This window comes from Carassius carassius, chromosome 2 (assembly GCF_963082965.1).
Source record: "Carassius carassius chromosome 2, fCarCar2.1, whole genome shotgun sequence".
NCBI classification, from domain to species: Eukaryota; Metazoa; Chordata; class Actinopteri; order Cypriniformes; family Cyprinidae; genus Carassius; species Carassius carassius.
Window position 1 is genome coordinate 11,670,174 of NC_081756.1, and position 286,936 is coordinate 11,957,109.

Below are 286,936 nucleotides of genomic sequence, written 5' to 3' on the forward strand. Positions count from 1 at the left end.
AAGAAAAAAACAGCAATAATTATAAATGTTTTTTTTTTCAATAAATGAGCTTAAGAGCTATTTTATTCACAATAGAATATAGATAACATATCAAATGTTGAAAGTGAGACATTTTGAAATGTCATGCCAAATATTGGTTTATTTTGGATTTCATGAGAGCTACACATTCCAAAATAGTTGGGACAGGTAGCAATAAGAGGCCGGAAAAGTTAAATGTAAATATAAGGAACAGCTGGAGGACCAATTTGCAACTTATTAGGTCAACTGGCAACATGATTGGGTATAAAAAGACCCTCTCAGAGTGGCAGTGTCTATCAGAAGTCAAGATGGGCAGAGGATCACCTATTCCCCCAATGCTGTGGCGAAAAATAGTGGAGCAATATCAGAAAGGAGTTTCTCACAGAAAAATAGCAAAGAGTTTGAAGTTATCGTCATCTACAGTGCATAATATCATCCAAAGATTCAGAGAATCTGGAACAATCTCTGTGCGTAAGGGTCAAGGCCGGAAAACCATCCTGGATGCCCGTGATCTTCGGGCCATTAGACTGCACTGCATCACATACTGGAATGCTACTCTAATGGAAATCACAACATGGGCTCAGGAATACTTCCAGAAAACATTGTCAGTGAACACAATCCACCATGCCATTCGCCGTTGCCGGCTAAAACTCTATAGGTCAAAAAAGAAGCCATATCTAAACATGATCCAGAAACACAGGCATTTTCTCTGGGCCAAGGCTAATTTAAAAGGGACTGTGGCAAAGTAGAAAACTGTCCAGACGAATCAAAATGTGAAGTTCTTTTTTGGAAAACTGGGACTTCATGTCATCCGGACTAAAGAGGACAAGGACAACCCAAGTTGTTATCAGCGCTCCGTTCAGAAGCCTGCATCTCTGATGGTATGGGGTTGCGTGAGTGCATGTGGCATGAGCAGCTTACACATCTGGAAATGCACCATCAATGCTGAAAGGTATATCCAAGTTCTAGAACAACATATGCTCCCATCCAGACGTCGTCTCTTTCAGGGAAGGCCTTGCATTTTCCAACATGACAATGCTAGACCACATACTGCATCAATTACAACATCATGGCTGTGTAGAAGAAGGGTCCAAGTACTGAAATGGCCAGCCTGCAGTACAGATCTTTCACCCATAGAAAACATTTGGTGCATCATAAAGAGGAAGATGCGACAAAGAAGACATAAGACAGTTGAGCAACTAGAAGCCTTTATTAGACAAGAATGGGACAACATTCCTATTCCTAAACATGAGCAACTTGTCTCCTCAGTCCCCAGACGTTTGCAGACTGTTATATAAAGAAGAGTGGATGACACACAGTGTTAAAAACATGGCCTTGTCCCAACTTTTTTGAGATGTGTTGATGCTATGAAATTTAAAATCAACTTATTTTTCCCTTAAAATGATACATTTTCTCAGTTTAAACATTTGACATGTCATCTATGTTGTATTCTGAATAAAAGTATTGAAATTTGAAACTTCCACATCATTGCATTCTGTTTTTATTCACAATTTATACAGTGTCCCAACTTTTTTGGAATTGGGTCTGTATTCACTTAAGTATTAACCTCATTACTTAACATGTACCTTATTAGAGTATATAATTTATTTATTTTTTGTCATTGCATGGGAGTCGCCTCTTGTTTTCACAAGCGTAGACTCTGAACCAGGGAACTTCACTGTATTTCAGATCCTGGTCCTACTGCCCATCCACCTGGGTCCTTTGGCTTGGCAAAAGTGACATTAGAAATGGAGGAAATCTGGCAACCTCAGATATCTTTCCAGTGAGCCTGTCTCTATCAGAACTTATAACTATGTTAGTGAGTGAAAAAAAAAAAAGTGAAGTGACATTCAGCCAAGTATGGTGACCCATACTCAGAATTTGTGCTCTGCATTTAACCCATCCGAAGTGCACACACACAGAGCAGTGAACACACACACACACTGTGAGCACACACCCGGAGCAGTGGGCAGCCATTTATGCTGCGGCGCCCGGGGAGCAGTTGGGGGTTCGATGCCTTGCTCAAGGGCACCTAAGTCATGGTATTGAAGGTGGAGAGAGAACTGTACATGCACTCCCCCCACCCACAATTCCTGCCGGCCCGGGACTCGAACCCACAACCTTTCGATTGGGAGTCCGACTCTCTAACCATTAGGCCACGACTTCCCCAATGTCACTTCACTTATTTTTTTTTTTTTTTTTTTTTTTTTTTTTTTTTACCGCAAACCAACTATCATGCAAAGATTAGCTCCATCCAATCAAACCAATCTTATTTTTAATAGTATAAGAATTGAATTGTATTTAATTGTAATATCAGATATGTTTGACAAGAAGACCAAAAATGAATTGTAAATGAATTGAAGCCAAAAGGGTGATAAAGTTGACAAGATAAAGTATGCACAGGCTTCCCTATGTCACAAACACGCCAGGTTCCTCCTCCACACAATCACGACGCAATCCCTCACCTGAGTACTAATCATCACCACCTGATCCGCATCACCTTCATCCACCTCAGCACCACAAAAGCCACACACACGCACTCAGTCATTGTCCGGTCACGTTCGCGACAAGATCATTCCTGCGCTAACTATTAGGACTAACTCCTCTTTACCTTCTCTCCAAGGATAACCTCCGAAGTCTCTTCTTCCGTCTTCTCTCCAAGGATTACCTCCAAGACCCTCCTAAAGACCCCACGGTGCGTGTGTGTGGTACCCTCCTTCCCGGCACGGATCCCAGCACCCATCCACTCCTCACTTCCCGCTCCTCTGCTTGTGTCCATTTAATAAACTACATCTTTCATCTGTTACTCCTCTGTCTCCGAGTGATCCGTAACAGATGACCGGACCTGCACCGAGAGACAAGCATGAGCCTCACGGATCCCTTCCAGTAATTAGTAGATGCACTCCGCCGTACACTTATGTCAGCACCTGCATCACCACCACCAGCGAGCACTTCCGCGGATCCTATCATCCCTCCTTCACCTGCCGTGCACGCCAGTCCCATGGCACGGCCAGCGCCCTACTCTGGTTCAGCGGAGGAATGCAGCGGATTCTTGCTTCAGTGTTCACTGGTCCTGGAGATGCAACCGCTCTCGTACCCAACGGATCGAGCCAAGGTAGCTTTCATTATCTCCCAGTTTCAAGGCAAGGCTTTACAATGGGCAGACTCTCTCTGGACCCAGAATAATCCTGTAACCCAGTCATATTCTAGCTTCATCGAACACTTCCGGGAAGTTTTCGGCAAACCTGCCTGGGACTCCTCTATAGGTGAGAGATTATACAACTTGAAACAAGGGAATATGTCTGTCAATGATTATGCCTTGCGGTTCAGGACTCTGGCGGCCTCTAGTGGATGGAACGAACAGGCCCTTCTCACTACCTATCGCCAAGGATTGGAGCCCAGAGTGCGGTTGCATCTCGCTGCATACGAGGATACCATCGGCCTCGAGCGATTCATCCAGCTGTCCATCCGCTTCGCCACTCGTATGCAGTCGTGCTTAGAAGAGCACCAGGGCCAGGAGCATTCCTCCTCTCCGCTCTGCCGGCCAGAGAACGTCAGCTCCCCAGAACCAGCCAGCGAGCCCATGGTCGTGGACTCCTACCGCCTCACTATGGCGGAGCGTCAAAGATGGCTGACCCAGAATCTTTGTCTGTACTGTGCAGCTCCGGGGCATACCATAGCTGGGTGCCCTGTCCGTCCTCCTCGTCCCATGGTGACCTCCATCCTTCCTTCACGATATTCTATGAAACCACTCACCACTGTTGTGACACTTACTGCGGCTGATGTTTCTCTTCCAGTTTCCGCACTCCTCGATTCTGGGTCAGCCGGCAACTTCATCTCCGGCGCCCTCTGCCGTCAACTCAAGCTCCCAACCTCGTTCACGGTGGCCGCTTACCAAATCCACACCATCACCGGCAGGCCGTTAAGCAAGAAGTATGTACGCCACTGCGTGGGTCCAATCTCTCTACAAACTGGACTCCTTCACCATGAGAACATTCATCTGCTGGTTATGGAGGATTCCACCGCTGACGTCATCCTAGGGCGCCCGTGGTTGGAGCAGCATAACCCGGTGATCTCCTGGAAGACCGGAGAAATCCTGAAGTGGGGCGAAGCCTGCTTTCAATCCTGTATCTCCGGCTGTCCAGTTCCCGTGGAACGTCCCTCTGAATCACTACCAGTCTACACCACCTCTATTGAAAGCCCTGTCGTCAACCAGTCCATCTCCATACCCCAGTGCTACGCCCCCTTCAGTGATGTTTTCTGCCCGAAGCGGGCCTACAAGCTGCCTCCACACCGGCCATGGGACTGTGCCATAGATCTGCTGCCGGGTGAACCAGTGCCTAGGGGACGGATCTATCCGCTATCCGTTCCCGAGGAGAAGGCCATGGAGGATTACATCAGGGAGGCGCTGGCTCAAGGATACATCCGCCCATCTACCTCCCCTGCTGCTTCGAGTTTCTTCTTCGTGGCCAAGAAGGATGGAGGTTTGCGGCCATGTATCGACTACAGAGCCCTGAATAAAATTACTCAGAAGTTTTGCTATCCTCTTCCCCTCGTCCCAGCGGCCCTAGAACATCTCCGTGGTGCCACTGTATTCTCCAAGTTGGACCTCCGCAGTGAAAAAAGTGAAAGTGAAAGTGAAAGTGACGTGACATTCAGTCAAGTATGGTGACCCATACTCAGAATTTGTGCTCTGCATTTAACCCATCCGAAATGCACAGACACAGAGCAGTGAACACACACACACACTGTGAGCACACACCCGGAGCAGTGGGCAGCCATTTATGCTGCGGCGCCCGGGGAGCAGTTGGGGGTTCGATGCCTTGCTCAAGGGCACCTAAGTCGTGGTATTGAGGGTGGAGAGAGAACTGTACATGCACTCCCCCCACCCACAATTCCTGCCGGCCCGGGACTCGAACTGACAACCTTTTGATTGGGAGTCCGACTCTCTAACCATTAGGCCATGACTTCCCCAAGTAAACGCCCCCTCCAGTGCGTATAACCTCATCCGGATACGCGAGGGGGACGAGTGGAAGACCGCCTTCATCACCCCTACTGGCCACTACGAGTACTGCGTGATGCCTTATGGGCTAGTAAACGCCCCCTCCGTATTCCAGGATTTCATGCATGAGGTGCTTCGGGATTTCCTCCATCAATTCGTCCTAGTGTATATCGATGACATCCTGATATATTCCCGGAGCCAGGCCGAACATCGACGCCACGTTGCGGAGGTCCTGCAACGCCTGAGAAACGGCAGAACTGATGTTTAACCATGTCTTCAGGTACTTCGGCATCCCAGAGGACATAGTGTCGGATCGGGGCCCCCAATTCATCTCCCGGGTATGGAAAGCATTTCACTTCCTCCTAGGTGTGGCCATCAGCCTGTCCTCCGGCTACCACCCGCAGTCCAACGGGCAGACGGAAAGGAAGGTTCAGGAGATTGGACGCTTCCTCCGTACCTTCTGTCACGGCCACCAGAACTCCTGGAACCAATTCCTGGGGTGGGCCGAGTACGCACAGAACTCCCTCCGTCAACCCACCACCAGACTCACACCCTTCCAGTGCGTACTCGGCTACCAGCCACCCCTGTTTCCCTGGTCTGGAGAGCCCTCTGACGTTCCTGCGGTCGACTATTGGTTCCGGGAGAGCGAGAGGGTCTGGGACGCGGCCCATCACCAACTTCAACGGGCGCTCCGTAGACGCAGGACGGCAGCCGACCTTCGCCGTTCCGAGGCCCCCCAGTACCAACCCGGTCAGAAGGTCTGGCTGTCTACCCGGGACATCCGCCTGCGTCTACCCTGCCGCAAGCTTAGTCCCAGATTCATTGGCCCGTTCACTATCACTCAGCAGATCAATCCGGTCACCTACAAACTGCAACTTCCTCCCGAGTACCGGATTCACCCCACATTCCATGTCTCACTCCTGAAACCTCACCATCCTTCTGTTCTTCCCTCCACAGAACCTGGCGAGACGGAAGCCCCCCCTACTCTCCTCCTAGATGACGGCGCAGCCTACTCGGTCAAGGACATCCTGGACTCCCGGCGGCGTGGTGGGCAGCTTGAGTACCTAGTGGACTGGGAAGGCTACGGTCCAGAGGAACGCTCCTGGGTCCCAGGAAACGACATCTTGGACCCCTCCTTGCTGGATACCTTCCACTCAAGACACCCCAACCGACCATCTCCCAGGGGTAGAGGACGCCCACCACGACGTCGGGGTCCCCGGCCCTCAGGAGCGGGCCCTGGGGAGGGGGGTACTGTCACAAACACGCCAGGTTCCTCCTCCACACAATCACGACGCACACCCTCACCTGAGTACTAATCATCACCACCTGATCCGCATCACCTTCATCCACCTCAGCACCACAAAAGCCACACACACGCACTCAGTCATTGTCCGGTCACGTTCGCGACAAGATCATTCCTGCGCTAAATATTAGGACTAACTCCTCTTTACCTTCTCTCCAAGGATAACCTCCGAAGTCTCTTCTTCCGTCTTCTCTCCAAGGATTACCTCCAAGACCCTCCTAAAGACCCCACGGTGCGTGTGTGTGGTACCCTCCTTCCCGGCACGGATCCCAGCACCCATCCACTCCTCACTTCCCGCTCCTCTGCTTGTGTCCATTTAATAAACTACATCTTTCATCTGTTACTCCTCTGTCTCCGAGTGATCCGTAACACCCTAATACTTCATATACATTTTCAAGTAAAATCCCGATTATTTTGTTTTTCAGTTATTATCATAAAATTTAGAAATCAAAGCATTAAATATAAACTTACTTTCAAATGCTGCAATATCAGCACACTTTATATGATATTTAAAAACTTTGAACACAAACACAAATGATAAATGCTGCCTTTCATTCTATATTTGCATATTTCCTTTCCTTAATCAAACTTAGACATACAACATTTCACATTTCACCATGGTAACATTTCTGTATTGTTCATCATCACCACAGAAATTGTCTTGTTTTCATAGTATTCAAATGTATTTTCATTGTACCATTGTATTATTTGTTGTTCTCCATGCTCTTTATACACTTGAAAACAAACATGAACCGTCCAAGAACCAAACATCCTCTCTTTTTCTTGCATGCAACGACTCTTGTGCAGGAGTTTCAATTCAACTTTCTGTAATAGCACTGAATTACATTGTCCATCTGGGCCCGTATTCACAAAATATTTTATTTACATTTACATTACATTTAGTCATTAGCAGACGCTTTTATCCAAACACACAATGGAATGGAATGACAATGACAATGGAAGCAATCAAAAACAACAAAAGAGCAGTGATATACAAGTGCTAAAACAAGTCTCAGTTAGCTTAAACACATGTAGCAAGGGCTTTTAAAAACTACAATAAATAAAAAGAAAACAGATAGAATACAAAAAGATTAGAAAGCCAGTTTTTGAAGAATAGAATTAGAGTAGTGAGTGCTAAAGTTAGAGGTAAAGATGGAAGAGATGTGTTTTAAGCCGATTCTTGAAGCATGCTTACTAACTATGCACACAGTGATTGGCTGATAGTCTCTGTCAGAGATTTATTCATAGAAATATTGTAGAGTGCAATATTATGTTGCTACTATGTTGCTACCTTACTATGTAAGGTTTTAAAATAAGAGTGTTAATTGACACGTTCAAGTGTTAAAGGAGAGTTTCACTAATTAAACAAGTATGCTATATATTCAGCTAATTGTCAGCCTCTTATATTTATGGATCTCATAAACAATTAGTCAGTATGCATTAGAGCTGCCCTCGACTAAAGATTCTGGTTGACTAGAAGTTGTTCATTTTAAGTATTAGTCAACTATTAGTCGAACTTTTATTAATAAACCATATGAATAATCGCTCAAGCGCATGCAAAAAAGGCTTGCCACAGTGCACCGGCAAATATAATAATTCTGAATTTGTTAGGGGGAAAAAAGCATGTACACTGCATTGACGTTTTAATTTATTGTAACATTGTAATATATTGTTACACTAGTGCTTTCTGTTTTCAGTTTAAGACAGTGTCTCATCTCCGCAGCACCTGTATGCATGTTCCATACAGATTACATAATATGAGAATATTTGTTTTCTGTTTGAATTGCTTCACTTAAAAGTTTCATGTCTGTAATAAGGCAAGCACACACAGAGTTTCGAAGTGACGCCTTCAAGTTCACAGAGTCCAAGATGACAGAAAGCATATCGTTTGCTTTAATTATTTTACAAAAGCGCAACATTTTGTTGCTATTCTGAGTGCACACAAATAAACACAGTCTTTACAGATACAAAAGATGCATTACTCTTATCTGTATGACCAAAAATGACCAAGTATTTTAATAGAAAATGATTGCAGCGGTGCCTCTATCTGTCATGCAGTAGCCCAAGCGTACTACTGTTTAGCTGTTATCTTTGTTGTTGGATGTACCAGAAAACATGTCAGCAGTGTGTATCTCTTACTGTAAATTACCGCCAATCAAACAGTGGTTTGTCCAGCAAACGGTCGGAAGATTAATTTATCAACTTTCAATAAAGTTACTTCTTATAATTCAAGGAAAAATATTCTCTGGCCATAAAAACATTATCCTATCATTATGAAATTTCGGTTACTAAAAAGTAAAGAGCTTGTAGCTAAAGATTAGACATTTCATTGACTCGTGATGTGAGCGCTTAGACAGAGGCAATCATGAATATATATTCGGTTTTAATAATTGAACTAATAATACATCAAACTACAAATTACACAGAGTAAATATGCGTACGACAATACAGACAGTAACTTTGTACAAGACATAACGGAATCCAAATGAGGGAGAGATAGAGAGAGAGAGAGAGAGAGAGAGAGACATAATGAGTGAGAGAGGATGAATGAGAGAATAGGCGTGATCACAGAATTATGCGCTCAGTTATGCAAACTCACAGACAGTAACCCTTGAAAGACAACAACGAATAGACAAATAGACAAACTTTAAGCAGCATTTAAATCTCCATAGAGAATGACACTTGAATGTGGTCCCTTTGTGACTCGCCAGACCAGCGTGCGTGTGAGCGTGGTCCTTTGTAGCTAGGCGTGTTCTTTCGTGTCTTCCGGGGCTGCTGAGAATCACGCGGTATTTGAAAGGTCCAACAAACGCAATGATTCAGAATTCGTGTTCCTCGTGTAGAGAGAGTAAGTAAAAGAAATGAAAACAACGGAGATGAAAGCTCCTGAAGAAGCCATGAGAACGGCTGTTCTCTCAGCCGCCGTGCTGAGAGGGACCAGACAGGGACAAGAGAGCGAAGAAAGAGCAAGAACAACAGAAGACAGGGAGGAACTTCCTGGGTCAGTTCTTATGGCTTGACTGGTTCATGCCTCTGTTTGCGTGAACAACTAATAAACGTCCGCGATCTGAAGCGGGAAAAACGTTCCTTTGTCCCTGGGGAACCACCCACTCTAATAAGTTATGGCTTATCAGATTTCAGCAGTGATATTCTAGCAAGTTCGTAATTCCAGATTAATAAATTTTTCATTAATTTCCTTTATATAAGTGAGTCCGTCAAAGCATGACGATTAAACAGATATCAAAAATAACATATATAACTGATAGAAACACGACGTTACATTCATATGCAGAATTACACACATTTAAAGTTTGATTAACACATGATAAAACTGCAGATACTCCAATTTATATGGGGAAACATCTACTGCACAAAAAGGCAATACTCAATACATTTAGAATACATTGAGAAGATAAAAGGGTACTATTGTCTTTTCTAAGAGTTAGCTTTCCTGTCCTGTTTCCGCAGAGGTGGGTAGAGTACCCAAAAACTGTACTCAAGTAAAAGTAAAAGTACTTCTAGAAATATTTACTCAAGTAAAAGTAAAAGTACTAGTCTTGAATAGTTAATTGAGTAAGAGTAAAAGAGTATCGGATAAAAAAATCTACTCAAGTAGTTAGTTACTAGTTACTTTGGGTCATATATACTGTACTGAGCCTATTTTTATTTAGATATATAGATAAAATGTATGTAATGTATGTGTGCGTGTATAAATGTATATATTTCATCAGCCTTTACTCCAATTTATGTAATTTATTATAAAACCCTGTCTGTTTACTTAAGTAACAGATATAGGTGTCATGCCATAACATATTTTTAATATGACTGACTTTATATTAAATGTGAATTTAACATTGAAAGTTAATGTGATATAAATATTGCTACTAATCTTTCATTGTTCAGAAAGAGAGCAAATAACATTTACATTATTAAAGATAATTTTCACTGACAGTCTAGATTTCAATCACTCTCAGAAACTCCCATTAAAATCACTGAAACTGTTAACACTGTGAAATCAATATCTTAATTAAAGATTCGTACACACATCTGCACTTTGTTGTTCCTGCGAGAGAATTCGCCAGAAAGAGGTCTCCAGTCAGCGAGCGAGTGAAGGAAGCACCGGCATTTTAGAGATGACTCATCTGAACGCCTCTGATTGGCCAATGCTTTAATAAGCTCAAAAGAATCATGTGTGATTGGTTATAATGCGCAGCGCTGTATAAACGCATCTATCTCTGGCTAAGCGCCAGCAAGCAATCACAGATCTGCATTTAGCAGCTGATAATATGACTCGCTGAACGTACTTGCACAGGTGTGATTGTATTAAAATTAATAAAATCTTAATCGGCTATTTTTTGTCTTTTGGAAGCTGCATTCAACTTGACTCCCCTCTGTTATAAGCCACACACGTACAACAAACTAATGTCACAGTGGTATCGTGTACTGTAATCGAATGTAGCCCAAGTTATTACCTGTTAAACAGTAGACAGCACACGCGGTGTTCATCTAATAAGGATCTCCATCGCTAGCAAATAATAACCTTTGCAGATTTCAATTCAGTGCAGTTCCAGCCACGTTTTCAACGCTCTTTCTGTTCTTAAACGTTACAACTCCGAGTGAACTACTTCAGATGCTCAGCGCGTGCGGCAGGGAACTGAACGACTCATTCAAACTGATTCATGAACCAATTCACTCGTTTGCCAATTGGTTTGATCAAGCCTTTGAACAGAATTGACTCAAAAGAATGAATCATTCGCGAATGGGCATCGCTCATTGCCCAGAGAAAAGTAGACGGCGCGTTTGGAATAAACTGAAGCATTATAACATTTATTGCATTAAGATAAAGTAACGAGAGGAGCGTAACACACAGTAACGAAGTAAAAGTACAGATTTTTCCCCAAAAATTTACTCAAGTAAGAGTATAAAGTACCCATATTTAAATATACTCCGAAAAGTATTCGTTACCCCAAAAAATTACTCAAGTAAATGTAACGAAGTAAATGTAACTCATTACTACCCACCTCTGCCTGTTTGTTAAGTCATAAAGTTTTACGACCTGGGCAGGGGGGTAGGGTTACAGAATCATGACTCTTTGTGAGAACATTCATTCCAAAAACATTTCCCATTTACAAGTCAGCAATTTATAATCCTCACATAACAGGATTAACCACTTTATGCAACACACAAACCTATTCAAAATACATATTATTAAGGACTTACATAAAGAGTGTAAAGAAAAGTTTGTTTGTGTGTGTGTGCTTATGTGTGTGTGTGTTGTGGAATGTGTTTCGTTTCTCCTTTGAGGCTGCTCACGTGACAGTGGAATTTCTCGTCCAGAATGTCGTAAATAATTTAAATCCAGCCAGGCTGGCGCCAGGCATTTAGTTTAGAGAGAGTTGGGTTTATATGCCTGAATTCAAAATCTACAAGCTTTGGGTTTGCATTGTTTTAGATTCAACGAACCGTGATTCATTAGTTCAGAACTGATGAATCGATGAACTGCATATCCGTAACAAGTGTCATACGTCAACAGTCACAGCAGTCGCACTAAGTGAAGATAATGCTTAATAAAGGTGCAATTTTTTTATTTTTGGACCAAAATGTATTTTCAATGCTTCAACAAATTCTAAATGACCCTCTGATGTCACATGGACTGCTTTGAAGATGTTTTTCTTACCTTTCTGGACATGGACAGTATACCGTACATACATTTTCAATGGAGGGACAGAAAGCTCTCGGACTAAAACGAAAATATCTTAAACTGTGTTCCAAAGATGAACGGAGGTCTCACGGGTTTGGAACGACATGAGGATGAGTCATTAATTACATAATTTAAATATTTGGGTGAACTAACCCTTTAAGATGAGCACTTTCCCTAATACATACAATACATTTTAATTTTTTTATAAAACATCAGAATTAAATGAAAATGTCCATTGACAGATTTTGATGCATGAATTTGCATCAAGCATATTGTCACAAATCAGAGCTTTAAATATGAAATTTACTGCCAAATGCTACAATATCAGCTTTCTTCACTTCATATTTTGAGCGTTTAAAGCTGTGTACACAAGCTCCAGTGAACAGATGTTAAAATGCTGCTTTTCATTCCATATTTGCATATTTCCTTATATGTTTTCCTTTCATAATTTACACTTAGACAAACAGATGCAAACATACACGTAGCCTATGTGACAAAACGAACATGAGAAGAGCTGCAGGAACAATGCTTGAACCACTCTGATGGTCCAACATCAGGTCAGTGTAAGTGACATTTCTTTATTGTTCATGGTCACAACAGAGAATAACAGGTGTTGAATTTTTATATTGGAATGAATTTTCTTTGCTGCTATTGTTATTTGTGACGTCTTTTAGGTCTACTCATGTGTCCTGAACTTGAAAGGAACCATGAACAACACTGCCTCCGAGAACCAAACATCCTCTCTTGCTGTTGGATGCACTAGCTCCAATCCAGGATTTTTAATTCAACTTTCTGTGCTAGTGCTGGACTTCACTGTCCTTCTTCCCACACAAATCTGGGTCCTCTGGCTGGGCATAAATAATGTTAGAATAAAGGGACATCTGGCAGCATCAGAAATCTTTACAATGAACCTGTCTGCACTGGAGGTTATTGTGATCCTAGTTTATTTCCTTTATAATGTTGCTTGTGCTTTTAATGATCAAAATGCAATCTTTCTTGCTATGTTCTTTTCTGGAAGCAACCGGGTTGGATGTCCATTTATGAATTGCTTGATCTGCGTTGAGCGCTACATAGCAGTGGCTCATCCAGTGATTTACCGCAAACCAGCCTTTGTGAAGCACAGATATATTGGTGCTGGACTGGTCTGGTTGTCATCTTTGGTTTATGGAGGAATTTCTGTTTCCATCTATCCAAGTCCCACAACTATGGTCTACATTTCTTTCCTAGCAATCAACCTGTTGGTGATAACCGCTTGTAGTCTAGGAGTACTTAAGGTCCTGGTGAGACCGAATCCTGGTGAATCACAGAAGGAAGGGATGCACCGTCAGAAAAAGAGGGCATTTGTAATCATCACTGTCATTCTAGTTTACTTATCTGTTCCATATGGCATAGAAATTTTACAGTTAATTATGAAGAAATATTTAGCAAATGATACTTTAGACCTGATAGTGGGCATTAATTCCTGTATAAAGCTACCAGGCAGTGTAATACAGTCCATTGTCTATTTGTCCAAGCGAAAGAAACTGCCATGCACTAGAAAAGTTAATTCATAAAAATGTGGAGGCCTGTATGTTTATAATAAATGTAGTTCTTTGCTTAGTTGACTATGACTATAATAGTTTTGTTGATCTGCATTAAGTAAACACTTTGAGTGTAATGATAAGCTACTGTAAAAAATATGAATGACAAAGATCATCAGTGTTGTGCAAATGAAATCTGTGCCTTATTATATAGGTGACGTAGTAAATTGTAATCATTTAACAATAAAGAGAAGAAAAAAGTGCCTTTGAGAACTTTATGAGTATTTTATTATCATTATTATTATATTTCATCACATTCAGAGCACACTAAACAGCAAACGAGAATAACTGATCTCTGCATTGCAGCGTACATCCACACACACATACACAAAAAGATGGATTAATGGGAAAATAAAACTCAAGATTATAAAATTTAGCTTAAATTGTTTCAAAATAAAATGTAATTTCAAGACCTATTATTTCAGACTGGAGATGAGCGCTCGTGAGCTCAAAGTTTAATTGCGAATGACTAAGAATTTAAAAAAAATTGTACATCAGTTAATAGTGGTACCAGACATTATCTGCGTTCAAGAGACTTGGCTGAATTCACAATTAAATTTTACAATTCCTGGACACATATCTGTCAGGAAGGACCAAATTGGAGCAAGTGGTGGAGGATGTGGAACCTTTATTAAAGAGAAATAACAGATGCTTAAAGTGTGAATGTGTTGTAGAGGTGTGGACATGTGAAGGGGGAATAAAGGTGATACGCTTTTATAATCCGTGCAAGGAGTTATCACAAGATGAATTCAATACAATGGCAAAATTTAGTATTGAAGAAGATATATACACATGTTATACTATATTAAATTAAATTATTATTAAAGCAGCTGGAGAATCCATACCTAAATCAGAGGGTAAAGGCAGAATCAAGATTGCACCTTGGTGGAACTAAAACTGTATTAAAGAAAGGAATAAGGCATTTTAAAAGGGAACTAAGGAAAACATTAATTCCTTTAACTTTAATAATGTATCAGAGGAAAAGGGCAGAGGCAGGGAAGATAATTAAGCAAGCTAAAAGGAAATATTGGCAAACATTTTGCACTACAATAGGAAGAGAAACTCAGGTAGGAGAAGTTTGGAATGTCTTTAAAAAGATGGTTGGTGTTTATAAAACTCAAAATTTACCAGCTTTAGTCAATGAGGAGAAAACAACAGGTACTGAAATGGATAAAGGTGAAATGTTAGCAATAGCCTTTCAAAAAGCACATAATCTAGAAGGAAATTATAAGGAAAGAAGGGAAGACATTTTAAAGCAACAACCACCCATTTACATCAAGAAACCTAATAGTCTAGATTTTGTTTTAATGAGGGTCAGTGACACTGCACCAAGAAAAGACCAAATTTGGTATAAGATGATTAAACATATGGGTGAAGTATTACTTAAAATATTAATGGATTTCTTTAATAAAACATGGATGGAAGGAAAAATGCCTCCATCCTGGAAACAAGCAATCATAGTTCCTATATTTAAACCGGGAAACGATTCTTCAAAAGCAGAAAATTATAGACTGATTGCTTTGGCAAAAAAAGGAGAAGATGATTGTTAATCGTTTACAGCATGTCTTAGAAAGCAAACAATTAATAGCACCTTACCAATTTGACTTTCGACCTGGTATATCTACGTTAGATGCATTAATATGACAAAAAATATATATAAAGAAAGCGAGGTAAGTGGAATATTTGTATTACAGGAAGGCATCTTTATAATATATGAAACAGTTTTTAGAAAAAGTAAATAAAAGTATAAGTTTCAGTAGAGAAGATCAGATTTATTTAGCAACACTCAGACATTCTAAACTTAATTAGATTATTTATATAATAGGTAAACATAGTACAGGATTATGTGAAACATGCCAAGTAAAGACTGTAGAGCATATGAATTTGTCCTTGGTATGAGCAGGAAAGGAATAATTTAACATGGGATGCAAAGAATTTACAGTCAGAAATGTATTAAATACAAATCGAAATGTTTTAAAATACATTTAAAATGTTGATCTTAAGAACAGAATACAGATTTTACACAGGAGGTGGCGATATGCACATAAAAGCTGGTATGCAACTCGCAAATAGACCCACAGAAAAGAAGAAGAAGAAAAAGACTACTGTCTATGGAAGACGTCATCTTCATAGATGCTTGTTTGCGGAAGTGATCATCATAGCCAAAGGACGAAAGTTGTGTAGGTGTGATGGAGGTATGTAACGGGTTCTCCTGCAGGAATATTTTAAAATACAGTTGAATGCTGATTGAGCAGAGCAGACACACTTTAGGATTTCGTCTCTCTGTGTTGATTTTAAAACAGTGTGTAACTTCTAAATTATGGCAATTAAGCATGCAAAGGCCTTGAAATTATATTTTCTGGTCGGGGCAGGTGCGAAGGAAATTATTGAACTCGGTTGACAAGTGTGTGGACGAGGCTTTGGAAGGTCTCGTCAGGAGTAACGGGGATCTGGCGCTCCTGCGGGGCCACAGAGTTGTGCTGCGGTCCGATCTGGAGAGCATTAAGGGAAAGGTAGCGCTCTTGTCCGGAGGAGGATCCGGCCACGAACCCGCGCATGCAGGTAATGCACCAGCCCCTCCCTCTTCTGGCTCTCTGGCCCTGTCCCAAATGTACCTTAAGCCCTTGCAAGTGTCCATTTGAGGCCGAGCCACTCTCTTATGTCTCTTCCTTGTTGGTACATACACGCACATGCTTATTTTTTCTACTAGATTTAGCTCTTAAAAAATACATTGATTGCTGTAGCCTACCCTAATGTAGTCAGTTGGAATCCGAATCCGTCATTATAAATGTTTTAAAATGTAGGCTATAAATATTTTTTTAGTTAAGTTAGAGTAAATATGATATATTCCTAGGTGGACCTTTCCACACGGAGGAAGAAAGTATTTTATTATTTTACCCTATTTTTCTAGAGAAAGTCTTTTTTTTCTGTTTTTTTTTTTCATTCATTTTAAAGTCAGGCTGATATGGCATAATCCAGCAATAGTTTAAATCTAAAAATGAATTAAATGTGATTTTTATAGGGACTTTTGACAGAATCCCGGCCAGTGGTCGATTGAATGGGCCGTATAACATCAACAATGCAATGGATATTAAATAAGCTTGCTCCGATCAGGATTTTTTGATCACAGGAAGCAGTATCTGCTGATAGTGATCTTTTTGAAGCTTTCTTTTTATCATGGATAATTATTTATAGAGATGCTCCAGTCAGGATTTTTATAGACATTCACTTTAATTACCCTCTTAGGTGACTCTTGGAGTCTTTTTTTTTTTTATTTGTAATTTTTTTTTTTTTTTTTTTTTACATTTTTCAGTAATATATTATTGCACATGCAGTGCATTGCGTTTTGTTTCCACAATGGGGCAATTGCAGCACACTAGCTTACACACACAGCACAAGCCTGTTTTCAGGAGCTGGATGTGAGGCGGCATTATAAGTGTGCATGAGCACTGTCTTGGAGAGGACCTTCGTGGTGCCCTCTTACGGCCATCAGAGGGCTCCCATCACCAGAGTACTAACCTAATTGACTTTTATGGCATCAATTCAATGCCAATATTATCCGAGCGCACAACTGATGCTAGCGCGGGCTAAATCGCTTCTGCGATCTTACACAGCCTGGGATAAAAATTAGAGCTGGTATTTTAATGCGTTAATTAGATGAATTAATTATGGAGAAAAATAATGCGTTAAAATTATTAGCGCATGTAACGCACTTGCCCTGCCCCAGACCCATGTGGATCATCTGCCATTTCGTACAGTCGATTGATGATTAATATGAGGCAGTGCAACAACTTACTGTGTGATGGAGCCTAGAGAATGTCCCTAAAATTCAAGATATGGAGCAAAACGCCTGTTTGAGATTGTGTCTCCTATTTACATTACATAGTTAAGAAATATCACATGAGAAGTAGGCTAAGTGCAATATCACACTTGTGCAAATGTGATACTCCTCTTATACAACAGTTCATTAAGAAGTAAATATTTATTAGTTATTTTAGACACAATGTTGACTGTTTTGCTCAATTTTGCCAACTAGAAGATAAAGACAAAGCAGAACTGTTCATCTCCGAGCAACCCACAGCGGCATTTCATTTCCATCGTTTTGAACGAATTTGGTGAACCATTCTGTGCGTTGAACCATTGGCCATAGTCACGTTGGATTTGAAGTGACGCTGCACAGAGCAATCGTTGTATGACATTAAAGTACAGCGAGAGCGATTCAGAAGCACAAGGAGCTCTTGCGGTTCTTTGATATCAAACACCTATCGCTCTGATGGTGATGACCTGCTTCAAGTCGAACAAACCTAATGATTCAATGAACCATTCATAAAGAACCATTTACTAAATGAATCAGCCATTTGAACGAATCAAATGAATGAATAAATGACTCGATGACTTAATCAGTGGCAGTTTTAGTTTATTATTTAGAGTATCATTTTATTAAAGAAATAATTTCATTTCTTCATAATAAAATAATGAGAAAATTATTAAAGTTATAGTTCACCCAACTAAAAATGACAATTTTGTCATCATTTACTCACATGGTCCAAAAGAGTAGGCAAAATAAACCTACTTTTTGTGATCTCTGTTTGATGCTTTACACAACAATGACTTTAAATTATCTTTTGGGAGTAATGTCTCCAAATTTGATGTGCGATAAATTAATCACCACATCATGTAATTAATTGGATTTAAAATTGTAATCGCTGACTATATAGCCTTTACTTCTTTGCTGGCAAGGCGCTTAATTTTGATTAATTGGAAACAGTCCTTCCCCCCTTCTTTTAAACAGTGGGCTAGGGATGTGTTACAATTCCTGAGATTGGAAAAAATAAGACTTAACTTAAGGGGCTCCAGGCCTAAGTTCACTGTCATGTGGCGTCCTTTCATAAGTTATCTCCAAAAACAATTATAACTGTAACTGGACGAAATGATGCTGTCGTCAGGTTTTGCCTATGATCTACTGATGTTATTCTTTGTCCTTATTTTAAATTTTTCTTTATATACACGATGTAAAAGCACAGTGTATGTCTGTATGCATGTTCTGTTGTCGTGTTGTTATGTGAATATGTAGGTTGATTGTTGTTTCAAAAAAAAAAGTCATTTCATTTTAGTGGGAATAAACCTACATTGCTAGTGTTGCTGTAAACTTTCATCTTCGTATTAGCCACCACTATCATAAGAAAGAAATTATTATGAAAGCTTCTTGTACAGTTTCAAGGGGATTTTTGTTTATTATGATTTTACTGTAGAAACAATAACTATAGTAACAGTTGTTTTTTGTTTTTGTTTATTTATTTGGGGGGGGGGGGGTTAGTTACCATATCAAATTTTTGTTCCTGTTTTCAGCATTTATAATAATAAGAAATATTCTTGAGCAGCAAATCAGCATATTACAATGATTTTTGAAGAATCGTGACGCTGAAGACCAAAGTAATGGATGGTGGAAATTCAGGTTTGTCATCACTGGAATAAAATGCATTTGTATGCATTGTATTAAATGCAATGTATTCAAGTAAAACACAGTAAATTTTTTTTTTTTACTGTATTTTTTGAGCAAATAAATGCAGCCTTAGCAATTTTACAGACCCCAAACATTTGATTAGTAGTGTACATTTATGCATGTGACAGACACTTATTATGGTCTGCAATTTTGAACTATTATGACATGACAGATCTCCCTCTCACTCAGGTTATATTGGCGTGGGAATGCTGTCCGGAGCTGTGGCGGGAGCAGTATTTGCGTCTCCTCCTCCAGGCAGTGTGCTGGCTGCCATTCTGACTCTGTGGAAGGGAGGTGCTTCGGGAGTCCTGCTCATCGTGAAGAACTACACGGGTGACCGCCTAAACTTTGGCATAGCTGTCGAACAGGCCCGGTTACAGGGTGTGCATGTGGACATGGTGATTGTGGCCGATGACTGCGCCTTCGTTCAGCCCAGCAAGGCCGGTAGGAGAGGCTTGTGTGGAACTGTGTTCATTCATAAGGTATTATAATGAGTTTGAGTGGCGACATTAAAGAATTGTAATCATCAATTATGGCAAAACAGGAATTGTTTATTTTAAGGAGTGCTTTTTTTATATTTAGATCGCTGGAGCTCTGGCAGAGAAAGGCTGTCCATTGGATGAAATTGTTGCACGGGTGAACGAAGCAACAAAAAATATTGGTTAGAAAAACCTGCATAGTACTATCTGGGTTGTTTAGATTAAATGTTGCAGTCATGCAATAAATTTGTTTCCGGTGTGGATGTACATCCGCTGTCCTATGTGAAAAATATTTTGGTTTTTATACAGGCACGCTGGGTGTTAGTTTGTCTCCATGCAGTGTGCCTGGATGCCTCCCATCTTTCCAGCTTCCACCAGGAGAGATGGAGCTGGGACTGGGTAAGAGAGGTTAATAGCTAAAGAGTAAAAATAATTTATTCAGCAGTAATTTTATTGTTACTGTAAGTATACTATATCTTTTTTTTTTTTTTTAAGTCTCTTTTGCTCACCAAGGCTGCATTTATTTGACCAAAAATACATTGAAAAAAGTAATATTGTGAAACATTAGTACAATTTAACATAACTGTTATCTATTTTAATACATTAAAAATAATTCTGTAATGACAAAGCTGAATTTTCTGCAGCCATTACTCCATTCTCCAGTGTCACATGATCCTTCAGAAATCATTTTAATATGATTTGGTGCTTAGAAAACATTTATTATTACTATCAATGTGAAAATAGCTGAACTTGTTAATATTATTGTGGAAACTGTGATAAATAGCATTTATCTGAACTGGAAATCTTTTGCAATACTAAAAGTCTGTTTACTGTCACTTTTGATCAATTTAATGCATGCATGCATGTATATTACATTTATTCATAAAATATATATATTTATTTGAATAGGGATCCATGGAGAACCAGGTATTAAGAGATCAAAAGTGAGTATTTTCAACGTGACGATAATCCGGTAACACTTTAGAATAGGGAACATTTATTCACTATTAACTGCAACTTTTCCCTCAGTAAATTGCTAATTTGCTGCTTATTAATAATTAGTAAGGTAGTTGTTAAATTTAGGTATTGGGTAGGATTAGAGATGAAGAATAAGGTCATGTAGAATAAGGCATTAATATGTGATAATTAGTACTGATAAATGGCTAATATTCTAGTAATATGCATGCTAATAAGCAACTAGTTAAGAGACCCTAAAATAAAGTGTTACCAATAATCCCTACAATAAAGAGCAGTGTATGGTCTTTCAGATGTTTTTTTGTTTGTTTGTTTGTTTTAAATATACAGGTGGGCTCTGCTGATGAAGTTGTGCAAACTATAATAAGTCACATAACTGATTCCTCAAACAAATCACATCTGTCCTTGAAATCAGGTAAGATGTGTAACTGGTCAGCACAGGGTTGATTCTGAAGGTGCGAGTGTGTTTACATGAGTGCATATTTAAACCTGTATTTCTCTGGTTTAAATGCACAGGAGACAAGGTGGTGCTGTGTGTGAATAATCTTGGTGCACTCTCATGTTTGGAAATAGCTGTTGTTTCTAAAGTGGCTGTTCACTGTCTAGGTGAGACTCAAGTAGCACAAAACATAATATATATTGTAATATATATTAGATGTACAACATTCAGCTTTATTTAGACTATATATATATATATATATATATATATATATATATATATATATATACATACATATATATATATATATATATATATATATATATATATATATATATATATACATATATATATACATATATTTTTATATATATAATATATAATATATATATATATATATAAGATTATTCAAATAGTCGTGTTATATCCTATTGAATTTCACTATACTGTTAAGGATTTTTAATGAAAGAGTTTTGGAAACTGTTTTTATAAACTGAGATGTCCTTAATGGGCATTGACTGTGTCTGATTGGATTGTTGTCATTTTCAGAGGAGCGTGGTGTGCTGGTTGTCAGGGTGATGTCGGGAACATTTATGACATCACTGGAGATGGCGGGAATGTCTCTTTCTTTAATGAAGGTTGATGAAGAGATGCTTAGGCTGTTTGGTGTGTTCCGTTTAAAACCAATTTTCACAAGCATATTTACCTGGATGAGATTGCAATCATTTGTTTATTCTCAAAAATAGAGTAATATGATAGATACAACTAAAATTATACCAAATTAAATCCATGAACAATGTTTAACTGCAAAAAAAGTGCTCAAATGCCAGTATTGTCTGAAATTAAAATGTATTGAATATATATAAATGTGTGTGTGTGTGTGTGTGTGTGTGTGTATGTGTATGTGTGTGTGTTTGTGTAGTGCAGTGCAAATATAGTAAAGTATCTCTGATTTGTGTTTCTCAGATGCTAAAACCACAGCCCCGGCCTGGCCTAACCTCAGCAAAACCTCTCTGAGTGGGAGGAACATGTTCATGAAACCTGAAGAAAAACTTGCTGCAGCTTCAGATAATTATAATGAAGGTAAGAGACAGAGACACAAACAATATATTAATTGTTCAAATTTCAGTCGTACATGCCTCAGTTTATTTCCATTTCATTTTATGTAGTTCAGATTTAAATGTACATTTAAACCTAATTATTTAATTAGTAATATAAATATTAGTGGTCAACCGATATATTGCAATGGGCGATATTTGGCATTTTTTTAAATATCGGCATCGGCCGATAAGTTTTTCTGCTTGGTCAATGTTTTCAAGGCAGGACTTTTATTTTGACCGTGCTGAGAAAGGCAGCACCTGAGCGCACAAGTGCTCACATTCTCCATCCTGTCTGATGTCCTCTTTAACAGTTCTGTTTAATATGGACAGAAGTGTCTAATAATCAGATAGAATGGTTAAACAAAGGAATTAATGTATACGAAAAAAGTATTATAACGATTGCTTTTATATTATTAGTGAAAGGCAAACATTATAATACTTTCTCGTTTGCCGTCAGGATTAAGCAAATATGCATTTATTTCATTACAACAAATCTTTGAGTTACTAATGAACATTTAATTTCAAAAACCTTGCAAACTTAGTCGAATCCAGCTGTTCTCTGTGTGACGGTCGGTCAGTGTGAATAGAATGCTTTAAAATGTAACCTCATGATTTTAAATTATGCCGCGCTTTATGCATTTGCTTGCTGTCATATTCATGTCATTTTCTCTGTGTGCTGTAAAATGAGTATTACTCTGGCTTTATTTGAAAAATATTATTCCCAGTGCACACAAAATTCCCAGAATACCGAGTGCTCTGTTGGTTACAGTGTTTACTTCCTTTTTAATTATATTTTTATAAAGTATTTATTTATTTCAGAAAAATATTTTGTCATCTAAAGTAGAAGTATTTTTATTTTACACATTTAAATTTAAATCCATTATCAAATGATTTCAAATTTCTTATATATATGAATTCAAATGTTAAAAAAATTATATCTGATTTATATCGGCTATCGGCCCCCCTTCTTTCAAAGATATCGGCATCGGCTGTCAAAAAAAAAAAAAAAAAAAAACAATATCGGTCAACCACTAATAAATATAATATTTGTAATGAAAATTAACATGATCAAAAATACAGTGGAAACACCACTATTATGAAAAATTATTACACTCTAAAGTAACAATTAGTTTTGTATTTTAATTGATTAATTAGGACTCTTTGATGAATAGAAAGCTCAAAACAGCATTTATGTGAAATAGAAATCTTTTATAAAATTACAGTATATGTCTTTACGGTCACTGGGATCAATTAATGCTTCCTTGTCAAATAAAATAATTTCTTTTAAAAATAAATCTTACTGAACTTTGAACAGCAGTCTATATAACTGAAACACTTCAACACAGTGGTTCTGATCCACAGGTTCGCTGTCTTCAGTCATTCGTCTGGTGTTGGAGTCCGTGTGCAAGATCCTCCTGCAGCACCGAGAGGAACTCAATGCTTTGGACCGTGCAGCAGGAGATGGAGATTGTGGGAGCACACATGCTCTAGTCGCTAATGGTAAAACATTTTAGTTTAAACCAACATATTGATTCACAATCTTTTAAACCAACATGTTGGGTAATTTTCACATCTCTAGTTCGCTTCATTTGGTCCGAACCAAGGGCAAACAATTATACATTGTAGCATTTTTCAGCTTTTTTGGTTCCTTTTCACACCACACTGATTGCTTTGGTCCAAACCAGTTGAAATTAACCAAAATGCAGTCACATGACAACATCCACATCACTCATTGGCCATGACGTATTTCCTAAACTGCTTTTCGATTGGTCAGAATTTACGTGCGGGAAAATTACAACATAAGAGGAAAAGCCAGCAAACAACAAGGAGACAACACAACTATGGAGAGATGACTGCGCGGGCTGGTTTTGTCCCTGGCCATAATCTATTAAATTTTTTGTATACACCACAATATGCAAACAATACATTACATTTCTATAATGAAGCGCGGATGCAGCTTGAAAACAACGTTCTAATGCACTGCAAACGGCCCGCTTGTAACTTCAAGTGGAGGTGTGCATTAATTCTTCTTAACTCTGACATGCTCATGGTCATCTGACCAAATTTCTATCAGGCTCCGCACCTCCTCACTCACTTTGTCCACGAGTTGCCATGCTAAAGTGCAAACTGTCAACAAACACTTCCTCATCCCATAATGCACAGCGCGGCAGCGACTACGGCAGCTGGTTTAGTCCAAAAATGATCAGTACTTTTTGCAGTTGGGTCTGTTCGAGGTAGGATCACATTCTCACCACAAACGGACCGCTCCAGAGTTCGTTTGAAAGCGTACCGAGACCAACTCTTCAAGCAGGTCTCTGTATGCTTGTTTGGTCCGCCTTTGGTGCGCACCCTAGTGCGATTGCTGCTTTCACACCTGCCCAAACGAACCGCACCAAAGGGGGAAACGAACTCTGGTACGATTCAACCAAACTAAATGAGGCAGGAGTGAAAGCACCCTAAATGATTGTTTTACTTGACCTCTAAATGTGGTTTACTTCAGCCATTCAGGAGTGGCTCCACACTAGCAGAATCCCTGGGAACCATGGCCAGCTTCTAGCAGATCTTGCTCTGTTGGTTCAGCAAAGCATGGGAGGATCATCGGGGGCGGTATGTGAATGTACATCAGGTTCAAACACTTGACTTGAGTTGATTAATTACTTTTAAAAAATCTTGAAACAAAATTGTCTTTCTCATGAAATTGTCAAAGTACCCTTGATCTTTTTCTCCCCAGTTATACTGCCTCTTTTTGTCTGCGGCTGCCCCTCATCTCATGCAAAGCAGTGATGGTGCAGCTTGGGCAAAGGCGTTGCATGCTGGGACAGAAGCCATGAAGAGGTCAGTGACAAATACTAGCTGAACACTTTCAGTCTGAATTGTTTTCCTTTATACTAGAATGTTACTGTAAACTTAATGATGAGTATAAAGAATAAAGACTTTATTGCACATATAAATTTTTCCATGCTTTCCAACAGATATGGAGGTGCTGAACCAGGGGACCGGACCATGGTATGACTGAAACACAAATTAAGAGTCATATTTTAGCTGTAGTAACTGTGGTAGTTGTGGTAATCTGAGTTATTAATTAGTAAATGTAGATTAGGTAACGTATGCATGAATTACATTGTCTTTTTTTTTATTTTATTTTTACAGTAAAAACAGTAATTTTGTTCTGCATTTTACAATCACGATTCTCTATTTTAATATATTTTTCAGCATCATTACTCAAGTCTTCAGTGTCATATGATCGATCAGAAATCATTACAATATGCTGATATCGTGCTCAAGGAACATTTTATTTTTAATTTGGTAATGTTGAAAACAGTTGTACTGCTTAAAAGTTTTTGTGAAAACAGTGTTTTTTAAGGATTCTTTGCTGAATATAAAGTTAAAAAGAACAGTATTAATTTAAAAAAAATTTTTAAACAAAGTAATCAACACTACTGTTTATATATCTATGAATATCAATATTTGATCCCAAATAAAAATTTACTTGAGCAGTGGTTTTGAAATAAAGTCTTATCCTAGGACCTTCAGTAAAATCAAGTCTTTGATAGTTCTACAAATCATTGATAAAACTGTTATCTTTTAGCTTGATGCCCTGTGCCCTGCTGTGGAAGAGTTGATGAAACTTTCCACGGCGCCTCCTGGTGGCCACATAGCTATACTACAATCAGCAGTGGAGGTATGGACTTTAATACCTCTTTAACCATTTTTTTCTTTCCTGTTTTCTCATAATTTCTTCAATCTATAAGATAGCCTCTTGCTTATCTTTAACAGAAAGCTGATTTGGGAGCGGAATCTACACGCAATCTCATTGCAAGGGCTGGACGTGCCAGTTACGTTGCATCTGAACATTTGACCCAGCCTGACCCTGGTGCTGTAGCAGTAGCTGCCATTCTGAAGGCTATACTCAGCGCTTTGAAGGCCTAGAGATAGAGAAGCTCACCAACAGTTTCTTAAGGAACAGTAATGCAAAAGGCTGTAAACACAACACGGAGATGGCTAACATTTGATTATTGATGATCTTCAAGATTATTTTAAAATACATTCTCCGATCCCTGTTAAAGGTGATTTTTAGTAGGTTGACAGAATTAAAAGAGTTTAAAATTTTGCTCAACACTTAATTATGTTTGGCCCACATAGAAGCATTGGCTCAATCAATTGTGTGAGTTTGGTCCAAGAAGCCTTTTTAAAAAATGCTGCACTGCAATTTGGTGCCACTAGTTTGGGTGAATTTGCACTTTTTAGCTTTAGCTTTTAATGCTGGAAATAATGAAAAATTACCCAATGCACTTACATTAATGATACAATGTGTGACTAATACCAACCTGTGTTAAAAATTAGAGCTTTGTAGCACTTTTACCATTGTAAACAATTATGTTCATTTAATGCATGTAATTTGTTTATTACAGTTTTTGTTGATCGTTATGGTACTATTATCTCAAGTATGTGGTAAAACTCACAACTGTTAGTAAAAAAACTCAAAGCAGATAATCAAAAAGGCCGTTTTTTTCCAAACATGTAATCATATGTTCAATTTACTAAGTACAATACACAAAATTACACATTAACTTTTTCACCACACCTAATCAGTGTGTCATCAAATAAATACTTTTCATATGAAGTACTTCTCTTTCATAATGCAATGCTCACAATTCTTTTGATATCCTTCTCTTCTGATTTGAGTAAATTCATTTGACCAACACTTAATCCAACTGCTCTTAATGGTTCATCACTGAACCGTTTGGTAAACCTATGCAGTATATGGATTTCCAGAACTACACAAATAAAATGTGTTTATACAAACATCTAAATTACATGTAACCACATGATGAATACTCCTTGCTAATTGATTTCACATAGTGGTAATCACAATTGGATGCTATATATAAAAGTGGGTGTGAAAACACTGGACATTTCTTTCAACACAGAGCAAGATAGACAGCAAGGAATAGGAAGAGCTTGTGGACAACGGATCTGTCAGAGAGGTGGGCATGGGCACCAACAGAGAGGAGGGCATGGGGCCTGTCAAAGGGTTGGTCATCAGAGAGAGGGAGGCAGAACTGTTGTCTCTAATGAAGTCTGGGGCACCATCGTTGCTCTTATGGTGAACTGAGTCCTTACTATGGCAGAGGCTGCCAGATAAGTTGATCCAAATATAAAAGATCAAATGTAAATTCTATCATTCAACTTTTTGCCAAGAAAACTGGTAAGTGTGGAGGATATATACTATTCTTTACCATTGCATTTACAGAAAATTGTAATGCATGTAAATTCATCAAATATGTTACAGTATTCTTACAGCATGAGCTTTAGAATTGACTGAAAACCCCATAGTGGTGGCCGTGTGCTGACCACCTAGCAGGAGTGGCCAGTGGTGGAAATGGTGAGAGCCAGTAATGATATACGGCTTTCAGAAATAAAGCAGGCAGTTTAGGAGGATAATGATACCTTTGCCAATGTGGCATCCATCAGCCTACCAACAATCGGTTGCCTTTAGAAGAGGCACCGGGTATCAATGAAGCACATTTACCTTTTGAGAGAAACGATGGCAGAAAATAATATGTATTATTTTGTTGTTTTGAGTATGTTCAGTACAGCACTATATATCACTGATTCTTTGGTGAATCACCTACTTATGTATATTGGAACAACACTGTAAAAAATTTAAAAAAAAATTAGCATGTAGTTGTGCTTGATGCTGATGTGAACCATTACAAATACATATTTGTTGATGAAGTGGGGTTTAACCTGGCCCGAACCCGCTGCCGTGGACTAAAGATCATCGGCCAAGGGGCCACTGTCCAAATGCATGGATCATGTGGAGGAAACATCTCCATGTGTCCAGCTATTGGACGATTGCTTTGTTTGAACTCAGAGAGAGTGTCAGCCACATTAAAAAAGTTAATAGGCTTAAGTCATTTGTGGATTAATGCATATTGGAGACGCGACCCGTTTAAAACGATTCAGTTCAATTTGGTGAACTGGTTCAAAAAGATCCAGTTACATCGAATGATTTGTTCGCGAACCGAAAATCACAAAAACTGCTTTGTTTTGAACTCTCTTATAACAGAAACGGAAGAGAAGATAACGCTGAATAAAGTCGTAGTTTTTGCTATTTTTGGACCAAAATGTATTTTCGATGCTTCAAAAAATTCTAACTGACCATCTGATGTCACATGGACTACTTTGAAGATGTTTTTATTACATTTCTGGACATGGACAGTATACCGTACACACCGCTTCAATGGAGGGACTGAGAGCTCGCGGATTAAATCTAAAATATCTTAAACTGTGTTCCGAAGATAAACGGAGGTCTTACGGGTTTGGAACGACATGACGGTGAGTTATTAATTACATAATTTTGATCACTGGGTGAACTAACCCTTTAAGGATTACATGCTCCTTAACCTCCTCCCAGGAGCGGAGCAAGGGGTGGACGAAAGCTTGGCCAACCCAATCAAAACTGCAGCTTTTGTCACTTTTTTTCTTGACAAGAAATGCATTTATTAACCCGACGCGGAACCGGCGTATCTCTTTATGATCGCACGCACTTCAGGTTCTCCTCAGCGCGAGTCAAACGAGCGGAAAAGCTACAGAAGCCAAATCAGTTTCAATAGATAGAACAAATGTGAGCTGCGGTCTGATGAGATGTTGTTCAGACTATATGTCAGTAAAACACACTTTCCGGTCTAATCAGCCGTTTTACTTTGTTCACGGTGCACTCTTCAACAGTACGAAAATATGCACGCCCTATATCACCTCATCATAAATAACCCGCACAAGAAACTATGAGTATTCTTAATTCTGTCATCAGCTAAGTCATGAAATTTACCAAAAAAAAAAGTGATTAGAGCTGCAAACTGTGCATGTATACGCAGCACACAATAACGTCTCTCAAATGCATGTACTAAAATATATTCTGCAATTCGAGATCATAAGGTTCAGACAGGCTATGCATTTTTTATTTGTAATTTAATGCACAAATAAATGTGAGCACAGTATACTTATACTAAAAATATGAGAAAGTGAAACCATTTAAATGCATAAAATAACATAATAATTTTATATTCTAGCATTTAGTTGACTTCCAGTCTTTTTCACATTATATCACAATCTGCATGTCTCATCTAAAAGTATGCAATGTTGGAGAGCAAGCATTTGGTAGTTTTAAGAAACTGAATGAGCAATAAAGCTATAGTGAGCCCCTTTATTAAAATACCTGGTTAGGTATTATACAAAAATTGTCAAATTCACTCAGTAATACATTTTCTAATTCACGAGTTATAATGTTATAAATTAAATGTACTCTGTTGTGTTTTAGGCACTAAAACAGTCCAGTACATTATAGTCAAACATATTTTTCTATTGAAATAATGAAGATTTCTGTGCCACCCCAGGCTGGTTGCTGGCCCCTCCATGGCCACCCTTATGAAAACATCCTGGCTTTGCCACTGCCTCCTCCAGCATATTCATATATGCCTACAGAGGAAACTTGACAATCCAGTTAGGGTAACATTTATTGTGATGACGTTAGTGTGATGACTATTTTTATTACACTAAGTGTGAAAGCCTTGCATGCTGCTAATGATTAAATGACTGAATTGTCTCTCTGACATCCGAGTCAAAGTCCACGTAAGATGAAAGTTGAAAAAAACAACAAAAAAATCAAGTGTATTTAAATCTACACAGAGACGAACAATCAAGCTGGTTTCGTTTTTCACTCACTCCTTCTTTCTTTGCCTTTAACATTTTTTTAGGTCGTGCACCAACAGTTTCTTGACTTCCTGTTTCATCAGGCACACAGTCAGCATGCACAGTAGGTGTGTGGAGAGCAGGACCTTAATGTTATTGGCTTTCTACGCAAGCTAAAAGTCAGACACTTTATTTTGAGCTACCATCACCAGGTAGGTACATTTCAAACGTTGCAGAATTTATCAGAGATGGATAACCTCAGCTGTTTCTATTATACTGTATGTCACTATGTATTTTGTATCAGTAAATAATTAATTTCCACATCTCACTCATTTTTTATTTATTTCTTGCTTGCAGTTCCATTGAATTGAGTCATAATGACGTGTAATTATTTATACATCTTATATAAATTGTAACACAAGGGTGTGTTGGCTCTTGGTTTTTTGCAAACTTAGCTTGAAAAGAAAAAGAACAGAGAAGAAAAGATAAAACAGCATTCATTTTACAAGGAAATCGAACAGTGCCACAGTGTTTACTGCAGGTGTAACTGCCTTCAGCAACTGAGATCAAAGTGAAAGAAACCATTTGAGCAGGAAATGAAAGTCTTTAAAAAAAAGTTTTGCTTAAAATGCACAGAAAAACACAGTATTATCCAGTGTTTTCTGTGCACACAACACAAGCAGGAAAGAGTGAAGAGATACATGCTGAATTTGTTTATTTTAAAGTGCCTGGGTGTTACAGGTTCTAGTTTAATTAGACTGTAAAGAATAGAACTAGATGCAAGTATAATTTCTGACAGTTTTTTCCCCCACAGAGATGGAGTTTGCTTGCAGTCATGTTGTGTGTAACTGGAGGTCGGAGAGCTTATCAGAAGATGAAGCTAAAGTCTCAAATCAAGGTCTGTTGTATGCTGTAAAGTCATGAATGAGTTAATATTTAATATTACAGCACACATAATATTGATATTATGACATGTAAAGAGACAACATTACTCTAGGAAGAATAATACGTAAGTATTAAGGGAAAGCTCATAACAACATTTTGAGACAACAGTCCAGTTACACATGACTGGTTTCGATCTCAGGTTGGGGCAGGTTTTTATTTTTGTATTTTGCTTTTTATATTTTGAGTTTTGTACTTGATAATTGTTTTACTGTTAAAATTTCACTGAAACAACATTAAATAGTGTCTAATAGGCAGGTTTCAGTCGAGACAACTAGGCCCATGTTGTATATTGTGGTATTTTTTAAATAATTTGGCACAAATAGTCAGTCTGTAACTCCATCTATCTCTCATGACTGCTCATGTGTTTTAGGTTGTTCCTCCACGCTTCCCTGTGGTCTATCCAGAGCTCAGTCCGATCATCCTTACGACAACCGCGTTACCTTTGTTCAGAAACCAGGTGAATAATTGACACCTTGTTTTTCACCTTAGCATTGCTTTATGAACGTTGTTTCAAATGTGTGAAGTGGCTCGTATATTCTCTTAAAAATGGAAAAAAGTGAATGATATGGACTGTTGACTGTAGTGTATGAACACAACTTGAAGAAGGATTGTGTCCAAACATCACACAAATTACTACAGCAAAAGACTGCAAACTTCATTTTCACTTTGAATACCATGTAACCACAAAATGTAACCACAGAGAACTTTAAAAAGTTTGGCAACATTCATGACAAAGCTGCAACTGCTACAACTCAAATCACAGACACCAATGCTAAAATGAGAAAAAGATAATGGGAGTATATTAAAACCTAGATATTCTGAGCGCTGGTCAGACAAATCAACTGATTTGAATATTATCAACCACTGTGGACAGGTTTGAAGAGGAGAGAGATGCTGATTAACACCTCCAATATCAGTAAAACAACTGCCACTTGTTATAATAAATGACATTGTAATAGAGACTATTACAAAGTTTTTTGACTATTACAAAGTATAAATTTACTCTAAGTAAGGGTGCTCCTATCAGGTTTTATTGAACCGTTCACCAACACCGATGGTTGATCACAGGAAGCAGTATCTGCCGATACGATCACATATAACGATATTTATAAAGCCTTCATTTTAACATGTAGAACTATTTATAGTGATGCTCCAGTCAATATTTTTTAAGACATTTATTAAGGGCCAGTGCCCAGTTGCATGAAACTCCTTAAGCTAAGAAATCCCTTAGATATAAGGTTAAGGGTACCCTTAGTGAAACTTGGGTTGCAAGAAAAAACCCTAAGGGTTTCCTTAAGGAACTTAAGGCTGTTATTAAGTTTTTCCCCTTAATTATCTAAGTGTTCCCTTAAGCATTGCTACAAAGTCCTTAGTGGCCATTTCACCTTAATAAATTTAAGGGACCAAAACAGCTCCCTTAAGTCAACTTAAACTCAAAATACGATGACAGATTAAGTGTTAATTGAAGAGGAGGAAATACCAAGGCGTGTTTTTAATGATCGTAATAATCCCTTGGAGACGAGGAATGGTAGATGAAAGGCTGAAAAGTATTATTATTATTATTATTATTATTATTATTATATCCACTTACGAAAACAATAATTGCCTTTTCCTCCTCTGTCCAGTTTGGTTTACGTTTTTTTTGTTTTCTGTTATGTTTGTACTCTCCATAGCAAAATTATATTAATACAAGTGTGATTTTAGCAAGGGTTTGGCTTTGTGGTTCGTTATGTTCTGTTTACTGTTAAAGGTAGTAACTATAGCAACCGCGGCGATCTTTGCCGTATGTTGTCAGAAACTACTGTGAAAAACGTTTAGTATAAACACTTAGGTAAGGGTGACAGTTAAGAGGTTTCTTGCAATGCTCTTAATGAAATCCCTTACCTCAGGGATTTTTTCTCCCTCAGGGAAACCCTCACTTAAGGAGTTTCATGCAACCGGGCACAGAATTTTATTTTTGAAAATGAGGGGAATTTCCCTCTTAGGTGACTCAGAAGGAAGGCAATGGAAAGAGTCTTCAGAGTCTTGTTATCTTCTGAGTCATCTTTATCTTTATCTTTTATATTGATACATTTCATTTGATACAGTACACCCCCCCCCCCCCAAAAAAAAAAAAACTAAATCAAGACTTTGTAAAAGAGCATAATAGGACCCTTTAAGCATTTTCCTCCCTTAGAGAATAAATATGGCTTAATGTTTTAAGAAGATCAAATTGGATATACAGTTTATTATGGTACTAAATAAGTTTTAATCATTTTACCACCACAGCTTCTTGTCTACACTGGCAACACGCACAATTTGTGCCAATTGCAAGTTAAGTCACAGGTAGCAGAGAGTGCAAGTGACGATTGTAAATTATATTGTAATTTAGTTTTTCTTGTCTACACCACCTGGCTTCTTTTGTAAAATGTTGAGAGATTCAATTAAAAAATAAAAAATAAAATAAAAATGATTGACATCACTTGTGAAAGCACAGGTGTCTGAGAGTGCAAGTGCATGTCCTTTCTCACAGGCATTGATCTTCTTCTGCGGAGGCGGTGTTTAGCCACACTATTACTTCATGAAATGGCACATTTCATACCTGTTGTTTTGGCAGATTGGCTTCATTATAATTTGATTTTAGACTAACAAGAATGTTTTGAGTTGTAAAACATACAGGATGTTTTTATAGTACATTGACCTCTTATATGTAAAAACGTTCATGACCCCTTTTTAGGCAAATGAGGGTAAAATACCTTAATACAGAAATATTTCCTAGGTGTTCACATTATTTTGTCTTACCACTTATATAAGCCTCTTATGCTCACAAACTCTGGATTTATTTGATATATGTTTTTTTTATATAATAAAAATAATATTATTGTGAAATACTATTTCAGTTTAAAATAACTGTTTTCTATTTTAGTATATTTTAAAATGTAATTAAATCCTGAGATGGCAATGCTAAATTTTTCACAACAATTACTCCAGTCTTCAGAAATCATTCTTGTATGCTTATTAGGTGCTCAAGAATCATTTCTTATTATCTTCGTAAATGGCTTTGCTGTCACTTTTCATTCATTTACATCCTGAATAGAAGTTTTACTTTTCTTTAATCTTTTCTTATTTATTTGAGTGTGTTATTTTTAACAGCTCCATCAATGGCTCCACCACCTGTTCCTCCCCGTAGCATAGAAAGGAGAGGCACTCTGTTTAGAGCTCTTCCACCCCCACCTTTACCGCCGAGAGGTGAGAAGACATTCACACACTCTCTACAGAACATGAACAAGCACAGGAAATATTGTTCTGCAAAAACGTACTCGATACACTAAAAATACTATGATGTTTTACTATGAGTTGTTTTATTTGATTTTGTGAGCTGAATTACACAACAAAAACTCTGTGTTAATTCCAACCTTAATATATTATTTTCCTTCACTCTCTCTCTCAGTTCTGAATAATATTGGAGAGACTCACCTTAAAGCTAATGTAAATGTGGTGTCGCTAAAAGTGGGAAGCCTTGTGGACATTAGTAAAGGTGTGCTAAACTGCTAAGCAATCTTTTTTGAAAGCATACATTTTCTAAATGTTCCATTTGTTTAGCTCACTTACTGTCTCTTTAGCATCTGCTATACAGTGCAGCCAAAAACCAGTGCATTGTGGGAAATGCAGTGCTGTCATGTCCTCAGCAAGCAGTCCAGAGACACACCATAAAACAATAGTAAGTTATACCAACAGGTGCAAAACCATCAGATTATATGACATTTACTTATTTTTTAAGTGTTTCGTGTCCTTTTTTCTAGATATGGAGGTGTGAGTTTTGTGGAAAGGAGAACGTTTACCCTCAGACTACACTGAAGGGAGGCCGGTTTTCTTTGCGCAGTCCTTCAGGCAGGGATATACTGTACATGGACGACGATGAGGACACAGAGTATGAGAATCTAGATGACATGCTTATTGTCCTGTGTGTGGACATTTCCGGAAGTATGAGCGTCACTTCTGAGGTGCCGATCACTTTCATTACAGACGTCCAGAGCTGTTGTTATGTTCTCAACACCTTCACTTAATGTTCACATTAAATATATTATAAATTTTCCTCTCAGATCTCTCCTGGTAACGCCATGCGATCACCCACTTATGTTTCACGACTGCAGGTAAAAAAAAGCTTATGTTTTGCTTATGTAAACAGGCACAGTAAATGTGAAGTTACTCGCATTTTTTTGGGTTCAGGGAGTCCAAGAAGCTCTTCAGATGGTGCTGTCCACCCTGCAGAAAACCTCATCTCACCGAAGAGTGGCACTGGTGACATTTAACAATGAGGTAAAGAGACTTATGGGAAGCACAATACGATTATTATTCCTAGTTCTGATCATAAGGATTTTCTCTTTTTTTTTCTGGACACTTGTTTGCAGAAACTGCCACATTATTAATTGAAGTTTTTGTGTTTTTTAAACTGGGTTCTGGGGAAAATGAGACGGGAAATATTTTTTTGTATTTTTATATATTATGTAAGATATATGTAAAGTTTATTATATATAATAAAATTGTTAGGTGTAATTTTACTGCAAATATATTTATTGTGAAAAGCAATATACATTCATATTAGAATTTATTTAAGTTTATACTGTGCAACATTATTCTAATGTTAGGCAGAAAAAAAGATAAACTTAATACAAAGAATTTGAATATTTGCTTTGCCTTATGTGCAATTTAAATATAAAGGCCAGTTATTTATTTTTGTCAACATGTTCTCTTTATAATGTCATGCTTTTTCTCATTTGCTATAAATGGCTTTATACATATATCTGTGACCTAGAGTATATGCTGGTAAATTTTGGCAAAACAGGACCAGGTTAAATATACCCTGTAAAACGACATACTTCTGAAGCCAAAGCTCAGCAGCTCTATAAAACTTACTGAGATGTCAAGCTGTGATGACTGAGCATTTCCCATTCTTGGTTTTGACAAGCTTGTGGCTACTGGTTTGTAGAAACCTAAATTCACTGTGAAGGAACTAAGAAGTATGTAAAACTACTAAGATTAGCCATTGAAAAGTCATTTTAGAAAACTAGATACAGAGATAAAGAATAGCACCAGCATAGCTCACATAGTGCTTTATTTTACTGTCATGTGGATAGATCAGAGTTTATAGAAGCATGAATGTGTGTGGTTTTCAGGTGACAGTATATGGGGATGGTACAAAGGTTCCTCTGACTCTGAGAGACTGGGCACTGGTGGACTATGACTATGTGAAGAAGGCGGGCGAGAACTACAGCACCCCTCACTGCATCGCAGAGACCATCCAACCTCTCACCCAGAAAATCAAAGAGTGAGTGGCTCATTCTCAAGCTGTTGTTGTACGTACAGCGAGTAGAGAAGAGTATCACCCTCCTTTACAATAATCACATTTTGTTGCTTCGCACCCTGAAATGAAGATGGATACGATTTTTGTTTAATCCAGCTGTATTTACTCAGTGCAAATGTTTTGCTGATCCTAATGTTTCATGAAAATGCTACAGTGTTATTTTATTTCTGTTGTTCATCAAAAGCAAGCTATAGTGTTAAGTCGGTATTTGTGTTGTCTGTCTAACTTTATTAATTAGGGTTTCTTCTTCTCTGCAGACTCAGAGAACATGGAGCCACAGCCCTGGGACCTGCTGCCCTCGTCTCTGTTGCCATGGCATCTCAGTTCACAGGGTCAAAAGTATGTATATCTGTAATTACATGTTCTGAAAACTATACCTATTTTATTATGATAAATTTGTGCTGTAATGATAAAACCACTATTCAAGGAGTTAAGGCGTAGTCTAGAAGAGGACTTCATTATTTAGCTACTGATGCTCTGCATTTACTGTACATTATTATATGTATGTGTCTGTGTGATTTTTTTTTTCCTTTTTTTTCCAGGTTATAATTTGCACAGATGGTCAGGCCAACATAGGCCTAGGCCATTTAGATCAGGAGTTTTCTCATTGCCCCACCCCCTCACCTTATTTCTACAATCGGTTAGCCCATTATGCTGCTGAAAAGGGGTGAGTGACTGCAAAGTACAAATCTCTTTCTGAATATTATATTAGTTGTAACCAGTGTTGGGTGTAATGCATTACTAGGTAATGAATTACTGTAATTTAATTAGGAGAGACCTGGGCAATTGTAAAAAAAAAAATAATAATAATAATAATAATTTTCTTTAATAACTCACAGACTTTTTGAAATACACTAGTCGTCTTTTGATACAAGAAACAAATATAGGTGCACTAATTAATAATACAGTTTATATATTTTTACTAATAAGGACAAGACTATAATATTAAATTAAATGCAAGAAGTCAGAGTGTTACAGTTCCCCCTTTTTATTAATCTAAAATTAAAGCCTACCTCAATGTATTTGCTTTACTGCTATAACATCTAATAATGTTACTTCAGATATATATATATATTTAATTTAAATTATTTTAGATGCTTTCCAAAAGCAAGTAGTTTTGTATGTAGTTTTACATTTCAATATGTAAACAGAAAAGTATTTCAATACTGACAAATAAGGTGCTGGGCTATGTGGTTTGTAACTTTCATACCTCAAAATCAGTATTCAGTTAAAAATTTCTGCTGAGGTCAAATGATTATGCTCCTTTTTCGCAGGCAGAGAGAGAACGCCACTGAGCATGTGCAGATTAGGTGGCATTACACTAGCTTGTTTCTGACTGTGTTACATTTGCCCCCTTTTACAATTGCCCCCGGTCTCCACTACTTTTCCTTCAAAAAATGTAGATTTTTATGCAATTTAATTAGTTATTTCTGATGTCTTTGATTAAATACTGTAGATTAATTTTATTAAAATGTATGTTTTAATATAACCTACACACTTTAAATACTTTGGTCAGTTCAAGAATAATTTATGCGGTTTTATATTATGTGAAAGAATGAAAAGAGCAGTTTCATGTCTATCCTTGGTTGAGGTTGATATTGAATTTAGAAAGTAATGCAGTATTTTTAGAGAGAGTAATTAGCACAGTATTCTTATTACACTGTTGAAGATGTAATTACCTGCTAGTGATTAATTACTTTTTTAGTGTAGCTTACCCAACACTGGTTTTAATGAAAAATTATGAATTTAGACCAGTGACCCTAATGAAATCATGTCATGTCAAGTGTTGTTATGATCAGTAAGTCATAGATTTCTGTTGTGGTGGTTGTTTATAGTGTGATAGTGTCTGTGATGACCTTTGAAGGAGAGGACTGTCGTTTGGCAGAGGTTGGGAGATTGGCTGATCACACAGGAGGCCGAGTGAGTTATTGCGACTGTTCATCTGCAGTCTGATTTTTTCATTGGTTAGCATTCTGGGTAATTTTGCTAATATCCGATGAGATGGTAAAGACTGACTGTTCAAGAAACCTATGATTACAGCAACAATCTATTTCTCCTGAGGGTGTTGTCTTTCACTAATTTGGTTACATCTCACACACTTAGCTCATTGTAAACTATGTGAGAAATTCTCGCATTTTCTGTATGAACCCTTCGCTCGACATTTTCCACTAACAGCAGCTGTCTGTCACTACATTTGTTACATTGTAGACTTCTAACACATCCTGAACCTTGTCTGTAAAAACCCCTCGGTAGAAGCTCAATCTGTTTTTAATGGGTTTGAGACATGTAGCTTGAAGCCTGTTTTAGAGAAACCAATAGTTATTACCAAATGACACCCACACATGCAAGGAAGAAAGAGTTTGTGTTCAGTATTTCCCCTTCTGCTGAATGTCAAAAGATTTTTGCTTTGAAACAATGATAATAGGAAACTGGTGCAAGATATCAATAACTTTAGTATCATGCATAGTGTGTACCACAAGATTATCAGTTTGTACTTAGCTTGAATAATAAGCACTAATGTTCAAAAATATGGGGTCAGTAAGGTTTTTTCTTTATTTTTTTTTCTTTAATTTTAAATTAATATTTTATTAAGCAATGATGCATTAAATTAATCAAAGAGAGTAAAGACATTTGCAATCTTGCAAAGTATTTTACCCAAATTCTGTTTGTTTGCATTTCTATTCATCAAAAAAATAAATAAGTAAATAAATAAATATATAAGCAGTTGATGATAACACAAAATATTTCTTGAGCAGCAGATCAGCATATAATCATACAATGATTTCTGAAGTGTTATGTGACTCTGAAGACTGGGGTGCTGATGCTGAAAAATAATACAAATAGAAAAGCGATGTTTTAAGTTTTAATAATATTTTACAATATTACTTTATTTTTGAACATAAGAGACTTCATTCAAAAACACAAAAATATTTTAAAAAGTTAATGTTTCTCTTTGAAAGGAGAGCTGCAATATTATAAACAAGCCATGATCTTAAATGTTAAAAAACTAAATTATTTATTTTTTCATCCACTTTCCAGATAAATATTGTTAATGTTGGTACAGTTGCCACAGAGATCCAGAGCGCTATAGCTGACAATGTCCTAGCAACTAGTGTCATGGCAACACTGCTGACACCAGATGGCATGTAAGTATCCATTAATGACATTCACAGACACAAACACATGTAAATACATGCAACCACACACACACACACACATATATGCACTATGCACTATAAATGCATTTCATAAAGTCTCTATGTTTATGTCTTCTCTGATTGTCCCAGGTACTTCCCCTATGAGGAGGATAATCATCAGTTAGTACGAGAGATTGGCAATGTAACAGATGGTGTTGAGATCACCTTCCAGTTTGCAGTCAGACCAGAAAAAGTTGAAAGTAAGCACAAAATAAACAGTGCAATCAAAAGAAAATGAAGCATTAGAGAAAAGATGGCACTATTTTTTTCTTACTCTCCCTCATGTTGTTCCAAATCTGTTTACTGTTTTTTTTGTAGGGAACACAAAATGTAGAGCTTTTTATGTATCTTTAAATGTGTTTTCAGGTTTCCAACAACGGGACCGGGTCCCTTTTCAATTGCAGCTGAGTTTCAAGACTCGAGATTTGCAGAAAGTGACGAGAGTCATCACTCAACAGAAACGAGTCACCACTAGCAGGCAAACCACTCGAAATATTACACAATAACAGCAAACATACAGCTCTTGACACATATCACTTTATAGTCTTGCCATAAACTACATGGTGATTTATAGTCAGCTGTTTCACATCCAAAATATCTGCAGAAATTTTAATTGTAGACATAGAAGGAAAATGATATATATACATACATATATATATATATATATATATATATATATATATATATATATATATATATATATATATATATATATATATATATATATATATATATATATATATATAAATATAGATGGAGAAAGGAAAGTTGTTTTATATACATATATATATATATATGTATATAAAACAACTTTTTTTCTCCATCTCTGTGTCTCGTTCTGTGTGTGTAGCTGGGTGTGGGCAGGCAGTTTAAATATATCTGTGTTGGGCGTTCACTGTGCCCAGCTGTGTGCCCGGCTGACTATGGAGGGCCGAGTACAGGAAGCACAGAGACAACTCAGAGCTCAACAGGACCTTCTCAAAGACATCAGGTACAGCAAACGTCCCCAGACGGCTCTCTGCTACATCATATGTGTATGTATAAAACACGTCTCCTTCAATGTTTATCTTACAGTCAACAGAAGCCGAGTCCTAAAGAAGAGAGTATCTATGGGAACTGGATTAGTACCATGAGTATGATCTGTGAAGACCTCTCCACTGTCAACCAGGTCTGAATACACCCTCAACCATCCAAATAATAGCATATGTATATTATTTTTTTATTTTATTTTTGAATGTAATGAATTTTCAGCAGTCATTACTTCAGTCTTCAGTGTCAGAAACATTTCTTATTATTAGCAGTGCTATAAATAACTGTGCTGCTTAATGTTTTTGTGGACTGTAATAAATTTTTTCAGGATTCTTTGATAAATACAATGTACAAAGTAAAAGTAGACAGAGTTTACATGTACAGTTTAATCAGTTTAATGCATCCTTGCCAAATAAAAGTATAAAAAAATAGAATTATATCTGAACTATCATGCGACACTGAAGACTGTATTTATGGCCGCTGAAAGTTCAGCTTTGCCATTAGAGAAATAAATTACATTTTAATAAAAGGCAGTTATTTTAAATTACAACAGCATTTCACAACATTTCTGCTTTTTCGGAATTTTAATTAAATAAATGCAGTCTTTGTGAGCGTAAGAGATTACTATTCCAAAAATTCCAAACGGTATATAATCATTAATATTTCATATCATTAATATTTAAACCATTAAAACATTATAGAATATTTAACTAATCAGTATGTCATGCTATTCAAATATGAATACATATGAAAAAAAAAATTTATGAATAAGGTTTTTCAAAATAACAAATTAAACTATATAAAAAATAGACACTTTAACAGAGCATTTATCAAGCATTGTCATTGTTTACCTAATTCAGCATACCACAGTCAAGATTGACACACTCTCACATGCTTGTAGATATGTGTCAGTGGTTGTCTTTAACATTCAACATGTTTTGAAATCTGCTCAGCTCCAAAAGTGCCCCAAGTCATATTAGCATTCTAGATGAATCATTGTGACTAAATATGTCCTTGTGCTAAAAGCATGACACACTTTTACTCTAAACAGAACACAACGGAAACTGACGCCAAACAAGCATCCCGAACATGTTCCACTGCGGTGAGTTAAAGATCTCCCACACTTTATACAGGGAAAATCTGGCATTCAAAATGTAATTGAAACCCAGATGTACTTTTTTAGGATTTTGAAAAAAAGTTATACATAAAATGAACAGATCATGCTTAGATATCATGGATCATCACATTATTTTTTTTCTCCTCCAGAGTCTCTCAGATGCAGCGGCCAATGTGGTCTACCAAATGAAGAGAGCCAAGAGCATGAGCGGAAAGGGACAGAGAGTTGCCATGATGGAGAACTGAGCTCAGATGCCATCAAGAGTTGTGAGCAGTCATTTTAAGTGTCATGTAGGCTGCTTTATCAATCTCAAACTATGGACAATGAATACTGCTTGGAATTTATGCAATATACAATATATGCAAACTATGAGTTGATAACCTAATATCCAGCTGGTGAGCTGCTTTCAGAAAGCCTACACACACAAGGAATTTGTCTTGGTAAGAGAAGCTTCCAGAGCACAGACAAAAAAAGTGAGTAAAAATAAATAAGTAAAAAACAACACACAATAGGCAAAGAGACAGTAAACAGCATATTGTATGTACAGATGTGCTATATACAAATTATGCAAGGGAATGTGAACAGGTGTATGGAAAGAAGTCACAGTGGGGAGAGCATTTAACTGCATGAGATATATGGCCTGAGGAAAGAAACTTTTCCTATGTCTGTCTGTTTTGGTGCTCAGTGCGCTGTAAACAGTTCAAAGATGAAGTGGACTGGGTGTGAGGGGTCCAGTGTGATTTTGCCAACCCTTTTACTCACTTTCACTTTCCATGGCATCACTGCTGTATTGATCTTTGGCTGGTTTGTGCATTTAAGACATTTTTGAATAAGTAACATATTTGACATACATTTGCAATTGTCAGATTACCAGCTTGGATACTATTGACTGTATTAATAAATATAAAGCAATCAAATAAAACATGTTTTATAGAAATCAGAGACTGATTCTTCTTACTCTGTCTACTTACATCACCTTAAAACCGTCAGTCTTCAAATTATTTTATAATGTATGCGGATTTAAGCGATAAACACTGGTGAAAGTATGTCAACAAGAAATGGTGAGAACTGGTTAGAACCAACTTCAGTGAGGTATGTGACAAAAATGCCCTGATCAATTGCACTCTTTGTGTTCTGCCTGATCTCTCTCTCTTTCCCCTAATGTTAATGGCAGATGTAGAGTAGCATTTGAATTTTGAAATGGCATTCATGAAATGAGGCAACTCTATCTGTCTCTCTACAGATGGCTTGTGTCACCATCCAGTTCTCCCTTACGGAAACATCTGTTTTTCTGCCAATTTAACACTATGTCAGGTTTTATTTTACACATGTGACCTCTGAATCACCCCACAAACAGACCACAAAAGACCTTTAATTCCACAGTATTCTGTCATGATCAGTCCCAGATCTCTGCAGAATCATAGGTTTTGCAGCTTCATCTAGTGTTATTCGTTATATTATTTATTCATTCTTTCATGCATTTAGCATGTTGTGATGTCATCTCAGTTTAACATGTTTTACGATATCCAAATCCATTCAACAGAATTCCTCCATTTTCTCCAAAAAAGAAAATGCAAAAATAAATAAATAAATACAATTTTGATGCAAAAACCTTTTCTCCAAAGTAATTTTTCTGACTTTTAGCAATGACTTTTATCCTACTGGTGTCCTTGTGTGTAGTTCATCATATAAACATTTAATTCATATTAACAGATTTTGAGCTGTATTGAATAAAATGAAATCATTGCAGATTCTGTCTGGGATTGGTCATGATCATTGTCAGTATTAGTTACATTCAAATGTAAACTACTTATGTTTCTGCATGATTTATTTGACAAAACCAGACACTGAAGTGTGTCTGAAACAAGCATGTAATCTTGCTTGGAATCTCATCCGACAGGTTTGAACTCACTGTCTGGGAGAAAGAGAGGGTGGGGAGAGAAAGAGCTGAGGAGGGAGTCGGCCAAAAGCAACCACATGTAAGAGTTTAGATCATACATGTAAAACTGAACCGTCAGGATACAACACAAGCACTGATGAGAGACCACCGGATAAAGAAAAGAAAAGGCTAACAGAGGTAATTTGTATAGATTTAATGTAAAAATTATTTTATAACATAGATATGGTGTTAAGCATGCAAGTCAAAAACTGCTATAAAAGATATAGTTCATACTTAATCATAGTTAAGTATTTTTACCAAAAAACATTGTTGACACTTTAGCCACACTAAAAAATAATGAATGTCATTAATCAGAAGGTGAATTAAACCAGGTATTTATTTAAAAGAAAGATAGCACATAAGGCCTCGTCTCAGGCAAAAAAAAAAAATGTTAAGTTGTAAAAAGGTACAAACCCTATTTTACCACTTGTCACACTTGGTTCAGAGACACTGGTGAAGAACGCATCGAAAATCATTCATTTGTTAGTAGATGTTACTTGGTTTGCTGTGTTGTTTTTATTCAATGACATTCTGGAGTTTTAATAATACAACTGAATGGTTGCATTTGTGTGCTTTTGTTCATTTGTTTCCTCAGTTACAAATAAGTTTGGATTCCCAGAACCCACTAAGCTGCTCCACAGGACTAAGATAACTGGCAGCTAAGGAAGGAACATAACACTGAAGAAGACACTTTAGCCAGTAGTGCCTCATTCCAGTGTGAAACTGCTGATTAGAGGCGAGAACAGCATTTTCATAATCTGTCCAGTTTAGTGAGATTTAAAACATTTGAAATCATCTCAATGAGACTAACCCCGATCCTGGATTATTAATACAAACATTCACTGATCCAGTCATTCTATAGGTTGCTTTGTGAATATTGACAACTGAACAGTTGTTTGCATAACAACCCTAGTTGATTTTTGTTTTATTGTTGCATATTAGTTCTAGTTTTAGTACCTGCTTCTATTCTCACAGCTTTCTTATTGACACAATGTGTTGTGATGATATTCTACTTGTGTTTGCTGTTGTGCAAAATGCTCGAGTCTAAAATGAAATAAAATAAAATATTTATTTGATTTTATTTCAGCCATTTGTGATTACATTATTTTCATTTAGTGACCTTATGTGCTAAAATAACCAAAACGAAAATTTAAAGCTTTACATTTCCTTTCATTTTTGCATTTTCGCCTCATTGCCATTTTTCCTTGTCTCCTCTGTGCATTTTTTGCCGTCCCTCTGCACAGCCATGCCATTCTCGCGAAGCTTCCTGTCTGAAGAGCAGCTGCTGTGCTCCATCTGCTTAGACGTGTTTGACAATCCGGTGTCCACGCCATGTGGCCACAACTTCTGCATGACCTGCATCGGCCACTACTGGGACTCAGTGAAGCACTGTCAGTGCCCCCTCTGCAAGCAGACCTTCAAGAGAAAGCCCGATCTCCAAATTAATCGAACTCTCAGAGAGATCACTGAACAGTTCAAGGGGATGAAGGGAAACCCGGGGACTTCTGGAAGGAATGTGGCAGATAGAGACGCTGAGGAAGGGGAAACGACACAAGAGATAGTTGGTAGTACACTTAGGCCAGGCCAACTTCCAGGTAATCTTCTTGAGGAAATGAAGCAGCGACTCGCACAGCACAGGGCACACAGCAATTCTCTGGCCTCTCAGAATGAAACGTGGTCTGAACAAACTGTTACACCAAACATGGATAGTACTAGTGAGACCCAGCCACCTGGTTTTGCCAGACAGGTGTCCCTGCGAAGGTATACCTTGAGTGGGGCGGCAGATGCCATGAAAGTCCCCCTTTGTCCAAAACATCACCGGAACCTGGAGCTGTTCTGTCGATCTGATTCGGAGTGTGTTTGTGTTGAGTGTGGACAAACGGAACACCAGTCACATGACATCACATGTGCCGAGAAAGAGTGGCAAAGTCATAAGGTAGGATGAAATGAAGAAAAAGTTACAACTGGTAATGACATAAAATCTGTTAAAGCCTTCACATCTAAACCAAAAAAGTGGCCCCAAAAATATTATTACTTAAGTCACTTGTATGACTTAAGTATGAGAATTTAATTGTATTAGCTATCATGTTATTAAATATCAAAGTGAACAAATGAACTAACTTTTCTAAATTATTGGCAAAAAAATTTACGAACTGGTTCATTACATTAACTGGTTTTTGATAAGACGAAACTGTCCAAATAAGTTTTTGTCTTAATTTGAAACAGTATAAATTCTTTGTTTGAAAAGTGTGCTCATGCTATCGATCTTATAAAATAGAATACAATATAAAATAACAAAATAAAACAAAAGATAAACAACTAAAAATATATAAACAGATCATAATAAATAAATTAATCAATGTAAAAATTTATTGTTTTTTTGCTTGTTTGAAAATTGTGTTTGTGATGTCAGTCTTTAAAATAAATAAATGCAACTATTCTTGTTTGAACGGTATGCTTGTGCTATCAATTTTTAAAACAGATATAATAATAGAAAAATCCACTTGATTTGATTTTGTTAGCTTATCAAATGTTGTTCATACACTTTCAGAAAAAAAACTGTGCAAACATTTTTCTTTCGGGGGTACAATGTTGCATTACCACCATGCATTGACTGGTAAAATCTGGGGTGCTTCCTGCTGCATCATTTCCTGTTTTCTTTCACACAGATGAAGATTGGTATCACAGAGAACGAGATACAGGAGATGACCAAGAACAGGATGGAGAAAGTGGAGGAGATCAAACAATCACTAGTTAATTTTAAAGTAAGTAACGCAGTAGCTTCACTTGTTTTCTTCGTCCCACAACATCAAAAATCCCCAAAGTCTTGGAGAAAGTGAACACCTACGGGTTTAATGTCAACTGATATTTAGTGATAACAAGTACTAAACCTTTGACAAACAGTATCAGGGTTTTACATCACCCTAAACCTAGATCCATGATGAAAACCTTCATCCTTGCTTCTGCTTCCCTCTGTGCTCCAGATGCTGTCAGAGCATGAGGTGCAGCGCAGTATGCAGCTGTTTGGGGCTTTGATAAGCTCCCTCGAGCGCAGTCAGGCTGGGCTGCTGGAAGTGACTGAGATAAACCGTCTCTCAGCAGAGCACCAGGCTGAGCTCATGATCAGAGAGCTGGAGCAGGAGATCACAGAACTGAGGAGGAGAAGCACAGCACTGGCCAAACTGGCCCAGTCTGAAAATTACATCACCGGACTGAAGGTCGGTAATGTGTCAAGACAACATACTCATACTTTTTCCTCATTTTAGCATTGGTGTCTGTGATTTAAGTTGTAGCAGTTGCAGCTCTGTCATGAATGTTGGATTTTTAAAGTTCTCTGTGGTTCGTTTTTGTGGTACCATGGTGTTCAAAGTGAAAATGAAGTTTGCAGTATTTTGCTGCAGTAGTTTGTGTGTGATGTTTGGACACAATCCTTCTTCAAGTTGTGTTCAACAGTCCATATCATTCACTTTTTTTTCCATTTTAAAGAGAACATACAAGCCACTTGAAACAACGTTCATAAAGCAATGCTAAGATGAAAAACAAGGTGTCAATTATTCACCTGGTTTCTGAACAAAGGTAACGCGGTTGTCGTAAGGATGATCGGACTGAGCTCTGGATAGACCACAGGGAAGCGTGGAGGAACAACCTAAAAACATATGAGCAGTCATGTGGGATAGATGGAGTTACACACTGACTTTTTGTGCCAAATTATTAAAAAAATACCACAATACACAACATGGGCCTAGTTGTCACGACTGAAACCTGCCTATTAGACACTATTTAATGTTGTTTCAGTGAAATTTTAACAGTAAATCAATTATCAAGTATCAAAATTCAAAATATTAAAAGCAAAATACAAAAATAAAATCCTGCCCCAACCTGAGATCGAAACCAGTCATGTGTAACTGGACTGTTGTCTCAAAAATACTTACGTATTATTCTTCATACGGTAATTCTGTCTCTTTACATGTCATAATATCAGTATTATGTGTGCTGTAATATTAAATATTAACCCATTCATGACTTTAAAGCATACAACAGACCTTGATTTGAGACTTTAGCTTCATCTTCTGATAAGCTCTCCGACCTCCAGTTACACACAACATGACTGCAAGCAAACTCCATCTCTGTGGGGGAAAAAACTGTCAGAAATTATACTTGCATCTAGTTCTATTCTTTACAGTCTAATTAAACTAGAACCTGTAACACCCAGGCACTTTAAAATAAACAAATTCAGCATGTATCTCTTCACTCTTTCCTGCTTGTGTTGTGTGCACAGAAAATACTAGAGTAATAGACTCTCCAGTTCTTCCATCTTTTCAGTTTTCTATATCTATGTTCTATTTCAAATATCGCAGAGACATAAGTGGGTTTGTTTGACATGAGCCAATAAGAAACCACCTCAGCACCCTGGTGAAGGCATGACAACACACTAAAGTTCCTCATACCAAAGCCCTTAGCATTCATTCACAACACCAGTGCATTGTGCCATGTTTTGTACTGACAAAAGCCATTCTGTGGAGGACTATGACTGCCAATTATCAGTTTATTAATTAGAAATAAAAATATGCACACTCCCAATCAAATGTTTTAAAAAAAATTTAAAGAAATCTCTAATGCTCACCAAGGCTGCATTTATCTGTCCAAAAATACAAATGTAATGCAATTTATTTCTGTTATGGCAAGGATGAATTTCAGGAAACATTTGTATAATTATTATAGCTGAAAACAGTTTTGCAGCATAATAAACAATCAAGGATTTTTTTTTAATTCTTTAATAAAGAAAGTTAAAAATTAGCATTTATTTGAAAGATCACTTTTTATCAATTTAATGTATCCATTCAGGATGAAAGTATAACTTTCTTAAAAAAATAAATAAAATAATTATTTACCCCAAAGCTCTGAACAGCAGTGTAAAAAAAATATTTAATTTTCAAACTGACAAATACAAGTTATATTTAAATGAAATAACATTTCTAAGTTAAAAAAGTTAAATATAAAATGTAATTATTTTATATTTTACTTAATCCATTCTTAAATAGACATTTAATACTGTCTATTAAACTGTTATATATATATATATATATATATATATATATATATTCACTTGTTTTCTTCTTCCCACAACATCAAAAATCCCCAAAGTCTTGGAGAAAAGTGAACACCTACGGGTTTAAAGTCAACTGATATTTAGTGATAACAAGTAAAAAGAACTGTTTTATATATATATATATATATATATATATATATATATATATATATATATATATATATATATATATATTATATACAGAAACCCTTTCTTTATATATTTAACAGTGGAGTTAAAAATACTATTAGACATTTTACAATGGTTGCAGTTACGGCTATAGAGAGAAAATAAGCATGACTCCTAAAATTGCTCCTGGTTTTTTCCCAGCAGGGCTTCTCTGACATCAGCATTCCCAAGGCAATGAAAGACTGGACGGGTATCTCACTGACCTGTGACCTTGGAACGAAAACAATTTACACCTCTGCCTGTCAGCTACTGGAACAGTTTAAGGAGGAGCTTCAGAAAGTACCTGAATTCTGTGAGTGACACCTGTCAAACACTACACTACAGTGCCATCAGGTGGCAGATGGAGAAGTTACTTCATGTGCTTTGCATCTTTTGGTTGACAGTTTATTTCTGCTCTAGGCCTCTCTGTGTCCACTAACCAATCACCTGTGAAATCACACACAAGTAAGACTTCTGTTGGCAAGTGTTCATCTTACCATGATTCATTATATAACTATATATCTAGAATTATGAAATGCATTTCAAACTTCATATTTTCAATAACAATGATCTTATTTCAATGTTTTGCAGAAATAAAGAGAATACAGGAATATGCAGGTATGTGTTAGAGATGGCATTTTATTGCAGTGTATATATAAGCAGGTGCTATAAAGGTTTTTTGTTTTTTTTTCCCCTCCAAGACTTTATAACACCTTTGCCCTGTTATGGATAAAGTCCTAAATAGTTGATATAACAGTTTATTGATTGTTAATACTTTCACAACACATCTGCATCTCTTAATGGCCATAAAAACTTTTTGCAAAAACAGTTTGTTCTTGTGCAAGTAGATTTTGATTTGAATGTTTCTGAGCATTTGCGAACTTCTCAAGCAGTATGAAAACTATATTAAAAGCATTTTTTTAATTTGCTATTTGCTAAGTAATTTATCATCTTATTTCACTAATTATTATGCACACAGCTATATATGCCATTATGGCAATTGAGATAAATCATATATTTCTGTGCATTATACGTTCTAAACTAAACGAATAGGACTATTTATTTGTTAATTTGTTTTAACAATATATATATATATATATATATATATATATATATAATTTATGTTTAATTCTATATATATAAAGAGAGAGAGAGAGTTAAACAAATTAATTTAAATCAATACAATATGTATATAATTAAATATAATTAAAGTTATATTTAAATATAGCTCAAAATTGTAAAATGTTAATTATTCCTGAGGTGGTCCTTCAGAAATCATTCTAATATGCTGATTTGGTGCACACACAAAAAAAGAAAAAAAGAAAAAAAAAACATTATATATACAAGTCTTTACTGTCAATTTAATGCATCCCTGCTAAATAAAAATATTAGTTTATTATTATTAATGATAATATATATGTATACGTGTGTGTGTGTGTGTGTGTGTGTGTGTGTGTGTGTGTGTGTTAAACTTCCTAAATATAAAAAATATATATATTTTAACTTTTTACACTAGTGGATGTGACCCTGGACACCAACACTGCTCATCCACGTCTCATCCTATCAGAAGACAAGAAGAAGGTCTGGTGTGGTGAAAAGCGTCAACAAGTTCCCAACAACTGTGAGCGCTTCGACTGTGTAGTCTGTGTCCTGGGCTGCGAGGGATTCAGCAGTGGCCGACACTACTGGGAGGTGGAGGTGGATGGCAAGACTGACTGGGATCTGGGAGTGGCGAGTCATTCCTGCAACAGAAAGGGTAAGATCGCAGTCAGCCCCAGCAATGGCTACTGGTTTCTTAGCTTGCGGGACAAGAACAGCTATGCCTTTAGGACTGAGCCTTCCACTGCCATTCCCCTCAGCCTTAGACCTCAGAAGATAGGGCTATTTGTGGACTATGAAAAAGGCCAAGTGTCATTTTATAATGTGGACGCAAAGATGCACATCTACACATTTATGGACATCTTCTCTGAGACTATTTACCCATTTTTCAGTCCCTGTACCAACAAAACAGGCAGAAATCATGCTCCGCTGGTGATCAAGCCTGTCCTTATGGACTGAAGAGTGAAATGTAAACATTTTATGAGCAAGCATCTGATCCAAAATGTTGTGGACTTTCCTTTTTTTTTTGCCTTATATATGATTTGTCTGCTGCTATTGGCACTTTCACTAGGATGACTGTACATCCTCTCTTTCCAGTTTTTGGCTTTGTTTTTCTATTGACATGCTCTCTGCAGTAGTCAAACATTGTATTTTATGCAGATTTGCATTGCTTTGTCCATTCTCTGTAGACCCAAACCATTTTGATAATGTTTATTATGCAATGCTTGTATACTACTGGTCAAACCACTTTTTTTCTTTTTAGTCATTACCTTCAAAAAATATAAAAAATAAGAAACAAAGAGCCAAATCCCAGACATTTTTGAAATCCCAGCCAGTCTGGGAAAAAGAGGACATATAGTAACTCTACTTTCACTGCTAAAAGTTTTGTTTATACCAACAAATATGCATATATTATCCTTATTTCATTAACATAACACCAAAATCAACAGGATTTTTTAAATGAATCTACTCTTCAGGATGGAAAGACTTAAATAATACAGTATATGTTTCTTAAACAAGACTGCACTGCAATCCACTATGAATAACAGCGAATAGTCATTATTCTCAGGCATTAGAGAGCAAAATAATACTTTAATACAAGATGAAAATTAATAAATTAATGTTGTTTTGTTCTTAGAAATGCTTCATTCACTGTTGCAGGCCTATACAGTTCATTTGGCCTAATTTTCTGTAAAGATGAGTGTACTTGAAAATGATGAAATAAACGTTGCGTTGTCATATGGCAAGTAACTGCAGGTAATTTCTCTTTTTATAACCTCCCACCCTTTCTTTCTCTTTCATATCTAGTACCAAGACTGGGCCCTATTTACAGCGGAGTGAGACTAAAGTTATGCTGCTTACACTTTCATAATACACTACAACCACAGTGTGTCTGTTTATGACACTTGTAATCAACACTAACTGTCTTTACATTGTTGTTTTTACCGCTCCAGGTAACTCCCAAACCAAATCCTAACGGTATTTTCTCTGTGTGCATCGTTCGTGTTGAAGCATGTCAAAAGTAACTGTCGGACTCGGACAGGAAATACCCGAGGGCTCCGTGGAGTCAGCGAGGCTGCGTTTCCTCAACACACCGCCAGGTGGCAGACATACTGATTTTATAACTGCACTTTTTTCCAAACGTGAAGCAAACACGTGGTTACATTCGTCTTCGCCATCTAGCCAAACTGCCCTTTATGACTTTTTATTGGTATATAAAACTACATATAAAGCAAACTTCACAGATGTCAACCTGTTTTTCCTTAAGATATGCCTCTGTTAAACTGATCCATATAGAGCATAATACAGAAGACTGAGGCTTGTTGTCAAGCAATGAAGTCGTCACAACAGCAATATCTCAGTATCTAGCTACATGATGTTTTATATAATCGTTTTACTATTAAAATTTGACTGAAAACTTGTAATAGAGTGCTTAATGGCAGTTTCCATTGTGACAACATACCACACTATATGCAAATGTGGGGAGTAATATAGGAACTGTTTTTTGTTGCCAAGACTTTAAGTTAGACTATTTTCTAGTCAGAAATTGAGTTTCCTACACTAAACACAGAAAGAGAATTATTCACTGAAGTACAAAATTGTAACATCTAGCTCCCTGAACGTACAGTATGGGATTTTTGGCCACCAGGGGTCAGTGATCAAAATAATAACAAAAGCCGTACTTTGAAGACGTTGGGAAAGAGCGTGGGCTCATGGGAGTTGTTGTTCATTGGAACACACGCTCTGTCGCTCCCCACATTCCTCACTCATTCTAACTTAGTATTTTGACAATCACGTCTTTTCGAACGGAGAGATATATGAATTATCAGACCCCTATCAAATCAATATTCCATCTAGCTAGTAGTAATATATGTAAAAAAAAACACGGTTGCCTTTCGTTAATAATTATAATTACGTTTATACTATGATATCGAACAAGATAGTGAACTGCATTTGAAGCTACTTTATCCAGCTAGATATAGAACGCATGTAGATTTACATTATACTCTACATGAGAGCTATTCCGTCTGCGTTTTACACAAGACATCATCGTTTCACAAAATATACGGATAGATATAGTTAGCTGAATGGATGCATACCTGTTTATTAGAATGCAAGCGAGTTCGGCATCTCTCTGTAGTTTCAGCTTGTCACAAAGCTCTCTCTATCTTGGAAATGCAACTCCAATATTTACCCGTGTCTTGTTTCTTCTCTTGTCCCAAAACCTTCTCGGGTCATTTATTTCACCCGTACGTTTGCGCTTCACAGAACGTGCAGGCAAAGCATAATCATGATCCATAACTTAGTTATTGATTGAGGTATAAAACTAATATAAACAATATAGATATAAAATATAATAGTCTCGATCAAGACTAGCTACTACGTTTTCTTCTTTGTCTCGTCTTTGCTTCTGTTCACCTTTGTATTTGGCGGTTCCGCGGGAAGTTAGATAAGCTAGAGGGGTCAAAGTTTATATGACGCCATAGACGCGCGACAAAACAGAAATAAAGAAACGTGCCGTGTCTTCTAATTAAACTATAATTTTCTCCGGATTTGAAAGTTCGTGGAAACTTTCGGGATAATGTAAGTACACAATTAAAAAATATATATAACATAGATATAGTGATTTCTGCTATTTTTAAAGCAGAACAATTACATATTGTGCCTTTAATTCACCCACATGCATTGATCATTATTATTATCATTTTTATTTATTTTTTGTGAAAAATCAATACACAAAATGCGGTCATATTAAAACATTACTTTTCTAAAGACTTTTTTTAGCATTTAGGTTTTATTGTATTTAATGGAAACTTCTTGTTCAAGTTCTCTGGCACCGTCTGTTTCTGTGTTTTTAACAATTAATGTTAAGTACTAGTAACTTAATAGTATTGATTAATGTTTGCTATCTTCACTCCTAAACAACTTTTTAAATAATTAGACGTGAATTTCAGTAACTTGTAGAATTAGATGTACAATCAAATATGCCATGTGAACTTTAGAAATAAATGTGTGCATTAAATGAGAATTCGGGGGGAATTATAATGGAAATTAATAAAAATATGTTTCAGGGTCAAAAATTAACCAGAGACAAAAATTCCTTTTTTTGTTTTTGTTTTTGAATATTGATGTATTTCACTGATATTCTATTCTAGGTCAAACGGGCTCTGCATGGTTTAAATGACTCTGTGCTCATCTACAGTATCTATCAGGTGATTGTATTTGTTGCCTCAGAAGTGTATGTTGTTGAATGTATAGCAAACATGAAGTGTGTTTTTTTAATTAAAAGAATTTCGTTAAAGCTCTGCAAACACTGAACGTTATTTTTAAACAGAACACTGTATTGGTGGGTGGGGAGGGTGCCCATATAAAGTAAAAGAAATATACATCAAAACAATTCCACGTGGCAAATATTGCCACTTAATAATAAAGAAAAAAGATAGTGATGAATATAGCATTCCATGAAGCATCATGTGAACTTTAAGCTTCAACAGAAATCACAGGTGTAACAAGCCAAGCAGGACATAACAACTGAAATAACAAAAATGACAGAATGAGACAGCATGTGTGTGTGATGACTATTACCATATTTCAATAGTAACCAACATTCCTCACCAATACACTCTAGAATGTGGATCTGTGAGAAGAGTTTTTCCAAACTACCTTTTCAGACCGCAAATCAATTCTGGTGAACAACTGTGACGCACGCTAAAGTCATGTCACGCAAAATACTGTGACAGTAATAAATGCTGATCATAACTCCACCCAGCTGTGGAAAAAAAAAATAATAACTTCAGTAAAAGTCATTACCAGTCATTGTTATGGCTTAGAAGTGAATGAAGTTAAGCAGGCTCTGAGCAAGACGAGAAGAAGAGAAATGGGGGAAGGGATTGGGTGATTGTCAGAGAAATGGTCTTTGGCCGTCTATCAGGTTGAGCTTGAATCTACTTGACTCTTGCCCTCCTGCCAGATCTACTTGCATGGCAGCCAACGTCTCCATCTTTGAGACCAATGTTTGTAACAGTAAAGTTACAGTATAAGGTGGTTGAACTGATTTATAACAGCTTATGCAAGCCCTGCAGATATGAGACTTGTTCACCTGAAACGCTGAATGTGTTTCGAACTATAGACCCAAGTTTGAAATTGTGATAATTACTCAGACTAAGTTTTATTAATGAGTTGGATGGAGAAGCTGGTTAAAAAAAAAAAAACTTAAGCCAAATGTTCTGCCGCAACCACTCCAACAGCCCAGACAGCATGCCTGTCATTCTGCACACCTCTGCCTTTCACTCAGTCTTTCTCTTTCTCATTTGTGCTATCATCTCTTCATCTTTTCACCTGTTTGCTCTTTTTACCTCAACCTGTTTTCCATTTATAAACTGTTCTCTTCTCCCATTATCTAGGTCATTTACAGCTAATGCACATGACTGAGAAAAAATAAGCATGTTAGGAATTCATATAAAATTTGGTTTTCATATCATGGAGGCCGAAGAACAGCATGATCATTTTGGAAAATATACAATATGTTTACTGCAACTTCAGCAGACATTTCAGCTTACACAAAACTGCAAAACCGCATGATCTTCTGAAACTTGCATGCCAACACGAAACTGTTGGAACTGAGTATTTTCCTAATTGTTCGATTAGCATCATGATGAACTGCAGTTTTGTGTACACTTGAGGTGTTTTTGTTAGCTCAGCTGCCATTATCAATTGCCTCATAAATAAACTGTGAAATGCTGGAGGGATTAGGTCTCAGAAGTTTCAGTGCAACATTGTTGTATATTTAGGGACTAAGAAAGAGTGAGCAGTTGCATTTGGCAGTTGAGTTGCAAGAAACCTAACCTGGCTGTTCCCATGTCTAATGCTTATAGTCTAATGAACAAAAAGCAATATGAGTTTAAACTAAATTACCTTATGTGAATTGAGCTATTTTGACCATATATAGGCTAAATGCTCAATGCTCTTAAGGTGTCAGAGAAAAACCCAAGGAAAGAAACTTCACAGTTTTTCACGCTTCCACATGGTGTAAAATGCAACTTTAACTGTAGCCTAGCCTATACAATCGGTGTAAGATTTCTTTTTAGTTCGTTTTTTTGGTCACATCCTACCTCGTAGACTATTACCTCTACATTCACACCGGTGCCACCTTGAAGCGGAATTGTTCAGGGGAAGGGGGGGGGGACTGAAAGAGAAAACCGGTTGGACAGGTAAGACGCAGAGGCCGGACTGGGTCGGGTTTGTTGTCACCGTTATATTCAGACGCATGCGCATTGTTACCTGTTTCCTCACGAAATGTGTACCTGCACTCTAATCAGCCGCTGAAATTCGCTTTGTCGTCCGTCGGTTGAGCAGTTTGGACTATTTACCTGCCACAAACTTCACCTCCCGCCTTGACAAAGACACCTAGCTGTGTCTTAACCTATCGGACTGAGTGTATTTCCGAGCAAGACTTCGTGAACTCGGAGTAGCGGAAGACGGCGTAAGGTGTAAGCAGAAGCGGGTGAATGTAGCTCCACGGAAACCTGCACAGGTAGACACAAAAAGTTTGGAGTAAAGAGGTGTCCGTATAGAGCGAAGAGCTAGGCTTTGCTTTTCCAAATTGAGGATAAGGCAATTGAAGACACCATCCAAGAAGGACATTACGCTTGATTTGTATTGTGGAGCAGTTTTTCCAAAAGTAAGTCGGTGTTAAAAAGCCTGCCGTTTAATTTTGAGAGATAGCGGGGAAGGACCTCGGGAATAGACCATGCCACGAGCTTTTCTAGTGAAGAAAACGTGGAATTCACTCGGCAAGAGAAACTGGAGCGATCTACCGGATCATGAACGCGGAGACATTTATATTCCAGGTGAGACGATACAGAAGTAAACACTTTTAGCTCACAATCCGGATAACGGTACGGGTGCATCGAATGGCACATTCAGTAAGACAAGATTTTTTTCCCAGGAACAGTGTTAGGAACAGTCCTGCGTAATTTAATATCTTATTTTGTGTTGGCTATTGTGTTTTTACCATTTTTTAAAACTTTGTATGTGTACCTTAAGGCTGGCTCCAGTAGCCTAAATTAAAGGTAGCCTACCTACATATAAAACTTATCTAAATGTGACAATTTCTTTGTGTGTGATTTAACTAAGCATGATCTTATAAAATGAGTTTGTGTAAGCGGGCCGTTATTGCTCTTTTGGTTGACCTTCAGACCCAGCTGTCTTCCTTATAATGTGAAACTCGTTGCAACACACGGTGCCAGTGGCCTGTTCACAAAACCTTTATAGTCTTCTGAGATTAAAGCACTATAGGCCTATAGCCTAAGGTTTAGCCTTTTTTGTTTAGAGTTTAGAGAGTAAGGGAAAATTCCCTTTGAAGGCTGGTATCTAATAACTAATAACTTTTAGATTGGATTTTTTTGAGATCATATTACTGCGGCTCACCTAACGGAATAGACACAACCGTTCATTATGATCCCCTTCTTCAATCTCTGCACTTATCATTAGATTACAGACCTAATAAGATATTCTGAGATAGGCCTATTAGGCTACACTGTAGTGTTTTTTTATTTTTATTTTTTTATTATTATTTACGGTTAACAATTAAACAATTAAAATGTGTGTAGCCTATAGAAATTTGACATTTTAAAAGGATGCGTTCAGATGTTTTTTGTCCGCCTGCGAGTTTTTGTGAAAGTTGAATCCATTTGCATAACAGCTCATTCATAAACTGAACCAACTTGAAACAGAGACATATACATTTGATTCATGCAGGTGTCAGAAGGTTGTTGTACCTGTTCCGTGTGTTGCCATGACGTTTACCGACTTGTAAACAAAAGCTAAAGACTGTAGGCTATTAATCGATGAATAATGGAGTTATTCTGATATTTTCTCTACAGCAACACTGACATAAAAAATCTAATTTATCTCTTTCTTTCTTTCTTTCTTTCTTTCTTCCTTTCTAATCTATGCAACATCCGTTTTAACGCACCGTGGTCCTTTAGATTGTCGTCCGTGATATGGTTTTGGGTTAATGTTTACAGAGGTAAAGGAAATAACGGGCTTTGCCGCGCTGTCTCCCTTTTCCCGCTACACCTTTAGCAAACAAACACACACACACACACACACACACACACACACACACACAGCGAGTGTACCTTTCACCTCACTTTTCGATATCTGCTGAACAAACCCGGAGCACAAGCATTGTTATATATTTATCGACGTCGCCTACCCATTTTATGACTCTTGTTTTAAACCCATTCTTTAACTTTAGTTTAGTTTAGTTTTTTTTAATTGGTTTATTCTTTACTTCGCCTGCCATGCCACGCATAGAAATTGTCAGAGAAGGGCGAAACTGACTTTGAAACACAACGAGAAATACAATAAATTGAAAAACTAAAAATAGTAATCATTTGAAAAATCTAGCTATTTTAAATAAGCTACGAGCTTGCTTGAATGACCAGGATTTGTCATAGTCGGTAATACGATCAAATATGAAATAAATATTTATTTTTGTATATATATATATTTTTACGACTAGGCCTAATGCATTTAATTAAAATACATAAATTTTCTAAGTCGAATCTATTTGTGATGTTTAAGACCTGTTTGGTTATATCATATTTGTTGTGTAACTGTTTGTGAACGGAGGTGTTGGCAAACACCAGGGCAAAGGCAAAAAGAAACAATCACTGCCATGTATCGTTTTTACTTATAGATTATATTAGAGAAAATAATAATAATAATAATGAGAAGAACTTATAAAATATTGCATTCACATTTATACATTCGGGTCTCTTCAGCATCAAACTACTAATTTAATAAACATAGGCTACTACTAAATACTTAGATTTCTTTATGACAGGAAACCAAGTAATTCTATAAATCTGCTTGGATTATATGGTCGTTATGAAATAGATTGTTGCTTTTTACCGTTAGCCACTGCACACATCAGATATTTGCATTATAATTTGCAACCCAGTCGATTGTGCCACACCAGAATCAACAGATTTATTGTTCAGGCTACTAGTATTAGTGTTTTTGACCATCTGAAATCTATCTCCATGCAACCAATGTTTTTTCTTTTTTTTTCTCTCTCAGTGACCTAATAATCTCTCTCAGTAGCTAGTATTATCGAACAACCTCTTAGGAAAGAATATGATAAGTTTACCGGCAAACATTTGCAGATTATCCATCTGATGTATTGTGTTGCGTGGAGGTTTGTATAAAGGGAGCTCGAGCCTGTGTCTCTAGCTCAGCTGGTCTGACTGGTAAAGCAGTAACTGGAGTGGTTTGACTTCAGCACGGCACAATACGCTCACAAACTCATGCGCACCAGCCAACCCACCCACTCACACTCGTGTTTTCACACACCTGGCCCAGAGGTACAACTGTCCCCCTTAGCCTCCAGAGCCACATACACACCCAGTTTTTGATTGTCTAGAAATAACATCCTTCATCTTCAGCTATGTAGGCTGTAATCCACACTTGTTCACATAGCCAAGATGTAATGCTGGAAAGATTTGTACATCTTGCGCTTGTCATCATTTGTCTTTAAACAATACTCGGGCCAAATAAGCAAAGCAAATATTGTGGTGACACAATGAATGATGCTTTCTGCTCTACTTCTAAAATTTGACGCCATCGTTTCTTCTTTTTCCTCTAGTCTCCATGTCTCCCGTTGCGCTTCGAGAGGAGACCGAAGCCAGTCCAGCAGAGGTGGCACTGTGCCTGTCCACTCGCAAGGACCACAGCATATACACGTACCACCAGATGTACACCAATGACCCCGGTGCAGTGGTTCCTGCTGCTGAGCTCCCATCATGCACTGCTCTAGGCCAGAGTCCAGAGACCGAGCACATCCGAAGCACACACAACAATACATATGAGCGCACTAAAATAAAGGTGAGGCTTCTGGAAAATGTTTACCTTTACTATATTGATCTAAGGTCTAGTTACAACGGCAATAAGCTCATATTCAGCTGCAGAGCCATTGTGCCACCGTTAAACATTATTGATTTGCGAATTGCTTGTGTGTTTTGGTTATACTCATATCACTTTACTATTTTAAGTGTTTACACTACCACTACCACTAATTTCGTCTTTATATTTCCCTCTTTGTTTGTTATCTCACTGCAGGTCACCACAGGTGAGCTTCCCAAAGAGGTTCCACCTATTGTTCCTAGCGTAACTACCAGTACACCTGCTTCTATAGCAACATCTTGCTCCCCTCCTGCCGCTAAGTCACCTTCAGTGCAGTTGAGTGGTGGTACTTATGTTTGCCAGGTGTGTCAAAAAGTTTTCCAGTTCCAGCGCATGCTAAACAGACACCTGAAATGTCACAGCGAGCAGAAGAGACACCTGTGCGACTTTTGCGGAAAGGGCTTTAACGACACCTTTGATCTCAAGAGGCACGTTCGCACACACACAGGTAAGAGCTTTATTTGTTCGCGATGAAGTAGAATTTGCCACAAATAATTGGTTGCTGACTGGATTGTGAGACTTGGATGTTGTAGAAGGGCGGGATTTAAGCATTTTCACTGAAAGATCAAGACACTTGGATTGAAACATGACGAGGTCAAAAAAATTAAATAGATAGACAGACAGACAGACAGACAGATCGATAGATAGATACACTAAAGTTCAAAAATGCTTAGAATAATTCAGATTTTTTAAAAGTTTTTCTAAAAAGGACCAAAGCTGCATTTATTTGGTCAAAAATACAGTAAAAACAGGAATATTGTGAAATATTATTACCATTTAAAATAATTGTTTTCTATTTGAATATATTTAAAAATGCAATTTATTCCTGTGATGCAAAACTGAATTTTCAGCAGCCATTACTCCAGTGTTTATTGTCACATGGCCCTTCAGAAATCATTCTAATGGGTGCTCATATATTATTATAAGTGGTACACGGTTATTAATAATTGTTAAGTATTATCATTATTGAAAACTGTTTGCTGCTTACCATTAACATGTGGAAATCATGATAAACTTTTCAGGATTCTTTAATGAATAGAAATCTTATGTAACATTATAAATATGTTTACTGTCACTTTTGATCAATTTAATGTGTCCTTGCTGAATAAAATGTTTAAATTTATTTTACTTTACTTTACTTTACTTTAGAATAGTAGTGTATAACACTTTCTGCAATTTTTTTTTAAATAAAATAAATGGGAAAACTTTGTTTTGTTTTCAACATTAAAAATAATAAGAAATGTATTATTGCTATAGATGTTGAAATCATATAAATAAAAAAAGGGTGATTTCCTTCTCAGTTAGATTTTTTTTATTCAAAGAAAAAAGTGCTGTTATACCAACATGCAAAACATCTTCAAATTTTTAAAACAAGAATATTCTTCTGTTCCTTCTGTAGGTGTTCGACCATATAAGTGCAATCTCTGTGAGAAGGCCTTCACTCAGCGCTGCTCTCTGGAGTCGCACATGAAAAAGATTCATGGTGTCATGCAGCAGTACGCTTACAAAGAGCGCCGCAGCAAGCTGTACGTCTGTGAAGAGTGCGGCCTTACGGCTTCTACCCAGGATGCATTGCTGCATCACCTCCACACTAAACATCCAAACAATCTCCTCCTGCGGGCCAAGGGGGCACGAAGACTGTCACCAGTGGGGAATGCTACTAAAGATGACACCTCCCAACCTGGTTCCCCTCTCTCTAATAATAGTGATGATACTGTAGGGTCAGGAGGGAGGTAGAGAGAGGGATGTTTCTTAAACGATATTTTTGTGTATATATAAAGGGATGTGATTAATGTGCATTCTGATGATTTCATGTTTCATTCAGAATACAGACAATAAGGGAAGAGGTCATTTAAAAAGGGAAAGTAAAGTCATGCAAAATGCTGTTTAAATGGTAGTGAGTTGAGATTCAGCTTAAACTTTTGCTGCAGGATCGGGCTGTACTTTTCCCTGTGTAACACACAAAAGCAGCTGATAACTTCTACAGCATAAGTATGCACTACTTCAGTTTACATAATAATATTATTATTATTAAAATAGATGTAATGAAACACAACTCAGGAGAAATACACAGATGAATGTGACATTAAATTGTACCATTTGTAGTGTGTGCGACAATGATTTTATGTAGCAATGTTTCAACACTAAAATAATACTTTTGTGAACTCTGTGGCGACTGATAGTTACATATCAGCAGTCTCTGAATGTTTGAAAAAGGGATTTTGAAAAGGAAATTAATTTTGTGTTGTTGCTGTACTACTGTATGTAATATATACCTGCATAAATTTATCATAAGAGATTTATATTTATCCTGGTGTAGTTTTTATATTTTCTTGGGTATGTTTTTGCTAGATTTTATATATTTACTTTCACATGTAACAACCTTTTTAATACTAAACTTGTGTTTTTGGGTTGCATTATTATTTTTGTATTTTTTATATTCAAAAGCATCATAAATGTAATATTTTAATTTCTTGTCACTGTTAGATAAATTAAGTAGGCTCTGTGGCAATCTATAACAATACACCTTCACAATAAATGTGTTTTTGTTGATGGTTTAAAAAGAACTGTTTCATTCTTGAATTATTTCAGGAATAAGCAACATACTATCAGAAACCCAACTACTAAGAACTTAATTATTCATGTTTTAAAGTACTTTTTATGTATAATTGCATGCATACATGCATGCAAACAGTTGTGAACAATAAAGCATTTTAGAATTTACATGTAAGAGAGCATGGATAAGAGACAGCAGGAGAGAGAAAGATTCAGTGGGTGGCTGCTGGTGGATGCCAGATCCTTGTTTGGTCTTGTTTCTGGAATTCGGTGGCTGTTTCATTGTGGGCCCATCAGGCATTAACGACTCAAAAGTGCCTATCCCTTTAAAACCGTTATTTTCAACAGCACCAACAAATTCAGTACCACCCTTTCAAACTATAATACCTACAATAATTTCTCGTTTAAAAACAAACCTAAGTTGAATTGAGATGAAATGTAGGCTTGCTTATTAATCAAGCCCAAGTTGGGTAAATTAACCACTATAGTTAAATAGCCTATTACTGCAAAACATTAATCTAAACATCATCCGAACATTCTAAGTATGTGTAGTCCAGACAACTCTCATGCAATCTGCCATGTTTCTACGTTTCGAGGTTTACTCAAATGCACCACCAAACCTTGGAGTGGCGCTACTTAATTGTGTATCGTCGGGCGGAAATGACGGAACTACAATGCTTTCGAAAACACAGGCGGGGAAACGGTGGGCAGTTGAACTAAGGTAAATACAGCATCCCAAAACCCTGCAGATAATATAATAATTGTAATTATTTACATGCATTTTAAAAGATGACGATTTATGTTTTTAGCACATCGGTTGCAAGCGAATAACTAAACGTGCAAATAGGCTATTCGTTTAGTTTTGATAGTACATACATTTATATAGTAACAGTTACGTGTCCACTCTTGTGTAATGAGATTAAGTCAGTTGCATTGCAAAAATTTAAGCATATGGATGTTTTTTTACTTTGTAGGATGTAAATTGCATGCTCGATGCAAACATGCCGACGGATCAGGTGTGTTTGGGTCGCAAGCGCCCGGTACCTTCATGCCCAAACCCTCTATTTCTGCAGTGGTTAACAGAATTGCGTGACAGCGCCAAAGAGAAAGGCCTGAAAACGCAGTACGTGTATCAGAAGGTGAGCAATTGTGTTGGAATGTAACTACACGTAAATAAATCCATTAGTAACCGATTAAACTCAGTGACTGAAGTGCTGTGTTTGTCTTTAACAGGCCATAAACTCTTTGAAAAAATATCCTCTGCCTTTGAAAAACGGGAAAGAGGCGAAGATCCTGCAGAATTTCGGTGACGGGATCTGCAAGATTTTGGACGAGCGACTGGAGAAGCATTATAGAGAAAACGGTCAGGGACCTCAGTTTAGTGCAGACGGTAACTTCCTATAAAATTTAGAGTACCCACAACCTTTAATTATTTTAAACCGTTGTTTAATCTGTTGGTCTCATGTTTACAATCTTAATTTATTACTGAAAAAGGTTCTGATGCTCCAATCCACTTGGCTCCTTCTTTCCAGAGGAGCAACATGGCTTCCTCCAAACAGATGGAAGCACCCACAAATGAACCTTCGGGAAACTTGAGTGAACATATGGTTGGTTTAAAAAAGAAAAAGAGTTGCGAATACTTGTTCGTGTTAATATTAGAAAACTAATGACTCGTTTTGCAGAAGCGAACACAAAGAGAAGTAAGAAAGGAGAAGGGAACTAAGAAAAAGAGAGAGTATGTGCCGCAGAAGAGGTCTGGAGGTTACGCTGTACTGCTCACTTTGTATAGACACGCACAGGTAAAACGAGCACATTTATTTTCATCTCATTTTATGTTCTATTTAAATAAATTGTCAAAACCAAGGCTGCTAAAAACAATAAAATAAATGGCGGATGCCTACTCACTCTATAAAATGTAAGGGTATAAGTTTCTCCCTTGTTTTCTAGACGCCTGGCAGTAAAGGCTTCATGTTTAGGAATGAACTACAAACTGAGGCACAACCCTTGTGTGAGAAGTCCTTCACAGTGGTAAGGCAAACAGCTCACTTCTACACAAGACTCACTATAACCACTGCTTGTACCCTAAGTATATTGTTTTCTCCTACTACTAGCCTGATCTTGGTAGCAAGTACACTGCATGGTCCTCGGTGAGCACACTCATTCAGAAAGACCTTCTGGTGAAGACACACAATCCTGCCAGGTGATATGTTGTAAACTGGAAACCCAGCCCTGGATTTCTGCTGTAGCTTGAGTTCAGTTGCTCATATCCCTCTTTCCATTTTTTATTTCAGGTATTCATTGACCGATCAGGGTCTGGCTCTAGCCGAGAAGCTGGATTCTGAAGAGACTGGGATGGCTAAAGAACATGTGGAGCAAATGAGTGAAGAGGAGGACGCTCGGGATGGACCAGACGTCGTAGACCTGACTTTAGAGGAGGAGGAGCAGGAAGAAAAAGAGCGTTGGTATGTAGAAGCAGGTTGGCTTTTGCAAAGACGTGCCAAAAATGTTTTGCATGTTGGGAGGGTATGAAGCAGTGGTGACATATTAACTGTGTAAACTCCCATCTGCCAGTAGGTCCAGCAAGTCTTTAGAAAGGCCTGCCACAGCTCTTAATGTAAACCAGGCCAGAGGTCAGATCTCTGAATCGGATGCCGCGGGAAAATCTCAGACCCCAGAGACGGGGAGAACAGCAATGGGTTGGCATCTTCCACCTGGCTCTTATGACATTGTGTTGTGTGTCGACGTCATCGAAACAACAGGGTAAGAGGAAAAGAGATTGAATTTCAAGCTTTCTTTAATGAATTGTCTTTCATAAAACTGAAAATAATTAGTAGAATTACATCACCGTGATATTCTGAACTCGGCAGGGGAAGCAGTGGTCGCAAACAAGAATTGGTTAAGGAATTGCAAAGGAATTGTGTGACCTTTGACATCAGGAAACTGAATGTGGGCGATTTTCTTTGGGTGGCACGTGAGAAAGTGACACCTGTTCCTGGTAAGTCAACTAGCTATTTTTCCGTTGTTTAGCAGATGTAGGACTAGTTAATAACCAGCAGATGGAATTGTTGCTCTTAGAAGAAATGCACAAAGAACGTTTAGTAGGTCAAATGAAGACATTTATATAAAGTTGTTCTCAACCCTCCTATCCTAGCTGATATGAACTTGTGTTGTAATAAAAAGTTTAATATTGTACATCTTTATTTTTATTTATTTTACATTTTATTTAAAATTGTCAAATATAGCAATTTAACAGTTTAAAGGAATAGTTAAAGAAATGTAAATTTACTCACCCTCAGGTCATCCAAGATATGGATGAGTTTGTTCCTTCTTTGTAACAAATTGGATTATTGTGATGTTTTTATCAGCTGTTTGTTCTCATTCCGCTGGCACCCATTCACTGCAGAAGATAAATTGGTGAGCAAGTGATGAAATGCTAAATTTCTCCAAATCTGTTCCCTTGAAGAAACCAATTTATTAACATCTTAGATGGCCTGAGGGTGGTTGAATTTTATGCAAATGTTCATTTGTGGTTGAACTATTCCTTTAAATAATGAAAAAACTTTTTGGGGCCCTCATGGAAAAAAAAAGTTAAAAAATGCAAAAAAAAAAAAAAAATTTTTTAGTTTTTTTTTTAATTGTACAGTTCAACGTACCAATTCCAAAAAATTGTGTCCTCCTTCAGGACAGCTTCGTCCACCTGTGGGGAAAGAGTTGGTGCTAGATTACATAATTGAGAGGAAGAGGATGGATGATCTGTGTGGAAGCATTATAGATGGACGCTTCAGAGAGCAAAAGGTTTGAAACATGACCTATATATAGATATAGATATATAATATGAAAATGAACTTTAAGTCCCATTTTTTTGATAACCTCTGTTTATCTGCTCTTTATATAATGAAATTATTTTGAGTTATTTTTTCCTTTCATGTTCTCATGTGTAGTTTCGACTGAAGAGGTGTGGTCTGCGTAAGCCCATTTATCTGGTGGAGGAGTGCGGATCAGCAGCGGCTCATCTCAGTATACCTGAGAGTACATTACAACAAGCAATAGTCAATACACAGGTATACAGCAGGCCATAATGACCATTATGAAATAGTGGATGACGATGATGATGTGCTTGTATAAGTGTGTAATTCGCAGGTGGTTGATGGCTTCTTTGTGAAGCGTGTACAGGATGTGAAAGAGTCTGCTGCTTACCTCACCATCATGACCAGATACCTCCAGAAACTCTACCATGTATGTTTTACAGTCAAATCAAAGCAGCATGCGTGAATCACTTCTTAATTAGTGTATTATTTTAATCTAAACTTTTTCTTTTTCATTTTTCATTGTCAGAATTGCACGTTATTCTGTCGCTCCAGAGAACTGGAGGGCGATGGAGGAGATGAGAGTGAGCAAACGGCAAACCTCTCTTGTTCTCTCATGGCCTTCACAGAATTTAACTATGGGGCTATTAAGAACAAGGTAATGTCAACAAATCAATTGACATATGAGAAAGTAAGGTTGCACTGATATTAAAATTATGCCCGATATGATTTCCTGATGACCTGAAAATAATTGCTGGTATGATGAATGACAATATTGAACTGTACTAAAATAAAAATGAAACACTAAAATTTTTAATTGGAATTGTGACACATAAGTGACATCACAATATTATATATTATGAAGTATGGTTAAATATTCATTTTGAAATGAGAAAGTCCTGAAAACAGCCTTAGTTTGTTTTTTACTCTTATCAAGTACCAAATTGCAATGAAATATCCAGTATCAACCAATACTGTATATATATTTAATTTATCAGTATTGGCTGATACTGGATATATAAAGCTGGTGACCTTTGTTGTCCTGATATCACATGAAATTCTGTGAGAAAATGTTTTTATCATAAATCCTACTATTATTTCTAATCAAGATCTCTGTCTCATGCAAACACAGTGCCAGACAGTGCGGGAAGTGTTTGCACGACAGCTTATGCAGATCAGTGGAGTCTCTGGTGATAAAGCAGCCGCTGTTCTTGAACACTACAGCACAGTCAGCAGGTGTGACTCACTCATTAAAACTCATTTACATTCCACTATCACAGACACTCACTCATTAAATCACTCATTTATATCATCTATAACAGACATTTACTTACTGTATGATATGAAAATTAATGTATTCTGTAACAACTGATTGGTAACACATGCAGACGATATTGTCATAAAACACATTGGTTTGCTTAATCATCTGGAAAAGCCTATTGGCTTTGCTTAATTTTATTTATTTTTTTAATCATTCATTCTTTCTGTAGTTTATTGCAAGCATATGATCAGTGCTCCAGTGAATCAGAAAAAGAGAAGCTGCTTTCATCCATCAAATATGGAAAACTCAAAAGGTTTGATTTGTTCTTTCATTTGTTTGTACTATCTATCTACCTATCTGTATGTAGAATATATATATATAGATATATATATATATATAGATATAGATATATATAGATATAGATATATAGATATATATATACAGTACAGACCAAAAGTTTGGAAACATTACTATTTTTTAATGTTTTTGAAAGAAGTTTCTTCTGCTCATCAAGCCTGCATTTATTTGATCAAAAAAACAGTAATATTGTGAAATATTATTTCAACTTAAAATAATAGTTTTCTATTTGAATATACTTAAAAAAAATTTATTCCTGTGATGCAAAGCTGAATTTTCAGCATCATTACTCCAGCCTTCAGTGTCACATGTAACATCCAGTCTATCACATGATCATTTAGAAATCATTCTAATATTCTGATTTGTTATGAGTGTTGGAAACAGTTCTGCTGTCTAATATATTTGATGAATAAAAGGTTAAAAAGAACTGCATTTATTAAAAAATATATATATATCTAATATATATTCTAATAATATATTTTCTTTACTATCACTTTTTATCAATTTAACATCCTTGCTGAATAAAAGTAGTGATTTTATTTTTTAAAAAAAAGAAAAAGAAAAAAATTACTGACCCCAAATTACTGACCAGTAGTTTATATTGTTATTACATAATATTTATATTTTAAAAACATACCTTTTTTTTTTTTTTTTTTTTTTACTTTTTTAGGATACTTTGATGAATAAAAAGTATCACATGTTCTGAAAAAATATTAAGCAGCAGAACTGTTTCCAACTTTGATAATGAATCATCATATTAGAATAATTTCTAAAGGATCATGTGACAATGATCCTAAAAATTCAGCTTTGCATCACAGAAATAAATGATAATTTAAAGTATAATAAATTTAAAAACAATTATTTTAAATTGTAATAATATATCATATGACATTTTTTTCTGTATTTTTGATCAAATAAATGCAGGCTTGGATGCAATAAATTTAATCAGCTTCTACATTTTATTTCAAGTAAATGCTCTTTCTTTGAACTTTGTATTCATCGATGAATCTTGAAAAGAATGTGTTGTGGTTTCCACCAAAATATTACGCAGCACAACTGTATTGAACATTAATAACAACAAGAAAACATTAATACCATATGAGCATATTGAAGGGTCATGTGACACTGAAGACTGGAGTAATGATGCTGAAAATTCAGCTTTGCCATCACAGGAATACATTTACATTTTAAAGTAGTAAAATAAAAAAACACATTTTAAATGGTGGTAATATTTCACAATATTACTGTTTTTCTGTATTTTATATTAAATCCATTCTTCGTCGAGCCTAAGAGACTTAAATAACACACATTTTTAAAGTTGCTATATTATGATGTATATGTATTTTATTTATTTTTTATTATTGCAGGAATCTCGGACCAGCCTTGAGCCGCACTATATATCAGCTTTACTGTACGCGTGGACCTTTGTCATAGGCTTTCGCCTTTATTACAAATACAAATGTGTGCAGCATTTCAGTTTAATCGTATTTTCATTCTGTAAATTTTTTTCGCAAATAATGTCTAAAGTAATAAATTACAGTTTTTCTAACTTGTGTGTTCTGTATGTTTCTCACCCCTCTGAAACACTGCAGTTCAATTCTATGCTTCAAAACAAAAACCGCTAGCTTGCTGTGCCTTAGCGTGAATCACTGAAGCGTATGCATTCAAAAAAAGGCAAAATGTGCATTAAAATGAGGCAAAGATTTGGAAGGGGCAAACCTAAAGAAAAAAAATACATTTTCAAAAAAAATAAAATATACATTTATAACTTATAAAATTATTAACAAAAATAATTTAAAGCAAAAAAACGACAAGTTTGAGATAGCTGAAAAGCTCAATATTGAATCAATCAATCAATTGAAGTGAACTGTTACTCATGCAAAATGAACAGGATTACTGGATCTAATTATTACTATTTTTTTAAGTGCATGGGATTCTAAAAATAACATCTGAACCAGTGACTTGCTTCAACAGCATTCTGTTCAATAACTTCCAAGCACAAATATATCTCAAGTGAAAACTGAATTCCCATTAAGAAGTTTTACACACATAGTGACATCATAGTGACAAGTCCAAAGGTTGGAGCTTGCAAAATTCCCTCCATTATGTACTGTTTGAAGGCTTCATAGGAAGAGTGCAGTGGCAGGCGGAGTACAAGAATACAAGTATTTGCTTTGGGAATATTCGGTTGCCCTCATGAAGGAACTGAATTTGTGGACGGTGTGGAAATCCCAGTGGAGGCACTGTTGAAGCTCCAGATGTAAACTCCAATACCTTCTCTAGGGTGACTGGACTGCATTCTCCTTCTGTAACACAAGAAAGTGGTGAGAAACACGTATGTTGATTTTATTTTTAGGCCATATCGTCTAGCCCTAACCTTTTGTCAGAGGTGGAAAGAGTACAAAAATATTCTACTCAAGTAAAAGTACCATTACATTAATGAAATTTTACTTAAGTACAAGTAAAAGTACCAGTCTAAAAATCTACTCAAGTAAAAGTAAAAAGTAGCTCATTTAAACTTTACTCAGAGTAAAAATTACTTAGTTACATTTTAACAGTGGGAGGGAGTCAAAAATGGGACAGGCCAAGGGTGTCAAACTCAGTTCCTGGAGGGCCACAGTCCTGCACAGTTTAGATTTAACCCTAATTAAACACACCTGATCCAGCTAATCTAATCATTTAGGTTTATTTGAAAACTACATGATATGTGTGCTGGAGCAGGGTTAGAACTAAACTCTGCAGGGCTACGGCCCTCCAGGAACTGAGTTTGACACCCCTGGTATAGGTCTATTAATCTCAAACTAGTTGTTTTTAATTAAAGGAATCAGTTATTTAGAATAATAAAACATTTGGGCTGTTACCAGGCAAATCAGTATCAACAAACTCATCTTTTAATGCAGAGGAAATGCAGAAGATTCATTGGAAGTGGCATTTAGATATATTACACTGTTTAGTGCAGGACAAGAATGCATTTAACCTGCAGTTACAAATGCATGAATAATGTTTTGATATACAAAACATAAAATGTTGAATACTCATTTGAAATTATAAGAAATTAATTATTTAAAAAAATCAAAAGATACTTTAAATGTGATATTAAAATGGCCAGTATGTGTCAGCAAGTCACTGTTAATAAGTGAGTCATTGCGATTGAACCGAATCATTTAAACGGTTGATTCATTCAGGAACGAAACACTGTCACGTTGCTCAGAGACGCAAAACTGTGCTTTGGTGGCTGTGTTTGGAATTATTTTCTGTTTTAGAAATAGAGCTAAAAAAGGCAATATGGTGTCTAAAACGCAAGTCTCTTAATTAACTTGTTTACTGAACTGTTATATATATATGTATGTATGTATATATTCATGATGATTTTTGGAGGAAAAGACGGCATTCTTTGTGTGATTTTGATTTAATGTATGAAATTATATAAATGTGAATTTTCTGCCCCTATATCTTCAATTTTGTGATCATTCTAAACATAGGCGCCGATTTATGTTTTTCTCCGTGGGTGCTCAAGGGCGCAAGCCATTTAAAAAATAAAAAAATAGACTAGGCTATTAAAAAAATATTGCATTTCAGAACCTTAGGCTAATGGACAGCGGCCGATACAAACAAACACAACAGCGTCACTTCTCAAAAATACAAACAGGATTGGAGATGAAAAGTTTAACTGACACGTAACCGCTAATGCGTTCAGCTTCTTGGGAAATTAATGTTTTGTAAATATTGATTAAAAGACTATTGCGAAAGGACAGCGTTTCCATTAACCGATTGTTGCGACTAAAATAATGAGTTTCTGGGAATGTCTACCTCATTTATGTTTCGAGGTTTCTTTTGATAGTGGCATAGCTTTTCTTTGAGGTTTCGAATCCATTATTCATATAGGCTAAAAAAATATTTTTTTATTTTATGTATTTAACAAAGAACTTGTATTCTGTCCAAAAGTAGGCTACTTTTGTGTCCATTAGTTTTTCCTCTTTTAAACCGTATATAGGCCTATACTTGAGCAGAAAAATGTTCCCATTTAAACCCTGTTACGAACTTTAAGGAGTCTAGGGAATGTACCGTAACATTTACATATTAACGTACTGCTGGGTATGAAATGAGGTGGAAGAACATGACAGACAAAACTTTGAAAGAGAAAAAATACTGGACGTTTATTCACAAAAAGCCAAAGCCACTAGATCCAGTAAAATAATGTCGATATATCAATATTAATAGGTTTGGCTTTTTTTATAACAAATCTGTCCATTTTAGTCTGATTAATGATTAGTGATTACGGAAAGCATTACATGATTACATACTCGCACGGCACTGTATAGTGGGGGATGGGACGTTTTCAGAAACGCTGTGATTGGTGGATAGGATATGGAACATGCATGCGACTGGTTATGTCACTGTCACTGACAACAACATAACCAATCACAGTGTGGCAGACGCTTCATAGCGCCAACTGCAATGTTTAATTTTAAATAAATGTAGCCTACTGGCAGTCTGGCACTGGCACACGTGGGTGCTCATTTTCCGTGGGTGCTCGGTATTTTCCGTGGGTGCTCCACGGTATCGGCGCCTATGATTCTAAATGCATTTTAGGAGACTGAATCACACAGTGAAAGAACGCACTATAAGCGCGCACATCATTAAAACAAAAAATATGATATTATCGCAGATGATATATATAGCACACTCCTCACCACTGTCTTTTTGGCTAATTTGTGCAAAACCTCTTGCTAAAATGTCAAAGCTTCATTTTAACCACCAATGCAACGATGCAATTATTTAGCTTACCTCTACATTCTTGCGAAGGGTTGATGTCTTGTCGAGATTTTATAAGCTGCTAGTTTGGTCTTCCTAGGCAAGTACAGCTTACACTGCATAATAGAGCATACATATGGCCAGGGGTTCACTTCATTTCCTTCGAGTTCAACTTCAGAATATGACGGGGTTTCGTTTTCAGCGGTGTCTGCACCACTAACGCCTGTTTTGACCGTCTGCATCTTTCTTGTGATTTTAGCGCCAGTTTGCCCTCCTGCCCATTATTTACTGACGTAGTTTCCAGGGAGCGATTTTTTTTTTTTTTTTTTTTTTTTTACTCAGTAATTAATGCGTTTTAAAATGTAGCGAAGTACAATACTTTAAACAAAATATACTTAAGTAAAAGTAAAATTACAGATTTAAAAAAATACTTTAAAAAGTATTAGTACACAAAAAAGCTACTCAATTACAGTAACGCGAGTAAATGTAATTCGTTACTTTCCACCTCTGCCTTTTGTATGCGTTACTTTGGAGCAATTTGGAAGTTGCATGCTGACAGGACTTTTTGTGGTGAATATCAACCACAAAAGTCTCACGAAGAAGTCTGCAGCTGACTGGACAAGGGAGTCCTTCTCCTCCAGACTGGACACATGTCTTAAGGCACCTATAATGCTGAGACTATCTGCTGCCTCTGCAATTGCACTGTTCGCCTTTTGGACTGTTGTTGCTTCCTGTATCTAAAAAGAAAGATAGTGAGTGGCTTGTAAAGATACCTTCCCTATATAAATTAAATGTTTAAGCAATATAGCACTCGTGTTCATGAGGATGTTCATGGATATCCTCACGGCTGTGGTTTGGCCGCAGCCACGAGGCTGAAGGCCGAGTGACGCAGGTAACCTGAACACGTTTGAAGCGATTCATAAATAATAGAAAGTTAATAGAAAATAAGGCTGTCACTGTACTGTACATTCAATGTATAACACCTTTCTCCTGCTTACTTTTATTAACTGTTCCCTGAAAGTATGGTCACCAACTTCATCCACCGTGGCCGGGGGTGTTGGTATCCCACAGATTAGATGGAAAAGCCTTTCGGAAAAGAAATGTGGACTGACTCCTCCATGGACCACACACAGAGCAATCATTTTTGCCACCCACATGTAAAGTTTAGTCTACAAAGCTAAAATTAAAGAAATAATAGTAAAATCTTGCTCTGCTGTAATGCTTGTTAATTTAACACCTTAAAATGCTATGATTAATATTAGTGCTACTACAAATAACTTTTTATTGCACCTTTCAAAACATGTTTCAAAAAGGTGATTCAGTACATTAAAGAAACGAAGAATCATGGAAAAATCCTAACCAAGAGTTAACAAATTAAGGCAAAATAACTAAAATAAAACATGATACAGACAAAAAACACAGGATGAAACCTGCCCAATACATAAAAACAAACAAGGGAAGAGGAATAAGGGAGAAATCATGTTTCCGTGTATACATTTCTAGAATTCTGCCAGTTGAATGAGGACAGTCCTAAGAATTTGGGCTTCCTTACCTTGAGTATCAAGAGACAACTGCCGGTCTTTCTTGTGTCCCTCAAAGATATTTCGTCAACTGCCCCTTCACCATTGTCATCTTCATCCACAAACACAACATCTAATTTTGCTTCAGGGTTGAAGAACCTACGCTTGAATGTCCGCAGGCTACACAGTAAAACATAATCCCTGCACACATTTATTTGGTTGCTTGTTAGACAGAATCTTCCATCAACTTTTTTTTCAATATGGTCTGTAGATCAATCCTGCAAACTAAGAAGTTCATGCATTTTATTTTAACCACCTGATTAAATGTAACAGGATATAGAAAATGAAACCTGTACATACACTAGAAAAATATAAAATCAAGTTAATGAGAAAAGGCAGCGGTGGCTGGGTGGAGGGCCCAGGCAGCGGTGAGCGGAGCTATTGAGAGTGGTGGGAATGAATTCATCGATGTGGATGCCACCTGGTAGTACACAGAAAATCCAAATGATTTCACCTTCAGCAAGAGAACACACACTCAGTGGAAACAAAATACATCATTAGAAAATATCCATAGGTAGAAAAATTACAAAACCTTATCCTAGGGAATGTAACTGCTCAGACATCACACAGAATAAATAGATACATTTTAATACATATTAGGAAAAAAAAACTTTATATTTGTATTTGCCACTCATCACTACAAAGTGCATAGTGGACATTACAAAAATCATTAGATGAGCAATCATTTTAATATGGACCTGATCTGAAACCACTTGTGAGGTCTGATCTACTGCTGGAGCTGCGAGTGGTGGGAATGAATTCTGGGACATGACTTCAGTTATAGGTATAAACATTACAGAGAACACATTTATATGATTGTAGTATGATATAAATCCCTGTTTATAATTCCATACCTGCAAGACAGTGGCTCGTGGCACAATATAAAGCCTGCTTTTGCCAACAACTGCTTTTAGTTCCTTCACAGAACTAACTTGCAATTTCTGGATCTTGCATCCTTTGCCTGTCCTTGCCAATCCAAAGCCTACCAAATTTATAACTGATGCGAGGGTAGCTTTGGCAAACAAAGTTGTTTAATTCAGATAAACTCCAGTTTAACCCAATCTTTGAGTTTGTGCATCCGGCCTCCGTTGACTCGTGCACAGGTTTTCCTAAAAATTGAAATGTAAACATCAGTATAATCGTTTCCTAGTTGCAAAGTAACATTCATTAGTTGCTACAAGATCTTTCAGGACTCATATTTTCAAACATAATCACAGTGTTGCCAAACCCCAAAAGTAGACCTGTGTGACTACCACAGTTAACTGAAGATCATTTGTGTTTCTACTAAGTTTACAGCTTTGAAACTAAACGAACCCTACACTCCTAAGGAAATTGCATATGACAGAAGAAAGAGCCTGGTCTCACTCACACGGCCATCACACATTTGACCATATGTGAAAGAACATTAACATACAATATATGGTGTAGCTTAGTGTGTGAATGCACCACCCAGATCCTCACACTAACCATACCCACCATTGACTAACTTCAGATAGCTGATGCAAAAGGATTCATTGGGAGGTATTCCTGGACACTTTCAAAGTGATGCCTTGGCATGAGAAAGTGTTGCATAGGGGTAACTATTAAAATATCTTCATGGAAACTTATGGAAATGCATCAAAGAGTAAACTACTCTGCAATATTTCTTTAAAACAAATGCTAAATGTATTAACAGTCAAATGTTTCTCAATATAGAGGCAGTATAACAAATCAGACCATACAAGCTCAAGCTAACATAAAATCCAAAGCAGCTCATTCCATAGCTTTCTTTGCACGAAGGTTAGATAATAAGGTGTAAAAGTAAATAATTCTTATCTGCTTCAATCTCACGTTTACCTAATCCATGTTTAGCCAGTTCCTCAAGTTCTATTGTGGGGGGCAGAAAACCATTATCTGGCCCTGGAAAGAGGTAAAGTTTTGCTTGCCAAATAGGGTTTTCCCTGCGGCCACCAGATCCTCCTGTAAAACACAAATACATAACGGTCAGCAGTCATTCTTGGCTAAAATGTTCCTGTGTGTGTATTCATGAGAGAGATTCACATTAATACACTTTAATAAACATGCTGACATGCATGCTATTCTTGCAATGGAAATGCAATAACACTAACTTCCTTGGATCAGAAAAAAAAAGTTCTTAGTTCTGATTACTTATTTTTTTTCCACAGTAAAAAGCCATGATAGCCTGTAGGTATTGATTTCAGGTTGTAACAGTAGCCAACAGGTAAGTTAACGAGTCAAATGTTCATTTAAAAGGATATTGACGGCAAAAGCTGCTCTCGAACTGGAGGAGCATTGGGAACATTGTTTGTGTACAAGGAGTTTACTAAAAATAAACAATTTTAACGCTGGAACTTACATATGGCAGAAACCAGAAGACAATGGGAGGTAGCCAATTTCTCTGAATTTCCCTGAATTAGATTCTGCCAAAAAGATCTTAAGCTTATGGTTACAAACAGGGGCGCTGGACTGGGGGTTAAACCAAGTACTGATTACCAGGGCCCCAAAGGAAGAGAGGGCCCTTGAAAAGTCTGGTATATATATTTTCAAGGGGAGGGGGGCCCATGAGGACTGCCTGTGCATAGGGCCCGGGATCTTGTGCAGTGCACCTGGTTACAAAGAGACCTTACAATATATGGCAGAACTCCATCTAAAGCTGAAGGAACTTCACGCTTTGTTTATCCTTCTATATCCCTTTATGTTGATTCTGTCACCTGTAAATCTATTGACTCTCCTAATTTTAAATTTATATGGTCAGCAGGAATTATTTAACTCAGCAGGAAATATTTAAGTCAACTGTACTCAAAGGAAGGTTTGAATGTTTTAGACTTTTTACCTTGAACCAGATTTTTAAAATAAACTGGTTGAAAAAAAAATTGTTTAAAGGGGAATTCAGTCTGGTTCTGGATTCCTAATACAATTTTTGAAAGATGTGGAAATTAAAAATTTATGCTTTCTTGTGATTTTAAATGTACAAGACTACCTATGAAACTTTCCATGTTATTATGTCACGGAAGCTGATCTTTAAACACAATTTTTCTCCTCATATCATATAGAACAATCAATATTATCAGCCTGTAAATAATTTTTCTTCCCTTATTGGTTTAATGGGCATTGTTTTTTGTTTCAGGCTTCGTAAACAATAGGGGAGACTTTTATTCTTATGAAGACGTTATTGAACTATATGGTTTAAATGCATCAAAACAGAACTAGGCTACATTAAGCTTACAAAGACTATTTGAATATGAATGTCCCTCAACTATTTATACAAGGGGTAAATATCCTGGATGTTAAAAGTAATTTGTTTTTAAGAAACTTTATAACTGATAGTAAGAGTACAATTATTAAGGCTTATGGGAATTGGTTTGCACTTTTCCCCAAATATCACATTTCATTAGGTATGGACAGTGCCAAACAAATTTGTTTCACAATAGTCCATTTAAAAATTATTAATCATTATTACCCTTAGATATTTAAGTAAATTTTACCATAATGTTTCCCCACTGTGCTCTTTTTGCCAAGAGGAGGAAGAATCTATTTTACACTTATTCTACTTCTGTTCTTATACTAAACAATTGTGGCTTCACATTTCAGCTTCCATATATCTTGCATTTCATCAGTTGTGTAATATTTCTGTCAGTAAGGTTCTTTTTCACTCGGATGTCTCTGAAAACAAAAAGCTAGATGATATATTAAACTTTTTTTTGTATGATATATTCACAAAGCAAGATACCTTAAATTCAAACGTAACTGCAAAGTATTTCCTTATGATTTACAGTTATTTTTGTCATCACTTTAAAAAAATCCCCTCCAATAAAAAAGCTTTAAGTTTTATAAATGTAATCTTTAGTTTTTCCTTTTCTCTGTATCCCCACGTCCATGGTTCTGTATTCTGTAAAAAAAAACGTGGGATAGCCACATCCTGTACTAACAAAAACATCTTTTAGGGAAACTCTTTGTACACGAACAATGTTCTCAATGCTCGAGTTCATGTGTAGGGACCCTTATAATACTACAAGCAAAGTGTCATGTTGTGTCGAGCCTTCTTGAGATTTAAAAAATAGCTATTTTAATGTGTATTTGCAGTAGTTCTAGCCCCTAGCGAACCAATTCAAAAAGTAATTTGACTGTAAAGACAGTCAATCTTAAAAGTACAGTTTTTGTCGTCAATATCATTTTAAATGAACGTTTGACTCCAGTACGTTCACAAAAAGACCCTAGAATGCATTTTGGAAACTGTTTTGCTTTAAGTTATTAAACAACTACCCCGAACTTCTGATAGCACATTAGCAAATCTGATGTTAAAAAATAAAATTACCTCGAACTCGATGAATTCGCCGGCGAAATAGTCATCTTGTTGTGAAAAATAAGGTTGAATCATCATTTCTCGCTGCCAGCTCCGGTCTTGCACGGGCTGCAGCATTAAAAAGACGATTAAAAATTCACCCTATGGCTGCTCCGACATGGTGCTAATCAGTGCTAATTACAAGTTAGCAGGTGCGATTTGATTGATTAGAACAGCACGCTCTGCTCCGCCTAAAGTGCGATGCAGGCCTAATTTGCATAAAGATATCTGCAACGTCATTTCGCCTAGTCAAACAGATATCTCAAATTTCAGATATCTCTAATCAAAATTCATTTCAAGATATCTATAAGTTGATAATAGATATCTACAATTAAATTATGACTATCCCTAACTTCAGTTTGAGATATCTACAATGCCATTTTGACTAGTCATAATTCCAGTTACAGATATCTAAAACGTCATTTCGCCTAGTCAAAACTTAATTTAAGATATCTGAAAAGGAACATGTAGATATATTGAATTGACTTGAATTAACCTTTTCGCACGTAAGTTCTAAAATAGTCAGACCAGCAGTCTGGCGTGAGTTTTTTTCTGCGACCGTTATTTTGCAATCAGTCGCGTTCTAATTTCCATGGAGACGCATGAACCTTGTCATGTGACATTTCAGTCAAAATGGCGCGCACACAATGGATAACCGTCTGCAGGTGAGTAACGTTAGCTTGGATATTTCGCTTTATTTAATTTTTTTATTCAAAACCTCTCAAATAATTTGTTAGCGTGTACCGACTATGGTTGAAATGGTTCTGTTTGCTGCCCCCCCCCTCCCTCCACTGCTGTGAACTTCGCTTGCACATGGTACTTTGCATCTCCCCCAGAAACGCCGCGTGACAATTGTTGCATCTCCCCCAGAAACGCCGCGTGACAATCGGTGCATCTCCCCCAGAAACGCCGCGTGACAATCGGTGCATCTCCCCCAGAACAGCCGCGTGACAATCGGTGCATCTCCCCCAGAAATGCCGCGTGACAATCGGTGAGTATTAGTATTTAGTTGTTAATTTTATTCTGAAGCATCTAGAATTATTTACAAGCATGCAATAAATATGAATAAAGATTTTATGTCATAAAAATTATCTTGTAAAACGGACTGCTCAAAAATGTGGTCGTTCACGTCATTACGATTTGTTTGTCTATTTTGCATAAGTTATTGCAAAAATGTTCCATAATCCGTGCATTCAGGGGGTAAAGTCAGGGTTCAGTTGAATTGATACGTTATACATAACGTGAATATAACAAAGCACATATTTGACGTTAAATCAATTTTCTTGTTTGTTTTAGTATATTGCTCACCGAGTTTTATATCTCTCAATTGCAAAGCAAATCAAAAGATGCCATGTTAAAGCAGAGTAAAGCTACATGGCATGACATTGTTAAATGATATTTTCCTAGCCTACAAAACATTTGAGTAAGCTAATAAGTGAAGTGTGACCATATAGTCTATACAATTATTATATTAATATATGTTCACACACATTTTTTTTTTTGTTGTTGTTTAAAGCGCTATATAAATAAAGGTGACACCTCACTTATCAGCTTGCTCAAATGTTTGTATAGGGAAATATAATTTGATGATGTCATACCATGTAGATTTCATACCATGTAGTGAGAGATATGTATAGCATATGCACAGCTGCACTACTTCCTGAACTTCAGCTAGCTCCTTTGTTTTCTGTCTGCCATTATTGGACAAACTGATTAATCCAGGTGTGCCTGACCTAAGGAATCACAGCAACAATAATCCGACAAACCTGGATTAATCAGTTTGTCCAATAATGACAGACCGGAAACAAAGGAGCTGGCTGAAGTTCAGGAAGTAGTGCAGCTGTGCATATAGCCCAAAAAGAATGTATGTTTTGGGCTTCATGTATGTTTTATTAAAATGTAAGGTAAATGTTTAATACAAACTATTATACAAAAACGTTTATTATTACTATTACAAAACAGAAAACAAATATATTTACAATGACTAACAATTAAAATAGTATCATAAACAAACACAAAATCTGTAAATATACTCTGACTTTTGGTAAATGTTTTTGTTTAAAACAAACTATATTATACATACTGGTACCTTTTATATTTAATAATATTAATTACAATAAATTATAAAGTATCATCATAAATTCATTAATATAGGCTACTCTGACTTTTTACAGGCTTAATAATGCTTCATGAAAACCAGTCATCATATCAGCTTTGTAAACAAATATAAAAACAAATATATGTACAATAAATATTAAACAAAAAACTATAAATATACTGACTTTTAATAAATGGTTTTGTTTAAAGCAAACTATTATACACAATAATATGATTACAATAAATAATAATTAACAATGTATCATCATGAATTAATATACTCGGACTTTTTACAGGCTTAATAATGCTTCAGTGTGTGGTACTCCTCAAAACACGGGACAGCACACAAGGGAGTGTTGCATGGCACACACATGTGCTTGGTGAGGCGCCTCTGCTTGCCCTTGCGTGTGCTGGAGAGGCAGACCTTGCAGTGCCGCCTGGTCTTGCTGCCCTGGGAAGTGGTCTGAGGGACTTCAGATGGGAAATGCCTGGCTGTAAGGCGCAGAGGAGTGTCCAAGGCAGGACGCCCGCCTTTGGTTGGACCTCGCAATGTGCTGTACTCCTCCAGCAGCCCTCTCATCAGGTTGGTCCTGAATTGTAAGGAGGTGATTTCCTTTCCTACTCATAGTAGAGCACATCAATAGGAAGTGAGGAGAAAATAATAGTATGTGACCGTGTGGTCTGTTTATTATTGTGAATTTGTTAACACTTTAAATTACATTAATTAAAAATGTTAGCACTTTTTATCTTGTTTATATTTATTTGTATCCATTTCTCACCAGTAATTTGCCGGTAGACGATGTGGCTGTTGAGTAAAACTGTGTCGAGTACATGAAAAAATACTTTCTTGTACCACTTGGTAGACTTTCTGGTGCATTCATGAAAACCAGTCATCATATCAGCTTTGTCCACTGCACCCATCTTTTTGTTGTACTCCAGCACACAGACTGGCTTCATCATTGGTTGCCCAGTGAGGTGATCCAGCTTGCCTGTGGCTGCCATACCAGTTGGATGGACTGTGGTAAGGACATGAACATCCCTCTTGTCATGCCATTTTACTGCCAACTGTGACCCATTCTCTTCGAATTCCACCTCACCTTTTTTCATCTTGCAGGTGAACTTTGGCATCCCTTTTCTGTTTCCGCGCACAGTCCCACAAGCTCCAGTGCCAAGTGACAAGAGGTGCTGGAAAAGTGTGGGACTACTGTACCAGTTGTCAACATATAGAACATGACATTTGCTTACGTAAGGTGCTAAGAGTGTCATCACAACGGACCCAGAAATCCCAAGTCCTGGGTAATGTTGGATGTCAGTGGAGGATCCGGTGTAAATGATCATGTCCTCCACATAACCAGTTAGCACATCACACAAAACAAAAAACTTGATCCCAAATCTGTGCCGTTTGGATGGAATGAACTGACGAAATGCCAGCCTGCCTTTCCACTTCATCAGAGACTCATCCACACACAGATCCCTGTATGGCACAAAAATGCGACGAAAAGAGGAGGTGAGCGCAGTGAATATGTGTCTAATTTTTTTCAGCGGGTCATTGGAAACTGCTGTCGCATTGTTTGCAAAGTGAAGACAGCGGAGGAGCAGAAGGAAGCGATCCTGTGAGAACAAAGACCCAAAAAATGGGGTCAAGAGCATGGGGTCTGTGCTCCAGTAATCACGAAGTGATGGTTTTTTGATCACACCCATTAAGAGAACTGACACTAAAAATGTGTACATTTCAGGGATATTTGTTGGAACCCATTTAACCAGCTTCCCTTTCATTTCCTTCTCTTGCAAGTCAGAGGCATAGCGGTTTGTTTCCTCCACAATTTCTCCCATGACATCTTCCGTTAGAAACAATTTAAAACAATTTACCTCACTGGGTGATTCTGGTGGATTTTGCACACCACAGTGCTGGTTGTTAAAATTGCCTGGGCCAGGAGGATAAAAAAGGTTGGTTGCCTTCCACAACGAGTTTAACGTTATCTCTTCTGCCTCATTAGGAACTGGTGTCATCTCTTCATCTTCAAAGTTGTCCAGAGCTTCAAGATTTGGGGGAAGATCCTCATCACTGTCACTCTCTGCCTCGCTGTCAAAAATCTCCTCATCAGAATTAAAAAAAATGTCCTCAATTTCCTCATTTGTCAGTTTTCTTCTTTTAAATGTATTATCTGTCATTTTCTCTTATGTTGGTGAGCTGGATTAAAGTTGTGTCTTTAAATTACAACAAAGGCGATTGTGAGGTAACGGTGACGTCAGCTTTACTTCAGTTATCAGCGGGAAAAAAAGACTGCAATCCATGACAGTTAAAATATTTTTATTTTTTATACAAAATATTTACAAACTTGTAGTTATTAACATCGTTAAATATATTTAAGTTAACTCCTAATGTGGTATTAATACTTGGTGAAAAAAAACATCATGTTTGTTGATCGGTAAGTTATCACGTGACGGGCTATTGGCGCCGCCATTATTTGTTTACAACGCTGATGGAGAGTTGGACTTAGAGCCTGCTGGATTTACAACATGCAAGATCATCCATGTTTCCCGGAATAAATGACTGTAACCCCCGCTTCACTGCATCTCACGCGACGCTCCTGCTTGACGCTCACACGCTGCTCCTGGAGTGAATGCACTCATTGATTAACATGCACGCACGTCTGAAAAAATACCCGCTGTTCACGCGTTGCTGACACTTGCGGTGTGAAACAGCTGTTATCTACAAGGTATGTGTTTGACTTGAATAAATATTAATATTACATGTTTAAAATGTTCTTTTACTGTTATAAATATGAGTGTGCAATAACAACCTGTATTTCTGTTATTGTGTAGTGTAATTTAAAGTGAATGAAACATAAAATAAACATTAAAATACACTGAACAGTTGTGATAATTGTAGCTGAGCAGTCTGTCTCTGGCTCAGTGCCAGTCAAAGCGGGAAAGCAGTGAAAGCTAAAGTTTGAAATTTTGAATTTAGCAGTTGATCACGTGATTTACTGAACGTTCTAATCACACCGGTGTGATCGTACGCTCCAGGGACCAGCCAAGACTGATCACACCGGTGTGATCGTACGTGTCAAAGGGTTAAAGATCTTGAACTGGAGTTATGACTAATCAGAATCAAATTGTAGATATCTCAAACTGGAATTACAGTTATCTACAATTCAGTTACAGATATCCGTAATTCACAAAGTGGATATCTGCAACTGAATTAGATATCTGTATTGATAAACCCCATACAAATGAATGGCAAAAGTGATGTAATTTGTCCTAGGAAGAAAGTCTTTGTGGATACCTGAAATTACAATTATGGATAGGAAGAACGTAGTTGCGGATATCTGAAATGTTCTTTTTGACGAGGCAAAACTGAAATAAAGATATCTGCAACACATATCCAGTCTAGCTTTTAAATGTTAAAACAGCCTTCCATATGCTTATCAACAAACAAGAGCGCCTTGGATTGAGTCTGGTTGCTTTAGTGGAAATGTGTTTTAACGTTTTGCTGCCTGCATCCAGTATTCAGACAGGCGCGTGCGTTAAAAAATACTCGATGTATTCTCTTCCCATCGTCCATGTTTCTGGACATGCAGTCATAACAACAACCTCATAACCGACACAGTGAAGGTGATGAAGCTGATGGTGAAATGGTCAGATCCGAGAGACTACTTGAGAATATATGCATGCACCTGATGTGTGAAGGGCAAGAAGGAGACGCAGAGTGCGGGTGGGTAATGTGGCGTGGTTCATGCAACTTCGCCCGGGCTGCCGCTCTTTACCAACCGTATCGGGAGCAGCGGCGGATGGGGTGACTTACCCGCAGGGGAAGACCCGGACGTGGGCCGCCACATCCTGAAGCCATCCCCGAGGTGTCTCTGTGGTGCTGGAGGGACGGGGGAAAGATGCAGGAGGCGACGGCAGATGGAGAGGAGCCCATTCTGAACCGAGCTGAGAGGGAAGAGGTGAGACGAGGGCTCGTAGATTCTACCAAATCCTAAATAAATTGTGTTTTGTGTTTACATAGACAGGTTAGCTGGTATTTTATAGTACAATCATCATTAATGTTGTACATTGGAAGACTGTCACGACATGTATGGCAAGCCGTTTTAAAAAAAAATAATTAGTATAACAATCCAGTAATGAATACAGTTACATAATTTTCAGTTTCACCGATATTCATTTGATATTAGTTCTTATTCCATGTTTATTTGTGTTTAACTAGCCTGGTACTTTTTAGATAATTAGACCTTCATAAGACAAATCTATCCCATTTGCTACTAGCAACATTTCTTATCTTGTTACAGTTTACCTATAAATGTTTACATTAGTCATGACTAGTCAGAATGGCTTATTTATAAATTAATAAAAATAAAAAAATAACAAATTAGATTAACTTTTTCAGTGGTGAGTTTAAAATATTCTAGCGGTTGCCCCAGAGTGAGTTTTTTTTTAAGGTGACCGTTATTTTAGAACGTTCCCCTTACAGTTTCCTGTCGACGCGTCAGGCTTGTCACTTGACACACCATGTCTACAATAGCACTATATGACAGATGGATCGCTTTTATATTGTGTTTCCTTTTTTTATTTAAAATATTCATAAACCTGCATACCATGTCATGAACAATCTGATATTCCGATTCATAAATATGTGTAAAATGATCTAAATCCCATATGTGGGACCGTACAGCTCAAAGTGTTAAGCAGCAATAGAAATACAGTACTGTCTAATAAATAAATAGCAGTGTCTATTCAGTTGCTACTAAAAATACTAGAACAAACTTTTAACCAAAGTTACGGTTACTAAAAAAGTACTAATACCAAAATAAGTTATTAATAATAATTATTTAATTAAAAATAAAATTAATATGTAATGAATAAGCATTAGTGACTGTTAAAGCATACATATTTTATTGAATATTATGAAGAGTTACTAGTGAAACTGAACAAAATACAGATCTCTGCTGCAACATAAAATAATAACTAGTTGATAAATATCATAAGCCATATAAACAGCTTGCCATATGACATGGTCAAGCTGAACTCTTTCCAGTACTTCAGTCTCATAATTGTTTTGGTGGTATATAGATCAGTATAATAATATGTCTCTCCACAGTGAACGTGGTGCAGTATATTTCCTGTTAACCATGTGTTTTACCTCTTGCTTTCAGTTTGTAATTTCTCTAGATTTATTTGTCCTCAGACTGGCTCTCTTTTCTCTTGGATAAAGAGGTCATATTGACACAAAATTTAATTGCAAAAAAATATTGCAGTAGTACATTGATTGGTATCTGTAATCAGGTTCACATTTTCTGTGTGTGTGAAGGAAGGAGACCAGGGTCGGCGTACTGAGGCTCAAGGAAGATTTTATTATTTCAAAGAGGAAATAAAACAGAAAACAAAGTCGTGCCACATGCGCATAAACATTCACGAACGCGTTCACTCGCCACTAAGGTTTCACTCTCAGCGCTGCTGCTGCGTCCTTCCCTGAGTCCTCAGGTCTCTCCCTCTCTGCCGATCCTCGGGTGGCTTAAATAGCGCTTCCCCACGCCAATCACTATAACGAGAACCAGGTGTTACTTGTTTCTCACTTGAACCACTTACCACCGCTCATCTCTTCACTCACTCTCCCGTCACAGACCTCGCTGAACCACGCCTCCCCCGCCACATACCCCCGCCATTCCTGAAGAGGAAGTCGGCCACAGCCATCTGCGCCCCCCGGCCTGTGAATCATCTTGAACTTAAACGGCTGCAGAGCCAGATACCAACGAGTGATTCGCGCGTTGGTATCCTTCATGTGGTGGAGCCACTGGAGGGGCGCGTTGTCCGACGCGTCAGTCTGAGAGCCATGCCTAACCGATCGAGCAACTCGTCAATCCGCGGCATTGGATAAGCATCAAATTTTGACACTGCGTTCACCCTGCGGTAGTCCACACAAAAGTGCACCGAGCCGTCCGTTTTAGGCACCAAAACTATCGGGCTCGCCCAATCACTGTGGGACTCCTCGATTACTCCCATCCCTAGCATAGCTACCAATTAGCTACTAATAGCTACTAATTCAGCCTGAACTGAAACCTTTTTTTTGTGTTCAGGTAATCTATACGGCTGGCTGCGAACCACCACGCCCGGCTCTGTCTCAATATGGTGCAGAATCAGATTAGTACGACCCGGTAGAGGCGAAAACACATCGGCAAATTCGGACTGCAACCGCCCGATGTCAGTGAGCTGCGAGGGCGAGAGGTGATTTTGGAGCTAGAGGTGGGCAGTAACACGAGCACTTTATCTCCCGGTGCAAATTCTCGTAGCTTAGTTCCCCTGTTATACGACTGGCTCTGTCTGTCCTGGGCCTGAAGCAAATTCTCCATAGAGAGCCGCTCCAGTGTGGGTGATAGACGCTGGTACGTACCGCTTTAATGCCCAATAATTCGTACAATTCGCGTAACGTGCGTGACATAAACGCGGTGGGTTTACCAACTGACATTCACGACACGACGCGCACCATCTGCCCATGTTCTTGTGAATGCCCGGCCAAAAAAAACAGGTCATTAGGCGATTTAGTGTTGCTGTCATTCCCAAATGCCCTGCCATATGATTACAATGTGCCGCCTGGAAAAGCATTTCCCGACGGCTCCGAGGTACTAACAACTGGGTTGTATCCTCCTTTGTTTGAGCGTCGTGGGTCACTCGATACAACCGGTCTTTAATAATGGCAAAATACGGATAAGAGAGCGCACGGTCAGGGTGGAGGACCTGACCATCGATGGCCCAGACCTGTTCAAACGCATGTTTGAGGGTTTCATCCTGGGATTGTTCCAGGGGAAAGTCATCGCAACTGGAAAGGTTCAGCCTCGCCAAGCCGCTCAGTTCCCCTGGGACCGTCCCACTGGGTCCTGGCACAGATTCTCCCACCTGAGCGCACGCTCCCCTGTCCTGCCGATTCTTATTCCCAGAGGCACCCACGGTCAAACACCCCAGTAATTGTTTGAATCCTTGCCAATTGGTCCCCAAAATTAGCTGGTGCCGGAGGCGCGGACTAACGGCCACCTCTACATAATGCTTTTGACCCCTAAATTTGATAGCTATGGCCTTTACGGGGTACTCCACGATATCCCCGTGCACACACCTCACTTTAACCATGTGGCCCATATCCAATGCCCCCGATTGTATCAGGCTTTGATGAATGGAGGTCTGGTTACAACCTGAAGCAACAGGAGGTTCCTCGCCCCCTTCCCAGCGCGGGGAGCACAGTCCCCTGGCCGGACCCCGCGACCCGGGCCCCGTCTCTGGCCCCGTCCTCCAGCGTGGTGCGGCCCTCGGCGGCCCCGCGAACCGGGTCCTGGGGAAAGGAACGGGTTTTGGGGAAGGGGAAGAGAGTGAGGTAGGGGAAGAGAGAGAGAGAGACAGATGGAAGGGGTCCGCCGACCCCGGAACACGCCGCCAGCTGATCCTCCGCCAGCTGGATGGCCAGACCCACTGGGCACTGGACCCACTGGGCGGTCTTCTTCGGCAGGCGGGAGATAAACTGTTCCAGTACCACCTTGTTGACGATGTCCTCGGCGTCGCTTCCTCCGGCCAACAGCCATTTGCGGCACGAGTCCCGTAGCTGCTGGGCCAAGACAAAGGGCCGGCCTGCTTCGGTCAGATCCAGCGACTGGAAGCGCTGACGGTGCTGTTCGGGGCTAAGGCCGACCCTCTGGAGTATGGCTCGTCTCAGATCGGCATACACCAGGAGGTTCGGGACGGGCAGTTGTTGCGCCGCTTTCTGGGCCTCCCCCGACAGCAGCGGGATGATGCGGACCGGCCAGCTGTCCAATGGCCACCCACATGCCTCGGCCGTCTTCTCGAACAGATCCAGAAATGTCTCCGGATCATCCGTGGGTCCCATCTTTGTCAGAGGCATGTGTGCCGCGGGGGTGGCACTAGGGGAAGCCGGGCTCGCCCGAACCCCCCTGTCCAGCAAGCTCCGGAACAGCTCGCGGTCCTCCTGCTGGGCCTGCATCATGGCCTGGAATCGGCGGTCGTGGTCGGCCCGCAGGTCCAGCAGGGCTTGATGTTGCTCCTGATGCAGGCCCGCGAGCGACGTGATGATGTCCGCAAATGGCGAACCCGATGGGTCTGACGGGGTCTGCATGGTGTGTTTCTCCTTCCTTCCCGGGTTTCGGCACCAGTGTAATCAGGCTCACGTTTTCTGTGTGTGTGAAGGAAGGAGACCAGGGTCGGCGTACTGAGGCTCGAGGAAGATTTTATTATTTCAAAAAGGAAATAAAACAGAAAACAAAGTAGCGCCACATGCGCATAAACATTCACGAACGCATTCACTCACCACTAAGGTTTCACTCTCAGCGCTGCTGCTGCGTCCTTCCCCGAGTCCTCAGGTCTCTCCCTCTCTCGGGCGGCTTAAATAGCGCTTCCCCACGCCAATCACTATAACGAGAACCAGGTTGTTACTTGTTTCTCACTTGAACCACTTACCACCGCTCATCTCTTCACTCGCTCTCCCGTCGCAGACCTCACTGAACCACGCCTCCCCCGCCACAGTATCATATGCTAATATTGTCATACAGAATGATTGCCATGTTCACATAACATAAGATTGAATGGTATTATAAGGTACTATAAGAAAGGCATGGTAATAACAGATGCATTAAATTTTATTTTTTTTGTCATCTTAGTTTATTAATCAGAACATGTTACTAAAAAAAAAGTGTGTAACCTATAGAACACAGTTTAAGTAATGCAATGGTGTATCATACAGTAATACATATTCTCCACAAAGGGTAATATGTTGGTTTTTTCCCTCAGGTCTTGGCAGAGCTTTTCCCTTGGGGCTGTTATTTTACTACAAGCCTTCTTGGCAATGTCTCTTCCTTTCTTTCACATTTTGTCTGCCACTGTACTTGGCTCTTTCCCTTTAACATTTATCATGCTCTTCCATCTGATAGATGTCCTCTCACTGGTACAGTATCTGATCAGAGGAGGTCTGTGTTATTTCAAGGCAGATAATGACTTTGGTTAGGTCAACAAATCTGAGACAAAGCTCAAGACCAGAGTCAGCACTGACCTCCAGGCCATCTATATTAACAAACTACAGCATTTTCCTCTCTCTCTCTCTCTTCTATATTTATTCACTGGTGCTGAGTTAACCTCCTGTCTCTCGTTACATGAAGATCAATAGAAATGGAGACAGCTTGAAATGAAGAAAGATGTGAATCATATCAGAAATGCTGTTTTAAATGAATTTGGATGGCAGCAGTAATAGGCTACAAAGGATAGTGTGCTATTTCTGTACAGGCTTTTTAAGGATAATGAAAGACAAGTGAAGGATGCTGACAGAGTATCTGTCTTTGACATATCACTCTACCTGCCAACATACTTATCTCTTTGACTGTAAAGATGTATCAATGTCTTTCTTTGTGTTATGTTCCTCACTCTTGCATAGTCCATGTTCTTTCAGTCATTTTCAGTTAACCAAACTGCAAATTCAGAATCTTAAGATTCAGATAGCTACACCAGTCATTCAAAGGCTATAATCCTCATGCTACTTACACTCCAATGTTAAGTTTTGAATGTGTGGTTTTGTTAATAGAAAAAGACTGCAAGAAAAGGGGATATGGCTTTATGGAAGAGAGGAGATCATTATGCAGAGTGTTCAAGACAATTTCAAATCTAGAATGTGCAGTTTTATTTTTTTAATGTCATGGACAAGATTAACTGTGATACGATTTTTTTTTTTAATTTTCAGAAAACTTCACTTGCATCCCAGTTGACATCTTATACACATAGAAAGCAGCATTTAGCATTCCTCATTCTTTCATTCTTTTTCATAGTCCTGTGACATCAAACTGTAAAGGATTCTCTGTCATGGCAGATCTTTTTGAATTCACGAGAGTTCCCTTTCATAGGTCACTTCGATGCTGTGGTGACGTCACCACGTATGGGAACACCTTCGGTGTGACGAATGTCTGAAGCCCTATACCATCCCGCCAATCTTATTGGCCAAATAGCGCGTGGCACCGCCCAGCATGCGTAAGCATATATATACCTGGTGCCGCGCGCCATTTACCTCAGATTTCATTCCTTCAGTACGAAGCGAATCTTCTGTGCCCTATTATCTCGCGTTCTCAGCGATCATCTACGAGCAGTATACTCCTCTCCGCGGACGCGATGAGTCAACGAAAGGTAGGAGCCGTATGATGGGTTATCACGAGGAGGCACTTATGAGAGGTTCGTTGCAGCCTCTCTACAGGTTCTCTCCTTGATAGCCTATGGCTACAGTAAAATATGCATACACTTCCCCTGTGCACTAACGCCATTAGGAAGTATCCGCGCTCTGGAGTGTATTTCTTAAGTCGCCTCGCGTCTAACCCCCACCGTTTCGCTTCTGCGGTCGCCGAGGCCCCGCACGAGGTGTTGGTTAGGGGCGATATGTGCGGCTTGACTATGAATACAGTGATGCACTGGAGTTCCATGTGCTCGCTCTCCCCCACTCGAGCGCGTTAATCAACAATTTTGCTCTTCAAATGGTGGATTACGGCTCACACAGCCGCCGCGTTTTCGCTAGCGGCTTGGCCCGATGTTATCTTGTTGGATTGAATCCTGCCGTGGATACGCTTCAGGATTATATACAACGAAACGCAGCGAGTTTGACGCACACGCTTTTCTTCATGTTAATATGCCAGGGACTATGCCCTTCACTGAGAGTGCTGTTAGACTGCTAATGCACATCTACCCTCTCACTGCAGTCCCCATACTCTAACTTTGACTATCTCGCAGCAAGGGCACCTCGAGCGTCATTGAACTGAGCTATAATTCGCGCGCCCCCTTAGACACTGCACAATCCAGTCTTCAGAGTTTGAGGGACGGCGCGGAGGCTGGCAAAGATGGCCAGCGTATGACGGTTCACACAGCCGCCGCGTTCTCGCTAGCGGCGTGGCCCGATGTTTATCTTGTTGGATTAAATCCTGCCGTGGATACGCTTCAGGATTATACATAACGAAACGCAGCGAATGTGACGCATGCGTTTTTCCTTCATGTTTGCTTAGGACTGTGCCCGCCTCCAGAGAGCGCTGTTGGACTGCTAATGCACATCTAAGCCTCTCACTGCAGTTTCCACACTCTAACATTTGACTGTCTCGCAGCAAAGGCTCCTCGAGCGTCATTTAACTGAGCTATCATTCGCGCGCCCCCTCAGACACTCTGCACAATCCAGTCTTCAGAGTTTGAGGGACGGCGCGGAGGCTGGCAAAGATGGCCAGCGTATGACGGTTCACACAGCCGCCGCGTTCTCGCTAGCAGCGTGGCCCGATGTTTATCTTGTTGGATTAAATCCTGCCGTGGATACGCTTCAGGATTATACACAACGAAACGCAGCGAGTTTGATGCATGCGTTTCCTTCATGTTCTCTAACATTGACTGTCTCGCAGCAAAGGCACCTCGAGCGTCATTGAACGGAGCTATCATTCGCGCGCCCCCTCAAACACTGCACAATCCAGCCTTCAGAGTTTGAGGGACGGCGCGGAGGCTGGCAAAGATGGCCAGTGTATGACGGCTCGCACAGCTGCCGCGTTCTCGCTAGCAGCGTGGCCCAATGTTTATCTTGTTGGATTAAATCCTGCCGTGGATACGCTTCAGGATTATACACAACGAAACGCAGCGAGTTTGATGCATGCGTTTTCCTTCATGTTCTCTAACATTGACTGTCTCGCAGCAAAGGCACCTCGAGCGTCATTGAACTGAGCTCTCATTCGCGCGCCCCCTCAAACACTCTGCACAATCCAGTCTTCAGAGTTTGAGGGACGGCGCGGAGGCTGGCAAAGATGGCCAGCGTATGACGGTTCACACAACTGCTGCGTTCTCGCTAGCAGCGTGGCCCAATGTTTATCTTGTTGGATTAAATCCTGCCGTGGATACGCTTCAGGATTATACACAACGAAACGCAGCGAGTTTGATGCATGCGTTTTCCTTCATGTTCTCTAACATTGACTGTCTCGCAGCAAAGGCACCTCGAGCGTCATTGAACTGAGCTCTCATTCGCGCGCCCCCTCAAACACTCTGCACAATCCAGCCTTCAGAGTTTGAGGGACGGCGCGGAGGCTGGCAAAGATGGCCAGTGTATGACGGCTCACACAACTGCCGCGTTCTCGCTAGCAGCGTGGCCCAATGTTTATCTTGTTGGATTAAATCCTGCCGTGGATATGCTTCAGGATTATACACAACGAAACGCAGCGAGTTTGACGCATGCGTTTTCCTTAATGCTTGCCAGGGACTGTGCCCTCCACCAGAGAGTGCTGTTGGATTGCTATGCACATCTAACCCTCTCACTGCAGTCCCCACATTCTACATTGTTTGCCTCGCAGCAAACGGTGCTTCGAGCAGCATTGGATTGAGCTGTAATGCCAAACGTTCCCTCAGACACTCTGCGCAATCCAGCTTTCAGAATTCGAGGGGCGATTCAAGGGTCCTGCACAGACGACCCATTTATGACGGCTCGCACAGCCGCCATTTTTCGCTAGCGGCAAAGCCCGATGTTCAATCTGTTGGCCTAATTCCTGCCGTGGACACGTTTCAGGATTATACACAACGAGACGCAACGGCTCTTATACATACACTTCCCCTGTGCACGAACGCCACGAGCTTTTCGTGCCCGGATATTTTAACATGTATGACAGCGTTGCAGGAAGCGGAAATTTTGAGACCGCTAGTATGGTCTCGGCCGTGTGTGAACGCTTGCCCGACATTTCTCTATGGGTCTTACGCACGATTTGTCATGGATACACCATTCAGTTTCAATAAGGCCCGCCTCCTTTCCGCAGAATTCTTTCCACGGTGGCGAAGCCGATGGAAATAGCGGTGCTGCGACAGGAGATGTCAACTCTGCTGAGCAAAGGGGCTATAGAGGAAGTACACCCCTCTCAGATGGAGGCGGGGTTTTTTACAGCCGTCATTTTGTGGTAAAAAAAAAAAAAACCACTGACGGATTACGACCCATTCTGGATTTACACCATCTGAATATTGCACTCAGGAAGTTCCTCAGATTCGCTTTAGAGAGCAAAGCGTATCAGTATTTCTCAAAGTGCATGGATGGATCTCTGGCCCCGTTGCGGCCCCAGGGCGTTCGTGTTTGAACTATTTTAGGCGATTAGCTGGTGTTTAGCGCAATCGCAGACTCAAGCACACTCTCATGGGGATCTTGTGCTGAATCATTTAACAGCCTGGGCTTACGTATGGAATGTTTCACCCCGTTGTCTCCGCATCGGACGATTCCGGTGACACGGCGATGTGTGATGTCGCTAAAAATATGTATGTCAACCGAATTCTCCTGACTGAATTCTCCTGACCGGAGTCCGGCTGGGGATTTGCGCTTCCCGAGAGACTGTCACGACGGATGCGTCTTTGAACGACTGGGGAGCTGTTTGTCAAGGGAGTTGGCACATAAACAGGTTGAAATTACTGGCTGTTTTTCTGGCTCTCCAGTATTTCTCGAATCTGCTGATCGACCGTCATGTGCTGCTCAGATCAGACAACACAGCGGTTGTGTCATACCTGAATCATCAGAGAGGATTATTCTCTCGCCCCCTGTGCAGGCTGGCGAAACATGTTCTTTGTTTTCAGAACTAAATTCTATCGATCCGAGCTGTTCATGTCCCCGGACGTTGGACTTTGGAGCGAATTTGCTATCCAGGCAGACTCTGGAGCAAGCGGAGTGGGGATTGCACCCCCAAACGGTGAGTCTCCTATGGCAGATTTTCGGGGAAGCGAAGTGGAATTGTTTGCGTCAAACACGACTACGCATTACCCGCTTTGGTTCTCCCTATGCCCTCCAGCACCCCTGGGCTTGGATGCATTAGCCCACAACTGGACCAGGACCAGTTTGTATGCGTTTTTCCCCCAATCTGTCTGATTTCGGCGGTATTATGCAGAATACGGGTGGACAGGGTGGAACAGCTGCTGCTGGTGGCTCCGCGGTGGCACACACACAGCCGTGGTTTGTGGATCTGATCAATCTGTTAGCGGGCTCTCAATGGGAGATTCCCCTCAGACCAGATTGTTGATGACGAGGGCCGTCATCCACTGTTTCTCGTTCATACAGGGTGCGCGACGGCTGAGGCCTTTCCGCCCCGTGCGGGTCCCTTCATGGGTTTTTCCATTGTGTTGCATGGTTTATCAGGGCATCTGTTTGAGCCCTTGGAATTGTTCCGGATAAATCCTGACTTTTATAGCACAGACTCTGTGGAAGTGTTGTTGCGACCAAGGCCTAATTATGTCCCTAGGTCGCATCTATCCCTTTCGCTTTCAGCAGGTGGTCCTGGAGGCTTTTTCTCCTGCTGCGGCGGAGTCTGGGGATCTAAGTCTTTGCCCTGTGAGAGCGTTAAAGACTTATGTGGATCGTACTGCCCCATGGCGTGAGTCTGACCAGCTGTTTGTCTGTTTTGGACATAAGAATAAGGCCATGCAGTTACGAAACAGCGCATGTCCCGTTGGCTGGTGCAGGCTATTTCCTTGGCCTATGAGGCGCGCGGGCTCGCTTCGCCCTTAGGAGTAAAAGGTCATTCCACGAGAGCAGTGGCTTCTTCTCAAGCCTTTCTCAGTGGATCTTCTATGGATGATATCTGTGCTGCGGCAGGCTGGTCCTCACCGAGCACTTTAATCAGGTCTTACAGTCTGGATGTGAGGGTGGCTCCTGGCTCCCGGGTTCTCTCCGCTTGACCAGATGCTTCCTTGGATCCAAGCTATCAGGTACGTCAGGCGTGATGGTATAGCGTTCCCATACGTGGTGACGTCACCGCAGCATCGAAGTGACCTATGAAAGGGAACATCTCGGTTACGTATGTAACCTTGGTTCCCTGAATAGGGAATGAGATGCTGCGGTTCTGGCCGTGCCGTACCTTGATAGCTTTCTTCTTCGTCATGAAATCTGAGGTAAATGGCGCGCGGCACCAGGTATATATATGCTTACGCATGCTGGGCGGTGCCACGCGCTATTTGGCCAATAAGATTGGCGGGATGGTATAGGGCTTCAGACATTCGTCACACCGAAGGTGTTCCCATACGTGGTGACGTCACCGCAGCATCTCGTTCCCTATTCAGGGAACCAAGGTTACATACGTAACCGAGATGAACTTATTCATTGCAACCAACACTATTGTTTATAGACTAAAAATTGCGTACAAATTCAGAATACAGTTGGTAATAAGAATTTGCATAATAAGATCCATTAGGCTAAAAAAATATTATTCCAAAATAAAAAAGCAGACCGTTTCTCAAATAGCTTCTTATCAAGGGGTTAGCACACCTTTTCTGGCAATTGCAGTAAAATGTACTTGTCTGGAATCTCATGGCTCGTATAAAGTAATTAAGTCTATATATTGTAACCTAATGTACATGTAATTTACTTCAGGCCAGGACATGAGTGTTGGGTAATTTAACCAAATGAGTAATTTGCAAATATGGGATCTATTTTTCTCCAGGCAATATTCAATCCTAAATATATCTTTATTATGATAACCTATTGTCCACATGCTGGCTTTGACATATTCTCTTTGTCCTTACCCCTCTGCAGCAGCGTCCAGTGAAGCAGTCCTTGGCTGTCTCTCTGTGTCGAGAGTCTAACTGGAAGTGCCTTCTCCTCACTCTGCTCATGTTTGGGTGTTTTGGTACATTGGCCTGGTGCAAGCTGTGCAAAGTTCCAGTGCTAGCTCCGACAGAGCCAGAGGCTGCCGTTGTGGAGCCTGGAGACCCCTCTACGACCTCAGCAATCTCCAATGTCTATATCCCCCTAGAAGTGGATCTGTATAGTCCCTGTTCCAGCGGCTACATTTATATTCCTCTCGCTTTCTTGGCCATGCTGTATGTGGTCTACCTGGTGGAATGCTGGCACTGCTACTCCAAGACAGCCATGTTGGCTCAAGCAGAGGTTGCGGAGGTGTATGAGCGTGTACAGAGGCTGCAGCAAGCAACACCGTGCATTTGGTGGAAGGCCATCAGTTATCACTATGTGCGACGAACAAGACAGGTAACGCGCTACCGCAACGGGGATGCCTATACCACTACGCAAGTGTATCATGAGCGTGTAAACACGCATGCTGCAAGTTTAGAGTTTGACTATGCGAGGTATGGCGTCAAAGATGTTTCAAAGGAGCTAAGAGGCCTAATGGATTACCCAGCAGTACGGCTGCGCTTCACCAAATGCTTTAGTTTCGCCAGTGCCCGAGCGGAGGCTGCCTACCTCACCCAGCGTGCACGATTTTTTGGTGAAAACGAAGGACTTGATGATTACATGGAGGCACGGGAGGGAATGCATTTGAAGAATGTGGACTTCCGTGAGCACATCCTTGCTTTCCCAGACTCATCCAGACAGCCCTGGTATGCCAGGTGTAAAATTTTCTGGCTGGCCTCAGTCCTGCTTCTGTCCTGGCCATTTCGGGTTGTAGCAGAGTATCGTACTGCATATGTGCACTACCATGTAGAGAAATTGTTTGGTGAGGCTGATGATAACAGTAGGGGTGACGTAACTGAGAATGGTGGAGGCAACGAGAGTGGAAACGGACCTGGATCTGGGACTGGATCGAGCTATCCTGCCATTTCACGTGTCAATACGGTGGACATGACAGAGCTGGAGTGGCACATTCGCTGCAACCAGCAGATGGTGCCAAGCTACTCTGAGGCTCTGTTGATGGATCCTGGTTCAGGGGGTAACCAAGGTACCAACACTCCTCCAGTTGGGCAAGGGACTAACTCAACAGTGGGTGGCCCAACTCTTCCAGTGGCCTTTGCTTCGGCGTACTTGCTCCAGAATTGTCCTCGTTGCCGCCGCACCACAAGCAGTGCTTCCCTGCCATCCCGGCTGAGAGGCCCGACTGCAGCCCTGCTGAGTGGAACCATGGGTGGGATGAGAGCTAGTGGATCAGGAGTTGGTCCTGGAGGACCAGGTCGGCTCGTTCTGAGCAGGAGTGGGTTCTCATTAGGACGACTCCAAGCTCCTCGGCCATCATCCCTCTTCCACTCCCGAAGTGTCAGTGGAGGACTTGCGACAAGAGGAGAAGAGGCAAGTGGGGGAGCTGGTTTCTTAGGTTTGGGAACCAGACAAGATGAAGAGAGCAGAAGAGTGCTGGGGGGAGAGGTTGATGAGGATGAGGAGGTGCCAAATGTGGTGGAAAGAGAAGAAGGAGTTGAGAGAGACGGGGAGGAAAGAGAACAACAGGAGGATGCAGAAGAAGATGAAAACAGGGAGGGAGATGGACCTCCTACATATCAGGATGCCTTTTTCTTCCCGGTGTTGATTGTGCATGGAGAGGAGAGTTGCCATTCAGGTGAGGACATTTCCTGAAGACCCCTCATAAAAAATTGCATTGAGGATGCAAGAAAAAAGAGAAATGGCCAAATAGAATGTGAAGTAATTTGTCAGTTGAGCTAGTTCCCCTTGGTCACTGTTGCTAATTCAGACAAACTTTGCAGAATACACTATATGAAAGAACAAGAGATATACATACACTGTGAGTTTTTACATTTAAAATTATGCATGCATATGAATGAGTAAAAAAAAAAAAAAAAAGTTCAAAAACCAACGTGAATGGTGGCCACAGGAAACTGAAAAGAGACACACCAGTTTTTAATAGAGATGAATCAATAAGTATTTGGTTAGAGATTAGAGAAGGAAAATATGCCTATTTCAACTCCAGGTACCTCATGCTAATATTATAAGTGGCCTGGCAACAATGTTTTACCATAATATCTAGCATTTAAAAAATAAATAAAAAATAACTGCTAAGTGGGATTGGCAGTAAAGTTTTTAAGACAGCATTTTGGAGAATGGTCAGTTTGTTCGGTTTAAGACGGAACAAATTGACCAAACAATAATTGATGTTAATATAAACTTATCTATGCAATAAAGAAACAGGAAGTGAGTGTTTGTAAAAATGAAGGGGAATGCGGAAGAAAAGAAGAACATTGAATAAACTGCACCTCCTCTGGTTATGGAGCAAAATGCACCAAAAGGCATGCTGTTGAAAGACAAGACCATTGGAAAGTCTTCCAAAGATAATGAAGAGAACAGTTCAGTTCATCAGGAGGAATGTTAATCTATACACATAGCTAACATAGAGCTGTGTCCCACAAGTCAAAAAAGTTTTGTTTTTTAAAAATAAAGGAAAAACAAGAAAAAAAGTTAAAAACCTCATAAATTTGCACAAAATGTTGTGATTCAACTTCTTGAGACATTTCATTGTTGTTTTTTCTTTCAAAATTCCCTCACTGAATCTACTGTTTTTTTTTAATGGATTTTTGGTAGAACTAATGGATACTATTAATATTGCAAAGATTATAATCATATTAAGCTGTTTTCTTGCAGCTTTATTGAGAATATTTTCTTTCTGCAGGCTTGCAAGACCCAGTAATATGTTTTGGTTCGCTTATAAAAAAAAAACTAACTAAGCTGAAACTACAGCACTAAACTAAATCCTGCTTCTGTGAGGTGCTGTAATCACTTTGTGTTCACTTTCTATTTATTGTTTGTCAGTAATTGTTTATTTGTACAGCATCATATCACCAATTTGCCTCATGAAGAGCTTGACACAGAAGAGCACCACACAGACAAAAATAATGATACAGCATGTTGCCCTCCATTGTAGCTGTTTTCATTCAGCTTTGATTGGCTGAAGGTTCATGTGAATAAATAGGCCAATCATAGATGAGACTGCTTAGTGTGCCAAAATACATCCATCTTCTGGTAAATGTGGATCCTTGTGTGACGTAGTAGTGAGTTCACTGCAGCATACACGTGAATGTGTTTAATAATTGGAAAATGTGTACAAATGCAAATTTTCCTGCCTGTGTTATGCTGTCAATCTTTAAATATAATCTGCAAATACACATTGGAGTCCAAATACACACTCTTCTTCCCACCATAAGCCTAGAGCATGCAGATACGCTCTCATTTATCCTTTAGCAGGTAACATAAATGTTGCAACTGTACTGCAAATAATTTAAAAACACTTTAAGGAAAAGAACATGTTTTTGCAATAATGTCAAAATGTTCTGTCACAACGTGAATGTTGATCTAACAGTGATGTGGTGTCTAATTAAATCGCAATAAGAATGTAAAGTATGTTATCTGTATTTGACTGTGCAGTGCGTTTTATCCATTCACCTGTTGTTGATACCAAGATGGTGGAAACCTGGACTCCCAGAATTCTTGATTTCCAGATTCTTGAATTTCTAGAAACTGTAATTGTTCAACTGGATGCACAACTGTCTTCTGGAGCTTAGATGGATGAGAGTTTTTTTAGATTTACTTTTAAATTGCAGATGGTCCAGGTGGTTTTTGAGATCAACTGTCTGTATGTTTGGAGTGTCTGTATGTCTGTCTGTCTGTCTGTATGTTCTGTGTGTGTGTTTTCAAGGAAATGCAAGTTTGCATTTTTTTCCCCAGACAGATGAAACTTAAGAACCCTTTAATATTAAAAGTAGCATCAAAATTAAACCAATACTTTACTTTTTGTAACAAGACCATTTCCAACATAGCCAAATTCATTGAAATGTACAGTACATTTAATTTGGTCAGTTGAAATAAATAGCTTAATAGTTGTCCCTCCCAAAAATTACTAGATTGTTACCAAGCAAAATAATGCTGTTATGCCTCAAACAGGTTTGCCTGAAATCTTTTCATAGTGATTTTTGCTTTGAGTTATGAAAGGTTGTTTGAGTGTGTGTGTGTGTGTGTGTGTGTTGGAGGGAAAGCTGAATATAAAGATCATGACGATCATGATAAACATAATACTGATGGTACATAATAAACTGCTATATTTGAAATCTTATTTGTGCCTTGACATTGTTTTTGACTTGGGGTGCACTTATCATTTTATAAATGTAAAGTCCCCATGAAATCATAATTGAAGTTCTTTGGCTTTTACAGTAATATAAATATGTTTGCCATAAACAAATATAACTTTATAAGCTAGTGTGTTCAAAAACAATGAGAAATTTTTCATTTAAAAGATACAAGTATTTAAATCTTACAGTCTCTCACTTTTCGCCAATATGAATCAACGATTTTAATGACATCACCCTGCACTTCAGCTTCTCATCAGATTTTCTGTCTAGTAAAAAGCTTTCTAGAATCCGAAACGTCCCGTACACTTTAAATACACATTGAACTTGCAGCTAAAATCGATCACTTGTTCACAGAGTTATTATTTTCTGTACAGTGAATGGCACATCGTGCACTATATAGGGGATTATTTAGTAACTTGGTGTGTTACAAATGTAATCTGACAGTCTGATCAAATAAAAAAGATACTTCTTTCATCAAACTGTAAATGGAAGATCAAGTCAAATCCATTTGACCTTTACATTGCAGTGTTTCCCACAAATAGTAATATTATTATGCTATCTGGACATGTCTACAGGTTGTGTAGAGCTGCTTCCCTGTCACTGATTAAGTGTCTTGTTTTAAAGTTCTTCATAAAGAACGTGTTAAGGTTACATGGAGGTCAAGAGGTCAACATACCTGGAACAACAGCAGTGGTGAAAACCATAGACATATAAATAACTAGACGCCTCATTGGTCGCTCTGAGCCGTTGCTGCGATACGTCAACGCGTCCGCCATGTTAGTGAGGGCAAGACTGCCTTAAAAATACATGGAAGTAAACGGGGAGCTGCGGTTTTTTCTAAATAAAAACACGATAACGTTCACATTTATCAACCGATTTCATGTTTGTGATCTACGTGCAGTTAAAAAAAACTTTGCCTCCAGTTATTTAGTTAGGTTTGGAAAATTATTAATTTTCGTAAGGAATTGTGAAAGCTCACATTTGTCTCACTTGTTGATTTCGTTGATTATTTTCGGTTTACAATTCTAATGTTAATTTAGTATAACTGTGACATATGCATGCAATGTAATTTGAATGTACATTCAATTAAATGTAGTTGTTTTATTGCTTTCTCTGTGTTCAATCCCAACATTTTTTTTCTTTCTTGTGTCTCAGGTCAAAACACAGCTCATTCCCTTTGAAATACTGGGAAAAATCGAAATAATACATCTTTAAACACGAATAATTTGCTATTACTGAGAAAATTGAATAAAACATGTACATACAAATCAAAAAGTGTCAAACTTGTAGTCTGCTTTTCATTTGATAGCACTCTATAGCCTACAGATGAACTCCACAACAAATAATAACACATGTACCTGATGAGGCTTTATGAATCCAGTGAAAATTAAAATATGCACTGATACAGTGCACAGTAGAAATATAGTAAAAGTGATATGTTATATTAAAAAGTATATGTAGTACAACTTGAAGTAAAGTGAATAATATGAAAAGTGAGTACAATAACATACGTGATATAATAGATTTATAATAGCACAAATTATATGTATAATATGAATAATACCATAATAAATAACAGAACAACAATAGATTAATAATAGCAAGAAGAATATGTAATATCAAGGGTGGAATAATACAGAATAGACAAAATGAAGAATAAATTAATAGTTAATTATAGAGTAAAATAAATAATTGTGAAATGTAATTTTAAAATACTATTTGTGTAATAATTATTAAACAAATTAAGACACAACTAATGACAGAACACAAAACATTGTGGACATGAGTTCCAAATTGTGTTTAATTAATGAGCTCCTTAAGTATAATATATACATGTACACACACACACATTATATATATATATATATATATAAAATAAAAAATCCTCTGAGAAATCCTCAAGAAACACATTTTATTTCAGTTTTCAGTTCTGTCTTTCTCTTGGAATAGAGTGGTTTAGTTGTGAAGACAAAACCTGACAAATAAAGATTAATTATCCGCCGCTTCCCTCAAGATTTTCTATTTTATTCAATTAATGAGTCAAATAATGTAAAAGACTTGACGATGCTTGACATTTTGTTCTATAATGCACATTACACACACTCCTGCAGAAAACACACACATTTTGAAACAGTGGTTTATTTTTCCATGTATTTTAACACATATGAATGTTTGGGTGTGAGTGTGTGAGGTTTACCTTGTACAACAAAATCTCAAAGTATAGTTATGTTTATCACAGACCAGAATATGAGATGCTCCCCTCAAAATGTTTTATATTAATCAAAATTAATAATCATTATAAAAACATCACAATGATTTCATTAATGATATTGCAGCTGGACTCACTATGAGTTCCTGTGTTTTTCATTTCTAGGCTATTTACATAATGTAGTTTTTGTGTAAAGACACACGCAGTACATGATCAGCATTAAACAGCCTGTGCAAAGCTTTTTAAATGCAGTCTATAGTATTGTGATCGACTGAGGAAACTAGTTATATTTAATTATTAATAACTAATAATTCCTTACATTTATATAGCGCTTTTCTGGGCACTCAAAGCACTTTACATAGAAGGATGAATCTCCTCAAACACCACCAGTGTGCACATCCACCTCCAAATATTTGCCAAAAACTACAGAAACATTTAATAAGGTAATTATATTATTTATATTAAATTATATTGTTGTAAAAATTATCTTTACAGAGAGAAACAGAGGGGGGGGGGGGTGGAATATGAGCAGGAATTCATTCAGGGCTGCTCTGTGTTTAGTACAAACACAACACTAATCTGTGGAGGTAGAGTCTTGTCTCTTGTAAATGCAGAGAACAGCTTTCCTCAGCTTTCCTTGTCCTGTTTGCAACTGGCTAAAAGGGAAGAGAAAATAATAATAAAATACATAGAATCAGTTCACAGTTTTATGAAAAGCTATGAAATCCTTAAAATTAAGTGATGATAAATTTAATCGGTAACACTTTAGAATAATGGTCCATTAGTTAATGTTAGTTAACTACTTTAGTTAACATGATCTAAGCAAGAACAATACTTCTACAGCATTTATTAATCTTAGTTGATGTTAATTTCCACATTTACTAATGCATTATTTAAATCAAAAGTTGTGCTTTTTAACATTAGTTAATGCACTCTGAATTAGCATGAACTAACAATGAATAACTGTATTTTCATTAACTAACATTAACAAAGATGAATAAATACAGTAATAAATGTACTGTTCATTGATTGTTCATGTTAATTAATGAATTAACTAACATTAATGGACCATGATTCTAAAGTGTTACCACTTAATCTTTGTAAATAAGTAACGTTAACGGTAGTGATGCTTTAGCTCCATCACTAATCTAGACAGTCAAATTGCTCACTGTACATATTGTGCTTATAACACCATTTAGTTTATGATATAAACGTAAATAAGAATTCATTTAAACTTTGACACTAGTGGTTAATTAAGCTGTCAACATAATGTTAAAAATGACCGAAAAACAACGGTAAGAAATAACGGTTGAGTCTTACCTATGAAAGATAACACCCCGAGATCGGTTTTTATTATCGTGTGACGGTTTGTAGATACCCAAGCTGCAGATGAGTCAGGTATGTTTTCTTCTGTCCTGATGTGAGAGTTATGAGAGGTGCCCGCTCCAATATGGCGGCGACGTTGACGTGCGGTCGAGCGGCCAATGAGGCGTCTAGGTATTTATATGTCTATGGTGAAAACGAATCCTCGGCTTTGATTATCCAAGAACTCATCAACACCGGATATGATGTTGGACACAACGGTTCTATCATACCGCCATGCGGCCAGTGCTGGTGTTACAAGTTTCTTAATAGGTCTGTTTAAAATTAATTTACTCACTTGTAAGAACTTTTCTCTTTTAGTCCAGTCTATTTACATTAAAAATGGTAAACAATTGTAAGTAGACTCTTGTTATGAAAATGTCTGTCCCAGTCTCAGTCTGTCCCTGTCTCGCTCTTAATCCTGTCGTATTTAATTTGAGGTGAAGTAGATTTAAGCCACACACGTTAGAGAAAATCTCGGATTTAACAGTCACTCTGAATCGCGTCAGACGCACAGCAAGCAGAAAAACTACACGACCAAGACTGAGGGAACAATCTGGTGAGTCTGGTATCAGATCAGTGTGGAAAGTAATTTGCGTTTTTGAGCTGTAAAGTTTGTTTTGGGTGCTGAGTTGTCATTAAATCACTGTAATTGTTACGACTTTACCTGCTGTTGTTGTTTTTATAGGGTCTAGTGTTTTAACAATGTTAGCCATTTGAAGATGAGATTGAGAGAGGCTCGGTAAGCCTCTGTAAGCCGCTTGATGCCGCTTCAAGCCCGTCGGATCAAACCGATAACCGCTGCTGTATAACGAGGCGTTACGACGGATGATGATTGACACATTTTCACTTTGGCCGAGTGTAAATGCTTGAGTGATGTCTGCTAGTATGCGTTTAATGACAGCCCCTGTCAAGCACTGTATATACATCATCTATACTTTGGGACACAGCTCCTGAGTTTCCGTCGGTTGTAAGTGTAGAAAATATTGGATCCACAAAATGAATAAATACACACAACTCTTGTAAGACGAGTCATCTGTATTTTTGGTCGACATTTAGGAGTACTCTGGCGAATATATATTTAAAAATGACTTTACAAAATGTATAGCTATAACTTAGACCTGTATTTTAGAGTCGTCAAAGTTTATATTATCTTAAAGGGATAGTACACACACACACACACACACACACAAACAAATTGTCATCGTTTACTCCCCTTCCTCTTGATCCAAACCTGAATAAGTTTCTTCTGTTGAAAACACACACATACAAAGAATTCGGAAGAACTTGTTTTATGGTAGCCAAACAGTTTATATGGTAGCCAATGACTTCCATTGCAATTTGACTTCAATAGCAAACTATATGAAAGTCAATGGCTACCAACAACTGGTTATCCACATTCTTCAAAATATCTTATGTGTTCAAAAGAAGACACATTATTATTGCATTTTTCAAAAGACATCAGGAAAAATCCATCAGAAAGTTTAATCCTCCCTTACTTGCATCTTCCTTTACTTCTCACCTTACTTACCGTCTTTACTCATGACCATGCTCACCTCTTTTTCCCTCTGCCAGATGATGACTGAGATAGCAAAGGCACAGACTGATTCGGTGGTGTCCAGTGTGGAGTCCATGTTGGCGGATGCTGCTCGACTACAAATCCAGTGCAAGGAGCGCAGCGCGGAGCTGGCTGCAGCCTCAGTGGAGCTGCACGAGGAGACCCAGAGCCTGCGGGAGCACTGTGAGACCACACAGCTGGACATGGCCCACCTCAGAAGGATGCTAGACGAGCTACTGGATACAAAGCATGCCTACGAAGCCCGTGAGAGACAGACCCGAAAACTTAGCAAGCAGCTTTAAAGAACGAGTACCAGAAAGTGAAATGCATGAGAGAAAGTAGGCTACAATTTTATTTATATAATTTCAAAGTATATAAATAAAGTTTCATTATACGCAAACATGATTCTGATTCTGCAAGCTTTCCTTAGTGAATTTGCTAGAGTGAACTGGAGTTGTGTGGATTATATTAGTATGGAGGTTTTATCTTATTTGAATGTTATTCTGACGGCACCCATTCACTGCAGAAGAACTACTGGTGAGTAAGTGATGTAATGCAAAATTACTCCATATCTGTTCAGATGTGGGAACAAACTCATGTACATCTTGCCTCAGACTTTTTGGAAAAAGGTGCAATTGTTTCTCTTTGCTTATATTTTAATTATTATTAATATTATTATTATTCATATACTTATTTCATATAGCAGCCGAATGAAATCCCTGGGCATAAAATCCCATACACTAAAAATATCAAAGATATTATCATGCACCTTTAATACATAGACATATTGTGAGACCATAAGCTCTTGGTTGATAAATTTAATTGCTTTGAAACGTTCACATACTGTAGCCATAAACTCTGACATAGAGGGTTATACAACAGATTTAGTATTTATATTAAAAAAAACGCCAGTGCATAATCCATAACCAGCAAATCTGAAATAATGGTTGTAAGTTAAATGAAAATGTACAAAAAGTTGCACGAGGAGGTGAAATGTTTTGATGATGATGAAGCATTTAGTGGACAAGGACACTGTGTTTCTGAGGACTTTAGTGCTGTGGGCAGCACCTCAGATATGGCACTTCGCCTGTGGAAAGCAGATACCATCACAGGCCAAATTATGGATTTATGTCCCTGTCATCCCAAACACACACACACACGCACGCACTCCTACCTCCCGTGGCTGTGTGCAGGAAAAGCCATTAAAAAAGTGACACATATACTGGGCACAAGATTAATAGCCAAACACACTCGGAAAGACACTCTCAAGCAGTTTTGCCCATGTTAAGGACGCCAAGGACTATGAGTATGAGAAATGTGAAATATGGGGGGGGGGGGGGGGGGGTCACTTATGGGACATTCCTGGCCCACAAAATAGGCATAGGAGCACTGTCCAATGGGATTTACAGAGCAATTCATATAAACAGACAGCAGAGGGTGAAAAAGTTGTACATTGATATAGAGCAGGTTTTACTTAAGAAAGCTTAAAAGTCACAGTACAGTGGTTAACTTGGTTTGACTCCAGGTCAGTTAGGTTCAATATAATAGTTGTTATTATACAAAAGTCTTTTAATTGACTTATGTACCCTTGAAGTGTTTTAGCCAGAGAGTCGTAGTATAGAAATATAAAACCTTTTTTTTTGTTTTTTTGAAGATTTAAGTATCAGCTCCTCAGGTTTATTTTTTTATATTGTTTTGCCGCTTATAAAAACGCTGACAATGCTGTCTGATTTGATCTCTTTACATAAAGCGGCATCTCAATCAGTTCAGGTCACAGCACCAATCTGGCAACCGCATACTATCACCTGCCAGGTCTGTGCTGCCAGCCGCAGATCAGTAACCATGGCAACTAACCCTTGGCAATGCTCATGAACAAAATCAAGACCGTATACTGGCGCTGCCAAAATCCTCTTGGCTCAACTATCCTACTGCTAGCCAGCAGTGCGATTGTCAAGGCGAGCGTATGTATGTGTGAGTGAGTGAGTGTGTGTGTTCAGGTGGCACATAGACTGCGTTAGTGTGGAGCGACATAGATTAGCCGTGTCTCTGGTCACTTAGAGTGTCCTGCGGGGTTGAACAAGGGCTCAGTTTCAGAAGGAGTAACTGCTGGGTCTGCTTCTACTGTCCGGACTTCTGACCCTTTGTTACGCTGGATCAGCACCAGAACTGCTATGATCAACCAAAAGAAGAAATTCACCCATACTGCGGTCTGAAAATGAGAAAAAAAACAGTTTCTTAAAGTTGATGTCCAAAATAAATAAATGAACAAATAATAAAAAGTCATTTGTATGCCATTGTAACTAGAGACATTTATCCAGATAAATAAATAACCAATGATAAAATCATTTCACGATGAGGTATTTTATCAAGCTTTTTCTCTATATTTTAGATTAAGATATTTATTTATTTCTTTTTTTAAATGCCATCGGTCAAATTTCTCTCTTATTTTTTAACAGAATGATTTCTGAAGTATGTAACACTACAGACTACAGTATTGGCAGCTAAAAAAGATACTACATTACTCCATTTAAAATTAATTAATTAAATGTAAGTATATTAAAATAGAAGCCCGCTATTTTAAATTGTAACAATGTGTCACAATATAACTGCTTTTACTGCATTCTTAAATAAATGCAGCTTTTTGACCAGTAGTGTGTAATGTATAATATTTTTAACTATAGCCAAAGCAACAATTTTCATTTTTAATCAGTTAAACGTAATGTACTAAGACAACTAAATATGAATAATTGTTTTTTTTAAACTAGACAAATTAAAAAGACATTTTACAAAGAAATAATAATAATAAAAATGTCAAAGCACACAACAAAATTACAAATAAAAAAATAAACATTTTTTTTATTTTTGTATTGTCTAAGTAATTCAAAAAACTATATGAACATATGGAAAATGATTACAGTATCTATTGTGTTTGTGATCAAGGGAGGTTGTAGCTACAAGTACCTCTGCACTGTGTAGTCTGGAGTAGAACTGGCTCCCATTTGTAGGGCTCATCCAAGGCTTATTCTGTGCTTCTTCACACCTACAAATGCACAAAACAGTGTAGATACACTCATGAGTCCTTCCAATCATTTATGGTTGTTATCATGTTCAATACTGTCTGCCTGCAATAATCAAAAGCTATTACTGAGGTCTCGCTTTCACACTTACTTGGTTATATCCTTCACTGTCTGAATCACTGAGTCACACAGTCTGTCTCGGCCAATTTTCAGGATGCATCCCGTCACCAAGAGGAAGAAGAGGAAGACTCCACACAAGCCAAGGGTAATATTCATCCATATTTTCTCTCTGATATCAGACAACATTGCACAATGTTTGCATTACATTTTAGAAAAAAATAGTTACTATTATTATTATTATTATTTTTTTATCTTAATGTATTTAACTAATTATTTGAGTATTAGTAATTTACAGATTAAAAGAACAAGGTTTTACACTGACAGTACAGGACTGCTGTAACATCTTTTACTTGATTTGAAATTATTATTATTAATGGTGCATTAAGGGGATTCTGATCATTTTGTTATAAGTGAAATTATGAAATAGATTTCATTTAAAAACTTTTGTGACATTATTTAAGTCGTTCCCAGCTTTTTTGATCAATTTAACGCATCCTTACTGGAATAGAAGTATAAACTAATTTTAAATATATATATATATAAATAAATAAAAAAACTCTGACCCCAACTTATTTTTATCGAGTTTGCATCATGTCTGTTTATAGTTCAACCTGCAATCCATTCATACTAGTGCATACGACATAACAGAAAAACAAACGTGGGTACCTTCAGATAACCCCTGTTCTCATTCTTGAACCAAACTGGTTTTACTGTATTCCTGGACATACCTTTTCACTTCTCCGTCAAAACAGGCTATGTAGATCCAGTAGAGAGTGAGTGAAAAGCAGAAGACGGCCACACACACGGAGATGGCTGACACAAAGTAACAAAGGGAGGGAGAACTGGATGAAAGCACAGCGATGGATGAGGAGTTCAGATGCACTGAACCATACAGCATGCACTTCCCATCAAAACTGCCCTGTTTAATTGAAAAAAAAGAGAAAATTCTGGGTTACAAAAATGCATCTTGTTATGACCATAGTAAACACTTCCTAAGAATAAGATATAACGTAGCTAAAGGTTTAAAAAAAAAAATTGGAATTAGTGGATTATATATATATATATATATATGTGTGTATTTTTTTTTTTTTCATTTTCTATGGGGAAATATTTTTTACAAATTAAGTTTACAACAACAGACTGACTATCAATTTAATTAACTGTCAAGATTATTTTATTTTTATTACCCCAAAGTCCAAATTGAGGAGTGGAATATAGACATTTGGTGCATTTAAAAGATAATGCTGATGTTTAATGTTATGTTAGATAATAGTTTATCAAACATATCTATTATCTAAAAAAACAAACAAGGAACGTGTGCTTCTAAGCCTTTAAAAAGAACAGACCAAAGTATATCTTATTAGTGAAATGTGCTTGTACTACATAAAGACCATCATTCCTGGTGGACAAAATGATCTTTAAGGGTTTTCTCTCTCCTTCATTCATCTCCTTATGCTAGCAGGAAACCCGACTGAGTCTCCTTCAAACATTTTTTACACACTATTTTTCTGCTCATCTGACTTTAATAAGCCAAGATTCTTTAGATGGTCACATGACACACAAAAACCGGAGAAAGTGACAGAAGTGGAAGATTAGTTACTTCTCACACTCTCAGTTTGTCTTCACTTCCGGGTTTTACCTCTAAACCGTATTAGTTCTTCTAATCTAACGCATGGATAAATACACTTGACATTTTTTTAAAAACATCTCTGGTCTTGTTTTCTTCAGTCACATGACTATGACGATGTTAAGGGCAGCTCGTGAGAGGAGCACAAAATACCTTCAGAGGGGAAAGTTATGATTTTGCATGTCGATATTGCTAGAGAAAACATCAAAAACACATTCTAAGCAAAGAACGGTACTAAACAAAGCTGTAAACTGTAAACAAACTTTCAGCTAACGTCATCAAAGTTTGAAACTTGCATTTTGTATTTTGTTTCCGGGCGAGAGCACCGTGTATCACCAAGGTATGTGTGAAATAACAAACAGCAGATACCTGTGAGATTGTAACAGAGGCGGCTGTGACGATCCCGCAGATAAAACAGCTCCCGTACAGCAGCAGCTCCAGTAACAGAGGCCACGGAAGCGCCATAGCGTGTAGTGCGCGTGGAACAACGCTACGATGTCTTTAACCAGCCGCGGGGGCGCGCATACACCCTCATGCGCCCAAAACGCATCATGAGTTAACGACGATCATGTGATCGCACAAAATATCAGTTGGAACCACATTCCCCTTGCATTTTTAAGTATAGCATCAAAATAGGTCACATTTATGATAATAACTATACCACCTTATTTTAGTAAATACATAAATGTTTTGTTCAAATTGTTTTACCTACACCTAACTAGATTTTAGTGTATAACTAGATTAACTATGATTATATCAAGACCTTATTACTTTCAAGACCCTTACTTCACTGGCAATACTAATCTATATCTGACCATCTGAATTGACTGCAGTAGACGCTCATTCCACTGTAGACTCGTGGTAGCTGTCAGGTGTTTGGGCTTAGCTTCAGGGTAAGTAACTGTCACAATTTCATTATTTGAGAGCCAAGGTCTCCTTACTCTTTTACAGTAGAGCATATAAAATGTTCATGTTGTTTAGGTTACTCAGACAGTATTACATGTAAGTCTGCATAAACATTTGACAATTATAATTTATACTATAGCACTAATTTGTAGCGTTGACTGCCAGCAAGGAGGGTCGACTTATTTTATTACATGATACCACAGGTTCACAGAAACTCAACAACATTGTATAACGAGTAACAAGTAATATATATATATATATATATATATATATATATATATATATATATATATATATATATATATATATATATATATATATATATAATCAAAAGACAGCCAGGCCTGCATTTTCAGATTAATTAATAAGCATTAATGTAACAGCGAAGAAAATTAGATTTTTTTTCTCCATATAATCAAAACATTTTTCAGTGCTAACTGGAACAATGCTGGACTAAAGTAGAATCATCAGTCAAGTAATACGTTTGAGCATCATAATGATAATAAACCATTTATTCAGTGTTCTCAATCTTTACAGAACAATTTAGTATTTCCTTCTTGGTTCTTTGTCACTAATTGTTAACTGCTCTGTGCACACTCATGATATCAAACCGTGCACAGTGTTTTATGTGGTTTGGATGTGTGTGCATGTGTGAGTGATAAACTCTGTTTAACCCATCCGGTAGGTGTCCGTAGGGCAGCCAGGCATACGGAAGCTGTCAGGCACCGGGCTGTCTAATTTACAGATGATCTTGTAGATGGCCTTCTTCCAGCACGGATCAGCATCCCGACCACTCTGTATGGCAGTGAAAAACTCCCTCAGGGCCACTTCAGACACTTCCACAAACCTCTCTGGAACCTGGTAAATGGGCATGATGTTTTTACACATTACTGAACGGTTACATGCACCACTTTACAGCCTTTACACATGTGCACATGCACACACTGACCTGGTAATCATTGCTCTTATTGTAGTGCATGTTGAGAATGCGGAAGAGCTCAGTGTCTCTGCCCAGGCGGAGTGCTCCTTCGCTGGCAGATGCAAGCCCCTCTCTGGCTGCCTGACGGGCAAAGCGCTCCATCTGGATATAGAAGAACTCCCGGAAGTTACTGAACCACTTAATCAGCTGGGAGGTGACACAGCGATTGAACTGTGTAGAGAAAAACAGAAACACTGAGATAGATCCGGCATAATATCAATCAAGATACCAATACAGCTTTATTATAATACAGTACAGGTAATTTTTATAAAAATTCCATTGATATTAATTCATTGTAAATGTAGTGACATTTCTGATTGTTCAAATTGATTCAAATTGTTTCAAAAAGATACCATGCCACACTGCTGTATATAGGTCAGTGTAAATTCATTCAATAAGTCATTAGCCCATATAATTTGTGCAGGTTATGAACACACAGCTATACTATTTTGTGTTCAGGATAGGAATAATGCTCACTTTGACATCAGGGAAATATGTCTTGAGTGTGCTGGAGCTGGGGTAGCGTGTGTAGAAGAACATGAGTTTGGCTTTCTTCAGGTGGCACGGAGAGAGACCTTCCTGAGAGTGTAGATGGTTAAGGAATGTTTGGTACAAATAAACAAACAAACACATTAAATGTATACTACCGTTCAAATGTTTGGGGTCAGTTTTTTTATTTTATTTTTATTATTATTAATTTTGAAGTTTTGAAGTCTCATGCTCACCAAGGCTATTTAATCAAAAATACTGGGAAAACTGTAATATTGTGAAATGTTATTGCAATTTAAAATAAATGTTTTCTATTTTAATATATTTTAACATTTATTTGAAATAAAATGTTACTTATTGCTGTAATGACATGGCTAAATGTTCAGCAGAAATGACTCCAGTCTTCAGCGTCGCATGATCATCATCATTGTAATATACTGATTTGCTGCTCAAGGAACATCATTATCCGTGTTGAAAACAGTTGCTTAATATTTTTTGTGGAATATGTTTTTCTTCAGGATTCCTTGATGCATTTATTTGAAATACTGAATTACATTATACATTTAATACATCCTTCCTTGTTGAATAAAAAGATTGATTTTCTTATTAAAAAAAAAAAAAACACTTTTACTGACCCCAACCTTTTGCAGTGTATATATATTGATATATGTGTGTCTATTTTCATCATTTTTATAAAAGGATATTGACCCAGCAGCAAGATAGAGTGCTGCATCTCCTCCATCTACCACTCCTGCTCCGCCTCCCCTCATCCCCCCTTCTCTCGCTCTATCTGACGGAGAGGGTTCTAGCTGGCCCAGCAAAGGGAGGGGTGGGAACGCAGAGTTGTGTGAACGAAAGTCCATAAAAGATTCAGACAGGCAGTCCTTATGAAGAGGCAAACTGGAGAGGGAGCGGGCGAAGAGATTCTGCATGGTGTAGTGAAGAAGGGGCAGGGGAACGGGGTTGTCTGGGGGATAGGAGGGCAGGAAGTGGTCTTTGCTCCTAGGAGGTAATAGTGCCGGGAGAGGAGGCTGGGGTAGTGGAGTGAGGCTAGCATTTGCTCGAGGGAGGAGGAGGTCCTTGGGCACACTCTGAGCAATAGGGGCCCTCTTGTCTTGAGGACTCTTTGTGAGAAGTGGCAATGCTTCCACCTGCTCTGACAGATGAGGTCTTGGCCTCTGGTCTGGGTTTAGATCTAACGTCATGCTGGTTTCTTGGGGAACATTGGACATTGTGACTGCTGAGGGGTCGGTTTCGGCATAGAGACGGACAACTCTGTCAATAACTTGAGCCACAACATTTGCCAGCTCCTGTTTTAGAGCTTGAGCAAACTTCTGACCTCCTTCTGCGCTCTCCCACTCACCTCTGATCAGGCTGCATCCCAGCCACACCTGATCACCATTTAACTCCAAATCCAGGTCCACGGAGGTCTCTGGAAACATCCCGGCATTGCCATTGGTTTCACTGGGTTTCTTAGACGAACAGTGCGGAGGAGAAAAACCACTGCCAATGAGCGGATCATCACTGTCGGAAAACATCTCCGCAACCTCATCGAGATTGATCGGCCCGTTCTCTTGTTCTTCCTCTCCTCCTTTCTCGTCATCCACCTGCCCTCCATACACTTTCCACACCTTGCGTTGGAGTTCTAGAAGTTTCCCTCTAGTTTCCTCCAGCTGGAGCTTCAGTTCTTGCCGCTGCCGCTTCCTACCTTCCCTGCTTTCCCTCCTGTTCCCTTGTTCTGCTGCCTTCCTCTCATCCATTCTAACCGAAGCAGTGCTCTTCCTCCCCCTCTTACCTTCTCTCCTCATTTCTTCTTCACTTCTAGCTGCCGAGTCCATCCTGAGTCTCCTGACTCTAGCAAAATCCTGCCCCCAGTCTCCAGGCTCAGTAGCCGAACCTTGTCCCCGTTCTCCTGGACAGCGCTGCAATGATGGCGTAGCCCCAACAGCAAACTCTCTCTTCCCAAACACGTCCTCTTCACTTACATCATCATCTACCAGAAGCCCAGGGAACAACCCCTGACGCTTTCGGAAACTACCCCACCTTTGGGACACACTGTTGGGGTGCATGAGAGGGGAGAAGAGCATGTGGGAAGACAGGCTGCCGGGGGAAAATCTGTGGCTTGAGGGGTTGGAATCTGGCAAGCTGCGATACAGTTCGAAGGGACACATCTGGGAGGGCTGCTGATGAAATCGATCCGAAGGGGAATCCATTGCCGCCTTTTGCATTCAAATATGGTTTCAGGATCTTTAAAGAGAGCACAATTTGCTGAAAATTTATGCATAATGGCAGACTAAAAAAATGCAGCTATTTGGATCGGTTTAAAAATTGTTCATAATCCTCTCATTATTATCGGCATCATCATTGCCTCTTTTTTTCCTCTCTGCATGTGTGCGTTATCTATCTGCTGACAGCTGTACCCTGTGTTTGTTCAGACTGTTGACTCTATTGCTCTCATCCTTCTTTTTCTCTCTCTCTCTCCCACACATATATGGATGGTGAGACAGTAAATATTTTAATGAGATTATCAGTCTCAAAGCTCTAAACCTGAATTTTTACTTAATTCATACCTTAGTACTAAATAGTTTTGTTTATAGACAGACAGACAGACAGATAGATAAAACCTCATTTATCCTAAAATCAGATTAAAAGAAATTACTCTCCTAAATTGACGTTTATGCCTTTTCCTCATTGGCACAAACGCCACAGATGTCATCAGATTACTGCTGGAATATAAAGCCGTTTAACTGCCATGAAAAAAAAGTAGCAGATGGAAGGACAACACCCTCATGGATAAATTACAGAAACTGATTTGCTTTAATTACAGCCTCACGAACCAACTCGCCGTAAATAAAATCGCAGAGTTCACATCAAAGTTTTCTTCTGGTTATGAAGACGGATACACCGCTTCTGCTCGAATAGCGGTGCAGAGCGCACGAGCGGACATTTGTAAACTCTGTGCGCGCGACGCAGATTCGTTAACAGATAATGATGAGGCGCATTTGACATGGACAAACAAATAGCCTACGCAGATGTCTCAAAAGATAAAAAAGGAATTAAAAAAATTCTAAAAACTTACGAAATAGTCAGTCAGAAAGCATCCCCCGGTCCGTCGCTTTCCTGTCGTGTTTTATTTGGGTCTTGTCGAGGGGTCCGCTGGTCGCCGGCAGTATCAGCGTTAAAAGCGCCACCGAGTTTCCTGTTATTGCTGTCGCTCCCGTCTCGCGCTGTCCATCTCTCATTCTCGCGCACTCTATCGCGTGGTGATCAGCCAGTAGGCGTCGATGCGTGAGGGAGGGATGTCCGCTGCTCCGCGCACACACACACACACACACGCACACACACACACACACACAGAGAGAGAGAGTTCACTGTTTCTCTCTCACTCTCCACGTGGGGCAACTACTGGTTATTAGAGTCCACCAATAAAAACGACCTGATTTAACAAAATTATCTGAAGTACATATAAGGTAAATTTACAATGGTGACCTTTTTTCCCTGCCAAAATTACTACAATTATTGCTAATATTTTTAATTAATTATTGATTAGAAATATATCTCATTTAAGTAATGTAAGAAGCTTTCCGTTTCATCTGAAGTCATAAATCAAATGGATAAATCGTAAAACAAATGGAACTGTTATTATGACTGAAAGTGATGCTAAAAAGAGAGAATTTTCTTAGACCAGAACACACAATAGATCCATGTATTTTCTGAAACATAAAACTCACCACAGGACTACAATGTTCACAATAGGATAAAATGTCTATCACACTGCTGCTTCAATGCTTGGGGTCAGTGATAATATTTTATTTCTTAAAAAGAAGACACACTAAAGTAGCAGTAAAGATTTTGCTACAAAACATTATATTTAAAATAAAAGCTATTCTTTTTAATTTTCTATTCATCAGAAAATCCTGATCCCAGTTTCCCTAAAAAAATTGGGCAGCACAACCGTTTTCAATATTGATAATAATAAATGTTTCTTGAGCAGCAAATCAGCATACTAAAATGATTTCTGAAAGATCATGTGACACTGTAGACTGAAGTAATGATGCTGAAAATCCAGCTTTGCATCAATAGAATAAATTATCTTTTATAAAATATTAAAATAGGAATCAGTTCTTTTTAACAATATTAATGTGTTCACTGTATTTTAGAGTGCACAAACTTTTTATCGGTAGTGTATATCACAAGCAATGTAAAGAAAATCTTTCAGAATTTTAATCCTCTTCTAGCTATTTTAAATTAATATTTAAAAGATATTATTACAATAGTAGGTTTCTGATAAAGATCATGCAAAATGTAAGAATTCCTGTAAAAAAATGACATATTTCTGACCCTGGACCACAAAACCAGTCTTAAGTGTCAATTTTTCGAAATTATATCATCTGAAAAGTGAAAGCTTTCCATTGATATATGGTTTATTAGGATCTAACATGATTTGGCCGAGATACAACTATTTGAATATCTGGAATCTGAAGGTGCAAAAAAAATCTAAATACTGAGAAAATCACCTTTGAAGTTGTCCAAATGAATTCTTAGAAATGCATATTACTAATCGAAAAATAAGTTTTGATATATTTACGATAGGAAATTTGCAAAACATCTACATGGAACATGATCTTTACTTAATATCCTAATTATTTTTGGCATAAAAGAAAAATCTATAATTTTGACCCATACAAAGTTTTATTTTAATTTTTTGGGCTATTGCTAAAAATATACACCAGCGACTTAAGACTGGTTTTGTGGTCCAGGGTCACATTTGGTTATAGGAGGATTCTTTTTTGTTTTCACCGGAATGCTTTAGGAGAGGTTCTAAATAATAATAGAATTCTAATAGGAATTGTCCACATTCTTTTTTTTCACATTTTCTTTTTAATAACAATTATGACTAATGCTACATACAAGCCAGATCATAACAACACTGAGTGTAGTATGTTGGAAACATATGATTACAATTTTTGTCAGGAAGCTTGAATAAACATCTGACTTAGCATTGAGTGTTTTGAGAGATTATGAATATCTACCAGCATGCATAAAAATATGTTAGTAGATAATTGACTAATACATAATATAAACAATATTTCAGAACTAAAGGGTCTGTTTTTTGTTGTTCTAAATTAACTTTTTTTTTTATTACGTATTCCCCCAGACATGAGCCCTTTGAGACTGTATGCAAAGGCCGGAATGAAAAAGCAGCAACAGAGCTCTTCATAATCAGAGACTCCTCCACCCCTCAATGTGTGAAAGCTGATTATCGGTCCCTCCACTCCTCTTCATAGCACCCCTTGTCTCTCTCTTTCATTGTTTCCATCACTCCCTCTCTCCCCCACTTCACTGAAATACCCCTCAACCAACCAAACTGTTCACAATAACCCTGTTGTTATGGAAACAAGAAATGTGACACAAAGCCTTATTAATAAAAGGTGCTTGCGACTGTAGAGCGATCCAAGTGTAATTGAAATTGAAAACATAAATATTGGATAAATACAGTACAGGCAGGACATTAACAAATCCTGCATACTTTGACAAGTGGCATTAATGCTAACGGATTTCTGTCTGCTTCATTTCTGACTCGTATATATTTCTCTGTAAAAACTGTGCAATGCAGGTGTTAAATGCATTGCTAAATTCCTTATCCACTAATACAGTCCATTTGCACTGTTAACATACACACACCTTTTGTAAGGTCAGGCCGAAAGGGTTTTGAACTACATTAGTAGTTCTCACACTGAATCCTTTGAACTGGAGCCAAATGACTGACAGCAAACAATATTAAAATGCATGAGCAATTCTAACAAAGAGCTATGAAATACACCAAAGGGACGCAGCCATTTGCGAGCAGTGTTTTAAAAATGCCACACGAATGTCGATCCTTTCAAATGGTGGGAGACATATCAAAATGTCTCATTTGAATGAGTCACGATCAAACATATTGCATTATGAGTCGGTAATATGCACGGAATGAAAATGTGGTTTCCAGCAGGGAGAGAGAGAAAGAGAAAGCAGGAGCGGAGATAGACGTTTTTCAGGGGGTCGATGGACAGGCAAAGTGTTTGCCCATTGGCCGCCTCTGAGGGAAAGTGTGTATGAGAGGAAAGAGCACTCACACATTCAGCCCTGGGCAAGGTGACTGAGGAGAGACTGTGAGTGACAACTGCAGTTGAACTAGAGGATGTTCAAACTGAAGGGACAGAATAATGAATCCAGTCCTCAGAAATTAGTACCACATAGACGTAAAAACACCAAAGACGACAAATCCACACATGCAGGATGTGAGCGCATTTAAGGGGATATTTTATATAGATGCATACATCAGGCAGACTGATCAAATTTGAGATATTTTGACATTAGAAGACAATAACTGCGCAGAATGACTGAGAAATGGTAATTTTACTAGTGTCAGTATGGAATAAATTACTTTATGCACATGATATTGCATATCATGTTTTCAAAAATATCTTTAGCCACCTTTACAACAAGGTTTAGCTTGTTAACATTCATTAATTTGCCATAATAATTGCTTAGGTTTTACTTCTGCAATATTTAACGTTTAATTTTTGTTAATCTTTGTTTATTTCTGAGTGAAAAGTGTTTCAAAATCATTTTTCAGTGTACTGTAACAAAAAATATATTTTTTTAATATATTTTTAACAGCGTTTATGTATATAGGTTTAATCTATATCATATTTGTTTGAGGTTGTCAAGATTTTTTTAAATGTTTTTTAAATAAATCTCTTACACTCTCCATGTTGCGTTTATTTGATAAAATTAATAAATAAAAGTAATATTATAAAAAAAAAACTAAAATATTATTACAATTTAAAAGAACTGTTTTCTATTTTAACATATTTTAAAATGTAATTTATTCCTGTGATGGTAAAGCTGAATTTTCAGCATCATTACTCTAATGATCTTCAATCATTCTAACATGCTGATTTAGTGCTTAATAAATCTATTTTTTTTTATATTATCAATGTTGAAAACAGTTGTGCTGCTTATTTTTTTTCCTCCTTACATAAAGTTGTTCAAAAGAACAGCATTTATTTGAAATAGAATATTTTGTAACATCATAAATACATTTGATCTCACTTTTGATCAATTTAAAACATCCTTGCTGAATAAAAGTATTAATTGCTTTAAAAAAATATATTAATGACCCTATGCCTTTTAACAATTTTTGGAGCATACACTTAAAAATATTGTTTGGAGCCTGTGAATTTTATGGAGAGTCACCTATAGCTTAAATAGGCATATATCAGCCACCCTGCATCACAGATATCACTAAATGTAACCATCACAAAACTGGATGCTGGATCCAGTCGAGCCACTGTTTCAGCAGCTTTCTGATAAAACTGAAGCTGTTTCGAGTTTACGCCTCTGACCTTGAGCTTCACTAACTGACTGCGGTAATGCACATCACTAAAACTGTGAGTGTGTGCATGTCTTCAATGGATTGTCCTTGTCCTCTCAGCACCGCAAACATATTCTTTGATCTTTGACCGAAATGACTCTCACAATGCGGTGGAGAACCTCAGGAACACAATCAAATGCACCCGACTCGCGCTCTCACAGATACCACAGACGTGAGAAAACGCGCCCGCGCACAGACAATCTCACTCCCTCTCCCTCTCAGTCTCTCCGCAGTACTCAGGTTGCAATTATCCTCTTTGGCTGGAGTGTTTTGATGGTATAATTGCCATGGACACTGAGGAGAGAGGGATTGGTGAGTGAGAGATAGAATGAGGAATGGAGAGGGGGAGAGAGGGACATCGAGAGCTGACACTCTCAGCATGCTAATGCCCAAACACACTCCATCTCCCCCCGTTTTCCTTTTTGTCACTCTCTCCATTTCTCTCTCACACACACACACACACATACACACACACACAGGTGCGGTAACATCTCTCCATTCCACATTCTCCCCAGGCAGCCAAAACAGCAAATACACAAGCCCGACAGGAGAGCGAGAAAGAGAGAAAACAACATTAGGAGGGAAAAGAGAGGGAATTTTCCATCCACTGACAATAGAGATGATCCACACTCATCCTCAGCTCATCCCTTAGTTCTTTCTGCTATGTAATCTGTTTTGTGTGTCCTTTATACTCGTTACTTCCCTTCTACCCAACTCCAGAAACAGAGCCAAAGTGCACAAGACACATGATGGCTCTAGAGATGGAGATTTATCTGCGCTGATGTCTTGATCTAGTTCAGGCAAAACAGCGACATCTGGTGGAGTGTTAAATAAACTGCACTCAAACTCATTCAAGTCAACATGACATGAACTGAATCATTTGAATTCATTATGTTAAAGAATAGTTCACCCAAAAAATTTAATCTGCTATAAATGTACTCACCCTCAGGCCATCCAAGATGTTAATGAGTTTGTTTGATTTGGTGATTTTTTATATTACAAAACTTGCTCACCAATGGAGCCTTTGCAGTGAATGGGTGCCGTCAGAATGAGAATCCAAACAGCCGAGAAAATATTACAATAATCCAGTAATACAACAATACAGTAATTCACATGACTCAAGTATATGAATTAATGTCTTGTGAAGTGCAAAGCTGCATGTTTGAAAGAAACAAATCCATCAAGATGTTTTTAATCTTTAAACTAGCCAAAATACCAGTCAGTAATCCAAAATAATGCTTCCTTTAGTGAAAAAGTCCATCACCTGTTGTCCTTTCATATCAAAATCCATATTTATGTTTCAGACAGTTTTTCAGATAGTTTTTGCTTGTAAACAGTGCTCGATCAGTGCATATTTCTCTCTTGATTCAGACAGATTGTTTTGTTTTTTCTAACAAAGATGTAGTTTTCAGTAGAGTCGTGTGGATTGCTTGTGATGTTTTATCAGTTGTTTGAACTCTCATTCTGACGGCACCTATTCACTGCAGAGAGTCTACTGGTGAGCAAGTGATGTACTGCTAAATCCAAATCATCAATTCTTTTCTGATGAAGAAACAAACTCATATCTGCATGGCTTAAGGGTAAGTGCATTTTTAGCTATTTTTATTTATTTTTGGTGAACTATTCCTTTACAGTTTCAACTTGTATTGAACCTGTAACATATTCCTTAAGCTACTGTTGTATGAGAACATGCAGCAATTTAATGCCAGCTAATGCTAATGTAATAAATGCTACAGCAATAATAGCCAATAATGACAGCCTCCCCAAAATGAAGCGCACAGTTTCAGGACTGGAGTATCATTTTACAATTGACTGTAAACTCGATTATGAAACGCCCACCATCCAATCAATTCCCAATGGATGGAATCAAACCCCTTCCCTACATTTTGACTACACACAGTCACTGAACATCCTGTTCCATACTGAAATGTCATATTACGGAAGTAAAATAGGTCACAAATGCCATTTCATGTTAATAATAAAAATGTATATATTAAATTAGTTTTAATTTACAAAACAGGCAGAATTCACTGAAAAGGAAATGTCTTCATTAAAACAGTCATTTACATAACATAACAACTTCATACACACAACAGATCAACCACTGGATTAATAAAAGCCATTTCCAGTTCCTTAGGATCAGATTATTAAGTTAAAATAGTGTCATATGAAGTAAAACTCTGTTGTTGTGGTCTTACATTGCAGGGAGTATAGTACCGATGGACATATCCTACAAGTGTAACTGAGTAAGCGGGAAGGTAAGTGTGGGAGTCTAGTGTGTGTGTGTGTGTGTGTGTGTGTGTGTGTGTGTGTGTGTGTGTGTGTGTGTATGTTGACTGTGTGGGTGGCCGGCGAGTTGCACTTAAGTGAAACTGTGGTTTCAATATATGTGTGTGTGTGTGTGTGTGTGTGTGTGTGTTAGTCAAAACTCAGGTTGATGAGAGTATGTATGTGGGAGTGTGCTTGGGTATCCCAGGTTTGATGAAGCTTGAGTTGGTATGTATGTGTGCGTGTGTGTTTAAATTGTTTCTCTATGTATTGTGCTCGTGAGTGGGAGTCTGTATGGAGAGAAGTCTCTCCGCATGCTCTAGGATTTCAGCAATCTTCCTCTTCACTGCTTCTCTCCTCTTCAAATCTACATCTCCTAGCGAGAGAGAATGAGTAATAGAAAGAGAAGAGAAAAAGGGTAGAACAAAGGGATGCTGTGAGGTTTAGTTTAGTCCAACTATTTAAATATTGTGTATTGCATCCAAACAGAGCTCATTTCCCGCTTTGAGGGGAAAAAAATACATTGCATGTTAACGTCCTTGTGTTAACAGCAAACTGGCATTTGGCTGATTTAGGATCTGTAATCTGCATATGTAATATGCCAGTTTTTCAATTTTGTTTTTATTTAGATAAAAAAGAAAAAGAAAAAAAATTACAATATTCATTGAAACAGCAATGTTTTGGTCATGCAGCTTATTAAAACATTGTGTTGTATTTAAATATTGGAGTTCTAGCAAGCTACAGCAATGTGCAGGATTCATATTTCTCTCTTATATTTTCCAACACACCTGCCTGCAGGCATTCACTTGAGCTAGGGGTGTTTATTTTTTTATATTTTTTATTAATAGATAAAATGGCATCCAGTTGTAAATAAACATGCACTACCGTTCAAAAGTTTAGGGTGAGTATGATTTATTTATTTAAATACTTTTTGGAATGAAATAAATACTTTTGTTATGTCTATTCATTAAAGAATATGAATGACAGTTTCCACAAAAATATTAAGCAGTACAACTGACTAGAAATGATAAGAAATATTTCTTGAGCACCAAATCAGCATATTACAATGATTTTTAAAGGATTACGTGACACTGAAGACTGACGTAATGATGAAAATGCACAGGAATAAATGGCATTTCACAATATTACTGCCTTTTTTTACTGTATTTTTGGATCAAATAAATGCAGCCTTAAATAAGCATAAAATACTTCTTTCAAAAATATTAATAAATCTTAGCGACCACAACATTTTGAAGGGTAGTGTACCTATTTTGCATTTTACCCTCAATTTTGTACACTTTATAACTTTTAGTTCATTAGTCACTCTGGAAATGGAAGTCATGTCAAGCATTGTTGGATACTGCAGTTGGTTTGTCTACTATCAAGAACAGCCTCCTTCTCTTACCTTGCACTCCTTTCATAAATATATCAACAGCCGTCCTGTATCGTTGTACTGCTGTACTGTATTCGCCCTCTTGCTCTCGTTCCTTGGCAGCATTCAGCTCTTCATTGGCCTGGTACATGTAGCTCACATCTTCAGCAGACTCCGTCCCATCTGGAGCGGTTAGAGGAACGGACAGGAGTTCAGCGTGGCTGGGTGATCCATACGGTTGATCTGAAAGATTGAGTAAGGTGATGAGGGTGAGGTTTAGTTTAAAAAACAACAAGAAAACCAGTTATATGTAGAAATGATGAGTTAAACTGTGCAGACTTCATTACCTTCTTTGGCACATGGGTCAAAAATAGCGAGGTCTGTATCTGAAAGCGGAGGCGGGGCCTTGTCTGAATGTTCATCCAATCCTAAGTCAAACAGTGAATCAAACTCTTCTGATTGGTCGACTGGAGAGCCGGGAATTTCAAGTGAGACAGCTGGAAGATGGAGAGCAGCAATGAAACAATAAGATGCAAATCATATTTTAGTGCCTAGAAAAGCGCTATATAACTGTAATGAATTATATAAAAACAGAATAAAAGGACTTTTTAGGATTGATAACTGTAACAAACTAACGTGTTGTAGTGTCTGTAGCAGCAGCGCATTGGTCTGTGCCATTAGTCTTATGTGTTGTGATGTCAGTCTCTCTCTCTTTTTCTGTCAGTCCTTGTATTTCTGTTTGTGTTTCTTGTATGGGGCTGCTTTCCATGTCACTGAGAGCCTCAACTGCCATTTCAGGTTGGGTTAGATCGGTCAGTCTTTGGCTGGACTCCAGCTCCTGGGCCTGGATAGGATCCTCTCTCCCTGTCTCCTCTTCAGCCGACAGCTCAGCGTTCCTCTCAGGAAGGGGAATGAGAGGCGGCGGAAGAGATGGAGAAATGGCAGCTGTCTCCATTGGTCTTCTCACGTCTCCTCCCTGAGACAGGAGAAAAAAAAACCAACGGGATTACCAAAAATAAACATTTTGTCATTTACTCATCCTCATGTTGTTCCAAATTGAGATTTATACATCATCTTAAAGCTGAATAAATAAGCTTTCCATTGATCTATGTTTGTTAGGATCGGACAATATTTGGCTGAGATGCAACTATTTGAAAATCTGGAATCTGAAGGTGCAAAAAAATCTAAATAATGAGGAAAAATCACCTTTGAAGTTGTCCAAATGAAGTTCTCAGCAATGCATATTAATAATAAAAAATGACGTTTTGATATATTTACAGTAGTAACTTTACAAAATATCTTCATGGAACATAATCTTTACTTAATACCCTAATGATTTTTGGCGTAAAAAAAAAAAATATATATATATAATTTGGCTATTACTAAAAATATACCCCAGCGACTTAAGACTGGTTTTGTGCTCCAGGGTCACATTTAATTTATTTATTGAATTTTCAGCATCATTACTCCAGTCTTTAGTGTCACATGATCCTTCAGAAATCATTCTAATATGCAGATCTGATGAAAGGTGACAGTTTTATAGAAAATTCTTTCACATAAATACTGGTTAGTTTAGTCTACCACAGCTTCACAGTTTTTATGTCACAGTTTAAACATGTGCCTTTATTAATTATCAATGTTGAAAAAATTTTGGTTTCTTTTCGTGATTCTTATGCTGAATAGATTAAACGAACCAGTATTAAAACAGAATTTTCTGTAACAATGTAAACTTTTTTAATGGTCACTTTTTTTTTTTTTTTGAGGCACGGATGGGGTACGAACCCCACAATCTTCGGTTTATGATACTTTACTGTCACTTTTGATCAGTTTAATGCATCCTTGCTGAATAAATGTATTAATTTCTTTAAAGAAAAATAAATAATAATTTTTAAAAAAAATCAAGCTAACCCCAAACTTGTTGTGTACAGACTTGATAAGTAAAAAATACAAACAGAATAAGTGATATAAATGTATATTTCTCCTAATGTCTGTATATGTCTTACCCTGAAGAACTCTTTGAGTTGAGGGCTGTTGTACAGAGCAGGGATATTTGTAGTGAAGTGCAGCATGGCCTCAGCTGCTTTCCTCCTCTCTTCAATCACAGCCTCATCAAAACGCCCTGTGAGAGCGACACAGAGAAATACATTGCATAACACAGAATAGAGAGCAGTGGGAGATGTCAAACAAAACACAAAGAAGCAGACTAACAGTTTTAAAAAGTGAAGACATAAAAAATTAGATGTGAAAAAAAAATCGCAACCAGTAAATATTTTATTAGCATAATTTCTTAGCAATTCCAGTTTACTTTACCAAAAACCTGTGCTCGTGGAAAAGGGGGAAACTCCTCTAGTCGTCTGAACAGGTTCCTATGAGTGTACGCTAGTTCTCCATGTAATTTTTTCAGCTCTGAGTACCTCTTCCACACCACAACCTGCCAATCAAACCAGCAATGAGCCCGATGCATCTTGATGCAGCTTGATGCAAATACACAAGGATATTCATACCTCTTTAACATTCGCCGGCTGTGTCTTTGATACAAACTGTGGAGAAAGACACAGATCAGTTAAAGCACATTACACCAAAAGGAGAGGATTTGAAAGGTCTGATTATTGTAAGCATGAATGAGGAAGGGGGGAGACTGGTGCATGAGAAACTGAAGTCACGTGACCTCGTTCCAGACTCTAAATCACGAGTTTCGAAGCAAACCAGATTAACAACGCCTTGTACTAAGAGTTATTAACACTCTCTATGAGGATCAGTTATTTTGATATATTGTTTTTGTAGCTATGAAGCACAGTTTATCAAAGTGTACAAAGCAGTTGACGAGTAGTTAAATGATAAAGATCTTGGTTATTTAGAATATTAATAAATAAGATACCTGAAATCAGCACAACAGTCCATTCAAAACAAAATACTCAGAAATCTGAGGTCAACTGTTAACAACGACACTGTATTATTCCTCTCAGTGATATGATTTGATGCTACTAACCCTTGCTGTCACGTTATATTCCGTGTGTCCTTTCTCGTGTGTGCGTGGATCTGTCACAGTGAAGAAGCGGTGATATTCCTCTTTTTTGGTTTTTCGAGACATCACTGTCACTTATATGTTTAAATTTACAGGAATATAAATATGGGGACAGAATGAAGGGGCAGTGATTGGACTGTTGTTGTCAGTGTGGAACAGATACTTCCTGCTTTGTGAGAAGCGCATGCGCAGACTGATAACAGCGACACTTCAAAATACAAGTCATGTCAGGTCAAGTTAGGATTTTTAGTTATGTAGTCTTCATTGAACGTGCGAATAAATGAAAGCGTTTGACCCAGTTGTGGATCAATAGCATGTAAAAAAGACTTTGTTTAGGGAATATTTGTATGATTGTGTATACTGATAAATAAAATAAAATAAGTAAAATAAAATAATTATGTGACTATGTAAGTGCAATGTATTTGTAATCATTATATCAAACCTGCCTGCTATTTAGTGAAAATTATTTTATATTAAACTTTAATATTTTTTTATACATAGGTAAAGTGGATGCAGAAAAAATTTCGACATTTTAATTTTTCACATTGTGGTATGTTTTGCCTATATGCTAAGATGCTTAAAAAAAATGTAAATACAAATGTATAAAAAAAACTGAAATAATAATTTATTAACATAATAAAAAATGTACTATTATTATTTAACAAAATTATTATACATTACACACTCACATAAACAATTTAGTTTTATTTTTCTATAATATATATATATATATATATATATATATATATACATACACTGTATATATATATATATATATACACTGTATATATATATAGGGTTTTTCTGCTCCTTTCACATAGGCTCTGAATGTAGCTCAGAGTGCAGGTCAAAATATAAAAAGAAAATATTTAATAAACAAATAAATGAATAAATAATGATAGAACAGTAACAGCAACATTTGTTTATTAAGCTAAATTTAATTCAGCAGCCCTTTTTTTCTTGCTTAAATTGCAGGTCAGAATATAAATATTATGAAAACAATAATATAACAAATATATTACAAAAGAAAGCACAATGATAGATAGATAGATAGATAGATAGATAGATAGAAAAATAAAAAACATTCTTATTTACTTCATGCATATTAAACCAAGGATGAGACGGGTGTGATTTACATGCCCAGCATGATGCCCATAGCGCTGACATGCCCACCTCTCCTTTGTAAATGTTAATGGCCACCCATTGAGATGGCCAAGTCTGAGTAATTGCCCTCTGAGATCTCGAAGTCTTGGTTTATGTGAGGGATTTAGACTAATGTCACGTATAGCTGCAAACATAATTGATATCATCCACAAACGAGTCTCACATTTGATCACATATTCTGGATCTCGCTGTATACTGTATATGCAATGCAGTCAACTAAATCACCAGAGATGGAAGATGGTGTGAAATAATGATTAAGCAGACCTATTAACATTTGAGTCACTTCGCATCATTAATCCTTTAGTCTAACGAGGACCTCATAGTGAGAACAAGACACAGAAATGCATGGCTCTTCAAATTACAAGTGACACCACACGCCTTACCGGAACGTTACAGCATCATCACCCTGTAATAATTAACACCCTACCAGTACATTAGTACCTTTCCACTGAAATTAATAACATTTCACCTGTCAAAAAGGAGTATATTTAAGTCTAGACAATCCATTTTTTCATGATATATTGTTGCAAATGACAGAATTGATAAGGCTTCTGATGCTAAAGTAACATCTTAGTGTGACCTTATCAAACATCATTCCTACTGGGACTGAGAGTCCCTCCCCATGCAAAAATGTCTCTTTACCCTTTAGCCCTGCTCCTCTACACCCACCACACACCACTAATTTTGACCAATACATGTTCTCTAATCGAGCCCAGGATCCCACCTTTGGTGCCTATAAAAGCCTGTCATCTTTAAACCCCTCTAAAAGGCAGCGATTACAGTTCTGAGAAGATGTTCTCCCCATTACAGGTGGTTTTGGTGACTCTGTCCATGTCTTTGCTGCTTTGCAGCATCAGTTCGGCTCCAAGAGGAGACATGCTGCTCCAGCTGCTACATTCAGAAGTGGATTCCAAGGAGAATGGGGTAAGAGAGAAACCTTTTTACAATTTTTACAACTTTTCTCCATATTTGACTCAGTGTGTTTCTACACTATTTTTCAGTGTACAATGAGAAAAATGGCAAAAACTGTTAAAAAAAAAATTAAAAATACACTGTAAAAATGTTTTTTTTTTTTAATACAAATTTTTGGAGGATGTTTTACAATAAATTTCTATTTCAGTTTAATTTAGTGTTCATTTTGATGAAAATTGTTAGCTAATGCACTAACATTAATGGGACATGGACTGTGATGTGTTACCATACATTTCTGCTGTTATCTCATTTCCATTAAATACTACAGATACAACTTTTGATTTTAGTCTGTATTACTCTATATCGGATATTTAAGAAACATAAATATTTAAGAAATATTGTTCATGTAGATATTTAATGTTAATAAATAAACCATTTTCTAAGCAATTTCTGAGTGATAATTGTTATATAATTGTACACTGAAGAACGGCTTTAAAACAATCCTCACTCAGAAATCGTTAATAATTACCACAAATAATTACAAATAAACAGCAAGTAAACAACAAGCATTGAACAAAATTTCAAATTTGAAAGAATGAGTGGTATTTTTTTTGTAAAACATATACCAATAATCTTTATTTACAACTTAAAAAAAATTTCTGTGCACTTAGTTGTGAAGGTAATGTCTGTGTAAATATAGAAAATAATAACATGCTTGTCTAAGCAAAGCAATTTCAAAGTAGAGTCTTGTTTTTCTTTTTGATAGTGAAAAGCTTATGAAACATCGTTTTTTTCTCTCTTCAGCTTCAGGATTTCTCTCGTCTGCTTCTTCTGAAGCAGCTTTCTGAGTCGGTGGCACCTGAGGAGAAAGATGCTCTTGAAAGCTTTGACGATCTTGAGACTCGTAATGAAGTGATTCGGCAGATTCCCCTCTCCCAGCGAGAACGCAAAGCAGGCTGCCGGAATTTCTACTGGAAGACCTTCACCTCTTGTTAATCAACCTACTTCGTTTAAAATTTCAATACCATTTCAAACATTGTTATACTTGTGTAGGCATCAACACCAACAGGATTTCTGGTCCTGTGCATACATCATGGATTGTAATAACCAATTTCCATGTTCTTCAGTTTCTCCTCTATCTTGTATTAACCAAAAATGTTCTTTAATTCACAAGCACATGACACCAGTAATACTATTCCAGTACAAAGAGAGTTTATGCATTTTTATGTACTGGATGCTATAAAATATTTGTTTCATGGGTGGAATTGATTGCTAGTGATTATATTAAAGTTTAAATTAAATTGAAAAATTCTTGAGAGGTTCAATGTCATTGGATTGCCTCTGTAATAAAGCATGATCAGGGGAAGTGCGTTTGTGTGTGATAGGCTCTACGGGATATAATGCAAACAGCATTAAGTCTTTTTTTTCACAGTTCAATCATCAATCAGAACAACGGCAGTACAAACTAGAAGTCAATACACATTTGCAGTAAAAACAGATGAATTTATAAAACTGACCCTTTTCTCTCCCTACAATCAACATCAGAGGAAAAAAGCAATCTCATCCAACCGTGCCCTGAAATAAATTGGCAGCTCACAAAGTAAATCAGCCATTAAAACAGAATGTGCAGTTCCAGGGCAGTTTATCAATTAGCAATCATCTGCAATGATGGGTTTAGAAAAAGTTTTTGGGCAGCAAATTGACCAGATGGACACTATTGGAATAATCTTACAAACTATTCCAGACAAATCAATAAATAAAGCATGCAACCATCTGAGCCACTTTATGCTTTTAGTTTCTAGATAATTGCATCATTCATCAAACTCAAACCCCAGCACTTAATTATTTTGCGTTAAACAATAAACACCTTATTTGAAATCTTTTTATATAACAGCATTAAGCAACTGATGCTTGCTATTAGACATTATTCAAATACCAGACCATTAAAAATGCATTTTGAGAGAATATAAAGAAAATACAGAAAAGATGTAAAAAAAAAAAAAGAAAAAAAAAAAAAAGAATACCCAATCAGTAACAATCTTTGTGTAACAATCTGGAAGTAATTTCTCTAGTATGTACTTTACCTCCTCCTAACCTTCATACTTGACCATTTACATTCTGTTAGTCAAAATTGCAACAAAGTTCCTTGATGTTATGAGTTCGATTTCTGATAAGAAGCCACATTTGTCATTCATCTAACCTAGTGGATTTCTTTCACTGATCACTCTCTATTTCTCTCACTTTACAAACTCATTGAAAATGATGCACCCTGCGGCCAAAACTAAACCACTGAACATAGCAGAAAACTCAAATAACCTGACAGCAGCTACTAAGCTTTAGAATGAAATCAAGCACTTTGATCCAACACACACCTGTCAAAAGATTTCCTTCATTGAAGCGGTCATTAAATACACTGACCCTTTATTATCTGACAACACGTCTCTTGTAAGGGTTTCAGAAATCAGCATAAACCGTCTAGAGACTGAAGGGAAATCAGAACGAAACAGCTGCCCGTGTTTAACTTTTCCCACCTTTTTACCAGAACTACCATTCACATCATGATGAACACAATGATAATGAACCAATATCAAGCTAGTAAACATAAAACAGTAATAATATCCTTCAACATTCATGATTTCAAGTATTAAAACAACACGTTTTTGTTTTTGAGAGGATAAAAGAACAAAGATGATCTGAATGGAGACAATATGAATTGACCCCAACTGCCAGCAGAATTGGGGCATTATTTGAGAAAACTGTCATTGTTACTATATTTCCATTAAAGGTTATTATTTTAAGTGTTGTAAAAGTGACTGTTTCTCCAAAGGAAGAAATGCACCCTGTTTACAAGACTCACATTTTTTATGCTGAGGATTATACACAATAACCATCATATTTCATTCACCACCTGTTTTTCTATATTCTTGAGGAAACAGCTTTCCAGTGAAACTACCCTAAGCACAAGAGCTATTTTTTTCTCCTCAGCTCTATGCAACCCTGAGAGGGAAGACTTCATATTATTTGTGCGATCAACACGTAAAGTCAAGGATGAGAAAGAAATACCAGGTGGTGGATGTTTAGATGGTGGTACATTCTGAAAAATAAGCATGAAGGAGAGAAAGGGCACAGAGTGATGGGACGAGGGCATTAGCAGTCGGTGGAGATTTTGGCAGAAAGATCTTGGATGCGACGGGCACTGCAGCTCTTGCACAGGATGTGTCCGTCCAGGGGATAGCAGCCTCTGCCCTCGCCCTCTGAAGAGAGGAGAAGACCACAGTCCTACAACCAAAAAACAGTTTTCTGTAGCACTCATTTAGTTCTTTTCACATCATTTCATTTTCAAAATTTTATTTAAAAAATAATCTCATAGTATTATTCATGCAATTGCAACTGCTGTGTAAACGCATTCATGCCACCTTTTAGCTGCATTTAACAATGTGTACATACCGAGCGGCAACCTCCCGCTCTCTCTAGTGAAGCCAATAAGGAAGTGACTAAAACTGCAATTCATCGACTGGCCGCTTGAGGCTGGCTGCAAAAGAGAGTCAGTCCCATAGACTCCCCATGTTAAAATGCCCAACTTTACAGCAGGAAAAAAACATGTTTTCAGCCTGGTGCAAAAAATTATTTTGGTCTAAATAGCTAATTTTGCGCTTCATGACAACTGTGAGGGGGGTGAATTTTTTTATAACTCATCCGTTTAAATTATATTAAGCCTTAAAGTTCTGCATAATTAAGGGCGTAGCCACTTGAGTGACAGGTGATTTGCCACTGCTGTCACAACCGTCGGGCTAGGTGGGCGTGGCTTCAGCAACCAGCTCCCGCCCTTTTGCTCATTTTCGATTGTCCGGGAGAGTCGCGCGGTGACGCGCTTCCAAGATGGCGACGGCTCGCTCTGCACACTTTAGGCTTCAAAAACTCTCTTCAGGAGTCTACGGGTGACGTCACGGACACTACGTCCATGTTTTTATACAGTCTATGGTAAATACATCGAAATATGTCACCTCTGCAGTGCAAAGATGGCTTTTGTTGATGCTGATTTAATTTGATTGGTAACAGTTCTAAAAATGTCTTATTCAAATTTAATTAAGGCACTACACTACAGGCAAAACACCTGCCTCAAAATTCAGCCTCAATTCTTACCTCACATACATAGCAGTTAACATGGAAACTGCGATCCAGTGCAACGATCCTCACGGTTTCCTCCTGCCCAGGCTCTGGCATTATGGGCTGGCTGCATACCGAGCAGCGGGGAGCAAACTTCCTGTTGAAAGAAGCAGCAAACAAGGTTTTAATAATAAAATCCATGTTGTAACTGGTCAGACATTAGGTAGAACCTCACATCCATTAAAAACAACAACATGGCATTCCACTATCTGCATTTGATTGTCAATCAATAGAAACAGAGACTACACACCACACAGTAACAGCAAAAAAAAAACAACTAAAAGTTGCGGAGTACCTGTGAAAGTCATCAATACAGTGGATCTGAGATGTGGCATCCACAGTAAAAGGCACTCCATCTAGGCAACAGCCGCAAACCACACATGTGAAACAGCGAGGGTGGTAAGCCTTTCCCATCGCCCTCAAGATCCGGTCTAGGATGGGATCTGAGCATTTCGAACAATGCTCAAGTGTGCTCTGTAAGCAGAGAAGAAGAACAAGTGAGAAAAGTTTGAATGTCCAAAGAAAAAACATACAATAAAAGGGCAGAAACAGACAGAAGTCAACAAATAAATAGAACTCACTATATAGCAGCTCTCACAGTAGCTCTTCCTGTCTAGTGCATAGAAGGGCTGGCCTCTGAGACGGGCATGACAGGTGATACAGGTGAAACACTCCACATGAAACACCTGCTCCATGGCAATACAGCCACTGCCATCTCCCAGAACATTATCCCCACACCGAGCACATCGACCTGAGAGACAGATAGAGAGAGAAATCCATTACAATGATTGAAACATAAAACAAGTAAAAGCAAAAGCACAACAATGAGAATGTAAAATATTGGAGCATACCAAAATATTCCTCAGTAGGGGGATGATTCATGTCATACACTAACTTCTTGGTGAGTCGTTCCAACTCTTCCTCTGGGTGTGGTGCTGCCCCCTGCTGGCAGAACATAGAAAAACATTGATAAGTATAATGGACATATGAAACATTTCTGCGGTTCACTTTGTACACATTTTATTTTTCTTATACAGATGCATTCTTTATACAGTCTCATACTTTCTGTAGAGTTAAAACGAAAAAAATCATACTACGTTTCAGACATATTCACAACCTTTGTGAAATCAAAGTGCAGTTAATTGTATTGTATGTACTTAGTAGTGTGCTTCAAATCTTAAAAGCCTATTGTCATTTTTTTACTTGCATGTAACTCTCTTGACTCTTAATTTAAGTACACGTCAAATTAAAGTTTTACTTTAAGGTTTTTTTAAATCATTGTTTTAATAATATTTTTATGTCCTAAAGAAGTACATTTATTTTGATGTGTTGACTAGCATACTAAAGCACATGTAAAGTACTTGTAATTGTAGTGTGTTATTCAATAGAACATTTAAAAGTAAATATTTCAAATGTCTAATTACAAACAGATTTAAATACAAATTTCAACAGAAATTACATTACAGTATATTTGAATTTACCATAAATGCTTACCACTTAAACCATATTACAAAAGACAAACAAGTAATCATGCAATTACATATAAAGATATTTTATTCTTATATCCTACTTAAGCACTCTAAAAAGTTTAGCTAATTGCCATCCTACAAAATGGACCCAATACCCTCACATCTCCTCCAAGCAATCTCTCCTACACTTTTACCAGCACTCACACACATCATCAACACATCTTTCCTCACAGGCACCTTTCGCACTGCATTCAAGCAGGCTTGGGTAACCCCACTGCTAAAAAAAAAAAAAAAACTTTATATATTATATATTTATATACTATTTAAAATATTAAACACTTCACTTACAGATAGTTACAGACCTGTCTCTCTCCTTCCCTTCACAGCGAAACCCCTCGAAAGAGTTGTTTTCAACCAGATTTCATGGTTAAAATGGTTGTCACGCTAACCAGTCAGGTTTCAGGAGCAGCCATTCAACGGAGACTGCACTACTCTGTCACAGAAGTCCTGTGATTGCAAAAGCTGATTCCAAATCATCAGTTCTTATTCTGCTGGATCTAGTTGCGGTTTTTGACACCGTCAACCACCTGGCGGACATCTCGGTATGGATGAAAGAATATTACTTACAGCTCAACCTGGCAAATACTGAGCTTCTTGTCTTCCCAGCCACTCCAACTCTACAGTATGATTTCTCCATCCAGCTAGGCTCTTCTACAATTTCCCCATCAACTTCAGTCAGAAATCTTGGTGTAACCTTTCATGACCAGCTGACCTTTAAAGACCTCGCAAAGACTGCTCGATCTTGCAGGTTTCGATTGCACAACATCAACTTAATTATAATGCAATGCTCTTCTGGCTGGACTTCCATCAAGCACAATTAAACCTCTACAAATGATTCAGAATTCAGTGGCATGACTGGTCTTCAACGAACCCAAAAGAGCCCATGTTACACCTCTCTTTATCTCCGTGCACTGGCTACAGGTTGTGGCTCACATCAAGTTCAAGACATTGATGCTTGTATACAGAACAGCCACAGGCTCAGCACCCGCCTACTTCCACTCACGATTACAAATCTACATCTCCTCCAGAAGTCTGAGATCCACTAGTGAGCGCCGCCTCATGGTACCATCACAGAGAGGCTCAAAATCACTTTCCAGGACATTCTCGTTCACCATTCCTGGCTGGTGGAATGATCTTCCAACCCCTATCAGGAATGCTGAATCCCTGACAATTTTCAAATGATAGCTGAAAACTCATCTCTTTCGAAACTACTTGGCTTCATCGTTTAAAAAAAATAAAATAAAATAAAAATAAAAAGTATTTATTATTTTTTTTTTCTAGCTTGTACTTATTTGAACAATGTCTAAAACTTGGTATTGCAAGCACTTTCTGTGTCGGTTTGCCTCTTTAAGAAGAATCATTTTATGTATCCCTCAACTGTAAGTCGCTTTGGATAAAAGTGTCTGCAAAATGGCTTAATGCAAATGTGATATTATATATTTCTTGAAATAGAAAATAATATTTCAAGAGAGTCGGACTCCCAATCGAAAGGTTGTGAGTTTGAGTCCCGGGCTGGCAGGAATTGTGGGTGGGGGGAGTGCATGTACAGTTCTCTCTCCACCTTCAATACCACGACTTAGGAGCCCTTGAGCAAGGCATCGAACCCCCAACTGCTCCCCGGGCGCCGCAGCATAAATGGCTGCCCACTGCTCCGGGTGTGTGCTCACAGTGTGTGTGTGTGTTCACTGCTCTGTGTTTGTGCATTTCGGATGGGTTAAATGCAGAGCACAAATTCTGAGTATGGGTCACCATACTTGGCTGAATGTCACTTCACTTTCACTTTCACTTTCATAGTCATCAAGCCACATATATATCTTAAAGAAACAGTGCATTTTCTTGAGTCAAAAGTATTTGATTTATTTGTTATAAAGTTTTCAACGGACCATTCACCTACAATGAATAAAACCATACAGAAAAAAAAATAACAGAAAACTTATTTCTTCTTTGTAAATGAAACTCCATAGAAATTGTGTGTTAATTTTCATGACAGAAAATTTCCATCTCTACTACAACTTGACAAACCAGCATTGACCTCACCGACAAATAAGTCTTACCTTGTTAGACTGATACGCTGACACTTGGTCCTGACTCTTCTTCACTGGTGGTCCCTGGCCGGCTCGCCCTCCTGACATATTTCCTGACCCCCCCTTATAGGCAGCTGGATCTCCATGAGGTTCTTGTGCAGGAGGTGGTGGCGCTGGGTACCAGCGTTGTCCCTGCGGCTCATAATGTGGCCGTTCTTGCTGAGGGGGGTAAGAGGCATGCTGGCAGGGTGGTGGAGGGGTGTAAGCTTGCTCTGCCTGCCGTCCGCTCTGAGAATAGGTGACGGGTTGAGCCGTTTTCACCTGTACGGTGAAACGTGGACCGGTTGGGGTGGAGGCAGTGGTATAGGAGGCAGGCACTGGTTGTGGATAAGGTTTGTGGATGGAAGAGGCGACAGAGGAGTAAACATAGTCTGGCTGAGGCGTAGAGGTGTAAGGTGGGGCAGGGTGGTACTGGTTTTGGAGTGGAGGGGGGTAGCCCATTGATTGTCTGCTTGGTGGTGGAGCCCCCATCTGGTTGGGTGGGTTATAGCGGTCAATAGGGAGGTTCTTGCTGTAAGGCACATTGTCATACAACTGTTGAAAAAAATGTGAAATTATTTATTTATCCTTTCATACAAAAAATGTAAACTTTCTTTTAAAATTGAAAAAATAAAGTTTCATAAAAACAACCAAAAACAGAATCAGAACAATTATAATCAGTGCAACAATACCACAATCCTAAACATTTCCTAAAGGCTAGAATGCACAACACAACTTTTTACAATGATTTGCAGTCAGGCTGAGTTGATGCTAGTGATTGAGACAGTCTGCAGATTTTGGGTAGACTGAGTCTGGAGTTAACACACTTCACAGAAAATCTTGCAGTATATGATGGGTAGTTTTTGACCAATATTGTTTCTTGATGGCAGATGCCAATATCTGAGAGAGCAGGGTGGCTGATGGTCAGTAAAGATGAAAATGTGACATCAAGCAAAAAGCAAACATTATGATACTTTTTCATGCACAGTTGATAAACAGTTGTGTCTAATAATTTATTAGACTGAGACAGTCAACTATAGAAGATGCTTCCAGCACAACCTTCAAAATGTGGATATGGTCCCCACTGCAGAACACAAGATCCAAGGGGTGTGGTTGGGTCCAGATCCAACTCCTCCCACCTTAAATATACCTAAACCTACCTCTCTCCACCCCCTGATCCCTAAACCCACCCATCTACACCCCTAAACCTACCAATCTCCACCCCTTAGATGTGGATCCAACCATGCCCCCTGGATCTTGTGTTCTGCAGTGAGGGTTTACTAAAAAACTGTTCAGATTTTAAAAGTTGTATAGTGTATTTCAGCCTTAAACATATTCACTCACTTAGCATACCCAAAAGTGTTGCAGTATAGGTGTGTTGTACCTGTGTGCTTGAGTTCTGAGGGTGACTGTCCAGGTCAGCCAGCATGCATGTAAGAGAGTCTATCTCTGCATCAATATTAGAGATGTGCTTCTCTGATCCCAGATTCTAAGCAAACAACAGCCACAAACAAAACTCACATTTTATACATTCAAGGAACACAATGCCTAAACGTGAGGGGAATGTTTTAACAGATTTAAAGGAATAATTCAGCCTAAACTTTAAATTCTGTCATCAGTTATTCATCCTCACACTGTTCCAAACCTGTAACAACGTATGCTTCTCATAGACTTCCATTGTCTGTTTTGCAAATGAGAATAAGTCACAGGTTTTGAAGGACATAAGGGCGAGTAAATGATGACAGAACTTTCTTTTTTGGAAGGACTTTCCCTTTTAAAATTTTAGAGGCGTTTAAGGAATAATTGACCAACCGATTTGTCTTCCAATCATATTTAGAACACCACAATAAGTCCTGCTGAGAAATAATAATTATAAATGAACATGCAGGCATCACTAACATGAAGTTCATGGCTGGCCATGTGGGGGTTCCATGTGTGGTGTTCATCTTTAGGTCCCTGGCCTAGAGCATAGTATCGGTCTCCTGATTGTGGAGACAATGGGTAGTAGGTAGTAGACCCCGAGCGATCATCTTGATGCTGGTGTTGCATGGTTACACCTGAGCACACAAACATGTATACGAAACACAAACTGTCAAATAGTATTCAAAGTGTGTCTTAAGATACAAATTAAACAAAAAACATATTACAAGCTTAAAAATGTGTCTGTTTCATATATAACAGTGTTTGTAAGGTTTACCATTCTAAACCGTTTTAAACAAGAACCTTCTCACATGTAAAGATTTTTTTGCATTTGGATGGTTTCTGGCATGTCTGTCTTCTAATAAATGCTAAAAACACACAACCAGTTTGTTATGGGCTGTTTGAGTCGGAAACTGTCATCCAGCGTTTCAATTTGCAGAAGGTTTCTACATAGATAGTTAGTTATATAATTAAGACCACCTCCAAGCCATATATGGATATTTTCATGAGTCTTGTGTTGACAAGCCCCATGGAAGAGAGGGGTGTGGTGAGCAGTAGCTCATTATCATTTTAAGAGACATGCACCAAAATGGGTAGTTGTGAACGAGCTGTTTATGACAAGGTAAAAAGGGTGTCATTTTAAACAACCATTGAGGAATTTTAACCAAAGTATGTTACAGACATTTCACAAGGACCCTACAGATTCATACCAACTTGTGGAAAATGGGCATCTGATGTCCCCTTTAATGACAAAAAGTATTCAAAATGTACCATTTAACTTTAAAAATGCAAAGAAATACATTTGAATGATCTATTCAACATTAAATAACTTAGAAAAAATAAGTTAAAAATTTTTTTTTTTTTAATCTGTAATTTCCTGTTAATGTTTGGATGCAGCAACCCATATATGTCCAAGAAAACATCTGGGTCATATTTGCACTTTCTTCCATCACTGGCAATAATTCTAACCTCAAAATCAGGATTAGGCATAAAATGTTGACCAGAATTATCATACATGTGTTAATGAACAAACCATTTTAACATGCCTCAGGGAAAATTAGGAATCATGCGGCAGTTTTCCGGTAATTAAGGGTAAATGCAAACCTTATTCACCCATAGCTGTTTGAAAGCAAAACCTTATTCACCAATAGTTGCTGAAAGCTAAACATATTTTTTGAGAAAGTGTGAGATGCATGCTAGAGCAAAACAGGCACTTTTTTTGGAATTAGCAACTCAAAACTGCCATGAAACAAGTATTGGATTTCATTCAGCAAATATGATACGGGGCAGAGTAATCTATTTAAGATATTTCAATTCTAAACTACATGGATTAACTTGATTAAAATCATTTAAGGGTATCAACAGAATAAAATGTGATGCACAAACATGCACTAAAAAAACCCCTTTAAATGTTACTGTTAAAGGGCTCTTACCTGAAGGTCCAGTAGCCATATATCTTACAGGCATGCTATTTCCTCCTGTTCCGCCGTTTTGGTCATACATGTTATATTTGGGCCTCTGGTCGGGTAGACCTTTTTTGGTCGGTCTGTAGAGAGCGGGGCCAGCGTGTGACATTGGTGTTGTAGCTCTATCTGGGCTACCCTGCGTTCTTGGAGACATCCAGTTGGGGCCAGACATACCAGTCTTCTACAAGGACAGCACAGAATGTAAATGATGTCACTGTTGTGTAACTTCTTAAATTTCAAAGTGTCTTATTTGTGCATTCTGAAAAGAAATGACTGCAAACCTATAGGTTAAGGCCCTAAAGCAGTGCTGTCCAAGCTTGCAAAAATGCATAACTGTAACTACAGTCGTGGCCAAAAGTTTTGAGAATTACATAAATATTAGTTTTCAGAAAGCTTGCTGCTAAACTGCTTTTAGATCTTTGTTTCAGTTGTTTCTGTGATGTACTGAAATATAATTACAAGCACTTCATACGTTTCAAAGGCTTTTATCGACAATTACATGACATTTATGCAAAGAGTCAGTATTTGCAGTGTTGGCCCTTCTTTTTCAGGACCTAAGCAATTCGACTGGGCATCCTCTCAATGAACTTCTGGGCCAAATCCTGACTGATAGCAACCCATTCTTTCATAATCACTTCTTGGAGTTTGTCAGAATTAGTGGGTTTTTGTTTGTCCACCCGCCTCTTGAGGATTGACCATAAGTTCTCAATGGGATTAAGATCTGGGAAGTTTCCAGGCCATGGACCCAAAATTTCAACATTCTGGTCCCCGAGCCACTTAGTTATCACTTTTGCCTTCAGGCATGGTGCTCCATCGTGCTGGAAAATGCATTGTTCTTCACCAAACTGTTGTTGGATTGTTGGAAGAAGTTGCTGTTGGAGGGTGTTTTGGTACCATTCTTTATTCATGGCTGTGTTTTTGGGCAGAATTGTGAGTGAGCCCACTCCCTTGGATGAGAAGCAACCCCACACATGAATGGTGTCAGGATGCTTTACTGTTGGCATGACACAGGACTGATGGTAGCGCTCACCTTTTCTTCTCCGGACAAGCCTTTTTCCAGATGCCCCAAACAATCGGAAAGGGGCTTCATCGGAGAATATGACTTTGCCCCAGTCCTCAGCAGTCCATTCACTATACTTTCTGCAGAAGATCAATCTGTCCCTGATGTTTTTTTTGGAGAGAAGTGGCTTCTTTGCTGCCCTTCTTGACACCAGGCCATCTTCCAAAAGTCTTCGCCTCACTGTGCGTGCAGATGCGCTCACACCTGCCTGCTGCCATTCCTGAGCAAGCTCTGCACTGGCGTTTCTTTGCAGGTCACCATGGTTAACAATGGAAGAACAATGATTTCAAGCATCACCCTCCTTTTAACATGTCAAGTCTGCCATTCTAACCCATTCAGCCTGACATAATGATCTCCAGCCTCGTGCTCGTCAACATTCTCACCTGAGTTAACAAGACGATTACTGAAATGATCTCAGCAGGTCCTTTAATGACAGCAATGAAATGCAGTGAAAAGGTTTTTTTTGGGATTAAGTTCATTTTCATGGCAAAGAAGGACTATGCAATTCATCTGATCACTCTTCATAACATTCTGGAGTATATGCAAATTGCTATTATAAAAACTTCCAATTTCCAATATTTATGTAATTCTCAAAACTTTTGGCCACGACTGTACACAAAACAGGTTGATGTTGGGTTTCCAGTGGCAACACATGGTTTCCATGAAAACAATGGGCGCTAAGTTAAAAAGCAGGAAAAGGCAACCATTCTCAGCCAAAAGGGGAATTCCAGGGTTCCTTAGTTGAACTGCATTTCTCTCTCACACATGCATTCAATTCCCACAGGTGCACAGCACTCGCAATGTATTCGTTCCTTTCTCAAGTCTCCCATTAGAACAATAGCCATTGTCCCCAACACTTACTGTAATCCACAATCCTTTATCTACAGAGTCTGTCCATGAAAATAATATAGGAAATGTTGTGTAATGATACATTTTTCTTTTGTGCCATCTGGTGTCCGCTGGACAATGTCCTGTGTATCCAAGTGCTGAGGAGTGTTTATTATTATAAGCTTATGAAAACAAAGGAAATAAACCTCACAACAATATAAGATTCTAACAAATGCTGTAAACACAATAAGAAAAAGGACCTAATCTTTAGTATTAAAATACAAACACATCCTTTAAAACTGTGCAGGATACTCCAGTTTAAGATAGTAGCTGGTTTCTTCTAACTGGTAATTAGCTGGTTGATTAGTTATCATGCACAACAAAAAAATTGACCACCTTAATATAACAAACTAACGTTAATTGCTGGTTTGTTTGTTACTGGTCTTCCAGCTTGAACCAGATAATAACCAGCTATCATGTAATGAAACAAATAACATTTTAAGATGGATTTTTCACCTGTGACTTTTGCTCTGATCTCTAATCACTGCAGTGAACAAGATCCAAACAAATGTGCAAGTTTGCAACCAGAGAAATGTCCAACCTCACCGACTTGGATTTCATTGCAATCCGTGAAAACTCGTAATCAAAGCCGGGGATTGTTAGGCCGATGAATCACCCGTATGTATGACAATGTTTTTCATCGTTTAAACCCCGTTCATCTATGATATATAGTGTTACTGCAGTTCTCGTCTGCATTAGCCCGTGTTACATCGCAAAGTTACTCTACCGCGCATGAACGTTTGCTATAACTCATTTAATGTAACTTGTGTCCTGTGTTTACTGGGTTATTTAGGACGTTAACAATTTCCCGTACCTCTTGAAAACGCCACAGACTCCCAGTCTACCGAGCATCTGCCTCTCCTCGCTTCGTTCATCTGCAAAATCAGCTTATGAAATGAACCGGCGCGCTGCGTCCGTGTGTCTGATATTTCTATGGGGTTTTATTTGTAAAGTTCAGTTCATGCAGTTCCAGATGCCCCGTGCACCCCTAAGTAGTATATATTAATGAAACTGTTAAGCATTGTAAATAAACTATCTATGCATTAAATAAAGTATAAAAGATCATTCACTTTATCGGTGAGCAACAATAAATACAGTTTACATTGTTTATTTGTTTGTTAGATATTGCGAATACTGCAAGTCGCCTCGGCTGATTTAAACTAGATTTGTTCTTCTAAAAAGGAACACTCTCACACGCTGTGAGTAAACACTATCAGCAAGTTGTGTTCGCTTTAGGTTTGTGGCTGACCTAATACACTTGTGAACTACTTTTTAGTTCTCTGTTGGTGTCATTTTAGCAACCTACTTTTCCTGGAGGATCCAGCAGCGTCTGACAGAGGCCTGTGTGGAGCAGTCTAAACGAGTGACGTCACATGGCAAGCGGTTTTAACAATTACCTTTCCACTAACTACGATAAATTTTCTACATTGCAGTACAATATTTTTCTATTGCTGTTAAGAAGACATAATAGAGTATTTTATCCCTTTTTAAAGTTTATATTACATATTTAACTATTCACAAAGTTATGTGGCTGATCCTTTAAAACTACAGATAGATACAATCAGTGTGCGATTTGTGAACAAACCGGAGGGGGGGATGTGTTAAAAAAAAAAAAAAAAAATTAAATTAAAAAAAAAATAATTATATATATGTATATATATATATATTTCCTATTGAAAAAATATCCCGGTGTAGTTATAAATATAAATATTATTTTTGGCAGCTACAGAAACATTTTTACAATAAATATTCTGATTTGACCTTGAGATTAGCTTCGATATTTGACTATTATTTATGATAATACTTGGTTGCAATGCCTCTAAAAGTTCAGATTTCTGCTAGGAATGCAAAATCAATCTGGAATTAATGATATTTTGAATAGAATAATGAGACACAAACCTGTACATATTCAATCACATACGTTCCATTTATGCTTCCATTGTTTGATCAATGCTTCGCTACACCATATACAAACTTTTACTCCAAAAGTGCGCACATTATGTATTCACATGTTTATCACATATTTCTTTAAACAGAATAGAACCATATTTTCTGAATGACTAAAGGCCCGTTCACACCAAGAACGATAACTATAAAGATAACGATATTAGCGTCCACACCAGCGAACGATATTGTCTGTGTATTTTAAGCGGATGCGCGTCTGCTGCTTTAAATTCTCGAGCTCATTAAAGCAGGATTGATTCTGATTGGTTGCAAATGTTTTTATCGTTTCTTTAAAAACAAAAAATCATTCTGAAAGTGATTCCAATGATATCGTTTCTCTGTGCCTTTATTGTTATTGTTGTGGTGTGGACTCCACTATTCTTTAATATTGAGAATGATTTTTAGAACTATATCTTTATCGTTATCTTTATAGTTATCGTGCTTGGTGTGAACGGGCCTTAACAGAAAGATGATTCTCTGCCAATCCAATATTGCTTGATCATAATTCCCATATTACGGTGACTATAAACTTCTGCGTTCCAGCTCATAATACATTTATTCGTCAGTTTATTATATACAATAACTATACATTAGGTCATATTATAGTGAGTTTTGAGAAAAAAAAATGGTGTATTAATCTCATACTATCATGCACACTGACTTTCTGAAAAGCCCTGCATGGATAAAGGCACGTGAACCAGGATCACAAAACCCAGTGAAACTGAAAAAGATACTTAAAAAAGTGACTATTGGATTACTTGCTAATAATTTAGAGATCAATGCTAGTAACAAACAAAAAACAACAAAAAAAGATACTAGTTAGTTTAAAAAGGAATAAATGTTAAATAAGCTTGCCATAGATGTCAGGGTGTTTTGAAGCATATTTTGGGATACCCTCTGTGTGTGTCCCATATTGGAATGACATATGGTGGCAGTCCTTGTAAAGGAAGAGAGAAAGAGGGATTTATTTATCGCCTAGGGCAGCTTAATCCCGGGCATATCACTTGTTCTCAAATTGAAATGGAATGTTGAGCTCTTCAGTTGCACTTTGATAGATGAATCTATCATTTAACTCTTGGAGTTGATTAAACAAGTCAATGCAAAAGCAACTGAATAATTAAAAAAAACTGTAATGTGTATGAATAATGAGGTGCATGTCCATTATTTTAATTCTTTGTAGAAATGTTACAAAATAAATTTTGGGGTCCAATTTTAACCAATTAACAGAATCTCAGACCTCCTGTGTGAGAACTTGAGATTTACTTGCCAGGTTTGGTTTTGTCAATAACCAATTATTACAACTTCATTTTTAATGATACACTTACACAGTGTGCTCCACTTAAACGTCCTGCCTAGATAATATCTGCCCTCTCACCTACAGACAAGCATGTGAAACACCCTCCAGTGTCTGGCTCTATGAAACTCTGCGTGACCATCAGACTAAAGTCAAGGGCTCTTGAGAGGAAATGGCTGACATGAACCAGTATCAGTTTCTCTTCTCCACTTTCTCCTTAAAGTTTTCTGCTGCCAAGGTCAATTACTACCTGACAAGATCAAGAACACTTCAGACACCCACACACCACAGTTCATAACATTCACCTCCTTCCACCATCTCTCTGAATGACTCTCTGATGACAGTTGGTTTCTGAAAAAAATTATACTCTAAAAATAGAGCCGACCATTAAATTCTGACCACACATACAAGATATTTCCCATAGGTGTTCAACAGGTTGGTCATTCTCATTGCTGCTCTTAGAATATTTCATTAAGAAAGGTCTGGTATTTAGAGAAAAAGTGTGAATTAATGGTTTTCATGTGAGCAGTCTGTCTACAAGTAGATCTGATATGACCAGTGTACTTCGGATTAAAAGGAAATGGGTTTGAGAATCCCATTAAATTTACATTTAATCATTTAGCAGACGCTTTTATCCAAAGCGACTTACAAATGAGAACCACAGTAGCAATCAGACCAACAAGAGAGCAACAGTATAGAAGTGATGTGACCAGTCTCAGTTAGTCCAGCACAGTACTCATAGCAAGTTTTTTTTTTTATAAATTAGAAGAATAGAATAGAATAGAATAGATAAGCGCTAGTTTTAATTGGCCAGCTGCTGACGAAAAAGAGCCAGTAGTTGTCTTAGGCAAACATCAATACCTTGAAAATGATGCTAGCGGCTAGTGGCAACCAGTGCAAACTGATGAAGTGAGGTGTAGGACTGTAGCTATCGAATATTTTAGTAATCGAGTATTCTACCAAAAATTTCATATAGAGTAATCGGATAAAATGTGTTTTTGCTTAATTAAAGTGCAATATTAATTATGCAAGAGAAAATAAGACTCCTGGGTCTCTTAAAATGAACAACTAAGTTTCCTTTTTTAGAAAAAAATATGTTTATTTTTAAATGCATAGAATGGAATGCATACATCAAAAATAAACATTTGATTATTACCCATTGTTTCTCTGTCTGTACTTGTACTGTGAACAATGACAATAAAGTTGACAGATGAATTAAGTGCATTTAAGTGCCATTCAGTTGAGGTTTTAAATAAAGCATTTTCTGAGATGCACATTAAACACATAAAACATTAATTTAATTTATCTTTTAATTATTGAAAATAAAGCAAACAACTTTTTGGTGAACAAAGGGGATTTACTATTAAAAATAAAACATGGAAGAAATGTTGTGTGGTTAAACCTTAAAAAAAAAATTTTTGATTTTCTTTTTTTTAGTAGTAGGCTATGTACATTCTGCTGAACAATAGTAATACATCTCTGGCAAATACTTGTCTAAAACAGGACTTTTATTTTGATGGGTTGACGTACCTTTACAGTTCTGTGTATGTGATGTGACGCTAGTTTTACTCAAATCAAACGGTCAAATCCTCATGCAGTGACTGTCAGAGCAGTTCTGGAGATGTTGTTCATTTGTTCACGTCCTTATTTAGAGAGACGACAGATGCTGAAATCACCGCGAGCGTCACGTGCGCTTCAGTGTGTGTTAATAAAGGAAGATGCGCTTCTGCTCCATTCCTTAACAGAGAAACGCAGAACATGCAGGATTCATATTTAAATAGACTGTTCCGGCTTAATATTTACAGATATTAGTCCATATCGTGATTTGATGTAAGTGCAATGACCTATTTTTGATTAATTCATTCAAAATCTGGCAAATTCCCTGCCATTCCGCGTTAAACTGTAAATTCCATTTTTATGACTAGATTCCGCGATTCCTTCCGCGTTTTCTGCATCGCGGAAATCATAGGGCCCTAGTTGTGATATGCCAGCTCTATCTTGCAATGGACACACGCCACAACGTTCTCTTTACATTTGCCCGCGCCCTCGAATCAAAACACTGCTGACTCCTTGCAGTATGCGATTTCGGACGCATCGCTTGTGTCTCCTTCCGCTTTGTGGGGGACGTTAACGCGTTGTCACATTAAAAAAATAAATTACGAAAGAACCTGTTGTGAGATTTATAATAAATTAAAAGAGGCTTCGAGGCAGAGGAATTTGCCTCAATCATTTCTTGTAATTGAGTTACTCGAGGAATCGTGTCAGCCCTAGTGAGGTGTAATGTGGGCTCACTTCAGCTCATTGAAGACCACTGTCGCTGCATTCTGGATCAGTTCAAGAGGCTTGATAGTACTGTACATGCCAGAAGGCCTGCCATGCAAAAGAGCATTACGATAGTTCAGTCTGGAGAGAATAAGAACTTGGACAAAGAGTTGTGTGGCCTGCTCTGATAGGAAGGGTCTAATCTTACTAATGTTGTATAATGCAAATCTGCAGGACTGGACTGTTGTAGCAATACAGTCTGTGAAGCTTAACTGATCATCAAACACAACTCCAAGGTTCCTGAATGTCCTGGAAGGAGTTATGGTTGACAAACCTATCTGTATAGAGAAGTTGTGATGAAGTGCTGAGTTGGCTGCAGAGACCATGAGCAGTTCTGTCTTAGCAAGGTTGAATTGAAGATGATGGTCCTTCATCCAGTCAGAAATGTCTGACACAAAGGCTGCAATGCAAACAGCTAAGGTCGGATCATCTGGTTGGAATGAGAAGTAGAATTGAGGCTCATCAGCATAGCAGTGATAGGAAAACCCGTGTTTCTGAATGACAGATCCTAACGATGACATGTAGATGGAGAAGAGAAGTGGTCTAAGCATTGAGCCCTGAGGAACCCCAGTAGTCAGAAGTTGAGACTCCAAGACACACTGAAGGACCTACCTGAGTGGTAAGACTTGAACCACTGAAGTCCGGTTCCTGAGATGCCCATCTTAATGAAATGAGAGTGGAGAGAAGGAGGAGAGAATGTGTATTTGTTCTTATGATGTTTTTGTCAGTTTGTGGTTTGGGAAAATTTGGCAGCTGATCATTCTTATTTTACTTATGTCGTCAGCTGTAAGAGGTGATGAAGAAGTGGGCTGGGGAGGACAGAGAAGAGAAGAAAAGGTTTTGAAAAGTGTGCAAGAGTCAGAGCAATTGTTAAATTTGTTGTGGTTGTGTTTTTTTTTCAGTGGAGACATTTGCAGAGAAGGAAAGGAGGAGTGACTGATACAAACTAAAGTCAGTAGAGTTTTTTGATTTTCACCACTTCCCTGAGCGCTTTGCACTGCAGCCTTGAGCCTAGAGTAATGTTCAAAGAGAACATCAGACAGCTAGAGGGGGTGGTGCGTGCTGGTCTGGATGAAAGGGTACAAAATCTGTCTAAGCAAGATATTAGAGTGGAGCAAAGAGTGTCAATTGTGTTAGTGTCCAGTGCTGAAAACTGAGAGGGCAGAGGAAGTGAGGATGAAATCATAGAGGATAAGCGAGAGGGAGAGAGTGAGCGTAGGTTACGTCGAAAGGTGACCTGCAGAGGAGAGTGTTGTGTCAGAAGTCAGATTGAGGTTAAAAGTGATGAGGAAGTGGTCTGAGGTGTAAAATGGAGTTACTATTGTGTTGTCTGTGGAGCAGTATGTGTAGATGGTCCAAGTGATTACCTGATTTGTGAGTAGGCATAGTAGACATTCGCTTGAGGTCAAATGAGGAAAGCAGAGTGCTGAAGTAGCCTGTGGTTTTTCTAGGTGGATGTTGAAGTCACCGAGTAGTACCAGAGGAGTACCGTCCTCAGGGAAGTTTGAGAGTAACACATCCAACTCCTCCAAAAAGTTACCAAGTTGACATGGGGGACGATAAACAAGTAAAAAGTGCTATTTCTGATTCATTTCCAAAGATTTTAATAAAATTATTTTCTAAAAAAAGCTATAATATCAGTACAAGAGTTTGCTCTTGGCATAATTTTCTTTAAAAAAATACTTAATGACAGCAAAATAAATAGGGTATTGTTGATTATGGGAATTGTTCTTAGATCTTTTGCTGATAATTGTTAATGTTGCATTAAACTATGAATAGCCGTGTGGTGGTTATGAGAGAGGTTAACTCATGATCCAAAATATCTTACACATTTTTAGCTGCAGACAATTCAGCAAACTTCTTGATTACTTGGCTTCTCGTCTAATGATCCTGGCACAACATTTTAAGAGAAACATTTTTCTCTAAATGGGTAGCACTTACATCAAGATTTCTAGGCTTCGGAATGTTAATAATTTCTGGCTCATACATGGTTTATTTATAATATTTCCACAAAAGCAGCACAGCTATTTTTAACATTCAACAAATCAGCATATTAGTATGATTTCTGAAGGATCATGTGACACTAAAGAATGCAGTAATGATAATGAAAATTCTGCTTTGCTTCACTGAAATAAATTATATTTTAAAATATATTCAAATAGAAAACCACAATTTTAAATTATGATATATATATATATATATATATATATATATATATATATATATATATATATATATATATATATATATATATATATATATATATATATATATATATTGTATTTTTGATCAAATAAATGCATCTTTTTTGAACATAAGACTTCTTTCAAAAACATTTAAAAATCATACTGATTTCAAACTTTTGAATGGTAGTGTGCATAAATTTTCTTTTGCATATGACTTGATCTTAACCTGTGATCTCTTTCAGTACATCCTAACTTTCTTCATTTTCCATTTTTGTCCATTCCTTTACCTCCTACCACCTTCCTTAAAAGGACAAACAACCCCCTTCATGCATACTCCACACCGGATGAGCTCAAAGCATGTCCTTATATGTCCAAATCTCTCCGCTTCAACAGGAAGAGGCAGTTTATTAAAAGTGCAATCATTCTTTCTGCACATTATAAAGAAAGTTAATATGTACATCATATAGTATGGACCCCACTGACTTTCAGTTTTTAAGCAAAACAGAAAGACTTTTTTCAGATGATCATCTTTTGTGTTCCACAGAAAAAAAAAGTTGTTAATTTTTGAGCGAACTACTTAAACATTTTCATCTTCAGTGCATCTTAGTCATAACAACATTATTCCACCGTTTCATTCCATGATTCTTTATTTTTAGAAAGAAAAACTAGTGACTCAACTAGGCTGCAGCTACATAAAAACTCATTAGAGAGACCCAGCAGCTCTGAGAATCACAATGCAGCGGTCCCAGCCCACTCCGGCCGTGCTGCCGGACACTAGCTGAGGCACGCAGCTCTGAGGATCTGTGCTGCTGCCAGTCTGTATGGTTTCCGCTAATTGGCCGAGCTCGTTTAGTAATGGTCTCACTTTTCCTCGGCCGCCCCCTCTCTTCCGTAGCTCACACAATGCCTGGAAGTTGCCTAGACCCACATCTCCCTCTTTGTTTTTCTCCTGTTGTTTTTTTCTCTCTCTCTTTTTCCCTCTCACCAAAGACACAATTGATGCAGTCAGCATCAAAACAAATAGGAGCACAAGGACACACACGCACTCAACACCCTCGTCTAAAAGATACTTCCGACTCATATCAACAAACACGGTGCATGTTTCAACAGAAAAAAAAAGAATGAATTCATTAATTGCGTAATAACTTCTCAAAGCTCAGCACCTATATGCTTTTTTGTGATGGTTTACATTATTATTTGATGTAAAAAGAATTTCACTTTAATATAAGAAACTGACTGAATTTTGGGAAATTTCTAATCATTGGCATGTATTTGGTATTAAGTATTCAACTTATTTAGTCCTAATTTTAAGTAAGATATGTTAAAGATTACATTTAAAAGTGTTATTAAAATGATTAGTGTTTCTATATGTGAATGTACAATGATGGCAAAGGCAACCATGGAAATGCACTATTGCAGCAATATCAAATTAACTGACAGTAATAAACTCTCTCTAATATTGCAGCCTGGTGGGCAATGAAAGAGTGAACTAAAATTAATTTAAGAAATTTGAACAATATAGATGTTGGTAATATTATTTTTATATTTCTATTCTTTTTAAGCTTTGTAATGGCTCTCCTGCTCACCAAGGTTATTTGACCAAATCTACAGTAAAAACAGTAAATCTGTGGAATATGATTAGGATTTAAATAACTTTGGATTTTTTTAAAACATTTTAACATGTAATCTTTTTTCAACATCTATTTATCCAGTCTTCACTGTTATTACATTAATACAATTTTTTTAAGTGTACAATCTACAGTAAATGTGAAAACTGTGGAAATTACCATGCAGAATTAATTATCAGATGATGGCAATAAATTAAAATATATATAGTCTAAAACTGGCCAAAAAAACATGCAAATGCAATGTCAAAGCAATCATCCCCTGGTGCATGATAGAAGAGTGAAAAAAAAAACTTAATTGAAGAAACCTGAAGCTAAAAATTTCATACAGACTTAATTATCTTTGTATTTATGCCCACTGGTAAGTTTTCCCTCCAAACTTTCCATGAACCATGAGTGAAGAACTTTCCACTTGTTTTTAAGCTATTGGAGACCCGCACCGGCCCCCATATCCCCTGTCTCATTCTCCTGCCTGCTTTATTGTCGGATGTCCTGCACGGGCGTTTCATCCCAGTCTCTGGCTCTGTGTGTGTGTATAATTGTGTGTGTCTCACAGGAAGCCTTAAGGGGGGCAGGCAGTGGAGTGGAGGGGGTGTTCTATAGTTCCTGCACATCTGCAGGCTGCATTTCTCTAGGTGTCACTCAGCTGTTTTTCAATCGTGAGAGAGGGATATCACCCATATCACTTTATTTAAAACTCTCCTATTTCCTTCCGGTCATTGCCCATAACAAGCTTCCAGAAGCACACACATAGAAACACTCTCCTGTCACAGGAAGCCAGACAGAGGTTTCCGGCAACCCTTGAGAGAGGCAGGTGAGGCCTAATTTGACAAGACTCTGGTGCAATACTTATCCTGCAATGTTTGTGCTATACATGAATGACGTCTCAATGTAGATATTAAATATTGGGGTTATACATATAGGATTTTGGCTAAGCATTTTATCTTCAAATGTAGATTAGTGGATAAAATTTATAAGAAGCTGTTGAAAATTAGGAATAAAAAGCTGGGATTTTGTTCGATTTAGTTGATATATAAATATATGAAATATAACTTATTATAATATTTTGTCATTACCCCTGTGATTACTGTTTTCTTAGATATTTCAAAGACATTTGGTTAAGTTGAATGTTGAAAAAAAAAATTAAGCACTAACTGTTTTTGACTGTTATTTGAGCAACAAATCAGCATATTAGAAATTATTTCTGAAGGGTCATGTGACACGGAAAACTGGAGTTACTGAATGCTTGAAGCTGAAAATTCAGCTTTGCTATCACATACATTTTTTTATACTTCGCAATATATATTGTGCAGACATTGTACATTTATACAGATTAGAAATTTAGTTGAGACTGAGGTTTTAGGTTCAATTTAGATTAATTTAAAAATTGTATTTTGCAGCATTAGCTTGCACAGTTCTATCCAATCTTATATTTATTTGCTTTTCCATTGGTCTCAATCCTCAAAAGACAAGCTTGTCAGAAGAATCCTTATATGACTAAGTTGATGTATTTGCACAAACTTCCTCTGAGACAGTTTCCGTTCTCCTGGATAGAGACTAGGTCATGCATGTTTGCTTTGGTTAGCTGAACTCCTGGACAGTGTTGAAAGGACATCTGACCCGTTAACAATACTCATAAGCCCACGCAGGCCAACACACTCTAACACACAAACCTACATTCCCTGAATTCTTAAGTTCCATACAAACATGCAAAACATGCAACATGCATCAAAAAGTACCCACTTTCCTGTCATCAGTAAACACAAAAGAGGTCTAATACACAAATATAAATACTGACACACAGGGGCCTGGAGACTTTTCCCGCTGAGCTTCCAGCACGTGGACAGCAGAGGGGGATTCAGCTTGGTGTTTTTTTCCCTGATCAGAGACCATCTAGATCCGGACCTCAGTCTTTATAAGAAACGCCAGAAAACTGACCCAGGAGCAGTGTGAAAAGGCAGCTTAACACAGGAAATAAACACCCTGACTGAATGAGACTTCCTGCCCAGCGTTATAAAGGATGCTCTCTCTTAGGTCAGACTTGTCAGTTCTTCAGAGACACGTCTGAGTGAGGGAAGTTAGGCCGTGTGTGTGTGTGACTTGTTTGAAACTGGGACCAGAAGAGAGGGGCTGTAAGAACAGGGCGGCGTGTGTTCTCGTCCCTGCTGGTCGGGGTGAGTTTTACATTAAAACTTTTTAATGCATATTTAGATTGTATAGATGTTATCTTGAAGAAAAAGTTTTAGTTTTAGCATATGAATTCCCATTTCCATTTAGTTCCTCAAAAATGTGATGCTTTTTAATTGTTATGTTCAAACCACATGGATCCTTACTCTGTTAAAGAGGTGTTATGAATGAGGTTTCATCATTTTCATGGGTGGAGGCTCTTGGTGAACAAAATGTGATAAGGGAATTACAACTTGGTCATTTTTCCACTGTTTTCAAATTCAGCAGTTATTTTTTTACTTTTAATTATTATGATGCATTTGCTGTTGGTGTGAAATGGAGTAATTTTATTAAAAAAAATTGTCCCAATTAGACTAGTTGCTACTAGACTAATGCAATAGTCAGTGCATCACAGTTTTGCAGAATGCTTCTGACACCTGCAGATGTTGTTGTATCAATGACATTGTTTTAAAACTAACATTCTATTTAAAACTTGATGCATTGTTCTTTTTTTGATGGCAGGTACGAGTAGGGAGCTGGCCTCCCAAGTAGACACTTTTGAATCTAATTTTGTCATCTTTGTCAGGTAAAAATGTGCTTATGTTTACTGAACATATTTTCTGATAAAGCTTCACATGACTATAATTCATATTTGACTGGACTTGTTATTTAATTAACCGTAATTAAAATTTTGGTTTATGTTTTTAACATAAAATATATATAAATATAGAGATGTTATCATAATTTTATTTATAAATATCAATAAGTATTAATTGGCTTTATTTTACATTTTATAAATATGCATGTTAAATTATAATATTATGTATTCAAATAAAATGCATATTTTATTTTTATAATATTCTTTCCAACTGCAATTATTATTATTTTTTTTTTTACCAGAACAGCATTATTGTTATTATTATTATTATTATTAGTTCAAATGGTTTTTACGTCCTTTATCAAACAGAAAAATCAATGCAAATGGAAGAGGTATACCGCTACTCTGAGCACGCTTCTGCCGCCGATGTGATGGAGGTGAAAGGCTACATTAAGGAATTTACCCGTCACTCCAACGACGTGTTGCTCAACTTAAATGAACTGCGGCATCAGGATATCCTTACAGATGCCACGCTGCTTGTGGGCACCGCCAGGATGCGCGCCCACTGCGCCGTGCTCATCGCGTGCAGGTTGGTCTACAGGGAGTGCAGCCATTCAGTTTCTCTAACCCTCCCTCACTTCTTCTCTCCTGCCCCCTCGGCCTTCTTTCCTGTTTGTGCCAAGATTAGTCTTTGCTTGAAGACATTAGCTCACTCCTGCATGAGATCTTTTATGAGATCTTTTACAAATATATTGTATCACAGTAGACACACTTTTTTGTTTTTAGAGTTTGTTGTTGGTTGAATCTTTGTTTCTCTTATTAAAATCTTCCACTGTTTGTACAATCAAAATTTTAATACATTTTTTGAATCCAGCTTTGGTTACCTTTGCTTGCATCTGAAAATGCATGTGTGTTTTCACAGTGGATTCTTCTACACTCTCTTCTCTCGTCGAGCGATCGGTGCTGGCGGTGAGCGTGGGTTTTCTCTCACCCTGCCGGTGGGGCTGGACGCAGGCAGCGTGTCCCTGCTGCTGGACTTCATGTACACCTCCTGCCTCCCTCTCACACCACAGACAGTATCTGGCGTGCTCGCCGCTGCCAGCTATCTGCAGATGGAGCATGTCGCTGACACCTGCCGAGCATTTATTCACAGGTGAGAATGGGAATGAAGACTGAAGCAGAGGAGGTAGCAGAACACTGCAATCGTAATGAGACAATGATGCTACAATTTTGATCAGAGCTCAAACTTTATGCAAATAAGCAGCAGTGTGACACAAAAACTACTCAGCTAACAAAACAATTAAATTAGAAAGAAGGTATAAAGATGTCACTGGGTCTGTACCCTAAGGTAAAAAAAAGCTGAAAGTTGCATCTTTGTGTCCTACTTACCCCTAAATGGTATATATTAGTACCTTTTTAAAGTGTACTGTCTGGACCAGTGACAGTTTTTCACCTTTTTAACTGAGTGTAGGAGTTCAGACAGAGATTCATTACCTGATACTGGATTGGATTCCACATTCAAGTAGCCAAAGAAACTTAGAAAATCACCAGTGATTTTATTGCCGTCATTGTGAATGCATTGTGATACATTTACATTTATCAGTTAATGCATTCCCTGGGAATCAAATCCATGATGTTTGGGTTGCTTGTTTCTAATTTTGCAGTTTTGTGGCCATCCACTTTTTAATTAAATTAAGTAATGTTCTGGAATATATAAACTGAAAGTTTGTTCTTTTCTCATTCAGTGAAAGGATCTCTGTCAGTCCTTCTATGATGGAGCCAGCCTCTAGAGCGCCCCTTGGAGGAAGGTCACCACCTGCTCATCCCACCATCTTCTCCTCCCCCTCCAGGCCTACTGCTGAGGCAGAAGATCCCACCCCAGACCGAGCCAGGTAAAAGGGTTATACAAGGATTGTCTAATAATAAGTGTTTGAATTGTATTTAAAACTTAAACTGTATCCCATCTCAAAAAATTGCTATCAATTTAATTGTTATATGCATTAACTGTATTTACAGGGTTCCAAGTGAGAGCTTTGCCTCGCCAGATCTAGAAACTTGCCTGATTGCTATCCCTAAGTCTCAGACCCTAAAATTAGAGGAATCTTCACCTGCAACCCCATCCACACCATCTGCAGACAGTCCTTCTCATTCCAGCGGACATCCCAACTCACCTGCTGAGTCCAGCGGCTGCAGTCTGTCTCCCCAGCTAAAGGTGTGTATGTTTATTTATTTATTTATTTTTGATAGAATTTAATATTTGTAATCAGAAAGCATGCGAATTGATCTAAATTGATAATAAAAAACATTTGTTACTATATATTTTAAATTTACTATTCTCCAAAGAATCCTGCAAAAAAAAAAATTTAACACTGGTTCCGCAATAATATTAAGTAATACAATAGTTTTCAACATTGATAATAATAAGAAATGTTTCTTGAGCAGCAAATCAGTGTTAGAATGCTTTCTGAAGTATCATGTGACTAAAGGAGTAATTATGCTGCAAATTCAACTTTGCCATCACTGGAATAAATGGAATTAACGTTTTTCCTGTGTTTTGATCAAATAAAAAACACTGCATTAAAAGTTTCCTAAAATCTGTTTCTTTATCCTTCAGCACAAATCTTTCAATATTTCATCCTTACAGAAGCGATCTGAATCCAAGCCTTCTCCTGACCCAAAGGCCTGTAACTGGAAGAAGTACAAGTATATTGTCCTCAACCCTCTGTGTGCCACACCTATAAAGGAGGAGGGGCCTGGAGAGGAGCGGCAAGAACAAAGCCACACCCCCTTTGTCAGTGATAAGACTGAAGCCTCATCTAAAACAACAAATAACATTTGGACAGGGGAGAACCCTGGTCTGAATAATAGGTATGTTTAATCTCTTCCCCCTTTGTCGATTAAAGAACTTCTGACGTAACTGATTAATAATGTATTGTTATGTAGGAATGAACCAAATTTTCAGTGTAATGTATTGACCATTGTTCTGTTTCTTCTAGGAATACATGGCCTCTTCCATATAGCACATCAGAGCAAAACATATACTTTAGTCCCCTTCATGTTATGGACAGCACCCTTCCAATCAGCGAGAATAAAGGTCAGCGAGCATCTCTTAGCTTTACTATGAACACCCCTTCTTACAAAAATACACAGACTTATCTGATCCTCTTCATTTCATCCTCTTCATTTTTAAAAGGCCTCTGCAGTCCTTATGTTTGTGCCCAAATTGCCAATCAGAGTCATTTACTGGGCCAACACCCAATCAAGTTTGAGAAGCTCTCTGCACAGCTCAGTAACCCTGGAAATCAAGCCACAAAAACAAAACCTTCCTGCTCAGGTGAGGCTGCTGACTCCTTGGTTCTTTTAAAGGCACTATTTAAAACATTTCAAATAAATTATAAATTCAAAAATATAAATTATATTATATTTGTAAATAAATGAACATTGTATTATTATTACAAGTTCTGACCTCTTTCTCATTCATTTCACTCTTTTATGTCCCGACTGACTCAGGAGACAAGCCTTACTGCTGTAATGTGTGTGGAGCACAGTTCAACCGGCCTGCAAATTTAAAGACTCATTCTCGTATTCACTCTGGAGAAAAGCCCTACCGCTGTGACACATGTGGAGCCAGATTTATCCAGGTACATCTGCACAGAATCCCATGTATCATTCTTATATGTATATATAGCAATAATTGGGACAATAATTTATTAATAATTTTTTTTATTTATGTATGCACACACACACACACACACACACACACATATGCATACATATATGTCAAAACAAATGTTGATTTATTGTCTTTTTCCTTTTTTATCTCTATTTTTGAAAAGCATCAATAAAAAGAGTTCAACTAAAATGATGTTCTTGTAAAATGTGTAGGTAGCTCACCTGCGTGCCCATGTTCTGATCCACACTGGGGAAAAGCCGTACCCATGTAACACCTGCGGAACACGTTTCCGCCACCTGCAGACGCTGAAGAGCCACCTGCGCATCCACACTGGAGAGAAGCCTTACAGCGTCAGTTATATTTAAACACTTATATTTGAATATCTAATATATATACACACACAACTACACAACTCTCTCTACTGCAAAGTGATGCTGAAATCTCACTCTCTGCTCTAATCTTTTCTTCCAGTGTGAGAAATGTCACCTGCACTTCCGCCATAAGAGCCAGTTGAGGCTTCACCTGAGACAGAAACACGGTGCAATCACCAACACTAAGATCAGATACAAGGTTCTGGTTGACCCATACCAACCTGGGCCCACACTGTTACAAGCTTGCTGAAGGGCATGACGAAACATTGAGTTTTAGGCTGAATTTGATGGATCTATAAAAAAGTATTGTAAAAAGTTTAAAGAGGTGGAGTGCTGCACTCGAGGACAGCTTGACTTATATCAATGAATGTAGTCTTCCACGAATGCAGTACTCCTGCACTAGATGTGCTGACTATTATCTTTATTAATTGTTAAAATATTATTATTTATTTTGCTCTGTATACTTTATGTTGCTCATGCTATTTAATCGTAGTTTCTGCTGTTACAAAAAAGTATTTTGTTTTCATATTGGCCACTTTTTCTGTGGCAGGAAATATGGTGAAAATCATTGTGAAAAAGTGTGCAGCCCTATTCAGATGGTAATTGTTCCCACCGGGAATATTAAAATATTGTGACAATATGATAAACAATTATCGTCCAAATAAGGCTTAAGACAGTATGGAATTATTATTATTTTTTTTTTTTGCTGTTAAGACTTAAGATGGTTTGTGGCAGAGTGTGAAGGTGTTTATTAGGATGAAATGAAAGTAAAAATATTTGGAAAAATGGAATTCTGTAAGAAAGTGAGAACGATTATGAAAGGAAGATAGATAAAGAAAGGAAGTGTATTGAAGGATTTAAGTATGTTTGAGAAAGAACATATAAAAGATAAATTTGTATGATTTTTTAAAATTAATATGCTGTCCTTTTATTTATTTTGTTTGTTTGTTTTGCCCAAAAGTATTGCTCTTATTTGTTCAATTATCCTTCCTGTTGTTTGTACTATATTCTGTTTCCTATTTAAGAAGCAAACTCAAATATAACATCTTAATTGCTTTTTTACCAGTTATTCAGTATGTCAATATCCTAATTAAAAAGGCCTGGAGCCTATTTGTGTTTAAGTAAGAAGGAAGAACGTACATTTGTAGAGGATTAGCCTCTTAGTGTATCTTTTTAATGATATCTATGTTGAAGAGAGCGTTTCATGGTTTTTATGGTGTATTATAGTTGCTGAGAGTCCAAAGCAGGTTGAGGACTCACACTATCCAAACTAATATTCATGTAAAGAGTGATGATGATGAGGATAATGATATCAACAATATTATGTTGCGCTCTTTTGCTGGACAAAGACCTATTTTATATAAATTAAAGTTAAATTAATTTCTCTTAATTGTGTTTGTGTTTGTCTGTTACAGTTTTAGTATCATGGATTAAGTTTAAGGGTTTTTATTCAAATGTCATTTTAAAATCAAAAAATGTGTTTTTATGGTTTTGGTCAGCTGTTCTCATGTAATCCTACTTCTCCAAAATCACATAAATTGTTAGAGAGTTCCTCAACCGGTTAAACCTGAAAGTAGTCAATCAAGGCACTTATGAAGTAAATTGAAATGTTTCCACTTTAAATTCAATGCCTGTGTGATTCTTGGAGCCCAGAAGAACAAAGAATTCAACTCTTAGCCCTTCCTTCCTCCGATAAGATCACAACGACTCACCCCATTAGACCCCTCGACTCACCCTAAAGTGTCTCAGCTTCTCTACGGGTGGTGCTGGAATAAGAACAATGGAGCAGCTGGCACCTGTTTCCGGCCATAGACAAAAACTGGCCTCATGCACACATTACCTGTCTGTCCATTTATGTTTATTTCTGTTAGAAGTTTTCCTCTTAGGATGACACCACGCGCTGTTTCTTATTTTATTGATGATCAAACACTGAAACTGCTCTCTGACATGTCTATTTTCATCTGCTACCGAAGGCAATCATGTGGCAATACACAGATGTTGTCAGGATTGAAGTAGCTATGAAGTGTTAGTGAGAATATAGGCTACAAACATGGGCTGCTGAAATAATTAAAACACACGCACTAAAACTTTAAAGGTGTTTTGTTCATCTTAGCTGGCCACAAGGCTAAACCACGACCCCCCCACCCCCCCTCCCCCTAAAGAAAGGATAGCATAACCATATTGTAAGCACTCTAGCTGCTCTTTATAAGTGATAGCATTTAACTGAATTTACCGCTAGGTAGCTTTATTTTATCTCATAGAGAACGTTAATCTTCACTCACACTAGTTTTAATGTTTGACAGCATGCTGAATGCGCTCTATTATTGTCTAACTTTGCACAAGTAGTTTATAAGTGACCAGAGTAAGATACATTTTTGTAAAGGAATGGAAACTTAGGCTTGCTCGTGAGCGCGCTCTAGAGGCGGAGCTTCGCTGAAACTAAACCGCACGCGAGAATAATAGACGCTCATGTCACGAGCAGGTGAAACAGAAAGTCCCCATCGACGATGTGCTTAACAGTGAGTGTTGCTTATTAATGCATTTAAAAAAAGAAGCTGCTTATCTGATTTGACCTTATGATGAGTTGACAGGAAAGAGTGATCGAGTTATGGGTACGTAACGGTCTGTTCCAGACATGTTTTTCCACGTCACTCTCCAACAAGACTCACGCTTAATGTTATATTCTGTCACGTTACTTAATTCATATTTATATGACATACCGTAATTTATTTTTATGTGTGACTATTTTATTTAACATTATCCTGTTATAATTGTCATACATACAGAGATCAAGTATGTAGACCGATATTTAAAACTGAAATAGTGTAATGTGTAATTCTAGTGTAGTGTAATAATAAAAAATGTGCTTTTGAGGTAGCTGTATTTTAGTAGTTGAACATATATAAGGCCTATGCATGTTTCATGTAAAGTAGTTCATTACAGTTTTTTGGAGGCTTATCATGTTACATATACATTTAATCTGAATTTATCTGGTTTATGTCTGCAGGTATTGATTTGTGGAATACTTTTCTTTACCGACAGTGTTTAGAATTTAGTTTAGGTTACCATTAAATGTCTAATTCAATGGTTTTCAACCTGTGGGCAATTCAATGGTTTTCAATACCCGATGGTATTGTAGGTGGGCCGCCAATTACTAATAAAATAAACAATAATATATCATATGTATAATTAAATAACAAAAAATAAATATTAAACTGTAACTATGCTTCCACTATTCGAGCTTGCATATTGGTTTAAGAATAAACCGTTAATTTATCTTAGATATTTTTGCTGCATATGCTAGAGAACAACAAATTCAAATATGCATAAATGCTGTCAACATGTCTACCTGCTGCCGAGCTCTGCCTAGATCTGGTTTTCCCGTTTTGCTGAGCGGTGCCAGTCCGAGTTATTGTCTGTTCATTGCCAGTTCATTCTAGGGCTGTGCGATTAATAGAAATCGTCATAAAATAACGATTTGAGCCTGCGTGATTTCTAAATCGCTTTATAGCAAGATTTTCCGCGGCCCTGACCTCCCGCATTATGCTAACCGATCCAATCAGAATGCAGCGCCTAGTGCGAGAACAGAACAGACTGGGCATATGCCTAACTCCAGGTTCACACACTGTCTGTGATGCGCCTTTTTTCCGAGCCCATGTTAACGGATCAGAGCGTTCACACTGCACGCGGTAAAATATAATATAATGTACATTATTTTAGTCCTCTATGCAGGGCCGTATTAAGACAGTGTGGTGCCCCTGGGCACTATACCTCAAATGCCCCTCGCCCCCCCCCCCCCCCAAGACATAATTAAGGTGATTTCTCAAATCAAATGTAATTTATTAACTTGTCCAACTACCGTATTTTTCGGACTATAAGTCGCACCTAAGTTTAAGTCGCATCAGTCCAAAAATATGTCCTGACAAGGAAAAAAACAAATATAAGTCACACTGGACTATAAGTAGCATTTATTTAGAACCAAGAACCAAGAGAAAACATTACCGTCTACAGCCACGAGAGGGCGCTCTATGCTGCTCAGTGTAGACTACAGGAGCACTCAGCAGCATAGAGCGCCCTCTCGCGGCTGTAGACAGTAATGTTTTAACTTTAACTTGAATGGTAAACAGGGAGAGCAAGCGTGAGTGCAGTCAATCGCTTCTGTGTCATTGTCGTCCTGAGATCATTCTTCACTCGTTTAAAAAAAAAACTTTCGATCCCTGGAACATTTTGAATTGTAGCTAAACGTCTAGCGTCCTTGTCTTTCTTTAACTTTCTTTTTGCAAAACCACTCGATTGACGTCTGTCCATTTTGATTCATTTTCTGTAGCCGTTAAAAAAATGACACATTTGCGCATACTTGTTGTGGACCACCTCAACTCTGACAGATTGGCGACGGAAGGGGGGGACTGATAGTGGTCATGTAATCTTTATTTATTTATAATTTATTATTATTGTTGTTAAGTTAGTGTTCATAAACGAGTTATGTATGGTCTTGTAAGAATTTCAAGTTAATAATAAAAAATTTAGGAAAGATATTTTTAAAGCTTGTGTCATGTGGTGCCCCCCTAGTTGTTGTGAATGGTTGGTGCCCCTGGGCACTGGCCCAAGTGCCCTTATGGATAATCCGGCTCTGCCTCTATGCCCTGCCTTGGGGACGATTTTTACAAAGCTCATTGCTCTGAAAAAGCAAGGTATGCTCTGATTGGCCAGCTATCCAGAGTGTTGTGATTGGCCGAATACCTCAAATGTGTGACGGAAATGTTTTTATGCCCCTTAACATACTGTGATCTCCCAGCAAGACAAGACAAAACTAATAAAACCCATTAAAAATGCATTTGTTGCATCCAGTGGGGACATAATTACTGATTATAATGACTTCTACTGTCTTTTTACGTGTTGCATTGCTGTAAACATCAAATCATGTCTGCATTTGTGATCTGAGAAACAGTAAGCCCTACTCCACACTGCTCAAAACTTGTGCTTTAATCATCAGTGGCAAATAATTTAAATATAAAAAATGTACTTACAGGCTGTGATTCAGAAGTGCTAGTCTGTCCTTGCAAAGTTGAAACTGCCCAACTTTACAGACACAGCCTTTGTGCCACAGACGAATTGTAGGCTACTGGTTCAGGAAACAGTCCTCATCCTCCATAAAATATGCTGCAGAACACTATTGTGAATAAAATTTAACCACTGATTTCTAGTTGTATCCTCTTTTGAAAGGACAAAGTATTTTCACGTTCACAATGAAGCACACAGCATCTCCACGACATGGCGCCGGTGGCATCAGCAAGAATAAAAGTTACGCCTTCTTTCTTTGCGTGAAAATTTGGGCAATGTTATCTTCCCACATCGTGATTCATTTGAGACTTTAGTCTTTGCACAGTCCACCTCATGATCAACATTTTGTTACAGACTAAATAAAAGACTTTACTTTTTCAAAATAACAAACTGGTATGTGTGCTAGAGGAAATTAAAGCTGGATAAGAATTTAAACTGGTAACCTTATTATTTTCATTGTTTGGTTGAAGATGTTTTAATGTTGTCTATGACATGGTTAAAGGTTATGGACATGTAACTTGCGGTTGTCTTCTCTTAAGTGAATAGTTTACCCCAAAATTGTAATTTACTCGCGCTTTATCCATCCAAGATGTAGATGAGATTGTTTCTTTATCAGAAAAGATTTAGAGAAGTTTAAAAATACATAACTTGTCCAAATTGACAAAAAATGAGTCCAGTGAAAAAAATTTATTGTCTGAATGAGGGGAGAAATATGCATATGGACTGGTATTTTGGCAGTACCAGTTGAAAGATTAAAAATGCCTTGATGGATTTGTTTCTTACAAACATACAGGTTTTACTTCACAATATTTAAATTGATGGACTGAAGTCATGTGGATTATTTTGATGCGTTAATCAGCTATTTGAACTCTCATTTTGACGGCACCCATTCACTGCAGAGGATCCACTGGTAAACAAGTGATGCAATGCTAAATTTCTCCAAATCTGTTCCCATTAAGGAACAAACTCATCTACATCTTGCATGACCTGATTTCATTTTTGAGTGAACTATTCCTTTAATCTGTTTCTTTCAATGCAATGATGGAAAAACCCCAGAAGACGCAGGAAGAGCAGCAGTCGTCCCCACAGGTGGCGGCACCTGATGGTGGTTGGTGCTGGGTGGTCTCTTTTCGTGTCTTCTGCCCTGGTGTTCGGGCTCATCCGCTGTCTGGGCGTCTTTTTTGTGGAGTTTGTGCAGTACTTTGGTGACAGTGCCCAGGCGGTGTCCTGGATAACATCTATTGGCTTGGCCATGCAACAGCTAATGAGTAAGTTCACTCATTAATTTGTTCATGTCTATATCAACAAACACAATATGGTAAAACCACACACTTTCAGAATTCAGTTAATTTTATATGCTTCCCTGCAGGTCCAATAGTCACAGCTGCATCTAATGTGTATGGAACTCGTCCAGTAGTCATGATGGGAGGATTCCTTTCAGGCCTGGGATTCATTCTGGCTTCCCAGGCAACGTCTCTAATACATCTTTACCTAACCATGGGATTCATTTCAGGTAGATGCACTTGTAAAGAGTGTCTTTAATACTAACCAATGTCAGAATCCTGGTCTTTACCCCTACAGTTGCATCAGTAATGCAGTACTTTACCGTGCGGATATCTCTAGCCATAGGCCTGGGCTTCACAGGCATCGGTCTTGCCTCTTTCGCCTTCTCTCCACTTTTTCAGTATCTAGGAGAGTTCTATGCTTTGCGTGGAGCTTTGCTTGTCCTCGGAGGCCTCAGCTTCAACATTATTGCTTGTGGAGCTCTTATTCGTCCTCTAGGGAAACCAAAGGTTGTGTTGAAGGTGTGTGTTTTTATGTTACTGAATAAATTAATGACATTTTCTATACATACATACCATTTAGAAGTTGAGTCAGTAGGATTTTCTAAATAGAAAATAATACTTGTATTCAGCATGGGTGCATTCAATTGATCATAATTGACATTTCTAATGTTACAAAAGATTTCTATTTCAAATAAATGCTGTTCTGAATGTACAGTTCATCGTAAAATATATATACATAAATCATTTTAACAACTAGGATGCAGAATTTTGCGATGGAAAAAGGTGACAACAACAAAAAAATATGATACAAATTTTTTATCACATAAAGCTTTCTATTCAACAGACAATAGAAATAAAAATAAAACGTATCATAGTTTGCACAAAAATATTAGGCAGCACAACTGAAGATTCAACTTTGGTATTATAGGAATCAATTATATTTTAAAATTTATTTAAACGGTAAAATGTTATTTTTAATTATTATTACAGTTCAAAATGTCACTGATTTGCCTGTATTTTTTATCAAATAAATGCAGCCTTCATGAGCATAAGAGACTTCTTTTAAAAACATTAAAAAAATATTATGGACCACAAACATTTGAATGGTGGAGTATATATTTTCCTTTTTAGTCATTAGTTTATTAAACAATTAGTGATTAATAAATATTATAATTATCAAAATGTTTTTTCTTTTTTTATACAGTATATATAGTGATTTTTTTGCAGTTTAACATGTTTGAGGCAAAATTACTACAGTATATTGGCTTGTTTCTTTTTGTGCCATTCTCAGACTGAAAACTTGACCAAGCTCAACTAATGTTCTTCTTTATTGTCCCGTATCTTCGAGTGCTTTGAGCTCTCCCTGCTTTCACACAGAGGCTTCCTCACTTATGCCGTGGCCATCACCTTCTTCAATGCTGGCTACTTCATCCCTTATACATTCATCTGGTCGCCCACAGCCGTCACATTGGTTTCACTGAGTACAACGCAGCCTTTGTAATCTCTATAACCGGTGTGGCAGATATCGTGGGTCGCGCAGCCTCTGGCTGGTTCTCGGACTTGGATAAAATACGGATGCCGCATATGCTGGTGGACTGGGTTACTGGGGCTCTCACTGATGCTCATTCCTGTTACTGTGGTTTACTCAGGACTTATTGTTATTAGTGTGGTCTATGGGTTTTGTGCAGGAGCGATGACACCGCTGGCCTTTGCGGTGTTACCAGAGGCATAGGTCGAGTGCTGGGAGCCGTTGGCCTGCTGCAACTCATAGAAAGTGTTGGAGGGCTGCTGGGAGCGCCACTGTCTGGTAGGAGCTCATGAAATCATCACATTCATTTTATTTAAAGAAAAAGTTCACCCGAAAATGAAAAATTGCTGAAAATTTAATCACCATCAGTCCATCTAAGATGTAGATGAGTTTGTTTCTTCATCAGAACAGATTTGGAGAAATTGAGCTTTCCATCACTTGCTCACCAATGATTCTCTGCAGTGAATGGGTGCCTTCAGAATGAAAGTCCAAACAGCTGATAAAAAACATTACAATAATCCACACAAATCCAGATGTCTTGTAAATGAAAAAGGGTGTGTTTGTAGAAAACAAACGGTTGCTTCCAGCAATCCATTATATTGCTTTCTCCAGTGAAAAAATCATATTGTCTGAATCAGGAGAGAAATATGCACAGATACAAGCAAAAGCAGTTATTAACAAATATGTTGGTGGATTTCGGTGTGAGTGGACAACAAGGGATAAAATAATTTTGTACTCATATTTTAGCCAAAACGATGCTTTGGTGTTAAAATGCTTTAAAGATGGATTTGTTACGAGCACACAGCTTTTTACTTCACAAGATGGTAATGGATGGACTGGAGTTTCTTGATTGTCATTGTGATGTTTTATCAGCTGTTTGAACTCTTATTTTGACGGCACCCATTCACGGCAGGGGATCCATTGATGAGCAAGTGATGTAATGCTAAATTCCTCCAAATTTGTTGCCATGAAGAACAAACTCATCTACATCTTGCATGGCCTCAGGATGAGTAAATTTACTGCAGATATTCATTTTTGGTTTAACTTTTCCTTTAAAAGGCGTTGATTCAGATCTTTAGGTTCACGTTCAGCCACGTTCAATTTTTTCCTCCCAGGCTGGCTGAAGGACTGGACTGGGTCATACACAGTATCTTTTATTGCTGCTGGAAGTTTCCTGCTGTTAGGTATGTTAGTTACTAATATGGCTCTTCCCTATTTCTGGTCTTGTACGTCCCCTCCATCCCCATCACCTTCAAAGAGGAAGTCTCAGGATGGCTCCATTGAAGATGGACTACTGAAACAAACTCTATCCTCAAATTCTGTACCTGAGAACCTGTGCCCTTTGGATGATACACCCTACTCGGAAAAGGAGTTAAAGGTGTGTTAAAAGAGACAAAATACCTCAGGAAATGGTGCATTATACTACTTTAGGGGAAATATTATGATTGTGTGATGCTAGAAAATAATTAGTGGTAGTCACAGTAGTAGTTTTTAGAAGAATATTTTGCATTGTCATATGAGATAGAGATAACTATTGGCATAGGAATCACAAATCATGTTACACTTTTGGTTTTATACCACATTTTGCAGTAAGACTTTTAGTGGGTAATTTAATAAGAATAAGTTCAGTCGGATCAATCCGATGGAAATTTTCAGGTTTTGAAAGTGTCTGAAAATCAACTTTATAGCTCAAATTAAAAAAATATGAAGTTCAAAACAAATGTGGATTATTGAATCATTCCTTATTAATGCAAGTAGACACATACATATTTGGACATGCATCATTAAAAATTGGTGCCCTTCAAAAGTTGTATAATAGGTCAATACCAGTGTATGTATGTTGCGTACTTGACCTCTAGCATTCTCTAACATCTTTTTTTTACAGATACACACTGACACTGCTGCCGCTCGCTCACTCGTTTAAAGTTGTGATTGGGCCAGCCCAGTGTCAATCAAGAAAAGAGCCAATGGGCCGCTGATCTACGTGTTTCATGGGCTGGTCTGTCAGAAAAAAAAACTAACACTGACTTTGACCAATGCATTACACCGGCACAAACCCAGCGCCGCCAATTAAGCAAAACAAAACAAAACAAAACGAATGGGCCGCCGATGTACAAATTTTATGGGCCGTTTAAAAAAAATAAATAAATAAAATAAATAAAAAGGACTGGACTGCTGCTGATGGGTCCAAAGATATGTTCTCTGATTAAAGTAAATTTTGCATTTCCTTTGGAAATCAGGGTCCCAGAGTCTGGAGGAAGAGAGGAGAGGCACACAATCCATGTTGCTTGAGGTCCAGTTTAAAGTTTCCACAGTCAGTGATGGTTTGCGGTGCCATGTCATCTGCTGGGGTTGGTCCACTGTGTTTTCTGAGGTCCAAGGTCAATGCAGCCGTAAACCAGGAAGTTTTAGAGCACTTCATGCTTCCTGCTGCTGACCAACTTAATGGAGATGCAGATTTCATTTTCCAACAGGACTTGGCACCTGCACACAGTGCCAAAGCTACCAGTACCTGGTTTAAGGACCATGGTATCACTGTTCTTAATTGGCCAGCAAAATTGCCTGACCTTAACCCCATAGATTTTCTTTTCTTTTATTGTGAAGAGGAAGATGCGATATGTCAGAATGCAGAAGAGATGAAGGCCACTATCAGAGCAACCTGGGCTCTCATAACACCTGAGCAGTGCCACAGACTGATCGACTCCATGCCACGCCGCATTGCTGCAGTAATTCAGGCAAAAGGAGCCCAAACTAAGTATTGAGTGCTGTACATGCTCATACTTTTCATTTTCATACTTTTTAGTTGGCCAAGATTTCTAAAAATCTTTTCTTTGTATTGGTCTTAATTTATATTCTAATTTTCTGAGATACTGAATTTGGGATTTTCCTTAGTTGTCTGTTATAATCATTAAAATTAAAGAAATAAACATTTGAAATCTATCAGTCTGTGTGTAATGAATGAATATAATATACACGTTTCACTTTTTGAATGGAATTAGTGAAATAAATCAACTTTTTGATGATATTCTAATTATATGATCAGCACCTGTATATGCATGTAAACCTTCTTTGAATACTAGTCAATAATGCTGTTGTAAAGATGCACTTCTCATAAAACCAAACACGTGAGCCTTAATCTCCACAGAGTGAGAGTCAATGAGCTCAGCTACAGACTTCGCTTACTCATGTGAAAGGGCCTTATTGCTTTGAGATTGACATCACTGCCTTTACCCACAGTTGTCATCAGATGCACTGCATTATTGCATTTAAAAATGCTCTTTAGCCTATAGACCTCAGTATGCTTGCATAGTGTGAGAAGTGAGACTTGAATGAATTTGGATCAGTTTAGAAACTATACTGCAGTGCAATTCTATTAGCTTTGGAGTCCCAAAGCAGGCAATGACTCTTAAGTTATGTTATAATTTTCCAAGAAGTGCACAGCATGTCAAGATGGGGTTTAATGGAACAGTACGGTACAAATCTGAGTTTTTGTAGACAGATTTGTGTTTTAATGTGGTTAAATAAAAGGCTTTTCTGTTTTATTGTGCTATTGTTTTCTTGCTATATTTTATGTTGAGTTTTTTTTTTATTATTGACAAACTTCATATCTTTTTTGTTTTTGAAGAAGAATTATGGTGTGAAGCATCATTTAAACTAAGATATCATGACAGAAGTACAAGTAGGAACATGAAATTGAGCTGGATTTGTTAAAAATATGTACAGATAACTGATAGTGTGAAGTAAGAGCCCTGGTTCATTCAAACGTTTGGGTGTTGTACGATTTTTTTTAATGTTTTTGAAAGAAGCTGCATTAAAAAAAAAAAACAGTAATACTGTGAAATATTAATACAATTACAATTTTTCTATTTTAATATATATTAAAATATCCTTTATTCTCGTGATGGCACAGCTGAATTGTCATCATCATTCCTCCAGTCTTCAGTGTCTCATTACCCTTCAGAAATCATTCTAATATGCTGAGCTGCTGCTTAAGAAACATTTCATATTATTATCAATGCTGGAAACTGTGATACATTGTTTCAAAATTTTTTGATTAATAGACAGTTCAAAGGAATATCATTTATTTAAAATATAAATATTTTGTGATGTCTTTACTGCCCCTTTTTAAACAATTTAATATTGAGAAAAAAATGTTTTTTACAGACCCTGAACTATTGAATGGTAGTAATAATAGTTCAAGTGTTAAAGGTGTTTCAGGTTTTATTGCAAAATTCTCAGAAATACAAGTCACATAAGTCATGAGTCATGAATCATTTATTTACTTAGCTACACATTCTACTGTTTTCACGGTTATTCATTTATACCTATTCCTTAAATCATTGAATGCACACAAAACATCAATTAATCATTTTAAATGTTTTTTTGTTTGTTTTTTTTTTTTGTTTTTTTTATAAAAAGAGAAATAAAAATTATAAACAATAAAATAAAATTATACAGAAGAACCAAGCAAACCGTAATCTCTCACCCAAAGTAACAAGTACATTCAAGTTGCATTAACACTGTGGCTCACAACATAGTGACTAAAAATAAGACAAGCAACTTGAGGAAAAATTTGGAAGAATTCATTGCTATCTAAATGAGAAACATATAAGCAATCCACTCCATCACTACAGCCTGGCTTGATGTCTTGCTTTCATACCATTTGGAATGTGAAGCTGCTGAAATGATAAATTATTCAGCTACAGAAGGTCAATGAAAATAACTGACAGGAAACACCAAAATGATTGATGACATCATAAATCCTAAACTGGGATAAACCCACACTCATGTACGGCAGACAAACCAAATGAAGCAGCATTTCATAAGAGATGTTGACTGTGGGTGTCGTTTCATCAAAACAAAGAAAAACAATAGAATGTGGCAACTTCATTTTGTCTACTGGAGGTTTTGTTAAGTGTGTGTGTGTGTGTGTATAACATTGACATCTAGTGGTCAGGTGGTTCATTTCATGTCAGTGCTACGGCGCTTAAGCTTCTCTGGATTGTTGGAGGCCATTTGGGAGAAATCCCTGAAAATATCATGATAGGTATCATCACCTGCAGGAGGAAAGAAATACACAGAGAGAAAATGTATTAGCTGAATATTGGTAATAAGCAGCACAAATTAAAACAATCTGAAAAACATCAGTTTTTTTGAATCCTTTCATATTTGTTGCATGATTCTCTGTGCACATGATCTCGAAGAACATTACATTCAAAATTTTACTTTCAAAAAAAACAAGACTGAGTATGTACTACAATCATATACTGTATGAGAGTGTAAATTATACCCCTGTGCGTGTGAAATGATAGAAACCTGGAGTCTAAAAAGATGTTTGAATCAGCCTGATGAGAACACCAATCACCTAGAGGAAGAGCTTTGATTTGGATTTGTAACTGTACATAAGTGCAGCGATTATGCATACATAAAGACGTACGGTAGCAGTGGATTGATTACCTGTAGCACGCACTGCAGAGGACACACACTGCAAGCAGTAGACACCTGGCCACCCGTCTCAGGACATGCACATATGCACACACACACACACACACACGCTCAAACAGCAAAAACAGATTTGTATAGAGAGACACAGATGGACAAACTGCCATCAACAAGATGCAAAAAGCAACAGATGCAAAAAGCTTAAGCACCACAAGATAGCACACCTGTAAACAACTGGCATTGCAATGACAGTATCATATTCAGAGTAACAGAATCCTACAGGAAAGCCAAATATTAAATTAAAAGTGATCGCGGCAAATGATCACCGGGGACTGAACTTTTGACTTCAATATATTTTTGATAGTTAACTGTACACATACATGTTGGTTGAATGGTGGTGATAGCCAACACAATGACAAATATTCATGGCCATCCCATTACAACAGCTGAATCCTTTGCATTAACTGAAGGAAATACTATTGTTTGCAAGATAGCAGTCTTATGTTTTTTGGTATGATTAGATAAACGAGTAGACATTTAGAAGAAGGAATGAAAGGTAGGCAGATAGATAGATAGATAGATAGATAGATAGATAGATAGATAGATAGATAGATAGATAGATAGATAGATATGTAAGTCAATGGAGCTTTTCTAAATCAGGATATATATACAAAAAGATGGGTCTACATTATGATAAACAGTTCAAGTTGAATTATGTAATTGCAGAAGATTGTAAAGAAAAAAATTAAAAGAAGAAGAAGAAGAGAAATTTCAACATGCTGATTTCTTGCAAGCACTGTAATGAACGGTTGTGGAGTTAACCTTTATCTTACACTGTTAATGCCTGATCAGGTATCTCTGAACATTTAATAAATCAAATTTAGCTGGTTAATGTAGTAGTTTTCAGATTTTTCAATCATCTGAAGCCTATGACAGGCAAAGAGAAAACACTATACATTCCACTTGAGGTCGTTCTAATAGCTGAACAAACACCAGCCAAACAAACAAGATCAAGATTTGTTTAAATGCAAAATAAAACATACTATATAACATTTTATCAAAACTTGACCACAGGTACTAAAAGCACTGATATTTGATTCATATCTTGCTACTGAAACATAGTGTTATCTGTTAACATTCAGTGTTTCTATATGTTTTAAAGTGCTCAAATTCACATACGGTCCTTTCTTTTCTTTAATTATCTGTTAAGCTCAGTTTTCCTCTGCTGTGTCATCTAAGTTTACAGTCGGTTAATTCGTGCCACTTGGTGCCCGACCACTGAGATGGTTCTTGATAGTTTGAAAGCTTTTCTTAGTGTGTCCAATCACAGACCCAGTCCCGCCCCCACCACCAGAGCCCCGCCCCTCAGAATGACCTGATGGAGTGCCATCCATCTCCCGCATCTCCTTGTTCATTTTGGCTATCCGGAGTCTAGGAGGAAAACCACAGTGGATGATATGTTAATTGAGTTATTAGCAGGAAGCACCTCATTAACTGTACTCTAAGCTAGTGTCCTTTTCAGCTGATACTCTTTGTCTATTTAGGTCTACTTACAGTGTGACAATGTCAGCATTGGCAGCATCTATGGCAATGCCGATTGGATCCTTGTCATCAATGTCTTTTGCGTTGTAGTCTGCTCCTCTCTTAAGAAACAGACACACCAACCTACAGCAACACAGAGACACATTTGAGAAATATGTTTGACAATATATGTATGACAGCAGCACTCATTGATACTCATTTGCTTCACAAGCTCTTGATTCTTTTTTTATTCTGATTTCATATAGATTTGATTTGATTCTGATTCATTTGGGCATATCATGTCAATTTTGCTAAGGGAACCTTCAAAATTGCTTCATTACAATATGATATGAATAATATGAATTAAAAAAAATGTCCAACAGGGCCCTAACCTATGCAGTTCATTTTCTATTATTTTCATTTTGTACTTTAATGGATAATAATAACAACCAAATACTGCTCTGTGGATAATAACGAAAGTAAAATTGTAATTGTATTTCGGTAACACTTTAGAATAATGGTCCATTAGTTAATGTTAGTTAATTTATTAATTTACATGAACAAACAATGAACAATACATTTATTTCGGTATTTATTAATCTTTGTTAATGTTAGTTAATGAAAATACAGTTATTCATTGTTAGTTCATTCTTATTCACAGTGCATTAACTAATGTTAACAAGCACAACTTTTGATTTGAATAATGCATTAGTAAATGTTGAAATTAACATCAATTCATTCAGTGAATCAGACTACACTAGTAGTAGCTTTTATGTCTCATTCTATAGAATGAAAATTAAGGTATTAAAATGATTATTTTCTACAGTATTTATTTAAATCTTTTTATGATTAATTTGTTGTGTGTGCAGTCTGTGAGAAAACACTAATAGAAAATCATGTTTTCTGGGACCACAAACACCAGTAAAATCTTATTATCCCACAAGGCTTTAAATTTAACTGCAGTATCATATATTCAACAGCAGAGTGCACCACTGTTGAAAGTGTTGTATTAAACACTGATGGAGAGTAAAAGATCAATCCTAGGATATTAAGAATTTGTATCACAATTGTTCGAATGCAGATAAATCAGAATCATTCAGAAAACTTTTGTTTAATTATTTTTATGCAGCCCTAGTATCTAAGCCTGTGTTACCCTGTATGTCCCAGAATGGTAGCATGGTGTAGTGGTCCCCTCCCGTTTGAGTCCACCTGGTTAACATTAGCCCCGTTCTGTAGGAGAAACTCACAGGCTGCCAGGGAATTCTGCAGAGAGAATTACACAGTGATTATTCACTGCAACTCTTAGGCAATACACACTTACAACACGAACAATGGACTCTCTCTGTCTCTCTCTCTCACACACACACACACAAACACTTACAACCATAGCAGCTTGTATTAGTGGAGTTTTGCTGTCTTCAGCCACGTTGACCCAGTTGACATCAGCGCCGTGCGCCAGAGCATCTGCCATGAGAGGGAAATGCTGCATTGCCGCAGATCGAAACAGCAAAGCCCCGGGATGAAGACCACTCAGATCCTCCTCTTCATCATTATCTGTACAAAGAGAGAGAGAGAGAGATTGAGAGTGAGGAGTTGTTTGTGTGGTCAGATGCATGAATATCATATGTGTGTGTGTGAGTGTGTGTGTGTAACCTTTATGAGAGCTGGAATTGTTCTTCATTATGTCACTTGGGTTCAGGCCTGTAGAGGAAACATCAAGTGACAGCCCACTGATTAGATCAGTAGAAACTGGAAGAGACACTTATCTTCAGTGTTTCAATTGACTAGTGTCTTCAAGCTTGTTTGTGCACATCACAACTACAGTTATTAAAGTTTAGCATTTTTTTTTAAAATACAATTTTCAGATTAACTGTATTTCAGCTTGGTTATTGTTTATTTTTTTTGTTTAAGTGATAACTTAAAGGGGAAGCAACAGAGTTTAAATTTATTTCTCAAAAAACACAGACCTTTTTGTATAGACACCACATATGTATTGGTTCTCATACTTTATGACCTATAAATTTCCATTGTTTTTGTCCCAGTCGTTTGTGACCAATACAGAGGTTACACTCACATATTTTGGTATTTATACTGGCAATAGAAATTCCAATGGCTTTTTAAAATTGCATTCATTACCATGACATTTCCATGACCTTATTTAATGAATTTTTTAACTTCCATGGCAAAGTTTATTGTCGCTTTGATACAATGTTTAGTTTACACTGAATTATTACACACCCACATCTTCAGTCTTTCAGCTGCATCTTTTAAAAAACAGAACCACAAGAGGATACAGTTTAATGTTTATGAAACTGATCTTGACTCAGCATACTTGTGCACTCTTCACTGCAACCTACATAAAAGTTTGTTCACAACAGAATGCAAGGTTCTTTCTGGTGTCTGTGTTATAATTAGTGTCCATCTTTGTTTTCAGTAACAGTAACTTTACTAGCATCTCATTTCCATCTGCATGTAGGATGTCTTACCCCCACAAAGACACAAAGGTCAAATTATTCCAATTGATGACTATTTGAGGACTTCTAAAAACATTAGTTTTTCAACAACTATTTTTAGTTTAACTGCATTTTAGTTTCTAATTAACGTTACATTGAATGCATAATTAATCATAAATCACTCACCATCAGGCCATCCATGGTGTAGATAAATTTTTTCCTTCATCAGAAATGATTTGGAGAAATTTACCATTGTACCACTGCATCACCAGTGAGTACCTCTAGAGTGAATGGGTGCCGTCAAACAGCTGATAAAAACATATCCACGAGTAATTCACATGATTGCATGCAGTCCATCAGTTAACGTCTTGTGAAGCAAAAAGCTGCTTGGACTCTCGTTCTGACGGCACACATTCACTGCAGATGATCCACTGGTGAGCAAGTGATGTAATGATACATTTCTTCAAATCTGATGAAGAAACAAACTCGTCTGCATCTTGAATGGACTGAATGGTTGAGTAAATATTCGGCAAATTAAAAATGTTTGGGTTAACTATTCCTTTAATTTTTAAAATAAATGTTCTTTCTTTTTTTCAGATTTTTTTTGTCTTATATTACAATAATACACAGTGTGTTTCTATGCTGAATTGTAGGGGATACATAGAAATAAAACTACAGGTTTTTGGGTGCCTGACTGTGCAGGTAAATGTGTAAATTATAGCATGTGTTTTGCCATATATGTCTATGTACCTGTGAGTCGTGGTAGAGTGGCTCGGTTGGGTTTGGGTTTGAGGGCAGGGCGTGTGTTGGGTCTGTCCTGGGTGGTTTCTCGGTTCCGTCGGGCACTGGAGCGCCGCAGAACCGTTACTCGACCAGTCTCTGGGAGCTTGTGGATGAATTTTTTCTCTACATATTTAGAGCGAATCCATGACTCCTTATCTTGTCTGAGGAAACAATTCAAATACAGATTATATTTAATAAAAAACACAATGTTCTATGGTTTTCTGATTATAACACCAATATATACTGTGTGTGTATATATATATATATATTAGTGCTGTCAACGTTAACGTGTTAATGCATGTGATTAATTTTTGTCTGGTTTAACGTGTCAAAATATTTAACGCAATTAACGCAGCATCCGTATTTTCTGCCATCCGTTGGCTAGCTTTACATTATATGATCACGCTCTTATTCATTTAAATGCTTTTAAACATTTCAAGCGCGGCAAGACAAAAGAGAATGCGCTGTCTGTGAATGCCCTTATGTGACACATACACACGTACACACACACACACACACACACACACACAATGCATAGACAGGGCGCCAGAATCTAGTTCTCTTAAGCGCTTGAACTAACAATAAACATCCCAAAGTGCCAGTTTTGTCGATTATCCTCATAAGAGCAATCTTAAATGATTTATATAAAGTATAAAATGAAAAAAAAAAGAGTTGTGAGAGAATGAGGCGAGATCCATAGACAGTATATAAACGGTGAGATCCGCGTGTCTGTCTGCTTTTAAAGGGACAGCAGCCAATAAAGCTTCCTGTCAGTAAAGTTAAAGAACAAAGGGAACAGAGAAAATGACTCGCTGCTCTTGACTAAATAACTTTTGTAGCTTTAATAAGGATTAACTATTTAATTTATAGTTTATGCAGTGCAGACTGCATATAACTTTGATAACATTATTAAATTTCTGTATATTTCCTAACTGTTAAGACAGGAAGGGCAGGAGTAAACATGACATTTATTATGGGTTTATGTTAGCATTGTTTTAAGTTTACTTAAATTAAAAACTGTTATATTTTTGAAGCCTAATAATAAATGTAAAAAAAAAAAAATCAGTAGCTGTATTAATATCAGTAATACTGACCTTCATTCATAAAAAGATGTCATTTAAACAAGTATTTAAATTTAACTGTGAAATTATTACATTAAAAAATATATTAAAAACATACAAAAACATTTCTTTTTTTATTGCGATTAATCACAGAAAAAATGTGTGATTAATCTAGTTAAAGTTTTTAATCTATATATTACTGTAATATATATATTACTGTACCTTGGACTAGAGGGGTGTGGCTTCTTGATTGTGATCTCATCAATACGTGCCTCATAGATCTTGTTAATGGCTGTGTTTCCTAACTCACACATGAGCTGAAGAGATAGTGACAGTGGAGAAACAGCAAGAGCAGAATGGTCCAAAAGAGAGATAGTGAAAAATAGTGTAACTATTAAAAAACTTGATCTCGTAACATGGATATAAGAACATGGCATCCATGCTTACTTTGACGAGCTCTGGCTCCCATGAGTCCAGCGTCAGGGATCGTACCTTCGAGAAGTGGACACCTAAACTCCTGCAAGACACAAAAAACAATACAGATGCATGTTCATGTGATGCATTATGTAATTGTGTGTGTGTGTGTGTGTGTGTGTATGTCTGATACCTGTGTATGCCAGAGCAGGTAATGCACAGCGTGATGCCCAGATTGATAGAGGCCCAGTCGGGTCCAGGCTCGCCACAGTCACAGCACTGCCCATTCCCTGAGATGGCCTGCACCTCCTCCAGGGCCTCCCGACCAGACTTTTCCGGCTCCCCTGAACTCAAACGCACACTTCCCGCAGACACTGAGCTGCAGCGATCTCTCTATTTAACACACACAGGTTTAATTAGCTATTTTAATGGAGACATTACACCTTTAAACCCACCCCTACCCTTAATCCTACCTCTCACAGTAAACCTTCTGCGTTTTTTCCAACTTAACAAAACTTTACAAAAATTCACAGTAATCAATACTAGTGTAATTTCTAAAGTAAATAAAAAATTTTAAAAAGGGGGGAGAAATCAGAATAAAATATTTACAAATTGAATAAAAACAGTAATATACTTTTCATGTATTTCTCAATTAAGTAAATGCTGCTTCATGTTTGTCCAAATAATTATTTTAGTAAACGGCGGAGAATAAACAAAATAAGTAAGAGCTTTTCACTCTGTCCTCATAATAGTGTAGTTTAAATAATATTGACAACGTTTTAAACAGTGGCAGATCTCTTTGGCTGCATTTACACTGCAAGGCTTTAAAAACACAGGTTTATATATATATATATGTATGTGTGATTTATTTCCCCCATCTGTTAACATTAACTTAAAAGACAAATCAACGTTGTTGCCAAGATGCAAGGGCATTCTGACCGAGAAGCACATCTGACCATAGCAAGATGTGATTATTCAGACAGCACTCACTGACTCATTATCATTACATTATTATTTATTTTAGTACAGACTAAAATATAAAAACCTATGGTAATATAGTTCTAAAATATAGTAATATATTAGGTTTATATAAATCTGTAGAAGTCTATGGTACGTCTACAGTAAGGTATTTAATTAAATGCATATGTGTGTGACATACAGGGCCAAGAGTGTCATCTCTTCTGTCCTGGAAAGCTGAGGCGATGCTGTTCTGGACTGCGGTGATCCAGCTTTGCTGCTGTCGCTCTGAATCAGCCTGTAATAAACAGCTCCTACACAAACACACACACACACTGTTTACAGTCTAAATACATAGAGAGCCCAGACACAAGAATCAGAAAAATGTTGCATGATTAAAAATACACATACGCATTATATTCCAGTTCTGACAGATTTGTGTACAGAAACACAAAGAGACTAACTTGGAGGGAGAGACGACCTCAAAGCAGAATCGTCTGTCTTGTTCACTGCAGGGCTTCACTGTGCATAAACGCAAGTCCTCCACAACAACAGTGATCTGCTCCTGATTCAGAGAGAAAGAGAGCTTGTTTAAATAAAACAAATGTGGTCTGCATGTGCTGTGTATGTTTATAAGGTCACCAAAAAAAGAGAACAATTAAAACAGCCTCTCAATTCTTTGTAAATTTCCAATTCCCAATATTTAGTCTGTTGTATGGGTGTGTAATTGTATCAGTATAAGTGTGTGTAAACTGATGTGTCATTACTGTTATTGGTTAACGCTAGATTATCCTTATGTTAGGCAATCTAATACTTACATTATGTTTCTTTTGGTAAACCAACTGGTTCTTCTGAATGGAGAACCAGCGCCTGGGGTATGAACACACACAGACACACACACATATCATGGCTGTGTAAGGTATTAATAATGCAATCAGACATATGATTGTAATTCAACTCAGAACTCGTAGTGTCTGAAATCACACGCAACGGCCAAATGTGCAAAAGAGAAAGTAGTAAAAGAGCAAATTAAGCTATGTAAAAGAACATGTATTTAATATTAAAATTATAACTACAACTAAAACAACTACAAAAAAACACATGAAGTGAGACAGACAGAGAAAGACTTGTAATTGCTCACAAAACTGCACATGAAATGATTACACATAAAATAATTATCATTTATGACAGCTTTCAAAATATGGCTAAACAAAATTGTGAAAAATAAGTGCATAATCACAGACCTCCATAAACTAAACTTAAAACCACTAAATTCTGATAATTTTTAAAGTAATTTATTAATTTAGATTACTATTAATATTATATTAACATGAATTAACAATATTAACACTAATATTGAATAAAATCATTTATACATTTGAAATATTTGTTTTAAAACCATGTTAATATTTCTGATTGAAATCATAAATTGCTGGAGTGCTGTACCTGCTCCATGTTTTGAAAGCATTGCTGGCTCTCTTGTACAGGTAACCTTCCATCGCGATGCCATTAGGTGCATCTGGGCTGAAGTCCATTATAGAGTCATCATATGACACATCCTGAAGACAGACACACATATATATATCTTCCCTCAGATGCATGTATAGTGTCTTTGTGTACAGATACAATGGTGTGTGTGTCTTAAGAGTCTTACTACCTTTTTCTTGACAGCACCGAGTCTCTGCTCCATGTCCCTTTTCTCTCTTGCAGAATTCAGGACTAGTTGAGTATACTAGAGAAAATGACAATCACATTATTTGTGTCTAAAACGAAGTTGCACAGGCAGTGTTCACAACACAGTGGCCCAAATCTGAATGGTTTTTTTTGTTTTTAATGAATGTGCAACAAGAAAGAGTCACAGTGACTGACATTTAAAATTCTGACCTAGGTTCCTTTATTATATGTAGAAATAAAATGTATTCCAATCGATTTATATATTTTTTTTGCTTGAAAAGTCAAGTTGGAATGAAATTATTTGACTTTACATCAATCTAATTTTCATCATAACTGCATGCTTGATTTATCTTTAATGTGACCTATAAAATAAAATATATAAACTATTTTTATACATTTAAATGCATGTATTGTCAATACAAGTCCAAAGTTATATATATATATATATATAATTATATATATATTATATATTATAATTATATATATATATATAATTATGTTTTGTAGATGCTATAATGGCTATTTACACATGCAGTCAAGGAAACACTGCCTGTTTAGACAAGTATCTTAAACCAATTTTAAAAATCATGTGACAACCACACAAACATCAGATTTGAGCAGAAAATCCAAATTGGGCATGTTTGGCAGGTAGGATAGAAAATCCTGAAAAGATGGAAACTCTTTGAGACTGAGGTTTGGACCATTTAACTAAATCTCAGAATGGAAGTTTAATTGTATATCACACAATTATAAACACATGCAAAGAGGCTCAAGCCTAAATCCCCACTATAGTTATTATAGTTATTATGTGACTTTTCTAGTCAAGAGTTGTGATGATAAGCCTTCTATAATTGTAGTCTATCTGGGGTGCGACAGGATTTTGGACCACATTTAGTGAAGTCAAAGTGCATGTCACTCAGGGCTGAACTGAATGTGAAAGAATGTAAGACATGTTGGCACTTGTTCAACTTCCTGACCTATACCAAGAAGAGGTCATGAAGATCACCTCCACTTTCGGTTGTTATCTTCCACAGACTTTCCTGTTCTCTCCCCCTCACTTTTCCGCTCTCTGCTGTCACTTAAAACACTGCTTTTCCTCTTGGCCCTGGTTCTCTTACACTATATTTGTAAAAACACATCTCTTTCCCAGCCACCTCTAATTAGGCCCCGAGCTCCAATGCTGCGAGGACCCTCTTGGAATTGCTCTGTTTCTTCTTCTCCAAAGTGAAGCGAATTTTTGTGGGCCTAAACATGCTCGAAAACTCATGAAACTTTGCACATGTATCAGAACTGGCAAAAATGTACACCTGCTATGGGTTTCAGAATTGGTTTGATAGCGGTTTGATAACCTATAAAATTTCAACAAAGCGTCCCTCCTGCTACTTTTCGCGTACGTGTTCAAAATTCAGTACATTCATGTAATGTCCCATTATCTACAAAAAAGTATCTTGGAGCAAAGTCCTAAATGGAACAGGAAGTCAGCCATTTTGAATTCCCTCTATGATTTTTTTGTACTTTTTTTGTCTTGTACTTTAAAGAACTCCTACAGTTTTAGTCGGTTCATCTTTAAATTTGTTGAGTGTAATCATAAGGCCTTTGTGATTCTAAATTTGTCAAGATCTTGAGTTTTGTCGAAAGGGCATGTCCCTGGCAGCCTGACAAATTTCGATGTTTCGTTATGAAACAAAACGTTATTGTAACTCAGCCATGCAAAGTCCGATCTTCCCCAAACTTCACATTTTTGGTAAGAGTCTTGGCACCGGTTGCATAAACTTTAATTTAGACAAGTTTAGCCCCTGGTCTACATCTACATGTCAATGATCAGTTATAATTCATAGTGCCACCTGTTGGCAATAGGAAATGTCATGTTTTACACTAACTAAAATATACCATGTTCAATCTGCACCAAATTTCACATGTTTGATAAAAGTCCTGGCCTGAAGACATCTACATGCCAATATTAAGTTATAGTCAAGTTTACCACATATTAATTCAACACTGGTTCTTTCAACAGTGATTGCATCTTTAATTATAAATTGTTCCTCTATCCCAACAATGTTTCTATTTTTTTCATTTTTAATCTGTATATTGCTCTAATGAACATCACTGCTATGAAAAGGCTCTAGAGATCTCTCTTGACATTTGTATCGCTAAGCTTTTCACCATATCCTGTGCTTTCAGGAAGTTATGAGCAGGTTTTGTGGTTTTCGCAGGCCAGTAGAAGGTGAGTAAGTTTCCTGTCTAAACCTTCTATATTTCAACTTCATGCTCCTCAGTAACATCAAGTCATTGCATGTGTTAAAACATTGCTGCATAAATACATGAATATTCAATTGCTTTTAAACATCAAATATGCAGTTTTTGATCTCAAGTAACTTGTCAGTAGAATTAAAAGAAAACAGATCTTAGAATTTGCATGTAAGATTTAAGTCCACCAATTGGTGTTTATAAAACTGGTTGGTGTTTGCTATTTTTCAAGCAATTTTACAGTTCTGCAAGCATAAAAGTGTTTGCCAACACACACAAACCTTGTGTGATACATACTGTTTCCTGTTGTTGCTCACTCTGACAGAAAACTTCCTGTCATGATGGGCCATCATGTGATCTCTGTTTGTACCATCACATTCTTGTCATTAGACCTTCTGTCTTCTTTTTCAGTTCAAAATTTTAACTTCTGAATTTTTTTACTTAGATGTATAATGTACAATATGATCAATCTGATATGTTTCCCCCTCCAAACGACACTTGCATTTGTCCTAATTGGTACTTCCCACTTTTCCCTTCCCACCGTCCTTCCTCTTTTTTCAGTCATGTATCCAAGCAGCTTTACATGCTTTTGGCATTCATATCAACTGGATGGATAAATGAATAGACAGACAGACCGACAGACAAATATCTTACCTCATCGCTCAGTTGTTTTTGGTAGTTTTTCAGTTCTGTGAGTGACTGGTAGCCTTGCTGGAAGAACGACAACTGGGCATCCATAAGAGAAAGCATCTAACAGACATTCACACCGAAGGCAAACAGACAAGCAAGAGTAACTGTAAGTTACCATTCAGTCCTGAATGTTATAATAAGATTCCAAATTATATATATTACATCTTGACACATACCGCCATTAGAATTTCAGTCTTCTTCCTGGACTCAATGACATTAATCTAAAATTAGGAGGGAAAAAACTACATAAGCACACGTAGCATAATACAAGAAAAAGTGCAATGATGCAAAGATATTTATACATTTAAATATGACTCAAGTGTCCAAATATATTTTGAGGCCACTGTATATGGAAGTATATGTTTGTACCTGCAGCACATAGTCCAGTGCCCCTGATCTGAAGGCTCTGCGTGCATTCAGGAGGTTATTACTGGCTTCTTCCACCTCATGTTGTTTCCCGCGTGGTGCCTGTGCGTTCCTGCTCAGTGCCGCCTCCAGGTTCTCACTGCTACGCTCAAACTCCTTCCGTACATCCTTAAAACGCTTCACATCACTTCAGGAGAGATACAGTAGTGAAGAACTTAATAATCGCAATAAAACAATTCTTTCAGTAATAAAGAGATGCATAAAAATGTATGAGATTTCTGAATTTTTCTTAACTGTGACTCAAAAGTTCATGCATACGTTTACAGACAGCTTCATATTATTGATAGAGTGGTACAAAAAAAAACAAATGTGCCTTCGTAACCAGCCAGAGAAAGAAAACATCTTACTCTTTCACAAAATTCTGCAGCTTCAACTTCACAGACTTTTGTGTGGTTTCAATCACCTCCTGTTGGGAGAGGTATCATTCATGGAATGGGACACAAGCCAGTAGAAAAGTAAAAACAGGCACAGGATCCCCAGATAGATCTCTGGTACACTGGTTACTAGTAGAAACAGTAAAGAAGTAAAAACAAAGAACTTGACTCACCTCTTGAGCGCTAACGATATCTGACAGCTTTTTAGAAAACTTTTCTAAACACTCCTGAAAGAAAGAAGCACAACCTCTGTTAGGATTCTATTAACTCTCAATCATTTTCAACTCATATAGCTACACAGGATCTTCCTTTTGCATGTTCAATTTAGCAAAGATTTTCTACTGTTTTTGAAAGAGGTCTCTTATTCTGACAAAGGCCATATTTATTTGATCAAAAATACAGAATAAACAGTAATATTGTGAAAATTATTACAATTTACAATACTCTCTTATTTAATATATTTAAAATGTAAATTATTCCTGTGATGGCATTTCCAGCTGGATTTCCAGTGTCACAAGATCCTTCAGAAATCATTATAATATGATGATTTGGTGCTAGATGCAACATTTCTTATTATTCTTATTCTTATTATTATTAATGTTAAAAACATAACATTTTTAATATTATAAATTACTTATACATGTGATCAATTTAATGCATCCTTGCTGAACAAGGTATATTTGGGTGTTATACCTATAAAATTATTTTTATTTTATAAAAAGTTTTTTTTTTTTTTAATCTCTTAAAAAAAAAAAGTAATCTTACAGATCAAACTTTTGAACAGTCATATATATGTGGTATGTTTTCTTTTTTTATAATATCTAGGAACACATGTTCTGTTACTTGTAAAGCAATTGTAAAGGTCTGGAAATTACGATAATTTTGTATCACTTCCTTCTTATTTTGGTGCTGTTATGGGTGATCACATGTTCATTTACCATCTCAGGTATGAGCTAGCCCACATGGGTTTTGTGTACAGTAAGAAAAGCTCATTTGAAATCCGTTGATACACTCACCCCCATGGTTCGGTCCTCAGAACAGTGGTTTCCAAGCTCTTTGAGGCCATTTACAAAGCTCTTACTGTTCTGGCAATAGGCACGGCCTGCATCCAGCATAGTGTGGCACTGTTTCACCAACTACACAAACACACGTTTTTTTTTCAGGCCGTTAAATAATGTCATATTCATAACACAGCATAAACCTTACAAAACTCTTTACAAACGAATTTTGTGAGCAACTGTTTAACAAATTTTCATGAGATGAATAGTAGGTATTTTTGATTTGAAACTAGCCAGCCTAATCAATTCAAGGGAAATTATCTTGGATTGTGGTTAAAAGCTTTTCAATTGGCAATTCCTCTTAGTGGTTCCTCTGCATAATACTATACCTCTTCGCAAGACCGTAGAGCAGGAGATCCATGCCAGAAGAGAGGAACAATGACTTTGTTTCAAATTAGGGAATTGAGCATTGAAGTTTAAAACAATAAACCTCCAGCAAGGATATTTGGGTGTTAATTGTGTATTTATGGTCTGAGTCTAAATATGAGACTGTGATCTGTTATGGTTTAAAAGAGTAGCAGATACTTCAAACAAAGTCCAATAGTACAGAGTGCATCTCTGGGAGAACTGTAAAGTCAAGGTGATCTCTGGTCTAGGGTTTATAATAGTCCATCAAAGAAAACTTTAGGATAGCCATGGCACTCTTTCAGATTAAAAGCCTTTATTATCAGATGGCCAGCAGAGACTGAAGAAAATGTGAGTGGTTATGGTCCTTGAACATGCAAAACTGCTGAAAAATAAATACTGACCCAAATCTCTAAATATTTCACCGGTTTTATGTTTTGTCGTGCGCAAGGCAACCATCATGAGCCTGAGCACTTTGAAAAGTAGTAGTACTTTCACTTTTCTCCTCATCAAGCCACATGTTTTGAGGTATGAATAATGTCTCTAGTAAAACGAGTTATGTGCTGACATTTATATCTAAGTGTTGCTGGTTTGTTTATAAGTCTGAACATTAGTCAGAGTGATGCTACAATGAACGGTGAGTCTTTCAGCATTTCCTCACCTTCTCAAGTCTTGTCTCCAGTTCATTAACGTTTACCTCCACCTTCTCGATTTCTGCCCTGTTGAAACATAGCAGATACTTTTTTACCATTTACTTGCACAAAACACAACCAAGTTAGTCAAGGGAAGTATTAAGAGGACTATTATTATTTCAATTAGTGATACTGTGTGCATTTATATCTGTATTCAAATGTGTGTTTGTTTCAGTGAATCTTCGCTTATGTGTGTCGTCAGACTTTCTCATAGAACACACAGTAAAACAGCTCAGCTCTTTGTGGTTTCCTGCTTTTTCCACACATACAGTTCAAACAGACATAGAATTAAGATGCTTATATTCAAGCAAACTTTAATTCAATTTTTAATACAGAAATAGTAACTGAGAAACATAAAATTACCAAAAAATGTTTAAATAAATTGACTTTTTAGAAAATTGCTAAATTTGTATAGGCTGGAAAACACTACATGATTTTCCCTCCACTTTACAGTCTAGATGAATTGACGCTAGTTGCTGAAAGTCAAAGCAAGTCTTCAGAGGTGGCAGATTTCACAAAAAAATCACAAAGTGTATGATGATCACAGACCAAGATTTTTTAGCTTCAGACTATGATTCTATCCGGTCTGGGGATATCGAACACTTTTGAGCTGATTTTAAAACACATTTAGTAATGAAGTGCATGTTATTGTGTGAGTTTGTCGAAGTCGAAATAATTTGAGTGTCTGGTAGTGTGTAATCATCAGGCGTTTAGTCTAAGATGTGCAGTTTCTGTATTTACAAAGTTGGCAAGTTTATGATGCCTAGTGTTTTAAAATCTATCATGAATTCCAGCCTCAATGTGTAATGTGAGCTTACATGTATGTGTACTCATCATAAATGCACTTTTTAGTGCATGAATATGTGTGTGTAATTATGAAAAGGTTGTAGTTTCCAGAGCAATCCACCCCTAATACACACTTCCTGTCTCCTGTTTATCATTTCAGTATCTCTCGTCTCACTTCCTGCTCCCCCACCACTACTCAGCCGTTACTTAGCAACCGGAGGCAGCCGCAGTCTGAAGTAAACTAGGCCTCGAATGTGTTTGTGTCAGCGGCCTTCTTACATCTTTATGCGAACTATTTCTTTTCAGTTGCTTTCTGTGCACGAAGGTCAAAAGCGCCCGTGCACGGCTGTGCATTTGGTGTAGACGAGTTCCTCAGGTTCTGTACGTTTAGATCCGCATATGACAGATAAAAAGGCATATTGCGTGCGTTTATGCAAGTAAATGTCTAAGTGGTGATGACCTAATTTTTGAACTCACTACACCCTCTGAGTCTGTTCCCTCTGCAGCGACTAAAACATGGCACTCCAACTTTCCATTATGCTGCCCACTAAATCTACAGCCAAACCAGTCAAAGAAAGAAAGAAAGAAAGAAAGAAACTTCCACTAGAAGTTGCATATAACAATTTTAAAAACAACTAAAAACTTTCTATCCTATAAAATTAGGCTACTATACTATTTTCTGGCATTATATATTCATGTGAATGGTCAAACAGATCTAACAAGCTAAAAAAAAATCCCTTTCTGCTGTCCACAGACCCATTTAATCATCGTCCCATTCATTCCTTGTGACCTAAGCAAATTCTTTCCAGTGCTGTGCGCTTACACTCAACGCTGATCTGAGATCAGTTCTAATCAAGCACGCTCGATCCAAAACCATTACGCTGAACCCATTGACCTGATCCTGGAACTGCTCGGAAAGAAACCTGCTACGTCATCCCTTCTGCACATGACAGACAAGTTTATCATTAAATATGGTGCACGTGACCTGTCTTTTGTAAAAAAAAATAAATAAATAAATAAATAAAACGGTGTATAATGTGCAGTATGCATTATTATTTTTTGCCATTATTTTGTGTTAAATATTTTCACAGTGATATGAAAAGAAACAACAACACCGAGTAGCTTACCTGAATCGCGGGGAGTCTTTCAGGCATTCTTCAAAATCCAGTTTAACAGTCATTTTGGGAATTAAAAAGAACACAGTCGATGCGAACAATTGTTTTAATTCCTCACAGTTCTGTGTGTGTAGCCTAATTCCTCACAGTTCTGTATGTGGTTTGTCCTAATAGAGTTCCTTTATGCCGTAAACGTCCAACGCTGTGAGAGCACTCGTGCTGACAACATCAGGAATCGTTTAGAAAAGATGACTTAAACCAGTCGTTTCCATTGGATGGTTTCGCTATAAATACCGGTCAGTCGGGTGTTGCCTTGAGAAAGCCAAACGCATCTTTTCAAAACTAAACCCAAGTTTGTCTTTTTCAGGCAATTCACTTGAGCGACCAGTCAATAAAATAATAATAATTTGTTAATAATATAAATACAAAAATAACGAGTACTGGTATAAGCAAATGAAGTAAACCGTACCGATAATTATGGCCTCATCTCTTCCTAAATGTTCAAGAGCGCGTTTTCATTATACGTTCCATTCTGCGCGTTTCTTCCATTTATTAGTCCACAGGTTCGTAGTTTATACATCGATTCGTGCTTCAACTCATCAAACAGCATGTCCGTCTACGTTTCCCTTGTAAAACTGAAACTTGTTTGCACTTCGCAGGAGAACTTTTTTTTCCGCGCTTGAATATGCCACAGTTGGTCCACCCCACTTAGAGCGAGCGCACATTATTTCCGGGTTTCGGATTCTGCTGCACCGACAAATTGCAGGTTGTGGATTAGCTGTTTTCAAAAGAGATTAACATTTATTATGCTTCCGATGCTATTACTTATTATTTGTGGTTTAGGTTACCTGAAAAATATACCTTGTTTTAAGCATTTTGCTTTAGTCTCATATAGCCTACACTCTAAAAAATGCTGGGTTGTTTCAACCCAAATTTGGGTCAAATATGGACTAACCCAACCGTTGGGTTAAATTTTTACATTAAAATTTTAACCCAAAAGTTTGGTAAATCCAAATTTGGGTTGAAATAAACCAGCATTTTTTAGAGTGTAGCCAGTTATTTCAAAAGGAAAAGACAAGTGAACGACTATTCCTCCACATCTCAGTTTCATATGAAGGGTTTTTCAGAGAGTATTCCCCACAGTTTCTACATCACGTTTCAAGAAAGCCACACTGCTTTTGTCACTAAATCTGTTTGCGGTTTATACAAAGGCTACTTGTCCCGGTTAAACCTGTTGTTCATAAGACAGCCCCACCTGACAGCAGTGAAAGAAATCAAGTGAAAACTGAAACAAGCAAAAACTTTGAGTCTGAGTCAAAGAAAAAGTAAATTTAAAATAATCCCATGCAGCAAGTGTACGCCTACGTCTACACATGAAGGCTAAATAAAACTTTACCAACACATATCTCTCTCAATCGATCTAAACAAAGTAGTGGCAAGTCTGCTCTTGCTACTCATTTTAGCATAGGCCTAATCATCAGAGCTGGGTAGTAACTGGTTACATGCAATCTTGATTACATAATCTGATTTCAAAATGTAAGTACTTATATTTAAACTAAATTAGGTACATTTTAAAATACTCATAATCAGACTACAGTTACGTTTTTATGGATTAAATGATTGTATATTATTCACACAAAAGCAATAAATTATTCATAATTTATCAGTTTTCCTAATTACTCTTTTTCATCATTTAATTTGTTCCTTCCTAAAATATCATATCTTATATATACACTCAGAAAGTCTTCCAGTTTTGTGGACATTCAAACAGAGATCCCTCTCTAGTCAGATTGCTACACAGCCTTTGACAACTGTTTTATCAAAAATAATTTCAAGTGTTTCAATGTTGCATGAACTACTGATGAACACAATTCATTTTTATTTGAATTATCACTCACTAGTTTATTAAACCATCTATTCCAATGTTTTTGGAAGGCATTTGTCTTTCAAACACAATAAAATGCACAAATTCACATTATTTTTATTTACATGTAATGCGGGTATTCCCACACCTTTTTTGTCATCTGAGCATCTTTCATATAATATATTTACGTAAGCAACCCTAAAATTTTAAAATAAATATTTTAATAATTACGTGTCAAATTTGCATGTTCATGGTACTCTGACGTTAGATAATTGTCACATATTATGCAGGTGAACAAATAAATACTTTTTTTTTTTAGAACGTGTTTCATTTCTTTTTATGTATTTTTACAATTATTTAATTTTACATGTTAATGATTTATTTAATGGTTAACATCGTTAAACTCACAAACCTCCTGCAATTCCTTCACAAACCCCAGTTTCAGAAACCTTGACGTAATGTAATGCTTAATCCACTTTATGTTGTTAATTTCAACAAATGGAATATATTTTCTCCTGAAGTCTCTGGGAGGGGTGTTGGAAAACTGGGGTATCTGTCGTTCTACTGGGGAACTTCAACACTCAAGTGGGCAGCAACAGTGACACCTGGAGGGGTGTGATTCGGAGGAATGTCCCCCCTGATCTGAACCAGAGAGGTGTTCTGTTATTGGACACTGAGGAAGCAGAGGCCGAGGGCTCAGAGATGGAATCACCCATCACCCAAGATAAAGTCGCAGAGGTAGTTAAGAAGCTTCTCGGTGGCAAGGTACCAGGGGTGGATGAGATCCGCTCTGTGTACCGGAATGTGTCCAGTTTGGGAACCACATGATTTCATCTCTGCTTTTTACAGATGATGTTGTCATGTTGGCTTCATTGGGCCAGGACCTTCAGCATCCACTGGGACAGTTTACAGCCGAGTGTGAAGTGGAGTTTGTAAGAATTAGTGGGTTTTTGTTTGTCCACCCGCCTCTTGAGGATTGACCACAAGTTCTCAATGGGATTAAGATCTGTTGAGTTTCCAGGCCATGGACCCAAAATTTCAACATTCTGGTCCCCGAGCCACTTAGTTATCACTTTTGCCTTATGGCACGGTGCTCCATCGTGCTGGAAAATGCATTGTTCTTCACCAAACTGTTGTTGGATTGTTGGAAGAAGTTGCTGTTGGAGGGTTTTTTGGTACCATTCATTGGGTTTCATTGGGCCAGGACCTTCAGCGCCCACTGGGACAGTTTGCAGCTGAGTGTGAAGTGGCTGGGATGAGAATCAGCATCTGCCTCAAGTAGGGGAGTTCAAGAATCTTGGGGTCTTGTTCATGAGGGAAGGATGGAGCAGGAGATTGTCAGGCGGATAGGTGCAGCCAGTGGCGGCTCCAGACAATTTTGATTGGGGGGGCAATGGGGGGTCCTGGTCATTTCAAGGGGGGTCTCATGAAAACCACCAAAAAATACAGTGGACACGGCTAATAACTGCATATTACTGCTACTAAACAACAAAACAACAAAGCATATCAACTACTTTGTTTTTAATTAATCAATTGCAGTTTGCAAACAATATGCTCAAACTTTAAAGGGTTGGCACTTTAAATGGTTCGCGTCACCAATACGCATTAATCCACAAATGACTTAAGCGGTTAACTTTTTTAACTTGGCTGAAACTCCCTCCGAGCAGGGCCATGCAGAGACCTTTGGAGGGGCCGGTGCTCAAAGTATAAAAGGGGCAAATGGAACAAGGCTTTAAATGGAGCTATTCAAAATATCAATACAGCAATATATTGTGATGCATTCCTTGCTGATTCACGTATCGATATGGATGATTATGTATTGATACAGCAGCAAATGCTTTAAGTTTTTTTGCTTTAAGACAATTTTAAGTTTAAAATAATAATAGCTCTGAGATTAGAAACTGAAATGTCTTGAATTGTCCCAACCTGATGGCTTTTTCTTCTCCGTTCTACAGAATAATTAATAACAGCGGTTATAGTAAAAACTATAGAGAACACTTGTGCCTCTACATTATCCTCTTTCTCACCAGCCTGTCTCCTGGCTTGCTGTTACCTGCTCTCTTTCTGTCACTTGTGCCTCTACATTTCCCTCTTTTTCTTCCTCTATCTCCATCTCCTCATTTGATCTATTACTTTCCAATCTCTGTCCATCTAGGAACAAGGCTCAATTTACTATTTCAGCATTAATCTATTATTTTAACCATCACTACTACTCTTGCACCTAATCAATAAGTCCACCTTAAATATTGATACAAAACATAAAAAACTGATACACAGGAATATAGTGATTAATATTATTATTACTGTTGTAGTTGTTGTCTAAAATTGAACACCTTTGCAATGTAAACAAATGACAGGCTACATTTGTTATTCATATCCTTCACACTGCACATTGATGTCAGGTATATTTTTATTGACATTGATATTTTTACATTTATTTCCAGAGATATATTATTGAGTTTACAGGCTAAAGTGGTCTTGCTGTTGTAAACACTGTTGCTATTGTAGAAAAAAAAAATGTGCGTCACATTTAAAATATAATTATATTTTAATTCATTTCTGAATTGTTTTTATTTTTATAATGATAATTTAGAGAATGAGAAAATCTGAATAAGCCTTACCAGTGTTGTGATAATTATTTTTAAGGCACTCTATGTGTTAAAAAATAAATAAGTACTGTAATATAATAATAGTTTACAGTCGTGGCCAAAAGTTTTGAGAATTACATAATTATTCGTTTTCAAAAAGTTTGCTGCTAAACTGCTTTTAGATCTTTGTTTCAGTTGTTTCTGTGATGTACTGAAATATAATTACAAGCACTTCATACGTTTCAAAGGTTTTATCGACAATTACATGACATTTATGCAAAGAGTCAGTATTTGCAGTGTTGGCCCTTCTTTTTCAGGACCTCTGCAATTCGACTGGGCATGCTCTCAATCAACTTCTGGGCCAAATCCTGACTGATAGCAACCCATTCTTTCATAATCACTTCTTGGAGTTTGTCAGAATTAGTGGGGTTTTTTTTGTCCACCCACCTCTTGAGGATTGACCACAAGTTCTCAATGGGATTAAGATCTGGGGAGTTTCAAGGCCATGGACCCAAAATTTAAACATTCTGGTCCCCGAGCCACTTAGTTATCACTTTTGCCTTATGGCACGGTGCTCCATCGTGCTGGAAAATGCATTGTTCTTCACCAAACTGTTGTTGTATTGCTTGAAGAAGTTGCTGTTGGAGGGTGTTTTGGTACCATTCTTTATTCATGGCTGTGTTTTTGGGCAGAATTGTGAGTGAGCCCACTCCCTTGGATGAGAAGCAACCCCACACATGAATGGTGTCAGGATGCTTTACTGTTGGCATGACACAGGACTGATGGTAGCGCTCACCTTTTCTTCTCCGGACAAGCCTTTTTCCAGATGCCCCAAACAATCGGAAAGGGGCTTCATCGGAGAATATGACTTTGCCCCAGTCCTCAGCAGTCCATTCACTATACTTTCTGCAGAAGATCAATCTGTCCCTGATGTTTTTTTGGAGAGAAGTGGCTTCTTTGCTGCCCTTCTTGACACCAGGCCATCTTCCAAAAGTCTTGGCCTCACTGTGCGTGCAGATGCGCTCACACCTGCCTGCTGCCATTCCTGAGCAAGCTCTGCACTGGTGGCACTCCGACCCCGCAGCTGAATCCTCTTTAGGAGACGATCCTGGCAGGTCACCATGGTTAACAATGGAAGAACAATGATTTCAAGCATCACCCTCCTTTTAACATGTCAAGTCTGCCATTCTAACCCAATCAGCCTGACATAATGATCTCCAGCCTTGTGCTCGTCAACATTCTCACCTGAGTTAACAAGACGATTACTGAAATGATCTCAGCAGGTTCTTTAATGACAGCAATGAAATGCAGTGGAAAGGTTTTTTTGGGATTAAGTTCATTTTCATGGCAAAGAAGGACTATGCAATTCATCTGATCACTCTTCATAACATTCTGGAGTATATGCAAATTGCTATTATAAAAACTTAAGCAGCAACTTTTCCAATTTCCAATATTTAAGTAATTCTCAAAACTTTTGGCCACGACTGTAGTCAAATAACATAAAAAAGACCAGACCCTGTGAAAAGACGATGCCTGTGAAACTTTTCTCCCTCAAACAGCACGCTAGTATTACTTCTACACTACAGGCTACACACAGCAATATAAACAACATATCTGCATGTTCTCACATCACATCGTTCTTGTAAAATAATAATAAGTATATAAACATCAAAATCACTACGCTAGTTCGATCAAATAAAACCAGTTGAAAAAAAAACGGTTCACAGGTTCTTTTGCGCTCGATGTAATGTAATTGGCGATGACTGCCCTTCATTTAAGCCCTCGGTTTACCCGCGCTTATAACATTAGCACAGAATCAGTTCAGAATCAATCATCAAAAGAACCAGTTCGGTTCAGACACTCTGTGTGTCAGTCTGCTTCACACTGAATCACACATGTGCTGCAGTATCATCAGCTCCTCGGTTCTCGAATTGGACGCATCCGACAGAAATGGTTCTCGTTCAGTGTACGAATAAATGTCTAAATAATTATTATTTATATTATATATATATATAATCAGGAAGAGGGTGGGGGGGGGGGGTCAAATGGGGGGCTCAAGGCATTTTTTGGCAGGGTCTTGAGACCCCCCAGGACCCCCCCTGCAGCTTCTGCAGTGATGTGGTTGATGTACCTGTCTGTCGTGGTAAAGAAGGAGCTGAGCTGCCAAGCGAAGCTCTCGATTTACTGTTCGATCTAGATTCCTACTCTCACCTTTGGTCATGAGCAGTGGGTAGGCTAATGACCGAAAGGACAAGATCCCGGATACAGGCTGCCGAAAGGAGCTTTCTCCGAAAGGTGGCTGAGCGCTCCCTTTAGAGATCGGCCACTCGGGAGGAGCTCAGAGTAGAGCCGCTGCTCCTCCACATCAAGAGGAGCCAGCTGAGGTGGCTCGGGCATCTGTTCTGGATACCTCCCGGACGCCTTCCTGGGGAGGTGTTCTGGGCACGTCCCACCGGGAGAAGCCCCGGGGAAGACCGATGACACACTGGAGGGATTAGGCCTATGTCTCTCGGCTGGCCTGGGAACACATCGCTATCCCAGTATATATTTTCTTTATTTTTCAAATTTTTTATTTCGATATAAGTTTTTCTTATTTAATTCAATTTGATTCTATCAGCTATCAAATACGTTAAGAAAATGTTAACCTTACAGATTATTTATGTTAACCAATTTAAATTACCCTTAAAGCTAAATCGGATGTTAGGCGAAACAGCTCTCTCTGCTGGTGGTAAATTGCCACTGCAGTTAACGCATCCTGTGTTTTCAGTCTATGGTTTTCACTCACTGCAAGACCAGGAACCAGGCCAACATTACATCAGTATAACTGGCGAGATGTCTCCGTTAATGTGATATAACACGAGAATGCGTCAAAACGATGCACTCGCTTAAAATTAATCAAACATGTTTTCGTTTTGATCATTATGCTATTATTTTTTTTCAGTGGTGGTTCACACTGCATATTGATTGGGTACTTCATGCAAAGAGTTAATAAACACACGAAGGACAGCATTTTTTATTTCAAACGTCATACAGAAGGGCGTGATAAACCCTACTCCTGTACGAGATAAAAAATCTCACGTTGCTGGGTGACACTGGGAATAAATAAGCACAAAATAATGAGCACACAGCCATCACAAACAAAACACTGTTAAGCAGATTAGTCCCCACTTATCCCGCTGCCTTTATTCGCTTTCCAGAGGCACAGTGTGCACTAAGTTGCCTCCTTCATCCTCGTCTTGGTTTATGTTCGCATTGCCCTCAGAATAAGAGAATCGGACAACTGGGTGCGCAACAGCGGAGTCTGCGCGCAGTGAACGGAGAGGAATCAGCAGAGCGCGGAAGAATAATGATCCCGCTCCGGGAGAATCGGATTTTATTTGCTCCCCGCAATGAATGAATAAACAGGGCTGTTGGAAAAACTCCGGGCGGATCGGTCAGTCGTGACCACGGGAGACTACGCATCTAAGATCGTCTCATGTCAATTCAAGTCAGTGCATGAGAAGACCACCAGTCACCGTATTCGCTTTCAGAATGCAGGCGTGAGAAGAAACGTACTACGGCGGGGGAATTAAAGTGTGACGACGGGCGAGTGAAAGGCACCCCCACAACAGTCTTAAGGGCCAGGGAGTGCGCGCGACTGCAGGGCTCCAGCATGTCGAACCGAAAGCACCGGGACAACCAGGAGATATGCGCCCGCAAGGTCCGAGAGCTCGCCCAGACGGGAATAAACAAGCACTGCTTCGAGTGCAGCCAGCCCGGGGTGACTTACATCGACATCACCGTGGGCTGCTTCGTATGCACGTCATGCTCCGGAATGCTGTGAGTAATAATGCATGTGATTATCACACGTCAAGATTCTGATTCGCATTCTTCGGCGAACTCCGGAAAAAAACATGTGACTACATTGTAGCGCTGTCAGCGTGCGTTTGAGAGATCTCTAGTTGTGTTTACATTCAAGGGTCAGGGTATATTCTGGCAAACCGTTCCGTTTACCAATCACGTTTCTCAATCGGCAAAGCAATCTGTGGTACACGCCTCTACCAACATACGATGGGTGACTCGCGAAGCACAATGTTCCTCCGTGTTTTCTCAGCACTATATCATAGAAAATGCGGGGTTTGAGAAGTAGAAGGCGGGGCAACAGTTAAAATATTTCAAAGTTAAAGTTCATGCAAACAGATTTTAATAGACAAGTTTCAGTCAAAAATGTATGGTTTATGTCTATAACAAAACCCAGTGTTAAAGCAGAGTGCAAACAATTATATCTGGAACATTAAAATAAGTAGACTATCCAATATGCGCTCACTTCCGCGTATCCATCGCGGGGATAAAGAACACGATTTTTTTCAACTATCACATGCATAGTTACAGAGATGGGTTAAATGTCCTTTGAAATCGCGCTAACCACTTGTTTTGGTATGTGGGGCATTTTAAGTAGATCATTAATTATTAAATACTATATCTATCTATCGATCTATATATACACACACACACACACACACACACACACACACACACACACAACACACATCCATAAATACATACACACATACAATACAAAGAAAACAAAGAAACAAATAGAAATAATTAAAAAAAGAATACAGAAAGCTAGTGTTGGAGGAAAAAAAGCAGTTAGAATAAAAAAATATATAAATATAATTAGAATAGACAGTGCTAGAGTTTGCGGGTCAAAGATGAAAGAGATGTGTTTTTAGATGTTTCTTGAAGATGCATGTACTGGATGTAATATATATTTAGCTTTGCAATATAACACTTTTAAAGGTAACAATGTAAATAAAAAGGCAATGGTTGACATACTGTAATAATGTTTGTAATTGTATTTTACCTGACAATTACTGTATCAGTTAAATATATTACACACTTTCATCATAGTGAATTTATAGAACACCTTTATTGCACAGCTGTACTTTGAAAATTAAGATCTTGTAGCAATACACACTTACAAACAGTTTTGCACATGTAAACAAATATGCACAGAACTATGAAGTTAAGTATTTACATTATTTTAACAGTTAAATTGTAATCTGTACAAAATTTTTTAATTTATTCTTTGTGTTATGTCTAATCCTAGCATCAGCTAATCTACTGCTTCATGTCATTCTTCAGTTATCAATTACTGATGTAGTATCAGGGTTGAAGTAACTATACACTTAGTAGGCCTACTGTAAATCCATGGCTTTATCAGATCTCGTCTGAATTGGCGACAAGTGAGCAGAATTCTGCTGCCCATTTCCTTAGGTTGGAAAGGCAGCAAGTGAAAAATTATATTCAGCAACTATGTATTGATAAGAAAATAATTACTTTAAGATAATTGCAGATTGTGCTTTAATTATTTATATTCTTCCAAATTCTGCCAGCAGAATTTTTTTATTCTTAATTCTCACATAAAATAAATGAATAGCCTAAAGAAGTGTCGTTTTTGTGAAGAATCAGCATAAAATCAGGGTTTCATCCCAATCGTTTTTTAATTTAATTTTGAAATCTGAAAAATTAAGTTAATTTACTTCAAACTTGCACTCATCAGAAATGATTCTAGCGGTGTCAGAAACTTTCTTTCCCATTAGTGGCAAATAATTTTTATTAACCACTTAAACAGAATGTCGTATTAGGCCTAAATACAAACCCGATTCCCAAAAAGTTGGGACATTGTGAATAAAAACAGAATGTAATGATGTGGAAGTTTCAAATTTCAAAATTTTATTCAGAATACAACATAGATGACATCAAATGTTTAAACTGAGAAAATGTATCACATTTTAAAGGAAAGTGGATTTTAAATTTCATGGCTTCAACACATCTCAAAAAAGTTGGGACAAGGCCATGTTTAACACTGTGTGGCATCCCCTCTTCTTTATATAACAGTCTGCAAACATCTGGGGACTGAGGAGACAAGTTGCTCACGTTTAGGAATAGGAATGTTGTCCCATTCTTGTCTAATATAGGCTTCTAGTTGCTCAATTAGGTCTTCCTCTTTATGATGCAGCAAAAATTATCTTGACTGCAGGCTGACCATTTCAGTACCCGGATCCTTTTACTCAGCCTTGATGTTGTAATTGATGCAGTATGTGGTCTGGCATCGTCATGTTGGAAAATGCAAGGCCTTCCCTGAAAGAGACGACGTCTGGATGGGAGCATAATATGTTGTTCTAGAACTTGGATACACCTTTCATCATCGATGGTGCCTTTCCAGATGTGTAAGCTGCTCATGCCACATGCACTCATCCAACCCCATACCATCAGAGATGCAGGCTTCTGAACGGAGCGCGGATAACAACTTGGGTTGTCCTTGTCCTCTTTAGTCCAGATGACATGGCGTCTCAGTTTTCCAAAAAGAACTTCAAATTTTGATTCGTCTGACCACAGAAGAGTTTTCCAGTTTGCCTCAGTCCATTTTAAATGAGCCTTGGCCCAGAGAAAATGCCTGTGTTTCTGGATCATGTTTAGATATGGCTTCTTTTTTGACCTATAGAGTTTTAGCCGGCAACGGCGAATGGCACGGTAGATTGTGTTCACCGAAAATGTTTTCTGGAAGTATTCCTGAGCCCATGTTGTGATTTCCATTACAGTAGCATTCCAGTATGTGATGCAGTCCTGTCTAATGGCCCGAAGATCATGGGCATCCAGGATGGTTTTCCGGCCTTGACCCTTACGCACAGAGATTGTTCCAGATTCTCTGAATCTTTGGATGATATTATGCACTGTAGATGACGATAACTTCAAACTCTTTGCTATTTTTCCCTGAGAAACTCCTTTCTGATATTGGTATAGAAACACTGCCACTCTGAGAGGCTCTTTTTATACCCAATCATGTTGCCAATTGACCTAATAAGTTGCAAATTGGTCCTCCAGCTGTTCCTTATTTATACATTTAACTTTTCTGGCCTCTTATTGCTACCTGTCCCAACTATTTTGGAATGTGTAGCTCTCATGAAATCCAAAATGAGCCAATATTTGGCATGAAATTTCAAAATGTCTCACTTTCAACATTTGATATGTTATCTATATTCTATTGTGAATAATATATAAGTTTATGAGATTTGTCAATTATTCCATTCCTTTTTTACTCACAATTTGTACAGCGTACAACTTTTTTGGAATCTGATTTGTATGTATGTAATCTTTAATGTTAAATTCTTAAATGATAATGTTAAATTAGAATACATGTAATATGACAATAGGCTGTTACCAATTAAATCAGTATTAATTAAGCCTTCAGAGATAGAAGCTGTGTCTGAAGCTGCTTTCAGATGTAGTAGGCCTGTTTAAAGTTTCATGCTGATCAGACATGCCTTTACATAGCAATAACAACTGTATAATGAAATGAGATTAATGTTTAATACAACATTTTTAACACAGAAATATGTAATGACAAAATGAAATGATAGGCCTACTTTATGATACTTATGAAAGAAATATCGCCACTAGTTGTCGGTAAGTCACTGTGTTAATAACTGTTAATAACTGTGCTTTTTATTCAATCTATTCGTCCGAGATTCAGATTGATTCAGGAATAAATTCAAGTGTCTGTCTTTAATATTTTGTCACTGAATTGTCTATAATAATGGGTCTTTCAAAGACTGATTCATATCAGGATTCAGGAATGATACATCACTTTATAGTCTATATGCTTACTGTGACTTTGGTTTGATGAAGTCAAGAAAATACCCCCCACCCATTCACATCTGAAAACTACTACTTACCTATGTCACACAATGTACCTGAAAAAATAATGTAAATATGTAACTTCACATAATTCTGTACATATTTGTTTACATGTTTGCATTTAAATAAAGAAAACACTTGACCCTCTACTCTACCTGCTCTCTGTTCGTTTTCTATCTAGGCTACTTGTTTTTCATTAAAAAAAACACTTTCTTTCTATATTCTAAATATTTATATTATAACTACTTGTTTTCTTTGTGTGTGTGTGTGTTTATACAGTGGTCAACGTTTGAAGTGGATCAAATCCTTTAATTAAAAGCTGTCCTAAAACCTAAATCCAAAATACGATATTGTAATTTATTTATATAATATATATATATATATATATATATATATATATATATATATATATATATATATATATATATATATATATAAAATGTAATTAATAATATTTAAACTGCATTGGGCTAACCGAGACTTGTCATAGCATTTCCATTGTATTGCTCTTTTGTTAGTTTTGACTGCTTTTATTGATCCAATTAGTAATAAAATAATCTGCTAATATTTTACTTTAATTAATGATCCACTTAAAATGCCCCACATACCAAAACAAGTGATTAGCGTGATTTCAAAGGACATTTAAACCATCTCTGATTTTTATTATTACATATTTTAATGTTCCAGATATAATTGTTAGCACTCTGCTTTAACACTGGGTTTTGTTATAGACATAAACCATAAATATGTGACTGAAACTTGTCTATTAAAATCTGTTTGCATGAACTTTAACTTTGAAATATTTTAACTGTTGCCCCGCCTTCTACTTCTCAAACCTCGTATTTTCTATGATATAGTGCTGAGAAAACACGGAGGAGCATTGTGCTTCGCGAATTACCCATCGCGTGTTGGAAGAGGCGTGTGCCACAGATTGCTTTGCCGATTGAGAAACGTGATCAGGGGCGCTGCACAAGAGCCCGGGCCCTAGGCCCTATGCCCTAATGCCCCCCCCCCCACCCTTGAAAATATATATTCCAGACTTTTCAAGGGTCCTCTCTTCCTTTGGGGCCCAATCACGTTTACCAATCACGTTACGTAAATATACCCTGACCTTCAAGTCACTCTGTAATTACTACTTTGTCGTTTTCAGGCGTGTCCTGGGCTCGCTTGCGTTACGTATCATTTCGTCATGATTTCAGGTTTGGCATCAATGTAAGCGTGTTTTCTGCATGTCAGCAAATGAATGGTGTGAGTGATTCCACTGAGCGGTACTTCTACTACAAGTTCTACACGATTTCACTATGCAACTGCACTTACTGTATGAACACAAATAGCTAGTTCTTCACTAGCACTGTAGAGAGAGAGAAAAAAAGCTGCACACTTCCTTCACGGTTTTGTAATTTGTTGTTGCAAGAGGTTGTTGTTCACGTTCACAGCCCTGTCACATCCTGCACTGTTTATCTCACACGTGTCTCCTGTTTGTATTAAAATAAATCACCACCCATTGAACGTTTCCTCCCAGTTTCATGTTTAACCACGCAGTTTGTGCTTGCGGTTTGTTTGTGTTTCAGGAGAGGGCTCAACCCACCCCACAGAGTTAAGTCTATTTCCATGACAACCTTCTCCCAACAGGAAGTGGAGTTTTTGCAAAACCATGGGAACGAGGTGAATGACAGGTCTAGCAGTACATGCACATAAGAGATGCTGGGAACCACTTGCCTTTCATTTTAGAGGTCATACAAGATGGCAAATTTGTATTGGTGTTTTTCAAAACCATTACCCTAAAGTAAATAAAGTGTTCAATATTTGGTGCCTGATTTAAAAAACAAAACAAAAAAAAAACTACATTATTGCTTGTTAATATATGTCGCGTTGATCATTAAAATATGTTCATTAATATCTTAAATATATATCATATGCCATATTACATATATGGTCATAATTATAGATAATTGCTTAAAAAAAAATGTCAGAATCAGATTAAAAGGTTACTTTTGAATGAAACTCGAAACATTTTTTGTCGTCATGGTAAAAATTCCTGACCCCCCCCCTTGCCTAAACACTAAACCCAAAGCTCAAAATAAACATTGCACTGAACTGTTACTCATGCAAAGAATCTGAATTTATATAGGAGCCTTAAGGGAATTTTTTTTTACCAAAAAATAAATAAAAATCACACACACGTTTGTTTTTGTGAAAAGTGGGGACATCCCATAGGCGTAATGGTTTTTATACTGTAAAAAATGGCCCTACACTAACCCTACACCTTAACCTATCCCTCACAGGAAACTTTGTGCATTTTTACTTTCTCAAAAAAACTAATTCTGTATGATCTATAAGCGTTTTGAAAAATGGGGACATGGGTTATGTCCTCATAAGTCACCCTCTCCTTGTTATACCTGTGTCATACCCATGTCATTATACAAAGTTGTGTCCTGATACGTCACAAAAAACATGCACACACACACACACACACACACACACACACACACACATAAAAAACACAAATATAGAGCATATTTTGCATATACATACTGTGCATTGGCTGATTTTAACCATGAACAACTTCATATATATCATACTATGAATTCTATTAATAGAAAATACGGGATAGACTTTCATAGTTTATATTTGGCTGTACATTTGATGCCTTTCATCATATAAACCCAAAACCAGGCTAACATAGTTGTGCATGGAGCAAATGTTGGATAGCTTGATACCAAGAGCCTCTATTAAGTTTTGTATTAAATCATCTGTGCTTAAATGGTGAGTGGGCACAGAATAATATATAGATTTTTTTTGTACTGTGGTTTTCCCGTAAATGTGTGAGCAAATCTGAATGGGGTTCAAGTACAGACACTGCTCTTTCACTCTCCGACTAACACACACACACATGCTCACATTCACACCCACAATTGGCACTCCAGGTATCTTGCTCATTGCAGTTGAAGCCAACTCGGAATGCTCAGAGGGTGGGTGCCATTGCTTGTATAACTTCATCTGACTCATTCCTCCTCTTACTGTCAGTAAAGCACTTTGAGTATGAGAAGGAACAGACATGCACAGCAAATATCAATGCAAGTGATGACATTGAAGTTAATGATAAATGAAAACTACACGGCTAAATCGTTACTGATCCATTCACAAATCACAAAGCGCAACTGAGCCTAATAAATTGCATATAAGCTTATTCTATGCTAAAAATGTATGCATTTTTCTTTTACGTCACTGAGCATCTGGGTCAGATTCTAATTTTTGAAGTACCTCTGAAACATCATATTAGAACACATATTAGTTTCCTTGTAATGCAACAAACAGTAGCTGTTTGACATGTTAACATGAACTATTTATGTTCAGTAATAATAAAGCTTTTTAGTTAACTGCAAACATAACCACAAAGATTGCAATATGCTTTCTAAAAAATTGGGCGCAGTCTCAATTTAATGTTAAATACTAGCAAATATCTCCTCTGAAGTCTCTGAGGAAGAACTCTATGCTATATGACTATTCACTTGTAACATGCTGTATAAAGATTGTTCATGAAATTAACTGTGTTCTTGGTTTATGGGGTCGTTAGGTTGGAAGGAGGACCTGGCTCTGCACATTTGACCTCAAAACAGATGGCTGTTTTGACGTGCGTGACACACAAAAGCTGAAAGAGTTCTTGCAGGACAAATATGAGAGAAAGAAATGGTGAGTGAGAAGAAGTGTGGTCATAAAGGCAGTATCAGTGTGGATCAAACTGAATGATCAATACATGCCCTAGACCATTCTGCTTTTTCTCCCTGCATTATGTGTAGATAAAAGTCAAAGAATGCAGTACTAAGAAGTGTCTGTTTTTCCAGGCATTTCTCTAAAAGCAAGATTCGCAGGGATGTGAATGAGTCCCCCTGGGGTCCAGGGGTTCAGGCTGTTCCAGTTCCACACGGTCCCGCTCAGAATCAGCCTCCGCCTGGACATCCTCTGAACCCCACTGCCCGACCCACTCGCATGCTGGTGAGGAAGAAATGAGGAAAGCTTAGGAATTAAAAAAAAAAAAAAGATTTGAAGACAAAAGAAAATGAGAGAGAAATGACAAAAAAATTCAAAAATGTCTTATCAGACTTCTTAAGTATATTGGTTTGATCAATTTGTTATCATTATGCTAAATGAGAATCAAACAGAGCAAAAATGTTGGCCGTAATGATAATAAAATAAATTCTTAATGTAATTTATTTTCCTTTAATAATAACAATTATAATGTTATAAATACAAATTACAAACTAAAGATTTTAAAAGTGAAACTGATTATACAAATAGTTTTATTGTCAGTACTTTAAAACTGTAATTTCACTTTAATTGTTATAACTTCCTAATTTTGGTCTAGGGTTAGAAGAGGCAACATTGAGATTGTGATCATTTTACATGCTGGTGGCAATAGACAAAACGCTATGCAAATTTGCCAACAAACATAGTTTATTTTTACAATTAAAGAAGGCCGCGTGAAATAACTATAGTAATTATAGAAATAATGGAAAAGCATTAAAATAGCAAAAAGGAAAAAAATAGATATATACAATTTTACATAAACATTAGAAGAGAAGGGAAAAGGACACAAGTGGCACCAAAGGAAAAAAAAATAATCAAAACCAATCTAACTCAAGTTCAACATCTAACTTAACTAATAATAATAACAACAACAAAAAATTAAAATAAGTTTCATCATGACCACTCCCTCTCCTTGGACTTTAAAAATGGCTGACATTAATTAAGTAATCAAATTTAAATCACCTATGAAAAATAACAATATTTTGTAATTATTATTTAAATCTGACTTATTTGCAAATTGTTTGTCATAAATCAACATCTCAGGAAAATTTTATAAGGTAAAAAAAAAAGACAACGATTTCATACATGTCCACTGTAGAGGACACCAGGACTTAAAGCATATTTATTATGCATTTTAGGAGGTACAACAAGTGAATAGGGAAAGAAACTGTATCAATATTCCTATGAAATATTAGATATTATTATGAAAATTATTACTTCCATTATTACACTTATTTTTTTCATTACATGTTGCCCCAAAAACACATTAAAATGCAAATTAGATACAGTGTGTAGATACATTGTATATAACCGGAAAACCTGTTTAAGTCCATTTAAACACACATACTGCATAAAGCAAAATGGTATATTAAATCATTCTGTTATATCTTTCATAACAGTCGAGAATCATCTTTATACAAAGTTTACTGTAAAAAATAAAAATTGATTTGTGAACTTAAAAAAATCCCACTTTTTTGCTTTTTCATGTCTATTCATGTCTTATTCATAAAAATAAAAAAATAAATAAAAAAACTTTGTCCTGGTGTCCTCACAAATAAATGAAATATAATTTTTCAAAAATGTTCACACTTTAAACAAATGTGATGACATGAACAAAATTCTATATTCACAAACCTCTTTTTTTCTGGTAGTCAGGAGGAAATTGCTTGAATTGAACTGTAAGAGTGAAAGAGGATTTTGGTTCGAGCTATTTAAAGCCTGGAATACTCAACCCGATTGTTCGCTGATTTACAGCTAGTTGACGAAAGTCATGCCAGTCTGCAGATTTGAGTTGACAGATTTCATAGAAAAAAGCATAGTGTATGATGTTCACAGACTCTGATTTTTTTTAGCTTGAGACTATGATTCCATCCATGTTAGATATTTTCAGCCAATTTTAGAACACATGTTGTTTAAATTTGTCATGCTTCTCCTAGAAACAAGGCAGATGTTTCAGCATGAGATCTTCCTGGTAGTGTGGTAGTGTGTGATCCTCAGTAGTGTAGCGTATGATGATCAGTTTTTCTATTGTCACTATTTACAAAGTTGGTAAGTGTATAATGCAGAGTGTTTTAAAAGATTTTCATGTAAACTGTTCCAGCCTTAACATGATTTCATCTCTGATCTGAAAACCAGCCCCAAAATGTCTCACAACGAGGGTGCCGATCTGATTTTTAATACTGAATGTGTGTGTGTGTGTCCACAGTGCCAGTCCCAGTCCCAGTCCCAGTTGTCAATATGGGACAGAGCTCCTGCCGTCTCCTCAGCTGATAACTGTACTGAGGTGTTCACTGCCAGACCAACTCGCTCACAGAGCTTCAGAGATCATCCCATTAAAGGTACAGCCTTCAAACTTTCTTCTCTACCCATCCGCTTTCCTTTCTTCCACTTTTCCTGTCCTCCCTTCCCCCTGCTTCTGTCTTGTCTACCTCCCTCTTCTGATTATAAATGCAGTTGTACTGTACCGTGAGTCATCATTAAACTATGATTTATTCTGTCATTTTTATTTAAAAGTTTTATTGTATGTTCCTCTCTCTCTGTCTAAGACACATTGTTAAGTGGTGTTGAGAGACAGAGACCAGGAACTATTTCTTCTGGAATGGGACACCAGAATCATCCCTCCTCCTTTCCAGCCCTTCCACGTCCTTCAGGTAGGCAAAGACACGCACGTATTGTGTCTATCACATAGAATACATTTCTGTGAAGTATGAAATGGGATTCAAAAGTCCACATCGAAAACCTGGAAATAGATAGAATGTTTTTGAAACACTTAAAACAAAGAGCCTTGTTTTAAATATTATGATTTAAATTTAAAAGTAAGCTATGATCTGAATTTGAAAATAATATATTTAATATAATTCAGATTAGGGAGTAATAATTAAAATTCTGCATTATGTATAAGCCACTAATCAATTGTAAGCAAAATTGTGACATTGACATGTTAACAAATGGAGAAAAAAAAATTAAACTATAAAACTTATGTGCATTTTAGAGTTTAGATCTTTGCACACAGAGTCCAAATTTTTTTTTAAGAGTTTTTTTTCTTCTATTCACCATCCTTTCCTATCAAAATGCATGCTACGGAATGCGAAAACGCAGAAAATCAAACCTGATCCAAAATATTTTATGACGGATGAAAGTTTCGGAGGCAGTGTGTAAACATGATTGACACAACGTGAGGTCGTATTTATTTTTCAGCGTGCAAAAATTTTGGATGAAAATTGCATTGAAGTGCATTAAAACATTGTATTAAACTAGAAGCATTATAAATATGCCGCCTCAAAATTTTGGATCCCACTGTATAGCTACATTTCTGTAGTGTTTAAAAATTCATTGTCCATCAATTCTTTCTTCAATATTGAGTCATAACAGTTTCATTTCATCTCATCTTCCTTCCCTTATCCTTTATTTCACAGCAAGTAGCACTTTCAAAAACAGCTTTACTCTAGGTAAGTCGCTTAAACGTTGTATGTAATTATGAGTGATTGCGCAATGCAGACACTTCAGCTATACCTCCGACCATCTGACCAGACAAGCAAAATAAAATATAATCTTTGTGCATATGTGAGCATGTCATAGAGAAAGAAACAGAAAGAGGCAGAGGAAAAGTTTTATGCTATGCATAATTGAGCCCCCAAAGAATAATGCGGTTAACCAGTGGAAAAACTGTGGTTTAGATCAAGATCAGATGACCAAGCTAGTCTTAGAGAAGATAAATACAGACAGATATTCAGGATTTCAGCTGTTTGTTGCCACAGTATTATATAAGCCAGTAAAGTAAAACGAGCTACAAAATCTAGGAAGCTATTTTGAAAACACCTTTGCTCATCACCTAGTTCAATCAAGCTTCAGAGATGTTTCTCACTGCAGAGTTTCTAAATACCAGCAGTGCCATGCTAAAGTCACAGAATGATATTGAATGTGTCCTGGACCCTGCTCCAGCCAAATACTTCAAAGCCCTACATCACAGCTGTGCCAGGTCAAGGAGAGACAATCTGCTCTTTGATAATGAAAAAGGCACAGACTTTAAAGTAAAGGTATATTTAGACAATAGCCCAGACCAGCGGCTGCTTTGTCTCACGTCTGTACTCACAAATAATCTGTTGATGTGGAAGAATGTGTAGAATTGTTTGAGGAATATTAAATCATCTTGTATATTAAACTTCAGCAAATAATGCTTTCATGCTATGGACGTGTGATCATCACAACCCGTGCAGCTTTTTGAGGAGAGGAGTGCAGTTACTTCTCCAAAGTGGTTGGACGTATGATTTTTGCCTCACAGGCAATAAATACAGGCAGAAAAATCCTATCAACTAACATCAAAGGACTGACATGAGCCACATCTAGAGACTAGAATATCATAGAAACTCAGGCGTGAGACCTTTTGACTTGGGCCGGTTAGCAACTACCTAGCTACCACCCAGAATAGCTTAAAAACCACTGAACGATGCTTCTAGAACAAGCATAATAAGCGCATAGCAACAGCTTGGCATCACTCTAGCATCGTGTCAGTAAATTTTGCATGGCATTTTGAACATTCTTCATAAAATATAAAAATATAGCATAGAACTGCATGGTTGTCTGAATTTCTCGTTTGAATCTGAACATGTGTATGTTAAAGCTTTAGATACTTTTCAGAATGTATGGGGGAAAATGTAGATGTTATATTCTTAAATCTTAAAACCTAAAGCTATATATATATATATATATATATATATATATATATATATCAAATAGTGTCTTACTCATTTAGTATTTATTAACATTTAGAATTAGCTTTTATTTTTATATTTTTGATTCTTATAGTTTACATTTTAGTAATTTTGATGTGTTGTTTTGGGATTTTATTAGTATCTTTTTTAAGGTTTAATTTATTTTTATTTCAGTTTGAACTTTAGTAATTGTAGTGATTTAACTTGAACTTTTTTCAACTAGTTGCCAAGACAACATTTCTAATTTTCGTTGAAGTGTTTCATATAATATTTGTATTTTATTTCAGCTTTATTACAGTTATTGAAAATATATTAGTAGGTTAATAACAGCACTAACTGCAAAATACTTTTGACTATCATCACTGATAGATTTTCTGATTGGTACAGGTCGCACTCTGTCAACTGGGGGTGGAGCTCCATTTAGAGCTTTTCCTAAATCGCTGAGTTTGGATTTTGGGGGTCTAAGCCACGCCCACAGCACGCTAAGTTCTGCTGCTCCACCCCCTGTCACTCAGGATAAGTATGCAGCCTTATCACAGCTTGATAAAGTGTTCTTAGACAACACACCTGTCACAGGTAAGAAATAATGTTATGGAAATTATCTGTGCCTTTTTCTTATAACATTACAAAGCCTACAGTTTCTCAGTATATCAAATAATGTAAAACGTTTGTTGCTACGCGCAGTATTTAGATTTGACAAGCACTTTTACACTTTTGTAGCCGTTACAACAGCTCCCTCTGATGGACCCCCTCAGTACAGCACCCTCTTCAGTAACCGACTGTCCTCTAGTTCCACCCCTGCAAGGTAAAACTTCAAATAAAATAGAGGTTATTACACATAAACCACTAAATAGAAAAATTATATCTTCCAACCCACATTACTGTTTAGATGTTTGTTTATGGCATTTCTGTGAACTAGTGAATTGTCTTTTCCTTAGTTTCCCTCAATCTATTTTTGTCTCTTTTGCAGCTCTCCAGGTGTTCCAGAGGCCACCTCTGGATCTCAAACATTTGCATGTGAGCAATTCAGAGTAGTATTCTGTACTTCAGCTAGTTAGCCAGTCCAGAACTGAATCCGATGTGCAGTAGGCATTGCCTTTCAGTTTTCTACTTTATTAAGTTATTTTTGAGTAAACACGTTATATTAGATTGAAATATATAGAATTATCCCATTTCCCAGAGATTTTCTAAACAGAACCATAGCTTGGGGGTGACACTCAACATTTGGATGACCTTATAGCAAAAAGTCTCTTAGATGGAAACATCTGCAAGTTCACAATAATTAAGTCAAAACAGGAATTGGATGCCAAGTACAATTGATGCTAATGAGAGACAATCTGCAGTATGTGATACACAACCACACATTTTTCTCTCTCTCTTCCAGATTTCCCAAACCCCTTCAATTCTACAGCCAGTTGCACCCAGCCTATTCTGTCTTCTAGTAACCCCTTCAAAAGCACAGCCTCAGGTAAGAGATGTGCACCCATGTCCACTTCATTTTTTGCCTTTTGAAGTGTGATGTTATCAGCACTTTTGGAGAGAAATCAGAGCTAGGATCAGTTTTTAACTTTAATATATCAATAAAATGTGTTTATGGACTGAGGTTGTCTTAGAAACTGACTGTAAAGAAGTGCATGCAACCCCTATAGATTCCTGACTGCAGATTAACCAAGCCTTAATTTCATCAGTGACATATATGGACATTTCCCACTGAAAGGTCTATGCAGCCACAGGGGCGCTGCACAAGATCCTGGCCCCTATGCATAGGCAGTCCTAATGGGCCCCCCTCCCCTTGAAAATATATATTCCAGACTTTTCAAGGGCCCCTCTTCCTTTGGGGCCCTGGTAATCAGTACTGGTTTTACCCCCAGTCCAGCGCCCCGGTGCAGCCAAGGGTCAGCATTAATCTGATTTTGGGACACGAGCCTATGGTTATGTCTTGCGAAGGATACATTTTTACAGTGCTATAAATCTGATAGATTGTCCTTGGCTTAAAAGGAACTTAATCCATAAAGCAATGAATCTGATAACTGGATATGCTGGTGTTCCCTTGTGGATCTATTGTGAGACCTTACTCTAATAAATCAAATAAAATGCTTACTCCCACAAATGCTGTAAACCTAGTGGTAGATCTCAAAGCCAACACAAACAGTGATGTCACCTGGTGGAATACCAATGCAAAGAGAGTGGTTTGCTGGATTTATTGTTGGCTGAATTCCAAGTGTTAAATAATACATTTTGTTTTTAGCAGTCAGCACATTTATCATGATGTCCTGAGCGCTGAGTTCAACACTCTTTTCAAACATGCAAACTGTCTTTTATGTCCAGAGTAAAACACAACTCTAACTACTGTATCTATATTGGATATTGTCTGACTGCATGTCTGCTGATCTACCCATACATATAGACATAAATATGACAGACACACAGACGGATGGATATATAGACAGATAGACTGATTGTTCAATCAGATTTCAGATAGATAGATAGATAGATAGATAGATAGATATTCATATGTTTGTTGTGTTTAAATGCAATGTTCAGGATATCTTGGCTTTCTGATTGACAGATGATGCCTCCTCCTCAGCCGTGTTTCCTCAGTCTGTCTCTTTTCCTGCACCTGCCACCCAAAGTGCTTTTTCACACCAACAGTCTAGTAACCAGGAAGCGAACGGTAAGTATAGCAAGCTTAAGTCTTTAAATCTCCTTAATGGCAGTGAAACTCTTGTTCTTAAAATAGTGCATTAATGAATTAGTCCATTAAGAATCAGCCAGGAATTAGTGCTTAAGAAGAGACCCTGCAGAGTAAAAACTCAAGATGACCACAGAGAGAGGCCGTTTCATTGAGCTGAAGTGAAATATGTGCTATTTTTATCCTGTTGGTTTTTGTTTGTAGGTTTCAACTCATTTCCTGCCCCAGAGTCTGTACCTAAAGTCCCACGACCAATGTCTGTCAACCCTTTTACTGTAAGCATGATTCTCTTTCTATGCTAAGAGTTAATAAAAGGGGTTTATTAAATAAAATCATTTACAGACTGTAGTTTCAACTAAATGACAGACTTTTACCTTATACCGTGCTGGGTATACTGATTTTATGTAATTAGATTCCAAAAATTAAATACTTGTAATTAGATTACATTACATTCATCAAGGGAAAGGAAGGAAGATTGAGGGGCCATATAGCATAAATAAATTAAATATTTTGTCTTTTTTAGTAAGTTTTTTATTTGTTTTTATTTTAAAATGATTTATTTCCTTTACAGATTTTTAAGATTTAAGATTTGCAGAAAATGTACTCCTGCTCAGGCGATCCAAGATGTAGATGAGTTTGTCTCTTCATCAGATTTGGAGAAATTCAGCATTCCATCACTTGCTCAACAGTGGATCCTCTGTTATGAATGGGTGCCGTCAGAATGAGAGTCCAAACAGCTGATAAAAACATCACAATAATCCACATCCAGTCCATCAGTTAAAATCTTGTGAAACAAAATGTTGCGTGTTTGTAATAAACAACCCCATCAAGACATTTTTAACTTCAAACTTCCATTTCAGCTTCCAGCTAAAATACGAGTTCGCTAATATTTTCTTTCAAAAATGAAAATGTTGTCTCACCTGAATCAGGAGAGAAATGTGCATAGATCAAGCAGTGTTTACAAGCAAAAAGTTCAAAACAGTTCTGAACAAATACGTGTGGATTTTGATGTGAGATGAAAACAGGGTGGGCTTTTTGACTGAAGGAATCATTATTATAAAAATGATTGGTGATGGTTTAAAGTTAAAAACATTTTAATGGTGGATTTATCACAAACACGCAGCTTTTCACTTTGTAAGATGTTACCTGATGGACTGGAGTTGTGTTGATTACTTGTGGATTATTGTGTGTCAGCAGTTTGAACCGTCATTTTGACGGCACCCATTCACTGCAGGGGATCCGTTGGTGAGCAATTTCTCCAAATCTGTTCCGATGAAACTCATCCACATGTTGGATGGCCTGAGAACGAGTACATTTTCAGCAAATGTTCATTTTTGGGTGAACTGTTCTTTTAATTATAAGTTTATTTATACATACAGACCTCCTGCAGTTCCTTCACAAATCCTAGTTTGGGAAACCCTGCCGTAATGTGGTGTTTAATGGACTACAATTTTTAAGCAATCTACCCAGCACTGGTCTTAGATTTCTATAAGCATACAACATTTTTCAGTATGTGTGTGTGAGGGGTTAAGAGCGTTTCTGTGACTTCTCTTAGGGGAATGTTTACCCGAGCAGAGGAGCATCACTGAACCCTTTCATCTGAACCACCTCGGCCATGGAGAAAGATGAGAGCGAGTGGAGCTTTTTTACTTTGCCATACCTACAGAAAACACCCAACACTTTTGTGTGCGTCTTCATGTATGTTTAAAGGTGTGTGCGTTTGTTAGCAGATATTGTACATGTACAGTAACTATTTGTACATGCTTTGTTGTATGTGTGTGCGGGAGTGTGTGTTTGTACATTCCCTTTTATACCAGATGCTATAAATTAAGATGTGAGTGTGTGTGTGTTTGTGTACATTTGTGTGGGTTTTGCTTCATATCAGGAAATTTTCTGATAATAGGAGAAATTCAGATGAAAGGTGCTTATGAGAGCCATTCACTCACAAACACACACACACGCTGCTGCTTTGATCTTTCCACACATTAGAACTTCTCGTGCCAATTTCACCCTGAGTGCCCACTTACTACACTCAAACACTGAGGTCGACACATTATAATAAAATAGTAGCAATTCAAGCTTCAGGTCATCTCACTAATGCATTTCTCCTCAAATTTGAGGAGATTTGGTTTATTTGATTCAGATGCATGTTAAAGAAATGGCATAAACAAAACAGGCATTTCCTTCACCTTTCTGTCTGTGAATGTATGCCAGGCTTGTTTCTATTTATTTTGACATTGATGTTTCATTTCAAACGTTAATAAGTATTTGTGTGTGCATTGTTGAACTGCATGCGCTTCTTAAGCTGAGCAGGAAGCTGCTGAATGTACTGCAGTTTCAGTTATTATGAGGGAAAAAATGTTTCTTGTATGGACCAAAAATTGTCTAATATCGTCAAGATTTCTGTATAATGTATAAATGACTTCTTTTGCAAAAGGATTCATATAGAATGTCTTTGTATCCAGATGTATCCATATGCATAAAGCTGTCCATAACTGTTGTGTCAATGTGTATTGTTTATTTATGTGATGCAAATCAAACTAAATTGTTACGATCGGAGACCCAGTGAAACGCAGGAGACGAGAGATCCAATCGCAGTATGGGTTTAATGGGTAATCCAAAGAGAAATCAACAAGCAAGGGTCAAAACCAAATATCCATCCAAAAAAACAAACAAATAAATAAACAGGAATTGGAACAGGAACTCGGAAGACGAGGAACTCAGAAGGCCAGAAAACTGGGTGACAGGAAGGAAAGGACTCCATGAAGAAAAACAGAAAAAGACCGGTTAATATAGGCAGGGTAATGACTATCAAGTGAAGACACCTGAGTGCAATTAACAGGAGTGCAATTACTGTGATGAAGGCACAAGGCTTTGTGGGAATTGTAGTGCCTACGGTGAGGTGCCTATGGGGAAGTGAGACCACTAGTGGAGACCAGACAGCGTGACATTACCCCCTCCTCCACGGAGCAGCTACCAGATGCTCCACCCAAACCCCAAGAAGAGACCAAGGAACACAGAGACCAGGAGGGAGGTGGAGCGGCGGAGGACCAGGGGGAGGGACGGAGGGCCAGGTAAAATGAGGAAACAGAGACAAGAAGTGCAGAAAACAAAAACAAGGAGCCCAGGAGGGAAGTGGACCGGCGGAGGATCAGGGGGAGGGACGGAGAGCCAGGTCCATAGAGGGAAACAGAGAGAAGAGGAGCAAAAACAAGTCCAGGAAGGACATAACGTTCAGTCCCCAGGGCCAAACCGACAGGGCAGGAATCCAGAGAGGAGCAAGGTGAAATTGGAGCCATGCGGTCGAGACAGAAGCACACCAGGGCAGCGCAGAAGACCACCGCATCCGTGCGGTCGAGACAGAAGCCCACCAGGGCGGCTCAGAAGACCACCATATCCATGCGGTCAAGGCAGAGGGCCACCCGAGCAGTGCAGAAGACCACCACAGTGGGATCGATGACACAGGAGAGCAAGTCTGGTTAGGCAAGTCTGAAACAGAGAACATGAACAAGTTAAGGTTGGCCTCCGTGGCCACGACAGGATCAGTCGAGCGCTCAGAGAGTTCGGCTGAGACGTGGCGAGGCTCTGGAAGTTCCGCAGAGGCGAGGAGAGTCTCTAGTAGTTTAGCATAGACATGGAGAGGCTCTGGTAGTTCAGCAGAGACGTGGAGAGGCTCTGGTACTTCCGCAGAGACGTGGAGCGGCTCAGGTAGTTCAGCAGAGATGTGGGGAGGCTCTGGTAGTTCCGCAGAGACATGGAGAGGCTCTGGTAGTTCCGCAGAGACGTGGAGAGGCTCTGGTAGTTCCGCAGAGATGTGGAGAGGCTCTGGTAGTTCCGCAGAGACGTGGAGAGGCTCTGGTAGTTCAGCAGAGTGTTGGAGAGGCTCTGGTAGTTCAGCCGAGACGAGGAGAGGCTCTAGTAGTTCCGCAGAGACGTGGAGAGGCTCTGGTAGTTCCGCAGAGACGTGGAGAGGCTCTGGTAGTTCCGCAGAGACGTGGAGAGGCTCTGGTAGTTCAGCCGAGACGAGGAGAGGCTCTAGTAGTTCCGCAGAGATGTGGAGAGGCTCTGGTAGTTCAGCAGAGACGTGGAGAGGCTCTGGTAGTTCCGCAGAGACGTGGAGAGGCTCTGGTAGTTCCGCAGAGACGTGGAGAGGCTCTGGTAGTTCCGCAGAGACGTGGAGAGGCTCTGGTAGTTCCGCAGAGACGTGGAGAGGCTCTGGTAGTTCCGCAGAGACGTGGAGAGGCTCTGGTAGTTCCGCAGAGACATGGAGAGGCTCTGGTAGTTCCGCAGAAACGTGTAGAGGCTCTAGTACTTCCGCAGAGACGTGGAGAGGCTCTGGTAGTTCCGCAGAGACATGGAGAGGCTCTGGTAGTTCCGCAGAAACGTGGAGAGGCTCTGGTAGTTCCGCAGAGACGTGGAGAGACTCTGGTAATTCCGTGGTGTTTAGACTGGATTCAGGAAGATCAATGCTGACTTGACTCTGCTCATGAAGATCATTGGTAAGTAAGTAAAATTTATTTATATAGCATCTTTCACAGACAAGAAGTCACAAAGTGCTTTACAATCTGTTAATAAAAAGGATCAAACATGCATACAATAAATCTACCATAACACAACACACAGAAACACTCTTCACAAACATGAAATGACAAGTAACCACTGCTGTTAAATAAAAGCGAGTCCAAAAAGATGCGTCTTCAGGTGTTTTCTAAAAGAATTGACAGAACCCATAGTTCTCAGTGCTAATGGTGGCCTGACTCTGCTCATTAAGATTACCGGTGACTGGCCCTGTCTCGACTCTGGAGGGTCAACGGGGACTGGCCCTGACTCGACTCTGGAGGGTCAACGGGAACCTGACTCGACTCTGGAGGGTCAACGGTGGCTGTCATCCTGTGCAGAGGCGCTGGACAAGCAACCATCTTGTGCCATGACTCTGGACCGGCGGTCATCTTGGGCAGTGTCAAAACCAAATATCCATCCAAAAAAACAAACAAATAAATAAACAGGAATTGGAACAGGAACGGGAACAGGAACTCGGAAGACGAGGAACTCAGAAGGCCAGAAAACTGGGTGACAGGAAGGAAAGGACTCCATGAAGAAAAACAGAAAAAGACCAGTTAATATAGGCAGGGTAATGACTATCAAGTGAAGACACCTGAGTGCAATTAACAGGAGTGCAATTACTGTGATGAAGGGACAAGGCTTTGTGGGAATTGTAGTGCCTACGGTGAGGTGCCTATGGGGAAGTGAGACCACTAGTGGAGACTCAGGGAAACAGACAGCGTGACATGAATTCGCTGCTTTTGGAATTTCATGCAAAATCTTTTTACGACAGCATCATTTGTATTCTGTGAAGATTATTATTGCATTTTGAAAGTATTTGCACTCTATGAACATTAGGGCTTTCAACTGAAAATTAAAATAAAAAGTATCAATTTCACCTCACACTTGACCTAGTCTAATTTTTATGATCGGGTGATTGAGGTTTGATAGAATTATAGTTTAACTAGCCATGTTCATTTATATATTTACTTCTAAGTACTACTTTGGTTAACCACTGCATCTTCTAAAAATGCACACATCGCCATATATACTTATTAATATAATTTAAAATTTCCTGTCCACGTTGTCAAAAACTCAGCTGCAACGGACCAATTAGTACACTAGGGGTCGCAAATAATCTATTTGAATAAATGTAAATTTATAAGTATTTAAATTATTTAACAAAGAATTTGAGGATTTCATTTGTTCATTTTTTTCTTTTATTTATTATTTATAATCTACACCTGCATTACAAACTTATTCCTACAGTACAGCCAAACCAATTTTCTCCTCACGGAAAGTAGAACCAAAAATGTTTGGCAATGTATTAAAGGATGATACAACAGACTTATTTTTTAAGTATTTTGCTCATTGTTTTCCTTCTACTTGTCACTTCTAATATTTTTCTGCAATAAATTAAGAGATTTATGACGAGGAGTGTAACAATGAACATTTATTACTTCAAACAAGTATGTATTTTATGTAGGCTAACTACTTAAAAATAGTAAATAATCCAACAGTATTCTACAGAACAGTTTTTTTTCGGTTGCACTAGTAACTATTCAATGTAAGTAAATACCACTTGGTAGGCTACTAATACTTACTGTATTGTTTTGCTTTAAAATCCCCATTGAATTAAATGGGCAAAATGAATATGTAAATTCGTGCAAAATGACGATGCAAAGAAATAAAATACAAATTATGTAGGCTACTTAATAAATTTTATACTAATCACAAGATACCCACTGTTGAATTCCTTAGTAAAAAAAAATAAAAATATTACTCCTACTATTATTACTACTGCTAACAAAACAGATAGCTACTGTGCTTTAAACGAATACATTTTTGACCTTTAAAAAAAGTGTCATTTGTTTAAAGCAGTGTTGAGTCAGGACAGTCCAGAGGCTAATGAAATCCGATTCTGATCCACAACCTCGCGCTCTACACAGCTTTAACTCTCCGCGCGCCCTCTCTCTCCCTCACACTCTCTCTCTCACACACACACACACACACACACACAAACACTTCAGATTCACAAGACTGATGAGTGACAGAGCTTCACACAGTAGCAGTGAATGCTGCGCTGGAGGGGTGACGGGGAGCTGTCTATTGTACACTACAGTAATGAGATTATTTAACTCCCAAAGCTTCTTCTAAATAGTAGTAACGTTAGTTGCGCTATTTCTCGCGCGCCGCTCCACATGTGCTCGCGTGTGCGCGCTCGAGGACTCGTCTGCTCCCTCTTTCTGCTCGACTGCATGGAAAAGCGTAGCGTTTAATATCAATATATATATATATATATATTGAAAGAAACTGCTTCTTGGAACTTCCCTGGCTATATGCGCACATGACTTTTTTTGATACAGAAGAGGTGGAAGGAGGTTATATTTGTTTTTGTCTGCTACTTCTAGGGCTGAACTTTTTTCAACGGGGTTGAGCGAAACAGACCCCGCGAGCCATGGAGAACCACACCGACTCGCAGAGCAGCACAGAGGACGTCCGTAAAAGCGGGTATCTCCGCAAGCAGAAATCCATGCACCGGCGGTACTTCGTGCTTCGGACGGCTTCGGAGCGCGGCCCCGCTCGACTCGAGTACTACGAGAGTGAGAAGAAATTTAGAGGTAAAGCGCCCGTGCCTAAAAAGGCTTTGGCGCTGGAAACGTGCTTCAACATCAACAAACGGGCCGACTCGAAGAATAAACACATGATAGTGCTCTACACGCGGGCTGAGAGTTTCGTGGTGGCGGCGGAGAACGAGACGGACCAGGAGGAATGGTACCAGGCGATGGTGGAACTTCAATGCAAGAGTAAGTCTGAGAAATAAAGCATCAAGAGATTGCAGAAGAGTGGTTAACTTAGGTGTTAACGTGATAAGCTTCGTTTCATTGCATCTTGCTTGCCATTTCCTCCAATTTCTCCTGTATAGTGAAATAAATGTGCTGTAGTTTCATGTAAAATGGTAGATTAGAACACATCCACAGACTTTCTCGTTGCTTTAGTAATGGAGACTTTGGGTCCTCATCTATGGAGGACCAAACCTGCAGAAATGAAATAAAATAGCAGGAAAATAAATAAAGAAGTAAATGACTTGATAAAAACAAAAATAATTCATTTGTAATCAAATGTAATCCTGGATTTATTTTTGACCTTTGCCTATATGTATTTTCTATATTTATTTTTATTCTTTTTAAAATTAATTGAATAATTATCTTATTTGTATATTTAATTAATATATGTATTTATTTATTTTTAAATGTATTTATTCATGCGTAATTTTATTTATTTATTCCCACATTTATTTTTTCCCCCCAGATTAATTAATTAATTTCTTTACTTGTCTGTGTGCTTTGCAACATGGAAATGAGGGAGGCGGTCCTTGCGGAGCTCCGGTGAATCATTGGTTGAGAGAGCTCACGCAGAAGAGTCAGATCAAACTTCGAAGATCGAAGTTTGTGGGATCAACTAACGAGTTGCAAAATATTTTCACAGGTTCACATTATCATGTTGAATTATTTTATAGCGACTGAATTACGCTACTTATCCTGACATTTTCGTCATTAAGCCCCCAACTATCAATGGGGTTGATGAGTTTCTTGGTTGATGACGTCTCTAGACCATAGATAAACCCTGGTGGAGGTTTATAGTCTTGTGTTCATTTTGTAATCACAGAGAAAATCATAAATCCAAAAATCGATATTAGCCTAAATTAAATTGTAAACCGGTTGCACCAAATGTCTTTACAGTCTACTTTGGCTTAAAATGCATTTTGAAAACACGGCCTTCTTCTTCTTTAGATGTTTTATGGCGGTTGGTAAACCAGCTTCAATAGTGCATTTACTGCCACCGACTGAACAGGAGTGTGAACTGTGAAGCGTTGGAAACTCAGCCTACAGGAAGTTGACGTCTATATACGAAAGTTAAATGCGACTTTGGCATACATGTTTTTAATTTCAATAGCATTTGCAGTTAGCATTTTACAATGACTTACAGTCACAAAACCAACTGTAAAGTGTTCATTTTCGTATTGGGTATATTTAACAATATTTAGATATGATTTGACAGTTTATTTTAATAAATATCAAAAACATAAAGTTTTCTGTAACTTTAGAGGTCCCTACACTTGCGAATATCGAACGTCCAACGTAAAGCCAACTTTATGCCAGTGGGGCTGAGATTCCAAACCTTTGATGCAAATGGTTTACGATAAACTTAATGCTTTTGGGAGTCTTTTCTTTGTGATTACAAAATGGACACAACTTCGAAACCTCCACCGTGTGTCTAGAGTCTATCGTCATCAACCTAGAAACTGATCGACGACATTGATGGTTGGTTTAATGATGGAATTTTCAGGATAAGTAGCTGAATTCAGTCGCTATAAAATAATTGAACATAATAATGTGAATCTGTAAAAATATTTAGCAACTTTCTCAACCAATGATTCACCGGAGCTCCACAAGGACTCCCTCATTTCCATGTTGCAATGCACACGGAAAAGTAACAAGAAATAAAGGAATAAATAAATCTGGAAATAAATACATGTGGGAATTAAAAAATATATATGCAAAATTAATAAATGGATGAATAAAAACTTAATAAATACACAATTAAATAAATATAAAAATAAATGAAGGTATAAAGGAGTTAAAGAATAAAAATAAATGTAAAAATAAACACATAAATACTGTAATACATAAAGGAAAAATACATTAAGGAGAAAAGTAATAAAAAAAATTAATTCAGGATTACATTTTATTATAAATGCACTACATTTGTTTTTATCAAGTCATTACTTTATTTTATCAAGTCATTTATTACTTTATTTATTTTCCTGTTATTTTATTGATCTATTTACCTATATATTTATTAGGTTTTTAATTTCTGCAGGTTTGGTCCTCCATACTCAGCTGTTAGTGTTATTGAAACAAGTTTTTTTTCCTCTCCAGTAAAGTAAATGGCCCCTCCAAGTTGGGCAGAGGGGCCTCTTCTGTTGTTAAAGCCTGTTACTGAAGTTCAACTTGCTGCTTATCCACGCTACCACTCGAGCGCATGGTATCGTGTCTTTTTACTAGAGCTCAACTTGCAGTTTAATTTATCCCACAAGATCTCTAAGTAACATTTTCCACAATCTTTCTGTCAAGGCAGTGAATGTTGATCTACTTCCATTTATATCTGTTAAATAATATTTACAATAGCCCAGTGTTTAGGACAGTATTACAGATAGTGTGTGAATTATTCAGTGACTTTTCTGCTTTCAGTCTGCTTAGTTCGAGATTTAGTTCAGCTTTGCCAAATGTTAAGGCGATTTAAACAAACCATTTTTGTGATTGATATATATATATATATATATATATATATACATAATATAGAAAAGATGTCAGTAAAACACTCACTCTGCAGTGTAATCAGCTTCGGTGATTATAACTGGAGTTGTAGCGAAAGTGAACTCATACTGGACTGAAGTCATGCATGGCTTCAGGGTTCTTTGCTCGCTGTCTTTATATAATTTATTCTCAGTTTGAATGATTATTTTGTTTTTCACTCTACTGAAATAACCAATGAGAAATCTTGATTTTATAAACTGTAAAAGAATCCCTCAAAATAATTAAAGGGGACCCATTTAATTAAAGGGCTCATAGTCCCCCCACTGGTTACAGAACTACCACATTTACTTTGCAAATACATAAATGACAAACATACATATTTACATATTTCTTTGTTGCAGTTTAATACTATTGCAAAACTTTCTTTGTTAATTTATATTGGCCCCTATTGGCTTATACAAATTATCTGCATTATTCTGCTTTTGTGATAAAACACAACTAAATCATCTAGGGATGCACCGGTTGACAGGCCATAAATCGGAACCGGCAGGTTTTTGCTTAAAATACGCGATCGACAATCGGCCGGTTTTTGGTCTTTTTGTCGGCCGATTTTTCCGGAAGGGCGCTCGCGTGCACAGACTACATTGTAATCGTTCGCTATATCATTTGTGTGGAAGAGTATTTGGAAATCTGTGCTCAGGACACAGGCAGCCGATCAGTACTGGAAATGCAGAGTTTCATGTCTGAGGCACAGATAGCAGGAAGCGAACAGCCGTTGGTGTACTGGCGCACAAAATAAGAGCCCCTTTCCTGCGCGCACTGAAGATCGCTAATGTGTCGTCATCATGACGTATTCCCAGTGGTGAACGCAAAGCATTTTGGGAATCCGCGGCACAAACATTAGGCGGTGTCAGACTTCTTTGCATAGAGGGAAGAACGCAGTGTTCAAGATGGCGTCTACCTGCTGTGTTATAAACTGCAATAGTAGTTCTCACGATAGAAGTGGCATTAAAGGGTTAGTTCACCCAGATAGCAAATTTATGTAATTAATAACTTACCCTGATGTTGTTTCAAACCCGTAAAACCTCCGTTTATCTTTGGAACACAGTTTAAGATATTTTAGATTTAGTCTGAGAGCTCTCAGTCCCTCCATTGAAGCTGTGTGTATGGTATAATGTCCAAGTCCAGAAAGGTAAGAAAAACATCATCAAAGTAGTCCATGTGACATCAGAGGGTCGGTTAGAATTTTTTGAAGCATCGAAAATACATTTTGGTCCAAAAATAGCAAAAACGACGACTTTATTCAGCATTGTCTTCTCTTCCGTGTCTGTTGTGAGAGAGAGTTCAAAACAAAGCAGTCTGGATATCCGATTCGCGAACGAATCATTCAGTTCACCAAATCGAACTGAATCGTTTTAAACGGTTCGCATCTCTAATACGCATTAATCCACAAATGACTTAAGCTGTTAAATTTTTTAATGTGGCTGACACTCCCTCTGAGTTCAAACAAACCAATATCCCGGAGTAATTCATGTACTCAAACAGTACACTGACTGAACTGCTGTGAAGAGAGAACTGAAGATGAACGCCGAGCCAGATAGCGAACAATAGACTGACTCGTTTACAAGTGAAGAACCGGTTGCATCAGTTTTCGGATCACCAGTAGTTCTTTCGGACAGTCCGATTCAATAAACCGGTTGAAGAAAACGGTTCACCGGTTCTTTTGCGCTCGACGTAATGGCGTCATTTGCAATGATTGCCCTTGATTCAAGCCTTCGGTTTACCCGCGCTCATAACACTAGCACAGAATCAGTTCAGAATCAATCACCAAAAGAATCAGTTCGGTTCATGCGCTCTGTGTGTCAAGGGGGTCGCACACCGGACGAGAGGCGCAGCGCCGCGTCGCGTCGCGTCGCGTCGCGCCACGTGTTTAAAATTCGAACACATTATTCTCAATGAGTGTACACACACCGGCGGCGCCATTCGGCGTCTGTCCGCGGCGCCCAGCTACGACTCAGAACTCTGTTCAAATTCCTGCCGCGCCACAGAGCGCCATCTGCATAGTTTTATATTAAATAACATCATATTTGTTTCAAACCGTTGTTTATACATTATACCAAGATACCACTGCTGCAAAATACTAGGCTACATACATTAGTTGTACAGCTTGAATAAAATGTAAACATATATAATTAAATGTAAAATAAACAGTCATTTTAATCTTTTATTTTTCTCTTGAGACATATTTTACATAGGCTACGCAAAATATTACAGTATTTGCCTGTCGTGATTACATTCAGTCTCAATGGCAGCCACCTAGTGGATTTACATGGTCACAACCATCACAACACACTTCAGGTCATTTAAATAGCGGAGTAGCGGGCCGCAAAAGACGACAAACTAATCAAGGACATAGGGAAATACCCGGATTCAAATATTCAAAAGACAACACGAGGAAGTAATAAACGTGGAGGAAGATCGCGTTTGTCATCGGTTTTTCAGGTAAGAATGTCTAATTTTCGATCTGAGGTAAAATGTTCAGTGACAGTCCTTAGAAACGTTAAGATATAAGCATACCTAGCTATATAATTTTTTTAGCTTCTCTGTTTTTACTGAGCAAACAAATCAGTATTAGTAGCTACAGCATTAGAAATGTTGAAAATTGCTTATAATAATACAAAACAATTGATTAATGGCAATCTAGTAGCTAGTGATAATCTAGACTAAATTATAACACAGATTCTTTTCATTAATTAACGTTCAAAACTCATCAATGATCAATTAAAATAATATATTTAAGATAATAATAATAAATGAATTAAAACTCATCTTCATCTTGCTGCTCAGAACTTGATTCAATATTGAGCTCCAGCAGAATGTGCGCGTCCGGTGTGCGATACCTCGAGCTGTCCTACATGTGGCGCGACGCGGCGCATCTCTACCGGTGTGCGACCGCCTTCAGTCTGCTTCACGCTGAATCACACATGCGCAGTATCATCAGCTCTTCGGTTCTCGAATCAGTTGCGTCTGACAGAAACGGTTCTTGATTCGTGAATGAGTCAATGTTTTGTACGTTATCTGGCTCGGCTCGGTGTTCATCTTCAGTTCTCTCTTCACAGCAGTTCAGTCAGTGTGCTGTTCGAGTACATGAATTACTCCGGGATATTGGTTTGTTTGAACTCAGAGGGAGTGTCAGCCACATTAAAAAAGTTAACAGCTTAAGTCATTTGTGGATTAATGCGTATTAGAGATGCGAACCGTTTAAAATGATTCAGTTCGATTTGGTGAACTGAATGATTCGTTCGCGAACCAGATATCCAGACTGCTTTGATTTGAACTCTCTCTCACAACAGACACGGAAGAGAAGACAATGCTGAATAAAGTCGTCGTTTTTGCTATTTTTTGACCAAAATGTATTTTCGATGCTTCAAAAAATTCTAACTGACCCTCTGATGTCACATGGACTACTTTGATGATGTTTTTCTTACCTTTCTGGACTTGGACAGTATACCGTACACACAGCTTCAATGGAGGGACTGAGAGCTCTCGGACTAAATCTAAAATATCTTAAACTGTGTTCCAAAGATAAATGGAGGTATTACGGGTTTGAAACAACATGAGGGTAAGTTACTATTTACATAAATTTGCTATCTGGGTGAACTAACCCTTTAAGCTTAAGAACGGAATATTCTTTTATAATTTTCCAGCGTGGAAAAATAATAGTACAAGCCATGTTTCAGAGGTGACAAAAACGCGACGAATGGCATGGATAGCAGCGGTAAGGAGGCCAAGATTACCCTTGATAACACTATACCACACATGATGGTGTGTTCAAAGCATTTTCACAAAGGTAAGTTACAATTAATCTCTGTAAATGTTAACATGTAAGCTAGCATGAAATGGCTAGAAAATGAGCTTAAGTTACCAATGTACTAAAGCTGTTGTACATCTAGACTACATTACAATTTATTTGGTGACTGTGTTTGCATACAAACCTGCCTATGAAATGTTGGAGTGTGATCCTGCTTTGATTACAGGAATAAATTAGTTTAAAATATATTAAAATAGAAAAGTCTATTTTATAAATAGAAAAGTAGAAAAGTAAATTGTCATAATATTTCACAATATTACTGTTTTTATTATTATTATTTTTTTATCAAATAAATGCAGCCTTGGTGAGCAGAAGATGCTTCTTTTAAAAACATTTAAAAATCTTACTGACCCCAAACTTTTGAATGGTAATGTATGTTGCCCCTGTGTATAGCTAATCTGGATTCCTTAGGAATAGAGGTTGTGATATGACACGATTTCTTTATATTGTTACCGTCAGACACTACACCTGCACCTGAGATGGAAGGTCCTGTGAATCCACCCCCATCGCCGAGCACTGTCCACACCACTCATGAGACTGAGCTGAAGACTTTGCTGGGTAAAATTGTGGTTGTGTGCTGTGTTTTAACCAATATGTGTCCAAGTATTGTTGTGAAGGCGTCATGTTAGAATTATACACCATGCTCACATCTAATATTTAAATGTTTTTTTGTTTTCCAAAAGATTTTGTAATGTCTCTTCTCACATGTAATGTTTTTTAGCCATGTCTGTAAATACATTAAACAAAGATTGAATTAAATTCTGCCTCCTTAATCTGTATTAAGGAAGAATTGCGCAAAATCAGTGTTCTTTGGTTGCAAACACAATTACATAACTTAAATAGTAGTAACAACCAACTTAATTTCAGTTTCTTTACATATTTAACATGTAAATACATTTAGGTGAATACATTAACATGTAAATACATTTAGATGAATACATTTACAATTATAAAGAGTCCATAGAAATGATGAGAAACTGAAAATCTATGAGGTAGGTTGTGGGTGATAAGTCACAGACACATGACTCTAGTCTGGCTGGTGCGATGCTGAGTCCCACACAACATAAAAGGAACCACTGTATAGGACAGTTCTGATTATCGCAAGCAAACATGTGATCAAGCTCTTCAGGCTGTCTGTAAAAGCACCACAACACAGCCTTTTCACATGCCCTTCTTTTGGGCTGGAGGGTGTTATCGTTATGCTCGTAAGGATCGAGTCCTTTGATTCTCTTTATTTTCTCGTCATATCTCATCTTTGCATTAGGATTTAGTTTTAGGCGGTATGGTCCGACAATGTTTTCTTTAGCCCGCTGCATTTTGTAGTTTTATATTCTGTTTTTAACGCTAATTTTTCATTATTTTCATGCCAGAACACTAGCCTGCTATGCCGTGCCAGACCAGACCATGTTAACTGGCCAAACATACCCATAATTCTTTGCGTTCTGATGACATTGCCGCCCAGTTGGTCACATGTGTTAGCGATCCGGTCCGTGCCCTGAACACGAGTAGACCGTGAGAGATGTTCAGCTCAACTTCTCACGTGTTGGATGAGAAACGAAACGGACTAAACTGTGACTAAACTGAATTTTTTTTAATTTATTTTTTTTTTTAAATTAGAACTTGCACACACGTTTGAAAAGCCAGAAATAAACGTCAGTTCTGCATTAGGATGATTATTTTTATTTTACCTTAAAATTACATAGACTTTATTTTATTTAAAAATCACCTGCTGTAGCACACTGAAAAAAAGTGTTTCATTCATCCAATTAAAACATTTTAGGGTAATGATTCACATCTATATTTCACACACACATTTTGATCTAACATTATTTGATTTTAACATTTTGGAAAATGTATTTATATAGCATACTTTTATTTAGTCTCACTGGTAAAGACCTTTTTTTATTTAAAACCAAATTAAAAAACTAAAATACTGAATGCTGATTAAGAAACATCTTTTTGAATGTGTGTTGATTTTGTTTTTTGTACTGTAGAACCATGCTGTTATTACCTTTAATTTCACATGGTTACAGTTAATCTTTTATTTAAGGCCAGTTCTATGTAGTTTCAACCCAATTCAAAAACAAAAGCTAAAGGCTGATGTCTGTATCATCTATGTTTGTATTGAATGTAGGCTACTTCCTGTGCAGTTACTGCTGTTAATTTCAGATGGTTACAGTTATTGTTTTCAATAGCCAAAAGCAAGTTTGGCCTATTAAATACCAAATATCTTGTTTATGCACACTTTCCTTCTTTCTTGTTTGTTGCTTAAAAGATTTAAAAAAATATTAAATACGTTAAATATTTTGACATCTGTCTTACCTCCATTGCTGCTTTCTGCTGAGTTTAACATGTTGATGGGCCGGACAACTGTGAGATGACCTGTGGGAATGTTGTTCAAATCAACTTTACACATCTTAATGCGTTTATCTTAATAAACATCTTAATGCTCCGTGTCCATATTCTTTACAGGCATTACTAGCCATGATAATTGAGAATCTGTCCAGCAGCTTTTCAAATTACGCTGGGGATGAAATTTCAGTTGCTGCCTTCATCCGCTTTGATTCATTCGTTTGCTATTCATTGAGTCTTGGGTTTGACTTATTCCTTTAAACATTAATTTTCTTTCACACTGATCTTTTCTCCTGCGTTCTTTCATTCCTTCTCATGCATGCATCAGTAATCTACATATTGACATTACTTGACGTAGGCATTAGAAATTGTATTTATAAAATATAATTAGGCTTTTAAAATGTGGATCTGTGCTTTGATGTTTACATACAACAACTGAGATTTAACTAGTAATCATAACCTCATACTGACAAGAACAAGAATTTGCACCATGAAAAAGGCTAAGGATTTAAGTGATGCAAATAGTTGAATATTTTCCCTTTGACTAAGGTTTTGGACTTGCAGCTGTCTATTTTATCTGTATATTACTAACCACTTACTGAACACAGAGAACAGTCATTAAAAGCATCAGCTGTGGAAACAATGATGAACAATCTGGTTTAGGGGCTGGGCTTAATGAAACATTCAAGCACATGTGCACATAGTTAGTGTTAACTATTTTCATGTAAAGGAAATCTTTAATAGACTGTTTATTAGAGGGGGCAAATAAACATACATTACACTTCAAAGGTTTGGGGTTCAAAAAAGAAATTAATATTTAGTTTATTCAGCAAGTCTCAATTTGATCCAAAGTGTGAATAAAGACAATTATAATTTTACAAAAGATGTATGTTAAAAAATAAATAAAATGCTGTTTTTTATTTATTTATCATAGTCCTAAATTTTTTTTTTTGTTTTCAAAAAATAAAAAGCAGCACAACTGTTTTCAGCATTAATAATCATAATAATAAGGAATGTTTATTGAGCATTAAATCAGCATATTAGAATGTTTTCTGAAGGCACATGTGACACTGAAGACTGGAGTAATTGCTGCACATTCAGCTTTTCTATCACAGGAAAAAATGCATTATAAATGCATTATAAAATATATTAAAATATATACTTTTTATCAAATAAAACATTTTCATAAACATTAACAAATCGTACCTACCCCAAAACCTTTAAAATGTAGTGTATACTGTATGTGAATAAAGAGGGTCCTGGGAATCTCACCTGCATGTGTTGTGTGGATTTCTAATGCCAAATTAAATTGAACAAATAGCAAACAGCCTCGGCACTGTGAGCAGATATTCCATGTTCTGTATTTGTGCAGCTGCAAAAAGGAGGTAGAAATTAGGTTTGAGGAACTGGTTTTCTCACCACTGGACACATATGGGTATTGCTTGCAGGTGATACACACTTTAAGGTGTCTGCTATATTGAGATCAGATGCTACTTTCTGTTCAATAAAAAGGCATTTTATTAAATTAAGTTCTTTGTTGTCAATTACAAAGAAAAAGTCAAGTCATTCATGAAGCCTATTCTGACTAAATGTTTATATGGAAACAGAAATGACCTTTGTGACCTTTTTTGTACTTTACAGCACCTCACTACATTGCCACTGCTGTCTCAAGTACAACACATTGTGTTTGTGTATTAGTCTGTGTGTATTTGTTCTGTATGTGCCTATGATGCCAGTCTGGCTCATGGCTGATACTCAAAGGTTAAACTTTCCTAAGCCTCACTCATCTACTTAATATGGCGTCGTTGTGAGATTTTGGACACACAGACACACACACACATACAAACACTCGCATGCAAACACAGACACTGCCAAAGGATGTGAAAGCTTGTTCTATTTTAACTGCTAAATCTGATGAAATGAAGCAGATCAGAGAATTGCTAACTACTGTTTGACCCCCATGAACCCTGTATTACAACATAGCTTGTCCTTAAGTGCTGTTTAAACATGACCAGATCCTGAAATGTAAGTCTGTGACAAAAATATCCATTAGGCTCCTCAGTGTATATAAAGAAATTCACAGGACTAGACCAGCAACAGCTTGCTCCTGATCATTAAGTTGCTTTGGATACCATGTTTGCTAAATAGATAAACTGTATTTAAGTAACACATTAATACATATTTTTTTAAATCATATTTATGTGTTAATATTAATTCATATTCACATTATTTTATATGTATACATTCAAATACATGTACTAATCAAAACGTAATAATCACTTGAATCTAGCTTGTGTTCACTGTTGTAAACGAAGCAGTTCCAGGGGATTTATTTATGTGGTCAGCTTTGCGCATGCGCCGCTTAGAAGTGATGCACACGGAAACGCAGCGGATCGATCAAAACAAAACAACGGTCACTAATTAGAAGTACAAAACGAGGACTTGTAGAAAAGAATGTCGGAGGATTTTTAATATATTGCCAAGGGGAGACTGGTTTTCCTTTGCTAAAGTAAGAAAACTTAGTTTCTTTTGATCCTGTATACAAAGGTTGGTTTTCACGAGACTCAACGGCGGATGAGCAATGCTGGCCTCAGATTAAAGGGATTATTACATTTTGAATATGGATATTTTTCTTGCAAAAATGCATCAAGTTGCTACAGGGGGCCTTTGTTCACCCCTAAGAGCTGTGTGAGACACTTTTTTTATGGAAGGGTGCTTTTTATTTCACTTCTTTTGGACTGAAGCAATGCGACACCCGTTGACTGCAATGATAGAGCTTGAAAGATCAAAGACAATTTGTAATATAACTCTGACTGGATTCATCTGAAAGAAGAAAAGTTATATACACCTACAGTAGGATGCCTCAGGGATGAGTCAAATGCAGCCTAATTTTCATTTTTGGGTGAACTAATCGTTTAAGCTATTTCAACCTGTTTTCTCACATTATACACACCCTCAAACATGTTTTGTGCCAAAAAAGTTGACTTCATTTTATTGCTTCTTGATTTAATTAGTTCCGTTGTGAAAAGGATTGTTCAAAATGTCTATTGTTTTCTTTTATGGATGATCTCTGAGGACTGTGAGTCAGAGAAAGGTTGTTGGGTTCACTTGTTCAGGACCAGAGCGATATTTAATAAATATTCTAGACTGCTAGTCTAAAGAGAATGTATGGTCAATAGTGTGAGTTGTATGGTGGCAATCACTCAACCGCTGAAGCACCACTTCTACTGAAAAGACTTCTGGGAAATGACTGTAGTTCTCATGGCTTAACCAACAAAGCAGTGCTTTCATGGAAATCAGCTTCTTATTTCTATAGCTTGTTTTATGTCAAAATGGCTCGTTTTTAAGGTTGTTTATCTCTAAATGATAGTGTGCTAGACACAGTTCACAGTGTACCAAACAGGAGAGTGGCACTTTACAGTCACTGTCTCTTACCATAACCAGATTTGTTCTCACCACTTTATGGAACATCTCGCAGCAGAAATGTACTTAACTCCACTAGAATTTATTATTTTTATTGTTTTGCTGAATGGCCTTTGCAGTCGTTCTCAATCTCCATTGAACTACAGAGTGGATTTGGACCAAAAACCTCTCTTACAAAAACTATACAGATCACTGATTTATATGTATTAATAATAGCAATTGCCTCTCCATGTACAGTATGAATTTAGTTACCAAATTATGTTATATAATGATTTTTACAGATAATTATAATTGCTGGTGTTAAAATTTATCATAATATATAATAATCTACTACTAAACCTGCTTTTTCATATCTCTCACCTGTGGAAGATGTTCCCTCATTTTGGAATGCATATTTCTCAGCAGCACTTATATATATAAAATGACATGCAAAGTGATGTGTTTGATGAGTCTGTAATTTCTGCAGTCTGTTTGTTTGAGTGGCCCAAGGGAACGTAACATTGACTCAACCCATAAATTGAGTCACCTGTTTGAAACTTCTTTGAAAAGCCATTGTTTTTCAGTTCTACTTGAAACGAGCTGAAATTCTGTTTTACTCATTTGAAAACAAAGTGACATAATTGTGTTTTAGAACAAAGTAAATAAAAAAAATTCTCCTGTTAGTTTGACCCTCACCTCCAAACTTGACATTGTACGTTCTTGCTCATAAGTTGCTCATACTAAATTTACTAAAAGTTAACTTTAATTTCTTATGCAATGTCAACTTTTTCTACATTCAGTAGTTCAGCTAACCTTCAAAATAGAGTTTGTCTGACAAAATTGAGGTTGGATGATTTACAGTATATGCAAGAATTGTATTTGGTTTTTAAATGAAATCTAATGTGTTTGTTTGTGTGTGCACGCATGCTCATTGGTCAGTATCAGCTACTGGCTGTGGACAGCAGACTCTTCCTCTCGGTTGTTACATCTTTCATCACACCAAATCTGGTTTGGCAGAGTGAGAACCACTAATATGCTTCCATCTGGCACTGAAACCAAAAATCACAAGCAGATCTGGAAACTTCATGATAATGCTGACCAGCAAAAAGTTGCAGTGCCAGCACTTGTGTGTGTTCAGTGATAACAGAAAACATGTGTGAAAGTAGCTTAAAAAGATAGTGTGTTTGTGAGTAGGGGACACTTGTGCATTCCTTGTGGAAAAACTAGATAAACTATTTGAAAGGTTTTCTGTCAAGCTTGTTTGTGAAAGTGACAAACTTGAGTCTTCTCAGTTTAATCAAGATCACTTAGTCCTCACTAAGACATTTGGTGCAGAATAATCACCACCCTTTCTCATCATTATTGCCACTTAGCAGCATGATCACAGCAAATCATGTCTTGTTAAAATATTTTCTTATGATATATATTATTATATATTTATGTTGTATAAATTTGTGAAGGAATAGTTCACCCAAAAGTAAAAAAATTGATGAAAATGTGCTCACCCTCATGCCATCCAAGATATAGATAAATTAGTTTATAACGTGTGGATTACTTGTGGATTATTGTGATATCAGCAGTTTGGACACCCATTCACTGCAGAGGATCCACTGGGGAGCAAGTGATGTAATGCTAAATTTATCTGTTCTGATAAAGACAAATTCATCTACATCTTGGATGGCAACATTTTATTTTTGAGTGAAGTATTAATTTAATATTTACATTGTTTATGTGTAGTTACTATTTGAAACAAATGAGGACAAATGAAAACAAATGTGTTTTCGCAACAGAACTGCATAGCATTGTCTATTTTGTGGAATTTGTGTTGAACATTTATGACTGCCTGTGCAGTTGCCATGCTTGATATTGTTGCATCTGCTGTTCTGCTTTGTGACCCATAAGCCCTTGAGATGGAATAATCTACCTTTTGCTTTTGATTAGTATATGACTTGCAAAGAACGTATACAATGCATTCTGTGTTCAATAATGTGTACACAATGTGTGTGTAATTGCTGGTTGGAAACTTGGAATAGATGTTTTAGCTCTATTTGATGGTTTTGTAAATGGCAAATAGTTTTGCAGGAAGTCATCAGTATTCCCTTTTGTGAATGTTGCATAATATTAGCACAAACAAAATGATTTCAAGAATTGACCAATTATCTCATCATCGACACTGCATACTGAAGTAACTTTAAACCACAACAGCTGTTTGAACTTACACCAAAGCTTGTTTGAGTTAGATGTAAGTATATACCTTAAATAACCTAAAGTGTTTCACATCTAAGTCCATAACTTAAATGTCACCTTGAAATTTTTTGAGTTTATGTGTGAATCCTTCTATTTGCTGAGGGAAAAGGCATTAGGGGGACACGTGAGACAGACAGGGACGTTTGGCTGTGCGTGGCTCTCATACACACAGCAGTTTCTGTACTCTGCTGCATTCTGCTTATCTTTCAAAGCACCAGGAGAGAGCAAGATCAGGACTGAACCTTGGCCCTAAATAGAGCAATTAGCCTTTATTTTAAAACCCTTATGTGCTCACATGCACACAAATCTCAGTTGAATTGCTCTTTTGTTGAAGTGATTGTTCGTGTTAATGGCTGTCACACTCAGTTAAAAATAAGTAAAAACAGGATTATATCCAGAGTAAAAACCACTTTCATTTGGATAGTATAATGTATTCAAGTTGATGCAGTCATAATAAATGATATATTTCACTTGACCAAATCTTGTTCATTTCGATTTTTAGGTTGCATGTTGAGTATTTGAATTTTCCCTCAACATGTGGATATTTATTTACAGACAGCTGCGATTTGTGCTGCGCTACACTTCAAAACAACGCTTATGTAACAGTGCCTGTTCACCTTAAATCCCCCCCACCCCATCCTGTCCCTCTGCTGGTGTATGGTAACATGTGTGGCTATGCTGTTCTCCTCTAATATGCTGAGTGAGTATGATGACGGCAGACTTAAGCTCAGACGAAGCACAACATTGGATTAAATGTGGTTTATGGTTGCAGACAAATCAAGATTATAATTTTTTTTTATTATTAATTGATTGATTAGATCTGGATATGGCCTGTAGCTGATTTTAAGGTCATTTTGTTGGTTTGGTTTGTGCCATACACTGTGCCACAGCTGCAGTGACCTTGCCAGACTTTACTGCATTGTTATTTGTGACCTACTTTCTTAGTGTCTGTGTGTGCGTTGAACAATTCTCAGTGTGTCAGTATCCATATGTGCCTGTTTGTATATATCTAAACACCTGAAAGTAGATAGGTAATGTATATTAAACAAGAAAATACCTTACAGGCCCAATAAACATAAACAATAACAGGCATACACATTCCACATGATAGTGTAAGTTTATCTGTGATAGGACTAGGTGTTATGATCCCAATATTAATAATAAGTCTTGCAAACTGTTTATATTTTAGCAATTTTAACCACTTATATATAGTGTTTATATATATATATATATATATATATATATATATATATATATGTATGAACAGAAAATAAACATCTTTATATATATATATATATATATATATATATATATATTAGGGATATGCCGGTATCAAATTTTCCTGTTGCGATTAATTGCTCAGGCTTTTATCACAGTAAACGGTATTATCACGGTATTTAAATTTTGTTTTAAAAAAAGTGCACATAATACAGTATAACAGGTTAAAAAACTGTTTTTCTTATAACAAAAATAACTGAACATTTAAATACAATAAAGCAATACAGAAAATATATAAAGTTAAGTTTTGCACCGATTAAAGTGCAAAAGAACTATAAAGACCCATAGGTATCACTTTACAATAAGATCTCTTTAGTTCACCATTAACATTCACAGTGAGCAATAGCTACATTTGCTACAGAAGTTATTAATCTTTGTTAAAAAATAAAAGTTTTAGGTCATGTTAGCTCATTAAATAATACAGTTGCAACTTTACCTAAGAATACCTAAGATGAATGAATGTTCAGAAGAATTGTTTATTGGCAGTTTGTTACCTAATGAATTAACTAATGTTAAAAATGAAGCCCTAATGTTAAATGTAAATTTACAATAAAAAAAGCAAAAAACTTTAAAACAATTTCTATGTCATGTTGTAGTCCACATTAAAATAGCCTATTAAGACTTAATACTTAAGTATTATGCACTGTGATGAACATCATAGCAAATACACAAATCTGATTGGCTATTTAAAATTATTAAATATGTTTTAGAAAGTAGGACAGCTGGTTTATTTGTGGTGTTTCAAGGGTAAGGACTGCATTTTCTGCAGTTTAGCGCCATCTGCTGTCAGAGAGTGAATGTGCTTTGCGTCCCTCACGTGTTCCTCCATGTGCTTCTCATGTGTGCTTGTTTACATCAGAGCACACATGAGTCTTTCAAGCAGCATACAGCAGTTTTGTGCATTTTGACCAGTTAATGGGAATAGTATTCTTAAAATGCATTCCAAATTCTGAATAATTTGTAATATATAATTATTCACGGTATTTAAAAGTCCTCACAATAACAATATTGTGCATATTCATTACCGTGATATAATCGCATTACCGAAAACCAGCACAAGTCTAATATATATAAAGGATGTTTATTTCTGTTCATCAAAGAACCCTGAAATAAAAAGCATCACAGTTTCCACAGAAATATTCAGCTACACAACCGTTTTCAGCATTAATAATAAGAAATATTTCTTGTGTTTTACTTTAAAGGGGTCATATGATGCGATTTCAAGTTTTCCTTTCTCTTTGGATTGTTACAAGCTGTATGTGAAACGATAAGATCCCTAAAGCTGCAAAGACTAAAGTCTTAAACCCAAAGAGATATTCTTTATAAAAGTTGAGACTCATCCACGCTCTCCTAAAATGCCTTGTTTAAACACGCCCCCACGTCTACATCATGATGTGGGTAGATTTGCGTAACACCGCCCAAATGTTCACGCAAAGAAAGAATGCGTAACTTTGATTCTCGCTGTCATATTGTTGGTGCCCCCATGTTGTGGAGATGCTATGTGTCTCGTTGTGGAAGTGAAACTACTTTGTTTGGTCTTCCAAAACAGGATATGACTAGAAATCAGTGGTTAAGTTGTATTTACAAAACTGTTCCAGAACAGTTCAAACCAAATATTCAGATGTGTGCTGTGCATTTTACGAAGGCCGAGGACTGTTTCCTGGGAGAGTAGCCTACAATGCCGGTGTTCTGACAAATAATGCAGACTCACAGTCTGTAAGTATGTTTTCATATTTAAATAATTTGCCACTGATGATTCCAACGTGAGTTTTGAGCAATGTAGAGTTGTGCTTGTTGTTTGTTGTTTCTCCGATCACAAATGCAGACATGATTTTATGTTTACACTGCACGATGCAACACAATGCATAAAAAGTCATTATAATCCATAATTATGTCCCCACAGCATGCTACAAATGCCTCGTTTGTAATGGGTTTTGTTGTTGTTTTTTTTCTCGTTGCGTTGGGACACGGCTTCACAGTATGGTAAGGGGCATAACATTTCCGTCACACACTTGAGGTATTTGGCCAATCACAACGCACTGGATAGCTGGCCAATCAGAGCACACCTCGCTTTTCAGAATCATGAGCTTTGTAAAAATAGACACTTCAAAAAGGTGGAGCATAGTACAGTAGGTGGAAAATAATTTGTATGTTTATTTTTTAGCAATATCATATGACCCCTTTAAGTTTTGTATTTCTTTATTGAAAACTGTAATATTTCACAATATAACTGGTTTTCTGTATTTTACTGTATGATCAAATAAATACAGTTTTGATGAGCACAACAGACTTATTTCAAAAACTTAAAAAAAGAATAAATAAATCCGGTAACACTTTATTTAGTAACACTTTATTTTAAGGACCAGACTCACTATTATCTAGTTGCTTATTAGCATGCATATTACTAGCATATTGGCTGCGTATGAGTACTTGTAAAGCACATGTTAATGACTTGTTCTTCCTGACCATATTTTAGATCCCTTAATCCTACCCCATACCTAAACTTAACAACTAACTAACATCCTTACTATTAATAAGCCGAAAATGTATGTTTTATTGAGGAAAAATTCATAATTAATAGTTAGTTTATAGTGAGAATTGGACATTAAAATATAGTTATGAGAATCTTAACGACTACAAACTTTTGAATGGTTATCTGTTTATGTGTGTATGTAGGAAATACTGCCATTGCAGGAATGATACACCAGGACAGGGGCATAGTTAATCTGATCATATTTAATGGGCGTATTTAATCTGATCTAGAGCTAAAGTAGATGACCCAGTCATGCAAAATCAGTGGGAAACCAAGGGCAGTGTAATTAGATTTAAATGAATATTTGCCTTGCCTCCCTTTGTGTGTGAGCAAGGTAGTGTGCATGGGGTTTGCAGGTGCTTTGAATATTTAGCTTCGTTGGTCTGTGTTTGACCATTGCTATGTATTTATAAAATAGTTTATTTTATGCTTTAAAAAATTCCCATACTAAATTCACACCATTGGTTGAGCTAAATGCCGAATAGAAAGAACAGTCCCTTTGTGTATACACTTCTCATAAGCTCAACAAATGACTTAAAGTTTTCTCTGCAAATTAAACTGAATGAAAGGGAACATTTGATATACAGATGCATTAATCGTATTAGCTATTTTCAGTCTTTCCATAAAAACATCTTCCTTCTCATGAAGTCTTTAGTAAATGCTGAATTATGTATGGCCATGCTGCAATTTTTTTTTGGATATGTCACGCTAGTGTTTAGCATGGCCCTCCTAATTGCAGATGTACTGTGAAATGCTGTTCTCATGAGATCATTGCTGTTAAAATGATGGTCGTGTTCAGATGTGATTTATTTATCAAAATATCAAAACGAGGATGGCATGTTATGTTCAAGAGATCAAAGGTACATGGACTACAGCCAGCCTCCAGTGGTGGGTGCTTCAGCAAAATGTGAAGCAAGTGATCTTATGAACACCAAGCATGCTGTTAAAACGAGTCTTTGAAAGAACGAGGGGTGGCTTTTTAGCATGGGTTAATGTCAAGAAAATGCCATACATTGAAGAAGAGACACAAGCCATATCTAGTAATATCATAGAGACTTGCAGGTGAGCTCTTTTGATATTGTCTAACATGTAACCATCTAGAAATGACTTAGCAACCACCTAGATAAGTCAAAAGTCAAAAAATCTCTTAATTTCAGTTACTATTAGCCTCTTCATCGCTCTCAATTTCTTGCTTTTTAAAAATGTCAACTGGATGTGTCTGAGACTGAAAGCATTGTTCAATAGTGTAGGACCGTCAAAAAGAGAATCTTATATGTATAATCATTAAAAAGTCATGTGTGGCTTTGTCTATGACTCATCTAATGCAGGCTACCAGCATCACTTAAGTTCACACAAGCATCCAGGGGAGGCCCACATCACATAAAATCACACACACATAGAGTGGGGCAAACAACCTTTGAAGGAAGCCGCTCTTCCGTTTAAGTGAAAGAGCGGAAGACAGAATACACACAATTTTTGCATATGGTTGTAATTCTCTCATTTGTGTTGGAAGCATTGTGATGCTCAGATTCACAGCAAGAGACTGGGTACAATGATGTGTTTTTGTGTGTGTATTTAGTGTTTTTTCCAAGCGATATGTACAAGCCCTCAAGAACTCACACATTTTCTAACATGCTCTTATTTGCTGGGACACTAACAAACTGACTATATTTAGTGCCATAAACACATAAATATGAATTATATAGTATTGGTTATGCATTTTGCATAGTATAGTAATGGGAAGTTCATCTCGCTCCATTATTTCCAGATTATAGTGGTGTGTTGATGCAGTTGGTACATTTATCCAAACTATAGGCAGGCAAATTTTATGCAAAGTCCAGAGAGTAATGATTTCGGCAAACAGGTTTTGGAGGTTAAGTGAAGTGAAGTGACATACAGCCAAGTATGGTGACCCATACTCAGAATTCGTGCTCTGCATTTAACCCATCCAAAGTGCACACACACTGCAGTGAACACACACACACCATGAACACACACCCGGAGCAGTGGGCAGCCATTTATGCTGCAGTGCCCTGGGAGCAGTTGAGGGTTCGGTGCCTTGCTCTAGGGCACCTTAGTCGTGGTATTGCAGGCCCGAGACTCGAACACACAACCTTAGGGTTAGGAGTCAAACTCATATGACTTCCCCACAAAACAGACTTAAAGAACGAGTTCCTAGATGATTATGAGCATCTGGTGTGTTTTCACAGAACTGTTGGTTGTAGAAGTTTGCCAGCAATTTTACTAATAGAGAGTGAGAGAAAGAAAGCCTTTACTAACAGTGAACACCTAATGCGGATGAATATAGGCTGCAGAGAGGAGAGTTGATGAATTGAAGATGGGATGCTTTCTCAGTAAGAAGTAACCAAACTAATGGCCTGAAAGTCAAGGTTTTTATAAAGAAATTAAGTGGAACTAGATTAAGCCTTTTAAGACATCTTTTGCAGCTCATAATTATTTATCTGTCTCTGTCTGTAGGACACAAATGTTAAATTTTTTTTACTCTATAGGACACAATGCAACCATTGCATTATTGACTGTTGATTCATAATGCATCTTATACTATATGAGAATCAAGTGTTCATTTGAAGTTGTATTAGTAATGGCCTGTTGACTTAAATCTTTATTAGTAATCTTTGTCTTCGAAAACACTTCTAGTTTAAAAAAATTAAGCTCTCTGCTTTCTCAAACATTTCTCAAATTAATTGTATATATTTACTAAATTGTCCTTTGGTCACATTCACATTGGTGTTACATGATGCACAACATGAATTACAAAAAGAATGTTAGTTATTTGTAGATTAGGTATTTATACATGATGCATGGATTTTGTTATTTAACATCCTTATTTAAGGGGACAAGTTGGAATGATTTTTCAGGGTCTTCCTCAAATGTCTGTAACATACTTTGGTTAAAATTCCTCAATGGACACGTAAAACAACACCCTTTTTACCTTGTCAAAAACAGATCTGTTCAATGCTACCCGTTTTGGTGCACGTCTTTTAATGAGCTACTGCTCACCACACCCTTCTCTTCCATAATGGCGTGTCAACACAAGACATGTGAATTGCTGTCTTGGACTCTGTATATGGCTTGGAGGTCGTATTCAAATAGCTAGCTATCTACATAGAAGCCGGTTGCATAGTGAAACAACTCACCGGATGACGTTTTCAGACTTTTTTTTTTAAATTTTTCTGAGCTTGCAGACACACCAGAAACCTAACTAAAAGCAAAAAAAAAAAAGTGAAAATTTCATCTGAAATCCCCTTAATGTCATTACTTACACACCCTCATGTCATTCCAAACTTGTAAGACGTTTGTCTACCATTGGAACACAAATTAAGATATTTTTGATGAAATACTTTCTGACTTTTCATAAACAGCAACAGAATTACCATGTTCAAAGCCCAGAAACGTAGTAAGAACATTGTTGAAATTGTCCATGTGTCATCAGTGGTTCAACCGGAATTTTGTGAAGCTATGAGACTTCTTTTTATAAACAAAGAAAACAAAAATGACAACTTTATTCAACAATTCTTCTCTTCCGCATTCCATCTCCAGCATCAGTCAAGCAGAGGAATGCACACGCATGCATTTTGGTACTCTCGTGAATGGTGGTGGAGACTGATGTGGAAGAGAATAATTGTTGAATAAAGTCATTATTTTTGTTATCTCTGCCCACCAAATGTGTACTTGTAGCTTCATAAAATTACAGTTGAACCACTGTATTTTAACAATGTCCTACATTTCTGGGTTTTGAACGTGGTAGTTCTGTTGCTGTCTATGCAGGGTCAGAAAGCTCTCAGATTTCATAAAAAATATATTAATTTGTGTTCCAAAGATGAACAAAGGTCTTACGGGCTTTGGAACGACATGAGGGTGATTAATTAATGGCAGAATTTTCATTTTTGGAAAAACTATTCCTTTAAGATGTGCTTACTTTCGGTTTGTATGATGGATTGTTAAATTTAACTTGTGGTGTAAGGTTAAACTGACTTTTTTTTCCCCCTCTCTGTAGGTAAAGCACTCTGTGATAGTGCGAATGGGGGAGACTATGGATTACCATCCCCTGGTCCTGCCTTCAAGGAAGTCTGGCAAGTAAAAGTTTGGCCTAAAGGTCTGGGCCAAGCCAAGAACCTTGTTGGCATCTACCGGCTCTGCCTGACTGAAAAGACAGTCAACTTTGTCAAGTTGAACTCTGATGCAGCCGCTGTTGTGCTCCAGCTGATGAATGTGAGGCGTTGTGGTCATTCTGAAAACTTCTTCTTCGTGGAGGTGGGTCGCTCTGCAGTAACTGGCCCTGGAGAGTTTTGGTTGCAAGTGGAAGACTCTGTGGTAGCACAGAATATGCATGAGACTCTGCTGGAAGCCATGAAGGCTCTGAGTGAGGAGTTTCGCCAACGTAGCAAGTCTCAGTCAGCTGCCGCCGGAGCGGGAGGTGGCACCACTTCATCAAATCCTATTAGTGTTCCATCTCGACGGCATCATCCCAATCCTCCACCCAGTCAAGTTGGATTCACAAGACGTCCACGGACCGAACCACCTGGGACTACCGGAGGATGTAATAGCACTTCTCCAACTTCTCGCCACAACTTTCCCCAAACTCGAACATCCAATGATGGTGGAAAAGTTGATGATGGAGGTGGTGCAACAACTGGAGGGAATGCATCATTCTCAAATCCCACGACTAATGGGTCATGTTCTAATACCCCTATACTAAGATCAACATCCGTTCGTGCACCAACCCCAGTCAAAGCACAGCATCCACTAATGAGATCCACCTCAACCCCTGCTCCTTCAACTGCACCAAGCCTGCCTTCTGGCTCAGGACATGGATCTGAGTTTTGTGCAGTAGGAACTGGGACAAGCAGCAGTGGTGGGAGTGGTAATGGTAGCATGTACAGTCGAAAGCCTCTCCGACAGCCCTCTGTCTCTGGTTCTCATAGCGACTATGGTTCCTCAGATGAATATGGTTCCAGCCCTGGAGAGCATTATCTGCTAACCCCAACAATGCAGGCAGAGTCTGCAGGCAGCTCAGGTTGGAATTCTGTTGGGGATGAAGCATTCAACTACATCCTAATGGGTCAGAGAGGAGCATCCAAACCTCAGCCAGGTCAAAATGCATTACCCCAAACCAGGAGAGTTCTGAGGCGCTCCTCTAGCAGAGAAGGTGAAGCGGAGCGCAGGATAATGAACAAGCGGGCCTCCCTGCCACCCATGGCCTTAGAGAGACATGCACCACACCATAGAGCTGGGGAAGAAGCTGTTGAAGAGGATGACTATGCAATTATGACTCACACAACCACCAGCCGAGAATCCTTTCAATCAAAGCAGGATTCTGGAGCGGCAGCAAGAGCAACAGGCTACTTGGAGGTAGCTGCGGAGCCTAAAGGTGATGCTGGTAGTGGTGAAACAGGTGTCCCTTATGTCACTGGAGTAGCTAATGGAGCAATGGAAAATGGCTACATGTCTATGTTGCCAGGAGTTACAGCTCCCCCAGTATCCCTTTTTCATTCCCTCTCAGTAACAATTTCAGATCCAGACTCAAAATCTGCTGATGATTACATGGCCATGACCCCCAATAATAGCATTTCACCCCCACGGCAGATCCGTCCACCACCTTCTGGCACAAATGGCTACATGATGATGTCTCCCAATAGTAGCTGTTCACCAGACCAACGAGGGGTCCCTACTGTCTGGATTGGCAGCAGCAGTGCTGACAGCCGAACTGGCAGTGACTACATGAATATGTCACCTATCAGCGCCCGCTCTGCCAGTAGTACTCCGCCACTAGCTGAGCACCACACTCCATCTGATCAGCATTCTCAGCAGCCTCCACCTAAGATGGTATATTCCTACTATTCTTTACCCCGCTCCTACAAACATAATTCTTCAACACACTTTGGGGAATGGCCAGGAAGAGGGAAGCATTTGGTTAATGGTGATAGAGGTCTGGGTGGAGGTAGGGGGCTTATTAATAGCAAGGCTAAGCATCAGGAACCCCCTGTTGGCCGACATCTGTCCCTTTCATCATCCTCATACTCCTCCAGTTCTGCTAGCAGTGAGAGCCTAGGTGAAGGTGAAGAAAAGACTGTCAAAATGACAGGAGGAGCAGCAACAAGTACTACTGCAAAGGATGTTGAGCAAGGATCCTTGCAGCAAAGGCAAGGGTTTGGAAGGGTAAAGCAAGGACATTCTGGTCAGAGGGGCAGGCCTGTTAGTCTGTTTGTGGATGTCTCTAAAGCCAACACTTTACCCAGAGTCCGTGAGACACCCCTTCCTCCTGAGCCTAAGAGCCCTGGGGAGTATGTCAGTATTGAGTTCAAGGGTGAGAGGAACCTAAAGGCAGGAGGTAATGGAACCAGTGGATTTCAGCAAGATGCGTTTCTTCCACCTAGTACCCACCGCAACTTACCCAGGCCTATTTCTTGTGTCGCTGGATTCTTGCCTTTCTCGCATAACTCCTCAACCCCTATCCCTCCATCAACTGCCTCTGAGTATGTCAATATGGAGCTAGGAGTTTCACCATCCCCTTCACCCATCTCCCTCACATCACTTGGATTTCCACCATTTCCCACCCCTCCTGTCACACCTGCAGCAGCCCCTAAAGCTTATGATGAGCACAGATCCACAGTTCTAAATTACGATGATGAAGAGAGTGGGATGGGACATAGAAAAACCATTCATGTATCAGTACCACATCCAGGAGACTCACCCCCAGCCTGTGGTGACTACACAAAGATGGCCTTTAGCCTGAACTTAGGCAGCACATTAAATTGTACATCACCAAAAGCCTCTTTGCCAGATCAGCCTGAGTCAGTAGCTCCAGCCCTAGGTTTGGGACTAGGACTAGACTTTCCACTTGCCAAAATCCCAAACCCAGATCACGGGGCTAAAGTTATCAGAGCAGATCCTCAAGGTCGTCGACGCCACTGCTCTGAAACGTTCCAAGCTCCTTCCTCACTTCTTTCTTGCCCTGATCACACCCAAGTTACAGCCCGTCGGCATGGTTTTGAGGGTATGCTGTGGGGGAACAGTTGCTCAGCAGACATCTCATCTCAGTACATCAATCCTGGACTACCCAGTCTATCTGTTTCACAGACATCCTCCATGGAACAGGGTCTCAATTACATAGACTTGGACCTGGCTAACAAGGAAAGCTCCCATACTGCCACAGATGGGCAAGCAACTGTCCACACACCTGTTGCCCGTATCTTTTCCTCTGTGCTGGGTGGAGGAGCAGCAGGGGACTCTGTAGGAACTGGTGGTTCAGGTGGTAGTGCTTCAAACCTCAACATGTACGCTAGCATTGACTTCTACAAGTCAGAGGAGTTACGGACACACCAAGGTTGCAGCAAAGATAGTACAGGTAAGATCAACTCTAATCTCTAAATGAGTTTTAGTCTAAAAAGTACTCCTGAATGAAGATTGAAAATTAAGTTTTATTAATATCTTCAGCAAACTGAACATATTGTATCTCATACAATTGAGTGCATAAGTACTCCTTTTGCATCCTCAGTTTATAAATTGCTTGCAGAAAAGATCCATCTTATTTTTTATTCAGCACAGCTCTTCAGAATATTTCATAGGATATTTTTCACAAGACGAACAATACAAAATTTTTGAATTTTTACAAAACCTACTTGTTTAAAAGTTCACTCACTCACTCACACAGTGAACAAAATTTGTCATTTTTTACTTTTTCAAAATATGGTTTGTGTAAAATCTGTTATTATTTTGTCTTGTAGAATACCAAAATGATGTGAAGTAGCTTAATTACTGAGGAAAGTAATAGATAAAAATGCTATTTTAATGATATCTTATTTTTAATAAATTAAATACATTTTGCAGATTCTGCAAGGGGTATGCAATCTCATATGCACAACTATAATATATTATCACCCCATTAATGCTCTTATTAAGGTGACAGAATTGTGCCTGTTTTCTTGTGTGGCTGATTTTACACTGTTTTTAACTCCACTTTAGTTCCACTTTAGTCAATAACAGGTTGTGATGATACACTGGAAACAGAGTACAGTTTGTTCCATAACAAAACTTTATGAGGCCATGGTTTTGTTCTTTATTCATATCCACCTGGTGCCTCTAGATATAAGAGCCACCTGTCTGCCAGGCAATACAATGCCAACAATACTGATCAGAGACCCATGGAAAGTTCCCTTTTACAAATCTCATAACCAGTGGTATTGTCTACCGCTTCTTTCATTCCCTGGGATCCTACATTTGATTTACCATTTTAAATGTATTTTAGAACTTTCCAGTGTTTATCTTTGAGTTTAAACATTAAAGCATCCTCAATAGCAGAGACAGTTTATAAGAGACATGCCACTTCCTCAATCATCAATACAACTATATAAGGAAAACCGGTAACGGCAAAGATGGCATTTGTGTGCACATGTCCCGCCCCTCCTGCTGGAAAGCCAATCATCTGCTTTTAACAGTCAAGGCGGGAAACATTTAAACCTATCGCCTGGTTCCACTGACGTACAGTTGTGGAACCCTTGCGCATGCGTAGTAAAGGTATAACCTTTTGTGGGGAAAAGTCATAAAAAATTTTCAGCGATTTTTATCATGTATTACTGCTGTTTCTATACATGCTGTTTTTATGTCCCGGTGACCAATGAAAGTGCACTTCTGACTCTCTGCCCATTCATTTAGATAGGAACCTGTTCTTGTTAGTCTGAAATAGCTGCCCGGAGGCGTTGCCAAGATGGCGGCCGAGTGGCACGACTTGCCTGAAAGGACTTTGTCAATAGTTATGTATATAGAAGGGTTACAATGACAGGGTAAATGGCTAAATACAGTCTTTTCATTCTGTTTGAGTTACCGTCTTTTTGAGTTCCCTCTGTATGCTTTTAAATGCACATATTGGTTTGTGGCTAGATTTGGGATTGCCATTCAGTGATGGGGATGTTTGCATAAATTGTCTTTTTATACAAATAGTGACAGAGCAGGCTAACCACATATGTCTGAAGCTTCATGTTCAGTTTATGTTATGCAAGAAAACAGTGACTCTTGTAGAAAAAGAGAAAGCTTAAAGTGGTTGTTTGTAGAAATCTCTGATCTGACTATCGTTCTCTTATTTTCTTGCTAAAATGTTGATGGCCCGGATTTTGTGCCTGCTTTTAAATCAAATGATAAGATTGTCACAAGAGTGTAGAGTTGAATTGAAAACTAGCCTAGAGAATGAAGAGAGAAAGATATGGGCTTATTTTTGCAGCATTAAGTGGTTGAGCAAGTCATTTAGTGGACAGCATGGCATCGGCACTGGGGGGGGAATGCGGCGAGCTGGCTGTGAATGTTGAGAAGGGGCCAGCACTGCGCTGGCCCAACGTGGTCTCAACCCGCAAACCCCCCTTTTCTGCATGTAATAAATGATCCCTTTGTTCGTGGCTTTCCTCCCTGGCTGCGGTGTGTGTGTTTGTGTGTCTGTGCCCTTGCGTGTGTGTTCCAGCTCCAGTAGGCTTGAACTCATCGCTCCCTTGCACTGTTTTTTTCCCTTGCATTTTAATAAAACTTTTATGTCTGAGTAGTGTAAGAGAGCAGAGACAAAATAGATTTTTGGGAGAGAATGTAGAATGGGAAGCCCCCCCCCCCCACCCTCCTTCAATCTGGGAAAGGATTAAAGCAAGTGAGAGGAGGAGGGAGAGATAGTACAAGGGTGAGAAAGAGATGGCACAATGGGAGTGAAAGAGAGAAAGTGAGATGCAGACAGGCAGTATGCGAATGGCAGATGGAGAAAAGATGGGAAGTGGGAAAGCGAGAGATAGTGGAGAGAAACTTAGAGTCAGGTCAAGTTTTCATGTTTGGTGGGAGTTGAGGAAATCGTATGAACATTTCTGGGTTCATTTGTAATGGGTTTCTGTGCTTTTGGGGAACAACGATGAAACAGTTTCCCTGGCTGAACTCCAGATTGGGTCTCACTGGCCACATCAAAACTCCCATTAGCAAGTCAAAGAAAATAGAGAATGAGATGAGTTAGAGGTTGCGATATTGGAAGAAATGGAAGGAAAGTTGTGGGAGAGAAAGTTAAGGGTGAAAGAAATGGCAGATGAATGCCTGAGAAATATAATGTATCTGACTTAGGATGCAATATACGTAGATGTCTTTTTTTTTTTTTGTGCATGAGAGGGAACATAACCTGCTATCAGCAAGGCAGCCGCTTAATTTATGCTTTTAAGTCTCTCAAACACACACCTACGTACTCGTATACACACGCTGAGACTGTTTGAAGCTCTGGCAGGACTGCTCTTTTTGCTGTGTGGTAGTGCCACGTGTATCTCAGTATGTTGTAGAGAGTAGTGGATTTAGACCAGCGCAGCTGCTGACACAGAGGGAGGTGTGTTAACAAGAGAGAGTGAGAAAGATCATTCATCCATATTATAACCACAAGACAACATTTACCTAAATGGAGAGGTATGGGTGAAGTGAAGCTCAGGTAATTTTTTTTATCTCTTAAACCCACACACAAATACCCATGACCACATAATACAACACAGAGACACTTCAGCAATTTTTTCAGCAAAATTTCAGTAATTTTGTAATGGTCCCCTACTCTGATATTGTTGGGTAATAGTGGCTTTTTTTTACTACTCATGGGGATTTTGCTTAACTGGATCATAGTGTATATTTCCACCACAGTCTGCACACATTTGCACACATTCAGACACACATCTATTTATTCAAAGAATGTTATCTGTTGTGCACTCATGCGCCTTAAAACCTATACATACTTGTAAATGCTACTTTTGGACTTAATTTATGCTTTGCATTGACAAAGTGCATGCACACCCAACAACATTTGGCTATACCCATTTTGAGAGGCCTGAATATTTAAAGCAATTTTATAGGTTTAGTACACGTTAACAGCAACTGTGGTATAATGTTAATTAACACAAATGCTGTCAATTTATTGTAACTTCTTCTCTTGAGCATGTAATATTCATTTGAATAACTTATAATACCACTTACACAAACATTGATTCTTAACACTACACACCAGACACTGATCCAGAAATCTGCCTATATTTTTTCCTCGCAGTTCTGCATTGGAAACTGTCAGTGATACTTCAGCTAAATGTATAAATCCATGAAATGGCCAAACACAGCTGTGTTTTTGAATCTTAAAACTGACTCACTCAATTCTTACCAGGATGTTTATCACTGTCAACATTTTCCAAGTTTATTTATAGCATCCCATACACATGATTTGTGTTCCTACGTATAACTGATAATCTCATCTGTAATGATTAGTTTATTGTTACTGAGGGCTGTCATAATATTCAGTCTGTAAAGACTGAATCAGAGCTCCACAATCCCAGTAGTCCTGAAGGACCAAATCTGGTTGCAGCTGGTTTGATAGTGGTCAGCCAGAAAGCGAACACGAGAGATGGAAAGTGTGCGTATACATGATAGAAAAGGAGATGGAAAGAAAGATATAGCGAGAGACTGAGAGGGATTAAAGTTGACAGTAGGTAATCTGTGGTTATTTATGCACGTCCATGGGATGGAGTAACGTATGGTCCCACAGGATTCCATATCCCGACAAACCCTCTGCAGTTGGAGAGTGGACAGCGTATGTGCCTGGCAGATCTTCTGGAACGCGCAGTTCCTACTGAATAATCCGAATAGGATTATATGCTACTCAAACAGCTGTAAATGTGTCTGCACTGCTTTGACGCAAAAGCTGTTGCGCAACGGAAAGAGTATTTTATTTCATTATATACTGTATGCCTGTGATTTCATTGACCTCTGTGAGGTGCCCTAGGTTTATAGTTAGTCTGATTAATTTTAGCTAAAACGTACTATATTTTGTAGCTATAGATGTTAAGTAGCACTGGTCCAGGAGGGCAGAAAGTAGGACGGGCTTGGTAAAGTAATATTGGATGTCCTTGTAGAACAGATTTAGCTGAGAGAAATGAACAAAGGTGTCTGTTTCTGTAGAAAAGCCTACACCTGGGCTCTATAGCTGCTCTTTTGCTCAGGGCTGTGCTGAAATAAATATGTGTTAGTCTTAGATTTGAATACTTTGAATAGAAAGGTGAATGGGAATTTGAGTGTTGATGTATATAACAGCTATATAAAATATAACAGCTTTTAGAACTTGAGGTTTTTTAAAGTGTTGTATTTTTTTGTATGTAAAAATCATCATTTATTCACCCTTGTGTTGTTCCAAACCCATATGACGTTCTTTCTTCTGTGCACAACACAAAAGAGATGTTAGACAGAATGCTAGGCACTGACAGCCTCAGTCACCAATCACTCGCATCTTTTTTTCCATACAATGAAAAAGAATGACTGAGGCTGTCATTCTGTATAACATCGTTTTTTGTGTTCAGAAGTAAAGAAATTCATAGAGGTGAGGGTAAATGAAGCCAGAACTTTTTTTTTTTTATCCCTATATTTTTAACCTTTTTTATTATATACTACCATTCAAATGTTTGGGATTGTTATTTTTTTTAAGCAATTAATACTTTTATTCTACATGGATGCATTAATTTAATCAAAAATGACAGTATAAAAAAGACATTTATAATGTTACAGTAAAGACATTTTAATAAAAGAATCAACAAAAGCATCACAACTGTTTTCAGCATTGATATGTAATTTGTAAATCAGCATATTACAATGACTTCTGAAGAAACATGTGGCTCTGAAGACTGGAGTAATGATGCTGAATATTTTCCCATGCCATTAAAGGAATAAATGACATTCAATTACAAATAACATTACATTAAATTATTTGCATTTTGTTTGTTACTACTGGTGGTGCAGAAATGACACACTTGAGATTTAAGTACTGAATTAGGTGTTTGTGTGTGTGAGTGAAGTGAAAGGGCTCAGCAATCCCAATTCAAAAGACTAAAGTTTCACATCTCCTTACAGTCCAGGTAACTGTGTGAGTGTGTGTGAGTGTGTGTTTCTGTATATCTGGTGGCTGCTTGTCCCGCTTGGTTTTAGTGATTAGAGACTGAACTTTCTGACGAAGGATTCAGATTTAAGAACTGTTGACGTGATTTACAAAACCTACAACGCTATCCCTTATCAGTCTATAGACCATCACACAGATGTTTGTGTGTGTGTGTGTGTGTGTGTAATATCCTCGGCCATTTGCTGCAAATATGTTAATATATTAAATGCTAACTGACTTTTGCACACGTATGCACTTAGTTAACATGAAATGCCAGTGGAAAATTCTTCTAAACATTCATTAATCATAGTTCATTTCAATAGTTAATAACACGTTGTTAAAATCAAAAGTTGCTACTGTGTTATTTAATGAACTTGATCTAACATGAATTAAGAGTTGTATATTTTATAACAAAGACTAATAACTTCTGTTGCAAATGTACCTATTGCTCATTGTTAATGTTAGTGCATTAACTAAGATTAACTAATGAGATCTTATTTTAAGGTGTTACCTATTGGTGTTTATAATTCTTTTGTACTTTAATCTGTGTGACATTATTTACTTTATACATTTTTTGTGTATTGCTTTATCATATTTATATGTTCAGTTTCTTTTTGTTATAAAACCTGTTATACTTTGTGGCAACACTTTTTTTTTTGCAACTAAATTTCATTATCATAATAATTCCGTGTACCGTGATAAAAGCATTAGCAATTCATCTCAACATGAAAATTTGATACTGTCACATGCCTACTTCTGGGAAACAAGTAAGTGCTTCTATAGCTTCTGCAGGGTGGTACTAAATGAAGAAATATATATAAGTATAGGCAAAATAGGAAAAATGTACACATATTTGTTCTGTTTACAAAGTTTACAACCACTTAATGCATTGTTTTTCCTTCTGGAGCATCAGTGACCGTTTGAACCTAAAAAATAACATGCATTTGGTAAGATCCTTCTTATTTTAGTAAAATAATTAACATTTTGCAGATACTGCAAAGGGACTGTTACATTTTGATCACAACTGTGTGTGTGTGTGTGTGTGTATATATATATATGTTTTGTTAATTCCAGTGATGTGGTTATGTAATGTTTGTCTATGTACTATTGCATCTGCTCAGACAGTGATTAAAGTCGCTACATCTGTCAGTAATACTGACACCGCTCCACCTGCAGCTATACCCACAATCCTAGAGGCTAGGTGCTATGGTCCTCCCCCTGCTCCACCCGCATGACTGCTTTGTGCCTCCGCTCGTCTCTCCGGCAGGTCTGTTTAACTCAGCAGAAGTGACTGTAGAGTTGCAGTTTTTTAGCATCAGGGTGTGCAGCAGAATAAAACGAACAGGATAGAATTTATACCGGCACACATAGATTGTGCCTGGAACATAGAAGTGTGTGTCTGGATGCGTGCCCGGCAGTAAATGTTTTATACAAGTACCCAGTTTACTGCACGATTTGTGTGTGTGTGAGAGTAGCATCAGTTAGAGCCCAGGGCTACTGTCTTTTGACGCTTTATCTCCTATTGACTGCACTGAGAGAGAGGAAATGTGAGGATATCCGTGCGTAAAGGATAAATAGACAACTCAATCCCTATTTTACACAGAGCAACAGTGGGGGAAAGGAGAGTGAGATTTAAGCCTAAAAAATATATATGTAAGGATGTGATGGCAAAGGCTTTTTGATATGCAAGCTTTATTTTATGCATTCATGCAAAATATGTCACATTGCATTCTCAGCTATTTTCACATGGGGCGCAACAGGTTGAATATAATCTTTCTGAGCAAATTTGTTTGAAAAAATTGAACTGTTAATAACACATCCAAATTAAATGCACAGGTAACTGAGCTCTCTGAGGTTTTCTACTACAGTAATGCAAAAACACAATAATTTTGAGCAACAGGCCCATGTACTCGCTTGCATCAACCAAGAATTCACATTTGAGTGAATGAGCGATTGAAACTACCTGAGCACACACGGAAGAATCATATCATTTACCCTTACCCTGTGAGAAGATGTTCAAATGCATATTCTTCAACTTAATATGCATTTGAAAGTCCTGTTGCACTTTACCTACAGAATTTACCCATGTGATACTCAATCAGTTTTATCTCAATAGTCCTATTGCACAGCATAGACCAAGGCCAAACAATGACTCACAACACGGGCAGCAAGGAGCCAGTATTTCGATGTGGAGCCAGAGAGAAAGAACGAGAGTGTTGTCGAGTTGGATCTGCCATTTTATTGCGTCAAAGGAACAGAGATACACACGGTTGCCATAGAGACGCATATGACCATGCCTCGGTTTGTCTTCCTCTCTGACCTCACAGAGAGTTCTTGCCCAAGTTGTTTCAGAACATCTTGTCTATTTTTGTCCACTTTTTTCCAATGGCAATTTTCTTCAGTATTATTTCTGCTTACCTCATCTGGTCAGTAGTTCAGATTTCTTTTTGCCAATATTTTCACTGGCTTCGCCACAAAAACATTTCAATGTGTTTTTAGGAAAATAATTTTTATTTGTGTCAGAAATTAAATGCATTTATATTTTTTGTTAAACATTAACTTGCTTACAAAAACAAGTTTGTTTGTTACAAAAATATTTGTTTAAGGCTTAAGCATAATTTTCAATAAAAGCTAGAAATTATAAAAACTTTGCCATGTTAATTCAACACTGATGGAATTAAATTTGACTTTTATGTTGTTAATTTTACTCCAAGGAAATTATATTTAAAACAGAGCTTGAGCTGTAGCTTGTGTTGTAAAAAAGGAAACCGTTTTTATATGCATTTTTTTTTTCATTAGAATTTTAGAATAAACTTATAAGAATAATAGAAAAGCCTAATTTTTATACAATTGTACAGCAAACTTGGCAGTTTTAGTTTAACATTGATGGAGTTCAATCTAACTTTGGTAGTGTTAACTACTCCAGGAAATGTATATTTAAATTAGAGTTATAACTTGTGTGTTAATTCATGACTGCTACAAATACAAAAACATGTATCGTAAATTTAAAATACATGAAATGTTATTGCAAGATATAGTGAGAGCGTCTGTCTTGAGCGTTGTTTATAAATCAGCTGACATTTTCAAATCGACCGATCATCATAATCTCAGAGAGGTGCAGTACATTTCCATTAAGTGCTTGTGTGAGCGTATGTGTGTTGTGTGTGTGTGTGTGTGTGAATAATCTCTTCATCTCAGATCTGACAAGCCTCATTCCATTGAGAGTGATGGTGTCAGCTGAGACAGGCAAGACAGAACGATGGGCAGATAAGAGAAGGAAAGGAGGAATAAAGGCTCATGGGCCTGTCAGGGCTTTTTTCTCTCTTTCTATCTAGGCTTGATGTTATGGGTACAGGACAATGACTGCACCTCTCTCTAAAACCTGTGGGCATGTAGAAAAGTGAGCATATTTCTGTGTGTGTGTGTGTGTTTGCTGAAACTGGAGTAAACACGGTCTTCTTCAGATCTAGTTGCACAGGATAAAAGGTAATGGAAAGACCCACTCCCATTACCCATTCGATCCAATGTTATGGTGTGTGTTTAGTGCTGTTCTTCTTTTCTTAGTAACATCTCTCCTCAGCTCATGGCATTATTCAGTAAGCACTTTTGTCGAGTTTCACACACCCTGAGTGTAAAAATACAGTAGATCTCTTACATTCTGTAGTTGTAGACGTAAGTGTCTTAGCATTAGGGACACGTTTAAAACTGACTTGTTGGGTGGGTTGAATGAAGGACAAGAAGTGATGTAGACTAATCTCTATTAAGGAAGTCTGTATAATCATACTGTTTTTGGGTTTACATGATCCCAATCAGACAAGTTCTTCCGGTGACTTGATAAGGCACATTCTTGCAACAACTAGACAGAGTGTAACAGAACAGAAAACAATGCATTTAAGTATTTAACTAATAATCATTTGATACACTGCCTTAAAAATGCATAAATGGTTTCAGAGTGAATGCTCTTGCAGTAAATGTAAAGCACATGCAAGTTTTACAGTGCACACTATCTAAAAGCTACAGGAATGATACTATAATCACCACAGTTATAAATAAAACCACTAAAAAAAATTTGATGACCTATTCCTAGTTTGTATTTACACTTCACAGTACCGCATGTTGGTGGACCAAGCTGTAAAGTGGTGTTTGAACAATGACCTCCAGCTCAACACAGCCAAAACCCAGGAACTCATTGTTGACTTTAGACGTAGACCATTTCCTAAAACACCAATACAAGTAAATGGCAATTCAATCACCATCACTGACTCCTTTAAATTCCTAGGAACACACATTAGCAATAACCTGAAGTTGACAACTAACACTAATCATATCATTGCAAAGGCTCAACAAAGACTTTACTTCCTCAGACAGCTTAAAAAATACCGGATCAGAAATCAGCTCTGTTCTGTTCTGTTTTGTTCTATTCCGCTATCATCGAGTCCATCATTACATCATCAATAACAGTATGGTATGGTAGCACAGACAGCCAAACAAAGAAAAAACTACAGCAGAATGTCAACAACGCATCCAAGATCATAGGGAAACCACTGCCTTCAGTTGATTCCCTCTATACATATCGGACTGTAAAGCGGGCAAAGAAAATCATCTCTGACCCCTCACATCCAGCAAACCACCTTGTGACGAGTGGGGCGGGGCCGAGAGACGTGGGAACAGGAGCGAGGTCGGTGGAGTGATTGGAGATGAACCTGTTGGACCCACCGGTCTCGAGTCCCACGCAGGAGATGGAAGGATATAAAACTGGAGCGACGACAGTGAAGGACGAGAGAGGACCAGACCAGGTCACTTCCCTGGTCTCGCTCCTGTTCCCACGTCTCTCGGCCCCGCCCCACTCGTCACACACCTTTTTCAGCTCCTTCCCTCAGGGAGGCGCTACAGGTCACTCTCTACCAAGACCAAACGCTTCACAAACAGCTTTTCCCCATAGCCATCAGGACTCTGAATTCCTCTCTTTAGTTTAGTTTTTCCTCTCATACACTACGCATGGTCATGTACCCACTGTATCTTGTATTGTTACATGTTGTGAAGTGTATTGTCTATTTGTTGTTTGTAATGTATGATGATGTAGAGCTTAAACATACTGTACCGAAAACAAATTCCACCGGCATTGTCGTGTGGCTAAATAAACAACCTATCTATCTATCTACACTACTGGAAAATACAGATTAAAACACAGTAATATTATGAAATATTCCAAATTAAAATATATTTTAAAATGTAATGGATTTCTGTGGTCAAAGCTGAATTTTCAGCAGTCATTACTCCAGTCTTCAGTGTCACATGGTCCTTCAGAAAGCATTTTAATATGCAGATTAGCTGCTCAAAAACATTTCTTATTATTATCAGTTGACAACAGGTGCTTAATATTTTTGTGTTTATTTTCAATACTATTTGATTATTAGAATGTTCAAAAGAACAGCAGTTTAAATATTAAAAAGCAGTTACAATATTTTTTTTAAAAAAGTACTATACTTATATTTTATATTTATTTATTTTGTTACATTGTAGATGACTTTACCGTCACTTTTGGTAAATTTAATGCATACTTGCTGAATAAAAGTATAAATTTCCTTTATAAAAAAAAAAAAATCTTACTGACCCCAAACCTTTGAACAGTAGCGTGTGTGGGTCTGTTTTGCACCATACAGTAGGTTGTTCTTCCATTAAAGGTGTTCTTGCAGGAACAAGCTGATTCAGCAGTCAATGGGATTTCAGCAATGATCTGGAAGATCAGCTCACATACCCTTCTCTTTATATTTTCTTAATCTTGTTAAATGGCTTAAAGCATTGGTTAGACTTCCGGTCTTAGATTATTTGTGTTTGTGTGTCTGAGTGTGGGTTTAAAGGTCTATAAAAGAGCACTAATTAGATTATACTCACCTACACAATAAGTGTCATTTAAAGAAACATTACTAAAAAAAAACATTTTTTACAAGTTATTATATACACTATTACTCTTTTTTTTCCTGAACATTTAATAAGATACATTCATTTTAAAACAATTTAATTGACTGGGCATTAATTAACTTAGCATTTATTTTGTGTCATTTAAGTGCACAGAATGAATGCTTACAGCCTTAAAAGCTTAGCTAGTCTCTCAAGCTGGGAGTGCTTTTAAATCAGTGGAAGACCAGCTCGGGCTGGCTTTAAAAAACAACAAAAACCAGCAAACCATCTTAGGCAGTTTTTTTTTTCAGCAATAAGGTTGGAACTTTTTGTTATGAACATTAAAATTCATGTGCAGTAAGTACATTGACCCTCTTTTACTTAAACAGTTTTTTATGTTCTTTTGCAATGTTTGATATTGCTTAATGTTTCTAATTCTGTTTAAGAGTTCAGTTGCTCAATTCTGTCTTTGGCCATGACCGCCCTTCTCAAACGTGTGCTTACCCTCCAGGGATGGGATCTGGCTTTCTCTGCACAAACACACAAATGTAAACACCAAACACTCACACACACACACACACACACACACACACACACTATACACTTTTCCTTGTTGTTCAATTCCACTGTTAACTAGACTTGTGTGTAAAAAGCTTTACAGGGCCTTTGGGAAACAAAACTGATTAAAGTCTGTATCTCTGATTAAAGTTTTTCCCACGGTCAGGAGTTTAATGTGTGTGTGTGTGTGTGTGTGTGTGTGTGTGTGTGTGTGTGTGTGTGTGTGTGTGTGTGTGTGTGTGTGTGTGTGAGTGAGAGAGAAAGAGAGAGAAAGAGAGAGAGACAAGAAAAGTACTAAAGTACTTTTAGTATCACAGAAGAGCATCCAAACTGATCATTTGCAATTAATTTGATCATTTATTACTTTATTATTATTTTTGTTGTTGTTAATAATAATAATTATTATTAAATATTAAAAGATTTTAATATACAGTAGATAATATAACAAATAAACATTTCTTATATTATTATTAAATGTATTCTAATATTAACTATTACTGTTTTTAGCAATACATATTTTTTATTTATTATATGTTGTATTATCTCTTGTATAAAATAACATTTTTATAAATGGATTTTCTTTATAAAATGCAGTATATTGTTAAATATATTGTTTGTTTTTATATATTGTTAGATATTGTAGATTTTAGAATTACATTTTTAGAATGTAACATTTTAAAATTATTGAATGTTATCATAATCTTAATTATACCAATCAGAGGCACAATAATCTAACAGTATAGTATGAGTGCATGCTCATTCATGCAGATACAGTAGATCAGTATACACATTTGTACATTGTAGATTTGTGAGACAGTTTCTGTGAGTGTAGCTGTCAAAGACTGGTTTAAGCTTGTTGAGAGCTAAAAGAACAGACTGGGCCTCAGGGTAAATTATGTAACACTCCCATACATTCAGTTAACTAAATCAACCTGTCTCTGCCCAGTCTGAATGTGGCAGTCTCACACACTGAAGCTGCTGTTATCTCAGTGATCTGGTTGTTTGCACAGTTTGCACTGCTCAGAGTGTCAACTTGTCAAAGACAAAGACAAAGATCACCAAAAAATCTATTCTGAAGGATCATGTGACACTAAAGACTAGTGTAATGAATGCTGAAATTTCAGCTTTGCCATCATTGGAAAAAATAGGATTTTTAAGCTATAACCAAAGCTCTTGTTTAGCTTATGTCCAAATTCAAAAATGATGGCAAAACAGCATTGGTTCAAGAGCTTACTTTTGTGTTCCTCAGAAACAGTAACAGCAAACAGCACCTGTTTATAATGAGGGTAAGCAGATAACAACAGAATTTTCTTTTTTTGCCTTAACTATCTTTACAGTGAAGAATGATGCTCAACCTCGGTTCTTCACATCATTTTCTGTGTGTTGTTCTATATTCTCTTTCAACCCTTGCTTCTTTTCTTTGCAACTCTTTTAATCTTTCAGCTGTCTTTGTTCTCCCCATGCAGCGTTTTATCTGTTTCTGTCTCTTTTTCTCGGTTTGCTCTCTTCCTCCCTCTGGTTTGAATATGCAGTGACCGAAAGGCTTGAGGAGTGACGTACAGATGTGCAAAAACATCAGCTAGCTGCTTACTTCATCATGTGCGTCAGCATTGCTCACCCCTTATTCCTTTCTGCATGTTCTCCATCTTACACCTCCCTCTGTAATTACTGTCCACGTACTTTCTAAAAATGTCTTGTTTATGTTTTTGAGTGCATGTTTAGTTTTTTTTATTTATTTAAAAGGGAACAGGAAGGTTACATTTGCTAATACGCAGAAACTCACACAAACAAACACTCAGACACGCCAACACTGAAGCACACACTGTGTTTTAAACCTCCAGAGGGATAAATGACCTTGCAGCATCTCATCATCATTAACAAGATGAGAAAAAGTGGAGATTAAATCCAGTGACCCAGGGGGCGGCACTTTGTGTGTGTGTGTGTCTGTGTGTTTGCATGTGAGTGCATGTAAAAACAAATACTCAGCACTTTCACTTATACCTGGGCTGATTCTGCCCGGTGTGTTTTTTTTAAAATATATGATCTATGTGAGAGCCTCTTTCTTTCTGTTTTGTGAATGATGTCGGTGTCATTCATCAAGTGTGTATGTATGTCTGTGGGGGTGTGTGTGCTTATCTGTGTGTGTGTTGACAGGTTCAGTGCTGCAGGGCTTCTGACAAGCTTTATGAGCTACCCTGACAAGACAAAACTAATTATTATATAACTTCCAAGTCCCTTCACTTTTTCAAGCTTTCTTTTTAATATCAAGCAGCCCCAAATAGTATCTTAAGCTTAGTATTAGTATCTTAGTATCTTAACTTAAGCTTATCTTAAACTTAAATAGTATCTTAACTTAGGCCTCCCTTTAAAATACTACTCTTCAAAAGCTTAAAAATTTTAATTATAATTGTAATAATTATTCATAATATTGCTGTATTTTTTCATCAAATTAATGAAGCATAAGGGACCCCGAACCTTTGAAAACTAGTGTGTCATTGCATTAGATTAAAAAAGCAGGCCAAATGCAATTTATAAAAAAAAAAAAAAAGTGTGTGTGTGTAAATATATATAATTATGGACATATTAAACAAGTTTAACAACTATATTTTATCAGACAATTTTTTGTCTTAATTTTATGTATTTCATAAATCCACCAAAATGGCATTAATGCCATTTTATTACTTAAGAATTAAAGAGTTAATAATTTAGTTCTGGAAGACTAAGAGAAAGAAAAGAGAGATGGTCCCAGAGGCTTTGTTAAATTGATCAGTGTACGGATGGCAGGATACGTGATGAAATGAGAGAGATGGATGGATGGATGGATGGATCTGTGGTCTCATCTCATCACGGCTCTTAGTGCAGGAAATGGCTTTCTACCTGCAGCACTGCAGCTGTCATGTCCAAACTAGCAGAAAGTAGCTATAGTGTTGTGATGAGAGGAATTTTTAACAGTGTGCACACTTTTCTACTTCATCGGTTATTGAAGTGCCACCATTGATTATAAACAGAGACATGTATTGCAATGAAAAAAAAGGTGCAAATAAATAATAATAATGCATATTGTAATTGTATCATAGTGATTATTTCTGTGTTTATTTTTTATTCTTCTGCATAAAGGTTATCGCAACACAACTAATAATTTATATTGGACACACAGTAAGTAGTATAACAAAATATCAATGTTTTCTTTTGCTGTTGAAAAGGCTACTATGACCTGTCACCAGCATAATTTGTGTCTTAGTTGCTGCATTGCCAAATGTTGGTGTAGATGCTCATCTGATTTCTGCCTTTTCCTCTCTCTCTTTCTGATTGAATCTCTTTGTGCTCTGGTTGGAATGACTTGTTCTGGAGGGAGTAAATATAGCTGTGCGCAGTGAGGGCAGAGGTGGAGGGGGGCAAGCGTTTTACAATTAGAGCCAAGACTACAAAATTGAGAGCAACAAGGAAAAGGAACATTGGCCAATTTTCAGGTCATCAGTCATAATTTTGTTTACTTCCCTTCAGTTACAACTAAATAACATTTTTTGTAACATTTTTAATAACATACTGTTGATATTGGATTTGTGTGATATTTCACTTGTTGTTTCATGCAAAGCTTTAATAGACATGTTACTTTATTTATTTTTTGCAAAAATTAAGAAGATGTTACATACACATACAACATCCCATCCATTAGATCCTAAAATCTACTGTAATCCTCAGCAGATGCTACATGTCTTCTGTTTTTATAATTGTTAGTCCTCTCATAAACACGTTTACATTTTCAGAGCAATATGGTCTCATACATCATCATGACATTAAGGCCATTTAACCACATACAACTCGATGTCACGATGCATATACAAATAGTTATTCTGAGAAGAACAGCTGCAATAGAACATCTCTATTGATTTTCTTGCAGTTGCACAAATCACTGAACAGTGTGAGGTAACAAGACCTCTCGGCCAGAGTTTCAGTTTAATTTATTCTTAGACTGCAGATTTATTTATTGCAGACATCAAAATGTAACAGCCTCTCCCCTGAATCTCCCCTGATCAGGTTTATTATAAAGTTAATAAAATATAAGCTAAAATCTAAAAAGTACATGCAAACTAATCTAAAAACACCACAAAATTAATAAAACTGTAACTAAAATTTAAATATGAAAATCTAAAAATAAAATCTAATTCAAAAAGTTATCAATAACTATAAAGGTAATATCACTGCCACTCATTTGTATTAGAATATGCAACAACTTGCAACTAATTTCTGTGTTTTTCAGAATGTTGAGGCTGCAGCAACATGGAACTCTGGGAAACGGAACACTGGCGCTCTCCCGTGCACCTGAATGCAGAGCAGAAACATGGAGTAAGGTGTAAGAACAAAGCCCAACAAACTTCGCAAGCACTTTTGAAAGACTGCTGCAGTGATTGGTTGCTGCAAGCAATGGGAACATGCACCAGACGAGAAGAGCAGCAAACGCCAGTGCTCTCTGGACTCTCAACAGACAAGCACAGGAACCTATCAGAGAGGAAAATGAAGACAGTGGAGCCAATGACAATGACCTTCAACAGAAACTTGAACAGTTTGTGTCCAATATTCACAAAAAGGATTCAGTGATTCAGTTACAGTTGTTCAAAAAGTGCCTCTTGTTTTTAATTGTCGCTTTCTGAATATAGACTTTCAATTGTTCAAGAATTGACTGATGTGCTTGAAGGTTGCTATTCTTTAATTTTATGTACATTTTATGGAAGGAAAAGAGTGTCTTTAAAAGCTTTGCTGAAGACATCAACAACACTGATGGTAATTCTTCTGCTGATAATGATGAAGATGAAGTTATTATAAATCTCAAATAGTGTTCTTCATGGTGTTTAGCTAATCTAGCATCACAGATGTGTTGACTGACTGCTTCATCATCCTTCCGTTCCTTGTTTCTTTCTTTACCCCATTTGCCCCATGCATGACATGTTCTAGCCATGTATTAGTACTTAAAAGCCTGTCTCGTTTCTGCATCTCTTCCCTCTGCTCCCTTCAAAGAAGCGTCCTGAAAGGAACCAGCAAGAGACATTTGGCTCAGTGACACTAAGTGTCTATTTTTACTCTAAGGGTGGGGTGCTTCTGTGATGGTGTCCTGCGTACCTCCACTGGCACGGAAGGATGCTAGCTGACCCATTCCACATTGGATTATACCAATGATAGTCCAGAACGGGGGTGTGTAAAGGATATAATTTGGAAATCATCCCCACACTCTACCACAGTGACACCCATTGCTGGCCAACAGTGGTAAAATAAAAACAGGAATGTTAAAAACATGATTTTCTCATGTGATTTTCTTTTCTTTTTTTTTACTTTTTATTATGTTGGAAGATCTTTATCCTATAAAGATTTTCTTCTGAATTAACTTAAAGGGACAGTTGACCTAAAATTTAACAATTTTTCATTATTTTGTCTGTTTGACTTCCTTCTGCTGGTCTAGAACAACTTGAGGGTGAATAAATGATGCCAAAATTGTATTTTTTGGATGAACTATATTTTGCCTTATTATCTGCTTCTGACAAACCTCAGTGATTGATATGGATATTTATGATATTCAGTGTGTGATGGTTATGTTTGCACTAGTGTGTATATGTAGTGTGTTTGTTCCTGACTCTTTACTGAACTGTTTCAGGGTGTTCCATCTTGACGTGTGATTGTAACAAATGGTGTTTACTGGATCCAGAATGACAAATACACAATGATCATAACCAGCTGCACCTTTTATCAGGGGGGGAATGCCACATAATGATTAATTTAAATCCTATAGTATAATACATTTCAACAACCAGACCACAAGTCAATTAAGGAGTCAATTGAGGTTGGAGTTTCAAGGTAAAATGTTTTGACCTTAAAGGGATAGTTCCCCAAAAAATATCTTCTACAGTGTTCCATAAAAAAAAAAAATCATACAAGTTTGGAAGGACCGGAGGGAAAGAGTAGCCTAAATGATGGCAGAATTTTCATTTTTGGGTGAACTATCCCTTTAATCTAATTAACAAAATCTTATTTTATACATTAAAATTATATGAAAGAGAAGAGAGGACTTGTCATATTACATAAGAAACTTTGAGAACTTTACTAAAGCTGTGTTTGGTTCATGTTGACAGGGATTGTAGCAAATATATATCAATACGCTCCTTTATTTTATTTATTGCGAATTTCAAGCTGCTTCAAAAAAGGGCAGGCAAGCCACTATATATAAACATGATAAATTGTGGAGCTCTTAAATTTATAGAGAAACTTTGCAAATTTTTTGCTAAATACCTTGAACAGCAAGCACATGCACACACATACACACACACACACACACACACACACACAACAGAGACAAAAAGGACAGAAAAAAACATTAACACATGCAAGCACATATAATAGGTCTATATATAACATATAATTTTTGTCTCTTTATATTTAGCTGCTATTGTATGATGCTCTTTTTAATCAAAGTAAAAAAAAGGAACTTGGGTCTGCATTTCTTACACTTGCGATTTTATGAAGAACCTTTAACATCAATGGAACCTTTCCATTCCACAAAGGATTCTGTATAGACGGTTTCAACGGCAACAAACAAACGTTACTGCGCATGCACGCTTTTGTGGACCTAACTTAACTTCCGGTTGACTTCCAAATAGAATCAATAACAACAGCCAAGTCGCTCTAGAGTAGATATTTTTTGATAACAAACAAAATATGTTTGCCGCGTGGGTCAGGCGGACTTAATGAAAATGCAGATTCATTCTTTGCCAGCAGGAGATGTTTTAAAGCATAGACATAAAGGGCGAGAAATAGAGGTTTCCCCAGTAACAGTTGTAAACAAAGCAGAGCTGGTACGCTCACACGCTGCTTTATCAGGCATATAACATGGAAGTCATGGAATTTATTTTTCAGAAATACAGCAATATAAAAACACCTGTGCCTCGTTTTGATATTTAAACATATAAATGTAAGGAATTATTATTATTAAACGTGCAGTACATAACGTTACTCATGTTTATTCAACGAAGCCTTTTTGAAAATCGATCAGTTTTAAAATTGTGGTGAGTCTCCAAAAATAAATAAATGTATGGGAAACACATCCCGCAGCACAACCACCTGAGCCCAACTTCAGTCTACTCATCACCTTGACTTTATGTCTTTGTAGAAGGCACTGCAGCCAGACCGATATACACAACACACACCGGAAGTTAGGTCCAGGCGCGTGCGCCCGATGATACCGTCTATAGTGGAAAACCTTTATAATTTTATAATGTTCTTCAAATGGTTCTTCCATGGTATTGTTACGAACCCCACATTTTGGAACCTTTATCTTTTTATAGTGTTGCGCATTCTAGCCAATCACACACGACAGTGTTGATTTCATGAATGCAATGGCCAATCAGAGGCGTTCAGATGAGTCATCACTGAAACCTAGAGTTTTGTTCAGTGCGCGCGCTCGCTGAATGAATTCTGCTGTATGGTGAATTCACTCTTCATTAAGAACAAAGTGAAGATGTATGCTACGTATGATGTAAGTAATAGATTCATTTATCATACAGTGTAGACTGCTTCACTGATTGTAACGGGAGTGCTATAATCTTTATGTTGTTTTTCAGGTGTCACCATGGAAACAACATAAATAAAGCCGCTGCTCTACTTTCTAAAATGTATTTAAACAGATTTAAATAACCATTCAGATTTGTGAATTTAACTAATGAGGTGTTACGTATTGGTCTTTATAGTTCATTTGCACTTTAATCTGTGTAAAATGTTTATGTAAAAACTTTATGTATTTTTCTGTATTGCTTTATTGTATTTAAATATTCAGTTATTTTTGTTATAAGAAAAAGTTATTAAACCTGTTATACTGTATTATGACCACTTTTTTTGTTTACTAAATTTCAATATCGTTATAATACCGTATACCACGATAAAAGCATTAGCAATTAACCCTCACAGCCAGCCCACTCTCTTTCGACTGTTGCCCTCTGGTTAGCGCTACATAGCACCGACCACCAGAACAGCTGGGCACAAGAACAGTTTTTTTCCCCCGCAGGCTACATTCAGCCTGAACAATTAAAACTTTCAGAACTATTCATTGTCCATTATAACTGACACAAATTTATACATAGCATCTGAAAATTGTACATTTGTAAACTAGCCTACATAAGTTGTACACTTGTAAATAACACATATGTACTTCATTAAAGCAATTATGTTTTTTTCTCTATATTTCTATTTCTGTAGCCTATTATATTGCATTAGTTTTCTTTCTTATTTTATATTTGTGTTTTATTTATCTCTACTGTGTAATTCCTATGTGTGTCTGCTCTATCATGTATGTTTGCTCTATGTCTGTATTTTCTTCTGCACTGGAAGCACCTGTCGCCAAGACAAATCACTTGCATATGTAAACACACTTGGCGATAAAGCTCATTCTGACCTCTGACATCTGGCCTGGTAGGCTACTTGCCTAAAATAGCTAGGTTTATGATGTGCGTAGTTATTAGGCTACTTTTAGCCTTACCCTGGAGTTGGTTCACTTTCCGCATGTTGCAGAGGGACATTATTTGTCAGATTTTTAACTTTATTTCTTGTAATTGTGAATTACAGTATATCTTTCAATTGTGAGTTACTTATAGTTAGTTATTTCATTCTATCTTATAATTGTCTTTATTTTTTGTTCTGAGGTAGAACCAGCTTCCATAGTATGTTCCCTGTCATGCATTCACTGTCCTCTATAAACAGTGGTAACAGTATCTCGGCTATACACCAGTGAACAGCAAGCTGTCTAGTTTTACTCGGATCTGATAGATTACAGTATACAGAGTCTTAAGGGTCATTCCACACATTTTTTATGCACGTATCACCAGTACAAAAGAGATCTTTGTGTTGAAGGCCTGGTTTCAACTTGTACGTGCACACCAACATCAGTTGAAGGCTGTGTTTCTAGAACTGGAAGTCAGGGCACATATTCATGGTTGGCCTATTACCACAGGAGTACTTGTATTATTCAGAACACCCAGTGGCCCCGGCACAAGGTGAATTAAACCTCAAACTCTGTGCACTGAGAAACACTTGCTATGCAACTGTTTTTTTTATATTCTTACCCATCAGCAACACATGCAGGAAAAACCTGATGGCCTTTGCTCTGTGATGAACTAACACTCTCACCTACAGGAGAAACACAGAAGTGAAGGTGTAAGCCCTCCCATGACCTGCTGGTAATCCACACGTGTCTGTAGTTTCACCATCTTGTCCACAGGGTCTGTGGCTCGGCACACGGCTGAAGGCAGCAGCATAAGTGTGTGTGTGCGTGTGTGCATGCTTTAGGGCTCTTTTGATTCAGATAAAAAGAGTTTCTGTGGGTCTTAAAAATTCTTAATTCACCCTTCCACAAAAAAGGCCTAAAAAGTTCCTAAATCGGAGCAGAAAGTCTTGCCATTAAATGTTGCATGTACTGCAAAAAATGAATATCTTCTTTAGGAGTTTTGTTTTTCAGTACAATTAAATATCTAAAGATCCTTAAATCAAGGTACATTTACTTGAGATGCAAACTGAACATATGAAGTCTTGTTCACTGAGAAACTGAACAAAGCTAATTAAGTTTATGCTTACGTCATGTCATTTTGCTTCTCAGGTAAATGTATCTTGATTTAACAATATTTAGGGAAAACAAGACATAAATAATTAATTTTGCAATGATTAGAAGCAACAGTAAAAGTTATTTCCATGTTCTAGTGATTTGGAAGCAAACCTATTCAAGATAAAAGCTTTTATTTAAATAATTTAGAGACTATATTAATGTGTTCCATTCGATGTATTCCTTAAATTTCCATTCATCAAACCTGCAGAAACTCTTGATAAAGTACCTGAGCATGTAATCGTTTAAAGGTTTATTGTAAAATAAAAAAAGAAACAAGATTCTCAGTAAAGGTGCAGCTTTTTTAAATATATTTATATCACAATGTCATTTAGATTAAATTGTTCAACATAATACAAAACCAAGCCTTACGCTTATTTCACCAAACTTTAAAGTATTTCTTTACTTTATATGCAAAATTACATTTTGCTCTGGCACCCAATTGTTTATGATCTATTCAATTATTAATGCATTAAGTCATGCCCTACATATTTTTCTCATTAAATATCTTGTTTATTTATAAATGTTACATTTCTAAAGTAAACTAAACTGTGAAGGGCATTGACATGTCTTCAACACTGCTTTGGCAGCAAGGTGAAGCATACAGAAAATGTGCATTGTACAGAGGAATAAGCAAACAGAGGATATGATATCACACCATACAGAAAAATTGTCTAATAAATATAGAATCAATAAACGTACTGAAATATATATATATATATATATATATATATATACACTTATGTTCAAAAGTTTTAGGTTGTTCATATGTTGTAATGTTTTTGAAATAAGTCTGTTATGTACATAAATACAATAAAAACCGTAATATTGTGAAATATTATTAAGAGAAAGAAACCGTTTCCTGTTGTATTGCGGTTTAAAATGGAATTTATTCCTGTGATGCAAAGCAGAATTTTAAGCATCATTGCTTGTGATCCTTCAGAAATCATTCTAATATGCTGAGATCCTGCTTAAGAAACATTTATGATTATTATCAATATTATTGTGGAAATTGAGATTGTTATTGTTGTTTTTTTCCCCACAGGATTATTTGATGAATGCTGAAATGAACAGCATTTGTTTGAAACAAAAATATTTTGTAGCATCATAAATGTCTTTACTCTCATTTTGATCAATTTGATGCATCCCTGCTAAAGTTAATTAAAAATAAACAATTTATTTTACCCTATTCTAACTTTGTATGGTGGCTAACAGCTTCAGCCTTGCTAAATTCATTCTTACAGCTGAGCCATACAGCAGGAAGTCCTCCTGCTTTATTACTTCCCTTTTGGCTCAGCAAGACAGGAAGGCCAGTGAGTATGTACGCATGAAAGAGAGAGTGACACAGTACTAGTCGTTATCACAAGCTACTTTGGTACATGTTCTTTCTTACAGACTCCTGTTTCCTCTCCTGTCCTCACAGATTCCAATGTGGCACAGGTGTAGATGCATTTAATACCCTGTCATTATCGCTAAACAAAAATAGCTTTCTGTTGGACCCTTTTCTGTTGCCAGTTTCCTTCACTCCATGTATCTATATTTCCCAGACGCCAAATAAATATGGCCATTTTTGCCATGTTTGTGTTCTAGTGAATCTGGTTTACACAGAGTAACTCTACTCAAATGAAGGTTTCTTTTGAAGCTCAGATGAGATTTGGGGGTTCTTTCTGAAAGCTTGAGACTGAAGCTGTCAGAAGTTGGCTTCACATCTGAAAAAAAAAAAGGCTCCCTGTACCGTAGCCTAGCTGTACAGAGTGTAAATAGCAAAGCAGTGAGAGAGCGAGGAAGGGTCACGTCACTGCGGGGCCTCTATATTTTATATGTTCCCTAAGACCTGCCTGAGATTCCACAGACACATGCTACAGAATTCCCCCGCATGCAGCTTGAGAGAGGAGGGAGGACGGAGGGAGAGAGGGAAACGAGGAGACTTGGGTGAGAAAATGATAGAATGCAAAATGTTCACGCACACATAGGCATTTTTTTTTCATTTGTGTCTTTTGGTCCACCTTTACTTGTTGTTCAGCTAAATTGCAAATGGCTAGTCATTAGAAATATAATACAATTTTACAGCTTTTACACGCAGAAAAGCTTTAGATTCTCACTGCAAAAGGTCTTAAAGTGGAATGTTCCATTATCAAAGCATTTTTAGGGGGATTGTGGTAATCCATTGTACAATGTATGTTGTCAAGATTGACAGAAAACCCCTCAGTTTATTTTGTGTGTGTGTGTGTCCTGGCCTCATGCAGTGTGGATGGAGCATAGACAAGGGGATTTTTTTTATACACAGGTCCTTCTTGTGGGAAAAGGTTAGGGGTCATTCTTACAAAGGTGGCAGTTATGGCTTTGATACTACGGCATTGTAGAAGCAAGACTAACTGCATTAATGATTATGATCAGAAATTATTTGTCAAACATGGTAATTCATTCAAGGGAGTAACACTCTTACAACATTATGAATAAAGTCATTTTAGAATTTTGTTTTTAATACCCTCTAATAAAGCTGCTAGGCTAATTTAAAAACAGTTCAGATTAATAATGGGGTTCACACATCGCAAACTTGCTCAAATACGCATGCCTTTCTTTTCAGGTAGTTTCTTTTAGCAGTCCAGTCCTGATTAAAAGAACAAAATAACTCCACAATGAACTCGAAGAACCCTGTGAGATCATTCTGACAGCGCGCACACGCCATCTGGTGGTCATATGAGGCACGCGCTGTGAAAATATTTTTGATCAACCTTCATTATATACTGTTGACATAACTACCGACCTTAAAGTTTTAAAAAGTATATCAGCAAGGAGAAGGAAAGAGAAAGTGTGTCTGGATCAGGAAACGACTTCCACAATTCATCTAAGATGACATAAAGCCTCTTTACAAAAACTTATGGATCCATTGTTTACGGTTTTCAAATGTATTATGTTGTTATGCTTGGGGCGGGGGACTATTAATACTACCCATATTTATCTTCTAAAAATAACAATTACCAAGGGCAAGTAAAGCACAAACTAGGAAACTCAGTACTCACAAATTTAATGCAAGTGAAAGTGACAACAGATCTGGTGCCATCTAAAATACAGAAGAGAAAAACACTTCACATTTAAGTCTGTTGGGGTTAATGACGCTTGCCACTGGAGTACATACAGTAGAAAACTTGAAGAGACAGACCTCAATCTGATGTCAGTTTGACCAGCAATGTTGTATTGGGTTTCAATGTTCCCTCAGAAAGTGGAATGGTACCCTCTGCTGTAGGTGAGGTAAGATTCCCAAGATCCCAAGAGGAATAGACAGTTGGTTGACGTGGAGTATATTCTTCTGTAAATGGCAGCTGAGATTCTTGGGTGAAGACTATAGCAGCAGTTGGCATAAGCTCAGGGACACTTAAATCCACTGTATGGTCATCGGTTTTGTTTTGTAAGGGTGAGATCATACTTTCCTCCATCACTGATGTTGAATTGGAGTGGTATTGCTTGCTTTCAGGATCCACTTCTTTCTTTGCTGTGTTGCCAGCAGCGTTTGTGAAGGAGGCGCTACCTGCTATATCTGAAAACTGAACTGGTTTATAAGCGTTTAGGCCTGTTTTTGTAGAAGACATGTTGATGTTTGATTTGGCTGAGGTTTTATCAAATCTATTAATGTACCTTCCGACTACAAAGCTGCTCGTGGGTCTTGATCCCTGGCCTTGTATGAGGTTAGCTTTGCCAGGAGTTTTTATAGCAGATCTGTGTATAGGTGACTGGTAAGTGAGCTTTGCAGAGCTATTAGTTTTAGCTCTATTAATGTCAGCAGCTCTATATATTGCAGATTGGTAGGATGGGATGGCAGAGACATTCTGGTGGTTTGAAGTCTGTTCAGATCGCTTTGCTTCTTGAGTCACTTCGGCCCACCTACTAATCACAGTGCTGCTTGTCGGCCTCAATCTTATGGGACTGTAAGATTCAGTAATATTTGATTGTGTTATTCCAGCAGTGTTTACGTCTTTGGTTTCCTTTGTTGGACTCAACAGACGTTCATGTTTCTTCAAGCTATGTGCTGAAGCAAGCCTACTTGAAGTCCACTTCGGAGATGTTTTTGACTGAACTTTATCAACCGTCAACCCACCGTACCCCGTTTTAGGGTGGTTCTGAGGGAAAACAGCTCCATTATTTGTAAGTCTTGCTGAAGTATTCGTGCCACTCAGAGATGTTTTCCTCAATACAGCTTGACCTTTAACAACATGGTGCTTTGGAGCATTAGACATCGGGTTACTTGCACCTACAGTAGAAGAGACGGTTGCATGCTGAGGTCCATTATCAAAAGAATCTGTCTGATCCAGAGGTTGTTTTTCTTGGCTTGTTTCAATGTCCTTGAACTGAAAAGGCGTTTTCTGGTAGCTCTTACGCATCAATGGCTTTTGAGCGAGTGCACTTAAGGTTGTATGTGGACGAGCAGGTGCATATTGCACAGAATTTGAGAGAGGTTTTTGGCCAGAGTGCATTTCTGTTTTTTGTACAAATGTCTGCAATGAAGGGACAAATGTGAAACCTTTAAAAGCATATGGCTTTTTAGAAGTTAGATAATATGGTCTGTTTAGGCTACTAGATGTACCTGAATTTTCTGATGTGCCTTGAGTGCCTGACACAGATGGACTAATGCGGTGGACGCTCTCTATTGTGTTACCAGGCACGAGACTTAGTGCAGGATAATGTTGAACGAATAATGATTGATTCAGATCGGTCCTATTTCGGATGTTATGCTGACTTGACTTCTTTAATGAACGATTTGTTGGGTATGGTAGGTTCATATTTTTAGCACGTTGTGAAACTAACATTGTGTTTTTTGCAAACTGCCCTTGTGGAGTCAAGTCTGTGTTTTGTTTTGACCGGTCGAGTAGCGCAGACATCTGGATGCTATGGGTCTCATCTGATATAAAGTAAGACCGGGCATTATTGGTCACTGAAGGCCCGAAGGCAGATTTACCTGTAGCCAAATTATCATACCCCTTTTGACTGTGAAATGTTTGAATGTGCACAGGTTTCGGACTACTTTGTCCCCTATTTTGGTACTCATTTTGTGTAGATGTCAAGTGAACGTCCTTGAAAGTGTAGCTGCTTGTGGCTGATTTTGTTTTGGGACTAGCAACCCTTTCAGAATCAGACAGCTTGACACGATCACGTTGAGAAGAAAACATGAGAGATTTTTTTAATGGAATGATGCCATGTCCTGTATTTGAATTGGATCCCGTAAAGCCAGGAGATATTAATGTCGGGATTGTTGGAGGTTTGTACACCTTGGAAATAGCTAGATCCCTTGTATTCGCGTAGGAAATTTGAGAAATGACTGCAGTCCCAGCAGAAAAAGTATGTGGTAATGGTTTGCTCACTTGTTGATGTGCTCTTACAGTTGAGGGAGATGTATTCCTCAGCACATTCGGATTCTGGCCATTGTTTTGAGGTAAATGATCAAACAGCAGGTTTCGGTCACTTTTGTGCCCCATTTGGTTCACAGTTGAGCTTCTAGACATATAATCAGATGGAATATTTTCCCTCAAATAGGGTCCATTGCGTCGTAATGGTCGTGAACTTTCTGATTTCAAAATATGCTGATATCCAAATGAGCCAGATCTATCCACATTGGCTGCATGCATTCCACCATTTTTCCTCACAAGCCTTTGGGCTATATTTGGATCACTAGAGCCCATTTGGCTCCCTTTAAAGTCTAACGGATTTTGATCCTGTCTGACTGCTTGCAAAGCATAGCTTCTTTTAGCATCAATTCCATCATTAAATTTGACACTTGAAAATTGAACAGGATTGCTTCTGCGATTGGTATTGGACTGGACTTTATTTGGGACTGAATGGTAATAGATAACATCTGAAGAAGCTCTTGTGTCAGTGCGGCTGAAGCTTGGATTTTTTGCATTGCCATCATTTCTCTGGCTGTATGAGGCCAGGTTGATGCTGGGTAGCTGATTTTTGCTGTTAAATTGTTTTAAAAAGTGCCTTTGAAGTCTGCCGCTTACTGGACTTTGAATGGGTGGACTAACACTTTTGACATTTTCCAACACTTGTATTTTGATCTTTGAATCATCTGTGATGTCTCCTAAGGGAACTGGGTGATGAACCAACAATATTTTTTTGTTATTATTTATAATGGCATCAAAAATAAAGCCAGTTTATTTAGATAGTCATGCTATATTATATGTAATTCTGAAAAACATCCAAAAAGGACAATACATTTTGACTACTTTTAAATCACAGCTGTTCTAAATATCTACTGAAAAACATTACATTTACATTAAGTCACATAGAAAAATTATTTTATCCAAAGCCACTTGCAAACGAGGACAATAGAAGCAATCAAAACAACAAAATCTCACCAACTGACACATCAGGCAAACATCCCACAACAGAAAGAATCAAACCAACCAAAGCCAGTCTATAAAAAAGTAGTCAGACTTAAAATTATAAAAATAAACTAAAAAAAATGTACAAAAATAAAACGGTTGAATTAAAGTGAAGGTCTGAACGCTTACCTCAGATAGAATTGAAGAGACATGTTTTAAGAACTAATGCGCTTGTGCTTTCGTGCCACACCTGCTCAAAGTAAGCCTACAAATGTGGGCTCACTGAAACGCTAATATTGTTGATCGGGATAATGGTGATCACTGATGAGACTCACCTGAATACATTTAAAGCTAAAGACATGCACATTTGCACATTCACATTTTGTGAGTTCTGAAAGTATGATGAAAATTTGTTACGCTGCCCTTGCCTTTAAAACAAGTATATGTAGTGATAAAAAAAGACAATGAGCTAAACTTGTCATAAAAATTATAAAAATATTTATTTGGTACACAGTAATCGTATAATGTCTTCTTAAAATATAAAATACTTATAAACATTAAAAAAAAATTGTAGTCATGAAACTTTAAAAAGATAAATATAATCCTGGTTCTGTCATCTGATACAAATGTAACACTGAAAAACTAACTTTTTATTAAACATTTAACACAAGTAATGTTTCATAGAAATTATTCAAAATCATTACAATATAATGGTTAAAAAAAAAAAAAAAAAAAACCTTGTTGGGTACAGTCTACATAATTTTGTAACCGCAAAAACAGCACCAAAAACATTGGCCTAAAGCTATACTGGAAGTGTGGGTCTTTTTTTAAACATGTTTTTGTTGCCATGATTATAGGTTGCTAACAATCCTAAACGTCTGTTATGGTGACAAGCCACACCCGACAGCAAACAGTCCTCCTTCACAGGTGACATTCCACCGCTTCAGCTCTCAAACACATCATCCAGGATCCCTCTGCGGGGTGTCATCCACAACCTGGAGGCAGGGCAGTGACCCCCACAGTCACAGAAGGGGACACATCCACCCAAATGTTCAGATTAGCAGTAAACCAGTGTTTTTCAATATAGATGATACTTGAATGATTTCATCTGTTCCCTTAATTGTGTGTGGTTGCATATTTTGGCCTAAGGAGTGTCTGAATGACAATCAACAACTTGAAATGTTGTCTTTCACATCATGTAGCAGGCCATCATTGCCAGGTCCCTCAAGTCTTCATCAGTCACACAATCTGAAAACGAACAAGACGCATGACACTTAACTCTTAAGAAACTCAATACATGTATTAAAGACATTCAAACACGCTAGTTGAAAAGAGATTATCGAGGTGAGATAGGCTACTCACTTCTTCGCGCACCCCCGGTGACTTTTTTGCACAGGCGACTTAAGCATAGCCGCAGGTGTCCTTTTCGCGATCTTGGCGGCGGCGGCGGGACGTCCTCTTTTGGTAGGATGACCACGTCCCGGTTTGGCTTCTCGGTGTCTTCATCATCATCCGCACATTCCTCCACGCTGCCCGCGGTTACTAGTCTATCAAAAATGTCTTCGTCTATCGGTAGGTTCTCTTGGATTCTCGCCTTCGTCAGCGAAGTCGAGTGACGGCACAGGGGACACATTACGCGGGGTTGAGGGCTATCCACGGACGGCGCGAGCGTCACCAGGCAGCTCTCACAGAACGTGTGTTTGCAGCACAGCTGTCGAGGACACCGCCGACCGAGGTTGTAAGATCGGTAACAGATTCCGCACTCCGTTTCTGGGCACATGTTGTATTTTTTCTTCTGTCGTGATGCGAACTCTCGAAGCAGTTGGTAGCCTAAAGTGCCGGGGATTCATAGTTATAGTGAAGAAGGCTTCGTAGGAGGGAGGAGTCAAGTTTACTTTAGAAACAGGACGAGCATTTCTAAACAAAGTTATGTCATCGTCTCTAAGCACAGGTAGGATTTAGCGATACCACGTATTTTGTTTTCGATACAATACCGATACTAAAAAGGCCAGTATCGTCGAAAACTGAACTTTTAAATTATGACATCTATAAAATCATGGATAATGATATCCAATTAACTTTCTATTTGAAACGCATTTTAACATCCAATACACCTTAATTGCAACTAATTAGGTTATATATTTGTTTATACATGGTTATATGTTTACTGTAATGGTTAAACCATGGAAATCTACAAATACTAGAGTTGAACTATACGGTCACTTTAGTAAATCCATTCATTTTCATAGGGACTGCTTGTGATGTTGCGTGCATATGCAACCTTTATTCTGACAGTGGATGATTTATATTGCAGAATAGAACATGATCAGTATGAAATTTAAACTTTCGGTTTAAATATACGTAATTACACAAACTGTAGGCTACCATTTCAGTTTGTTGATTGTGAAATAACTCAAATAGGCTATATATGTTTTATATAAGCATATTGTTCATGACTGCCATTTCAAAAAGCATCAATGCTTTCTTATCAGGGGCGGACTTACCCATTAGGCATAGGTAGGCGACTGCCTTGGGCCCCCAAAAGCTAAGGGCCACCAGAAATGCTTCATACGAGATTAGCGAACGCGGTTGCTGTTTACGGTGTTTATTACCACGACAAGCGTCTGCGTGTCCGAGTTGAACGTGCTTCTTGTGTATCCTGCTTGTAATAAATGAAAATATTATGCTTCTGAAGTTGACTGCCGCACGAGCGCGAGGTCTCTCTTTCCCAGCTGCGCGCACACTTCTCTCTCTGCCTCTGCTCTGTTCAGCGAGCGGCTGAAAGGAGGGGAGTTGCGCTTTCAGTTAAAACACAGATATGTTGCTTCTCCAATTTTACATGCAATTATAGCCGAAACCACAGCACAGCTATTGTCTTTTTCTTGTGTGTAGGCTATTTGATATGAATCAGTGAAAACAGGTTTTAGAATTTAGCTGCCCCAAAATACAGTATGTGTCACATAATTATATATTATAGGCAAACAAATGTAATAATAAATGTAGGAAAGAGCAGGGGCGAAAGTACCATTTTTCAGAAAAAAAATAATTTTAAAAGATAATGTTATAGACAGAGATATATTTCTGCTGTGGCCAGTAACTGGGAAGTGTAGTCTGTCAATACCATGTGGTATTTTGTAGAAATGTAGAAAGACTTCAGTATAATTTCACTTTGAACATAAGTTGCACATTGTTACTTTTGACCCGGTCGGTTGGGACGAAAGTAACACACAGGTGGGTCAAAAGTAACACAACAATAAGCTAGATTGTTTTCTATTACTCTTATTTTTTATTAAGTATACCTGACTATGACCTTGTTAATATGTAACTACAAACATATTTTGTCTTTTATCTTTGCAAAAAAAACATTTAAATTACATTTTCATATTTTCCTTTTAAATTTAAGTTTCATCAAATGTCTCAAAACACGATTGTACTTGATTCTTTTTAAAACATATTTTTATTTCAGTGTATTTTTATAAAACATTTTTCAACAGAATGAACAATATAAAAATTGAATTACATAAATTCTAAACATAATGTAATAGTAGGCCTATTCATGTTTCCATCCAGTTGTTTTTATGCATCAATTCAAAATGTGCATTTAAAACATCTGGAAACACTGTAAATTCTTAGGTGGAGGTTTCAAAGGTAAAGTATGCCTAAAACCTAAATATAACTAAGGTAAATGGGATTTAGCAGCTGTCCAGAGAGTGATGTTCCTCTCTGTCCAGAAAAGCCCCCTCATAAACATCTGGATAAAACCAGACCCTCTGTCTGTCTGTCTGTCTGTCTGACCTTCACTCTTGGCATATTCTTTTGGTATAATATGACAAACATTTTGGCGGCCGAAATGAGCTTTCTCCGCAGGGTGGCTGGGCGATCCCTTAGAGATAGGGTGAGAAGCTCAGTCACCCGGGAGGAGCTCAGAGTAGAGCCGCTGCTCCTCCACATCGAGAGGGGTCAGCTGAGGTGGCTCGGGCATCTGTTCCGGATGCCTCCTGGACGCCTTCCCGGGAAGGTGTTCCGGGCGCGTCCCACTGGGAGGAGACCCCGGGGAAGACCTAGGACACGCTGGAGAGACTATGTCTCCCGGCTGGCCTGGGAACGCCTCGGTGTCCCCCCAGAAGAGCTGGAGGAAGTGTCTAGGGAGAGGGAAGTCTGGGGTTCTCTGCTTAGACTGCTGCCCCCGCGACCCGGCCCCGGATAAGCGGAAGAAGATGGATGGATGGATGGATGACAAACATTTTAATTAATCATGCAAGACACAGAAATTTACAGTATAAAATGCACCGGAACAAAATAAATACTTCTTGTAACTGTAGCGGGACAAAAGTAACAATCGTTACTTTCGTCCAGACAGAAACTCCTGACATTTAAACCTGATTTACTTTTATACTGAAAAATTCAGAAAATGCAAACTTTAGGATGTGTTAAAGCACTAAATAACCTGTAGATTGATCACTACTGTGACATATGAAACAAAAAAAAACAACACGACTAATTAAAAAAAATAAACTTTTCAATAATTTACTTTTTGTACTCGAAAACAGTTTTATGGACCTAACTGCGGAAAACGATGACGGAATCATGTGATATTTCTCAGCTCCATCAAGGGTTGCGTGTTGAACATGCTGTCATAGCTTGGAATAGCTTAAGAGGCTCTGAGAAAACCACTTTGTTACCTTCGTCCCACGTTACTTTCGACCCCGCTCTCCCCTACATTTACATGTTCAGAAGAAGTGAGCTGTCCTGTCTTGCCAAACAGGTGTAAGTAAATTACTCAGTCGAAGAAAGAGAAGTAATAGGAACCTAATATTTCTATTTTTTTTTTCGTGTCTAATAGACATGAACAAGTTATTTGAAAAACATCTATGACCTATGAATCATGTCTACTCTTCATGCTCTGTTAACTATGGTTCCACTAATAATAAACAAGATTTTCAGTTCAGACAGCTCAAACATGTATTTTAGTCTGGGACTAGCTTAAGCCTTGTCTGTGTGATACAATGGAGAAAAATATTAATTTAAGGTACATTTAGAACAGATAAAAATGTGCGATTTAAATTGCAATTATTCACAAATTAATTCATGACAATCATGCAATAAATTGTGATTTTATATTTTAATTGATTGACAGCCCTAGGTTAAAATGAGTAAAATAAAAGGTAGGCTTATGCTTGTAACTCATCAGTGGACTTTCCTCATCAATATAGGCTATATTTTTTCAAACTTTTCTCATTCCCACTAATTCAACTTTTCATATGAATGAACCTCTGAAGGGAACTGATTGTCTTCAGAAAAGTTTTCACCGCATTTTCATTTTAACTGATAAAGTACCATTTATTAGCTGAGCTGCTTTGTTTACAGCCATTGCTGGGGAAACCACTATATTTCTGATATTCCAAAAACACCTTCTACTGGCAGAGAATGAATGTGCATTTTCAATAATCCAGTCTGCAGTTTTTGTTCAGACCAATTGTGCAGCAGCACCGTACCTCTTTTTTTACAATAAATTATGGAAGCCCATTTCCGCCACAGTTGAGAAAAATATATGAGTAAAAATAGTTGAGAAAGAAACTTTCGCATAACTATGACTTAGTATCTTGTTATATTGAGATAAATTCTCATAATATTGATTTATTTCTCATAATAACGACTTAGTTTGTCATAATAATTACTTAGTTTCTCATAATAATGGGGAACCTTCTCATATTAATGACTTAGTATCTCATTATATTGAGAAAGTTTCTCGTAATATTGACTTAGTTTCTCATAACAATGACTTGGTATCTCGTTATATTGAGAAACTTTCTCGTAATAATTACTTAGTGTCTCATAATAATGACTTAGTTTCGTAATAATGAGAAGCTTTCTCGTAATAATTACTTAGTTTCTCATAAAAATGAGAAACTTTCTCATAATAATTACTTGGTTTCTCGTTATAATGAGAAAGTTTCTCATAATAATGACTTAGTATCTCGTTATATTGAGAAACTTTCTCATAATAATTACTTTGTTTCTCGTAATAATGAGAAACTTTCTCTAAATAATATCTTAATGGACACATGCACAACACAAGAGTGACGGCACACTAGCAAAATCTGTTGGTCAAAGCTGTGCAGGAACACCGTAAACATTGCTTGTTCTATAATCTAAAGTGTATAATGCTATAATCTGACATTAAATAACGATTTCAGATAAATTATCTTCATGTAGTCTTACTGCTCAAACGTGCGTTTGAATCATCAGTGGGAAATTATTTAAATATAAAATACATACTTACAGGCTATGAGTCAGAAACGCCAGACTGTCCTTGCAAAGTTTGAACTGCCCAACTTTATAGAAACAGCTAGGGCTGTAGTACTCGAGTCCGGTCTTGGACTCGAGTCCGGACTCAAGACATTTTTCTGTCGTCTCGGACTTGTCTCGGACTCGTTGCATTTGCACTTGGACTTGTCTCGGACTTGGCCATTGGACTCACCAAGTCTTCTAGTTGGTCTCGACCGAGTCCAGCAAAAAAATTAAATAAAAAATGTCTCCTTCAAAACAAAACCAGATGTGCATGATGTCGCGACTGAAAACGTGTGGAAAACGCTAGACACGCCGCTCTCCTTATTTCCAAAGCACTCTGTAATCTGGGCTTGCGCTCCAGTGGGGTCTGCTGTTGCTAGGAAACCATGACCCGCTCTCCATGAAGACGCAGAAGTTTCAGCAAAGAATAAATGGATTTCCAGCACTAAAAATCCCTTGTAGTAGCTTTGCTAATAGATTCATTTAAAAAATGGCTATCCTTGTACAGCTATGATCATCTGTTTCTCCATCTTAGCTTTCAGTTTTGTTCCGGGAAAGGATGTGCATGAGCAGCGGTGCACTTGCTGCGACCTGAAAAGTTTAGATGTTTCTAATTTAATTTTCTACCTGTTAGATTGTGTTCTATTTACGTCTACACCAAGATAGCCTTAAACGTACCCTTTACAATAATGAAATACTAATTGTTGTAACAGGATAGGGGTTGCAAGACTACTGATTTCTTCTAGTCGATTTTTTTAATAAAAATGCTTGAGTTACTCGACTACTCGTGGTTCATGCTATTGTAAATGAAAACACATTAGTAGTTTTTTTTATCAATAAACGCTTATTAATGTAGGCTATAGCCTTATGCAACAATTACATATGTAAATTTTAAAAAACTTTATAATTATGACATTACATATTTAAATTTTAATGTAACAGCCAGTATTTGTATCTGTAACAATCACAACATTTTTCGTATCTGCATTCGGATACAACATCGTACAGTTACTTGATATTTTTTTTCGTAGTTATCACTGAACAAGTATGTCGTGTTAAACTAAAATAATTATTAATTTCTAAAATAACATTTATCATGCAAGCAGAGAGATGTCATGACAAACGTTTAGTGATCAGTTGAACACGACTTAATCCATTCAATGCGCAAATTTTCATTACGCAGAACACTTTAAGCGAGTCTTAATGTTAATGAACTTCACTACACAGATGTGTGTGTCCCGCGCAAACCAGCAAAAGGTAAAGATGCAAACATGTAGGACAAGTAGACAATGTATCTGTATCTAAGCTGATTATTAGCCTACTCTTGAGAGAGAACTGATTTGGTTTTTGAGAGACTGAGACGCGCAACGCTGCTTTTGGTGCTGGTATTCAGGCAGAATTATTCCTTGTCCGTTATTCATTTTTAAGCCATTATTCTTGCCATTCCAAATAAGGTATTTGGCTTCAGGGACAACCCTAATTATTACATTACATATTTTATTTTTACATGCAACCTAGATAAGGTCATATAGTAACAGCTCCACGCAATATTGTAATTCTAAAATTCACGTCGTACTTGTAAACACTTTGTATGCATTATGGTTAATGCATGCTGGAGTAGTTGATTGTTTCCGACAGCGCCGACTAGTCTATGCAAGCACTAGTACAGCATGACAAAAATTTTGCTGTATTTATATGTGCATGCCCTGTAGAGCCAAACGTATCCCTTCAAGCCTTAACCGTGCGTATTTGTCATATCCCGAGCTTTGCGTGTGTCTGTGCACTGTGCCAAGGCATCAGTCATATAAATTTTTGACCACAGACATAATGTCAGCAAAAGCAGCATTATTAAGTAAATAAAATGAAAATAAAGTACAAAAAAATAATTTGACCTTACAGCTCCAAACTCTGTTCTAGAGGGCCAGTGTCCTTTATAGTTTAACTGCAGGGTCGGACTAGGGTTAAAACCAGTACTCATTACCAGGGCCCCAAAGGAAGAGAGGGCCCTTGAAAAGTATGAATCTGAAATATATTTTATTTTACCTGGATATTTTCATTGGTGGGGGGCATGGGGGCCCATCAGGACCGCCTATGCATAGGGCCCGGGATCTTGTGTAACGCCCCTGTTAGCTTCAACCCTAATTATACACACTTGAACCAGCTAATCAAGCTCTTACTAGACACACTAATCTTCCAGGTGTGTTAAGGCCAGTTGGAGCTAAACTTTTCAGGACATTGGCCATCCAGGATCTAGTTTGGAGACCCCTGTCCTACAGAGTTGTTACTTTGCACATGCTTTTTGATCATTACAAATAATAATGTAAAATAATTTTCTTAGAATAGGAGATAAGCTGTCTCTCGTATCACATACCGTATTTTCCGGACTATAAGTGGCACTTTTTTTCATAGTTTGGCTGGTCCTGCGACTTATAGTCAGGTGCGACTTATTTATCAAAATTAATTTGCCATGAACCGAGAGAAATGAACCAAGAGAAAACATTAAAGAGGACCCTTTTTTCTCTCTTTTGGACTTGGACTTGACTTGGACTCAAACCTCTTTGGACTCGGTCTTGACTCGGTCTCGACTAGTCCTGGACTTGGACTTGACTTGGACTCGACAAAGCTGGACTTGACTACAGCTCTAGAAACAGCCTTTGTGCCACATACACATTGCAGGCTACTTGTTCAGGAAACAGTCCTCATCCTCCATAAAATGCACAGCACACATCTGAATATTTGGGTTGGACTGTTCTGGAACAGTGTTGAAATAGTAGTTTCGCTTTAACAAGGAGAAACACAGTGTAATGAATAAAAACGCCCTAATCATTGGGAAGAAGGAGACGGGAACCGGCGGACAATCATATGAAACTTTAATCATCCAAATAAACAAAAAACAGCGCACCAGCCCCTCACGGACGACTGGTGCGCTCAAATAAAAACCTAAACACAACTAAAAGCCCAGGCCTGGTCCTCTCTCGTCCTTCACTGTCGTCGCTCCAGTTTTATATCCTTCCATCTCCTCTGTGGGCCTCGAGACCGGCGGGTCGAACAGGTGTAGTTCATCTCCAATCACTCCACCGGCCTCGCTCCCACGTCCCTCGGCCCCACCCCACTCGTCACATACCCCCATCGCCCCTCGCAGGCCAGGGGGTACTCCTGAGACTGCGCTCTATCCCCCCCCCCCCCCTCCCTCCGGGGGGGACCGCTCACGGGGACCTGCGGGAACCTGGGGGTAGGACAGATGAGGCGAGAGAAAAGGAGATGGAAGGAGGAGCGACAGAGACGAGAGAGGGGAGAGAGGAAAAAAAATAAAAATCCGGTTCCCAGACGCACTGCTGCTCGGCCCTCCACCAGCTGGGTGATCTCCTCCGCGGTGCCTGGCGGTGGCACTGGACGGCCCTCGGCGGACGGCACGACACTCCTCCGCCGCCCGGTGGACGGCAACGGCTCCTCCGGTTTTGGGCAGCCGGCAGGAGTCCCCCGTTCCCTGCTCCTCTGGATACCTTCACGGAGGCAGCAGGCTCCGGCCCCCTGGTGAACGGCGTCGACTCCTCCGCTCCCTCACGGACGGCAGCCGTCCCTCCACATCGTGGGCGGTCAGCAGCGAGCTCGCTCGTCCCCGGCAACTCGCTCCAGTCCACCGCCTCGAGCGTCCATGGCGGCACACTCCTCGCCTGCTCGATGGCACCGCGGATTCACCACAGCGGCGAGGGATCTTCAGCAGCGCGTTCCTCCTTCTCCCGGGCTTCGGCACCACTGTAATGAATTAAACTCCATAACTATGGGAAGAAGGAGGCGGGAACCGGCGGACAATCAACGGAAACTTTAATGATCAAAATAAAGACAAAACAGCGCAACAGCCCCTCGCGGACGACTGTTGCGCACAAATAAAAATCTAAACACAAAATAAAGTCCAGGCCTGGTCCTCTCTCGTCCTTCACTGTCGTCGCTCCAGTTTTATATCCTTCCATCTCCTCCGTGGGCCTCGAGACCGGCGGGTCGAACAGGTGTAGTTCATCTCCAATCACTCCACCGGCCTCGCTCCCACATCCCTCAGCCCCGCCCCACTCGTCACACACAGCAACTCCATGAAATGGCGGCAACAGTGAGAATAAAAGGTACGCATTCTTTCTTTGCATGAACATTTGGGCAGCGCGATGTAAATCTTCCCACGTAGTGACGTAGAGATGTTGGGGCAAGAACGAGCTGTTTTAGGGGGGTGTGGATGAGCTTTAACTTTTATAAAGAATATCACTCTGGATTTGAGACTTAAAGCGTTAGTTCACCCAAAAATGAAAAATATATCATTAATAACTTACCCTCATGTCGTTCCAAACCAGTAAGACCTCCATTTATCTTCGGAACAGAGTTTAAGATATTTTAGATTTAGTCCGAGAGCTCTTAGTCCCTCCATTGAAGCTGTGTGTATGGTATACTGTCCATGTTCAGAAAGGTAAGAAAAACATCATCAAAGTAGTCCATGTGACATCAGAGGGTCAGTTAGAATTTTTTGAAGCATCGAAAATACATTTTTGTCTAAAAAAAAAAAACTAAGACTTTATTCAGCATTGTCTTCTCTTCCGTGTCTGTTGTGAGAGAGTTCAAAACAAAGTAGCTGGATATCCGGTTCGCGAACGAATCATTCGATGTAACCGGATCTTTTTGAACCAGTTCACCAAATCGAACTGAATCGTTTTAAACGGTTCACATCTCCAATACACATTAATCCACAAATGACTTAAGCTGTAAACTTTTTTAATGTGGCTGACACTCCCTCTGAGTTAAAACAAACCAATATCCCGGAGTAATTCATTCACTCAAACAGTACACTGACTGAACTGATGTGAAGAGAGAACTGAAGATGGACACCGAACCGAGCCAGATAATGACTCATTCACAAGTCAAGAACCAGTTGCATCGGTTTTCGGATCACCAGTAGTTCTTTCTGACAGTTCGATTCAATAAACCGGTTGAAGAAAACAGTTCACTGGTTCTTTTGCGCTCGACGTAATGGCGTCATTGCAAGCCTTCGGTTTACCTGGTCTCATAACATTAGCACAGAATCGGTTCAGAATCAATCACTAGGGGTGCTCCGATCAAGATCGGCCGATCGTTATGCACATCTAGTCAGTAAAGCCGGTTCTCTAATCAGCGGTAAATTCTATCAGGTGCGTGATTTCACATAGAGCAGCTGTTACTACACAGAGCCATTGTTAACTGAGAAGCTGCGCAAATCCACGTTCATTTTCAGCGTTTATTTGCGCATCTTCTCAGTGCTCGGTGTTCATCTTCAGTTTTTCTTCACAGCAGTTCAGTCAGTGTACTGTTCGAGTACATGAATTACTCCGGGATATTGGTTTGTTTGAACTCAGAGGGAGTGTCAGCCACATTAAAAAAGTTGACAGCTTAAGTCATTTGTGGATTAATGAGTATTGGAGACGCGAACCATTTAAAACGATTCAGTTCGATTCGGTGAACTGGTTCAAAAAGATCCGGTTACATCGAATGATTCGTTCGCGAACCGGATATGATAAACTGCTTTGTTTTGAACTGTCTCACAACAGACACGGAAGAGAAGACAATGCTGAATAAAGTCGTAGTTTTTGCTATTTTTGGACCAAAATGTATTTTCGATGCTTCAAAAAATTCTAACTGACCCTCTGATGTCACATGGACTACTTTGAAGATGTTTTTCTTACCTTTCTGGACATGGACAGTAGACCGTACACACAGCTTCAATGGAGGGACTGAGAGCTCTCGGACTAAATCTAAAATATCTTAAACTGTGTTCCAAAAATAAACAGAGGTCTTACGGTTTTGGGACAACATGAGGGTAAGTTATTAATGACATAATTTTGCAAATTGGGCGAACTTTAAGGTGACGTCTTAACTAGTCAAACTCAGAATTTTTTGTTTGTTTTTCTTGAGATTTGTACAAGAAAACTGTGGAAATATATATTGTAAGTACAATGACCTTTTTTTCTTTTTTTCCCTATAGCTTACTGGAATCCATGACTTTGTTATTTACTGTACGTTTGGAGGAAACAACTTCTATGGAAATAAACTGTGATTACAGCAAGGGAAATACAATACATCCGGGCTGTGCTGCACCTTATTAGCCTTCTCCAAACAAAACCACTCTACCCTACTGTTAGATTTCCCAGAATACACTGGTCTTGGGTGTGCCCTGCTAAACTGACTGTAGCCAGCTGTCCTTTCCTTGGAGTTCTTCCTGTATTCTCTGGTATCCCTCATAACCTTTTGAACTTACTTCTTAAGAACACATACTTGTTTACCCTGTTATCTTATACTTTTGTGTTTAGATCAAAGTTCAGTGTTTGTTGTGTGCGTGTGTGCGTGTTTGTATGTAATAGAAATATGAATATCACTGATATTATAATGTTCTATAAATGCCTAAATGTATGTAATCTTTGTGTAAGTCCTGAAAGAGGAGTACAGATGAGTTATAGTTGATCAAGACGAAAAAAGGAGGAAGTTGAACCAAAACAGTTTTTCCCCCAAACTTCAGACTATTTCACCTTGAAAAAAAAGAGGACTGTAATGGTGAATGAATCTTTCATCCTTCTTTTATGCACTATAAACTGTAGCGCCAATAGAAAAGCTTTTGTTCTCTAAATGACAGCAATGATAATCTGTGCAAAAAATCCAATTAAATATATATTTAATTGTCCTTTCTATTTTCTAGATTGTATGACAGATTTTCACCATATAGCGCCATGCAATCTTTCAGAAAACAATGAATATCAACTCACAAGTGGTTTTGTTTAGTGTTGTATAGCATATTTCAGCTACATTTGCAAATTGCCACTACAAATGACAATAACATACAATTAGCAATTTTGAATATGAAGATCTGCAGTGCTTTATATTTTAATGTTAAAGGGGTGGTTATAGGGTGCATGTTTCCATGCTTCGTTTTTTTTAAAAACACATTATTTTTCACATAATTTACCTTTATTCCACATCGATCTGTCCTTTCTCTTAGAAAAGGAATGATCATTTCCTTCTTTTATGAAGATTAAAATCCACATTCTCTGTGGATTACAGTTTCCTTCATCATGTCAGAATCTCGACCAATGCCTGCACAAACTAAGGTGCCTCTAGAGTCTCCAGAGGTGGAGTGTCCAGTTTGCTATCAAGAGTATGACCAGGACTCCAAACTCCTGCACACAAACTCCAAAATTTGAACACGTAAAATGTATTGAAGTCACTGCAACACATTTTACAGCATGCAAAGTTTAAGGTTTTTAAATTATGCAATAACAGATATGGTTTAAAAAAATCAATCACGTGAAATGACCGACACAACACTTTTTATGTGATTCACACCGATGAAATGCATCAATAAGATGGCTCTTAACACTACTCTCTCCCAAAGAAGATGCAAAATCCCCACAATAAATAAACTCAACTGCTGCGTTATGTCTGACCCTTGATCTGAGTAACACAGAAACTACTCAAACACTGGGGTTTTATGTCTGTCTGAGCCAGGAGCAGGGGTAAGAGACAAAAAAAGACCCAAAAGTCTTAACCCAGCATTTGGGTTGAAAAAATTATTTTTTTTTAGAGTGTATGGTTCAAAATAAAGAAGACGACAATTAGCCTATTGCCTGGCTGACAAATTTTAGAGGATCAAGTTGAACTATATCCTTTGACTTAATATTGTACATTCATTACAACTGAACCTTTTAGTTACCAAATTACAAAAAATGGCGGGGTTCTAAAAATAACTCCACTCTAGTGTCTTGGTATTTTTTTTTATATTTTATTGAATTTAATCCATTTTATCCATTTGATTTAAATCTACAAATGCTTTATGGACCCATTTTTCTTGTTCATATTAAAGTGTGTGTATAATCCCATAATTATCCTTGTCATTAACTGCTATGCCAATATTTATGATCTATTTTGTAAATAAAGCTATTGGTTCTTTTCAAACTTTTTGTACAGTGTTATGTTTTGTATGCAATATATATATATATATATATATATATATATATATATATATATATATATATAGCCCTCCAGCATTCTGCTTGTTATAAAAAGTGCATTGTTAAATTACAAGAAAAAAAAAGATTCATGGAGATTTTCAAACAAGGGTTTTTTCATAAATTATAGCCTATGAGTCCCTCTTGTGGATGATGCACATGAATACATGTGAGCAGTTATGATTCCACTGCAAGGTATCAATTCAGTTGATTGAAAAAAGTTTTAACAGACAGTTTAATTTAACAAATGTACAGCGTTTGTGACAACGTGCACGTGATAGCATGTCACACGTGACAAGTTGTCAGAATGGAAAAATTGTTTATTGACGACGATTTGTCAATATCATTATTGAATAGACCAACTCAAAAACTCGACATAGGCTATATGTCTTTCAGACTGTAAATATAAATGGAGAAAAAAGTGTCACAAAAATATAAAATCATGTTTCGAACGAATCATTATAATTTATGTAGATTGATTCATATTTGTCTTATACTCAAGTCCTTTTAGTAGCGCTGTTAATT

The 286,936-nt window shown here is 37.8% G+C and overlaps 17 protein-coding genes, 3 long non-coding RNA genes and 1 pseudogene across 31 annotated transcripts; 11 read left to right on the forward strand and 10 right to left on the reverse strand.

Annotated features, from left to right (window-relative positions):
- Positions 1 to 15,718: 15,718 nt before the first annotated feature.
- Positions 15,719 to 26,724, forward strand: tkfc (triokinase/FMN cyclase). Its single transcript, XM_059507495.1, has 16 exons — positions 15,719 to 15,799; positions 15,977 to 16,166; positions 19,297 to 19,589; positions 19,690 to 19,768; positions 19,896 to 19,985; positions 20,496 to 20,530; positions 20,892 to 20,976; positions 21,078 to 21,167; positions 21,550 to 21,666; positions 21,967 to 22,083; positions 23,463 to 23,600; positions 24,601 to 24,707; positions 24,832 to 24,935; positions 25,073 to 25,106; positions 25,690 to 25,782; positions 25,878 to 26,724. The coding sequence occupies exons 1-16, from the start codon at positions 15,794 to 15,796 to the stop codon at positions 26,028 to 26,030; spliced, it is 1,731 nt and encodes a 576-aa protein (XP_059363478.1). The 5' UTR covers positions 15,719 to 15,793; the 3' UTR covers positions 26,031 to 26,724.
- Positions 26,725 to 29,852: 3,128 nt separating this feature from the next.
- Positions 29,853 to 39,934, forward strand: LOC132102829 (circularly permutated Ras protein 1-like). Its single transcript, XM_059507507.1, has 16 exons — positions 29,853 to 30,007; positions 30,610 to 30,693; positions 31,111 to 31,197; positions 33,873 to 33,968; positions 34,171 to 34,257; positions 34,343 to 34,440; positions 34,523 to 34,723; positions 34,823 to 34,873; positions 34,950 to 35,039; positions 35,897 to 36,048; positions 36,342 to 36,423; positions 36,627 to 36,751; positions 37,920 to 38,004; positions 39,124 to 39,230; positions 39,372 to 39,481; positions 39,648 to 39,934. Exons 2-16 carry the CDS (start codon positions 30,612 to 30,614, stop codon positions 39,785 to 39,787), a joined length of 1,593 nt encoding a protein of 530 aa, XP_059363490.1. The 5' UTR covers positions 29,853 to 30,007; positions 30,610 to 30,611; the 3' UTR covers positions 39,788 to 39,934.
- Positions 39,935 to 43,979: 4,045 nt separating this feature from the next.
- LOC132102865 (uncharacterized) lies at positions 43,980 to 47,769 on the reverse strand. The gene is made up of 3 exons (XR_009423297.1): positions 47,410 to 47,769; positions 46,926 to 47,012; positions 43,980 to 44,782 (listed from the first exon to the last, which is right to left on the reverse strand). It is a non-coding gene; the product is annotated as an uncharacterized LOC132102865 (long non-coding RNA).
- LOC132102845 (E3 ubiquitin-protein ligase TRIM39) lies at positions 44,613 to 50,818 on the forward strand. 2 transcript variants are annotated; one of them, XM_059507532.1, is made up of 7 exons: positions 44,613 to 45,302; positions 46,036 to 46,131; positions 46,351 to 46,584; positions 48,789 to 48,936; positions 49,044 to 49,088; positions 49,215 to 49,241; positions 50,140 to 50,818. In XM_059507532.1, the coding sequence occupies exons 1-7, from the start codon at positions 44,613 to 44,615 to the stop codon at positions 50,679 to 50,681; spliced, it is 1,782 nt and encodes a 593-aa protein (XP_059363515.1). In that variant the 3' UTR covers positions 50,682 to 50,818. The 2 variants fall into 2 exon arrangements, with proteins under 2 accessions (XP_059363515.1, XP_059363523.1); XM_059507540.1 differs by having other exon boundaries at positions 50,191 to 50,818.
- Positions 50,819 to 56,152: 5,334 nt separating this feature from the next.
- On the forward strand, positions 56,153 to 62,314 carry LOC132102858 (putative transcription factor Ovo-like 1). Its single transcript, XM_059507552.1, has 4 exons — positions 56,153 to 56,572; positions 59,377 to 59,615; positions 59,850 to 60,141; positions 61,093 to 62,314. Exons 1-4 carry the CDS (start codon positions 56,473 to 56,475, stop codon positions 61,428 to 61,430), a joined length of 969 nt encoding a protein of 322 aa, XP_059363535.1. The 5' UTR covers positions 56,153 to 56,472; the 3' UTR covers positions 61,431 to 62,314.
- A 536-nt stretch (positions 62,315 to 62,850) lies between these two features.
- On the forward strand, positions 62,851 to 69,171 carry mus81 (MUS81 structure-specific endonuclease subunit). Of its 2 annotated transcripts, XM_059502319.1 has the most exons (17): positions 62,851 to 62,970; positions 63,224 to 63,388; positions 63,483 to 63,639; positions 63,744 to 63,856; positions 63,932 to 64,048; positions 64,197 to 64,277; positions 64,361 to 64,449; positions 64,541 to 64,711; positions 64,821 to 65,009; positions 65,117 to 65,244; positions 65,932 to 66,044; positions 66,191 to 66,310; positions 66,390 to 66,485; positions 66,585 to 66,713; positions 67,188 to 67,291; positions 67,546 to 67,629; positions 69,041 to 69,171. In XM_059502319.1, the coding sequence occupies exons 2-17, from the start codon at positions 63,236 to 63,238 to the stop codon at positions 69,105 to 69,107; spliced, it is 1,911 nt and encodes a 636-aa protein (XP_059358302.1). In that variant the 5' UTR covers positions 62,851 to 62,970; positions 63,224 to 63,235; the 3' UTR covers positions 69,108 to 69,171. The 2 variants fall into 2 exon arrangements, with proteins under 2 accessions (XP_059358302.1, XP_059358311.1); XM_059502328.1 differs by lacking the exon at positions 62,851 to 62,970 and having other exon boundaries at positions 64,824 to 65,009.
- A 3,857-nt stretch (positions 69,172 to 73,028) lies between these two features.
- Positions 73,029 to 74,033, reverse strand: LOC132096749 (uncharacterized). The gene is made up of 3 exons (XR_009422616.1): positions 73,981 to 74,033; positions 73,427 to 73,605; positions 73,029 to 73,165 (listed from the first exon to the last, which is right to left on the reverse strand). It is a non-coding gene; the product is annotated as an uncharacterized LOC132096749 (long non-coding RNA).
- Positions 74,034 to 74,888: 855 nt separating this feature from the next.
- Positions 74,889 to 78,533, reverse strand: LOC132096755 (uncharacterized). Its single transcript, XR_009422617.1, has 3 exons — positions 78,324 to 78,533; positions 75,845 to 75,967; positions 74,889 to 75,117 (listed from the first exon to the last, which is right to left on the reverse strand). It is a non-coding gene; the product is annotated as an uncharacterized LOC132096755 (long non-coding RNA).
- A 5,346-nt stretch (positions 78,534 to 83,879) lies between these two features.
- On the forward strand, positions 83,880 to 105,698 carry LOC132102871 (transmembrane protein 151B). 5 transcript variants are annotated; one of them, XM_059507578.1, is made up of 3 exons: positions 83,880 to 84,400; positions 95,995 to 97,744; positions 105,409 to 105,698. In XM_059507578.1, the coding sequence occupies exons 1-3, from the start codon at positions 84,341 to 84,343 to the stop codon at positions 105,417 to 105,419; spliced, it is 1,821 nt and encodes a 606-aa protein (XP_059363561.1). In that variant the 5' UTR covers positions 83,880 to 84,340; the 3' UTR covers positions 105,420 to 105,698. The 5 variants fall into 5 exon arrangements, 2 of the variants coding, with proteins under 2 accessions (XP_059363561.1, XP_059363553.1); XR_009423303.1 differs by lacking the exons at positions 83,880 to 84,400; positions 95,995 to 97,744 and adding exons at positions 104,068 to 104,106; positions 104,274 to 104,392; XR_009423302.1 differs by lacking the exons at positions 83,880 to 84,400; positions 95,995 to 97,744 and adding exons at positions 104,102 to 104,178; positions 104,274 to 104,392.
- A 496-nt stretch (positions 105,699 to 106,194) lies between these two features.
- tmem179ba (transmembrane protein 179Ba) lies at positions 106,195 to 110,683 on the reverse strand. Its single transcript, XM_059507602.1, has 5 exons — positions 110,525 to 110,683; positions 109,257 to 109,447; positions 108,560 to 108,697; positions 108,353 to 108,431; positions 106,195 to 107,600 (listed from the first exon to the last, which is right to left on the reverse strand). The coding sequence occupies exons 1-5, from the start codon at positions 110,618 to 110,620 to the stop codon at positions 107,442 to 107,444; spliced, it is 663 nt and encodes a 220-aa protein (XP_059363585.1). The 5' UTR covers positions 110,621 to 110,683; the 3' UTR covers positions 106,195 to 107,441.
- An 872-nt stretch (positions 110,684 to 111,555) lies between these two features.
- On the reverse strand, positions 111,556 to 115,785 carry prox3 (prospero homeobox 3). Its single transcript, XM_059507615.1, has 5 exons — positions 115,609 to 115,785; positions 113,234 to 114,776; positions 112,518 to 112,625; positions 112,011 to 112,211; positions 111,556 to 111,919 (listed from the first exon to the last, which is right to left on the reverse strand). The coding sequence occupies exons 2-5, from the start codon at positions 114,755 to 114,757 to the stop codon at positions 111,731 to 111,733; spliced, it is 2,022 nt and encodes a 673-aa protein (XP_059363598.1). The 5' UTR covers positions 114,758 to 114,776; positions 115,609 to 115,785; the 3' UTR covers positions 111,556 to 111,730.
- A 6,129-nt stretch (positions 115,786 to 121,914) lies between these two features.
- LOC132102904 (sorting nexin-15-like) lies at positions 121,915 to 126,781 on the reverse strand. The gene is made up of 8 exons (XM_059507624.1): positions 126,579 to 126,781; positions 126,094 to 126,129; positions 125,900 to 126,020; positions 125,593 to 125,708; positions 124,226 to 124,565; positions 123,937 to 124,086; positions 123,623 to 123,832; positions 121,915 to 122,593 (listed from the first exon to the last, which is right to left on the reverse strand). Exons 1-8 carry the CDS (start codon positions 126,678 to 126,680, stop codon positions 122,481 to 122,483), a joined length of 1,188 nt encoding a protein of 395 aa, XP_059363607.1. The 5' UTR covers positions 126,681 to 126,781; the 3' UTR covers positions 121,915 to 122,480.
- A 1,773-nt stretch (positions 126,782 to 128,554) lies between these two features.
- LOC132096775 (somatostatin-1-like) lies at positions 128,555 to 129,960 on the forward strand. Its single transcript, XM_059502378.1, has 2 exons — positions 128,555 to 128,702; positions 129,495 to 129,960. The coding sequence occupies exons 1-2, from the start codon at positions 128,571 to 128,573 to the stop codon at positions 129,684 to 129,686; spliced, it is 324 nt and encodes a 107-aa protein (XP_059358361.1). The 5' UTR covers positions 128,555 to 128,570; the 3' UTR covers positions 129,687 to 129,960.
- Positions 129,961 to 131,344: 1,384 nt separating this feature from the next.
- LOC132102912 (thyroid receptor-interacting protein 6-like) lies at positions 131,345 to 143,187 on the reverse strand. Of its 3 annotated transcripts, none has more exons than XM_059507645.1 (10): positions 143,090 to 143,187; positions 139,803 to 140,016; positions 138,349 to 138,506; positions 137,834 to 137,938; positions 136,441 to 137,004; positions 133,709 to 133,802; positions 133,439 to 133,608; positions 133,153 to 133,331; positions 132,834 to 132,954; positions 131,345 to 131,969 (listed from the first exon to the last, which is right to left on the reverse strand). In XM_059507645.1, exons 2-10 carry the CDS (start codon positions 140,005 to 140,007, stop codon positions 131,838 to 131,840), a joined length of 1,728 nt encoding a protein of 575 aa, XP_059363628.1. In that variant the 5' UTR covers positions 140,008 to 140,016; positions 143,090 to 143,187; the 3' UTR covers positions 131,345 to 131,837. The 3 variants fall into 3 exon arrangements, with proteins under 3 accessions (XP_059363628.1, XP_059363636.1, XP_059363619.1); XM_059507653.1 differs by lacking the exon at positions 143,090 to 143,187 and adding an exon at positions 142,598 to 143,067; XM_059507636.1 differs by lacking the exon at positions 143,090 to 143,187 and adding an exon at positions 142,240 to 142,490.
- Positions 143,188 to 153,197: 10,010 nt separating this feature from the next.
- On the forward strand, positions 153,198 to 158,713 carry LOC132102931 (B-cell CLL/lymphoma 6 member B protein-like). Its single transcript, XM_059507664.1, has 12 exons — positions 153,198 to 153,328; positions 153,843 to 153,906; positions 154,288 to 154,507; positions 154,841 to 155,071; positions 155,664 to 155,810; positions 155,935 to 156,130; positions 156,563 to 156,786; positions 156,915 to 157,012; positions 157,112 to 157,252; positions 157,429 to 157,559; positions 157,804 to 157,941; positions 158,063 to 158,713. The coding sequence occupies exons 3-12, from the start codon at positions 154,296 to 154,298 to the stop codon at positions 158,210 to 158,212; spliced, it is 1,668 nt and encodes a 555-aa protein (XP_059363647.1). The 5' UTR covers positions 153,198 to 153,328; positions 153,843 to 153,906; positions 154,288 to 154,295; the 3' UTR covers positions 158,213 to 158,713.
- A 5,351-nt stretch (positions 158,714 to 164,064) lies between these two features.
- On the forward strand, positions 164,065 to 167,454 carry LOC132102944 (monocarboxylate transporter 13-like; annotated as a pseudogene).
- Positions 167,455 to 170,032: 2,578 nt separating this feature from the next.
- LOC132102937 (arf-GAP with coiled-coil, ANK repeat and PH domain-containing protein 1-like) lies at positions 170,033 to 188,600 on the reverse strand. Its single transcript, XM_059507678.1, has 24 exons — positions 188,345 to 188,600; positions 187,888 to 188,187; positions 185,944 to 186,001; positions 184,896 to 185,015; positions 184,053 to 184,106; positions 183,853 to 183,911; positions 183,449 to 183,632; positions 183,256 to 183,300; positions 183,044 to 183,139; positions 180,126 to 180,200; positions 179,915 to 180,027; positions 179,287 to 179,338; positions 178,933 to 179,033; positions 178,671 to 178,782; positions 177,705 to 177,904; positions 177,545 to 177,614; positions 177,320 to 177,414; positions 176,004 to 176,197; positions 174,454 to 174,501; positions 174,182 to 174,354; positions 173,954 to 174,063; positions 172,834 to 172,944; positions 172,655 to 172,710; positions 170,033 to 170,894 (listed from the first exon to the last, which is right to left on the reverse strand). Exons 2-24 carry the CDS (start codon positions 187,938 to 187,940, stop codon positions 170,800 to 170,802), a joined length of 2,274 nt encoding a protein of 757 aa, XP_059363661.1. The 5' UTR covers positions 187,941 to 188,187; positions 188,345 to 188,600; the 3' UTR covers positions 170,033 to 170,799.
- A 6,810-nt stretch (positions 188,601 to 195,410) lies between these two features.
- On the forward strand, positions 195,411 to 213,728 carry LOC132102958 (arf-GAP domain and FG repeat-containing protein 1-like). Of its 4 annotated transcripts, none has more exons than XM_059507714.1 (15): positions 195,411 to 196,146; positions 201,161 to 201,222; positions 201,582 to 201,675; positions 203,588 to 203,703; positions 203,856 to 204,006; positions 206,024 to 206,156; positions 206,364 to 206,468; positions 207,234 to 207,266; positions 208,917 to 209,105; positions 209,250 to 209,334; positions 209,500 to 209,546; positions 209,914 to 209,997; positions 211,099 to 211,203; positions 211,426 to 211,496; positions 212,777 to 213,728. In XM_059507714.1, exons 1-15 carry the CDS (start codon positions 196,015 to 196,017, stop codon positions 212,822 to 212,824), a joined length of 1,455 nt encoding a protein of 484 aa, XP_059363697.1. In that variant the 5' UTR covers positions 195,411 to 196,014; the 3' UTR covers positions 212,825 to 213,728. The 4 variants fall into 4 exon arrangements, with proteins under 4 accessions (XP_059363697.1, XP_059363705.1, XP_059363713.1 ...); XM_059507722.1 differs by having other exon boundaries at positions 195,412 to 196,146; positions 206,030 to 206,156; XM_059507737.1 differs by having other exon boundaries at positions 196,075 to 196,146; positions 201,161 to 201,209.
- Positions 213,729 to 217,802: 4,074 nt separating this feature from the next.
- LOC132102952 (insulin receptor substrate 1-B-like) lies at positions 217,803 to 261,877 on the forward strand. Its single transcript, XM_059507701.1, has 3 exons — positions 217,803 to 218,570; positions 240,786 to 244,136; positions 260,416 to 261,877. Exons 1-3 carry the CDS (start codon positions 218,222 to 218,224, stop codon positions 260,421 to 260,423), a joined length of 3,708 nt encoding a protein of 1,235 aa, XP_059363684.1. The 5' UTR covers positions 217,803 to 218,221; the 3' UTR covers positions 260,424 to 261,877.
- Positions 261,878 to 268,800: 6,923 nt separating this feature from the next.
- On the reverse strand, positions 268,801 to 272,394 carry LOC132102981 (uncharacterized). Its single transcript, XM_059507749.1, has 3 exons — positions 272,298 to 272,394; positions 272,142 to 272,200; positions 268,801 to 271,873 (listed from the first exon to the last, which is right to left on the reverse strand). Exons 1-3 carry the CDS (start codon positions 272,318 to 272,320, stop codon positions 268,953 to 268,955), a joined length of 3,003 nt encoding a protein of 1,000 aa, XP_059363732.1. The 5' UTR covers positions 272,321 to 272,394; the 3' UTR covers positions 268,801 to 268,952.
- Positions 272,395 to 272,943: 549 nt separating this feature from the next.
- Positions 272,944 to 273,970, reverse strand: si:ch73-335l21.4 (E3 ubiquitin-protein ligase-like). The gene is made up of 2 exons (XM_059502390.1): positions 273,471 to 273,970; positions 272,944 to 273,356 (listed from the first exon to the last, which is right to left on the reverse strand). The coding sequence occupies exons 1-2, from the start codon at positions 273,886 to 273,888 to the stop codon at positions 273,298 to 273,300; spliced, it is 477 nt and encodes a 158-aa protein (XP_059358373.1). The 5' UTR covers positions 273,889 to 273,970; the 3' UTR covers positions 272,944 to 273,297.
- Between the last annotated feature and the right edge of the window lie 12,966 nt (positions 273,971 to 286,936).

Excerpts from the sequence above, each read along its gene's own strand:
- tkfc (XM_059507495.1), top strand. Across the intron at positions 16,167-19,296 it reads CCACGAACCCGCGCATGCAG|GTTATATTGGCGTGGGAATG; the intron begins GTAATGCACCAG and ends CCTCTCACTCAG. Across the intron at positions 24,936-25,072 it reads GGGACAGAAGCCATGAAGAG|ATATGGAGGTGCTGAACCAG; the intron begins GTCAGTGACAAA and ends GCTTTCCAACAG.
- LOC132102829 (XM_059507507.1), top strand. The coding sequence starts at position 30,612 with ATGGAGTTTGCTTGCAGTCATGTTGTGTGTAACTGGAGGTCGGAGAGC. Across the intron at positions 34,724-34,822 it reads GTATGAGCGTCACTTCTGAG|ATCTCTCCTGGTAACGCCAT; the intron begins GTGCCGATCACT and ends TTTTCCTCTCAG. Across the intron at positions 39,482-39,647 it reads CAGACCAGAAAAAGTTGAAA|GTTTCCAACAACGGGACCGG; the intron begins GTAAGCACAAAA and ends ATGTGTTTTCAG.
- LOC132102845 (XM_059507532.1), top strand. The coding sequence starts at position 44,613 with ATGCCATTCTCGCGAAGCTTCCTGTCTGAAGAGCAGCTGCTGTGCTCC. Across the intron at positions 46,585-48,788 it reads ATTACATCACCGGACTGAAG|GGCTTCTCTGACATCAGCAT; the intron begins GTCGGTAATGTG and ends TTTTCCCAGCAG. Across the intron at positions 49,242-50,139 it reads GAGAATACAGGAATATGCAG|TGGATGTGACCCTGGACACC; the intron begins GTATGTGTTAGA and ends TTTTTACACTAG.
- LOC132102858 (XM_059507552.1), top strand. The coding sequence starts at position 56,473 with ATGCCACGAGCTTTTCTAGTGAAGAAAACGTGGAATTCACTCGGCAAG. Across the intron at positions 59,616-59,849 it reads ATGAGCGCACTAAAATAAAG|GTCACCACAGGTGAGCTTCC; the intron begins GTGAGGCTTCTG and ends ATCTCACTGCAG. Across the intron at positions 60,142-61,092 it reads GCACGTTCGCACACACACAG|GTGTTCGACCATATAAGTGC; the intron begins GTAAGAGCTTTA and ends TTCCTTCTGTAG.
- mus81 (XM_059502319.1), top strand. The coding sequence starts at position 63,236 with ATGCTCGATGCAAACATGCCGACGGATCAGGTGTGTTTGGGTCGCAAG. Across the intron at positions 64,450-64,540 it reads AAGACACACAATCCTGCCAG|GTATTCATTGACCGATCAGG; the intron begins GTGATATGTTGT and ends TTTTTATTTCAG. Across the intron at positions 67,630-69,040 it reads AAATATGGAAAACTCAAAAG|GAATCTCGGACCAGCCTTGA; the intron begins GTTTGATTTGTT and ends TTATTATTGCAG.
- LOC132102871 (XM_059507570.1), top strand. The coding sequence starts at position 84,341 with ATGCAGGAGGCGACGGCAGATGGAGAGGAGCCCATTCTGAACCGAGCT. Across the intron at positions 84,401-95,994 it reads ACCGAGCTGAGAGGGAAGAG|CAGCGTCCAGTGAAGCAGTC; the intron begins GTGAGACGAGGG and ends ACCCCTCTGCAG.
- tmem179ba (XM_059507602.1), bottom strand. The coding sequence starts at position 110,620 with ATGGCGCTTCCGTGGCCTCTGTTACTGGAGCTGCTGCTGTACGGGAGC. Across the intron at positions 108,698-109,256 it reads TTTGACGGAGAAGTGAAAAG|AGAGAAAATATGGATGAATA; the intron begins GTATGTCCAGGA and ends GTCTGATATCAG. Across the intron at positions 107,601-108,352 it reads CCAGACTACACAGTGCAGAG|ACCGCAGTATGGGTGAATTT; the intron begins GTACTTGTAGCT and ends TCTCATTTTCAG.
- prox3 (XM_059507615.1), bottom strand. The coding sequence starts at position 114,757 with ATGCAAAAGGCGGCAATGGATTCCCCTTCGGATCGATTTCATCAGCAG. Across the intron at positions 112,626-113,233 it reads TCTATCTTGCTGCTGGGTCA|TCTCAGGAAGGTCTCTCTCC; the intron begins ATATCCTTTTAT and ends AACCATCTACAC. Across the intron at positions 111,920-112,010 it reads ATAAGAGCAATGATTACCAG|GTTCCAGAGAGGTTTGTGGA; the intron begins GTCAGTGTGTGC and ends CCCATTTACCAG.
- LOC132102904 (XM_059507624.1), bottom strand. The coding sequence starts at position 126,680 with ATGTCTCGAAAAACCAAAAAAGAGGAATATCACCGCTTCTTCACTGTG. Across the intron at positions 124,087-124,225 it reads TGCTACAGACACTACAACAC|CTGTCTCACTTGAAATTCCC; the intron begins GTTAGTTTGTTA and ends TCCATCTTCCAG. Across the intron at positions 122,594-123,622 it reads ATTTATGAAAGGAGTGCAAG|GAGATGTAGATTTGAAGAGG; the intron begins GTAAGAGAAGGA and ends CTCTCTCGCTAG.
- LOC132096775 (XM_059502378.1), top strand. The coding sequence starts at position 128,571 with ATGTTCTCCCCATTACAGGTGGTTTTGGTGACTCTGTCCATGTCTTTG. Across the intron at positions 128,703-129,494 it reads TGGATTCCAAGGAGAATGGG|CTTCAGGATTTCTCTCGTCT; the intron begins GTAAGAGAGAAA and ends TTCTCTCTTCAG.
- LOC132102912 (XM_059507645.1), bottom strand. The coding sequence starts at position 140,007 with ATGTCTGGCCCCAACTGGATGTCTCCAAGAACGCAGGGTAGCCCAGAT. Across the intron at positions 138,507-139,802 it reads TATGGCTACTGGACCTTCAG|GTGTAACCATGCAACACCAG; the intron begins GTAAGAGCCCTT and ends TTGTGTGCTCAG. Across the intron at positions 131,970-132,833 it reads TTAACTGCTATGTATGTGAG|GACTGTGGTCTTCTCCTCTC; the intron begins GTAAGAATTGAG and ends TTTTGGTTGTAG.
- LOC132102931 (XM_059507664.1), top strand. The coding sequence starts at position 154,296 with ATGCAAATGGAAGAGGTATACCGCTACTCTGAGCACGCTTCTGCCGCC. Across the intron at positions 155,072-155,663 it reads TGCCGAGCATTTATTCACAG|TGAAAGGATCTCTGTCAGTC; the intron begins GTGAGAATGGGA and ends TTTCTCATTCAG. Across the intron at positions 157,253-157,428 it reads AACAAAACCTTCCTGCTCAG|GAGACAAGCCTTACTGCTGT; the intron begins GTGAGGCTGCTG and ends CGACTGACTCAG.
- LOC132102937 (XM_059507678.1), bottom strand. The coding sequence starts at position 187,940 with ATGACTGTTAAACTGGATTTTGAAGAATGCCTGAAAGACTCCCCGCGA. Across the intron at positions 185,016-185,943 it reads TGGAGACAAGACTTGAGAAG|TTGGTGAAACAGTGCCACAC; the intron begins GTGAGGAAATGC and ends GTGTTTGTGTAG. Across the intron at positions 178,783-178,932 it reads GAGGTCGTCTCTCCCTCCAA|GAGCTGTTTATTACAGGCTG; the intron begins GTTAGTCTCTTT and ends GTGTTTGTGTAG.
- LOC132102958 (XM_059507714.1), top strand. The coding sequence starts at position 196,015 with ATGCGCCCGCAAGGTCCGAGAGCTCGCCCAGACGGGAATAAACAAGCA. Across the intron at positions 201,676-203,587 it reads TGCAAAACCATGGGAACGAG|GTTGGAAGGAGGACCTGGCT; the intron begins GTGAATGACAGG and ends TGGGGTCGTTAG. Across the intron at positions 209,998-211,098 it reads CTTCAAAAGCACAGCCTCAG|ATGATGCCTCCTCCTCAGCC; the intron begins GTAAGAGATGTG and ends TCTGATTGACAG.
- LOC132102952 (XM_059507701.1), top strand. The coding sequence starts at position 218,222 with ATGGAGAACCACACCGACTCGCAGAGCAGCACAGAGGACGTCCGTAAA. Across the intron at positions 218,571-240,785 it reads GGTGGAACTTCAATGCAAGA|GTAAAGCACTCTGTGATAGT; the intron begins GTAAGTCTGAGA and ends CCCTCTCTGTAG.
- LOC132102981 (XM_059507749.1), bottom strand. The coding sequence starts at position 272,320 with ATGTCTCTTCAATTCTATCTGAG. Across the intron at positions 272,201-272,297 it reads TCTCTTCAATTCTATCTGAG|ACTGGCTTTGGTTGGTTTGA; the intron begins GTAAGCGTTCAG and ends ACTTTTTTATAG. Across the intron at positions 271,874-272,141 it reads TTTGCCTGATGTGTCAGTTG|TTCCCTTAGGAGACATCACA; the intron begins GTGAGATTTTGT and ends TTCATCACCCAG.
- si:ch73-335l21.4 (XM_059502390.1), bottom strand. The coding sequence starts at position 273,888 with ATGTGCCCAGAAACGGAGTGCGGAATCTGTTACCGATCTTACAACCTC. Across the intron at positions 273,357-273,470 it reads CACCGGGGGTGCGCGAAGAA|ATTGTGTGACTGATGAAGAC; the intron begins GTGAGTAGCCTA and ends GTTCGTTTTCAG.